The sequence below is a fragment of the Urocampus carinirostris genome, chromosome 16, assembly GCF_059441175.1.
Source record: "Urocampus carinirostris isolate Australia breed hairy pipefish chromosome 16, RoL_Ucar_1.0, whole genome shotgun sequence".
Taxonomy (NCBI): Eukaryota; Metazoa; Chordata; class Actinopteri; order Syngnathiformes; family Syngnathidae; genus Urocampus; species Urocampus carinirostris.
In genome coordinates, this window is record NC_142364.1 from 8,641,747 (window position 1) to 8,928,214 (window position 286,468).

At 40.0% G+C, this 286,468-nt stretch overlaps 13 protein-coding genes, 1 long non-coding RNA gene and 2 other non-coding genes across 23 annotated transcripts in view; 10 read left to right on the plus strand and 6 right to left on the minus strand.

Moving 5' to 3' along the window:
• Positions 1-1,217: 1,217 nt before the first annotated feature.
• srsf9 (serine and arginine rich splicing factor 9) lies at positions 1,218-8,192 on the minus strand. 2 transcript variants are annotated; one of them, XM_088355367.1, is made up of 5 exons: positions 8,034-8,192; positions 5,256-5,441; positions 4,924-5,102; positions 2,653-2,825; positions 1,218-1,795 (listed from the first exon to the last, which is right to left on the minus strand). In XM_088355367.1, the coding sequence occupies exons 2-5, from the start codon at positions 5,411-5,413 to the stop codon at positions 1,586-1,588; spliced, it is 720 nt and encodes a 239-aa protein (XP_088211493.1). In that variant the 5' UTR covers positions 5,414-5,441; positions 8,034-8,192; the 3' UTR covers positions 1,218-1,585. The 2 variants fall into 2 exon arrangements, with proteins under 2 accessions (XP_088211493.1, XP_088211494.1); XM_088355368.1 differs by having other exon boundaries at positions 5,256-5,438; positions 8,034-8,189.
• Positions 8,193-8,832: 640 nt separating this feature from the next.
• Positions 8,833-29,364, plus strand: LOC148350130 (proline dehydrogenase 1, mitochondrial-like). The gene is made up of 14 exons (XM_088355366.1): positions 8,833-9,535; positions 11,760-11,968; positions 12,591-12,625; positions 15,878-16,027; positions 16,095-16,159; positions 18,198-18,314; positions 19,161-19,240; positions 19,343-19,424; positions 19,491-19,583; positions 19,661-19,807; positions 22,901-23,076; positions 23,142-23,240; positions 23,307-23,395; positions 26,696-29,364. Exons 1-14 carry the CDS (start codon positions 9,188-9,190, stop codon positions 26,884-26,886), a joined length of 1,881 nt encoding a protein of 626 aa, XP_088211492.1. The 5' UTR covers positions 8,833-9,187; the 3' UTR covers positions 26,887-29,364.
• Positions 29,365-31,078: 1,714 nt separating this feature from the next.
• On the plus strand, positions 31,079-36,938 carry gal3st1b (galactose-3-O-sulfotransferase 1b). The gene is made up of 3 exons (XM_088356153.1): positions 31,079-31,121; positions 32,902-33,038; positions 34,760-36,938. Exons 2-3 carry the CDS (start codon positions 32,926-32,928, stop codon positions 35,919-35,921), a joined length of 1,275 nt encoding a protein of 424 aa, XP_088212279.1. The 5' UTR covers positions 31,079-31,121; positions 32,902-32,925; the 3' UTR covers positions 35,922-36,938.
• A 126-nt stretch (positions 36,939-37,064) lies between these two features.
• Positions 37,065-37,136, plus strand: trnad-guc (transfer RNA aspartic acid (anticodon GUC)). Its single transcript has one exon. It is a non-coding gene; the product is annotated as a tRNA-Asp (tRNA).
• A 443-nt stretch (positions 37,137-37,579) lies between these two features.
• trnad-guc (transfer RNA aspartic acid (anticodon GUC)) lies at positions 37,580-37,651 on the plus strand. The gene has a single exon. It is a non-coding gene; the product is annotated as a tRNA-Asp (tRNA).
• A 2,794-nt stretch (positions 37,652-40,445) lies between these two features.
• Positions 40,446-45,410, plus strand: cdca9 (cell division cycle associated 9). The gene is made up of 10 exons (XM_088356095.1): positions 40,446-40,673; positions 40,752-40,883; positions 41,303-41,340; positions 41,403-41,460; positions 42,498-42,565; positions 43,378-43,436; positions 43,499-43,549; positions 44,072-44,153; positions 45,048-45,134; positions 45,205-45,410. The coding sequence occupies exons 1-10, from the start codon at positions 40,562-40,564 to the stop codon at positions 45,247-45,249; spliced, it is 732 nt and encodes a 243-aa protein (XP_088212221.1). The 5' UTR covers positions 40,446-40,561; the 3' UTR covers positions 45,250-45,410.
• A 2,999-nt stretch (positions 45,411-48,409) lies between these two features.
• On the minus strand, positions 48,410-53,133 carry LOC148350135 (uncharacterized). Its single transcript, XM_088355992.1, has 3 exons — positions 52,864-53,133; positions 50,538-50,603; positions 48,410-48,829 (listed from the first exon to the last, which is right to left on the minus strand). The coding sequence occupies exons 1-3, from the start codon at positions 53,042-53,044 to the stop codon at positions 48,681-48,683; spliced, it is 396 nt and encodes a 131-aa protein (XP_088212118.1). The 5' UTR covers positions 53,045-53,133; the 3' UTR covers positions 48,410-48,680.
• Positions 53,134-53,239: 106 nt separating this feature from the next.
• On the minus strand, positions 53,240-56,243 carry rpl28 (ribosomal protein L28). The gene is made up of 5 exons (XM_088355991.1): positions 56,196-56,243; positions 55,667-55,754; positions 54,115-54,238; positions 53,907-54,025; positions 53,240-53,375 (listed from the first exon to the last, which is right to left on the minus strand). Exons 2-5 carry the CDS (start codon positions 55,745-55,747, stop codon positions 53,286-53,288), a joined length of 414 nt encoding a protein of 137 aa, XP_088212117.1. The 5' UTR covers positions 55,748-55,754; positions 56,196-56,243; the 3' UTR covers positions 53,240-53,285.
• Positions 56,244-56,471: 228 nt separating this feature from the next.
• Positions 56,472-66,680, plus strand: LOC148350137 (uncharacterized). 2 transcript variants are annotated; one of them, XM_088355396.1, is made up of 8 exons: positions 56,472-56,636; positions 57,955-57,996; positions 58,161-58,291; positions 59,793-59,913; positions 60,034-60,143; positions 60,232-60,331; positions 61,755-61,876; positions 64,161-66,680. In XM_088355396.1, the coding sequence occupies exons 3-8, from the start codon at positions 58,201-58,203 to the stop codon at positions 64,265-64,267; spliced, it is 651 nt and encodes a 216-aa protein (XP_088211522.1). In that variant the 5' UTR covers positions 56,472-56,636; positions 57,955-57,996; positions 58,161-58,200; the 3' UTR covers positions 64,268-66,680. The 2 variants fall into 2 exon arrangements, with proteins under 2 accessions (XP_088211522.1, XP_088211521.1); XM_088355395.1 differs by lacking the exon at positions 57,955-57,996.
• On the minus strand, positions 66,013-88,346 carry sec16a (SEC16 homolog A, endoplasmic reticulum export factor). Of its 5 annotated transcripts, XM_088355394.1 has the most exons (32): positions 88,283-88,346; positions 84,946-87,160; positions 83,794-84,399; positions 83,566-83,717; positions 83,388-83,476; positions 83,170-83,293; positions 82,901-83,099; positions 82,636-82,819; positions 82,431-82,573; positions 82,290-82,351; positions 82,082-82,220; positions 81,343-81,585; positions 81,165-81,262; positions 80,866-80,947; positions 80,006-80,123; positions 79,829-79,940; positions 79,642-79,747; positions 79,201-79,341; positions 78,771-78,884; positions 78,488-78,689; positions 77,136-77,533; positions 75,012-75,059; positions 74,751-74,915; positions 73,326-73,412; positions 73,197-73,253; positions 73,007-73,127; positions 72,115-72,255; positions 71,953-72,032; positions 70,353-70,424; positions 70,083-70,145; positions 68,563-68,624; positions 66,013-66,770 (listed from the first exon to the last, which is right to left on the minus strand). In XM_088355394.1, the coding sequence occupies exons 2-31, from the start codon at positions 87,112-87,114 to the stop codon at positions 68,574-68,576; spliced, it is 6,366 nt and encodes a 2,121-aa protein (XP_088211520.1). In that variant the 5' UTR covers positions 87,115-87,160; positions 88,283-88,346; the 3' UTR covers positions 66,013-66,770; positions 68,563-68,573. The 5 variants fall into 5 exon arrangements, with proteins under 5 accessions (XP_088211520.1, XP_088211515.1, XP_088211516.1 ...); XM_088355389.1 differs by having other exon boundaries at positions 83,794-87,160; XM_088355390.1 differs by having other exon boundaries at positions 68,559-68,624; positions 83,794-87,160.
• A 2,192-nt stretch (positions 88,347-90,538) lies between these two features.
• plpp1a (phospholipid phosphatase 1a) lies at positions 90,539-116,969 on the plus strand. 2 transcript variants are annotated; one of them, XM_088319769.1, is made up of 6 exons: positions 90,539-91,013; positions 101,752-101,903; positions 107,846-108,126; positions 113,357-113,414; positions 114,903-115,079; positions 115,160-116,969. In XM_088319769.1, exons 1-6 carry the CDS (start codon positions 90,956-90,958, stop codon positions 115,277-115,279), a joined length of 846 nt encoding a protein of 281 aa, XP_088175895.1. In that variant the 5' UTR covers positions 90,539-90,955; the 3' UTR covers positions 115,280-116,969. The 2 variants fall into 2 exon arrangements, with proteins under 2 accessions (XP_088175895.1, XP_088175894.1); XM_088319768.1 differs by lacking the exon at positions 101,752-101,903 and adding an exon at positions 95,427-95,581 and having other exon boundaries at positions 90,542-91,013.
• mtrex (Mtr4 exosome RNA helicase) lies at positions 116,865-138,244 on the minus strand. The gene is made up of 27 exons (XM_088319767.1): positions 137,953-138,244; positions 137,636-137,767; positions 136,581-136,647; positions 135,193-135,255; positions 134,989-135,101; positions 134,743-134,917; positions 134,585-134,675; positions 134,385-134,509; positions 134,198-134,296; positions 133,447-133,567; positions 133,243-133,374; positions 131,528-131,607; positions 131,351-131,461; positions 130,933-131,034; positions 128,560-128,685; positions 128,056-128,206; positions 127,816-127,988; positions 126,811-126,879; positions 126,630-126,755; positions 125,704-125,814; positions 124,190-124,378; positions 122,491-122,654; positions 121,466-121,571; positions 119,293-119,349; positions 119,058-119,220; positions 118,886-118,990; positions 116,865-117,042 (listed from the first exon to the last, which is right to left on the minus strand). The coding sequence occupies exons 1-27, from the start codon at positions 138,048-138,050 to the stop codon at positions 116,990-116,992; spliced, it is 3,102 nt and encodes a 1,033-aa protein (XP_088175893.1). The 5' UTR covers positions 138,051-138,244; the 3' UTR covers positions 116,865-116,989.
• A 66-nt stretch (positions 138,245-138,310) lies between these two features.
• Positions 138,311-174,271, plus strand: dhx29 (DEAH (Asp-Glu-Ala-His) box polypeptide 29). The gene is made up of 27 exons (XM_088319766.1): positions 138,311-138,598; positions 141,467-141,540; positions 141,613-141,726; positions 143,762-143,891; positions 145,055-145,194; positions 145,259-145,396; positions 146,073-146,199; positions 146,269-146,433; positions 148,361-148,538; positions 148,620-148,740; positions 151,473-151,853; positions 153,039-153,314; positions 154,697-154,840; positions 154,906-155,082; positions 156,622-156,907; positions 157,947-158,067; positions 158,133-158,217; positions 158,284-158,372; positions 161,542-161,670; positions 161,736-161,811; positions 163,982-164,206; positions 166,872-167,008; positions 167,083-167,173; positions 168,646-168,927; positions 168,998-169,129; positions 173,958-174,054; positions 174,117-174,271. The coding sequence occupies exons 1-27, from the start codon at positions 138,436-138,438 to the stop codon at positions 174,170-174,172; spliced, it is 4,134 nt and encodes a 1,377-aa protein (XP_088175892.1). The 5' UTR covers positions 138,311-138,435; the 3' UTR covers positions 174,173-174,271.
• Positions 174,272-175,875: 1,604 nt separating this feature from the next.
• On the plus strand, positions 175,876-179,732 carry LOC148350142 (uncharacterized). Its single transcript, XR_015847114.1, has 2 exons — positions 175,876-175,989; positions 177,912-179,732. It is a non-coding gene; the product is annotated as an uncharacterized LOC148350142 (long non-coding RNA).
• A 5,773-nt stretch (positions 179,733-185,505) lies between these two features.
• On the minus strand, positions 185,506-193,935 carry LOC148350143 (Golgi phosphoprotein 3-like). The gene is made up of 5 exons (XM_088319930.1): positions 193,511-193,935; positions 189,924-190,055; positions 188,806-188,920; positions 187,515-187,675; positions 185,506-186,311 (listed from the first exon to the last, which is right to left on the minus strand). Exons 1-5 carry the CDS (start codon positions 193,715-193,717, stop codon positions 186,048-186,050), a joined length of 879 nt encoding a protein of 292 aa, XP_088176056.1. The 5' UTR covers positions 193,718-193,935; the 3' UTR covers positions 185,506-186,047.
• Positions 193,936-219,490: 25,555 nt separating this feature from the next.
• Positions 219,491-286,468, plus strand: part of itga1 (integrin, alpha 1) — a 112,499-nt gene continuing 45,521 nt past the window's right edge. Inside the window, exons 1-10 of the mRNA XM_088355735.1 lie at positions 219,491-219,642; positions 258,552-258,672; positions 264,842-264,951; positions 267,538-267,626; positions 273,427-273,541; positions 273,602-273,729; positions 275,676-275,824; positions 279,799-279,949; positions 283,197-283,371; positions 283,436-283,509. Of these exons, the coding sequence (XP_088211861.1) occupies positions 219,597-219,642; positions 258,552-258,672; positions 264,842-264,951; positions 267,538-267,626; positions 273,427-273,541; positions 273,602-273,729; positions 275,676-275,824; positions 279,799-279,949; positions 283,197-283,371; positions 283,436-283,509 (1,158 nt within the window). The 5' untranslated portion in view covers positions 219,491-219,596. The remainder of the gene's footprint in view (positions 219,643-258,551; positions 258,673-264,841; positions 264,952-267,537; positions 267,627-273,426; positions 273,542-273,601; positions 273,730-275,675; positions 275,825-279,798; positions 279,950-283,196; positions 283,372-283,435; positions 283,510-286,468) is intronic.

The window sequence follows — 286,468 nt, forward strand, 5'->3', positions numbered from 1 at the left end:
AAGCAAAACCAATTAAAAACAATAATGGACAGTAAAAATATAGTGATATCTATAGATTATATTTCTTTTTATACATTTGTCTTTAAATAGACTAGTTTCACTAAATAGTTTTTGAAACAGGCAGAATTAGGTCCACTATAAGCACTATATCTGATCTGCCGCTATGTCCCGGTCCGAAGCCTGCGATCTGAGAGTGCCGGTCTTCTGGTGATCCCGAGAGCAAAGAAGTCTTCCGCTGGTTCGAGAGCGTTCTCCATCCGGGCACCGGTGCTGTGGAATGCTCTTCCCCCTGAGATCCGATCTGCAACCTCAGTGGAAATGTTTAAATCTAAACTTAAAACTCACCTCTACTCTATTGCATACGAATAACCTACTCCTCTTGTCGGTTGACAATAGTCTGTGTAATATAGTGTAACAATCTGTGAAGCCCTTTGAGACTCTTCGTGATTTAGGGCTATACAAAAATAAATGACTTGACTTGACTTGACTATATTTGATATATTGTTTTAAATTTGTAGTATATTCGTAGTATTTCTATAATATGACTATTTTTCGAGAATTTCTGTAGCTAAAGACAAACGGTAAAGAGAAAACAAAGAGAAAGAGAAATTGAGCTAGCAAAAGAGTAAAGACAAAGAGAGAGATAGAGAAAAGGGACAAATAGAAGAGCTAAATTAGAAATTTAGCCGTGTGATTTTAACATGTGCCTTTGTATTTAAAAGGTGGGCTGCGGCATTTCAAATATAAAGTTGCAATCATGACTTCAAGCCAGGAGAGGGCGGCAGAGTAACACATTATTTGCATGCAAGGACATGGCATTTCCTGGACGCACTCGAATAAACTTTTTACATCTTTTGGGGGGTTTAAAAGGGTCCTTTTGGGTGCAAAGTAGGAGGCAGCAACGCTTCCCATGAGAACTCAATAAGAACTGTTGTCTTTTTATGCATATTTTTATATTTTCATTGAAAGGCGTGGTGTATACAGTCAGACTGCCATGAAACATGGTAATGGCAACAATTTCAAGAATTTTCAAGCGCCTCACCCAAAATTCCACCATTTCCCTGAGCTTGAAAACACATTAGAATTCAAGCGTTTAAGGATTTCAAGCACCTGTACGAACCCTGTTAATTTCAGATAAACTCTTCCCTACATATAAAATAGCCAACTCAACTTTGATTCTGCAAAATACACAAAATTAAGAAACTAAACCAATGAAACTGAGTTTACATTTTATTGGCAAAGAAAAAGATGCACACTAAACACTTGTTTTCACTTCAGTCAGATGCTTACCATAAAAATACAGAATGGACAGTCAACGTAAAACGTTTCATTAGGATGATCAAAATTGGACAAGCGTCAGATAAAAAAAACATTTTGCAAGATTGGGTTGCTATTTTAACATTGGCATCTTTAAGACAACATATTCCCCGAGTATAGCAAACGGGTTCGGACACAACACACGAAGGTATTAAAACTACAGGAAAAACAAAAAGAAAGTTGCCGCGGAATGTGTGCAGTGTTTTATGGCGGTGAAGGTGTTAAAAAAACAAAAACAAACCTTAGTTTCCTCCTTGAAAGCTGAGATTTAGCGATAATGACGAGGTGGTGGGCTGTGGTTGGATGACCTCCTAGGCGGAGGACTATGGCGTGACATGCGAGGGGGGGACTGATATCGGGGTGGCGGAGATCCTCGGTAGGGGGGTGAAAACCGACCCCGGGATCTAGAACGGGACCTCGAGCGAGCCCAGTTAGGGTTGTCTCTATCCTCATAGACACGGATGTATGCTGTTTCTCCCTGCAACGGAGGACAAAGGTGAAAGTGGGCTCCGGTTGCCGGAGAGGAGATGCAGGTTTACAGTGCCTTGCAAAAGTAAGGCCTCCTGAACAGCTTTTTAACATATTGCCAAAATTCAGGCTTCAATCTTATGGATAGAAAACTCAATATTTCTTAAAAATCAACATGTGAGACACAATCGTGAAAAGAAATAACATTTATCTAAAAGTTTGTATTCTGCCAAAAGATGAAATTTAGTTTAAAAGTCGATGTTGCAAATGTACTGGCCACTTTTGAGTTCAAACAATCTTCTTTTGGTATGTTTTATGAATCTTGAAATAGAAATATTTGCCCATTCTTCTTCACAAAACGGCTCAAGTTCCTTGATAGTAACGGTTTGTGGACAGCATCGTTCAGCTATTTCCATAACGCCTCCATAGGATTGAGATCTGGACTTTGGCTTGGCTATTTATAGTACAAGTTATAAACCATTCCATTGTAGAGTAAGTACAATTGTAGGGTAGTTATCCTGATGGAAGGTGAACCGGCGCCTCATTCTTAGGTCTCTTACAGACTCAGATTTTCTTCCAGAATCGCCCTATATTTGGCTCCATTCATTTTCCCACTCCCTCCTGAAGAAAAGCAACCCCAAAGCATGATGCTGCCACCACCATGTTTGACAGTGGGGATGCTATTGTCAGGGTGATGTGCAGTGTTACTCAACGCTTCGCATTTACCCCCAAAAAGTTCAATTTGTGTCTCATTTGACCAGAGCACCTTGTTCCACATGATTGTGTCTCCCATGTGCTTCTTGCAAACACCTATTGCTGTAAATACTTTTGCTAGGCACTGGTTACCACGAGTGGTCATAGACTCACCTGGTGAGAACGAAACTCTGTCCGATCCAGTCGTCGCAAGGCGTAATCCATGTCCTCTCTGCGGAGGAATTCTACAACGCCCTCCCCGTCTCGCTGCACGTCAGCAAAGCAGACGTCGCCGGCCTCGCGCATGTGATCCTTTAGATCCTGCCAACTGCCACTTGGTGGTAATCCTGAGATGCATAACACCAGTTATAAAATCTAAAAAAAGTTCAATATAAAATCCCCGACCTTACCCAATCACATTGTCAGTACAATGGTACCTCTTTATAAGAGCACATCTAAACACCTGAATTTTGATATACAAGTATTTGGTAGGAAAAATGTTTACCATGCATACCATCTAGAATCCAGGACAAAAGCATCCCCAATGTTTACCACTAGAGACAACTCATTGTTATGCAGTGTACACAATTTAAAATGCTCCAAAAACCTTAAACCTACAGCAGAACGTTTTAAATCGACAGATAAGCCGTCGCACCCCATTGCACCCACGCCACTTTTTCCACCCAACCTGCAAATCTTCATGGTGAGTGCTCATATACAACATGCCTTTTATTTCGTAATATCTTTTATCATTACTGTATTTTTTGCATGTATTCTTAGTGCCAACGATGACATTTAAAAGCTATTTGGGGTTCAGTGGATGTTTTAAGGTAGACAGGAACAGATTTGTAATTATTTCATTCCGGGAAAATTTGCTTGTTTCATTTGCGCAACTGGCACAATCCTGGAACGAATTAAGCTCAAATGAGTCGGGACCACTGAATATCTCTATACATGTTAACCGATTTAATAATCCCAACCAACGTTAAGTCTAACAATTTTGTTCTAAATATCAACAGAACTGGATTTTTATTACTGGGGACAATGCTCAACACCCAGACCTTAACAGCCTGCTTGATTAAAGGGGTTTATAAAATTTGACAAGGACAAAGTTAAGACCTACCAGTTACTTGGTTGATGATTATGAAGATTTCAGTAACTGTCCTCAACGTGAAATCCACTTTAAGCCAACGTGACCTGCCGTCCACAATTGATAGGAATGTAACCATCTAAGGGCGCACTTTTTTTGCCTTTTGGTCCGCCACACTTCTTTCAGTCCGCCTTTAGATAGACATGCCTTCGATTTGGGATATTGATCGACTAATCCTTTTTTTCGTTTCGTCCATTAGTGTAGGAGACATCTAAGGTTTATCCAGTACGTGCTGTAATACTGCAGTCCACCATAGAACATTAATGACAATTATTCTGCCTTCCTACTTGTCCTTACACTGCCATCCGCCATGAGAAGACTTTTCCTATGAACTTTCGTCTCCCACTGGGGAAGTCTTTCAGTCCACACTCTGCATGATATCCTAAAGACTCAAGATGAACAGTTTTACGCTCATGAAGTCCAGTCCACCCTAAAATATAGTGAAATACCCGCTCATTGTGTAGAACTTCCGCCTATTGAACAGTGAATCCCAAAAATCAAAGAGAAACGTCGATTTTGTGGTCCCGTTGTAGTAGTCTCCTAAATCCGCTACTAGTGTCTTTTTCCTCGATGACAGAACAGTCTTTGACTCAGGAAATTATGCCCTCATAATCTTAGGAAAGAGACCAAAATAGGCCAGTGCCTCTTAACTTGGGTCTACAGGAGCGAAAGAGAAGAGCTGCCAAGACCTCGGCGTGAACTTCAGTCAATCTCAAATGGTTAAAGAAATTTCTGCTCTGGTCTGTCGTACAAGTACAAGGACTTTTGCTCCCCCATTAAGATTGTGTCTGATTTTCTAAATGTCCATTTACGATGAAGTCCACCATTGAAGCGAGAAAAAGCTGTCCATTTTGCTAGCTGTCCATTTGTCCTGAGGTCCACTACAAGGAAAAAAAAATTGACAGTGACTAGACCCTCTATGCAGCAGTCCGCCTTGGATGGAAGAAAAAACATCCGCCAGTGAACATTGACACCCTCCCCCTTTAACCTCCAAACCAGACTCACCTAAAGCTCTATGTCCATTAGTTTGTCCTCCAGTTCCCCATTAGAGACTGTGGCACATACCAGACAACCTTTCCTCCCTAGCATCTTACTAATCCTTTTGTCATCCGATCCGCCATGACATACAGACGATTCCTGACTTCTGAGTCCCTTAACACTTTTGTCCGCCATGGAAGGGCAAGAGACACCAAACACTCCAGTCCACTTCATAACTTTCCATGTCCACTTCTTAGTGGTCCACTTGACATCCAAGAGTTATTGTTAATGGGAAATCACTCTAGGTTTCCACCTACCGGTCACTACTACACGGAACTCAGACCTCCGAGTCGGGGGTCCAAATCTTCCTCTGGGTCCTCCACCTCGATCCCCTCCCATTGGATTATATTTACTAGAGGATCGAGGATACTCCACGCGAAGTTTAGAGTCTCCAAAACCATATCCATTCCTTCCATAGACGGCATCATCCGCATCCCTAGGAGAAGAGAGCAGAGAACTCCTTACCAGTTTCAGTTGGTTGCTGACATGATGTGGATCCAATTCTTGTTGGCAGTCATTTTTAGGTGCTAGAACAAAAAACCTTGATACCGGACAGGGCAAAAAATGTGGCCCCATTCCGAAAACTCACCGTGGATCTTCAAATCGGATAAAGGCAAACGGAATAGTGCCTCGGTTGTTTTTCAATTCAATCTCCCGGATTTTGCCATATTTGTAGAAGAGATCCTCGAGATCCCTCTCCTGGATATCCATAGGAAGATTCCCAACATAGATCCGGCCCTCGGACATGGTCAAGGAATAAGGTGCACTGCCGCTGCTGACACAGAGAGGGAATTGGGGGCACCTATGACTTAGCTCTGTGTACTGTGTTTTTGTAGCAGTCGATGGTATCCTAACGCTAGTCCAAAGCCAGGTGTTCCTTATTTTAGCCAATTAGAAAAAAACAAAATAAACCAGGGCTTGTATTGATCAGATGATGAGCTCAAGGAACACTGACTGCGAATCCAGATCTACAAGGTTTGAGAAGAACAAAAAACAGTTAATGTAAAAACCTTCTTGCAGTTTGGCGCATGCTGCCTGGGAGTGCAAGCACAATTTTAAATTAATACAAATACCACGAAAACGGTCATTACTTTTAGCGGGACATGCACTCATGGTTAGAACATTGATTCGTAGAACTATGAAGAGGGTTTAAAGACACAATGTATACTTAATAGATAATAATGGTGGTACTAAATAACCTCAAACATTTTGTGAGGTATGTACAAGAATAATAGTATCTGTTGTTGGACCAAAGCTCTAAAAGGAGCTTTTCCTACCCATCAGACCTCTCAAAAACTTTATTTTTGGTTAAAGAACTCTCGGTGAGTTCTACAGACAACCTTTTAGAAAACTTAATGTCTACTCCACACATTTTCCTCAAGCGCATATTGGTGTTGTTTGTCGATAAGTGAACATTTGTCATTGTTAACTCTAAAAATTTATAAACTCTAAGTAACAATAAAGAGTATATTTAAGAATACGCTACAGAAACTTAAAATGCCAAGAGTTACATGTTAGATGTTCCCATGACTAGACTAGAATTTTCCGAGACCCTGCTGGGTAAACATAATGGGGATTCCCCCATAGACAATTTTGTACAGTTGAAATTGAAATGCATCAATCTGAATTTTAGGAGCACAATACAGAAGCTAGACCTATGCTTAATGTGTTCCCTTGTAAAGTATTTAATTTAAAATACACATGTTATAAGAGCAACGACAGACCAAAAAAAGTCACACCCACAAAGCAAAGTAAATGAAAAAAGAGTTTAATGAGACAAAAAACTGCCCATCATCTTACGAGACTAAGAATAACTGGTGTTCAGATGCCGATGATGTACTATTTTGAGGCATCGTCTCAGCATCTAAACATACCAAATCACAGATATGAGTTTTAATGCAATAAAATGCAATACTCATATCGGGAATTTTGTAAATTACATTGTTGAATATCAGTAGCGCTGCTTTTATGATTGCTGCTATTACAGGATGCTGGTTCTTTTTCAATTGTTTATGGGAGTTTAATTTAAAAGTTATTTTACTTTAATAACCATTTAAATTATTTTATTTTTTAAAGTTTATGAGACCGTGTTGGGACGAATTAAACCCCAGCAAGCCGGCAGTATCTACCTATGTATAGGAAACACTGAAAGCCATAATTATCTTTTAAGAGTGGGTAGTAGTACTATTTTAAAAGAGAAAGGGGGACAGATGTAGGCATTTAAGAGAGTTTGCCAACTCATGTTTGTATGTTGCACTGTACATATGATTGGGTGCAAATATTTTGTCTGTTATTTAAGAGTGCACCAAAAAAAGACAACCATTTGTCTAACAGTAGCTTATACCCACCCAGAGTTTACTAGTCAAAACTTAAAGGTCAATCACATTTATAAGATGGAACAATGCAACCTTAAACACGGCGGGGACTACAACGGTGCCCGAATGTGCAACACTTTAGGAACGATCTATTGGTGATGTAGTCCCCCGGCAGAGTATTTTAGATGAATGGTTCATAAACTGCGAGTCGAACTTGCCATCACACATTTATGCACCCTGCTTCATCTGACCCATCTGAGTGTTTACAAAAGGAGGTGAACTCCTCGACAAAAAAGGAAACTGCTCTTTAGTGCACCTCCTTATTACACTTTTTCACTTGTGCGTTAGCACAAAGTATCAAAAGAATTTTAAATACACTAGTACTCCGTTACTCTATTAATACTTATGACATATATTTTTTAAAATTTGAATTCAGGGCATAATTTAAACCCCTCGGTTTTATTGCACGCACTAAGCACGTTTTTTCAGTCCACATGACACCGTAGTCGAGGAAATGAATCATTTGCCTGCAGGGCTTCATTCGTCGCTTTGTGGAGCTTCATTTTGCCATCGCTACTCTCAATGAAAATTGTACATTAGGAATTTTGAAAGCATTAATTACGGAAATAATATAGTCAAAAGAGCCAAGGATGGCGAGGTTTCTTTTATCGTGAACTACAAGAAACGTTAACAAAGTTTAACGGTACTTGCAATAGGACAACGTTGAATTTGTGCGCCAAGCAAAATGGCTACCGACGTGTTAACAAAGGGAGACGTCGGCCTATCCAGGTTCGGGGTGTTTGTAACAAAGTAATTTAGTTGTGTTTTATTCAAAATACTTTCAACGTGAGAGTTTAATCAGCTACCTAACTCATAAGTGCCAAAAATCTAACGACGACAAATGCCTGGTATTTTCCCCTTTTCCCCTGCAGTTTGAGACTTCGAGCTACAGTCTCGGCGCTTAAGCGCAATTCACCGAGTCACAACACATTGGCATAACTAGTATAACTAACAAAACTAACTTGATTACATAACACATGTCGGTTAGTTACCGTTTGAGATGAATTCAACCACTTTCTTTGCGCTAACGAAACCAGCTCGCTTTTCGCCCTCCTTTCCGCGAGTTGCTAGTTAGCAGCGATGGCTAGCAAAAGAAGGTTCATCACAGGCGTAAAATAACAGGCTTCTCTTCTTCTACGGGTGAATTCAGGAGATCAACGCGGCACGCTGCCGCAGTACTGCTACCCTAGGAAGTGAGTAGAATGGCATTTGTTGAAACCAAATAAAGTCTATTCTAGTGCAAACCAGAGGTGTCAAACTCATGTGAGCTCCGGGGCCACATGGTAGAACACTCTCAAACTAGTAGAGGAAAGAAAGAATAAAAAAGAGAGAATGAAAGAGAAAATGAGAGAGAGACATAGAACGGGAAAAATAAATAGAGAGAGAATGAGATAAAGGCATACAGAGAAGGAGAGAATAGAAAAAGAGAGACAAAAGGGAAAGAGAGAGTTAAAGGGGAAATCAAGAGAGGAAAAAGAGATACAGAAAGCAAGAGAAAAGGAGAGAGAACGGTTTAGAGAAAGGGAGCGAGGGAAAGAGAAAAGGAGCAAAAAAACAGAGAAAGAGCGAGAAAGAGTCGGAGAGACAAGAAGAGAGGAAGAGAAAGAGAGAGAGAGTAGAAAAAGAGAAAGAGTGAGAGAGAAAGAAAGAGTAAAAATGAGAGAATGAAAAAGTGGCAAAACAAGCAACCAACCAAGCTACCAACCAAGCAACCAACCAAGCATCCAACCAACCAACCAAGCAACAAACCAACCAACCAACCATTCAAATCAATGTTTTTTTTTTTACTGAATGAAATGTTTTGGTAGCACTTGTAGGCACAAAATATTACACACTGTCCCTTTAAAGTTCTATTTTACCTTACTTAACATAGCTTGGTGACGTCATTCAAAAAAGAACACACTTTTTGGGGGCGTGCCAAAATCTTTATTGCAATGTAACCAGTAACAATAGACGTTACCTTCTGACGTCATTGAAAGCAGGGATCATCAGAGAAACCAGGGGAGGGGGGCGTATTTCTTTCTTTCTTTTTTATTACATAACATGTCGCCAAGGGAAGACCCACCCCCAACTTGAGAAGAACATGATACAACTTGCCAAGTGAAAGAGCCAAACGCACATTTCCATCCACGCACAGACCAAAGCAATGACGAGCGCCAACAAGATGATCTCGGCTCTCGTCCACGCTAACAAAGCCGCCAAGCTTCGCTTCCTCCCGGCCGTGAGATGCCGATCCACGGCGGCGGCGTCCACCCACGAGAAGCGGCAGCAGCAGCGGATGGAGGAGGGCCGATGCTCCGTGGTGGAGGCTGAGCCCGTGGAACTCATCACCCCGGGTAGGAGCGCCCAAGCCGGGCTTCCACGTGCCAACATCAGCGTGGACTTTAACAACACGGAGGAAGCGTACAAGAGTAAAGACAACGTGGAGCTTCTCAGGAGTCTGCTGGTCTTCAAGCTGTGCACGGTGGACTTCTTGGTGGACAAGAACAAGGAGGTGAGGTCCCCGGTGGACATTTGGATTGCGTTACATGATTAATAAAAAAAAAGTTTGCATATTTATCCTGATAGTCTCATTACCCCAGGGGTATCCAACCTTTTTCATGCTGAGAGCTGCTTTTTTTTAGTTTGATATGAGTTTTCTAAAATAACAACACATTTTATTGGGAGTAGCGTAATATAGACCAAGTCAACTGCTAAACAAAATTGTTTTACAAGAGACTCACAATGACCAAGAACTGGTGAGCTACTACGTTTTCAGAACAGGTCCGCGGCCACCTCCGCTGTCCTCAGAGGGCTCCCTGATGCCCGTGGGCACCACTTTGGAGACCCTTGCACTACACTGTGTAACTTATCGTTTTCCATGTTTGACACTGGAATGCTATATCTAATCTCATTGCATACAATGTTTCACAATGTTGATATCAATGACAATAAAGACAATTCTAATTCTTATACAAAAATCGTAATTTACCGTTTTGAAGTAAAAATAAGGTGACCTATGTGAATTGTATAGATCCGGGGAGAAGATGTTTTAAAGTGGGGAGGGGGCTATTGTGAGATTATCCAGAGTGAATAGGGAATTTGAAATTAAATCAGTAATGCGGGCAGGAGTAATGTATTTTCGTGTGTTCAATTTTAGAATAGAATAGAATTTTCTTGAAATTTTTGTGAAACAGTGTATGCAAAAAGATAAGACATGGCACTCCAGGGTAAATCATGTAATAAAGACTTTGAAGAGAAAAAGAAAAGATGAAAGACTATCAGGATGAATAACAATTTTTTTTACAAATTACAAAAAAATAAATTGCTATTTGTAGCACCCCTGCTCCAGTTCCTGCCTCCCCCACATGGGTCCATATTCTCCACAAACCATAATTTTACTATGACGTCGTGGTCTGTTATCAGTGACGATCATGATTAGAGCAAAAATGGGCAATTTTTTTCTGTACAAAAATAGTTATACAATGTACACTAAAGTCATTTTAAAAAATCCATTTTTTTTGTTAGACCGATCTCGCCTTGCCCATTTTAGCTCCAATCCCGATCGTCTCGGTCCCTGATCGCAGACTTCACTTGACATGATCAAAGAAACATAAAATACGGGGAAAACGTACACGTGTCATGAACCAGAGCAGGATTAGGACCCAAACGCGTGACGTTCTCACACAAGCCTTCTATTTTACGGGAAATAGGGAGTCATGCACGTTAGGCAATGGTCTGGCGTGGAAAGACAGGAAGCCAGAGACCGACGAGATCGATTCCAATTGCCCGAGTTGATATCGGACAGATGGGGTCGATACCAGACAGGACGGGACAGACAGGATAGATAATGAATCAGGATATCGAAGATAAACAGGACAAACGAGACGGGAACGAAAACTGGAGAAAATAATAAACAGGACAAAACTAGACGGAAATAAAACTGGTAACCGAAATCAAGGAAGCGTGACAGCGCCGAGCTTAAAATTGACAGAAAGCCAATCTGTTGACGAGCCGCAGCTGGCACCGCACGGGCAGGGGCCAATTGGGCGCCATGGCAACTGTTACAACACGTTGACAGTGAAGGATTTTATACATTTGACTATAAAGGATTTTATACGATTGAATACAAGTTACATTTATTGAGTTCAATGAAGATTTTCACCGAGTAGGCTATAGTTCAATGACAGTTCACGCCGTTCCAAATGCAGAATATTTTGATTAGGGAATTTTGATAACAGGACTCTGACGGAGGACGGCAGGCGATGTTTTGAGAACAAGGCCCTGATGACGTAGAAACGCTCGGTGTTGTTTAGAGTTTTCCAGACATCGCGACGCCCAGGGGGGGCTTCCCTGGCATGCCCATGGGAGGAGCCGGGACACCATCTTGCGGGAAGACGTGGGCCGAGAGAAAAAGGCTGGAGGACTTGAAGAGAGGGCTTCCCAGAGGGCCCAGACGACACTAATTCGACTAATTCGGCCTTTATTCGATGGAGTTCACCTTTAGTTAAATTGTTTATGAAATTAAATCTGCCCCCGTGTGAAAATGTCAGCTATTCTTGTTCATCTTTTCCATCAAGAAACGAGCGCGCATTGTTGAGTAAATGTAGGTTGTGTTTGGTTATTGGAGTCAGATAACTAATTCGAAAAATTTGGTAAACAATACATTTTAGTATTAAATTCCTAACAACAGGTATGTTATAAGATGGGGACCAATGCATTACGGTACATGTTTACAGTTAATGGAACTGAGCAAGAAGGTCTTCGGGAAGTGGCTGTTCGAGAAGATAATGAAGATGACCTTCTACGGGCAGTTTGTGGCCGGCGAGGACCACAACGCCATCAAGCCCCTGATCCGCAAGAACCAGGCCTTTGGAGTGGGTGCAGTCCTGGACTACAGCGTGGAGGAAGACCTGACGCAGGAGGAGGCCGAGAAGAAGGAGATGGAGTGAGTTTTGTTGTTGTGCTGCTAGACCACAGTGGAATGCGTTCCCTTATTAAATCCCGTCACGTTTCGAAACAGAGTGTGCTCTGAGTTCGGCCACGTGGGTTGAAGTTACGCTGTTATGTAATAGAAATTGGAGAGGCTGAAAGGGGGGGGGTAGTACAAGTAATTGAAAACATACCAAGCGTCAAGTCTTTATAACAAAAAAGTTCCTTGTGTTGTGTTATTTTCACTTGCTGTTTCATGTCTGATAACTAAATACTCATCTTGTTCCTATTATATCTAATTAATCATCTAATGTTCCCTCTATTTCTTCCTATCAGTCATAATCACAAGCTTCATGACCAGCTTTCTTATTCACTATCAACATAAACACAAAAAAGTTTGTTCCGTACACATACAAATCAGTTGCTCAGATTAGCTCGTCCCATTGGCTGGGAAGGACAGACCCCTCTCTTGTGATTGGCTAGTCAGACCCCTGCAGCATTATGTAAGGGAAAGAACGATATTACCTAAACACAAATAAAGCAAAATTATGTCGTCGCCTGCAAAACAAAGACACAAATAAATAAATGAATGAATAATCAATTTCTTCCTCCTCATTATCCTTTTTTTTTGTTTTCAGTTCATGTGTGGCCGAGGCTGAGAAAGAAACTCCAGGTGAGTTGTGCAGAATACAGTCATTTCCAGACTATGAGCAACACCTGACTACAAGCCGCACCCTACACATATTTTAAAAGGACAGTGTGTAATATTTAGTGTCTCCTTGTCAGGACCAGAACAGAAACAGGACCCAATCGTGTAACGTTTCTTACAAGTTTATTGAGATAGAGAGAGGAAGGGCAGCGCCCACGATCCGGTGCTTGCTAGACGCGGGAAGAAAGTCGCTCTCGCAATTGGATTGTGATCCGAATACGGAAGTGGATCTTCCGTAGCGGGTGATGGAGGTGTCAGGGACGGAAAAACAGGTTGATAGCCGGGACAGGAGGGCAAAAACGTGGTCGGGGTTAGAAACGGGCTGTTAGCCAGGATGGGAGTGCAGACGTGGTCGGGAACAAAAACGGGTCGTAAGTCGGGACGGGAGAGCAGGTATGGTCGGGATCAAAACAGGTCATAGCCAGAGACAAACGGGAGCAAAAACGGGACAGGCGGGAGTCTGGGGTAAAAAAAAGGCTTGCCTTGAAAAACAGAGGTTCGCACACGGACTGACAACAGGAGACTGACAGGACAGGGTTCAAATACTGACAGGAAGCCAATCAGAACCCGCGGCAGTTGGCGCCAAATGAGCGGCGCAGCTGAGTCACATCAGTAATCATGACACTCCTCGTGGGACAAAAAAACTTTCATAATGTAAAAAAAAAAAAAAGCATTGATTTGAATACTACATTCACTATCATATCAATGTAAATTATTAGAAGAATAATCATAGGTCGAGAAATTTGTAGTTATTTTACATAGTGGAATCTATACTAGAGGTTGCCGTCATTTTTGTCAGGTATCTTGCTGCTATGCTATACTCTGTGTCACTGGTTTTCGTTCGCATTAGACAACAGTGCCATCTAATGGTCATATATTACACACTCTGGCGTTAAGGAAGAACATTTTTGTTTAAACATAACCCGCACCTGACGCATTTTCCATGGTGAGGGTCAGTTTATGCAAATTTTATTCATGTTTGTACATGAATAAAAGTGCGCTAGCATACGTTAAATCTTCTATGGCTTCTTCTTCTGTGGTGTTTATTGGCGGTTGTATTCCTTGAAACAACCTCTCTGTCACGTCCAGAACAAAGGGTAGACCCAATCGCGTAACTTTTCTCACAAGTTTATTGAGATAGAGAGAGGAAGGGCAGCGCCCGCGATCCGGTGCTCGCTAGACACGGGAAGCAAGTCGCTCTCCTACTTGGAATCCGATCCAAACACGGAAGTGGATCTTCCGTAGCGGGCGATGGCGGTGTCAGGGACGGAAAAACAGGTTCATAGCCGGGACAGGAGGGCAAAAACGTGGTCGGGGTAGGAAACCGGCTGTAAGCCAGGATGGGAGTGCAGACGTGGTCGGGAACAAAAACGGGTCGTAAGTCGGGACGGGAGAGCAGGCATGGTCGGGATCAAAACAGGTCGTAGGTGGAGACAAACGGGAGCAAAAACGGGGTCAGAAACGGGCTGTAAGCCAGGATGGGAGTGCAGACGTGGTCGGGAACAAAAACGGGTCATAAGTCGGGACGGGAGAGCAGGCATGGTCGGGATCAAAAAAGGTCGTAGCCTGTAGACAAACGGGAGCAAAAACAGGACAGGCGGGACACAGGGGTCGAAAAAAGGCTTGCCCTGAAAAACAGAGGTTCGCAGACAAACTAACAAAAGGAGACTGACGGGACAGGGTTCAAATACTGACAGGGAGCCAATCAGAACTCGTGGCAGTTGGTGCCAAATGAGCGGGCACAGTTGAGTCACATCAGTAATCATGACAATAAGACGCATTTTCCATGGTGAGGTTCAGTTTATGCCAACTTTATTCATGCTTGTACATGAATAAAAGTGCGTATGTTGAATCTTCTATGTCTACTTCTTCTATGGTGTTTATTGGCGGTTGTATTCCTTGACAAAACCTTTCCTTACTCGTACTTTTCCTGCTAGATTGCCCCCGGCAGCCGTTAGAAAACATACATACATAAGCCGCATCTTTGCATAAGCCGCACGGTTGAAATTGTGTGACAAAAGTTGCGTCTTATCGTCCTGAAAATACGATATTTGTTTTTGTTCCTGGAAAGTTGGCACTGGCAATGGTACAGTATGTTGTTCTGTGAGAACATATGATGCAAAGGTTATATTTGGAATGGGCGGTATATGAGAAGGAGCGGTCCGTTCTTGATTCTGGGAAATGTTGAGTTCAAGTTACACGGAGAAAGTGGTATCGTATATTAGGCTGACCAAAATAGTAGACATGCAATACAGTCTAAATAACTGTTGAAACTGGTAGTAGCTCTGTTTTTTGTTAATATTCATTTTTTAAAATATTTGATATTATATGATCTCATCTTCAGTAATAAAAGCAAAACAACTAAGCTAAGGAGTCACCAATGTGGTGCTCATGGGCACCAGGTAGTCCCCTAGGAACACCTGAGTAGCCCGCGCACTGATTTCGAAGCTATCTCACCAGTTCATTGCGATTTTCTTGGAAAATTGATTTCTAAATGGCATGAGAAATCATTGACTTGATCAGTGTCTTTGATTAAGATTAAAATTAACTTACTATCTGTGTCTTTAAATCCTTCTGTACCTTAGATATTTTAGTGGTCGACTGGAACCTATTTTAACCCCACTTCTAAAAATTACCACCTGGCAATAACATAACAGAAACATTGTGTCAGGACCAGAATGGAAACAGGACCCAATTACGTGACGTTTGCCAGAAGTTTTATTGAAAGAATGAGGAAGGGCTTTGCCCACGATCCGCTGTTCGCTGGACGCGGGAAGCAAGTCGCTTTCCGATTCGGACTGTGATCCGAACACGGAAGTGGATCTTCCGTAGGGAGCGATGGCTGTGTCAGGGACGGAAGAACTGGTCGGTAGCCGGGACTGGGAGAGCAAAGCGTGGTCGGGGTCAGAAACTGGTCGTAAGCCAGAACGGGAGAGCAGACGTGGTCAGGATCAAAAAACTGGTCGAAGTCGGGGCACAGATGGGAGCAAAAACGGGAGAGGTGGGAGTCGTGGTCGAAAAAGGCTTGCCTAGTATACACTGAGGTTTGCAGATGGACTGACAAAAGGGGACAGATAGGAGTGGGTTTAAATAGGGACAGGGAGCCAATCAGAGTCCAAGGCAGTTGGCGCCAAAGGAGCTTCGCATCAATAATCATGTTTCCCAGATATAGCAATAAATCTATTTTGGCTAAAAGTGGCTTTAATTCTCCTCTAGTCGCCGATCACCGGGAGAAAAAATACAGGCCTCATCGACAGTTCAGCGACAGGCGCGGAGGCGTCATCAGCGCTCGCACGTACTTCTACGCCGACGAAGTAAAATGCGACAACCAGCTCGAAACTTTCATCAACTGCATCAAAGCCTCAGGTAAAATTCAAATTGGCGTTGTTACCAGGAATGCATTGAGAAGCTCTATGCGATATGACGTCCTCAGGTGGAGCTTCTGCTGACGGCTTCTCGGCTATCAAAATGACCGCTCTGGGACGTCCTCAGTTCCTGGTGAGTGCAACTCGATGTCCTCGATATCAGTCTGGGTTCTTACAGGTGCTTCAAATCCTTGAAAATGCTTTAAATTTGAATGATGTGTTGTCAAGGTCGGGAAAATGCTTGGATTTTGGGTGAAGTGCTTGAAATTGTTGCCTCTGGCATGTTTCTAAGCAGTTTGTGAAAATGACGCCAACATGCCTGCTCTGGTGGTTTGTCATTATGGCATTGTCATGTGACGTGTCACTGGCCCCTACTGGTCGCTCCCAAGAGGACAGCTCCATTTAGAAAATTGGCCTTTTAGTCCTCGATATCAGTCAGGGTTCTCACAGGTGCTTCAAACCCTTGAAAATGCTTTGAATTTGAATGTTGTGTTGTCAAGGTCGGGAAAATGCTTGAATTTTGGGTGAAGTGCTTGAAATGGTTACCTTTTCTATGTTTATTGTAAATCTGACTTCATAGACCACCCAATAAATGAAGAAAGTTTTTTTAAAAAGTGTGTGAAAATGACGCCAACATGCCTGCTCTGGTGGTCGGCATGTGAAACATCACCGTGCTTTACTGGCCGCACCCAAAAGGACAGCTCCATGTTGAAAATTGGCTCTTTTGGCTCGGCTCGTTCGTTTCCTTAACGGCTCCTCAGGTTTTTCGTTTTTTTTAATGATATATTATCAATAATAATAAAACATTATGCACCAAATTATTTAGTAATTAGTAGTTTTACATGTTTTGCAGGGGATTCTTCCCGCGTCTAGTAAGCACCGGATTGCCCTTCCTCTCTCTATCTCAAAAAACTTGTGAGAAACGTTACACGATTGGGAAATATAAATGAAAATATTCACAACTCGACCCAAAAAATTGTAAAACACAAAACGTTTTTAGCTTTTTACACGCTTAACAGATTTAAAGTAGAACGACACTAAATCCCCAAAAAAGTGAACTGCACCTGTGCGGCTGCGATCCAGTATCCTCGATTGCATATTGCAGCGAGTAGGGCGCCGACAGAGCGCACTTTTGCCGAACATGGCGTCTTTCTTTTGCCATTACTGTATTTCCGCCTAAAATGAATTACACTCTTGCGGCCACAATCCATTATCCCCACTACCATATTGCTGCGAGCCAGGACCGGCTCAAGGCACTTTAGTCAAGAAGTGTACCGATATGGCCTGCCCAAAAATTAAATGCACGGTTTTGGTCGTGATCCATTATCCACAATCGACTTTAAGTGAAAGCAGGGGCTGAAAGGGCAATTTTTGTGATTTGTAGAGTATTTTTTTTCTGCTCTCTCTGACTAAAATGAACAGCGATTCATTATCTCCAGTCGACTATTGCTGAGAATTGGGGCCGAAAGAGCAAATTTGTGTCATGCGGGGCGGCTCTTTTTTACGTTCTTTCAGCCTCAAATGAACAGCTCCCGTGCGGCCGCGATCCAGTATCTCCAGTCAACATTTTAAAAATTTGAGTGCTGGTGTTACTTGGTAGATTTTTGTATATCGCTGGTTCTGGTCCCCATTAACTGCGATAGTATCACACACTGCTAGTCTTTTTCTGTGGTGTGAAATGGCGGGTCTCAACTCATTTGCAGGGCAGTGTCGCCACCTACTGTTGAAGTTTAACTGACCCTCGGTTACTTTTGTTTTCTTGGCAAAGGCCCGCGGCCCACTGAAAACAGATCTGCAACCCACCTTTGGGTCCCGACCAACCGGTTGAGAAACACTGCTCTATATTAAGTGAAATGTTCTTTCATTTTGCTAATGGATTATGTTTTTGTTGATAGCATTTCATTTCGTTATTGTAGCTTATCTCCACATCTCACAAAAGTAGTCAATCATTGGACATTTATCAGGGAATTTTCTTTCAGTATTGTTGGAGTGGGTGCCAACATTTTTTTTTTACGATCGTACTTTATAATCATTAGCGTTTTATTACCATTGACTAACAACGCAAAGTACTTGTATAATGATGCCAAAAAGCTAAGATAGCTGCTACCAGACGTGATATGAGTTCTGTAACTCTGAATAAATCATTGATATCTGGGATCTTTGGTTCACAGCTCCAGTTTTCTGAAGTTTTGCTCAAATGGAAACAGTTTTTCAAGTTCCTGGCGGCTCAACAGGGGAAATCAGAAATGACAGCTCTGGAACAGAAATTAGAACCGGCGCAACTGAAGGTGAGTGTTTGATAGGACTTCCCTTTAAAAATCGAACTTTGGGTGCACGTTATACATAGTTGTACGGTATGATATTAGTATATTCGTAAAATGATTGATCAGTTGAATAAAATAGCTCTGTGTTTTTGCACATTTTTCGAGCCGAGGCACATTTCTCTCATTGATAAAATCTCGCGGGAGATTACCACCTGAAAATGTGAAAATAAATGCTTACATTGACAATATACTGTAAGTGTTTTTCAACAACTTATTATGTCTTGAATAGGAATCAAATAAACACAAAGGATGAAGTAATTTATAATCTTTTGTATTTATACTTACTCAGTGTGAAGCCTGGGCCTGTTTGGATCAACACAGAGTTGGTATCCTGGCAGGAATCTATTAAAATCACACACAAATCTCTCCCTCCACAGCTCTCAGACATTTTCCTCACTAATTCACTCGTCTCCAAGAGTATTACATAATGACTCTGCCGGGCGCTAGACCGCACAGGCACAAAATTGGGTCATTTCCTAGGGCATATCTGACAATATCACCAGTGTGCCATGGCACAGTGGGTGAAAAACACTGACATAGCCGACCAAAATCGTAAGACATTGCATCCAACAGGAGTCGAACCTATGTCACGGCAGTGAGAACACCGAATCATAACCACTAGACCACCATTGATATAGAATACATACAAAAATTACAATGAAATACTATTAGTAGTGGTAACCATTTATAAAAGACAGTTTTCATTGCAACCCTTGCTCTTTTATGTAAGACAACTTTTTTAAGGTACGAACAATACAGTGATTTTGTGAGTGTGTGTTTCATTTGTTCTATGAAAATATACATTTCTAGGAGACTTTGACCAAGCTGGGTGTTGCTGCTAAAGACGACATCGAAAACTGGTTTACTGGAGAGAAGCTTGGACTATCAGGGTACGACGTTTCGACTTCTATTCTGCTAGTTTGTGGCCAGAAACTACAATTAATTTGAATATTCTTTAAAAATTTGACTAATTAATTCATCCTTATTTGCAGAACGATAGATATGCTTGATTGGAACAGTTTGATAGACGACACAACCAAAATTTCTAATCTTCTCATGGTGCCAGACCTTCAGGTATGTTCAGAGGGGAATCCTGGGAACTAATCAAGTGACTGTAGGTCTGCTTTCTTCCCTCGAAAGACGGGCCAGCTAGAACCTCTCCTGAGCACATTCACGGCTGAAGAAGAGCGCCAGATGAAGCGAATGCTGCAGAGAGTAGACGTCCTGGCCAACGTGAGGGCCCAGAAACCCCCTTCCACTGTATCTTTTCATGAATATTTCAGATTTACAATGCTCTTTTCTCTATCCAGTGTGCCTTGGAGCACGGCGTCCGGCTCATGGTAGATGCTGAGCAGACGTATTTCCAGCCAGCGATTAGTCGGCTGGCTCTGGAGATGCAGAGGAAGTTCAACACTGAGAAGCCGATCATCTTCAATACTTATCAGTGCTACCTGAAGGTCAGACCTCTTATTGGACAATATATTTATGGAAACATCTGCGGTTAATATTACTGGGTAAAAGAAATGCACAATTCATTAGTAAGTAAGTAAGTGTTTGCTAGGAACAATAGCATACAGGTCGACTAGCATACTTGTCCACCTCAGCCTGTTGATCCCCTTATTAATGATTGTATTTCCCCTTATTAAGCGACAATAAACCTGACGAACACAACACAGCACCTATTTATTCACAGAAAGACAGCCCATGTAGAATACTGCGATACTATTATCAACTAAAAGGACATTGTCGTCTGCTACCAGTGACTGAGACGATCTCTGTAGAAATATTTAACTCTTCAGGTTAACCAGGCTCTCTATGGGTGCTTGAAATCCTTGAAAATGCTTGAATTAAATTTAGTGTTTAGAAGGTCAGGAAAATGCTTGAAATTTGGGGGAAGTGCTTCAAAATGCTTGAAATTGTTGCGATTGCCATGTTTCTTGGCAGTCCGGCTCAATAAATCACGTAATAAATGAAGAATTTCTTTTAAAGAGATATGTGAAAATGACAGCGTCACACCTGCTCTGGTGGCTGGTCATTAAGGTGTTTTCATGTAGTCGCACCCAAGAGGACAGCTCTATTTAGAAAACCGGCTATTTGGCTTTTCTCCCAAACGACTTTTCAGATTTTTTTGTTTTTTAAATTATATATTACCCACAATGATAAAACATTATGCACCAAATTAATTGGTAATTAGTAATATCATATGTTTAGCAAAGGAATCCAAATTTTGCTCAATTTCCTGCTTTTTATACATACAGTGCTTTATTTCTTTTTTTTTGTCTTCCGTATTGAACTCCATTATTACCCATCACCTATAGAGCCATTCTGTGTTTGTAAAAAAGTGTGATGTAGCCAAGCTTCCCTTGCATTGTTGAAGCAGAACGGCAGAATTCTTGTCAGTTTATAGCAGCCCATTGACACAAAAAGATCATAGATAGGAACAGCTCAAAATAGCACAAAATATGTGCTAGCAGCAAGATAGCGACTTCAGTGAATCAAGAAAAAAAACAAATAACGTTGTTTTGATTGGCACTGGATTTATTCCTTTGAAGGTACTGGAAAACTTGAAAAAAGGGCCTTGAGAGTGCTTGGTGTACAAACCCTGGATTCATGAATCAATTATTCATTTCATTGACCCAAATTTTCGCTACATCACGATGGTTAGAAATTTAGATGAAATGATGTTTGCTGGTTGGGACCAGACAAAAACGATAGGGTAGAGAGTAGGAAAGTATCACGACCGTAACAAGCAGTGGACTCAGATGCGTAACGTTTCACACAATACTTTATTAAGGGATCGGGGAAATCAGGACGAGAGGAAAACAGCGATCTGGTGCTCGTTGGGCAGGAGGGGCAGGAAGCCCTCGCGAACAAAGCGTGATCGTGGATCGGAACAAGTCGGGCAGCCAGGACGGGAGAACGGAGCGCGGTCGGAGATCGTAACAGGAAACGGGGCGGAATCAGGCAGAATACAGGAACAGGTCCAGAATAGCAGCCAGAGTCAAAAAGTGCTTGCCTTGCATGTGCTTAGGTTTGCTGACAGACTGACAAGGAGTGAACGGGAATGACGTGCTTAAATAGGGAGAGGGCTAATTGGGGAACGAGTGGAAGCTGGGACTGAAAGAGTGAGCGCAGGTGAGGGCAATTAGCGGGCAAGTGACAAAATCGTGACAGGAAAGTGAGGTAACAGATGGCCTCGCAGGTAGGTTGGTAGCAATCTCTTTAGATTGTCGGGTATATCAGTAGTAAAACAGTGTACCTTAGAGGGGTCGTAAGATTAGATAGATCTGAGCACTGGCTCACCCCAAGGTTGTGCACTGAGCCCCCTGCTTTTACCCTCTACACCTCCGACTGCTCACCGACCCACCTCACAAACACAATCATTATGTTCGGCGACGATACCACCTTGACCGGCCTCATCTCTGAAGGGGAAGAGGCGGCGTACAGGGATGAGGTGGAGTCACTGTCAACGTGGTGTTCGAAAAACCACCTCGTGCTGAACACCACAAAAACACAAGAACTGATACTGGACTTCAGAAGGAATGGCAGGAATCCAGCACCACTCATCATAAAAGGAGACTGTGTAGAGAGAGTCCACTCTTTCAAATTTCTGGGTGTGCACATCTCCGACGACCTCTCCTGGTCTGCAAACACCAGAGCGGTGGTAGGGAAGGCCCAGCAGCGACTACAATTCCTGAGAGTGCTCAGGAAAAATCATCTAAAACAGCAGCTGCAGGTGTCCTTTTACAAAGCCACAGTGGAGAGCATTCTAGATAGATAGATAGATAGATAGATAGATACTTTATTCATCCCATTCACTCATTCTAACATACTGCATTACGGTGTGGTATGCTGGGTGCACAGCAGCAGATAGGAAAACGCTCCAGAGGGTCATCAAAACAGCCCAGAAAATCGTCGGTTGCTCTCTGCCCAGTCTGGAGGACATTGCCTGCTCTCGCTATCTCAGCAGAGGAGAAAACATCACCAAGGACTTTTCTCACCCCGGCCACCACCTCGTTGACCTGCTGCCTTCCGGCAAGCACTACAGGTCACACAAAACAAAAACAAACAGACTCAGAGACAGTTTCTTCTCCAGAGCTATTACCACCCTAAACACACACCGCACAAAAAACTCTTGCAAACACACTACCTCATACGAACGTAAAATGGTACTCATGTCTATGTTTCTTGCACAATGTTGACTGCACTATGTTTACTGCTCGACTATTTTTTTTGCACTATGTTGACTATTTTTGCACCAAATGCATATTGCACAAACCCTTACGATACCAACTGTATGTAACATCCTACATGCCGTCCTTTCTTTGTGTAAATATTGTGTAAATTATAACTATAACCTTATCCTCCTTGTTTTATAACCTTATCTTCTCTGTTCCTTATCTTCTTGGTTTCTTCCTCACTGTGAATGTGTGACACTGGAGTGTCATGCCCAATTTCGTTCTCACAATATGTTAACCCATTTTGTAACAATGACAATAAAGGTATATTCTATTCTATTCTATCTCAATTATCTGTGCTGTCAATTCCAGGAGGCCTACGACAACGTGACGGTGGATGTCGAGCTCTCTCGGCGGGAAGGTTGGTACTTCGGAGCTAAGTTGGTACGCGGGGCGTACATGTATCAAGAGAGAGCCCGGGCAGAGGAGATCGGCTACGAGGACCCCATCAATCCCGACTATGAGGCCACCAACAGGATGTACCACAAGTAAGTAGGAATCATCTGGTACGACTTTTTCGGTTTTATGAGCTGGTTTCGTGGTTTTGTCACAGATGTCTGGAGTACCTGCTAGAAGACATCGAGCATGGCCGCAAGTCCAACATCATGGTGGCTACGCACAATGAGGACACGGTGAAGTACACCCTCCAGAAGTAAGTTTCAGATAGATGGCGCTCGGTCGGTCCGCCATTGCGTAACGGACGAGTGTCGTTTCGCAGGATGAACGAGATGGGCCTTTCACCCACTGAGAATAAAGTCTACTTTGGACAGCTGCTCGGCATGTGTGACCAAATCAGCTTCCCTCTAGGTATGTCCCAACCGCCGGGCCCCCTTGCTGATACTGTTCTGATACTAACAATAAACAAGACGTATGGAGGTCTGTGACACGCAAGTTACGTGAGCGGCAGTGACAAAGTCACTTGGTGGTCTTTGAAGTGCTTGAACCTTCTGACATCTTGTACAGGGGTTGGTTCCTTGGTATCTTGGGAACTGTACAGTACAGTACAGGAGGTTATCAAGTTACAGTGATGGTCTTTCGAGTATAGCGTGTGGGAGGTCAATCCTTTATCAGGGGTGTCAAGTGTCTCCTCCACAGCCTGCAGAAAAACTCAAAGGAAAACGAAATGTTCTTAGTAATTCCATCGCGTGATACTGGAAATTTTGGTATCGTTCCAATCTAAGTCAATCCATGGCTCGGAAATGTCATGATCATTCGATAATTGAACCCTTGCCCCTTGAGGTACCGTAAATTCCGGACTATAGAGCGCACCTGATTATAAGCCGCACCCACCACATTTTAAGAGGAAAACCAATTTTGTACATACACAAGCCACACCTGTATATAAGCCGCATGCGCCCACATTAAAAAAATGTAACACAAACACAAAATCAATCCAAACCCGACTTCAAGTCCCACGATTGAAAACTAAATGTCCTTCATTGAAGTACACAGTCCAAAAATCACAGCTGGCAAAATGAATGGAAAATTATATCGGTACTTAAGGTTTGATGCAGACTTGCAGAGTCCGGGTACCAGTTGAAAGTAATCCAAGGAAAAAAAGTGTATATTTCCGAAGGTAATGGTGGGAAAAATATATATCCACTATTGTCCGCCGCGACAACAAACAGGTCTCACCTTTACCCCACTTCCTGTCACCCCCCCCGTTTGTTCCGCCCCTCTTTTTTAATTCGCCCGTGCAAAACATATCAGAATAAGTGTCTCAAATAAATACAAATAAATAAATTACAAAAATATACAGTTGCAAATACATATTATACATGGGTTACACACATTTACAAAGAATGACGGTAGACCGAGAGAGTTTTCAAAGCTTTAATAATAATAATAATATAACTTTCATCCCAAACGGCGCCCGTGACAGGGGAGTTAATGGTAGCAACACACTAGCAACACGCTCGCAACACAGTGAACGGGTCTGTTAAAAAAACATACTGTACTTGTAAAAATCACGGTAAACCGTCCTCATCTTCCTCCTTAGAACTGAAGCCATCAAAGTCGTCTTACTCAGTGTCGGAAAGAAACTTTGTCATATAGACGTCGTCCCACGCTCCCACAGCCTCACTCGCGCTGTCGCGCTGTTTCCTTTTTTATCGGACTGCTCGATTGCTTTTAGCTTGAAAGCTGCGTCATGTGCCTTTCTTTTTGCATTTTGCATGATGAGGGTATGTTTACGCTAATTTAATTTATGCACAAGCCAAGAAGTTGCAGTCTTCCTCGGCGCATATATTCCATTGGTCTAAATCTTACTTTTTGTACTCGAGCGCCGCTGGCGGCCGATAGAGAAATTACACAAATTGGCCGCATCACTGAATAAGCCGCAGGGTTGAAAGTTTGGGGGAAAAGTAGCAGCTTATAGTCCGGAATTTACCGTAGTTTATAATGACAAGAAACACAGCACAAACATTTTAGGCATTAAACATGTTTCAGTTTTTATTCAATATCTACTTTGAAAACATTGACAGTAAAAATAGAAATATTTCTATATCAATGGGGGAAGGATTTCTTCTTCCAAGGGGGGTCGTGATAGAAAATATTTGAGAAGCACTGTGTTAATGGGGCACGGCAGCTGACCATATTACAGCATTCTGCGGCACAGTTCTGAGGTCATGGGTTCAAATCTGGCGACCAGCCTTCCTGTGCGGAATTTGCATGTTCTCCCCGTGCTTTTGTGGGTTTCTTTCATGCATTCTGGTTTCCTCCCACATCCTAAAAACATGCATGTCGGTCCAAATTGTCCCTAGGTGTGACCAAGCAAGAGACTTGTCTGTCTCTGTGTGCCCTGCGACTGGCCGGCAACCAGTTCAGGGTGTCCCCTGCCCACTGCCTGAAGACACCTGGGATGGGCCCCCATGACCCTACTGTGGATAAGCTGTGCAGATAATGGATGGATGGATGTATAAATGGGATTCACCATTTTTAAAGTATTCCTTTATTGACCTCATAGCTCTACAGCAAACAAGCCAGCTGAGTCAACTTTGAGAATTAATTTTTTGTGTTCCCTGGTGCGTTGACTATTTTAGCAGTATATTTGGTTAAATGTGGGGAGCACTACACTGCTAGACATTTTGTACATAATTGGAAAAAAAAAACAGAAATACTTTTACATCGGGGGCGGCTGTAGCTCAGGAGGTAGAGCGCTTGTCTTGGGATCAAGGGATCCCAGTTCGAATCCCGGCTCGTCCGTGTTACATGTCGAAGTGTCCTTGGGTAAGACACTGAACCCCTAATACCCCCAATAAGCAGGTTAGCGCCTTACATGGCTGCAAGGCCGCTATTGGGAAATGTGGAGCAGATAGTAAAGCGCTTTGCAAAGTCATTGACTTGAAAAGCGCTATAGAAATGCAGATCATTTCATATGTTTTCATTTTTAAGGGTGTGCACAACCAAAGCATTGATTAACCTTCTATCCCAGGGGTGTCAAACTAATTTTAACTCGGGGGCCACACGATAGAACAAACATTCTGTCGGGGGCCGGACTAGTAGATTAAAGAGAAAGAAAAAGAGAGATCAAGAAATAAGAGAAAGAGGGAGGGAAAAACGAGAGAGGGCGGGACAAAGGAAAAAAAGAGAGAGAGGGAGAGAGAGTGAGAAATAAAAGATAAAAAGTCGTGAGAGAGGGGTAAAAGAAAGGGAGAGGAAGAAAGAAATCCAAAGAGAAATAGAAAGACAGAAGGAGAGAAAAGAGAAAAGAAAGCCCGAAGGGTATGAAGAGAGAAAGAGAAAAGAGAAAATGAAAAAAGGATGTTAGAGCAAAAGAGGTTAAAAGACACAGAGAGAGAAAGAGACAAAGAGCAACAAAGGAAGAGAAAAAGAGAGACACAGAGAGTGAAAGAGACAGAGACAGAGTGGGAGAAAAGGGGTGGAAAAGAAAGAGAGAGAGAGAGAGAGAGGGAGAGAGAAATTAATACGAGTACAGTGTCTTTGTCCGAGGCACCTGGCTTTGGCAACATCAAGTTGACATATTTCAACCTGCAGCTTGTTTTTCTCTTGCGCTTCTTTGAGTGTTGTCTCGCGGGCCGGATTCAATCCCATAGCCTGATCTGGCCCTCAGGCCGCCTGTTTGACACCTGTGTTCTATCCCCTCAGGTCAGGCAGGCTTCCCTGTGTACAAATATGTCCCGTACGGGCCGGTGGACGAAGTCATTCCGTACCTGTCCCGCCGCGCTCAGGAGAACCGCGGATTCATGAAGGGTTCGCAGCGAGAGCGCAGCCTCCTGTGGAAAGAGCTCCGACGGCGTCTGCTCGGAGGCCAAATCTTTTACAAACCTGTCTACTGAGTTTTCGGAACACGCGAAATCTCCAGGCAACGCACCATTTCCAACCCTGATCCATACACAGTACCCTCCGGAATATGACATTAATCCGTTCGGAGTTGGGAAATTGCAGTGAAGTGGGGGATGGAAACCCCCAGCATGAAAATGAAAATGAAATAGTATATTTTAAGTACTATGTCTACGTAATATACGTGCATTTAAATTTGTAACATCCATGTGAAGGAAAAACGAATAAGTTGACCATTTGATTTAATGTGACTTGAGCTGGTCAAACGGAGTAGCGGGTGGATGAAGAGATGGGGAAGAAACAATAAGATGAAACTGATTTTAAAACTTAAGCATGCGACGATTGTTGTATCCTTAAAGACCTATTTTCTTTAATCGGCTCTTTATTTTTGGTAATAGTACTAATCGTCTATTTGGTACAACCATCCAGGGTAGCAATTCGTATGCCTTCTTCCTATTTCTTGATAATCGCAAGCTGCGTTTCCATCATTATCATGTATTTGCTTCTTCCTTTAGCATCACCGCAAGCTTTGAGAACCATAGTAAACATATACAATACAAAAAAACTCAGTCTTTACGAAGAGATGAGATTCTGAACTGAATGAAGAGAAAGGCATTGTGGGAAGTAGTTTGGTAAATAAAGTATAATCATTCTCATGATGCAGTAACACAAGCCAATTGCATACCAGCATTTCATACGACATCGACAAATAACATCCATGTGAAGGGAAAACGAATAAGTTGACCATTTGATTTAATGTGACTTGAGCTGGTCAAACGGAGTAGCGGGTGGTTGAAGAGATGGGGATGAAACAATAAGATGAAACTGATTTTAAAACTTAAGCATGCGACGATTGTCGTATCCTTAAATACCTATTTTCTTTAATCGGCTCTTTATTTTTGATAATAGTTATGATTGTCTATTGGGTACGACCATCCAGCTGAGCGAGGGGTAGCAATTCGTATGCCTTCTTCCTATTTCTTGATAATCGCAAGCTGCGTTTCCATCATTATCATGTATTTGCTTCTTCCTTTAGCATGACCGCAAGCTTTGAGAACCATAGTAAATATATACAATACAAAAAACGAGATTCTGAACTGAATGAAGAGAAAGGCATTGTGGGAAGTAGTTTGGTAAATAAAGTATAATCATTCTCATGATGCAGTAACACAAGCCAATTGCATACCAGCATTTCATACCACATCGACGAATAGCAAAGAGGCATACGCACGAACACCGCCAAGTTTGAATATGAAATCCTTTTGGGCACGCTAAATAATTTGTTGTTGATGTTGTATGCTGGTCTTTTCAAGGGTATTGTTGACTGATTATACTTGTTAAGTGTTACCAGAGGCAACAAGATGGCCATTTGACCCATTTGTTATCCCTTTCTAAACAGTTTGACAAATTTAAACAACCAGAATGTGGCTGCACACTATTTGCCAAGTTATCTATTTTATTAATATTTTACTGTTCCTATTTCACTGCGACAGTATTTTAAATAAAGCACACAACTACTCACTATTTAGCAACATTTGTAAAAAAGTAGTCACCATTAGGCAGCACGGCGGCACAGTGGTTACCGCATGTGCAGCACAGTTCATGTCTTGGGAACCTCCTGCGTGGGTTCAAATCCAGCTCCAGACTTCCTGTGCGGAGTTTGTATGTTCTCCCCGTGCTTGCGTGGGTTTTTCTCTGGGCACTCCGGTTTCCTCCCACATTCCAAAAACATGCATTTCATGTGAATTGGCCGGTCCAAATTGTCCCTAGGTGTGAATAGGCGAGTGAGTTGTCTGTCCCGGTGTGCCCTGCGATTGGCTGGCAACCAGTTCAGGGTGTCCCCTGCCCACTGCCCGGTGATTGCTGGGATGGGCTCCAGCACCCCCGCGACCCTACTGAGGATAAGCGGTGCAGCTGATGAGATGATGAGATAGTCACCATTATATTGGGTGAAAAATAATGGTCGGTGCACAATTTGACAAGAACCATATCAATTCCAAACAGGGTAATGGAAACAATTTTTTTGTGGTACTCTTGGAAATGAATGATTTCCTTATAGGTGTTATTTTGTTGCGCAATCACTCCTTTATGCCTTAATACAGTACGCACAATGTTGATGATGCAGGGTTTTGTACATGCAATGTATTTTATACTGACAGGTGTGTCGGGTTCAGATTTAAAAGTATTTGTATGTCATTGATTTTATTTGATGTCTATTAGCCAAAGAGTGTGAAATGTTACATTTCACTTGGAGTGCAAGTAAAATAGAATAGTCTTGTTGTTGAATACAAAGTAGTGTACAGAGCAGAGAGCAGCCGATGATTTGCTGGGTTGTGATGATGACTGAATGTCAGTTTTTCACACACATATCTATTGTTTTTGTTCTCTTTTGTTGTACTTTGTTTTATTGATCAGAATTTTGTACAAATGTAAAGTCTTTTATTTACAATAATAAAAATGAACACAAGGGTGAATATTAATGAAATGTGAATCACACGATAAAACAAACACTCTGTCGGGGGCCGGACTAGTAGATTAAAAAGAAAGAAAAAGAGATAAAGAAATAAGAGAAAGAGGGAGGGAAAAGGAGAGAGGGCGGGACAAAGAAAGAAAAAGAGAGAGAGGGAGAGTGTGTGAGAGATAAAAAGTCTTGAGACAGGGGGAAAAGAAAGGGAGAGAAAGAAAGAAATCCAAAGAGAAATAGAAAGACGGAGGGAGAGAAGAGCGAAAAGAAAGCACGAAGGGTAGGAAGAGAGAAAGAGAAAAGAGAGAAAAGGAAAAAAGGAAGTTAGAGTAAAAGAAGTTAAAAAGACACAGAGAGAGAAAGAAACAAAGAGCAACAAAGGAAGAGAAAAAGAGAGACAGAGACAGAGTGGGACAGAGGGGGTGGAAAAGAGAGAGGGAGAGAAATAAATACAAGTATAGTGTCTTTGTTCGAGGCACCTGGCTTTGGCAACATCAAGTTGACATATTTCAACCTGCAGTTTGTTTTTCTCTTGCAACTCTCTGAGTGTTGTCTCGCAGGCCGGATTCAATCCCTTAGCGGGCCTGATCTGGCCCGCGGGTCGCCTGTTTGACACATGTGCTTTTAAAGGACATTTCTATCTGCACACGTGTTTGGGTCATTTTCATTTTCCACATTTTCATTTTCCTCCTCATTTGTGAGGTTTGTTTTTTGTTTCTGACAGTTTTGTTGTTGTTCATGACCGTTTGTTGTTACTTTGTCAATTATTTTGTTATTAAATTCCATCTGTCTTCGAGGACATTGCCTTTTCCTGTTTCCTGTGTTTGGGTCCACCACTGTTATGATTTGATAATAATGATGGACCCATGTGGAGGGGGCAGGAACCGCAGGCATTGGTGCTCAAAACAAGGACTGTATTGACAAAATCAGGACCAAAGTACCAAAAAAAGTGGGCACAAAACTAACATAATTCCCAGACTAAAACAAAAACACCTAAACTTGAAACAGGAAAATGCAAGTAGCAAAGTAACAAAGAAACCAGAAATAAACAAACCTGGCGCTGTGGTATGAATGGCACAAGGAGCATGACAGCAGAACTCAAAATAACCCAACCGAGATTGTTGAACAAAAATGTCCCTTAAAAGGATCCAGGATGATTGGGCACAGCTTTGTGAAGTAAGTGGGAAACCATTATAATATTGTTAGATAAAAATGGATTTATGAGGAAACAAAATGCCCTTTGTGTTCTATGTACGGTATTTATTTGAAGATAAATTTCAGTTTCTTCATGCTGACGTTTTGAATTTTTCCTTGCCCTTTTGTGGGTTTTAGATCAGGGGATAGTGTAATAATAGTCTGTAATAGTCTGTGGTCTGTGCAGCCCTTTGAGACTTTCTGTGATTAAGGGATTTACAAACAAAATTACTTGACTTGACTGTGGGGCAGCACGGCGGCGCAGTGGTTAGCGCGTGTGTGGGTTCAAATCCAGCTACTGGACTTCCTGTGCGGAGTGTGTATGTTCTCCCCGTGCTTGCGTGGGTTTCCTCCATGCTATTTTCTGAACCACCGAGCTACTCAGGTGTTTTTAGGGGGCTACCTGGTGTCAATATTTTGGTTAATGATTCAAACCTCACCATGCTTGACACAATACGGGAGGGCGGAGCATGTGGTCCTCTCTATCCAATCAATGAACATTACCAGGACAATGCAAGATTATTTGAAGTGTTGTCTCATGACCAACTGGAAGGATTCAGGACTCATCTTCAGGTAAATATAGCACAGTCAATTTATTTTTTTTACCCGGGTTATATAACAAAAGGTAACCATTGTTTTCAAATAACAGTATTTTTCTTTTTTTGTTTTTAAAATCTAATTTTTAGAAGATAATGTTTACTTGAGGTGGGCCTAGAATTATCACCAGGGGAGAGAACTTGTGACAAAATGAGTTTGAGGTTAGGTCAACTTCTAAATCAGTTTTAAATATTTTATTTGATTTTAACTGAGGTAATTGCAGTGTGGTAAGACGGAATGTGTCTTTTTCCATTCTTAACTATAAATATGTTTATAGTGTAAACATGGGGGTTGAGTTTCATTGAAAACATTGGTACCGGTACTTCCCTTTCTCTACTCCTGAATCTGCTGGCGCAACGCTTCCCTTGAAGCCCCGATGTGTAATATTCAGTGTTGGGCAGTAATTAGTTATAGTTACCCACTACTTCTTCCAAAAAGTAACTGAGTTAGTAACTGAATTACTCTATAGTAAGAAAAAATGGTTACCAGGGAAATTACCTATTTCCGTTAAATATTTGAGTGCATTGAATAGAAAAGAGCAAACAGGTTGTTGTGTTATAGGACTTTGCAATACTGTGTTTATTCCACCTCACCAGCAACAGGTTCATCCTACACTTGAATTCAAACAAAAATAAACAGTAAACAAAATATTAAAATAGCAACCAGCAGTAAACAATATAAAGATAATCTAAAGATTTAAATCTAACTCTCACAACCTGAGACCACGGGTCAAGTAGACATAACCTACTGTATTTCAAGTTTTTTGCTCACAACAAAATTCAATTGTAAAACAATATAAAATGACGTTCACTCTATAGAACAATCACAATCTCCAGTCAGACAGCTGTTCAAGTAGACATATGCTACTGTACTTCAAGTTTTTTTACAGAACAAAAGTAAACAGCTCAACAATATAAGATTAGAAGAAGTTTAGAAGAAATAGATCAAACTCCTACAACCTGAGACAACTGATCAAGTAGAAATAGCCAACTGCACTTAAAACATTTTGTTCACAACAAAAGTCAACGGTAAAACAATACCAAGTGACCATCCAATCTCTACCTTCCCCTCGCCCTCTGTGTCCATCCTTTCCCTCTCTCTATCTATGATAGCTGACAAAACTTTTCTCAGTGAGGAGAGAGCAGCAGTTTTGGAACATTCAGTGTTTGGGCGCAGGGACAACTGGGAAATAATCCTACACTAGATTCCCAAATGAGATGTTAAGTATTGTAAATTGTATAGCGCTCTTACTCGTGACATTACGGTAGGACGTCTCTATTGTGTGACGTCATCAGGCATGCATCACATTGTTTGTAGTTTTTGTAGCGTAACGATAACGGCATTGTAATGGAGGAAAGAATAATAAGTTAGATTACCCTGTCACTGAAAAAATAATGTTACGTAATGGCGTTATTTGGCATAATTCCCAACACTGGTAATATTTGACCACTAGGTGGCACTGTGTTGTTTGGTACAGGCAACGATCAGTAATGCACAGTACAGCGTGGCAGCAGGATGCCGACCAAATACAGCGCCGACTTAAGTGGGGATTCCACAGTGTAAGAGAAATACAAATTTCTCGACCTAATTTTTTTTATAGAAATTTACATTGGAATGAGGGATCATGTATTTTTGCCAGGTATTCAAATATTTTTTTTTTTGCTGAATTATTTTTTTTCACCACTTGGGGGAACTAAATTTTACAGACTGTCCCATTAATATTGCATATAAAGTGTTTTTTTTTAATGTCTTTCAGGTTCAGGACTTCGAAAGTCTATGCATGGCAGCAAGCAAGCACTCGGCTGTGATGCGATGTCTCATTGTTTGGTTTCTGTTGACCAACGTTATGGTTCTTCTATATTGCTTGATGTCGCCAACCCAGGGTGACCACAGGTAAGACAAAAAGCAGTGTCGTGTTTAAATGGATTCCTGTTTCAATCAAGGGTCAAATTTGTTCTTGAGCTTAGCAGCCATTTAACTTTCCCACTTTTTCTAGAAAGAATGAATACAAAAATAAAATGCTCATTAAGTAAAAACCTAGTCATAGAATGGTATGGTATGGTATGGTATGGTGTGGTATGGTATGGTATGGTATGGTATAGTATGGTATGTTATGGTATGGTGTGGTGTGGTGTGGTATAGCATGGTATGGTATCGTATGGTATCGTATGGTGTGGTGTGGTATCGTATGGTATGGTACGGTACGGTATGGTGTGGTACGGTATGGTGTGGTATGGTATCGTATGGTGTGGTGTGGTGTGGTATCGTATGGTATGGTGTGGTACGGTATGGTATGGTATGGTATGGTATGGTATGGTGTGGTATGGTATGGTATGGTATGGTGTGGTGTGGTGTGGTATAGCATGGTATGGTATCGTATGGTATCGTATGGTGTGGTGTGGTATCGTATGGTATGGTACGGTACGGTATGGTGTGGTACGGTATGGTGTGGTATGGTATCGTATGGTGTGGTGTGGTGTGGTATCGTATGGTATGGTGTGGTACGGTATGGTATGGTATGGTATGGTGTGGTATGGTATGGTATGGTATGATATGGTATGGTGTGGTATGGTATGGTATGGTGTGGTATGGAACGGTATGGTATGATATCGTATGGTGTGGTGTGGTATGGTATGGTATAATTTGATGTAGTCTGGCATTGTATGGTGTGAAGTGGTGTGGTACAGAACCGTGTGATATGGAATGGTATGGTTTAGTCAGGGATGTAGGGTACGGTGTGCTACGGTATGCCATGGTGCGGTGTGGTCATTAAGTAAAATCCTAGTCATAGAATGGTGTGGTGTGGTATGGTATGGTATGGTGTGGTGTGGTGTTGTATGGTGTTGTATGGTGTAGTTTGGCGTGGTATCGTATAGTATTGTACGGTATGGTATGGTATGGTATGGTGTGGTGTGGTGTGGTGTGGTGTGGTGCGGTGTGGTATGGTATGGTATAGTATAATTTGATGTGGTCTGGTATTGTATTGTATGGTGTGAAGTGGTGTGGTACAGAACAGTGTGATATGGAATGGTATGGTTTAGTCAGGGATGTAGGGTATGGTGTGCTACGGTATGCCATGGTGCGGTGTGGTACAGAACAGTGTGCTTTGGAGTGGAATTGTGAGATATGGTGTGGTATGGTGTGGTATGATTTGAGGAGGTCTGGTATTGTATGGTGTGGAGTTATATTGTGTGTTGTGATATGGAACAGTGCGCTAAGAATGGTATGATGTGGTATTGTATAGTAAGGTATGGTATGGTATGGTATGGTGTGGTATAGAGTTATATTGTGTGTTGTGATATGGAACAGTGTACTAAGAATGGTATGATGTGGTATTGTATGGTAAGGTATCGAACTGTGTGGTATATTGTATAGTGTGGTACAGAATCATAAGGTACGGTAGGGTATGGTATGCTGTAGTGATGTATGGTATAGTATATTATGGTATGGTACGGTATAGTATGGCGTGAGATGGAATTATATAGTACGATATTGTATAGGTTAACCCTTATTTTCTGCATAGATTTTCTGATCAGGTCAATCGAATAATAGCATAACTGGAGATGAATATAGCAATTTATCAGAACCTCTGATTGATCTGTTTTTCCCGCTAGAGGTTCCGAAAAAGACACCTGCACTCTCAACATTGCCAAACCGCTCAACAAGAACCTTCCTAGGTCGACTCAAAGGATCCAGACTGGCACGTGCTCTCCTTTGGTGAACATCATGTTCATGAAGACACACAAAACTGCCAGCAGCACAATCCTCAACATCCTCTTCCGTTTTGGTGAAAAACACAAATTGAAGTTTGCTTTCCCTGACGGCTGTAACGACTTCTTCTACCCGGCACCCTTCAGTCGCTGGCAGGTGAAGAACTACCGACCTGGGGAGTGCTTCAATGTAGTGTGCAACCACATGAGGTTTCACCCAAAGGAAGTGGCAGCGCTGTTGCCACCGGACGCAGTTTATTTCACTATCCTACGCCACCCTGCCCAGGTTTTAGAGTCAGCATTCCATTACTACCGTAGAGCTGTGCCTCTCACCTGGAGCATTGGTGGCAAAGACAAATTCAGGGAGTTCCTCCAGAGTCCTTGGACCTACTACAGAGCTCATGCATACAATTCCTTTTATTTGAAGAATTTGCTTTTATTTGACTTGGGCTCTGATAACAACTTGGATGCAAACCATCCCGATGTGACTGAGGTAATCCGTAGTTCGTCCGTTAAGTTCCACCTCGTGCTCATCGCAGAATATTTTGACGAGTCGCTGATTTTACTGAAGGAAATGCTGTGCTGGAGCTTGGAAGATATTTTATACTTCAAGCTCAACGCTCGTGCAAGCTCGTCCATCTCTCGCTTAACACCGGAGTCCAGTACCCAGGCTTTGGAGTGGAATGCTGCAGACTGGAGGCTGTACCAACACTTTAATGTCACCTTCTGGAAAAAGGTGGAGACGTACGGTTGGGACAAAATGAAGCTGGATGTAGCTGAGCTACGAAGAAGGAACTCAGAGATGAGAATGTCATGCTTGGAAGGCGGAGAGGCGGTGGAGGCTCAGGGCATCCGAGATCGCCGCTTTCTGCCCTGGCAACCCATGGGAGGGAAGTCAATCCTGGGATATAATTTAAGGGAAGACATCTTCCCCGAGTTGAGGAACATGTGTGAGAGGATGCTTACGCCAGAAATACAATACTTGGCAGACTTTGGGGTCAGTCTCTGGCTTACGAGACTTTGGGGGTGGTTGAATGATGCAATCTATTCTATCACCAACATTTAAAATAAACAACAACATCAACAAATATCACAAAACAATAATCTACATGCCCTCAACAAAGCATTCTGTTGAATAACATTTTTGTAGAATATAGAATCAGCAACAATCTCAGATGGCGGCCATTTTGACTGTAGTTGTTGACTGACAATTACCTCACAAACACAAAAAACTTGTAACAATCATGTCAAGAACCAAAACATGATCAGGACTTAAACACGTGACGTTCTCACCCAGGCCTTTTATTCCACGGGAAATGGGGAGTCAGTTACATAATCCATTAATTAGTTAATATTACATTTAGTTTTGGCAAGTGTATTTGGTGCTTAGGTGCGGGACAAAACAGAGTTTTTCGTCATTGGTCAGCGAGATAAGCTATTACCAAAACTACAAGATTTTAGACCTTGTGTAATATTTGACCACGAGATAGCACAGTATTGTCTGATGCGAACAAAAACAAGTGAGCAGGGCGTAGCAGCAAGATGCTAGACAAACATGATAGAGACTACTAGATACAGATTCCGCTTTGTAAAAGAAATAAAAATGTCACGACCTATCAATACTTTTACAAATTAACAATGGTATGATAATTCATGTCTTATCCTAAAATCAGTGGGGGTTTTTTCTGAAGGAGTTTTTTTGGAAGACTAGGAGGCCCTAATATTATACACTGTCCCTTTAAAGAAGTACTGTATATCCATTTCATTTATACCTTCTTCCTGTGGCGCCATTCTCCTGTCAGTGTTTCTTCTGGATCGATAGGGTGAGGATGTCTTCATTTCTTGTAAATATGTAAAATGTTATTTCAAAATGCAGTGTATGAAATTTATATTAATCATTTTTTGGGTGTCAAGATATGTTCACACGTTTTGGTGTGTACGTTGATTTTAGAACGTGACGTGTTTTGATATTGTTGATTATTATTTGTCAAAAATGTAAGCTGTGTTTCTTATGAATTGATCATGAATTAAAGGTGAACGTCTCAGCCGCATCTCGACCTCTGTGCTGGTTTCCTTCACAACAACAACAACAACAACAACAACAACCAATAACACAATAATTTTTATAAAACTTAAAAAGGTTGATCACAGTGGATTGGATCTGTTGTACTATTTATATTAACAGAAAAATTCTCGTTCGTAGTCATACTCCTCGTTAGTATAGTGGTCAGTATCCCCGCCTGTCACGCGGGAGACCGGGGTTCAATTCCCCGACGGGGAGTTCTTTTTTGTTACCATAATTTTATCAGTTATTCCCGCATGTCAGGGTAGGGTTACTTTAACTTGATTACTTTCAATTACTTTTGGATAACTCCAATACCAAATATGCTAATTAAAGACAGAAGAAACTAAATATGGATAAAATGATGACTCACAACACGTCATTTCTTTTAGCGAGCTAAAAATCTTTAGCAAGCTATTTAGCTAGCTTTTTGCATTTTTTTTCATGCTATCTTGCTAACATTTCAGCTTTTTTGCTAGTTATCAAGCAAACTTTTTTGTCTCTATGTTAGTTAGCTATCTAGTTTTTTTTTAGCTTTTGATCTTGGTATTACAATGGCTTTTTATTCTTTTAGCTCGCCATCTAGTCCCTTTCCAGTACTGTAGTGTATAATCCCGTGGCTGACGTTTAGATCCATTTTGCAGACTCCACTTTCCGTCAGCTCCTCGTTAGTATAGTGGTCAGTATCCCCGCCTGTCACGCGGGAGACCGGGGTTCAATTCCCCGACGGGGAGGATGCCTTTTGTTATCTTGTAGATTCAATTGTTATTGAGGTCAATATTGGCCCTCGAAAAACACCAGCCTGCACTATCTGTTGCCCTCTTGATTTTATTTCGGAATATTACACTTTATTTCCGGTTTCAAGAACGGTGCATGATTTTCTTTTGAAATTTAGGGATGTGTCACGTGATTTCACATATGGGGTGCCGGAGTGCGCGTGAACGGCCTGGATGTTTGCATGCAACGAGATTAGACATGGCACTCCAGGGTAAAACATGTAACAAAGACTTTGAAGAGAAAAAGGATAAACCACTATCAGGATAAATGATAGGTATCAAGACTTTTTTGTTGGTATTTTTTTCTTTCTTGATATTTTTAAGGGCTGATTTTATTCTCAGTTATTGCTGTATCGTTATTAAGACCTTTTTGTTGTTAAATATTTTTTTTTCTCAGTAGAAAATATCCTAAAAAATCGTCTTTTCAAATTTGAACACCTTGCAATAGGAAATTGCTTTTAACAAGATATGAGTACATTAAAAATGTTCAACTCAATTTGACCATTACTAAAACTTGGGTAAAAGAAGCAAAGTTGTTTAATTTCTTATGTTTAACCCTCCCTAAAAAATTCACACTTCGAAGTGCCGTATACTACAGTATAAATACAGAGAGGAAAATAAAGTAAATGAATAAATAAATTATCAATTAAAAAGAAAAATAATAATTACGACAAGTTCAATTCAATACAAGGGGGAGATTCTTGAGTATATAATATATCATTTATAGTTTTGGAATTTTTATTAAATTAAAAGAATTGAAATACAACAAACAAAAAAACAAAAAACTGCTTTGCATAATTTAGTTTATTTTTGTGGATAAAAAATGCTGTACATAGAACAAGATTTATTGCATTTCTGTTGTACTTGTTCCGTACGATAAGTCAAACGGTATTTGGAATAATGCACTTTTCAATGAAAAAAATAGCATAAAATAAAAATAAAAAAGCATAAAAAGAAGTTCCACTGTCACCTGGTGACTTTGCAAAAGTCTTTGGAGCAATCTGGCATGGTATCAGCCTGTTATTCAAATAACAGATTGGTGAGGGATGCCAGCAAATTTATAGTCCATCTGTAGTTAGCACTATGATTTGGAAAATCAACTTAGCTGGCCATCATTATCAAATCAAAGGTCTTATCGTATCACTGATTAAAAGGGAAAAAGAGACTGGTGCATATGTGATGTCTTTCTAGAAGAAACATGTTCATCTAATTCACTGGAAAAGACTCTGGTTGTTGTGTTTAGTAAGGAATATTGATTGGCGTGATTAAAACAAAAATGTGATCAAATTCTATATAATAAGGAGACCCGGTGTAGCTAAACACTATAATATTCCTGATCACGACTAGTTGTACACAACTAGGCTTTAGTTGGTGTATTATAGTAGCCTTGCTGTAAATTAATGCATGCTTATTGTACTTAGTTGTTCGCTGTAACCAGAGGACTATTGTGAATGAGACGTCTGCTAAAATCTCACTCCGCCGCTAACTCCAGAGTGAAAAGTTTTGGGGGAAAATGAGTCTCTCCCCCTTACTTCTGAGGGATAAGTCTGAAACACTTTGAAATTTCTGTGGTGATGTTTAATACAATAAGGCTACTATGGTTGGTTTATTAGATACACTAATTAAAGCCTTATTGTGTACAACTAGGAGTGATTGTATATAGCGTTAGCTACAGAGGGTCGCCTCCAGTTTTGGTGATGTTTGCATATGTCTTAAAAAAACTATAAATTGGTGTGTGAGTGTGTGTGTGAATGGGTAAGTGTGAAGCACATTGTAAAGCGCTTTGGGAGGTCTTCATTGACTTGAAAATTGCTATAGAAATGCAGACCATTTACCATTTAAATAGACTACGATCATTTTTTTTTTGTTTTAATCACGCCAATCAATATTCCTTAAAACACTACGATAGCGACACACGTTCTGTCGGAAGCTGAAAGGCATAGTTCAAGAGATGGGGAGTCAGATTATGCATTGGAGTCGGATTTATGCTCAACTCTGACCAGGGTTGGGTAGGGTTACTTTAACTTGATTACTTTCAATTACTTTTGGATTACTCCAATACCAAATATGCTAATAAAGGAAAAAAGAAATTAAATATGAATAAAATGATGACTCACAACACGTGGTAAGCTTTCTCTCCTGGCTTTGATCTCTTTGATCTCCGGCAAAACTAACATAAAATGCGACAGAAACAAAATGAAAATAAATCCAAACAGCTTGCCAACATCATTTTTGTCGTTCCATGTGTTCTGTTACTCCCCAAGCCTGCACAAAATTTAGTCATTTTATTCATATTTAGTTTATTTTGTCTTTTATTAGCATATTTGGTATTGGAGTAATCCAAAAGTAATTGAAAGTAATCAAGTTAAAGTAACCCTACCCAACCCTGACTCTGACATTCTCTTTTTAACTTTGAAAATGTCTCGCTTCATCCACAACTGGAAGATATTGTTAGCTTGACCCGACTAGCTTAGGCACGCATTAAGCACGCCGTTCAAAGGGGCGTGTCATATCTAGTATTTTGTACATATACGCACTTCCCCTTATAAATGGTCTAAATTGTCTGCATTTCTAAATAGCGCAATTCAAGTCACTGAAGACCTCCCAAAGCGCTTTACAATGTGCTTCACACTTACCCATTCACACACCGACAGCAGCGTCAGCCATGCAAGGCAACTACCTGCCTATCGGGCGCATTAGGGATTCAGTGTTCAGTATAGCCAATAGCTAACATCCTTACTGAATCGACTTTGATTACAACCAATAGCAACCCTTTTTACTTACTGGTCCGCTTACACCTGACACTTAAAACGACGAGCGGGCATTTTAATCGATAACCTTATTTTCTGAGTTGTTGGAGGAATAGAAATGCCCCCCAAACGGCCACGAAGCTCGGATAAAGTCCAACGCCAAGACGACTTGAACAGAATATTACGAAAGCGCAAATGTCATCTTCTTGTCCAGCAAGTCGAGAAAGAAGGTAAATTCGTCGTCGAGTTGCTCGGGATTTTCTCGTCGGCGTCTGACGTCATTTCGTCTTCTCCATTTTTTTTGACAGTTCAAGAGCGACTGAGCGATTTAGAGAAAGGAATTGATAATTTATTGGAAAATGTCGACCGAGTCTTCCAAGTGGAGTTAATAAAGTTGCCGCCGAAGATTCGAAAAGTGCTCGTTGTTGAGGTAACTGATGGTGAGTCGGAATTTTTACATTCGAGATTGGGTTTAAAAAATGTGGCCGGGGGGCCTATTCTGGAGGCCTTTCCACAATTTTCATTTATGAATAAAAATACATGCAGACATACAAAAGTTCCATTTCACCCCTCTTTATTTGTCTTTAATTTACTATTGTTTTTTTTTTTTTTTTTTTTTTTTTTTTTTTTTTTGCTTGAAACGCCGTTTCTATGAGAGAGGTAAAATTAATGATTTCTTCGCTCATCATTTACTTTCTTTTTTCTTTTACAGTACTTAATTTTATGGCACACACAATATGATGAGATTAACAATAAATCAGTAGAGACAATAAAGCACTAACTTCATATGTATGAACATGCAAAGTTGTCACGATCTTCCGTGCGGTTCCTTTATTTAGTTTTATTATTTTTTTTGCAGAAGAAACTTCAGCCAGTGACATTTCGTTAGCTGTGCAGGTAAGCTGCTTTGTGAGCAAATGTGGTCGCTGTGAAATGTTGATCATTTGCTGTGATTGCAGCAGCAAGAGTCCCCTGATATGATGCAACGGACCCTCAGAAGGTTGCCTAGCAGAACAGGTTAGGATTTTTGTGTGTTTGGGTTGGGTGTACTGTCACTTTAAATGCTTTAAAAGTACAATTTCTTATATTGTAACGATGCCAGTTGTGTAAAAATACTTAATACTTACTACTTAATTTAAATAAAACATTGTTGATTCCAATAAAAAGAAGAAACACATGTACTATCTTGCAAACAGGATTTTAGGTTTGATTTTTATCTTATGACACAAATGTAGACGTTCTTTAAAGAAGCTGGTACGTTTGGCCGCCACTACAGAAGCCTGAATGACCATTTTGGGAAAGTAGGTTGTCCCGTTGGTGCTTGAAATCCTTAAATGCTTGAATTTTCATGTGTTCCCGGGGTTTGTCAAGTGCTTGAATTTTGGGTGAAGTGCTTATAAACGCTTGAATTTTCTGCCATGTTTCTCGGCAGTCTGACTCGATAGACCACGTATTAAATGAAGACAAATAAAACAATTCTGCTTAACAGTGACGCTGCCACATAAGATAATGAATATTGTTTATAAATCATTAGGAATCATTTATAATCATGAGATAAACACCAAAAAATATGAAAAATAATTAAGTGGTTAGCACATGTGCGGCACAGTTCATGTCTTGGGAACCTCCTGCGTGGGTTCAAATCCAGCTCCAGACTTCCTTTTCGGAGTTTGTATGTTCTCCCCGTGCTCGCGTGGGTTTCCTCCGGGCACTCCGATTTCCTCCCACATTCCAAAAACGTGCATTCCAGGTGGATTGGCTGGTCCAAATTGTCCCTAGGTGTGAATGAGCGAGTGAGTTGTCTGTCCCAGTGTGCCTTGCGATTGGCTGGCAACCAGTTCAGGGTGTCCACTGCCCGATGATTGCTGGGATGGGCTCCAGCACCCCCGCGACCCTACTGAGGATAAGCGGTGTAGCTAATGAGATGAGATGAGAATACAAATTACACAATTAAAAATTATACTTATAAAAAAAATAAGGACATTGTTTTGAGTTTTGAAAAACAAATTTCTACTGTATTTAGTTTTATTATTTTTGTTTTGCCTTTTGTGAAGGAACTTCAGCTGATCTAGGATCCGCTAAACCCAGTTTGACTCTGAAAAAGTCCGGCAAACAATCCAAGGTAAATGATTTGTTCTCGGTGGCGCATTTTTGGGAGATCGTCATATACGGAGGGTTCGTATAGGTCCCTTAAATTCTTGACTTTTAAATTTGTGTTTACAAGGTTTGAAACGTCTTTCAAGTTTGGGTGAAGTGCTTGTAAATGCTTGAAGTTGTTGCCATGCTTCCCGGAAGTCTGACTCAATGGAGCATGCATCAAATGAGAAAATAAAAATGACACAGACACTGCTCTCTGGGGGCTTTGCTTTGCCATTGCATTTCTTCTTCGTCATTAACGGCAGCTGGCAATTGTTTGTATGGCATTGTCCTATGAAGGTGCAAGTTACACGTAAACGGGGCACTGTAAGATGTATATAAGTGCAAGAATTGGGTATGAATTATGAACAATGATTATGGGCCATGCAAAAAAGGAAAGTTACGTTTCCCAGTGGTAAATTGTAATTGCAAGAACTTCCTTTACTTAAAAATGTAAGCTCCTTATTCCTGTAATTTTTACTTGAAACGTGCATGGGGAGAGATTTGTCTCAAGAACAAATATATATATTTTCGATTTACTCAAGATCTAAAAATCATGTCTTGAGAAATTAATACGCAAGATTAAAAATTGCTTATGTAAATTGCAGATTTATTAACTCTGCGAAATACAGGGTTCACACCTGACTACTTCATTTAACGGGACTGGAGAGATTGGAAAATTGGCTTTGGAAGTCTTCAAAAAGTGCTTGAATTTAGCCATTAAAATGTGTACAGTCTTATTAGTGCTTTGCCGGAGATGGTCAAACTCTTTCTTTGAATTTGTTGTCCTTCGAGCAGGCCAAAAGTATGAAGGGAAGTAAGGCTGCAATGAGCAGTATCAGCACGGGGAATCTCAGGTAGGTCTCATTACTTGCGTTTACCGTGCCGGCTTCCGTTTTCAAGATTCTCTTTCCTGCAGGGCTTCTACGGCAGTCGAAAGGGGCGACGTGCCGGCCAAGCCTAAACTCAGGTATTTAGGTTTGGACAGAATATGGATTTTATCAGTTCATCTCTTTTCACACTGCGATTATTGCAGGGGTGTCGAACTCATTTTAACTCTGGGACCACATGGTCGAAAAAACATTCTCACAAGGGCCGGACCAGTAACTTAATGGCAGGAGAAAATGTGCATTAGCTGTAGGCCTAGGGATTTTTAGGGGGCTCAAAATGGAATTATAATTCATGGGAGCAAGATTCGTAAATAAAACTTTCATTTTTATTTTCCTTCACTACAATTTAGTCTCTTAGTATTAAGTTTTGCTTCCCAGATTTCAATTAAAATAAAACCAGGATGGGTGTTTCCCCCAAACATTCTATTTAAAACGGCATGTCATTGTTTGATGTGATGTGGCTTATTTTTCTCTTTTGCTTCTCTGCTTTGTCTCACATGCTCAATTAAATTTGTTGGGGGATCTAATCTGGTTTATTGTGAAAGTGTCATGTGTTTTTTCAGACGTTTCTGCGACTTGTATTATGTATTGTCCTCGTTTAGGTGTGTGGTCTCCACAGGGGATTTGGAATGCTCAGGGGCCGGCTCTTCGGCTCACATCACCGTGACTACGGGGCGTGGAGAGGTACGGACTAGGAAAACGGGGCTAGCAGTAGCGAAATAGATTTTATTGTCTTAGAGGTGGGGTGCGTCGTTTGTCCTTAACAAAATATTGTACTTTCAACTTTTTTGTTGTTATTGCCATGTTTCTTTTCAGTCTGACTCTAGACCACGCTATAAATGAAGACTTTTTTTTTTTAAACTGCATGAAAATAACGGCAATACGCCGGCTCTGGGGGTTTGTCATTTATGGCTTTGTCATGTTAAGCGTCACTGCCCCCTACTTCTCGCAGCAGCTAAGAGGACAGTTCTATTTAGAAAAGGTTTTTTTTTTCGGGCCCCCAAACAGCTCCTTAGATTTTTTGTTTTTCTAACGACATATTATCTATAATAATAAAGCATTATGCACCATATCTTTGAAATACAATTTAAAATGAAAAGCAAAAGTTCAGCAGTCTCTAAGAGTGAAAGATTGAATGATCTGCTTCAGAGCAATCAATATAATTAAAATAAGTCCAAATTTGACTCATTTTTCTTATGCATACAGTACTTTCTTTCTTCTGTCCTCCATATTGAACTCTGTTATTACCCAACGCCTATAGAGCCCGTGTTTTTAAACGAATGTAACGTATTGAAGCTGTGCGTGCATTGTTGAAGCAGAAAGGCAGAATTCGTGTCAGTTTATAGCAGCCCATTGACACAAAAAGGTCGCCTATTGTGCATAGGAAAAGCTCAAAATACCACAAAGTATGTGCTAGCAGCAATATAGTAACTTTATTTTAGTCATAAAAGTCAACCCCCCAAAAAAGCGTTCCTTTTGATCGGCGCTGGATTACTTCCTTTACAGGTACTGGAAAAATCGGCCTTGAATTCGAAAAAAGGTGAATAAACATTGTATTTTTTTTTCATTTCATTCCAGACCATGTGCCTTTCCGAAGCCAACAAAGACCAAATCGACTTCAACTTGTTGGACGATGTGGCGTTGGGGCGAGTGCAAGGACTTGCAGTTGAGTTCTTCATCTTGATTCGATTCCATTTTTTTTTTAAAGAGGTAAACATTTCGTCTGGTTTCACAGAAACTCATCAAGTACATATCTGGAAGAGGTCGTAGCAACAAATGATTCTAAGATTCTTTTTTTAAAGATGACCACCTTTGTCCTTTATTTGTGAAAAATATTTATTTTCAATCCATAAATATTTTTGTTCAATTTGTCAGTTTTAAGAAGTATTAAATTAAAGGAAGTTGTTCTATGGTAAATAAAATGGAATTGTTTGATGCAAAGCTTATTTCTGGAGATTTACTATAAAATAAGAATCCGGTTCGTACGGGTGCTTGAAATCCTCGATAATGCTTGAATTTTAATGTTTTCGAGGTTTGAAAAGTGCTTGAATTTTAGATGAAGTGCTTGTAAATCCTTGATATTGTTGCCTAACCTATTTTATGGTTCCAAAAAAGGATAGAAACTTAGGCTCTTTATTAGGGCATTTAACTGAATTTGGGGTCTGAAGCAGTGTTATGGCTAGTGTTCCAGCTAGTTAGGTGTAGGTTATGGTTGGGAACTAGAGATGAAGCTCCATATTAGTGTTCTTAACTGATTGCAGGGTTCCAAATTATATTTAAAGCTAATGTTACAGTTTGAAACCAGGTTAGGGCTAGGATTACAGCTCGGGTCAGGTGTAGGGTTAGGGACTAGGTTTCTTAACTGAATGTAGTGTTCCAAATCGGGTTTAAAGCTAGGGTTATAGTTTGAAACGCGATAAGGGCTAGATGTAGGGCTTGGGTTAGGAACTAGAGTTTGAGCTTCACATTAGGGTTCTAAACTGAATGCAGGGTTCCAAAATAGGATCGGGGCTAAGGTTGTGGTTTGAAACAGGGTAACAGCCAGGGTTAGGTGCAGGGATAAGTTTAGGAAAAAAAATGATTTTAGGGTTCCGAAATAAGGTCGGGAATAGAGTTAAGGTTTAAAACAAAGGTTTGGGCTCACTTTCTTTTGATCGCCACTGGATTCCTCCTTTGAATGGAATTGGGAAAATTGGCTTTGAAAGTCCTTAAAGTGCTTGAATTTTCCCAAAAAAGGTCTACAAACCCTGATTAATGTAGCACATTTGAGGACAGTGTTACTCAACCTTCTTGGAGCCAGGCACGCTTTTTTTTTTCATTTAAAAATCTTGTTAAAAAAGTTTAAAATATAATTAGTTTCATGTTTTGTTTCTTAAACTTAATAGATCATATTGCCTAAATTGTCAGTATACAAGTTCTTATCATTTGCGTTATGCATATAATTGAAATATATAATATAATGCGCTGTGATTTGGGATTCTACTTAATTTTATCCTGATTTTCTCATTTTAGTCAATTTTTTAACTTCTTTTTTTCTGGAAAAATAATACATAAAATGAGCAAAAATGATCCCGTCAGTGCAATAGAAAATGTTTTTACTATGTTCCAACTTAATTTTTGTTCATAATTATGGGAACTTTTATAGTTTCAACTTGTTTATGTTTTCTCGTTTTTCCTAAAATAATAAAATCAATCGTTAAATAAGAAAACTATCAGTGGAACCAATTTTTTAATAGGTTCCAACATTTTTTGATCAAATAAAAAATATATAATCTGGTTTAAATGAGCAACAATTATCTGCCAGTGGAATAATTTCATAAAAATAATTCTGTTACTACGCCTAACTTTTTTCCAAGTCGGTCTTTTTTTTTTTTTTTTTTTTTAGAAGTAAATTATAGAGGCGGCACAGCAGCTGGGTTGTTGGCGCGCAGCCCCACGATGTGGAGGTCCAGGGTTCAATTCCAGCTATAAGGCCTTCCTGTGTGGAGTTTGCATGTTCTTGCTGTTCTTGGAAGGGTTTCCTCCGGGTGTTCCATTAAATAATATATACAGGGATGTGATTTTTCCGCTAATTCGCGGAATTCCGCTTTTTTTATCTCCAAAAATAAAATTTTAAAATTTCCGGTGTTTTAATTGGTAAAAAAAAACGATTTCGTCTCGACAGCATGCCATTTGAGTGTTTCCGTAACTGAAATGAAACGTACTTGCGATTGGTTGAAGTCTCGTGTTGACCAATAAACGCGCTTGTTATAGGAGTGTGCCATTGTTCATTTCTCACACGTTTTTGCCGGGTGTTTAAAGAAAGATGTCCGTGATCGAACGCAAAGATGCTCCGCGAGCTAAAGAAATTGATAAGATTGTAAAAAACAAGTTTCGATGGGACTGGTTGGAGAAGGAATTATCTACGAATGTTGGAAAGAAGACTGTGACGAATTTGTTCAATGACTTTATTCGGAAGATCGATCGTGCCGGGAAAGCACTTTGCATTTGGTGTCATGATACCATCGACTATGGTGGGAGAGGTTTCAAAGCTCTTGAAAGTCACGCAAAGAGCAAAAAACACGTGAAAGAACTCCAGTCAAGAACGACAAATTATTCCATCGCTGGAAGTTTCGGTGCCCAAACGAAAACTCCAAAACTTTACGGCCTCCATCCCTTATTGACATCACAATCGGAAGCAGTAATAAAGAGACGTGATCCACCCCAACAACCTGTACCAGTTGCTGATAGAGTCGTGAATTTTGAGGTAGGTGGTAAACTTTTCAAATTTATTTGACAGTTTTCCCATTTTTTTCGAAAATATTATAACGTAATAAAAATGGCCATAAATATTTAACAATTACAATAATAGATTTTCATGTGTACATTACACCAACACTTTACTGTAGGGCCTATACTTATTGTACTTTTTACTGCCCTGGTCCTACCTGCCCCCCCCCCCCCCCCCCCCAGCTAGCAATCACCCCCCCCCCCCCCCCCCCCCCGCTAATTTTCAGATAATTTCACTTTGGTCAAATCACATCCCTGTATATATATGTATATATTCCACACACTTGAGCAGCTTGGGGGTAGGGCGCCTGCCCAGAGATTAGGAGGTCACTGGTTCGAGCCCCTCGGCTGAGTCATACCTATAAAAGACTTCCATCATCGGCATTTGGGGTTGGAATTGGGGAGCTAAGACACCTAATGACCAGAAAGAGGCAAGAATGCGAATGTCTTCTTGAATCTAGCCACCTCTAGTATATTCATACATACTCAAAATGCGCAAAATGATCTACTAGTGGAACAAAAATGTACTTTTACTTTGTTTAGCTTTTTTCTTTCAGTTTTTAAAGTTTTAGATTTATCTAGGAAAAAAAAAAACATAATACTTCAATTGTGAAAAATTTGTCCACTGGTAGAATATTTTGTTTTCTTGTATAATAGGATTATCAGCAAAATGGTCTGCAAGGTGTTTACTTAATGCCATTTCTTATTAGCAGTGCAATCTTAACTTTCTCACCGAACAAAATAATCTAATATACAGCCCTACCGCATGAGCAGAGAATTGGTAAATCAAAGTAAAATCAACCTGCTGCCACCTACTGATATGAACGTTAGTTACTCAGCTGATTACGGGAAGAAAGCACATTTTTCGCAAAGATGAAATTGGCAAATTTCCTGCTGCAAACAAGTGTGCCCCTGCTCTGAAAAACACTGCTCTAGAAAAGTTCATAGCATCCAAGAGCTAACACACGCTAAAGCCACCATTAGCATGATCAGGAGCAGGCCGGGTCCGTTTCCAAGAGGTCCGGTCGAGCCGTGCAGGTCCCGTCCGCAGAAGGTATGCTCCAGGAGCAGGTGAGTCTCTGCGCTCAATCCTGTTGCACAAAAAAGGGAACCATGTCTTTGATGTTTTGCACTTTGATGTGGCGTCAGCGAACAAAAGGGCTCCATGGAAGTCAACACTACTATGAAAATAATAATTATAATAACAGATATACTACAATGGAAATAGTAGAAAAATACTGCAAAAATGCAACTACTGCAATATCACATACAAAAGAAATGCTTCAATAATCTTACAGTTGACCTACTACAAACATACAACTACAGTACAGTAATACTGTACTACAAAATTTCTAGATATACTAGAAGAACGCCAATGGAAATACTACAAAAACGCCAATACGGGAAAAATACTCAATTTGCTACTACAGTAATATCACAAGCATATGATAGAAATACTACAATAATATTACTGCAAACACACAACTACATCATTATTACAGAAATACTACAAAAATGCTATGATAGAAATATACAACAGGAATGCTACAATCATTTTATTGCAGATATACTACAGTAATACTACAAAATTATTACCGATATGCATACTATAGAAATATTACAAATATCAAAGTTAGTGCTTAAAACATGGACCAAATCTATTGCTTTAATTGGGATTGTTTCAAAACCAATTTGAAACTAATCGATTTCAAAGGAAATCTAACTTGTAGATGTCTGCATAAACTAACACATTTGGATAAGTCTCCTGGATTGGCCCCTCGGCCACCATTTTTAGCCCAATGTGGCCCCCCGACTCCAAATAGTTGCCCACCCCTGGATTACATGTTATTGACTAAATGTTTTGCGGATGATGTGTGTACTTCTGTAAATATTTAAATTCAGGTCTCGTGGTTCATGGTTAGCCTTTTTAACCGTTTAAATTCAAAGACTATTTTTGAATTTCAGAGTTTGTTTATGACACTGAAACGTCCATATTTTGATCTCCATTTTGTTTTTCAGAGATTCGGAGGCGCTTGACCTAAATCTTGCCAAGCGTAAAACAAGTTTAAATGAGCTAAAGGTGGACTGGTGAGTGAAGAAATGACATGCTGTTATAATTTAGGATACATTTCTTTATTCATTTTGTGCAATGTGTTACATTATTATTGGTAATATACAAATTCCACGGACCCTTAAAAACCTGTATTTCTTTTTTGTGACTTTTTTTTTCTTGCTTTTGTTTTCCCTGTTCTTCTTATTTTTCTAAGCTTTTTACTTTTCTAGCTTTTTCTTGTTTTGTTCTATCCTTTTTTCTTTTTTTTTTTGTTATTTTCCCCCTAGCTGTTTACTTATTTTTCTCGACTTTTTACCCTTTTCTCCCTCTATTTCTTGCTTTTTTTCCACTCGTTTCTTAACTATTTACTTTTTTTTCCCTGTTTTTTACCTAACTATTTCTTTTATTTTATTAATTCTTCTGTTGCGTTTTTTTTTTCTTTCCCCCAAGCATTTTATTTGCTTTCATTTTTGCTTGTTCTGCTTTATTTTAGCCTTTATAATCATTTTGTGCATAATAGATAGATAGATAGATAGATACTTTATTCATCCCCGTAGGGAAATTCACACTTACAGCAGTCTATGTTACATTATGATTTGTAAAATATGGATTAAAGCAACAAAAACAATCCAAAGAGCCACTAGGAAGCCAAAAGTACAATCTTAGTGAGCGCAGAAGGTCAGTTCCGTAAAAAGAGCCAGAATTCCCCCGACTGTTTTACACTTTGCTGATGAAGTGATACACACCCTGCTGCGACCATTCTTCCCAAAGATGCTGGACGTCATCGTTTTGGTGCTCGTGATGTGATGGATCTACAAGAACACAAGAGCACCATGTATGCTGACAATGTGGACACATTAGGAACAGGGTTGGGTAGGGTTATTTTAACTTGATTACTTTCAATTACTTTTGGATTACTGCAATACCAAATATGCTAATAAAAGACAAAAGAATCTAAATATGAATACATCTACAAAATTTTGTGCAGGCTTGGGGAGTAATGGAACGGCAAAAATGATGTTGGCAAGCTGTTTGGATTTATTTTCGTTTTGTTTCGCATTATGTTCGTTTTGCCGGAGATCAAAGCCAGGAGAGAAAGCTTACCACGTGTTGAGTCATCATTTTATTCATATTTAGTTTTTGTCTTTTATTAGCATATTTGGTATTGGCATAATTTAAAGTAATCAAGTTAAAGTAACCCTACCCAACCCTGATCAGGAATTTAAAAATTGAATTAGACATGAGGTGAAATGGTTAAAATTATAATATTCAGCTTTTCACCACTAGAGGTAGCTCAAGTATGTACCTCATCTTAGCTGCACCACTTATCCTCAGTAGGGTCGCGGGGGTGCTGGAGCCCATCCCAGCAATCATTGGGCAGGGGACACCCTGAACTGGTTGCCAGCCAATCTCAGGGCACGCAGGGACAGACAACTTGCTCGCTCAGTCACACCTAGGGACAATTTGGACCGGCCAATCCACCTAAAATGCATGTCTTTGGAATGTGGGAGGAAACCGGAGTGCCCGGGGGAAGAAATACACTTCGGAAGCTCGAAAGATACTGTCAAAATTCTGTAGAGTTCTTTCATTTTACAAGATTTTCAGCGAGAGCTGGGACATGATGATGCTAATTCCTTTGATAACGAGCCAAATGGGTCATTTTTCCTATTTGATGCCATTTCAAGATAACGTTCACTCAAAAAATGTAAAATCAATCTTTTCAACATCTGAGAGACTTTCAAACTAAAAGAGAAATATATTAGTCCAGCTCCCCCTAAAAATTCTGTATGATATATTACTCTTCACACATGATATTGGCCAAATGTGTTCCCGTTATAGTGCATACCAGTAACGGGGGGGACATTTTATGCTCAAGTTAGCCATTACTACCAATGTGATGAGAACGAAGCAAATATATGAGGATTATTATAAAATATTTTGATCTTAACCATATAATCGCTAACATATTGAGTTCCATTAGAAATAGGAGTAACAAGGTGGATGTGTTATGCTTTTCCTCGTCAGTAATCTACAATAAACCTTTGAAAAACGGTTGATTAAAGAGTGATGGTACTTCTTGTTTCTCCTCTAAATATATAGCTACATCAGTGTTATAGCCAGCAGAAGTTTTCTATAGAACTCTTGTCATAGTAACAGGTGGTGATATTTCAAACTGAGACATATTTAGGATTTTAAACATGAAAAATGCATTTATAACGAATTGATTATAGTTGAATATTATTAAGGTAATACAGAACTGATGAAAAATCATTAGTTTTGTTACAAAAGTCAAACATAACTGGGGAATATACGAATACATTACTACATTCAAAAGAAAAGATCGCCTGAAAAATGAAACTTGATGGTCGTCACATGCAAGGCTTAGCTGTGGAAGGAAAGTAATAAAGCAAGAGAAGCTAATGCCAGCAGTGAGCCAGTCTCGATTTATCTGGCTAAAAGGTGGCTAGAGAAGAAAACAGAGAAGGTCAAAGATGCCTGAATGATGAAACTGAGCCCATCACATGCAGTGCTCAACTGTGGAAGGTGAATGTCAAGTGGGAGAAGCCCACAATGCCAGTCTTCAGCCAAATTGTTAGTGGCTAAAGGAGGAAACAGTGGATGCTTGAAAGGCAAGAGTCAGTGACTTGTTCAATGCTCAGATGTGGAGGCTTAGGGATGAGTTTAGTTTTTGCAATACAGTCGTGGGGGCTTCTTTAATAATACAGCAACTACTTATGCTTTTTTTTTTTCTTTAAACCCTCGAAGTATTATTTATCCATTTTAGCACCCAAAAATGACACTACCTTGTAATCAATGATGTTATTCAATGAGAATGACATATTTTGAATTGAGAGGATAAATTAAAAATCCAAACATTAAGAGTGTGATATTTCTCAGTTAATTCTGAGGATTATCAGATCATAGCGATAAAGGCAGTATGCCGAGGAGGATTAAAGATTGAATTAACATGGATCGGAAATGAAAAGTTGCTGGTGAGGTTTTTCCATTCCTGTTGTGAACATTTAGAAAATATTCAAGTAAAGATGGTCCATCTAATAAGCAGGGTTCTACCGTTGGCGTGATGCCACAGCATGCGACGGAGCTTCCTGAGAGCTTGCGTGAGGTTTTCCAGCTGGTCGTGGAGGCTGATGTTCTCCTCCATGAGCTGGTGGACGGTGTCCTGCAGCTCAAAAGCCTCCGCCCCGGACCAAAGAAGATACAAGGCGACCATCAGCGACCAAGCGGACCTCATGTCGGCCGAGGCGCGGGTACGCGAGTCGGGAGATTTGCGAGCGGATTGATTTGTTTAGAGTGGGGAGAGGGAGGGGCTGGACTTTGTAGGGCTGTGGATGGAAAGCTGCCTGCGGGGGTGGCTGGGAAAAATCCATCCTGGCAACACTGGCAACAGGGCATTTTGAGCAGGACAGAAAACAGGATGGGGACCAAGTTTTTTTCCAAATACAATTTTATTTTGCGCGACAAAGCTCTTCCATTTATGCGGTCTTGGTGGCTCTGGTGCGTTTCTTCTTGACCACCACGGGCTTCTGACTCTTCAGGATGGCGCTGGCGCGACGCAGGGCGGCCTAAAACCATACATTAAAATAAGATCACCGCAGCAACAATTTAGGGATTCTTTGTGTAGGGGTGTCAAACTCATTTGAGGGCAGGGGCCACATAGTCAAAAAAGTATCATAGGGGCTGGACTACTAGAGAGAAAGAAAAAAAAGCTAGTGAAAGGGGGAGAGAAAAAAAACGATAAATATGGAGAAAAAGAATTACATAAAAAGACATAAAGCAAAAGAATGGATGAGATAGAGAAAATGGGAAAGAACCAAAGAAAACAAAGTGAGAGAAAGGGGAGGGATAGAGATAGTGAAGATTTGAGAGAACAGAATAGGCAAAGAAAGGCAATCGGTGAGACGGATCGAAAAAAGTGAAAGAAAAACAACAAATGAAAAGTTATTAAAAAAGGGAAAGAGAAATAACTAAACAAAGTTGTTTTGGGAGTGTCGCCAAGCTCCTGCCACTAAGTGGAAGTATTAAATTACAAGTCATCGTTCTCATTAGTTGGGCCAATGCAATTTGACACCCCCCGTTTTTGGCGCAAAACCCACCATGCGCAGGTCCTTCCTGTAGTTGTTCTTGCGGATGATGTGGCGGATACTGTTGAGAGTGGCGCGAGAGTTCTTGTTGATGGTGGTCTTGCTGTAATTACCGGCGGGCTTGTGCTGACCTGGGAGAAGAGAGCTTTGCTTAGCCAAACCCTCACCCGTTACCTCACCCTAGGAGGGTTGTTTATTTCTCTCCCCCAGGATTCCTCACCCTTGCGCTTCTTGATGACGACCACAACCCCTTTGCCGTCGGGCGCCGGCTGCACGCCCACCGTCTTCTTGTGCACCAGCCCGTTGAAGCGGAACGAGTTCCTGGACTTCAGGTTGTTGGGCTCCTGCAATGAGCAAACCGCAAGTGAGAACTTTTCCTACCTGTTGCTCAGCCAAACAATGACTACCTACAAGCGCTTAAGGCAAGTTTAATTGACGACCTCTTAAGACTTTTAAACTCAAATTCAATATCGAGTCCCCCCCAAAAGCACAATTGAAGCCAACGAAACATTTCTCGCACACAATACGTCACGCCTCGTACTATGGCCCAAAAGTGAACATCCCCGCCCAAAGTTGCTATGTGCATTGTGGCTAAACCAAAGACCTGCAAGTGACTGAAACCACATCACTGTTTTGATACTTCCGTTATTGTGGTCACAACCGTGTTGCCACCAAGATAAATTGGTGAATTAAAAACAACCAATAAATATTACAAAAACTTTTAAGTTCAATCAAACATAACATATTCACATTTTTAAGACTTTTGCAAATTTAAAGAAATTTTAATGACGATGAAAGCTTTGTTTGAATAAATTCAATGCCTTATAAGACTAAGGATCCAAAAGAACCTGGTTTCCATTTACATCTTAACTCGGGTGAGGGCAACTTAGAACCACAGGCCCCTCCAGCCTTTTTGATGGCGCTTGCTAAACCATCGTAAAACAAGCAATGGTCACATCTCAAAATTTGTCTTTGTATAAGCCTCACGCAATGTTAAACCCCAGGCTCAGCCTTAGAAATGCTCACATTCCTTTCTTACACTATAAGCCTGGCACACAACTGGAGCCAACAACACCATGCCTTCACAGCTCCCAACCCTGTTTTCAGCAGGTGTTTTTCAGTTCCGATCTAGGTCTTTAGCGCCACGTGTTTTAGGATCATGTAACCATTCAAGACGAATGAAACTTATGTTGAACGTGACATAATGAAACCATAAATCGAAAAGGAAAAACACTTAACAATGTTATCGTACATGTTTGAGAGTAGGAAGAAGCATATGCTTATTTAATCCTACCCTTTCAAATTTATTCATAATTGTGTCTCCCAGTTAGTAATTTTGAGTATTTACGTGTAAAAGAAGTAACTCATAAATATACGTATTCACATTGGGTCTGTGGCTACACAGTCTCTTCATTATCAACATCACTATTCACGAAATGAAGGCTGCGTCACGTTAAATAGGATCCTTTTTTCTAGACCACAGCACCAGGCTAACCACAATGTGGAGAGTAGCGCCAGATTGCAACACAGATGTGTCTGAGTTGATATTTATGATTGCTACGTTGACAAACCTAAATGCATTCATTTATTATTATTCAAAAATTGAAGAGCAACTGATTTATCTTCAGGGGTCTTTTAATGATATTCTAAACAGCAAACACTGGAGCAACAAGTAAATGAAGAGTCTACTTTATCAGTCATTTATCTCGAAGTTACGTTTTGGGATTATACTTTGAAAACAATTAAAGCTCATGATCACATGGAATACTTACAGTACTGTAGGTCTGTTTGTTCCTTTTGATCAGGAAGCTGGAGCAGTTCCTGATCACCATCCATTGCAAATGGGACGACATGATGACCCTGGAAAGCAATTGGCAGATTAATTAATTAACGTTTCCTATCTCATTATTGTATTGCGTTTCTATTATATAAATCACTGTTTAGTCTTCGTGGATTACACTTAAATAATTCTATGTTAGTTGAAGGGCGCTATATACCAATATAGAAAAGGCCACAGCAAAAACTTTATCAATTGCATTCAAACTAATAAGAATTAAGGTTATGTTGTTATCATAACCTGTAGCGTGGGTAAAGGCTGTTAGCTAATGCTAAAAGCTTTTAGCTACGGCGAGGCCTTAACACGATGTAAATGTCACCTTTTTCACAAACTGTACCCACTTCATATGACATTTATTGGAAGACACTGACCATAATGCTTATATTTCACACAAAAGCGTCGAACAATTACACATTTTGAGTATTTTAATGAACGGTTTGCGACAGCAAGTACGACCACGTTACCTTCTAGCGTAGGAAAAGGACCGGAGGAGGCGGAAACCGCTTTACCTCTTCTGGATAAAACGATCAATCCGCGATTGTCGTCTAAAGTTTTAAAGTAACCGGCGTTGGGACAATGAAAATTAAAAAACATAATTTTAAAAACATTAAAAAGAATTTTAAAAATAAATTTGTAACTCTAAACGCGCTGAAACATGAATTTATTTGAGATCTATTTAATTGCGAAAATAGCGGATCAACACACGCTTCACTCCCAGGGTGAAAGGTCTACTACGTCATCATTCTGCGCCCGTTGTTTATGCAGCGGAGTAGCAAGCATTGTATAGAAATTCAAACATTATTTCGCGTAGTTTATTATTTGTTTTGACTAGATGAATTATTTAACATCTCGACGATGATTTAAAGTCGTGAGAATACGATACGATGTTTTACAACGTCAAAACAGTAAGTACAGTATTGCATTAAAAATGTTTATTTAACCCTCGTGTTGCCCTAACATGGAAACGTGAAATAAAAACAATGTTTTATCCTGACCAATCTAGAAAAAGTCATAGCATTTAAAGTTAACGCCACACTTTAATATTTGACCACTAGATGGCACTGTATTGTTTAATGCGAAGACCCCAGTGCTAAGAGTACAGCGTAGCAGAAAGATGCCAGACAAACATAACAGCGACCTTAGGGAACGATTGCACTATGTAAAAGAAATAAAACCTTTTAGACCTATGATTATTTTTTTTTAAATAAAACATTGGTATGATAGTTCACGTATTTTTTCCTAGTATTCAATGTTTTAAAAAAATATATATTTTTGTACCTCTAGGAGGTACTAAATGTAACCAATTCCCTTCAAAGTAAAATATAATTTAGGTGATTTTTCCCTGTATTTTTAAAAACAGTGGCGGGTCACCAGCTCAGTAGCCTAGATGGTAAGGCGCCCGCTTTGAGACTGGGAGGTTCGGGTTCGCGCCCCGGCCGAGTCATTCCTAAGACTTAAAAAGTGGTCGGCGGCGCCCTCTCTTGGCTGCGGCTGCATCGGGTCAGATGCAATCGACATTTCGTTCTGTGTACATTGTTACACAGAATGACAATACAAGGAAATTATTATTATTATTATTATTATTATTATCTTGACCTGAGGACATCGAGAGGGTTAAATTTGAATTTACCTCTCACTTTGTTGTAATTTACAAATCACATAAAAAAACACAAAATTGCATGACTTAAAGGGACAGTGTGTAATGTATGACCCCTTAGATATCGCTGTATTGGGTTGTGAAACCGAAAATGAGAGTTAAAAAGAATGGGGGGAAAATACAAACTGAGGAGACTAATGGTGACCAAAATTCACCGTTTTCCTTATTATTTTTTGCCCAGCCTTCTGCGAATGAAAGAGAGAATGTGAAAAGATAAATAATAATAATGGAGGCAAACTATTTAAAATAAGAGGGAAAACAGAAAATAATAAAGAGAAAATGTGAAAGAAGCAGAAAAAAATAGAAGGGAAAAATCAAAAGGAGGAAAAGAACAAAATAGAAAAAGAAAATAGAAAAGACAGATTAAAAACAGTAATAAAAAATAGAAAAGCAAAGAAAAAAGGTAAAAAAATGAAAGATGAGAAATGTAAAAAGTCCCAATAGAAGGAAAAAGAGAAAATGAAAGAAAACATTCAAAACGGTAGAAAAGAAAAGACAGGGCTTTGTTTTAGGAATAGTCTACCATTAAAAGTGAGATGACTGACAAATATGTCCGTTTCCTATAGGTGATCCTCGTGTCAAATAAATACTCGTTTCTCCACCTACAAGTATTTATCCAATAGTTATATTAATTGTACATTTTCTCATTATTCAAACCACTATATTGTTCATTTGAAATTAATGTTTGTTTTTTTACCACTAGGGGGTACTAAATAATACACTGTCCCTTGAAAAACAATAAACCATTTTTTTTTTTTTAAATCATTTTCAGACGTCCAAATGAAATGCGACCCATAATGTGACTCCAGAGCATGGACAATGAGGACGATGAAGAGACACTGGGCGAGCAGCTGTACACCAGAATTGTCCCAAAACACAGCGAGCATGCCGGCAAACTAACAGGTGATGGACCCAATTTCCTTAACTTGACTCCGAAATGTTCTACTCGCGGCCGCCATCTCCTGGCTGAAATCGGCATTGCAACCTCTGTCGAGCTGTTTGTATGGTGCGTGCACGGTCCTCTCTCTGATGCACTCGAATATATTCTTCTTTTTTCATCTTTTTAGGGTTTGAGTTGACATGAACACTGAATTTGAAACAGTAGTCTTTTTCTTACTCTCACCTTTTTCATGCTAGGAAAAAAACGTGTGGAAATACTTGCCAGAACATTGAATCGAAGCATGAACTTTGCAAGGACTTTGGAGCCCCCGATGTTTCCAATGACGTGATTACGCGATTTTGGTAGTCATAGAAGTGCACGAAACGTCATCCCTCTCTGCCCCGACAATTACAAAAGGCACTCCGTCATCTTTTTTTTTTAGATAGAATTAAGCTTCTAAGGGTTAACAGTCCGTACTTATATCTTCGCTTTTATCACCACACTGGGGATCTCCAACCTTTTTCACTGAGAGCTAATTGTTGTTACTTATTAGCGAAAAGGGCACCCTGTTTGATATGAATTTCTAAAACAGCAACTTAGCTAGTTGGCTTGCTAAATACTAGCTTGATAGTTAGCTAAAAAGTTAACAGATAAAAAAACTAAAAGGAAGCTAGATAACTAGTTAAAAGAGTAAACAGCCATCCAAATATTTTGATAGAAAGCTAATATAGCTAGCTAGAGCCGAGGCTTGATAACTAGCAAAATGATATATTGTATAAAGCTAGCTAGATAGCTTGCAGAAAATCTAAAAATGTGGTCAGCTACAAAGCTAAAAAGTTAGCCAGATAGCTAGCTACAAAAATTGCGGATTTTTGCTCATTTGATTTACAAAACCCATATATTGGAATTTATTTTGTTTTATTTTGTGAAATACAAATCAATAAAAAGATGAGTACATTTGTTTAATACATGAATAGATTCTCATATTCTCTTAATAATGATCAATACTGGAATATATTTTCTTTGTGTCCATGAAGCCCATAAACTGGAATTTATTTGTAGTTCTAAAATAATCTAACATGTTATTACTGTTATTACCAGGTCAATTATTAAAAGCAGGGTTTAATAGAATTAGTCAACCACTAAAATGATCATTTTACTAGAAAATCACAATGACCGAGCACAGGTCGGCGGACACATCAACTGTCCTTAGGAGGCACCCTGGTGCCTGTGGGCTTCACTTTGAAGACCCTAGGCCTTCGCACTGCCGTACAGGGAAATACGGTAGATACAGTAAGCAAAACAAGGCACTGTGTTGAAAAAGATCCCATCAAAGCCACTCCTGCCATCATACTGATCATTCCCAGAGGCTTAATACTTCCGGCAGAGCTGCGCCAAAGCCTTTAGATTAGTTTATTTCATTTCGGCACTGAAAGACTTGATAAGGAAAATATTTATTCTTAACTTTTAAGGACAGCTCAAATCTCGCACCCCATTTTTGTGCATCGTGACTTCTCCTTCCAGGTATGCTCCTTGAGTTACCCGCACCCGTCCTGAAAAGGATGCTCCAGGATGACGTCATGCTCTCAACTGCTGTGGAGAAAGCCCTGAAAGCTCTGCAGGTGGATTTACACCAGGAGCCCAGGTACAGAAACAATATATATATATATATATATATATATATATAAAAACTTTATATGGAAAAATGAAAGATGAATCGGTGGAAGTCAGAGGAGTGGTTATCCTGACCCCCCCTCCCCTGTAGGAATATGAGTGATAATGGCGACAACAGCTCAGTTTCCTCCGACTCCTTGGGCGATCAGCTTTTTGACCTGGTGGAGATTTACAACACCGGATACTCCCAGAAGATCACAGGTTAGCCCGGGGAACGATTTGGAAAAAAGGAAAAGAAATATTTCTCGATTTTAATCACACCAAAATGTGTTTTCGTATACTGCACAAGGCATGTTACTAGAGCAGCCCAAGGAGGTGCTTTTGAAACTTCTCTCGGATCCCAAACAGCTGGAAGAGCAGCTGAATGCTGCACTCAAGACCTTAAAAGAGTAGGTATCCTTTAGTGAAGGCACGGGTGTTAAATATGCGGCCCGGTGGGCCTGATCAGGCCCGCCAAGATGAGAAAACGCAGAGAGACGCACAAGAGGAAAATGAGCTGCAGTTTTAAATACATGACGCCACTCCTGAAGCAAGTGGAGCTGTTTTTTTCCCCTTTTTATTTCCATAATCTTTTTTTCCCTCTTTTTTTCTGTATTTTTCTTTTACTCTTTTCACTTTTTCTCTTGGTCTTTCTCTTTTCGCTTTCTTTATCTCTATTCCTCACAGTCTTTCTTTTACCTTTTGTCTTTCTTTCTCTTTGTCTCTGTCTTTTTAATTTTTTTTCCTTTCCTCTCTGTCTACCTACCGGTCTGTCCTCCTTCCTTTCTCTTTGACTTGTCAGGCCCCCGTGAATATTTTTTTCTAATATGTGGCCCCAGAGATAAAATGAGTTGGACACCCCTGATCTAGAAATAGGTTACAGAGAGATAAAGAGCCAGAGAGAAGAGGAAATAAAGACAAGGAGGACCGTAGTGTGACAGAAAGAAATACAGGAAGATACATAGGAGAAAAAGAGTGAGAAATGAAGAAAAATAGGGATGAATACAGCTTAAAAGAGAGGTAGAAATAGAGAAAGAAAACTAGAAGAGAGTGCGAAGAAAAGACAGAGAATGAGAGAGTGCAAGAGAAGGACCCACAGAGAGAAAGCAATTCATTGTTTTTCTTTTCTTTCTTTGTGCTCCTTTTCCTGATTTTGTTTTATTTTTTTTTTACAAAATGCTGAGCAAAAAATTATATAGTGTGGTTGTCACTTTGTCTCCATAATTTGTAATCTTTTTCGTTTTTACTTGCACTACACAATACAGTGACACCTAGTGGTCAGATATGACACTATTTCTTTAATCGAACTCATAATAATAATAATAATAATAATAATTTCCTTGTATTGTCATTCTGTGTAACAATGTACACAGAACGAAATGTCGATTACACCTGACCCGTTGTAGCGAGCCGATGCAGCCGCAGCCAACAGAGGGCGCCGCCGACCACTTTTTAAGTCTTAGGAATGACTCGGCCGGGGCGCGAACCACCGACCTCCCAGTCTCAAAGCGGGCGCCTTACCATCTAGGCTATGTACTCTGTAAAGCGACAAATTACGCACTCAGTCATTTAAGTGCAAATGATTGACATAGATATAATGATGAAAGTATTTTTTCTGCTTTTGATGACTTCATTTATCAAATGATCTCTGCTTGATCATTTGGAGTCAGCCAGTGTAGCTACAGTTGCTTTGGCGACATCAAGTGGACATTTTTTATATTGCCGCTCATTTTTCTTGGACTGCGAGCACTAGTTTGACCCGCCCTGCTTTTATCTCTTAGGACTAATCGTACTAATGGAACCCGTTAAAAATGTCATGAACAAAAACTGCAGGCTGCGTGTGGACGAGACGGACGGAAGCGACATGTCGGATGGCGAGGACGACGACAAGCTGGGGGACAAGCTCTTCTCGCAAGTGGAGGAACTAGACAGGGTGCATGCGCATGAAATTACTGGTGAGTAAGGGAGAAAAATCTCACTTTCTCATAAAATGTGCATAATGTAGAAACACCAAAGTACAGGAGACTTACAGAGTGCCTACCTTAAAGCCCCAGTGTGTAATAGTTGACCACCTTAACCCTAAAACCTATTTGGAACCTTACATTTAGTTGTGGACCCTGGCCCTTAAGCCCTGTTTTAAATAGGAACCCTACCATCAGTTTGGAGCTCTAACATGGATATCAAATCCTAGTCCCTAGTCCTAACCCTGTTTCAAATTGTAACCCTGGCACTAAACATATTCAAGAACTGTACTTTCAGTTGAGAACCCTAACATGGACGTCAAACCCTAGTTCCTGGCCCTTACCCTGTTAAAAATTTGTAGGGTTCTTAAATACAATTCCATCAGTTTGGAACCCTACCACGGATCTCAAATCATAGTTCTTAGTCCCTAGTCCTAACCCTGTTTCAAATTGTAATTCTAGCACTAAACCTATTTGAGACCTCTTTCAGTTTAGAACCCTAACACAGATCTCAAATCCTAGTTTCTAGTCCTAACCCTGTTTCAAATTGTAACCCCAGCACTAATCCTATTTGAGAACTCTTTCGGTTTAGAACCCTAACTCAGATCTCAAATCCTAGTTTCTAGTCCCAACCCTGTTTCTAATTGTAACCCTAACACAGACCTCAAATCCTAGTTCCTAGTCCCTAGCCCTAACCCTGTTTCAAATTGTAACTCTCGCACTAAACGTATTCAAGAACTGTACTTTCAGTTGAGAACCCTAACATGGACGTCAACCCCTAGTTCCTGGCCCTTACCCTGTTTAAAATTGGTAGGGTTCTAAAATACAATTCCATCAGTTTGGAACTCTAACACACATCTCAAATCATAGTTCTTAGTCCCTAGTCCTAACCCCGTTTCAAATTGTAACCCTAGCACTAAACCTATATGAGAACTCTTTCAGTTTAGAACCCCAACACAGATCTCAAATCCTAGTTTCTAGTCTTAACCCTGTTTCAAATTGTAACCCTAACACTAAACCTATTTGAGAACTCTTTCGGTTTGGAACTTACACGGACCTCAAATCCTAGTTCCTAGTCCTACCCCGGTTTCCAATTGTAACACTAGCATTAAACCCATTTGAGAACTCTCAGTTTAGAACCCTAACACGGATCTCAAATCCTAGTTTCTAGTCCTAACCCCATTTCAAATTGTAACCCTATTTGAGGACTCTTTCGGTTTGGAACTAACACGGATCTCAAATCCTAGTCCCTAGTCCTAACCCCATTTCAATTTGTAACCCTCGCACGAAACCTATTCGAGAACTGTACTTTCAGTTGGGAACCCTAACACAGATCTCAAATCCTAGTGTCTAGTCCTAACCCAGTTTTAATTGGTTACCCTAGCCCTGAACCTATCTTGGAACCCTGCAGTTTAGAACCCTAATATGGAGCTCAAATCCTAGCTCCTAAACCTATAAAACTGTAACCCTAGCCACAACCCTGTTCCAGGCCCTTAAACTCAGTTTAACACCCTAACAAGGAGCCTGAACTTTAGTTTTGAACCCATAAAATAAGTTTCAAACCCTTAAAGACCAAACACACTTAACCTAAGAAACATGGCAAAATGGTCTGCATTTATGTAGCACTTTTCAATTCAATGAAGACCTCCCAAAGCGCTTTACAATATGCTTCACACTTACCCATTCACACACACACTCAGGCACCAATAAGGTAAGGCGCCTACCTGCTTACACTTCGACATCTAACACGAGGGGCCGGGAGTCAAACCTGCGACCTCTTGATGCCAAGACGAGCGCTCTACCTCCTGAGCTAATGCCGCAACAATTTCAAGCATTCACAAAGCACTTAACCGAAAATCCAAGCACTTTTCATATTTTGAATAGACACGCATTTGAGGATTTCAAGCACCCATACAAACCCAGTAGAGTAAAATGAACCCACTCACTCTACTTCCACTTCAAATCATGCCACACCAAAAGTAAATATTTCTTTTTTCCTTCACGTGTAGATCTATCTCATCAAATAAGTACTACTTACTGTATACTATTTAGTTACTAAAATTGAAAGTGTATATAAACGTTTTTACCTGGAGTACTTGAACACCAGAGATAGTTATACAACGCTATATGTCAATTTCACCTTGCGATCCCCTCCTCAGAAACGGATTCAAGTCTTATCCCCACACCCAAATCTGAGAAATCAGATTTGGGTGTGGGGTACAAACGGAATCCCCCCCTCTCCCATCTCTATGATGCAGACTTTTGATGTTTTTTGTAGGTATGCTGCTGGAGATGGACAAGGATGTTCTCCGGCAGCTTCTTGGAGAACGCAGCATGCTGGAGGCCGCTGTTCGGAAAGCACAAACGGCCCTCGGAAATATTTGAGGGAAAAGTTGAAGGTATCAGAGTATATGTGGATTTCACGTCGATTTTTAAAGGGACACTGTAATAATTGAGCCCTAGATGTCCTTGTGTAGTGCGACTGAAAACGAGTGCTACAAAGCTCAAGGAAGAAGTGCTAAAAGTGAAAGAGCTACGATCATTTTCTAAAATTATTTTGAGGTTTTTGGGTGCCATGTTTGAACTTTCCCTCTAGATGAGCATCATGTTATGTATAATACAAAGTTCTTGATCTGGGTCCGGCTACTGTTTTTTTTTTTTAATTTTTAAATGCACGTTTATGATGGAATATGATTGGTCTTCTCATTATTTAAATGACGTCTTTGTTTTCAATGAGGGAGTTTTCTTCTCTTTCTCCTTGCTTGCTCTTTATTTCTCTCTCCCTTTATTACGGTCTTTTTTCTTTTCTCCTTCTCCCTCTCTAATTCACTCGTCCGGCCCAATCCGTTTTTTATTTTCTACCATGTGCCCCCCCCCCCCCCCCCCCAGCTACAAGTAGTTTGACATACCTGCTTTAGAGTGAAAAAAATAAAGGCTATTATAGTTGTATTTTTAAATCATTCATTCTTTTTGTGCATAGTGTAACATAATAATTACATATTTAAAGAAACAAAACCATTTAGAAGCCAAGAAAGTCAGCTTTTTTTAGTGAGCCTGTTTCCTAAAGAGCTGCAATTCCAATTAAACCAAATCAAGATTTTTTTTTTAATAGAAGTTGGTTTTTAACCACTAGGAGGCGCTGAATAACACAGTCTCCCATTCCAGCACCATTAAAAGAAGAAATCCAGCGCTGATCAAAAGGAGAATCCAAACCATACTTTAAAACCCTAACCCAAACCTTATTTTGGAACCCTAAGATCGATTTAAAAGCCTACCTTTTAGTTCATACCCTAAGCTCCTAACCCTAGCTCAACATGTAACTGTAACCCTGTTTCAAATCGTAACCCGAGTAACCAATTTTGGAACCAGATATTAATTTTAGAACCCTAACATGGATTTCAAACCCTAGTTCCTAGCCCTATCCTTGTTTTAAACCAGTTTTGGAACCCTATATTCAGGTTAGAACCCTAACATGGAGCTTAAACCCTAGTTCCTGACCCTAGCGCTGCATCTAGCTCTAGCCCTGTTTCAAACCGTAACCCTAGCGCTAAACACATTTTGGAACCCTACATTCAGGTTAGAACCCTAACATGGAGCTTAAACCCTAGTTCCTGACCCTAGCGCTACATCTAGCCCTAGCTGTACCCCTAGCCCTGTTTCAAACCGTAACCCTAGCGCTAAACACATTTTGGAACCCTACATTCAGGTTAGAACCCTAACATGGAGCTTAAACCCTAGTTCCTGACCCTAGCGCTACATCTAGCCCTAGCTGTACCCCTAACCCCGTTTCAAACCGTAACCCTAGCCCTAGACACTTTTTGGAACCCTACATTCAGGTTAGAACCCAAACATGGAGCTTAAACCCTAGTTCCTAACTCCAATCTTATTTCTTAACCATATAATAAGTTTAAAACCCTTATTTAGAGCCCAAACTCCTTTCCCTAGCCCAACACCTAACCTAAAAAACATAACTTCACCTAAAACTCAAGCACTTTTCAAACCATAAAAACACATTAAAATTAAGGCACCTGTACAAACCCTGTATTTACCACCAAAAGGTGCTAAATAATATACATCCTCCCTTTAAATGATGAGGCGTCACAAGAACTTTAACACATGTAAAAACGCTCAAACGCAAAAAAATACCTTTTATTAAGTATTCGCCTCTTTCTTTGCATTTTACATCAGCTTGCCGAAACAAAACAGGACCATTTCAAATCAAATCTACAAAAACAAAGGAATTAAATACAAGGTGAGCTGTCGGAGATGGGGGAGCCGAGTAGTAATTTCATTAAAAATCAAGTGGGTAAATGACAGAGTACTTACAAGTACAACTCGTTTTCACAATCCGTAGCAGAGGACCCGGTGACGTTTCCGGTCGCCCGGATTCAATCTGTACACTCAAAAAAGCTCATAAATACAATCTGATATACAAACATTTGGATAAATTTTTGTTGTTGTGGTCCGGCTAATTAGATATTTGGATTTAAACGTTTGATTTGGCTTCCGGGAGGGATTCCAAATAAATATGTGGAAACATGCATTGTACTCTCTTTCGGTCTGGTTCTTTCTAATGAGGGGGGGGATGTGCACCACAGCAGACAAAAAACGACATTACAAGTAGTCTTAATGTCGGATTAACGACTTTAAGAGACCACGATATGAATTTAAAAAAAATAATCTAGATTTAGCCACACTTTAAGACAAAAGACGATACGACAGGCTGTTTGTGCTGACGGTTAATCTGAGAAGAGTTTGTATTTGTACACGAAAGGAGGCCCTTGAAATAGTCCTGCCTCAGGGAAAGAAAAAAAAAAGACTTTAAAGAGTGGTTGGGACATCCGCGGCGATTCTCAGCCTCCGGGGGGCGCTGTCACACGTTCGCGATCTGTGAAACATGCAAATGACAGTTAAGTCTTTTTTTTGTATAGTCCTAAATCACAAAAAGTTTCAAAGGGCTTCACAGACTACTATGACACCATCCCCTGATCTAAAACCTACACGAGGGAAAGGAAAAACTCAAAAACCTTAAAGCACTACATTTACTTTTATGCATTGAAAAACTCCAAATGCAGCAGGACTAGTTCAGAAGTGGATTTTTGCCTGACATTTGATAAATATTTTGAAGTACAGAAAAACATTGCCAGCTATTTGAATCTTAAGCGCAGTACATATAAAACCTTTATGAAAACCCTATTTCTTATTTGGGTTACACAGAAAGGGACACAGGGAACAAAACTAATTTTTACTAGCTTTTTATATCATTCATATATATATATATATATATATATATGTATTACAATGAAACATTTTCATTGGGCAGGCCGGATTAAAAAGCCTGATGGACATCCGTTGCCCGCAGACTGCAGCTTGCCCACCCATGGTCCACCTAACTTAATAAATCCACCCTCCAGCTTGGTTTGTCTTCAAACTCGTGTATGGTCCCTATGTTGCGCGCCATGCATTGTCACATGACCAAAGTCCAGGAAGTAATGTAACAGAATATAGCGAAGCAAGGCTTCTCGACTCGCAAATTTTTCCATGTCATGAAACATGAGTGACGTCAAAGTCGTTAATAGTCTTGTTCCGAATTAAAATATGAGTGACTTGATCGATTTTCTTTACAACAACTGTATTATCAGCTTGTTAAAATCCACCGATGGGGACAAAGCTAGTGTGTCATCATAGTTAGCTTTCGTTTAAAACGGATTTGGAGTCATGTGCACCGAGGCTGCTAATTACCGTCATGATCGTTCTGTCACCTATCCAATCCAGTCTATTTTTGGGTCCGCTTATTTTGAACGAAGGGTTCAAATGCCAACTTGAAGCAGATCGAAAACATAACTAAAACGAGGAACTTTGAGGTTACCGTACGTTCCAAGCCTCACTCGAGTTACCGTCATCAATCTTGCAGCTGGGAACAGATTGTACTTCCAACGTTTATGTGGTTTCAGTGCGCCATCGTTTGGGGAAATGTGGGCTTTATAGATGGCTAGACACTTTATTCATCCCCGTAGGGAAATTCACACTTCCAGCAGTATACTTGTGTTTAAAAATAAATTAATAAAATAAAGATATAGAATACAAAATACCCAATAGAACGTTTTGGTGTATGCAAATGTGGGGGTGGGGTTTAATGTGGGCTTTTACTCCCTTGGGTGGAGTTAAAGGGCCTCATGGCATGAGGAAGAAGGAGTAAATATTAGTATTTTTACAATTATCGTTAGGCGGGACGGATTCAAAAGCCCATGAAAATAAAGTTGTAAACACAATCCGGTTGGATTAAGAAAGTCATTAGGTATGATCTTACGACCCACTAAGAAGACTAACGATACCGAGACGATAGTATCGATATTGGGATCGATATGCCTACCATTACTGGACAAAGGACTCAGGTGAAGTTTGTGCCTGAGGAATTTTCCACTAAATTCTATGTTCTGCCCCTGATTGGTCAACCATTTTGAAAAGCACAAATGTGAACCATTACAGTCTTGTTGTGTACTCAAAGCACCAAATATTCAGTTTTTATTTTCCTGCAATAAAAATCTCAAACTACTCATTCCAGCTCGTTTTTACTCGTCTTGTTTCAAGACGCAGATGTTGATTAGAACTGAGGAAGAAAAAGTCTGTCCTCTAAACTTCTACAGACTACATTGAAGAAGACATTTGAACGTACCTACCCGTTTCCAGGTTACAAAAAGGCGGCACCCCCGACGGGAGCGTTTCGCAGGCCTGGATGATTCTGTAATGACAAGCGACAGTTACTATGCGGCTGACGTTGGGCCATCCGTGGTGGTGATATACAAGAAAGACGCTCGGTTTTGTTGGTGAATTAGATGTCGTCGTGCACGGTGGAGGGCGTTTAATGTTTAGTCAACATGCAAACAGGGAGAAGGTTCATGGAAGGACATACCGTGACATGACTCCAACATGCTTCACTTTTACAACAATTAAACATAAAAAAAAACTGCTTGATTGTTGGATAAAGAAATTGACATTATGATAGAACAATATACTTCCAACAATCTTCAATCGCCACAAATTCTCTAAAACCTGCAAAGCTTATATTTTCAAAATAAAAGCCCTAAATTATTTTCGCTGGAATGCTCTATAACAGTTAATCAATTTAAACAGTACAGCCTTAAATCTGATCAAACCATCACATTTTCAAAATAAAAGCCCCCAAAATGATATATTCATCTGGAATCTCTTGACTAATTTAAGCTGAGTTCACTTTATTCCAATCAGGTTGTTCTCTTTTCTAAATAAAAGCCTAATTTAAATATTTTCTCCTCAAATAAAATAATTTATTAATTTAAGTCATTGCAACTTAAATTTGATCGTACGGTCTCACTCTAAAAAAATCCTCGAAATTTCTGAAATCAAGCGTTTCAAACGTCAGTATTTAAATTTGACTGAATGAAACCGTTTCAATCCAACACAGCTTAGCTAATTTTTTGTAGAAATCTATACAAAAATGTGCAATTAGTTCTTCAAATTCATATCGCAAAGTACACAAAAAAGGAAAATAAGGTCTATTCAGCAATTTTTAGACTAATTCAAAGAGTAACTTACTTCATACTTTCACACTTTCTATTTTCAAAACAAAAGCCACACATCTAGATCCCTTTACTAAGATAGACATCCAATAACCTCAGTATCCTTTTCCCTGATTACTTCAAATGCTTACTTGTTGATATGTTTATCCTGTTTTTAAAATTAGACACCTGCAAACTATCTATTTACCTTGGTCATATCCCTCAATAGGATACCAGTCCATTATTGCACACGGTCGTTTGATATTTTGACTATCATCGGCCATTCGTGTTGCTGTTCTTTGATTTCCACACACTTTAGGTTACATCTTCTTTGGTGACCTAGAAAGCGGTCAGGGAGGGCCTTCAGAATAGGTTAGATTTCCTTATCTGGAAGTTTCTCCATGTTCTCGCAAGTTCAAAATCATTTGATGTCTTCTCTCCTTATTTCGAGTGTGTACTAAATTTTAAAATGTGATCCTGTTAAAAACGACTCCACAGCATGCAACGGTCACCGAGAGATTTGTCGCCCCCAAATTAATCAAGCAATAAGCAGCAAGTAAGCGGGCATGCATTCCAACTACTGATGAGACAAACAATGTGAAGGCGGTCAAGGGAGGAACGGGTGTGACTTGTCGCCGACCTCCAAGAAATAAACAGGATACCTGGTTGTTCAAATGCTGACTCACTTCGCGTGATAACGAACTCATTGAGCTAGAACGTGACAGCTGAGGACAGCAAAGACAGACAGGAACACAAACCACAAAGCTTGATTAGTCGTCGCCCATGCAGCGGACCCCGCTGGCGAGAAAGAGTGACCGGCGCGAAGAGGATTTTGGATTAAAGGCACACCGAGCGAGATTTAGGCTTTCAAAGAACATGCTATTATTTTGATCGTAATGCAACTAGCTCCTTGAAAGACAGCGTTCTCTCACCTCTCCTGAATGCGAGCTGTCCAGCGCGGGAGGACCTTGAGGGACGGGCGGTAATAGAGTTGGATTGAACATCTGAAAGGTCGTAAAGACAGTTAAAGGGATACCCAAATTCTAAAACATACAAAATGTGAGTATATATATATATATATATATATATATATATATATATATGACCACATTTCAATTATTATCCAATATAATGCATTTTGAAGACAGCCCGTCTCGTCGTTGACTTCCTGTGAAGAACACATGCACCCGAGCAAGCCAGTCACCCTAATTAACTAGTCGAAAAGGTTTGGAGTGTTTTAAGCAAAGTTTTGGTAGTTTTTGTGGAGAACACCTAGGGGTTGTGTCACAGGTGGGTGCAGCAATGGTACAACAAATAGCAAATAATCCCAGAGTTAACCAGGGCTAAACCAGCCGAGCCTGGCAGGCTAGCCGACTGCTAAAAAGAGCAAACAGGGACCGATCGCCAGAACGCTGGACGACCAAAAACATGCAGTAAGCCGCCTGGCTACTCAGGAACACACAACGAAAAACAGCCAAGGCAACAAACACGAACCCAGCCGGGGAGAAAAAAACAACCAAACGCCAACGCGGCTAACCTAGACCAAACAAAACTGGAAGCCTTAGCCCAGACGCTAACGGGGACCTATCTGGACAATATACCAATTGCAAGACAAGCGGTCACAATCACCTACCTAAAAAGAGAAGAAGGCAAAAAAGGAACGCACACTGTAATGGCGGCAAGAAAACTCACCCAACCGCAGCTTTTGATGATCAAAGCACGCAACTTGGACAAAACAGTCAGAAATCCCCCATCGACACATAAAGCAAAGCTCCAATTTCTCCAAACAGATATGAGCGCTATGGAATTGCTGTATTACAATCCTGTTTTTCAACAGGACCCGCCATTGTTATGAGTCTTTGTTGTCATCCGGTGACATCACAGCTCTACCGGATATGACCCAAATTGGTCAACTTTGAAACTAAAGTTCTCGAATCGTCCTGCATTGGAAATATCTTGCAACATATCAGCATAATTGTTGGAAGGAACGCTACACGATCTGTACCCTATAGAAAAATAAAGGTAGTTTGTAATCCCTTTAGCATTTTTCATTTAAAAAAAAAAGAATCATACTGGATTTCTAAAGGACCGACCAAAGGAAATTTAAAGTGACAGTGTGTAATAATTCTCCACTAGAGGTTGTTGAGCATTGTAGGAAGACACGCGTCGCTACACTGTGTAATATACCAGCTCAGTAGCCTAGATGGTAGGGCGCCCGCTTTGAGACTGGGAGGTCGCTGGTTCGCGCCTCGGCCGAGTCATACCTAAGACTTATAACATTGGTAAAATGGCGGCGCCCTCTGTTGGCTGCGGCTGCATCGGCTCGCTACAACGGGTCAGGTGTATCGACATTTCGTTCTGTGTACATTGTTACAAAGAATGACAATACAAAGGAAATTATTATTATTAATTATAATATGCTCTAGGCCTTTTACACAACAGTAAACTGATTAAAGACAAAAAAAGCTAGCTCTGTCATCCTTCTCTTAAATTTTAGAAAAGTATAAAAAAAATAAGAAAAAAAGCATCTACCTGTGGAACAGAGCTGTTCGGTGTCATCTGCTCCTGATTTCCTCCTTCACTGCCTTCAAGAGGTTGTGGATCATCAGGACCTGCAGCAGAACGGTGGTCAACTACAGTTGACTGTTTTGCCGGTCATAATAAGGTAAAAGAGATTCTGTTTTCCTAGCACACCTGAAGTAGGCACAAATAGGTTGGTCGGCATTGCCATGGGCGCCAGAGGTGCAAAGAGCTCCATGGGGGGAGCAGGAGCCATCCCGGCTGGTTTGGGGGCTCCACCGGGGTTTAGCACGTCCACGTATCTGCTCTTTAAGCCTGATGGAGGAAGGGACGTCATTAACATTACACTTGTCATTTGAGAGGCTACTTCATTAAAAAAAACAAAAAACAATTCTTTCAACTACATTCACAGCCAGCTAACCTAATTATGTTGTATAGGATAAAAACTGTTTTTAATAATTAACATATATATTATGGGTAGTTTCCTAAAAACGCTCCAGTAGTTTGTGGACCAGTTCTGTAAACGTTGACAAAAATCAATAATACAGTATGTCACAAAGGTGATGGGTCAATGTGATTTTCTTTAAAATGAAAATTTTAACGAGCATGAGAACCATTTACACGAATAGTGTCTTAAAATACAAGATCAATTCTTCCCAAATTTGTTTTAAGTCAAGGCAAGTCAAGTCAAGTCATTTTTATTTGTATAGCCCTTAATCACACAGAGTCTCAAAGGGCTGCACAAGTTATTGCACAGACTATTATTACACAATCCCCTGATCTAAAACCAACATGAGGGCAAGGAAAAACTCAAAAACCTCAACATGAGGAAAATGAAGAAACTTTGAGAAGGGACCGCACATTAAAATTAGATTATTTAGAAATGCAAATCATTCAGAACCCTAATAAAAAGACATTTTAGTGATTAAGTAGTCGGTTATAATTCAACTTCACATAAGTACAACCTGATAATGACAGTAATAACACAATAATAGCCCTCAGAGCTTCAAGTAATAAAACAGTAGCTCTCAGCTTCAAAACGGTTGGCGACAACCATGTATCTTACCAGCTCTTCTTGAGAACATGTTGACAGGCGGTCCGCTACTTTGGGTTGGAGTGGGACCCGGAGGGACAGACATGGACGGCATCTTGGGGAACCCAATAGGAGGTGGGGCAACGGGTTTACTCTAAAAAAAAGATTATGAAAATAAGCTGCTTTGAGTACTTAAACCCTAAGATATACAGACATTACCAACCTCTTCCTCAGGTGCGTTCAAGTCCACCCATTTCTGCTTATTTTCGTCCCACACGATCTGGTTAAGAGAAAAATCAAAACTCATTGCCGATCTACAGTGAAGACCTTTTCCAGAAAAGAAACGACTTACGGATTTGTTTTTGTCGTCCGGTAAGTGGGCCTCATTCTTGCCCTTCCTGTAGAGCCATGTCGTCAGCCAGCCCACTCCGCCGCTGCTCTGCATGTAAATAAAACATTTTGTTGTTTAGAGCAGGGTTTTCCCCACTAGTGTGCAGGGAGACCTAGTCTAATGTGCCGTAGCAAATTGCCCAATTTTATCGATATAAAAAAGCATGCCAATTTTCAGTATCTTTGCTTTTCTCCACTGATCAGCTGAGAAAACATAACATTCATCTATATCAGAAGGTGTACCATTTATTTTTTCTTTTATATATTAATGATCTGCTCATTAAGGACGGTATACTTAATAATGCATTTTGTTTAAGGAAAGCATACATTTAACAAGCGTACTAACAAGTCAATCATAGCTGTGCCACCTTTTTCAAGCATTCAGCAGTACAACCATCCAACCCAGGTGCCTTCCCCTTTCATTTCTTTCACTGCCTCTTGCACCTCCCACCTCCCTCTAGTGGAAGCTAGAGCTCTTGTTGGTAATAGGAATGAGTGGAGAGGGGTTGTAAAAGGATAGTGGGATATTTTGACACATTCTAAGGGATGGGCAGGGCACCCGTATGATGAAGCAGGGGTAAACCAGTGAAAGCTGCCGGGCCCTGTTGTTGAACAGAAGAGTGTGTTATGTCACCCTGACCCGAGTGACATGGCCGCTTTCTTGTGTCCCGTTTCATCTGGAGGGACGAAAGCATGACCAACTTAGGTGCCAAGGTTTGGGGATTTGGGTTGGCCATGGTCCAAAATTTTTTGTGTGTTTTTTGCTTTTTTCCCCCCTTTTAATTTTCTTTGTTATTGTATGTGTTTGTCTTGCTGTCGGTCACCCCTATTGAGGGATATGACCAAGGTAGATAGATAGTTTAACAAAGCTGTTGAACATTACACATCAAAAATAATCAAATCAGTAAAAATCTTACACATCATTTTGCTCAATTATAATTGACTTATTTTACTTTTTAAAAAAATCCTTAAAAATGTGTTCTGGTGGACACAATTTTTTGTTCATTTCAAGTTGTATTTGTCAAATTTTTCTAGGAAAAAAAACAAGTTAAAAAAGTTAAACTTAAACCGGTTAAATATATAATAAAATCCAAAATAACAGGAGAATTATGAACCAAAATCGAACAACCTATGTTAACTCCTGAGGCAGGTGACCACAAATGATAAGAAAAACTTTATAACGTCAATCAAGGCGATATGCTAATTTAAGATTGGAATTCACATTTTTGATGGTGTACCTCAAGATTTTTTAAAGAGAAAATGTGTGCCATAGCTAAAAAAAAGGGTAATAAAGATAAATCTAAAGAGCAGTTAAAACAACATAAACCAAAATCCAGTTTTCTTGAGTAACTGCAGTGCACAGATACATTTGAATTTCAGAAGAAACCTTTTTAGGAGAGTCCTTCTTTGCTTTTTTGGTCTCCTCTTTGCGGGGTTGCTCAGGAATGGAGGGAGGCGGCGGAGAAGCCTGCTTGACTGCAGAGTTGCTTCTTTCCCGCCCGCCTGAGTGAGTTGAAGACTCCGAGGTGGTGCGGGAGCGCCGTCCCGAGGCCTGAAAATCAGAGGACGGATCAGATAAGGCTCTCGTTTGAACGCCATTTTAAAAAGATTGTCTTAGACAAGGTCATTTGTTTTGTTCACAACTTACCCGGTGCACGGAGGACTGTGACGTGGTCCTCGATCTCCTGCCAGGGCCCTGCAGACGAAAATGGAGGCTTAAGTACAGTGGTACCTCTACATATGAACCTAATTCGTTCCAGGATCGTGCTAGTATCCCGAATTGCTCGTGTAATGGGCGATTTCCAGAGATGAAATAATGAAAAACTATAATGCACCATTTCCACTACTATAGCAAATCTGTGAATTATTAAAAAAGATAATTGATAAATGTTACTTAATCTTTTAAGTTCAAACAAAAATACATCTGATTAATGTGTCAACATTTTTAAGCCTTCAAAAATTGGATTTAAGACATTTTAATGCCAATTAAGGCCTTATTTTTAGAATAACTAATTCAATGGCTTTTAAGACTTTAAGGATCCGCAGAACCCTGAAACAAATACATGTTAAAATTAGATTACAGCACAATATACATAAAATGAGAGGCACACCATTTAACAAATAAAGACTAAAGGAAATAATATAAATGTTAATTTACCCTTTAGCCTCACATTTATTGGAAAACTGATCCATGTATTCTTTTGGCTTTATTATTGTATTGTATAGTATTGTATTGTTCTCAGCTCGGGGATGCTGCTGGAAATGTGAATTTCCCTTAGGGGATGAATAAAGTATCTATCTATCTATCTATCTATCAATGACGTCTGCCTTTGGTGGCTATCGACAATCTATCAGAAATGCTCGAGGCAGACGTAGCGATATTGTGACTCGTTAACACTTTTTACGGGTGATTCCTTTCCACAAACTCTGAGACCTCATGGAATTTTGCTAAAAGGTCTTAAATTTGGGCTCATTGAATGATGGCAGTGACGTCCTCCCCACTATTTTGCCGGAACTACTTCTCGACTCAGAACTCTTAACTGTGACACAAACGACATGCTGGGAGCCTGCATGCGCACTGGGTTGCCAGGCAGATTTGAAGTGATAGCCAGTTTGTTTACGTTCGGGAAACTCTGGGAGCAAACAACAGCAGTGTGTACTGTACTGTATTTTTGACTTTTGTAACTAAAGGCAATTTTTCCCATTCGTGTACTTTGTAACCTGCGACTTTCATATGTGGAGACATTCGTTGGTAGAAGTACAACTAGAGCTATAAAACACCTTTTGCTGATCACTAAAAACACAATCAATTAGTAAAATAATGCTGCAGAGGTACTGAAGTTGGAGGGTGCAGAGAAGTAGGGGGTTGGTTTTAGAGACTGTGCTCAACTTTGATAATACATTAGCACTTACTGTACACTTAAAATTAAAGTTACTGTAACTTTAAATAAATGTGAACACTCAAAAACTTTAACACCACAATTAACGTTTTTTTTGCTTATTTGTTTTCATTTTTCACCATTTTAGCGGGACGCTATCACTTTCAGAAGGTCTTTTGAACAAAAGCTTATCCAAGGAGATTCGACTCCGTCCCCCCTTCAAAATGTTACGTAAAGTTGTAAGGCAATTGTCATTAAGGGGAGCTGTCCTAAGACCAGTTGCCACTTTTTCTGGGTGTTTTTTTTTTTCAACAAAAGCAGCAACTTCTTCCCACCAGCTTGCACCTCTTTATTCTCCTAAGCAGATGCCTGATTCTCCGGTTCATCTTCCTCTTTGCTGTTTTTTTGCAACAAGAATATAACCTCCCTCTGAAATTATTCCAGCGAAGCGCTACTTTGATTCCTCCGCAGATTTGTGATCAGTACTTGCTGCTTTTCGATCGTACTTCTTGGCTTGGTCAATCCCATGAATCCCACGATCATGTTTTTCTATTTCTTGCTTTGTTTCAATAGTATTAATACTCAAACACCTCAGAAAAAGTAACAATAAGAATATGCCATAAAACGTGATTCAAATAAACTCGAAGCTCAATACAAAAGTTATAACCAGGGGCCTGATGACGGGGAAGCACATGCGCAAACTAAACTGAGCAGTCATTAGCGTTGAGCCGTCTCAAGCAATAATCTCACGGACTTCTCGTGAACTGGATATCCCTTCGTAAAAAAAGGTTTTAGATTTTTGTCAAATAAAATTCTCATGTGTAGTGCTCTTATAAAGAGGTACCACCGTACCGCCCATCAACATGCTGTTTCAAAAGATATACGGAACTCACCAGCTGTGCCATATGGTCATAGAAGTCCATCTGTGGTGTAACGGAGCTTCTGTGCGGGGACACTGGTTGATTGATTTGCATCTCCGGTGGTGAGCCCATGTGCCCGGGCGAAGGTGGCATCTGAGGGTGTGTGTGTACCCCTTGCACAGGGGAGTGGGGCATTTGCGCCGGAGGCATGAAAGGTGACGCCTGCCCCATGTGAGGGGTCGAGGATCCAGGCTGCTGGTAATACATATCTGACTGAAGAGGTGGAGGCTGGAAGTGGGGAGGCGCATAGTTGGGATCGTGCGACGGGTAGCCAGACGAAGGAACATGGCATGGTGGCACCGGGTAGAACTGTGGTGTATCACTGTGGGGTGGAGGCAGTGCTGTTCCATCTTGGAGGATGGAGGTGGGAGCTAGCAAAAAGTCCAAAGTGTTTTATTTAGATCAGGCGAAATCATTCAACAGTAGGAATGCACAGAACTTTCAGTACCCATTCCTGCTGAAAATGACCAAAAGTGCATTTTAGTTTTGTTCGGAAGTAAAAGCAAAATAAGGCTACTCAAAGAACGATGTTGTGATGACATTATGTCCAAGATGAGGCAAGCCATGCAAAGCTGCCTTTTGCTAGGGGCCAAGTCAGTGCATGACATGGCTTTTTATTTTATTTTATTTCACACACCGCAAGGAAGGAGATAAGAAGAAACTGTGAAAACAGAATATTACCGAAAATGAGTGTTTCCCCCTGCTTCCAAATTTGTTAACTGCTAACAGGACTTTGACTGTGATTGGCTAGCGCTAGGCTATGTAGGGCTAAAGTTGAATTTATATCATTTTTCACCTTGGTGAATATGAGACTACCGTAGAATCATCATCCATTCCATCTTACTCCAGTTTTCTTGTCACTTTCCACTCTCATGTCTATTAAAAGCTGTAACACCCTAAAAACAAGTGGGTGAAAAAAGGAGAGCCAAATGATGCAGTGTAGTAGCTACAAATTATTTTAACATTCACTGGCCACTTTACTCCAAGTAGAATGAACTTTCTTGTGTTATTTGCATTTTTCTCAAGTTTTAATTATTTTTATCATTCTGTTGTCTGGATGGATTTTTTGGGCACTTGCATGCCTTTTGTGTTGTTTTTATGAGATAAATAATATGCCTGTAAGTTATTTATCATATTATATTTATATATTAAATATTATATTTAATATAAATAAATATTTATATTTGTTTAGAAAGTGTATGCGTATTTATTTTTCATTTCGGTGTTCCATTTTCAGTTTTCAACAAAGTGTTTTACATATTCGATCGTTTCAGCCCAAACATTAAATCGGTGCATCCCTTTATAACACACTTATGACATCAAACCTGGAGGCATGAGTTGGATTCCCTCCGGAGTGTGCCCAGGCAGCAATGAGCTCATCAAAGGATTGTCAGGGCCAGGACCGTCCATCTCCGTTTGCATGTTGTAAGGTTCACCTAGACTGGTCTGGTCCAGATCAGAGCTGGGGCTGCTGCTGGTGAACTGTGTGGGGCTTGTTCTGTCTGCAGTGTAGGTAATTGCTCCTGTCTAAAGGAGAATGCGTATGTCGTGAGTTTTTGGGGTCTGAATCACATTTGTTGGAGTATCGAATGATTTTATTCGACTTACTCTTATTTGCCCATCCAGCTGTCTTAGCTTTATTAACCAATCGGGCTCGTTAAAGGACTCCTGCTCGGGCCTTTCTTTCATTTGGGGATCGAAGAATCGGAGCTTTTCAGACATCTGCGAAATGACACAATCGGTATTGGACGGTTGACTAGATTGGTTTACAAATGGTATGAACTACTCATGATTTGCAAAAAATATGCCTGCATAGGCAATATGTAAGATCTTGTTTAAAGATATTCAAAAACGGTATTCTCCATCCTTTATTCCAAACTATTTTGAAAGGACTTAATTTTCAAGAGATGAAGCTACAATAAATCAACGCTCTTTTGTTTATTACTGTGATTTAAAGTCCAATGGTCCAAAGTGACTCGACTAATATGTTTAACCCTAATTTGGTAAGTTTTAGAACCCATTTTTTTCGTTGTCCTACCTGAATGACTTGGCTAATGAATACAGGAGAGTAGGAAGATGGCTGCAATAGGACAGCCCGTGAGATGACTTCGCAGTAGTGGAATGCCTGCGCACTCAAGCCTGCTTCGGCCAAACGACATGCGTAGATCAACTTGAAGACCTAAACAGGAAACATTAAAAGTTTGACAACAGGACGATACTTGGTTTAATTAACATGTGATTTTTCCTCTATAATCATTTGATTCTATTTCATTCTCATCTGCAGAGATATCCAAATGACACTATCTCTAGCCACTTCAATCTCATCCGGCAGCATCCCGAAAAGGTGTTCCCAGGCGAGTCTAGAGACATTGTCTTCTCCAACCATGCCTGAGTCACCTCAGCTGGCTCCTCTCATGGTGGATAGGCAGTGTCTCTACACTGAAAGTCATGATTTGGAAAATAATTTTGAAGAAAATACCTGGAAATTGGGAAGGGAGCAAGGCTGGGAACCCAAAGACTGTGCATACTCATAAGCTTCCGTTCTCTGGATGGCTTCATTGGTGGCAAAGTGGTGGAATGGTAAACTAAAGTAGATTTACAATAATATATATCTTAGAATGCATCGATATTTCCCCAAAAAACACACACATATGCAAATTCCTCACCTGTGATTGGAACCAACCAGAACCATCTTGGTGCTCTTCTTAGTGTATACACCCAGATCCGTTTGAGCCATTAAGTAACAGAAATGTGCTGCATCAATAAGCCCCTTGGAAGCTAACATCAAACACGTGTTATTTCTATTTTTGTGTCTATAAATACTCTCAATTTTAGCGGCCTACCAAGAGTGTCTCCCATGGTGGTGATAGTGCGAGTGTCCAAGTCCAACGTGTGCGTGAGGTTAGACAGCACCATGGCCAGATGGGGGCGCCAGTCACCCCACTTCTCTTCTCCGCAGCACTGCAACAACATTTTTGAAAAATCATTACTCACTAAACAAGGGATGGGAAAACTATGGCCTGCAGGCCACGTGCGGCCCATAGGGCTTTTAAATCTGGCATATTAAATGAAAATGGTAAAAATAATAAAATGCTAATATATATCATGCAAAATCAAGTATTGATAATAAATTAAAAAAAGACGTTTAGATTTTGATGCCACTCTTGTCACTTGTGTCCCTTTGGGGGTCTCCCCCCATCAAAAAACATTTTTCTATAAAGCATTGGGCCAACATTTAAAGAGCTGGCAACATTTTTCTGTGGTTTGTTAAAAATCAAAACATTTATCCAGTTTCATGCAACAACAAAAACATTATAACCTGGCTCTATTGCATTTATAGTTTTTCAAGGCATATTATTAAATTTAGCGCTTAAAAATAGGGACCTTATATATATATATATGACAAAATGTATGCATGAACAAATCTAAAATGAAATATCTCATGCACGCCTTTATATTTAGTCATAAATCCAAATGAGAAATATTGTTTAAGTTTAAATTATTTTTCCCTCTTGTGTATTGCTGAGGTATCTAAATCAAGACAGATATAAAAAAAATCCAAATAATCAATCATCTTTTCCTCCTGGCCCAGCCTTCTGCCAAATTTAACCTAATGCGGCCCGCCACTCAAGAAATTGCCGACCCTGCACTGAACTGACACCCAATGTGGTTTTATTTACATACAAATCACTAAACTACTTACAGTAGCTGAAGCAGGCATCCTACCCGACATGAGTTGGTACACTGTTTGGAGAGGGTCGTTGATTGGTAAGCTGTTGGCAAACCTGTCAAGCAAAAGAGAAAGAATATATACCCATTCAAAAAGAGGATAATTTGAGAGATTTCTAGTCGGAAAAAACTAATTGCTTAAGTTTCATTTGCAGTCTTGATGTAAAAGAATGCACAATTTTTGCTTTATAGCGCAAGCCGTGTTTTTATTTACTGTATAAAGACGAATGGAAGGACGGCCTGCTTCAAAAAAGGCAATAGGTTTCTTCATACCTTGTCATTACACGTGCATGTGTCCTGTTGTCCATCTTGCTAGCCAAAAGGAGTGCGTGTCCCCACAAACCACCTTTCATCGCTGCTTCAAGCGCATCCTATCGTAGAGCAGAAAAACACATTTCTGTTTCAGATTCAGGACAAAGCAAATGCAAAACATCAAGTAGTCAATATTTACCTTCTTGCGACCGAAGAGCAGAAGCTCCCTGAAGCGTTCTGTTTCTTTTCCAACATTTTCCGGGACCGTCATGAAGGTGTCTGACAGCAGGGAAAGCGGTCCTGCACCCGGTTCCTCCTCCGCCCTGGCCAGCGGCTCGTTGTTGAAATCGATTAGGTTTGCCTCATGTGGACTTTTGCCCGGCAGCCATACGGAGCGATGCTCCTTGAGCAGAAGGTCGGCGATGTCTGTGCCCACCACGGTCTTGAAGAAATATATGTTATGTTGTAACATGTAAATTGTATCAGCTTTTCAAATCTGCAAAGTCAATCCGCCAAATTGCAATACTGTTCAAACAAGTCTTCTGCAGAATATAGATCCATTTTTTGCAGTCGCACTAGGAGTGAAATTCTTGAAAATAAGCTATCGATAAATCATTTATTTTATAGGTAATGCTTTAAAATGAGATTATAATAAAGAATAGTATTTTGGATCAAAGTTTTGGGTTTACTTTAATCATGCTTTGTAAAAAAACGCTGGTTCTGTTATCTGAACTATTGACTGAGCCATTTGCAGGAATGAGCTTTTTGTTTGCTTGCTCATAGACAAAGCAATCAGTTCATCAAAAAATCTTAATATAGTTTTATATATTCTCCTTTGAGACTCTTTGTGATTAAGGGCTATACAAATAAAAATGACTTGACTAATATCACTAATAAGTTTTCGGTTTACATCGTACCATATCTTATAGAAAACTTACCCCATTCTGTCTACATAGCAGCATAATAAAGTCCCAAAGAAGGCAGGCAGAGTCTTTGTCCAAGAGGTTGTTGTCATGGGAACACGCCACTGCTTTGTTCTGGGAGAACTTTATCACATCCACCTTGTGAGTCTCTTCTCTGAGTTAGATTACATGAAAATAAAAAGATTGAAATACTTATCAAAAAAGAAACAAACACAAGACTTACTTAACAAGTGGTCCAGGGAAGGATCGTAGTTCTTCTTGATCTGAAGTGTGCTGCAGCACTGTCTGAAAGATCACATTTTAAAATTTCTATAAAAAACATTAATTACAACAAAGTGATGATTAAAACTGACTGAAAAAATACCTCCAAGTTATGAATATCTACAAGAGCAGGCTGTCCAGCTGAAGGAAGATTGGGCAGAACTTGGACAAGATGACCACCGGGTCCAAAGCGTGCACAACGGTGAGGCATGGTAAACTTCTCCGGGGTGGCCGGACGAGGGGGCGCTACCGCGAAAATTTTGCTCTGTGAGAATGTGCAGTCCTTTTAAGCTACAAGAAATACTTACGCTGTTCCGGACTGATCCATGTGCTGTCTGCCGTGTACTCTGAAGGATAGATATACTGGCTGTAATTTTGGGACGCATCAGTCTGGTCAGGGTACTGTCCGTAAGAGTAGTCCACAGGCAGTGTGGATGATGTGGCATCGTAGACCGCCGACACCAAATCTGGCTGGCTTCTGTAAACCTGGCTCTGCAAATGTGAGGGAAGGACAATGGGTATTTTTGAAGTCATTTGTTCATGACTTTTAATGTGAGTAAAAAACACACGAACCTGTTGCGACCTTGAACTGTAACTGCTGCGTCTGCTGTGGTGGCTTTGAGAGCTGTGTACGCTGTGAGCAGATTGCTCACTGTGCACGCTGCGTCGATCAAAGTCATCGTACGCGTCGCCACCGCGTCGGCGGTAGTCGTCGTCAAAGCTGTTGTCGTAACCAGGGTAGTAGCGCCATTGGTCATCATAACCTTCTTTCCTGTGACAAGGTTCTTTTAAGCGAGACACTACAATCATAGTAAAGTTTAATCAAGTTTTGCAAAACTTACCTGGCAGGATACAATTGTTGATTATAGTAGTTGTCTCTGCTTCTGTACGTGTCATCATAAGTTGACCAATAGGACTGATCATAGTATCCTCGATAGCGGGGGTCGTATTGCCCATAGTTGTATCCTTGTGTAGAAAAAAAGATCAATTTGTCTTTTGTGTATGCTACAAATTTTGCAAGGAATTAATAAAAATTGGGATGACCATAAAAGCGTCATACCTGCATAATCATAGTGCTTGGCGTAATTTGCATAATACTCATCATAGGCACTTCGGTTTGCTCTGTGGTAGTCTTCAGGATAGCCTTGCCTAAATAGGAAGTCAATAAAAAAAAACAAATTAAGTGAAAAACCGAGAAATAATTCATCACGGATCCCACGTGAAACACTTGCTCTGACCTGGATGAAGGCCGGTCAGAGTACTGACTAGCCCTAGAGCTCGGTCGTTCCGGCTGAGGCTCTCTGTACTGATAGTTTGGGTCACGGTAAGCTGGATTTGGCCCCTCATACCTGCCATACCAAGGATCGCCTCTGCTTCTATAGGGTCCCTCCTGAGAATGGCAAAAATATGGGAGACTTTTAGTTGTTTTTTTGATAAATAGTAAAATTAGTTATTCTTACTCATACCTGATAAAACTGCTGAGCTCTAGGATCCCCGGGAGGGTATGGACCAGGAGGATATGGTGCTCTACCATCAGGGTATTCTCCATAGTTTCCATAATAGCCGCCATACATCTGCCCTGTACCTGGAGGAGGGGGTCCGTATCCCTGCTGGCTACCTGCAGAAGAGGGCGGCCGGGGAGGCTCTGCACCAACTTGCTGGGCAGATCCAGGAGGTTGCGGCCCCGGAGGACCGCTTGCAGTAGTAGAACCTTGCACCTGGGATGGATACTGGCCAGGGAAAGTATGTACTCCCCTAGTGGGTAAGGAGACATCCCCTTGCCCCTGTACTGTGGAATTTGTCTCTGATATCCTTGAAGGTTCGGGTTGGGGCTGCCGGGAATTTGCGTCAGTTATGGGAGAAGGCAGTGGGACCCCGGTGTTTGACGAGGAGACTGGTGGAACAGATGACGGAGCCGCTAGGGCCACCGGATCGGACGAAGAAGAAGCTGGCTGGACCGATGGTGCGGATGGTAAAGAAGCTACCGTGGCGTGCGGGATCGCTGAAGAGCTTGATGTCTGAACAAGTGCATTCCTGTCCACTCCAAGCCCTCGCTGCGCATCTTTGGTGACCTGCATGTAAAATCCATTACTAGACTGCGAAGACTCGTGCAAAGCAGAAGGATGGGCAGACGCCTGATTTTGGCTCTGTGATTGGTGCATAGAAAAATCAAGGAGTTCATAATTTGAGGGCTGATTATGATTGGTGACAGAAGCAGCTGCGAGAGAAGAGAGAGGATTCGTTGGGGGAGAATGCTGAGGCTCTCCACTCAACGACTGGCCGCGAGAGAAAGACGGCCGGACTGGATGCGACTGCGCCAAAGCAGTTCCGGAGGTTGTGGCTTCCGCACTTTCTCGCGTCAGGTTGAGAGGTGCTGTATTGGACATAACAGCAGGAGGGGAAAGTGGATTCTGATTCAGGGGTGCATGGGATAGATTTGCACTGTGTGTTCTTAAAGGGGGTGCAATTAGGCCAGTGGTTTGAGCAAAGGTACTGGAAGGAATCACGTGGTTGGACGCCGGTGGTGCGATCAGAACAGGCTGCTGGAGCGATTCAGACACAAGGAGGGACGCATAGCCCAGGTTGCCCTGCGAATCCGAAGCGTCCGACTCACTCACCTTTGGCGGGTTCTCTAAATTTTCTGAATGTTGTTGAGAGTTTCTCTCAGGAGGATGAAGGTCCAGTGGACCGTCCTCTGGAGGTTGTATGACATCAGCACTAGGCTCCCTTAGAGGAGCAAAAACAGTAGGGGCAGCTGGGGCCAAGAGAATGCTAGCGCCCAAGCTGGAAGGTTCACCCTGGGCCCATAACGTGGTGGCAGGGCTCTCACAGGGACGACTGGTGCCTAAAGCACGCGATGATGGCCGTGAATGAGACGGAGCCCCTGGATTAGGCAAGTGAGGCATGCTAATAGGCAGAGGATGCACATAAATATTTTCCATATTATCCGGTGGCTGCTCCAGATTGCCTGGCGTGGGATCCGTGCCCCCTTCTGCTACCATTTTCGCTCTATCCACCTCGGCAGGGCGCACCCCGACACCGTGTGAGCGGACGGGCTCAAACGAACTGTTAGCGCTGGCCTGGAAGGTACCCGTTGGTTTTGGGGGGCTGGGCGTAGCGGGCCAAGTTCTCCCCGAAGAGCTTGGTTGTGGATCTTCGTCTCCAGCCGGATAAGAGTCGATCTGTTCAAAGTAGCCTCCGGCTGCAGCAACAGCGGAGGAAGGTAAGACAGTATCCTCAGTCGGGCGCGGGCTTTCCTGCTGAATGAAGGTGCCGACGACCCCTTGGGGCCGACGGCCGGCAGTGCCACTTCCATGACTCATGCTACTGTAGTTTGATGATGCACTGGCAGATCTCATTGGTCGGGGGATACAATCCGGAGTCTCCAAGTTGGGGCCTGTTTCATAGGTGTCCCCTCCAGAAACAGGGGGACTAGCATTAACTTCACTGGGCAAGACTTCCTGGTTCGGGACGCACTCCAGATTCTCAACATGGTCATAGTGGGAATCAGGGGGATTGGGACTTCTTCCTTGCGACGCAGCGTTTCCATCATTCATATATGGTATGTGTGAATGGTCCTGAAAACGAGATCCTTGGTTATCGAAAGGAACTTCTGCAGCACCGCTTTGGGCTTGTGGCACACCTTGTGATTTACTCAAAGGCTGCAAGGATTCAGGAACACCGTTCAGGATCTTTTTTCGCTCTCCGGCTAAGGTTTCCTCGTTTTCAACATCATCGTTGAAAAACATGGAGAGTGTACCATTATCTTGAGCATACGAAACAGACGCCGAGGCAGTGTCAGGCTGATGACTCGGGTTTGGAAAATGCTGAGATCCAGGGTCCGACTGAGCTTGCAGATGTGCCGGGGCAGTCCCCATTTGGTGGTAAGCCGGGTCCTGTGGCGCTTGACCTAACCACGCGTCTTGTGGAGAAGAAGTTTGTGAGAAATAGCTCTGGGGTTGGAAATGCGAGTTATGGTGTTGGGTTGAATTTGGTCCAGCCCAATGAGAGCTTTGTATATTTCCAGGGCTTTGGTGTGGAAGAGAATGTTGCATTTGGGGATGGGCAAACTGTGTTGGAGGAGTTGGGGCATTCGAAGGGTGCATCGAAACTTGTGGCTGTGTATGAAAAGACTGCTGTGGAGGGTCGTTTGTAGGTTGAAAATAATTCTGAACGGATGGGGGGCGACTTCCATGATCGGTGGCCATTTGTGAGGAGGGAGCAGCAGGAGGCACTGGCTGGAAGGGGACAGGTTGAGGAAGAGACTGCAGGTGGAATTCCGGATTAAACGTCTGATTCGGTACAGGGGCTGACGGCAGGGATAGAGGTTCAGCAGCCGACGAATGCTCCCCCGAGTTCAAGTAACCTTGTTCAGATGGTGCGTATGCTGTACGAACATCACCTGTGGCGGAACTGTGAGGGCTGAACATGGGCACTGGTGGTAGAGAGGATGGCGACGGGCAAGCTGGAGCAAATGGCACAACATCACCTGTTGGCTGATGTGAAGCCAGACTTGGGCCCGCCAGTGCGTAGGAAGAATTGGGCAGGGGTTGTGTTAACATTGGGTTGCCATCAGTGTGTGGTACCCCAGCAACCCCTGCACCCATAGGAGGCGTGGGTCGGACAAACGCAAATGGGTCTGTCATGGGTTGGGCGGAGAGTGACGTTGAAGAACTCGCCGAAGTTGCTGCTGCATGCTTAAGAGGCCTGGTCCTGCGGAACATATTCGGCCCGGAAGGAGGAGGCCCCGAGGCTCCGGGGGGTCCAGTCCGAGGAGGGGGCTGCATGGCAGCAGGAGGATCAAGTCGATGTCACCAAATGCACTGAAATCAGCTGAAGGGAGGAAGAACGGTGGTCAAATAAGCAAGGTGGATGTTACCACACCTATGTTTGAGCAGTAAGTAGAGTAAAACTGTACAACGTGGCACATCAAGAACCGGTTGCTGACCAAATGGCATGTAGTAAGGTGGGCGACCCATCTTTGGTTTGCCACGGTGTACAGTTCCTATTATTGTCCACACAAATGTATCATCAGCATCAAACTAGACCCTTACCTTGATGCGTGAATTACTTTTAAGTCAAGTCATGTTTATTTGTATAACCCTTAATCACAAGGAGTATCAAAGGGCTGCACAGACCACAGATTATTGCAAACTAAGATATCTCCAGGACTGTTGATAAAAGGGATATGATAAGACATTATACAGTGTCAACTACTGTGCAAAACAAGCAACAAAAATCTGCTTCTTACAGTTCAGAGTTTAAGCAGTTGTCTTTTTGTCTAAAGTTTGCATTGGTGTTGCTTTCTTGACGACTGTCAAGGAAATTTAACAATGTTTAAAGGCCCGATTATCGCATAAGGTGAGTTAGCTGGGTAAACACACATTTTGGACTAACTCCCGAGAAAAACGTAATCCATCACTTGTTGAAAATACCACCACTGGAAAGTCTCTCCATGCATGCATTATTTTCTGACAAATATCAAATTTCCGTTTGGAGATTTCTGATTTATAAACCGCTAACACAGTAACTCCACAGCATGACTCCCCCTAACATGTCCTTATTAGCAAAACACGGCGGTCCAAAGTCGCCGGAAGATGCCAGAATTTTACACTTACGAGACGCCCTTTTAGAAAACTTCTCTCCTTGAGAGTACACACTCGTCGATGGCTTTCCGGTAACAAAATCGGGATCACTTGCCACCCGGAGACGAGTTAAAAACACACACACTCACAAGTCCACTACCCCGGGTGCGCTAACCTTAGCATCAGGGCTCCTGTTAGCATCGCCGCTAGCTAGCCTATGCTAACGAGAGGGAGGGGTAGTGGGGGTTCTTAAGCTTTTCGCGTCAAAACGGGGGATTAAACTCAAGACATGAACGGCGTTATTGTTGTCTATGCGTGTTGTTGCGCTCACTGGAAAGAATAAAACAGAAAAAGCCGTAAAAAGTCTTACAAATGCGCAGTACAGCGAGTTTGACACACCGACACCATCTTCAATGGCCACATCCTACTAGGCTACGTGTACAAACCGCGTCATCGCCCGAACGACGGGCACTTCCTTAAAACAATCCATATTTTTTCTTATAAAAATAACGAAATTGCTTAATTAATGTTAAAAAATGTCAGAAAAAATCGTTAAAACATCATATTGTCAGATATAACGAAATTGTGAATATGCTTGATTGCTGTTGTTCGAACCTCACAATGTTTGCTGCTATTAGTGTCAATAAATTTGTTCAAACCACATTTATTCTTATAAAATTGAAATAATAATAATACTTTTTAAAATACTATAAATACCCGTGGATATGTTAAAATAATTTTCACACTGCATTCAGTGAGACAGATATACAGTAATCCCTCGGTTATCGCAGTTAACGGGGACCAAAACCACCCGCGAAAAGTGAAAATCCGCGAAGTAGCGACGCCCCTTCAAAAATGCTTAATTTTTTTTTCTTTTAATATTATTATTATTATTATTATTATTATTATTATTATTATTATTATTATTATTATTATTTGGACCTGCGAAGCTCTGAACCCGTGAAGGTGGAACCACGAAGTAGCGACGCCCCTTCAAAATGCTTAAAAAAATAAAAAATAAAATAAAATTATTATTATTGTTATTATTATTTTTTTAAACCATTTTATTTTATAAATCAGGGGTGTCAAACTCATTTTAACTCGGGGGGCCACACGATAGAACAAACATTCTGTCGGGGGCCGGACTAGTAGATTACAGAGAAAGAAAAAGAGAGAAAAAGAACTAAGAGAAAGAGGGAGGGAAAAGGAGAGAGGGCAGGACAAAGAAAGAAAAAGAAAGAGAGGGAGAGAGCGTGAGAAACAAAAGATAAAAAGTCGTGAGAGAGGGGTAAAAGAAAGGGAAAGGAAGAAAGAAATCCAAAGAGAAATTGAAAGACAGAAGGAGAGAAAAGAAAAAAAAAGTGTGAAAGGTAGGAAGAGAGAAAGAGAAAAGAGAGAAAAGGAAAAAAAGAAGTTAGAGCAAAATAAGTTAAAAAGACACAGAGAGACAAAGAGACAAAGAGCAACAAAGGAAGAGAAAAAGAGAGACATAGAGAGTGAAAGAGACAGAGACAGAAAGTGGGAGGAAAAAGGTGGAAAAGAGAAAGAGAGAGAGTGAGAGAGAGAAAGAAATACAAGTACAGTGTCCTTGTGAGAGGCACCTGGCTTGGGCAACATCAAGATGACATATTTCACCCTGCAGCTCGTTTTTCTCTTGCGCTTCTCTGAGTGTTGTCTCGCGGGCCGGATTCAATCCCTTAGCGGGCCTGATCTGGCCCGCGGGCCGCCTGTTTGACACCTGTGCTGTAAATCATGTTTTATCCTTCATCGCCATTTTGTCTTGAGATGATTAAAGTACTCGATGAAGTCAGAGAAAATATTTTTCACCAATTTTTGTGACCAGGACCTACGACCACTGTCATTTTAATGATATTTACGTGGTCAGGGGTTGGAGAACTCCCACTTCCTTCTTTTCTGGAACACAAAACACTCTGCCGATGAGAATGCCACTGCGCCGTAGTGTAGTGGAGGCGCAATTTCACTTTAGTATGGGAAAGTAAAAAAAAAGGTTCCCCGAATTCAAACGCGTCCGCGCCTGCATTGACAGAGCCTGGCGCACGCCCCACTCTTTGAGAACCCCTGCGTTATACAGTGGGACCTCGCTACTTCGCGGATTTTCACTTTTTGCGGGTGGTTTTGGTACCCATTAACCGGGTCTAAAAAAAAAAAATAATACATTAAAAAATATATATATTTAAGCATTTTTGAAGGGGTGTCGCTACTTCGCGGATTTTCACTTTTCGCGGGTGCTTTTGGTCCCCATTAACCGCGATAACCAAGGGACTACTATAATACAAATATGCGTCACAGATGTAATACAACTGCCTCAACACTGGATGTCAGTAATGACTCAAACAATGTGGGAAACTGACCAGTGTGATTCATGACTAAGAAAACGTCAGAAACTACAGCATCCCACCAGTTTTCTTTCAATTTTAATTCATATTCAGACGTCAACTTGAAAAAAATACATAAAAAAGTGTAACTATGAATTAAAATTCAAATTAAAAGCGTTTGTTAACATTTAAATCAAATTCCACGAGTTATGAATCGTATTCCCCCCTAATGTCCGATGTCTTCTGAACGTTGCTTAAGACCCCGCCCACCGGCCTCCGCAGTTCAGGCTTGGGACTGTTGATTATCCTCCGCCCACCAGTCAACCCCCAAAAGCAGGCTGAGTACCCGGGCAGGTGTCCGCCTCACTCCCCGGCGTTCGGTTCGGAAGTTCGGTTTTTCTGGGTTCGAAGGAGTCTGCGCCTTACTGTACAGTCCGGCCACGATGAAAGAAAAGCGGGCTTGTGAAGTAGAACCCCGTCGGCGTTGTAGTATTTTACCTAAGCTAGTTGTTACTCTTTGGCTGTGTTAGCTAGCTTTTCGTCTGTATTTCTATTTTATTTTAATGTTTTTATTCTTAATATAAACCGTCCTTAATTAATTTAACCCTATTTAGACATTTTTATTATATTACCCATCGTGGAAGAGCATTATACAATACACAAACAAAAACATTCGGATTCGTTAAAGAACCCGGGCAGGAGTCAACATGTTCGAGACAAGAGGAATCCCTTTCATTCTTCTCGACGTCGTCTGCCTTGTTTTAGGTACGTGAATGACGCATCCCGGGGTTAGCTTAAACCCCGAGATGCGATTACTGATTTTTTTTTTGTCATTGTAATCGAAGGTGACACGTTTGGACAAATGTGACGAGGTTACTTTGTATTGGATGCAAATGAGTGGCGATGCAAAGCGTGTTGACAGAGTTGAATTGCTTTTAAAAACTTGTGATAGTTTTGTGGGGGAACCATCACAATTTTACATTGATTCTTGGCAATAGGGACAAGTCGAAGGGGATACAAATGGGAATTGCCTCAGTCCTTGTGTTAAAAGTGTTTAATATTTAATGCCTCCTAGTGGTGGGAAAAACTTGCATTCAGTAAAAAAAACATTGATTGGAATACTAGGCAAAAATACGTGAATTAAGGTTAAGAAACTTGTATTTCTTTTACATAGCAGAATCCCTTTTGTAGAGGACGCCGCCATGTTTGTCTGGGATCTTGCTACTACGCTGTGCTTTGTGGCAATTTTTTTTTAATCGCACAGTACCGTCAAATATTTCACACTGAGCCTAAAGGGACAATTTTCTAAACTTCTTTTTATACAACTTACATGGAATTGTGAATAAAAAACATTTTCTTTTTTCTCCTGTGGGGCAATCCCTGAAAAATTAATAGCATATAATGCTAAATAAAATATAATTTAAAGCATTTTTTCTGGGTTTTTAACAACACAGTGACGGGTCATTTTGACCCAAATACAAATGGAGGGTTAATCTCACGTTAAAATGTGTTACAATTATTTTTTTTGTATTCGAAGAGTCCCATACCTGTCAACTTATATGGTGTTCCTGTCTTTAATACATTAAAAAAAATAATTACGTTTGATTTGAAAGATTATATTTTTTTGTTGGACTGATTTCGTTGGATAGATGCGCAATGAAAAATAGTGCAATCACATTAAGCAGCAAGAAATAAGAATAAGGAATAAGATATGAATGTTATCATACACAGGCAAGAACTGTATTTAGTTTTGTGTTATCGCGTGATCGTGCAATACTTTTGTGAAAGCTTCAATTGTACACCCTTGAGGTCATAATATGTTACCATGCTAGAAAAAATGCAACGTTCCGCAATTTGTGCCCAATAAAAATAATATATAAAACAGGTTGATTCCATGCAATTTTACACTGTAAATTGAATGTTTTTTTCTATCATTCCATCTGGTGTTAATTTGTATGACCAAAACTTCACAGATGTGATATTTCTCAGATAAAATACTCTAGCATGATAAAAGTGCCTGTAAACATACAAGACTGTCTCAGAAAATGAGAATATTGTGATCATTTTTAAAATTTCTGTATCGCAAAAACAAAAACCAGAATGTCGTACATTGTGGATTTATTACAAGTCGACAGAAATATTGAAGGTCTTTCATAGTGTTAATGTTACTGATTATGGCGAAACTCAAATATCCCATCTCAAGATATTGTAATATCATGAAGAAGCATACCAGTAGGCTGTAATACATAATCAACAATACAGTTTCGCCCCAAAACGTTTGGAAAGACCCCCAATATTTACAATGGACTTGAAATAAAATATCTTGACCAGAATTTAAGTACAGACTGTAATGTTGAATTGAAGTGGTTGTACAATAACATCTGACTGGATATGAAGGAATTGCATGCTTTTTTTCCAAACATGCCATATTTTAGAGGCTCAACAGTAATCAGACAATTTAGCGGAATCCAAACAAAAAGGTTTGTTGTCAGTATTTAGTCGCAAATCCTTTTGAGGCAGTCACTGGTAGAATTCTGGAAGCCATGGAAAACACCAAACTCTGGGTTTCCTCCTCCTTGACGCTTTGCCAGGCCTTTACAACAGCTTGTTTGTGGGTCTTTCCACCCTAAACCTCGTCTTGAGCAAGTGAAATGCATGCTCGATTGGGTTGCGATCTGGAGATTGACTTGGTTATTGCAGAATATTCTACTTCTGGGTTAACCCTGCAGTATTTGGTTAAATCTGAGCATAAAGTTTATGCCTGTATTCTTCAGAATTCATACGGCTACTTTTATCCGTCCGTCTATTATCGGCACCGCTTATCCTCAGTAGGGGAGCAGGGGTGCCGGAGCCCATCCCAGCCATCTTCGGGCAGGGGACACCCTGAATTGTGCCAGCCTGTCGCAGGGTGTCACACTTGCTCATTCACACCTAGGGACAATTTGGACGATTAACTTGACATGCATGTTTTTGGCAATGTGGGAGGAAACTGCAGTGCCCGCAGGCACGGGGAGAACATGCAAACTCCCCGCAGGGGAGGCTGCGGCAGCTGGACTTGAACCCTGAACCTCTGCAACGTGGAGCTGCGCGCTAATCACCCAGCCGCCGTGCTACTTTTATCCATATTCTAATTTCCTGAGACAGTCGTAGTGGATATTCCTATGCTAAATTAATCGCATTTTTTTCCTTTTTAACTGCTGCATCTGCGATCTGGAGGCGCGCCAGGATCGATTGATGATTTTCCAACCGTGACTCATGCTTTTATTTGCGCGTCAATATAGATTGCATCAAAGCTTTTCATTGCGGCTGACTCATGCCGCAAACTCTACATCTGCTCCACGCAGAAATGGAGACACGGGCCTCTTCTATTTCCCTCTTAACATCCCTGGCATCTCAGCTGCCACGTCCTATCAAACCGCGGCAGCTGAAACCTCTTCCAGCGGGTCACGCGCTTTCGTTTTTCGGTCGTTTAAATTAGGAAAACCCGGTTTTCCGGGGCCAAAGGCGACCAGAAATCACTGCAATCTTTCCATGAGGACTTTGGACCTGCTTGCATAAGAAGCTTTCTCCACGCTCATTTATCAGAGTTGATAAACTAATGGCCCTTTTGTTATTACATCACACACATTGTAAAGGTTGATTTGTCCTATAAATAGATTTAATCCGTTCCCCGTGTGAAGGAAACACAAAAGTCTTACCTTGTGCAAATACGTTCACAATCTGGTGAGGTCTTCAATTGTAATATTAATTGGTTCCATGTTGCAGCCTCTCCTAGAACATTTTTTTGGAGTGTGTTAATAAGAAAAATGTTTTGTTTGAAGTTATTTTGTTGTAGAAAATAGCTTGAGTCTTTATTTTTTCAAGACTTAAGTTTTATGATTAGTTTTGAGTGTCAGAATGTAAAAGTACGATTGCAGCATTGTCAGATAATTTTGCGTGTTGTATTTTTATAATTTTAATAGATTTTTATAGTCTTTTTTTGTTGTTGTTGTTGAAAGGCCCGAAACTATTTTCCCATCAGCCAATTTTGTTTATTTGTTTTCCTTATTGGTATTTATTTATTTAAAAAAAAAAAGAAAACAATAAAAAAAATAGTCACAAAAAACTAAATGAACAAATTTAATACAAAAAAAGTAAAACAAATGACAAAGAACAGTTATTTAAAAAAAGTTTTTAAAAATTCTGTATCAAAAACAAGTACAAATAATAAATACATATTATATTTTCTCCCAAAACAAGTTTCAAAAAAATATAGTAAAATATAAGTAAAAAACCCTAACATATTTACTTTCTCAAAAAAACTAGGTTAAATAATAAATAAGAAAACACATTTTCTCCCCCCAAAAGTTTAAAAAATATAGCAAAATATACATAAAAAAAAAAATCGTGACCAATTATTAAATAATTTTGCTTAATGTGAGTATTACTTTCAATTTACAATATTTTAATGTATTAGTGAATATTAGAATAATTATTTAAAAATTTGTTGAATTTCTGCTATAGTCATGTTTATTTGTTTATCCCTTAATCACAATGAGTCTCAAAAAGCTGCACAGGCCACAGATTAGTGCAAGCTACACACTATTATTACACCATCCCCTGATCTAAAACCTACATGAGGGCAGGGAAAAACTTAAAAACCTCAACATGAGGAAAATGAAGAAACTTTACATATGAGGTCATCCCAATTCCAGGATGACCAGGCTGCAATGGGTGTTGCATGAACAAACGATAAAACTAAAAAAATAAAATATAAAATAAGATAGCTTAACTGTAGTTTTTCAGTGTTATGCTTTATTATTCAGCCTACATTTACCGGACACTTTGTTCATTTCAATCACGTGATACAACAAATCGATGATCTGATTAATTGCCAATGCGTTCAATAATCAATTTGATCTAGCCCTAATACAAACACTCAAATTAGGATTTAGAAAGTGCTTTAGATTAGATACGATAAATTGGCCTAAAACATTTCCTAGGGAATCGCTATCCACGTTATGCGCACTTGTCATTGGTAGGACATCTCAATGGGTAGGAAGAAATTTCAGAACTCCGGCCTACTTGAGAACACAGTCTGGATCTCGCCTCCGAGCCAAACCGAGTTGGACTTGCCTGGTCTAACAATCTTGTTCGAATTTTCCAATTGCTGTCCATTTGACCATGTTTCCTTCACAGGAGGCCTGCCTTTGGCGGCCTTCAACCTGGGTAAGATCCGTCCTTACCAAAGGGGCTTTTTCTGTAGCGACGACAGCATCAAGTACCCTTTCCACCACGGCACCGTCAGCTCTACCGTGCTCTACACGGTTGGATTCTCGCTTCCTATTAGTTGCGTAAGTAAAGCGGGTCAGGATAAAACTCAGCAGACCGACCCAATGCATGCGGCTTTTCCATTGATTATTTATATTAATAGATATATGTACACTGGAGATCAAAATTAGAAAACAACTTATAAGAAACTTAAAATTCTGAAAAAATGCCATCTTCACTGCTCAACAGTTTAAGGACATTTTGTTGTGTCTATACTATGCTACTACAACACTTTTCACAAAACGGTTAAAGCGATTCAGCAAAAAAAAACTATGCACTGATCAAAGTTAGAGAACACTTTCAGGTGCCTCCCACTTAATGGTGCTTATCTAGCACACAGTGCTAATTTCCTCGATTATCTGTCAACCCCAATTTAGCTGGCTTTCCAACTGCCAGTTTCACTGACTTTGCAAAATGGTGCACCGTTCTAAAGTGACGGAAAGCCTCCGGGCAGCAGGTTGTCCAGATGAAAACAGAAGGGATGACCTTATCAGCCATAGCAAGACAAGTTGATTCTGTGATTTCAAGAATATTGAAGCTTTATAAATCGACAAAATCATTCAAGTTGCCCAAGAAGGCCTGGTCGTCCACGGAAGACAAATGCAAGAGAGGACAGGTGACTGTGGAGTATGTCAACTGGTAATCGTTTGCACACGGCATCTGGAATTGCTCACCAGTTCAGGGCTGAACATGGTAAGGATCTGTTTCTCCATTTAGGAGCATTTGGACTGAAGGCCCACATTGCAGTACGCTTACACCAAGTCAGCCCCGCTTTTTGCACCCGTTTTTCCACCCGTCCGTTCCTGATCTAACCGTTTGTCTCCGGCCACGACCTGTTTCTTGACCCCAAGCATGTTTGCTCTCCCGTCCCGGCTTACGACCCGTTTTTGATCCCGACCACGTTTTTGCTCTCCTGTCCCGGCTAACAACCTGTTTTTTCCATCCTCGACCCCTCCAAATCTCTCATTGACGGAAAAAAAATTCTAGACTGAGCTTTGCTGAGGAGCATGTTTTGTGGACAGAGGAGAACTGCTAAAGACTTCACTTGAGTGATGAAAGCAAATTTAATTTATTTGGGTCTGATAAGAAGCATTACGTTCATATCGGAGAAAGACTAAACACACAGTGCGTAAAAAAAGTACTATTCTGGAGGAGGATGTGTCATGGTTTGGGGCATGTTTTCTGCAGCAGAAGTTGGGTCTCTTTTACAGCTACATGCCCAAGTGAATGCAAATGTCTATCGAAACCTTCTTCAACAGAAAATGGTTCCTTACTTGCGTTCATCGCCCAATCAGCCTGCAGTCTTCTTACAAGACAATGCTCAATGTCACACAGTAAAACGGGTACAGAATTGACTTGAAGGTGAAAACATTGAATTAATGGCATAGCCTGCCCAGAGTCTTTATCTAGACCCAGTGGAGAACCCAAGGAAAGTCCTTGGTGATAAAGTTATGGTCACGAAACCCACTATAACCACTGAACTGTGGAGGAGGCTGGAAGAAGAATGGACCAAAAACACACCAAAGCAGTGTGAGAGACTAGTGCTATCCTGTGGCCCCAGATGTGCTGAAGTCATTCATAGCATTGTTGTGTTCTAACTTTTATCAGTGCTTTTTCTGAAAAATATCTTTTGTGTAAATGCCTTTGGTCTTCTCGTGAAAAAAAAGTATCGTAGTGCCATAATATAGACACAATAAACTGTTATAGGACTATGGAACAGTGAAGAAGGCATTGTTTTAAATGATTCCTAGTTGTTCTCTCATTTTGATCTCCAGTGTATATGATGAGGATGTCCACTTAGTCATGTTTGTTTGTATAGCCTTGAAGCACAAAAAGTCCAAAGCGCTGTACAGACAATTCACAGAAATCATCAATATGAAATATAGGTAACAACGGAAAGTCTGGTTGACAGCTTCCTGTTCTAAAAATCTTGATGGATACAGCAGGTTCTAGACGATGCCATACATCAGGTCCAAGTGTGAACACACACGATTCAGCGCCATTGTAAGCTTGTGAATTCTTACTCCCTTTCACTTTAATTCGTAAGCTAATTATTATCTAATCAACCCGTATAGCAGTGGTCAGGAACCTTTTTGACCCAAAGAGCCATAAAAGCAAAAACCATTTTCTTGAGACCATATATTTTAAGACAAAATTCAATAAAACCACCCTAAAAGAGCTAACTCCCTATTTTATTTCACTGATTGATGTTTATTCATCTCATCTCATCAGCTGCACTGCTTATCCTCAGTAGGGTCGCGGGGGTGCTGGAGCCCATCCCAGCAATCATCGGGCAGTGGGCAGGGGACACCCTGAACTGGTTGCCAGCCAATCGCAGGGCACACGGGGACGGACAACTCACTCGCTCATTCACACCTAGGGACAATTTGGACCGGGCAATTCACCTGAAATGCATGTTTTTGGAATGTGGGAGGAAACCGGAGTGCCCGGAGAAAACCCACGCAAGCACGGGGAGAACATACAAACTCCGCACAGTAAGGCCGGGAGCTGGATTTGAACCCACGTAGGAGGTTCCCACGACCTCAGAACTGTGCCGCACACGCACTAACCACTGCGCCGCCGTTGATTTGATAAAATCTATGAAATAGTAATGATGCCAGAGCCTGTGTCCAATATCAACAAATATACCACTTAAAATTTTCTCCCTCCGCTCTTCCTTAAGAAATTGTATGGCTCATTTTGACTGTAATTTTCCCCCCTTAAATAATGGTTTTAGACAAGGTGCAAGCAAAGTTCATTTGTAAAAATGTCACAAAATACTGCAAAGGAAGATACTAAAGTATTTACCTTCAGTGTAGACGGCGTTGGGCGAGAAGGAATGGCGCATCCTGTCCTCTGTATAGCTCCGCCCATTCCTACCGCTAAGCCAATCAAATTGCTCTAGGTGCTTTGAGCTTCTCGGTAAAAAAGTTTGTTTTGGGTTCAAGTTCGTTCTGTGAGTTTTCATCTCAACAGTGAAACTAGATTGTTGAATAAGCTTCCATATAAAGGAATTTTTAGCAATTTACAGACACTGCGGGGTCTGTTGGTGTGACACTGTGAGTGTAAACTGCAGAGAAAATTACGTCCTATATACACTGGACCGAACCACATTTAGATCAGTTACGTCTCGGCATGTGCTTAAACTGGCGTTATAAGTATTATTGTATTAAGTAATAGTACCTGTTCCATTTTATATCCGAACCATATGTACCGTAAATTCCGGACTATAGAATGCACCTGATTATAAGCCGCACCCACCACATTTTAGGGGGATAACCGCCTTTGTACTTACACAAGCCGCACCTGTATATAAGCCGCATGCGCCCATATTAAAACATGTAACACAATCACAAAGTTAACCTGAATTTGAGCCCCGCAATTGTGACTGAATATGAAGTAAACAGTCCAAAAACAACAGCCGGCAAATTGAACGTAAAATGATACCAGTAGTTAAGATATGACGCAGAGTCCGGGTTCGTTGAAAATAATCCAAGGAATTTTTTTTTATATTTCCAAAGGTAAGGGTAGGAAAAATATATATCCACTATTGTCCGCTGCGTCCACAAACACGTCTCACCTTTACTCCACTTCCCATCAGCCCCCGTTGTATTCGCCCCTTCTTTTTGATTCGCCCGTGGAAAACATATCAGAATAAGTCTCTAAAATAAATACATTACAAAAATATACAGTTGCAAATACATATTATACATGGTTACACATATTTACAAAGAAAGACGGTACACCGAGAGAGTTTTCAAAGCTTTAATAATAATATTATAACTTTCATCCCAAACCCTGTCTGTGAAGGGTAGCAAAACGCTACTAGGAACACGCTCGCAACACAAGGAAACGGGTCTGTTAATAAAAAATACAGTGCTTGTAAAAATCATGGTATACCGTGCTCATCTTCCTCCTTTTAACTGACGTCATTAAAGTCGTCTTCCCCAGTATGGGAAAGAGACTTTGTCATATAGACGTCGTCCTACGCTGGCGGCTGTTAGAAAAAATACATAAATTGGCCGCATCACTGAATAAGCCGCAGGGTTGAACATTTGGGAAAAAAGTAGCGGCTTATAGTCCGGAATTGACGGTACTCTTAAAGAGCCGTATATGGCTCACGAGCTATAGGTTCCCGACCCCTGCCTCATAGCATCCTTTTTGAACTAAGATGGCCACCTGGAATACGCCATAAAATGGCCAGCGTGTTTGTTTTCTGGCTATAACTCGTGACGGATGGTCAGGAATCTTCCTTTCGCATGACTCACTGCTCAATGGCACCGTGGAATATCCGGAATGTTCTTTTGGGAAGCCCAGATGATCATCTGAGCCGTCACCCTTCCTCAAAAGAAGAAGAAAAACTAGTTACAGGAAGTGTGCCCGCCTTCTAACAACTTCCTTTCCTTAACAACAAGGGTGGGCAAACCGCAGCCCGCGGGACAAGTGTGGCCTCTTAGTGGTTTTGATCTGTTTCGCACAACGAAAATGCGAAAACTGACAATGTCAATAATATTTTAAAAAAAAAACGTTTTTTTCCTGGTGCCAGCTTTGTCCCCATTGTTCCTGTGTGTATACTACTAAAATACTCCCTAAGAATACCCAATATCATATTAAGAGCTTAAAACCAGGGGACCTAAGAATATGACAATGTTACTGCAATGCAAAACAAAAACCATAATACTACTATATAAATACTACAGAAATACTACAAAATACAACCAAAATATACAACAGAAATACTACAAAATACAACCAAAATATACGACAGAAATACTACAAAATACAACCAAGATATACGACAGAAATACTACAAAATACAACCAAAATATACGACAGAAATACTACAAAATACAACCAAAATATACGACAGAAATACTACAAAATACAACCAAAATATACGACTGAAATACTGCAAAATACAACCCGAAAATACGACAGAAATACTGCAAAGTACAACTATTAAAATACTACAGAAATACTATAAAATACAACCAAAAAAATACTACAGAAATACTATAAAATACAACCAAAAAAATACTACAGAAATACTATAAAATACAACCAAAAAAATACTGCAGAAATACTATAAAATACAACCAAAAAAATACTACAGAAATACTATAAAATACAACCAAAAAATACTACAGAAATACTATATAATACAACCATAAAAATACTACAGAAATACTACAAAATACAACCAAAAAAATACTACAGAAATACTATAAAATACAACCCCAAAAAATACTACAGAAATACTATAAAATACAACCCCAAAAAATACTACAGAAATACTATAAAATACAACCCCAAAAAATACTACAGAAACATTATAAAATACAACCATAAACATACTGCAGAAATACTATAAAATACAACCATAAACATACTACAGAAACACTACTAAAAATATAACAAAAATACTAGTATGGAATTACAACTAAAATAATTCTGAAAAAAAATCTACAAAATACAACAATACTACAGGATACTATAGAAATAGTACCACAGAAATACTGCAAAAATACTGTAGAAATAGTACAACATAAATACTACACAAATACTGTAGAAATATTACTGCAGAAATACTACACAAACACTGTAGAAATAGTACTACAGAAATACAACCACAAAATTCCAGAAACAAATACTTCAAAAATACAACTAAATCATTATTAGAGAAACACAAAAACGTTGACATAAATACAGAAAAAAATACTATAAAAATACACTAAAATTCTACTACAGAAATACCACAAAAGTACTTTTCCAGTAATACGAAGGAACCGCAATAAAACTAAGAGTCAAATTGATTAAAACTGAGACCTTGCGTATTATTTCGCTTGTAAGCATTTCAGAACAAATTTGACGAAACAAATCTATGTCAAAAGAAATAGAATTCATGTATGTCTGCGTGTCTATTTTTTCCGAAATGCAAACCTGGGCCCGTGGGCCAATTTTGGAACCCAAAAGCTTGCCCCGACCCCCTTCCTTTCCTTAACACACTAACGACTAACGTCAGCTACTTCCTAAGGCTTTGCTGCAACAGAACCCACCGTCGCCACGGAGACGGAGCCTCATCCCTGCATCACCGGTCCACCTAATCTAATAACCTGCCTTTTTTTTTTGTTTTTCTCTCTCTCCCTCTTTCTCTCCCTCTCTCTCTTCTTTATGGTTGCTTTCCTTTAACTAGTTGGACTCCCGTTCGCCACACTCACCGCGCAACACAATCCGTTCCGCCGAGGCTTTTTCTGTAGCGATGAGTCGATCAAGTACCCGCTTAAAGAGGACACCATTTCCTATCAGTTGTTAGGAGGTGTCATGATTCCTCTCACAATACTCACTGTAAGTGCATCCCCCCCTCGATGATTCCGTTCGACTGTCGTGCCATCTTTACCTGTGCCGTTCGATTTGTGATGCCGGGGAGCCACCGTGCACACCGGGCAGTCTAACGTGCACACAAAATTGAAGAAATTCTAAAGAAAAATCGATGGATTTAGCAACGAGTGTGTTTTTTGTGCTAGGTACTGTTTTATTTAGTTTCGGACATAGGAGTCAAACAGGCGGCCCGCGGGCCAGATCAGGCCCGCTAAGGGATTGAATCCGGCCCGCGAGACAACACTCAGAGAAGCGCAAGAGAAAAACAAGCTGCAGGGTGAAATATGTCAACTTGATGTTGCCAAAGCCAGGTTCCTCTCACAGACACTGTACTTGTATTTATTTCTCTCTCTCTCTCTCACTCTCCCACTCTCTCACTCTCCCACTCTCTCTCCTTTTCTCCCACTCTCTGTCCCTGTCTCTTTCTCTCTCTCTCTGTTTTAACTTCTTTGGCTCTAACTTCCTTTTTCCTTCTCTCTTTTCTCTTTCTCCCTACCCTTCGCGCTTTCCTTTCTCTTTTCTCTCCCTCTGTCTTTTTATTTCTCTTTGGATTTCTTTCATCCTTTCCCTTTGTTTCCCCCCTCTCTCACGACTTTTTATCTCTTTTGTTTCTCACGCTCCCTCCCTCTCTCTTTTTCTTTCTTTGTCCCGCCCCCTCTCCTTTTCCCTCCCTCTTTCTCTTTTTATTCATCTCTCTTTTTCTTTCTCTTTAATCTACTCGTCCGGCCCCCGAGTTAAAATGAGTTTGACACCCCTGGTTTAGGAGATGGATTACAAGTTTAAAAATGGGAAAAATATCTTAATTTCATTAATTATAATTTATAAAAAGCACATATTCTTTATTATCTCTTTAAAAAAAAGTTTAAAAACAACTCCTAAAATGAAAAAAATATATATTTAAAGGGACGGTGTGTATTATTTGACCACCAGATGTCACTGTATTTTAGTAGTGCAACCGAAAACAAGTGTTAAAAAAACACAAGGAAGAAGACTACAGAGACCATAACGCAGCATTTTATCTTTTGGGGTATTTTTTGAGGCCCAAACTTTTGAGGGTTTGAGTACCCGTAGCAGCAAGATGGCGGACAACGTTATCAGCTCCCTCTGGTGAGGTTGATAGTGTGAAATAAAGGCTAATTTCTCAACCTATGAGTAACATGTATATGATAGTTCATGTATTTTGCTGGTCAATTTAATAAATATTATTTTTTTTATATATGAATATCAGTTGTACCACTAAGAGGCACTGTATACTACACACTGTCCCTTTAAAAAAAAAAAAAAAATCATAGCAAAATACATTTTTCCCCATCATCACATAATTTTGCTTATTATAATTATTATATTTTAAACTTGTTTTTGGATCAAAGAAAATCAAAATAAGGATAAAAATGACAGCAAAAAATCTTGAAAAATCAATGAAAAAAAAAGAAAAAAATTAGTTTTTCCTCAAACTAATTAAAAAAATACAGTGAATAAATCGACAATCCATTTTGCCCAATCATCATATTATTTTACTTATTATAAGTTTTAATTTTACAACTTTACTCTATTTTTAACTTGAAAATTGCTTCTTTTTTAAATCTTATTTTTCCTTATTTAAAAAAAAAAAGTAATTAAAAATGCAGTAAAAAAAATGCAAAAAATTATTCACTTTCTCAATAAAATTAGCTTTTTAAATCCTTTTATTCTCAATATATACATGAATAATTTATATAAATTACTATATTTAGAAATAAATACTATAAAAAAACAAGTTAAGAAGTGATAATAGAAAAACGCTTGCATCACAATGACGTCCAAGAACAAATGGTCTTATCGCCATTCGGATTTTCGAATTCAACGCGTTTGAGGAACCCGCGACTGTCTGTAAAAACGAGTTTTCATTTCCGCTTGCGGCATGTTTACTAACGTCTTATCTTCTCAAATTCAACATTCAGATGACGCGGGGACCGAACCTCGTCGGCAAATATTTTCATCATCTCACGTGGCGTTTTCAGCTTTGTTTAGCAAATTTTTAATGGTAGAAATGATGAAATTCTAGCGGGAGATTGCCGTTAGCTTAGCACTGCTTCTATATATGACGACACCATGACGGACGGCAGTAAACCCTAGTAAACTGGGTCCTCACCCAGTACACCAGTGTTTTTCAACCCTTTTTGAACCAAGGTACATTTTTTTAATAAAAAGGTTCAGAGGCACACCGTCCGTCGAAAATGGTTGAAAATGAAGTTATGTCAAATATTTCTCTGTTTTACCTCTTCAGCATATAATTAGTACATAACAAGAAGAAAATAATACTTAAAATAAAAAAAGAATGATGTTCTTTATTCATGGTTTTGTTTTTTACGGTGCAATTTTAAACCGCTTAGTTAAAGAAATTAGGTTATTAAATGTACTGTCCTACCTCATGAGCAGATAATTAGTATATAAAAAGTATATAAAAATCTACTGCCACCTACTGATATGGATGACTATTACAGTTCCCTGTCTGAAAATAGCAAAAATACTGAATAATGGCCTGATTTTTTTGGAAAGCGGCACACTCGACAAGGTCTCACAGCACATTAGTGTGCCCCGGCACACTGGTTGAGAAACACTGCGGTAGACAACCACAGCCAACTAGTTAACCAGAGAAACTGAGCATTAGCAGGGCTAACTACCAACCGATAATCTTCCTCTTGACATATTCACACATCTAAAGAAATCGTCCAGTCTGTCTGACATTAGTACACAGCATCTCTACCACTATATGGTAAATGGAGTATCCCCATACATCTGTGCTACTCTAAAAGCGTATATAATTCTGGATTCTTGCCAGTTAGCTTACAATAGCTACAGTGAGTGTACTTTCCTGTGTGTTTTTTTGTTTTTGTTTTAATCAAAATTCCTTAATAAACACATTATACAGACTACGATCACTCCTTTTCGAGAAGCATAGGAAAAACAGCGTGCGTTCACGTTAAGGGGTGTGAGATTCTTCTGCAGGGGAGTCGAGGTTAGCCACAACACTCGGACCTAATAAGCATAATAAGATCGAAAATACTTACAATGTACCTTCTGAAAAAAGCTCGCTGCAAATCCTGGATTAGTTTGAGAGCTGCGATTTCCTCCGTTTTATTTGCAGATAAACATCTCCGTCAAAACGGATACGATAACATTCAAAATCGGGCTTAGAACCTTGCCGGTTGGCACAGCAAGAAATCACCGTGGTGAAAAATGGTGGTCTTCGGTCTTCATTACCGATATATGTTTCAACTCAAGCGCTGTCCACTAGGATGCTTCCCGCCGTCCGTCATGGTTCTCATTCAGCCGGGGAAGGCAACGAGGTCATTATTTTAAGTGGACATCCTCTCAAGTCAGTCGACCCTCTGACCTCATTGATTTTTCTGACTCTTTCATGCAAATTTCTAAAGTTTTTTTTCCTCCTTTCTTGTTTTCAGGTTAGATACATTTCGATGCATTTATGCTCCTTTGAAAAAACATCAATTGAATTCAGGAATCAATTCCTGATTTATTTCCCCTTGTATTTTCTCTCAATCAAGAAAACGTATAAGACTTTAAACATCATGCCACTATATCGTATATACCAGGGGTCTTCAACGTGGTGTTCGCCGGCACCAGATAGCCCCCCCCAAGTGCACCTGCGTAACTCATCAGGGATGGATCATAGTGATTTTCTAGGAAATCTGGCATGAGAAATTATCGACATAAGCGTCTTTAAAAACAATGTGTTCATGGTTGACTGGGCTTATTTTAACCCTACTTCAAATACAGACGCTGCCCCTACTTATGAACGAGATCGTTTGTAAGTTGAATTTGTTCGTAAGTTGCTCCAGTGCTATATTTTGGATGTTTATGGTTTAGATAAGTAACCTGTATTGTTTTGTACTGAAAATAAACATTTCATAAAATAATATGCTCTATAAAGATAAATAAAGTTAAGTTTGACTTACTTTTGGGAGATGGGTTTCAAGGGTTGGTCGACTTCCTCCTCTGTGGTGGAAAGTGGCCGAAAAAAAAGCGATCCAACCATTTTCTCAACCGCATCAAGCTTTCTTATTCCACGCCTCTCCTCTTTATACACTTTACACAAACCAAATTGAATGCGCGAGGTATTAAACAATAAAAATGTCAAAGTCCTTAGCGTCCTAGAGATACAGTGCAGTGTGTATACACACAAACCAAGAAGTAGAAGCGGGATTTCTTCTTCGGGGTGGATGCGAGGTGACCTCTTACAGCGCCACACGCCGGTAGTGGCGGAAAGAAGCACTACAATACTGTCTTGTACTCGGAAAAAGATGCACAGAATACAAAATATAACTTGCAAAAATGTCCGAATATTTTTCGCCATCCCGAAAAAAAACTTCGTATCTACCGTTTTTCGTAAGTCAAATGTTCGTAAGTAGGGGAGCGTCTGTAATTACAACCTGATGATAATAATAACAACATAGTAATAACTTAAGTTGATATTTCAGAACTGCATTTAAAAATGGGTAGCCCCTCTGTGCTTATCATTTGCATATCATAGATATACATTTGCTAGGTGAGTAAATATTTAGTATTTTGACTAAAAAATAAAGGGTTAGTCAATGATTACGATACAGATTTCGGTAAATGACGACAGATATATTTTTTTTAAACAAAAATGGTTTATGATACGAGTACAGAGGTCTCCTAGTTTTTTATTTGAAGAGGGACACAATGGAATTATAATTTTTTAATATGTTTTTTAGGATTACTATGCTCATTAGTCTTTATGTATTAATATTATTGTGTTTTTTCTGTGTTAGATTTACATTCTTTTTTAGTTTTTGTATCTCTTATTATTTTTTATGTAACTAATTCTATTTTTTTATTTTACTATTTTGTGCATTATTATTTTTTGTATAATTTCAGTATGACTATTTTGAATTAATATTATATTATTTTTTAATACTATTTTTAATTTTTTTGTATTATTGTTTTTTTAATTCATTTTGTGTAAAAAGCTTTAATATATGGTGGATAAATTCACTTTTTTTGGTATACATTGTAGGCCTCTGAAAATCATTCGAAGGGCCACAATTGGTAGTTTTTAATATTTTATTTTTGTTTTCTTAAAAGTATCAACTTCCTGTATCGGCAGATGAATTTCTGCAATTTTTATTAATTTATTTTAATATCATTTTTATTATTTACTTTTATTTTCACAAATTTATAGATGCACTACGATTATTATATTTTCTTATTGTTAATACCACTATTGCAATATTATTACTGTATTATTATTATTATTATTATTTTCATCCTATTTAAAAAACAACAAAAAATGTATATATTTCCAAGGGATACTTTTTCGCTCGGTTGCTATAGAATATTGTATTTATTTAATTCTAAAAAAAAAAAATACTTTAAGGATAACTATCTTTGGTTTTCGGCCTCTAAAATTCGTAGCACTCATGTTCTATTTTTAGTATTTTATTTATATTCTTAAAAGTAACAACTTCCTGTGCTGACAGATGATTTTTGGCAATTTTTATTATTTTGTTATATTGTTTTATTAATTTGTGTATCTTAATTATTTACTATTATTTTCACATTTTTTTCATTATGAAAACTACTATTTTTTTGTATTGTTAGTATTGTAATATTTTTATAATATTTCTCAAAATAATTTACATGAAGAGCTTTAATAAAATGTTCTCGGACGGTGTTTCTCAACTGGTGGGGCCACTCAATTCCACTCCATAACAGTAGATGGCGATGATGCCCAGCTCGAGATCTTCCACCTGTTCAGTCAATCAGCGCGTTTGAGAGGGACCACATTTCATTTTATTGTGATTTTGTTGGTTTCGTTTCCTGTGTGTCTTGTATAGTTAGTATTTCATTCATATTGTTTTTAAATGAACGCTTTCCTGTGCCGACAGATGATTTTCGGCGAGTGCATGTGCGTGTACCTAAGACGTCTGCAGTCCAAGTCTCCGTACGGCGCGTACGTAGCTCGCGTCTACAAGGCGGTAGGCACGTTCCTGTTCGGCGCCGCCATGAGCCAATCGCTGACCGACATCGCTAAGTATTCTATTGGCCGCCTGCGACCGCACTTCCTGGATGTCTGCAAACCCGATCGGGAATCCTTCAATTGTTCCATCGGCGTCTACGTGGAAGAATTCGTCTGCACCGGGGATCCTAGAATGGTCAATGAGGGCAGGTGAGTGCTTGGCATTGATGCCATGCTAGTGTTAGCATTAGCATCTTCAAGTGGACGCGTCGTCTTAAGTCAAGTCGTGTTTATTTGTGACGGGCTTGATCACAAGGAGTCTCAAAGGGCTGCACAGACCACAGAATATTGCAAACCACAGACTATTATGACACCATCCCCTGATCTAAAACCTACATGAGGGCAAGGAAAAACTCCAAAACCTCAAGTCATGTTTATATGTATAGCCCTTAATCACAAGGAGTATCAAAGGGCTGCACAGACCACACATTATTGCGAACCACAGACTATTATGACACCATCCCCTGATCTAAAACCTACACGAGGGCAAGGAAAAACTCAAAAACCTTAGTCAAGTCCAGTCAAGTCATGTTTATATGTATAGCCCTTAATCACAAGGAGTCTCAAAGGGCTGCACAGACCACAGATTATTGCAAACCACAGACTATTATGACACCATCCCCTGATCTAAAACCTACATGAGGGCAAGGAAAAACTCAAAAACCTTAGTCAAGTCCAGTCAAGTCATGTTTATATGTATAGCCCTTAATCACAAGGAGTATCAAAGGGCTGCACAGACCACAGATTATTGCAAACCACGACTATAATGACACCATCCCCTGATCTAAAACCTACACGAGGGCAAGGAAAAACTCAAAAACCTTAGTCAAATCATGTTTATATGTATTGCCCTTAATCACAAGGAGTCTCAAAGGGCTGCACAGACCACACATTATTGCGAACCACAGACTATTATGACACCATCCCCTGATCTAAAACCTACATGAGGGCAAGGAAAAACTCAAAAACCTTAGTCAAGTCCAGTCAAGTCATGTTTATATGTATAGCCCTTAATCACAAGGAGTATCAAAGGGCTGCACAGACCACAGATTATTGCAAACCACATACTATTATGAGACCATCCCCTGATCTAAAACCTACACGAGGGCAAGGAAAAACTCAAAAACTTCAGCATGAGGAAAATGAAGGGACCTTGACAAGGGACTGCACATGAGGTAATCCTCCTTCCCATAGAGTTTTGTGAGACCATGGTGGGTAGACAGTCTAGGGGCCAGGGGCCTGTGCCCTTCCAGTAGTAGTTTAGGTGGTAGAGCAGTCGTTTTGAGACTGAGAGGTTGCCGGTTCAAATCCCGGCTCCTCCGCGTTAAAAGTTGAAGTGCCATTATGACACACCCTAAAATGAACTGCACTGTTTTGGCCCGGATCCATTCTCAAGACACTGAACCTCTAACGCAGGGGTCGGGAACCTTTTTGACTCAAAGAGCCATAAAAGCAAAAAATATTAATTTTATTTTGGGAAAGAGCCACACCATATATTATGAGACAAATTTACTAAATTGCTAAACCCGCGCCCCAGACAAAAGCTTAGTCTTCAGCACATTTATTTTTGATGATTTGATAAAAATTATGAAAAGAGAATAATGCCAGAGCCCGTGTCCCAAAATCAACAAACATACCACTTTAAACTTGTCTCTTTCTTGCAATTACTCAAGATCGGTTAAACTCATTTTGACCCTTTTTTTCATACATATTGGTTTCAAAACCAGATGCAAGCAGTTATTGTGTAAAAACGTCACAACATTCTGCAAATAGGGAGCCTGATGAGCTCACTTTTGGCGCAGACGGCGTCGGGCGAGAGATGGGTAAGAGTGCTTGCACTTTTTGCATAGCTCCTCCCATCCCTCCCACTCACCCAATCAAATGACTAAGTTCTCTTCCGGTGTTTTGGCGTATTTACAGGTCTGTGGATTCATCATAAGGTATCTGAACACTGAACACAGATTATATGGTGAACTTTTATATAAGGGATTATTTAGCGTTGTACAGCCAAAACGAGTTTTTTTCCCCCTTTTTTTGTGTGACACCTTGACTGTAAATTGTGGTGAAAAACGTGCCCTATATATACTGCAAAGTAATACGATGAAATTCAGCTTTGGTTTGGCTTTGCGTGTACCTGAATAGGATGGACAACTCAAGTTTTGAACAGGATGGAGAAATTTTGCATGCAATCAAATTTGTCTCTGAGCCACAGATACTCATAGAAAGAGCCATATATGGCTCGCGAGCCATAGGTTCCCGACCCCTGCTCTAACGCATAGGCAGATAGGTGCCTTGCATGGCACATTCTATCGGTGTGTGAGTGTAGGTGTGAATGGGTAGAGTGAAATGTATTGGAAAGGGCTTTGGGGGTCCTCAGTGAATGATAAAGCACCATATAAATGCAATCAATTTGTAAACTACTGAAAGATAAATACACTAGTGCAGGGGTGTCAAATCGGCGGCCCGCGGGCCGGATTAGGCCCGCTAAAGGATTGAATCCGGCCCCTGAGACAACGCTCAGAGAAGCGCAAGAGAAAAATGAGCTGCAGGTTGAAATATGTCAACTTGATGTTGCTAAAGCCAGGTGCCTCTCACAAACGCTGTAGTTGTATTTCTCCCTCCCTCTCTCTTCTTCCCGTATTCTCTCACTCTCCATCTCTCTCTTTCACTCTGTCTTTTTCTCTTTCTGTGTTCCTCTGTCTCTTTTTCTGTGTCTTTTTACCTTCTTTTGCTCTCCCCTCCTTTTTTCCTTTTCTCTCTCTTGCTTTGCCCATCTCTCTTTCAATCCTTCTCTATTCTCTCCTTCTCTTTATTTCTCTTATTTGCCCCTCTCTCACTGTTTCTCTATTTTTCTCTTTTGTTTCTCACATTCTCCCTCTTTTCTCTCTCTTCCTCCCTTATTCTCTCACTCTCTATCTCTCTTTCACTCTGTCTGTCCTTTCTCTTTCTTTGTTCCTCTGTGTCTTTTTATCTTTTGCTCTCCCTACCTGTTTTCCTTTTCTCTCTCTTATCTCTCTTTCTCTCTCTTGCTTTGCCCTTCTCTCTTTCTCTCCTCTTTTTCTCTTTGGATTTCTTTATTTCTCTCTTTCTTTACCCCTTTCTCACTATTTCTCAGTTTACTCTTTTGTTTCTCATATTCATTCTCTCTCATTTCTCTCTGTCTTTCGCTCTCTATCATTTTTTTATTTCTTTCTCTCTTTCTTTAATCTACTCGTCCGGCCCCAGAGTGAATGTTTGTGCTATCGTGTGGCCCCCCGAGTTCAAATGAGTTTGACACCCCTGCACTAGTGGGACAAAAAAATTGTAATTTATGTACATCTAAGGACTTCATTTAAGAGATTTTCAAAATAAACTTTTCTCCCCGGAATCCATTTTTGTGACGTCTTATGTAAAAATGCGGGAAAGCAAACGAATAATGGAGAAAGAAAGCGAGCAAGGAGAACTGAGGCCCACAATTGTCCTCTGTTTAAACGCCACTAATGCAACTAGCTATAGCATTAGCGAACTAGCGTGTGTATGTGCGTGAGTGTTATCGGCGCGTAGCAGCAGGAAGTGCTCCCCATTGAGAGGATGTGTTACTTCCCCTCTTTCTCATATGGACTGCTGCATTATTGAAGGGGGAGGAATGAAAAAGTGGTCATGCGGCAACTCAAAGCAGCCCCCTTGGCCATTATCCGCTTTTCCAGGGCGTGGGGGCCCGACTGTTTATGTTCGCTGGAGCCATTCTTCCTCCTTCACCTGAAATGACGGTTTAGCACGTCAAAACATCAGCTGACTCAGAGACGGAGAGATCGGCTTACTGTAACACGACTCTTCCCGCTGTTCTCACAAAGGGGGAGGAACGAGGAACGAACATCCTAACCAGCAGTTTTGTTTGTTGTCATTTTCCAATGGAATGCTCTAATCTTTTGCTTCATACTTTGCGATCCGTTATCTCTGATTGCATGTTCCTGCGGGCGGTAGCTGGTTGAGCCTGTATTTGGCAGGCTTGGGAGCTTTGTCCACCAAAAAGTGGACTGCACTCATGTGGCCAAGATCCATTATCCCCGGTCGACTCTTGCTAGGTGCTGGGACAGGCAGAGTACTCTTTTGTCGGTTCAGGCTGCTGAAACACGCCAAGATTCATTATCCCCGTCAACTCTTGCTGGGTGCAGGGACAGGCAGAATACTTTTTTGTCGGTTCAGGCTGCTGAAACACGCCAAGATCCATTATCCCCGGTCGACTCTTGCTAGGTGCTGGGACAGTCAGAGTACTTTTTTGTCGGTTCAGGCTGCTGAAGCACGCCATTGTGGCTTGCCTATAATGAACAGTACGTTTTTGGCTGCAATCCATTATCCCTAATTGATGAAAGTGGAGGCAAAGGTGCGATTGGTGTCATGCATTGCCCCTTTTCATTCCATTCTTTTTGCCTAAAATGAACGGCACTTGTGCAACTGTCATCCATTATCTCTAATCCCATATTGCTGCAAACAGGGACTTACAAGAGGCACTTTTGTCAGGAGGTGTGTCGTGCTGTTCACCCTAAAATGAAATTATTAAATGTTTGGTCGCGGTCGTGATCTATTACTCCTGGTCGACTATTGGTGAAAGCAGGGGCTGGCAGGGTTTTTGTTTTGTTTTAGTTTAGGCCACTGAAGCATACCATTGTAGCCTGCCTAAGATTACCCCCACTTTTAGGGCTGCGATCCATTATCCCCGCTGCCATGTTACTGCAAGCAGGGACTGGCGAGGCAACACTTTTGTTGGCAGGCGTGCCCTGCTGAAATGAATGGTGGTGGCCACAACCCATTATTCCTGATAGACTATTGCTGAGTGTGAAGCACATTGTAAAGCGCTATGTAAATGCAGACCATTTAACAAAAACTGGCTGAGCACTTTTTTTTCAGTTCAAGTTGCTGAAGCGTGCCATTATGACCCACCCTAAAATGAACTGTACTGTTTTGGCCCTGATCCATTCTCCCCAGTCGACTATGCTTAGTCCAGGGCTGAAAGAGTACATTTGTAGTATGTATGGCGTTTTTCTTTCCCGTTCTTTCCACTCAAAATGAACAGCACCTGTACAGTCATCTATTGCTATAAGGGGGCAACAAAAGCACATTTGTCTCGTGTGGTGGCCCTTTTTTTTCTTCCCATACTGAACAGCACCTGTATGGTTGCGATCCATTATCCTCAGTTGACTATTGCTGCAAATGAGAGCAGGCAGAGCCCTTTCTGAAAGGAATTACAGTAAATAATTAGCCCGCCTGTTTTTTTAATGCAAAAACTCTTATTTAAAAATAAATTTCAATATCCCGTTTTATGATTTTTATCACAATTTGTAATCACTATTTAAAAAACGGCAAGGTTTTCTAACGTGATTATTTGTCTTTCCCCTCGCAGGTTGTCTTTCTATTCCGGCCACTCGTCCTTCTCAATGTACTGCATGTTGTTCCTCGCTGTAAGTACTTCCTTAGTTGACTTCACTTTGTGGAAAAAAGTACTTCCTGGAACAAATATGTCGTTTCGTGACGAGCAGTCCTGGAACTTGTGAAAAAGATATTATACAGAAGTTCAGGTTGTCATAGGGGTTGTTTACTTAAAACAGGAACGACTTGATGATCTTATGCGGTTAAACTAGTATTGGCAGAACTACAGCCCATGGGCCACTTATGGCCCATTACAAAACTCTTAAAAAGAAAAAAAAAAGTTATTTTGGTTCCTCTCTGGTCCCCAGTGTCCTTTCATGTTGACAAACGCGGACATCCCTAATAAAGTCCTCGGTCCAGTCAGTTTTTTTAACGTTTGCAGCCACAGGCTCCTACGATGTTTTTAAAAGAAGACGGTTTGCTTTGGAATTGAGAAAAAGGATGATATTTTTTCATGCGTAACCAAAGTATCGGATAAAAACTTTCTATCATAAGGAAATTAATCGTATTTCTTTTCCTCCTAGCGGCACTTCCTGCCAAAACTCAATGCCCCCAGGACATAGTCCAAATGTCCTGCCTTTATTTTGTATTATGATCAATGTTCCCTGTAATTTTCCACGGGTCTGAGCGTTCACACAACGTCGGTGAGCAACGCTTGAAACAACAGTGAGCAACAGCAATCCCAAGTGTGGCAACTAAATCATTATCAAACATGTCCAAAACTTGACATCAAGTTACATTTTGCTGAGTTTCCAGCAATGCAAAATGATTTTTCTCTTTTGAATGAATTGACTCATGTACTCTTGCAAACGTCGTTTGTTCTTACAATTCTTTCACAAGATATCTATTTCTTTTTATTTCCTGATATATTTTGTCGCATAATATTAACATTTTTGGGGGCTTATTTAGTCGCTTGTAAGATACTGAACTGTACTTAATCACATTTTTGAGTGGAAGTACAATGTTGGCAACAAGATTGACTTGATATCATTGGGAATTATTTGAACGCAACACAAACTTTTTCTTATTTTTTTCCGTGTTTTTTTCTACTTTTTTTAAAATTCCTTTAAAAAAAATCTGTTTTTTTCCGAGCTGTTACTTTTTTCTTTTTGTTCTCTATTTACTTTTTTCCTACATTTCTTTTTCTTTTTTCTAAATTTTTCCTTTTTTTCTCTTCCTTTTGTTTTTTTTTTCTCAGCTTTTCCCTACTTTTTCATTTTTTTCTTTTTTGTTCTATTCCCCCATTCCTTTAAGTCATGTGGTGCATAATTTTACATATTTGGTCATGTTGGGATTAAAGAAGCAAAAACAACCTGAAGAGCCGTTTACGATCCGAAAGAGCCGGTTCCTTTTAGTGAGCCGAGCCGAAGAAGCCAGTTCTCGACCCTGAATACACACTGTCCCTTTAACTCTCATATGAAGGCGAGGGGCCATCCTGGGGGCCGGGAGTTTGAGCCTCCTGCCCTAAAGGTACCACATGAACTCAATCAGATATTGAAACTGATGCGTTTTTTGGGCAGCTGTACCTGCAAGCCCGTCTCCGCGTGGAGTGGGCCCGGCTCCTGAGGCCCACCCTCCAGTTTTTCCTGATCGCCGCCTCGGTCTACACGGGACTGTCCCGCGTCTCCGACTATAAGCACCACTGGAGCGACGTGCTCGCCGGTCTCCTGCAGGGGGCGCTCATGGCCATCCTGGTGGTGAGCATCGTCGTTTACCCCTCCTGTCGCTAACCGAAACAGCAGCGCCTTAACTTGCCCCCGCTTTGTCGTCCCTGCAGGTGTTCTTTGTGTCCGACTTTTTCAAGCAGCCCCCGGAGGTGGGCAAGGAGGCAGAGATGGCCCACACCAGCCTCCAGGAGACCCCTACCAACGGAAGCCGCTTCGAGAGTCCCAACTAAACCCTCCTGCGTGCTATGTCACCTAGGGTTTCCTGTTTTTAGTTTGGGATATAACTGTTGAGAAGAGGCCATATTTTATCTACTGAGCCGACTGGGTGGGACGATTGTACTGCATGACCCCCTCCCCCACCCAGATCAGCGGGTGAAAACCACTACTGTGTATAACCTGTGGATGTAAGCTTGCTTTGCGCAATTTACTGGGAGTTTATCTACTAAGCGCTCCCGTTGAGGTTATAGACGACAGTAGACCTCCAGGATAAGACATGCATACGTTAAGTAAAATTGCCTTATAGCAGGGGATAAAAAACCCAGTACCCCGGATCAAACAAAACAAATTAGTGCATAGTAAATGTTATTTATCTATAATACACGTCTATAAGATTACATAATTTGTAAAGAATTTTTTTAAACATAGTGTGACATGACTTGAGCTGGTCCAGTGGTGTAGCGGGTAGATGCAAAATGGGAAGAAGACCGCAGATTCTAATTAAAAACTCCGTATTAAGATTTATTTATAATCTACATACAGAGGATTAAATTACATTGTACATGTAAAGGAAACATTTTATTTACCTCTGGTGTGGTGTGACTTGAGGCGGTCCATTGGAGTAGCAGGTGGATGGTGAAGGGGGAGGAGGCGTCAGATTAAAAAATATAACTTCCAAGTTAAATACTGTTTATCTGTAATGAATGTGTATGGGATAAAATAATATATACCTTAGATGTGACGTGACTTGTGGCGTAGTGTGTGGATGCAAAATGGTAAGGAGACGGCTGATTCAAATTAACTTTCAAATAGACTGTTTATTTGTAATATAATTGTATAGTTATAATTTAAATGTCGAGGAAAACAAATTTGATCCTTTTGATGTGACATGACTTGAGCTGGTCCAGGGAAGTAGCAGGTGGATGCATGAGATCTAAGTTAAAACCTCAAATTAAGTACTATCTGTAATATAAATGATAGATTAAAAACTTGAATATACATCTAAAGGAAACTTATTATTGTATTGCCTTTAGTGCGACGTGACCTGAGCTGGTCCAATGGAGTAAAGGGTGGATTAAATTTAGATGGAGCCAGCAGATTCAAATTAAAACTTTAACTTTTGGGTATTTTCATGCCCGTAAAAGACTGTTGCTTTAGTTGCCACCTTATTTTTAATAGGTTATAATTGGTTATGGACATGCGATTAAGCGAGGGTAACTATTCATGTGCCTTTTTTTGTATTGCTTGATAATCGCTTCGAATCCATCGTGGTTTTGCTTCTCCCTTTAGAATCACAGCAAGTCTTGGACCCTCAGCTAGTAAAGGCAGCACAAAGTGGATTATGATCTAAAAAGTTAGAAAGGCATCGTGGGAGGGAGTTCAGCCACTAACATATCATTTTTTACGATGCCAACCAATAGCAAACAGGGATCTCGCAGATATAAGAACACCGCAAACTTGGAATTTGTTGTATAGCGGGGTAAATCTGTATCCCGGGGGTCTACTGTACACATTTCCCCAAGCAGTGCCTTCACTTGACTGCTAAACGAATGCTGCTACGGCATTGATTGAGAAACTATAGGAAATGCAACAAACTCATCAGTTTGATCTGTATGTCAACCACACAGACTTTAATTGTAAAAGAAATGTACAATGTGTAAGCTAAAAGCAGGACGAATAAAGCCATACGATGTATCGAAAATATGAGAATGTGAATGTCGGTATTACAAGTAGAGACTGGCAGCAAACACGATATCCCTCTTGATCTTGGTGATACCTGCGGGCGAGCAAACAAAACCGAAAAGGGGGTTTGTGTTCAGTAACTGCCAAGAAGGCCCGATACACATTTACGCAATAACCGCTTTCGGTTAACATATTTAACCATTCTATGGCACTGAAGAAAGAAAATTGGGATGATATATTTTGATTTATAATCGAGTACATGTCCTTTGGCAATACAATTTAGAACCCCCTTCCACTACATTTCAATGAAATCACATACAATTTTATAAATGCAGTATCTAAACTAAAAAGGAATGTATACATTTTAAAAATAGGAATTTTTTATTCAAATAAGTTAATGAAAATTAAATACCATTTTTTTTAATCAAATCTAACTACAATTTGGAAAACTGCAAATGATTGCATCTCAATTCAAACTATAAAGGAAAACATTAATAAAATAGGAAGTTAACTAAAAATGTTAAAATGTCAATGACTACATTAAAAAACTGAAATCGAATGAATGAAAAGTTAATTTCAAACATTAAAAATAAAAACCGTACCAAAACAATGTCTTTTGTGTCTAAATATAACACAATCTCACGGATTTACTTATTACATAGGTCAGATATCAATAATTATAATAACAATAGTCACATATTTTATATACTAATCGTAGTACCCATCTATGAACGTTATGCTACTGGTCACTAAATATCATTGTGACACCAATGATAATAACAATAGCAATAATAACAGTTATGATATAATAATAGTAACAATAATAACAAGGTTAACCATAGTTGTAAACACAGTATTTACAATCTCTAGTATCACTCATACCCCATTTTCTTCATCTCTGTATTCCGCCAGTAATGTTTTTTTTGTATTTAAATTTGAACACGTGAATAGTTGGACATTGTTTGATCTCGTCTTGTAAATTATTCCAAAGTTTGACTCCGCACACAGACACACACATACTTTTCCTGGTGGTTCTCACCTTTGGGATTTTGAATATACTACAGCTCCTTAAGTCATAATTTCCCTCTTTCCGAGTGAATCATTTTTGGATGTTTTCTGGCACCATGTTTTTGTTGACCTTAAATGGTAGTTGTGCAGTGAAAAATTTGACTAAATCATCCAATTTTAATCATATGGACTGCAGGAATAACATATTAGTATGATCCTGATATCCTACCCTGTGTATGGTTCTAATTGCACGTTTTTGGAGGATAAAAAGGTGATTTTTTTTTGTATTTATTGCCCCAGACTTCTGCAAAATATGTTAAGTATGGCAGAACTAGAGAACAATACAGTGGGACCTTGCTACTTCGCGGTTCCATGTTCGCGGGCCCCCAAAAAAAAAACTTTTGAAGGGGGCGTCGCTACTTCGCAGATTTTCACTTTTCGCGGGTGGTTTTGGTCCCCATTAACCGGGTATAAAAAAATAAAATAAAATATATATATATATATTTTTTTGAAGCGACGTCGCTACTTCGCGGATTTTCACTTCGCGGGTGGTTTTGGTCCCCATTAACCGCGATAACCGAGGGATTACTGTATAATACAATGCATTCAAATTCAAAAGATAAATAATGTAAAAAAAAAAATTTAAAATAAGTTATTTTAAAATTTTAAAAATGGCAATAAAATTAATTATAAGTCAAAAGAAAATTGCATTTATTTCGAAATGGTATTTAATAAAAAGGAATTTAAGAAATTATTTTAAAATAAATTGAAAGGAAATCATTTAAATGAGATGTTTGAACCCAATTTCGAAGAGAAACTCCACTTAATATAAATCTATGCTAAAAATCATTCGGGTAAACGTCGATGGCACAGAGTATCAAAAGGCAGAAACCATCAAATCAAATCCGACCGATATGCCAAAGAGTCACCTTCCGCGAACTTGTTCTCCAGCTCGGTGTTTCCGATGGCTTTGGCGGCCGAGCACATTTGCCTCAGGACTTCCTCCAGGCGCCGCATGCAGCGGATGATGCTGCCTAAAAAAAGACGCCGACGGATTTAGAACCGGGTGTGGTGGAAAAAGGAAGCGGGTCAAAATGTTGCCTTCAAAGACGTCGGTCATCTTGCAGATGTGGGCGAAGGTGGCGCCGTTGGCCCAGGCGTAGACCACGTCCATCAGGTGAGGCTTGAACTGGCCCAAATAGTCGTCCTCGTCCAGGTCCAGTTTGGCGTCCGCCGAGACTTTGGCGATGCGCTTGGCGCACTCCTGCCGGGCAGCGCCGCCGTTAGCCGAAAAGCGCTAGCTAGCGAGAGGTGCTGGAAAATCACGGGGTCGTACCTGCATTTGGCGGAGGGGGGCCGCCAGTTGCTCCGTCAGTTTGGGCATCTCGCTGGCCTGGATCAAAACAAAACATTTGAAATTTTGTCGCGTCTTACTTTCATGTTCTGTTCAGTTACAGCAAGTTAGTGTTCCTATGTGTCACACGGTCTCCAGTTTTATTATGTTAGAGCTCCTGATTCAACAGGATACATTTTGTAAGCTTACAACATATTGTCCCCTTTCATGTTTTGTTTAGTGGGAGCGAATTCCCCAGCATTGTACTTTTACCTATTAATGTTCCGACATATCCAAAATGGTCCGTTTTTATGTCTTGCTCAGTTATAGCTAGTTTCCCAACATATCATGCATTGTCTTTCATTTGTGAACAGATTTTGTCAATGTTCCAACCTGCCCAACATTGTCTCCTTTCATGTTTTGTTCAGCTAGAGCACAGCTGTCAGACAGGCGGCCCGCGGGCCAGATCAGGCCCGCTAAGGGATTGAATCCGGCCCGCGAGACAACACTCGGAGAAGCGCAAGAGATAAACAAGCAGCAGGTTGAAATATGTCAACTTGATGTTGCCAAAGCCAGGTGCCTCAAACAAAGACACTGTACTTGTATTTCTTTTTCTCTCGCTCTTTTCCACCCTTTGATCTGCATTTCTATAGCGCTTTTCAAGTCAATGACTTCCCAAAGCGCTTTACAATGTGCTTCACATTTCCCAATAGCGGCCTTGCAGCCATGTGAGGCGCTAACCTGCTTATTGTGGGTATTAGGGGTTCAGTGTCTTACCCAAGGACACTTCGACATGTAACACGGACGAGCCGGGATTCGAACTGGGATCCCAAGACGAGCGCTCTTCCTCCTGAGCTACTGCCACCCCTTTTCTCCCACTCTTGTCTTTTTCTCTTCCTTTGTTACTCTTTGTTTCTTTCTCTGTTTTTTTTAAACTTCTTTTGCTCTAAATTTCTTTTCTCTCTTTTCTCTTTCTCTCTTCCTACCCTTTACGCTTTCTTTTCTCTTGTCTCCTTCCGTCTTTCTATTTCTCTTTGGATTTCTTTCTTCCTCTCCCTTTCTTTTTCCCCTCTCTCATGACTTTTTATCTCTTTTGTTTCTCACCCTCTCTCCCTTTGGCTTTCTTTTTTTTCTGCCCTCTTTCCTTTTCCCTCCCTCTTTCTCTTATGTCTTTATCTCTCTTTTTCTATCTCTTTAATCTACTAGTCCGGCCCCCGGCCGAATGTTTTTTCTATTGTGAGCCCCCCCTGAGTTAAAATGAGTTTGACACCCCTGAGGCTAGAGCTAGTTTCCAAACATATCCTGCTTTGGTAGAGTTGTTAGAGTTCCAACATATTTTTGCCTTGACCTCTTTTATGTTTTGTTCAATTGGAGCTAGTTGACGTCAAACACATCCTATATGCCCATTTCATGTTTTGTACTGTCAGAGATAGTTTCCTAATATTTCATTATTCTCAATGTTTCAACATTTCCTGTTTTGCATTTGCCTCTTGTGTTGTTCTTTTCCATGTTTGGTTCAGTTAGAAGTAGTGAGTGAGTCTGCATTATATTTTAAGGTCTTGCATCGTAATTATTTTGTTTTGTTCTGTTAGAGCTGGTTGGTGTTGGAACGTTATGTAGCCATTCTATCCACGCGTGCATACGTTCACTGTGTCCTCTCTGTCGGGTTTTGTTCAGTTACAACCAGTCAACATTCCACCATGACTTCAAAATCTTATGTTTGTTGACGCCATCTTCAGGCTGACATCATCACCGCAGCTCCTTTTGTTGCGCGTGCAAGTACCGAAAATTTTGAGATGCGCTCGGGGAAACTCTTCCTCTTTTTGGGAGGTTTGGGTTGGCATTTGGACTGTATTTCAAACAGTCCTTTTCTTACTTTCACCATTTTCATCCTACAAGAAAACCACAACCATATCACTCTGTCCCCGCCAACCCTCAGCCTTTTCACCTTTAGTGTGGCTGGAACACATATAAGGACTCTTTAAACTCAGTTTGGCATCGTTAACACATCCTCAAGTAGAGTTTTTAAGAACGCCTCGAACGACGTATCCCACCTTTAAGTGCTTTGTTTACATCTAGTTAGTGTTTTAACGTGATCAAACAAATATATAGCGAGAGCACTCGGCTCCGGACGGCAAGCGGAAGGTCGAAACCCAGATCATATTTTGGGACGTACATTTTCCTGGAAGACGAAGCAGGAGAGAAGCGCCGTGGCCTGTTCCGCAGACAGGTCGTTGAAAAGGCCGTTGAAGACCATCTCAGTCAGCAGCAGCTCGTCGGCACTTGACGCAAAAAAATGCACAAAAAAAAGAATAAATTACGAAAGACAGTGGCAAGTCACCCATTTCGATTAAAAATAAATACGTTCAAATATTTTTTAAATGTTTTACTAAAAATAAGAAAAAATATACATTTCAAATACACAAATTTAACATTGAAATGAATACATCTCAATTGAAATCACATTGAGAATACTGAAAAAAATACAATTACAATATGAATACATTGAAATTAAAATAATTTAAAATAATGTGTTTTAAATAATAGATCAGTAATTGGAAATTATACAATTCAAAATAAATTAATTTAAAATAAACATGATTTAAAACTAAGAAAATGTAATTGAAGAAAAATCTTAAATTGTAGAATTTTACAAAAATGATGAAAAATAATCAATTTCAAAATATATTTTAGATTAAAAGTAGTAGGTGAATGAAAAATGCATGCATTCAAAATCTTTGTTTTAACTAAAAATAAATTGAAATTAATAAAAACAAATATAAATAATTAACATATGAAAAGGAAATGCTATCAATTCATAACAAATCTTTAAGTTAAAAAAATATTAAATTAAAATCAAGACATTTTCATTAAATACATTTTTTTTAAAAATGATATAAAAAAATATAACATACACATTTAAAATAAACTATAATTCCAAAATACATTCATTTTAAACAATTTATATTATGAATAAATGCGGGAAGTAATCAATTTGAATGGAAAAAAAAAATACTAATTCAAAATAAACACATTTTTCTCAACAATTAATAATTTGTAAATGTAATGAAATACATAAAAGATATAAATACACAAATTTAGAATGTAATAAATACATCTAATGTAAAATAAAACAATATATAACTATTATTTTCCCCAATTCAGAAGTATTTAACAGTCAGATTGAAAGTAAAAGCCAACCTGCTTATTTCGCAGGCCACGCGTCCTTTGACCTCGATGACGTCGGAGGGGCTGGCGAAACCCAGGCGGCGCAGCACTCGCTTCCGACACTTTAGCTTGTCCATCTGCAGCACCGTGCGGGCCTTCTTCAGCTCGCGCTTGGCTGAGCGCACGTCGGCAGCGATCTGAAAGCGCAGCAAACGTTGACTTTGTTCGTTTTTCACTCGGTGGCTCTCAAGTTCTCAAAACAATCTTTTAAATCTTTGTCCGACTCAGGGACATTTCTTGGAAAAGGTGGTAGCCTTCCCCTTCCTGCATTTGTGTGAAGGATGGACGGGTGCGGAAGAGGATGGAAGGGCCAACCGTTTATGGAGAGGGCTTGGCTATTTTTGGGATTATTTATCACTTGGGCAAAGAAAAAGAAAAAAATTGTCGCCAGAAGTTTTGAACATAAGATCAAGCGCATAACTGGAAAAAAAAAAAAAAAAAAAAAATTGTAAGCGGGTTTTGAGTTTTTCCACGCTCTCATGTATGGTTTAGATCAGGGGATGGTGTCATAATAGTCTGTAGTTTACAGCCCTTTGAGACTTCTTGTGATTAAAAGCCGAACAAAAAAACATGACTTGAGGATAAGAAGTAGAACATCAAAGAGGGAAAGAAAGAAAAGTCAAATGAGTAGAAGTTAAATGAGGAGAAAAGAGCGATGGAGTAGAAGGACAAGAACAACAAATTTAAAAAAGTAGATCAACGGATTCAGATCGATGAGGAGGAAAAGTTGGAGGAGGATAAGATCAGTGAGGAGGAAGGGGGATTCACTAAGATGTGAAAGAAGTAAAGAGGAACAAGAGAATTATCAATGAGAAGAAAATATAAGGTTGACGAGGATAAGATCAACGAGAGAAAAAAGAAAAGTCAGTTAAATGAGGATAAAAGGACGATGGAGTAGAAGGAGAACAACAATGAGAAGTTGAAGATCAACGGATTCAGATCAATGCGGAGAAAAAGTTGAAGGAGGCTAAGATGAGTGAGGAGGTAGAGGAATCACTAAGAAGATGTGAAAGAAGTAAAGAAGAACAAGAGAATATCAAGGTTGAGGAGGATAAGAAATAGAAGATCAACGAAAGGAAGAAAAGTCAAGAAGTTAAATGAGGAGAAAAGGGTGATGGAGTAGAAGGACAAAACCAACAATGAGAAGAAGTAGAAGATCAACAGATTCAGAACAATGAGGAGAAAAAGTTGGAGGATAAGATCAATGAGGAGGAAGATATAAGAAAATGAAAAAAGTAAAGAAAAACAAGAGAATGTCTAGGTCAATGAAGATAAAAAGTAGAAGATCAACGAGAGAAGGAAAAAAAGTCAAAGAAGTTAAGTAAGGAGAAAAAAGGCAATGGAGTAGAAGGAGTAGAACAACAATGAGAATAAGAAGTAGAAGATCAACGGCTTCAGATCAATGAGAAAAAGTTGAAGGAGGATAAGATCAGTGAGGAGGAAGAGTATATCAATAAGAAGATGTATAAGAAAAACTGGGGAATTAGAAAGGGAAAAATACATTTAAACCTAAAGAAAGAATACATTTGAAATCAAATAAATTCATTAAGTTAGTTTTTTGCCTTTGTGTAAGGTTCGGAAAAATATTTTAGTTTTATTCTGTTCCAAAAAATGGCAAGGAAAATAAGAACATTTGGCATTCCCGAACCCCCAAATGATTGATATTCCTTACCACAGCTTTCTTTTCACAAAGCGAGTAGACCCTCTCCAGGTTGGGGTCGCTGTGCATCGGGTGAGAATACATGCGATGCTCAAAAGCCTCCACCTTCTGGACCACCTTCTTCAAACCCGAGTCCTTGATACCCATATCATCCACAGGGTCCAGGAGGGGGATTCCGTCCGGGAAACGCTTCTGCACTTCCTGCAATCATTAAGAGATGCTGAAGCAATTTCCACGGATGTGGTACAATGCAAAAGGATTGGCCACCCCAAAAACCTTTTGACATATTGCCACGTTTCATACTTTCAACTCAAAATATTTGGTAATTATCAAGAGCATGCAAGACAGGATGGTGAAAACAAACCAAATTTATTCAACATTGTACATTTGTGCAAAGCATTTTTCAGATCTTTCAAAAAACGCTTTCTAAGATTAAGGTCTGAACCTTGGCCGGGCCATTCTAACACCATCATAGTGTTAGCTTTAAACCATTTCATTTTAGATAATGAGGGTCAGTGTCTACTTGGCGCCCCAATTTTAGTTCTCTTGCAGACTCCCAACATATTTTCTGCCAGAATCGCCCCGCATTTGGCTCCATCCATCTTCCCATTAACTCTAGCGATCTTTCCTACTCCGTGCTGAAGAAAAGCAGCCCCAGAATATGAGCCTGTCTCCATGTTTGACAGTGGGGATGGTGTTTTCAGAGTGATGTGCAGTGTTACTCTTGTGCTCAATGTAACGCTTTGCATCCAGCCAAAAAAGCTCAATTTTGGTCTCATATGACCAGAGCACTTTGTTCCACATTTTCTTGCGTCTATCATGTGGCTACTTGCAAACACCAAACGGCTTTATCATAGTTTTCCTTCAAAAAGGGCTTTCTTCTCGCCACTCTTCAATAAAAGGCAGATTGATAAAAAGTAGACTAATAGTTGTTCTATGCAAAAGATTGTTCCACCTCAGTTGTGAAAGCCTGCTAATCATCGAATGTGACCCAGGGGCTCTTCGCTGCTACTCTGATTTGTTTTCTCCTTCTTTGGGCCGAAAATTTAGAGGTATTGGTAGACTTGCAGTGGTTCCATACTCTCTCCATTTTGATATTATTGCTCAGTGTAAATTTGGCAAAATCTTCTTGTATCCCATTGCTGCTTTGAATTCCTCACAACTTTATCCTGGACCTGCCTGGTGTGTTATATAGTCTTCATAATCCTGTCTGTTCTCCAGTGTCGCCTTTCACAGAATGTCTGAGCTCAAGACAGAACAGGTGCAATCCAGGAATTTCTAGAGTCAGTTGGCTGACGGGAGAGAACAGGAGGGGCAATATTTTTGCAACAACTACTTTTCAATGTTTTCACCGAAAATATAACATTTTGAAACAATTTGGTTCAGCTTCAAAATTCCGTTTCATGTTGTTGATTGGTAGAAAATATTTTCAGGTTTTTAGCTTTAAGTTTGAAGCCGCAAAGCTGGCAATATTACAAAAGTTCTGTCGCGAGGCATTGTATTTCTCATTTTGCACGTGGCCGTACCTTGATGGACTTGAGCATGAGTTGGCGGTTGTCAAGAGGTCTCAAGTCTTTGGGGATGTAAAGACGCACGGAGCTGAGGGCGGTCAACAGGTGAAGCATCACAGGGACCACCTGAAATGGGTTCCAACAGAAATTAGGCATGCGCTATACCAAAAAATAAATAATAATCCTGCTTCGGAAGACTGGTGTGTGTGTGTGTGCGCATTGGGTGGGCGTGACCGTGTGCTCGACTATGATAGGCTGGCGTATGCTATCAGTCAAATAGCGGGGCGGGCGCACTAGCCGATGTGTCCACCCACCAAAACAAACTGAGAAGCGCGGCGACAGCAAGTATTTTAGCGGCTCGTTACATTGAAAATGAATTCATCAATTTAATCGGACTCTGAGGAAAGTCAGAAGAGCGCCACCAGGTCTTCCACGCTTATCAGGTCCGGGAAGAGACTGAGTTGGCGTGGGGAGTGAAACCAATAGGGGTGCTGCAGGTCCAGCCCACTGCTTTTGGTGTGCTACGTAAAAACTGACAAGCCACCTGTGCAGAGCCTGTATCTTACCAACAATAGATCCATTACCCGAGTAACTGATGCCCTGGAGCTAGAACTTGTGGGAAAACAATACATTTGTGATGTATGTTTTTAAATCATAACGAAGACCTGGCTCATTTCGAGGATCCCCAATGCTGACGTGCAGCTAGCCGGCCGCTCTCTACATCGCTTTCTCACACTGAGAGGAGAAATGTTTTTGTACTATAATGTAATGAATATAAAGACCATTTATTCAACTGAAACGCTTTGTTCTGATTTGTAGAGACATGGTACAGATACAATAGATTTTGACTGCAACTGGACTTTTTTGGAATGCAAATCCCCAGAAAATAAAAGACTCCTGTATATAAGAATATATATTAAAGTAAAAACTTCATATCTTACCTGCATTTCCCCAGTTTCCCCCGGTGCAGCCGGTTTGGCCGCTTCCGTGGCCGCCTCCTTGACGCTGTCCTTGCTGCAGTGCAGCAGAACTTCCACCACAAATAGCGGCTCCGTGTCCGTGATGACCTGCAGCAAAACATCGGTAAGGGACAATAAACAAACAAACAAAGAGACGACTCACCTTTACATTGGTCTTCCTGGAGAAGTTTATGACCACACCCCAGCCAAAGTCAGCGTCTTCACTTTTCACCTGCGAGGCAAGGCTCCGTTAGTGGGAATACAGTGAACCCTCGCTATAATCACTTTTCACGGTCTCGCTGCTTCATTGAGTTGCATCGTGTTCTGCATTCTGATTGGGTAAACTGTCTCTCTGCTTCTTCTCTACCCGTGTGCCATTATTGTTGCAAGGTAAAGATTGGTATACTTCAGCTTTTTCTTGATAATTGGAAGCTTCGTTTCCTTGGTTGTCAATTTGTTTTTAGTTCTCCCTCTAACATCCCTGCAAGTCTTGGGAATCATGGTGAATAAATAAAGGACTAAAATTTTACTATTTTACGTGAAATGGGAAATAAGATTTTATAATAGTCCTGATCGTTTACTACTCGATGCACGTGCCTTTTTTGTATTTCTTGATTATCAGCAACTTTGTTTCCCAGGTTATTGTTTTTTAGCTTTTCCCTTTAGCATCCCTGGAAGTCATGGGACCCAGAATTGCATCACCAACTCGCAAAGTTTAAAAAACACAGGAAATTCTGAACCAAATTAGGATAAAAGCATTGTGGGAGGTAATTCATCCAATAAAATATCAAGGTTTTCGTGACGCAAAACAATTGCAGATTAGCATTCTATAGCATGTAGACCAAAATCAGACGGGCATTTTAGAAATATAACTCGTCATACGCATGAACACTGCAAAGTTTGAATTTTAATTTGAAGTTTCGGGCACGCAGATTAAATGGATTGTATTGTATAGTATAGTGGGAGAAATGCCATAAAGAGGGGCCAAAAACATCTTTCACAGCGTTGAGTGGAAACATCGCAAATTAGGGTTCACATTTCCCAGGGATAGCCTGTATTTAATTATATAGCAATTGTAAATATCTCACATATTTCACCGATCAAGGGTTCTTTTTGTACCACGATAATACGGTTTTGTATAGTGAGACCTGAGAGTTAACATGCAAACCTTGACAAGGCGCCCGGGTTGGAGGAATGGTAAGCAATATTTGGGCTTGTTGATAAACTCCTGGATTTCTTTTCCCAGCTTGGCTAGCTGCTGGCGGATTTTGAAGTAGGTGACCACGCTCTCCTCGTTGGGGATCTTAATGGCGTTGTACTCTCGTTCCAGCTTCTTGATTCCTGCGTGGGGACACAAGTTTGAGGAAACGTGGCGCCTGATGAGAGTTTTGAAAGGCGGCAAACGCACTTTCCACAACACCCGGCAGTGCTCGATAGTGCTGGAACTGGTAGAAGGATTTTTCCAGCATGTACTCGGGGTTGATCTCCTCAACGCGTAGAAGGTTAAGCACCATGTTGTATGTCAGGTGGAAGGCGCTGTTTAGCGGGTCAGCCGAGCCCTGAAAGTTTATAAAAAATGGCGAATTAAAGAACTCCAAAAATCAATCGATTGCCAATTATGATACACATTTTTTGTTAGTATGCCTAATGTAATCGCACAAAACGGTGAAAATATGCACTTTGCAACTTATTTGGGGGATTTTTATTGCTGCTAAATGGTATTTCACTTCTTTCATTGCCCTATTATTACAATTTCGGCCTGTCTCTAAGCACTATGATGTAAATATATTTACAAATGTACTTAAGTAAAAAAATAAATAGAAATAAAATAAAAGCATAAAACATACCATCAAAATAATTACAAAAAAACACAAAAGAACCGTTTTTATTTCGTTCAAGTCACCGTACTTACCTTGAGGAGCTGTTTTCCCACAGACGGGCTTATCTTCTCGTCAACCATAAAAATGACAATGCCTCGATCGTCCATCCCTCTCCTACCGGCTCTCCCTGACATCTGGATGTATTCACCTGAAGTAATCTACACGGATAAAGCCAAGTAAAACACACAATAATAAAATATTTCATTTCAACCAAACTTTTTCCCCAAAACAGACATAAACAAATTCTCATTTGATTGTAATTTTTTCAGAAACGCATGAAGGTCAAGGATTGTTTTTGTGCTGCTGTTCCTGCCGGCCATGTGACGGACCCGGTGTGTTTGTTAAGAACGATTATATTCGTGTTTTAGCCTGCGTGGAGTTTTGGCAAGTGGCAGGCAGCACCAGATGTTCGAGATGTGCTTCTCGGAAGGCCCATCTCGTTGTGCAAGTTGTGATAAACATGAGCTGCAGTATATGTCCATGGCCTTATAAAGGCTCTTTTTTTGAAGAGACTGCTGTGTTTATGGGTGAGATAAGAAGATCGCGTCTCAAGTTCACATCGCTAGCTTATCATATCTGGAAAAAGGGATGTGTCATGTCAAATTGTAGCTGGGGGCCATTTTCAGGTTTCAAGAGGCCATTAAATTTATATAGAATGGAAATAATTATTTAGGAGAGGTAAATATCCATTAGTATCAATGGTTCGCAAACTTTTGCAGACTGCCCCCCCCCTTTGGCTCCCCAGTGCATTCATTACGAGTCCACCTGTAGATGCACCTTCTTCGTCTTTTATTTGTAATCCTTTTTACATGCCGTAATCATTTTTAAGGTGCATTTTTAAGGTTTCCTCTGGACCAAACGACTACACGAAAGTAAATTCTGCAACGGGCATATGCTTCTGTTCCACGTCCGCTTCGTCAGAACCAAAATAGGTCCAAACAAGTGATATACCGCCCTTCTTCGGCGCAAGCTTTGTTTCCTTCTCGTTTGTTGACACTGGGACTATGTTTACGGAGTTCACCATGACGTTCAATGAGCTCACACCGTGGGTGTGGCATAGTGTGGTGCTTGCAAACTTTAAATTGCATTTACTGGCTTGTGCTTTCATTAAAACTTGCCTCTGATTGGTCGGTGCTTTTAAAACTCGAACATTAACAATTGTGGCTGGCCAAAACTCCATCACTCACTACAAAATCTCGGGAAAAAACAAAACAAAAACAAAACAGTGCTTTGCGGTTTCACAACCGCACTACGTTCAAACTTCTGACTTCGGACTACCGCCTTCTTCTTCATTTAATTTTTACCAAGAACAGGATAAAAACAATGTAAATGCATTCGGACTACCGCCTTCTTCTTCATTTAATTTTTACCAAGAACAGGATAAAAACAATGTAAATGCATTATATTCTGTTTTTTTTCCTATTAGGGTGATTACGCTCTAGGTTTAAAAGTTCAAAATAAAGTTTAAATTACATCAAAAATAAAAATAAAATATATATAGCTCTCTCTCTCTCATTTGCCAATGACTTAATATATTGTAAATGCATATTATTTATGTTTTATTCTTTTATCGTCATTCTTTAGATTTACATTATTTGTCTTTTTTTATTATTTAGATTTCCAAGTTGGAAATAAAATCAAAATTTAGTCGGGAATAAAATACTTCATTTTTACCAAGATAGAAAAAATGTCGCTACATATAATTCATCAATAACAGACTTAAAAAAAATTGACAAAGGTTTTATAACATGTTCCCTAAGTAATATTTATTTCTAATATTACAAATGAAATAACATTTTAAATATGTTTTTACTGACTACCCTTTGAATGAAAATGAATAAAGAACCAAGATTATATTCTTTCTTCATATTTCTTAATACTTGCAAGCTTTGTTTCCATGGTTAATTTTTTGCTCCCCCTTTAGCATCACCGCAAGTCTTGAGACCCCTAACCAAACAAATTACACGAGATTCTGAACTGAGCCAAAATTATTCTATCTCCATAGATGAAAAAATAAACGGAAATAATACGTACAGGATAAATTAAAAAATACATGAAAATATGAATACAATTGGGGTGTCTAACCCTAATGGGTGAGATACCACACACTATACTTTTACCACCCAGTTATCAGTTCTACTTCCGGCGCCGTCACGAATGGCAGCCACTCCAGCAGCTCCCGTGTATTTTCGCTACTTTTGTGATTTATTTATTTGTTTAGTTATTTTTGCTTACTTTATCAGTGCCTTGCAACACTTGGATTACTTTCTATCCTATGGATATGGGTTTCAACTCGCAAAAATACATTCGTTTTTTTTGTGAATTTCCCTTAGGGGATGAATAAAGTATCTATCTATCTATCTATCTATCTATCATGGACCAGCATGTTTTGTGTGTGTTCTTACAAATCGGTGATTCTTCCCATCGAACTTGCGGGCGCTGGTGAAGAGCACGGTGCGCGCCGGCATGTTTATGCCCATGGCGAAGGTCTCAGTGGCGAACAGGGCCTGAAACAGCGAGACGGACGATCCGTGAAAACGAAAGTTAGAAATGTAACTACGGTTTTATGAGTCCCATACAACCGCCAAAGCATCTCGTCACTGAATCCTTGTGGCCAAGCGAGAAGGAAATGAACCTGTGGTGAGACTGGTATTTACACACATTCCTGGGCCACAGGTGTTACGAATGAGTATCTTGGTATGCATTTCTCGAATTGCGCATGCGTGGATGGGAACATTCAGTGCTGAAAACACCGCCTCTGGCGGTTGGTACCAACGAAATAGAACAAAGTATCGCCTTTCATGAATCCGCTGATGTCATTACCTTAATCAGGCCTTCCGAGAAGAGGATCTCAATGGTCTCCTTGAGGATAGGCAGGAGACCGCCGTGATGGATGCCGATGCCTCTCTTTAATAACGGCAGCACATGCTCCACCTTAAGGGTGTTTAGTTTTCATTAATGCGTGACATGACGCTATGTTTTTAATTCAGACATTCTCACCTGAGGAAGTTTCTTGTCCTCGTCTGACAGGCAATCAATTGCGTTGTTGAACACTTCTTCAACAAGTCGCTTCTCCTCTTCTGCAAAAAAAGAAGAAAATATCACAGTGTTAACTTTAAGACAGAATATGTCAGTCAATCAAAGAAAATGACCCAGAAATTAAGTACCGTATTTTCCTCACTAGACGGCGCACCCCCAAAAGTCTGAGATATTTCTTTTATAGATAAGGCACGCCAGGGAAATTAGTAGTGCCATTAGTTTAGAAAGATGTCCTAAACATTCCATGTGGTGATCCCGCATCATGTTTTCATTTACAAGCAAAGCTTTCAGTTCTAAAAACATTCTAAAACAATAGCATCCTTTGCTTATTGTAATGAGTCTTTGGCCAATGCAGTTAACGAGGGTCCAGGGACTCGGCCGAGAATTTTTTCCCACGTGTGGACTTTTACGACTGCTTGTTTTCCACCCCCGAGAATTGTTGAAACACACTGCGATTTCATCACTGAGTACAGTAGACCCCTGGGCTACGCCTTGCTTACAATGTCTTCTATTTACGATGTAAAATGCAATGTTTTTCGGCCCCCGTTACAACATTTTTCCCACCATACGACACCAGCAAACTCTTTTGCTTGCCCAAAATTAAACTTCAAACTTTTTATATGTTTGTGCGTATAACTGTAAGTCATGCGCCTTATAAGTCTCCAAGATGCCGGTCTGCCATTTGTCGATGTAAGATGCTAATCTGCTATTGGTTTGCATGGGTGCATCGAGAAGATGCCAATGTGCTATTGGTTGAACACAATGCTCCCCTTTCTCTCTCTCTTGGCTCCGTTCAGAATCATGTGGAACAAACATTAATTTGTTTGGCTATGGGTCCCAAGACTTGCAATGATGCTAAGAGGAGGAGCAAGAAATGAACCATGGAAACAAAGCTTGCGATCATCCAAAAAGCATACAAGAAGGCATACAAATCCCTTCGTTGCATGGCTGAAACCAGTGGGTGATTGGTACTACTTTAAAAACCTTATTTCACTTTTTTGGCAAGCTGCTTTACATATGTGTACATAGTAAATTGCATTAACATTATTAAAACACAGGGAGAGAAGCAAAAGACTTAAGCCAACCAGAAGGCAGAACACGACGTACGAAAACATGCTAACCATGGAAGCTTAACCAGTGATTGTCAAGAACTACGAAGAAGGCATATGCATCTTTCCCTTGCTAAGAAATAAGCTGGTAACCAAACGACCATCAGGACAATAATTGAAAATAATGAGGCCATTAAAGAAGCAGTTTTCTAAGAGCATGACAATCCGCGCAAGTGGAAGTTTTAAACGCTGCTTCAAATTTTGACCTGAAGTCTTCTTCGCCCTCTGCATCCACCCACTAACTCCACTGTACCAGCTGAAGCCATATCACACTGAAAGTAAATGAAAAACGTCGTATACATTTTTAATCATAGTAAAATGTATACCTGTATATTACATATAAGACGTATTGTATGTCATTTCTTTAGTTATTTTTAATATCTATATACTATTTTAATGTTTTTACCTGAGGTACTGGATGTTTGGAATGCATTGGCTAATTCTAGGTTTCCATGACCCGCCATTTGACAATTCACCTTGCAATACCCACCTCAGAACAAATTAATGTCATATCCCTGGGGTCTACCTCATAATCATTTACATAAATACTGTTATAACGTGACCCACCTTTGTTAAAATCGAGCTTGGCAACCTGCAGAGCATACGCCTCGCATTCCTTTTTGCTGAAACTGAAGATGATAACAGGCTGGAAGTTCCTCTCCATGATCATCTTTACGATTTTGAACACGGTGGACGGCCCTGAAGAGCCAAATACATTTTTAACGTCCTGTTGGATTTACAAGATGTGTCATTGATGATTGCTCCACTCACCTTTCGTCCCCCCTTTGCGTCCTTTTGGGTCCCATTTACCGCCCGCGTTACTGCCGCCAGAATCCCCTGCGTCTCTCAACACCTGCATAGCTGTGTTGAAGTTGTCTTCCCGGAAGTCTCCCTGAGGCAAAATAAAAGGGATCGAATGAGAGAAAAAAATAGAAATAAACAAACAAGTAAATAAACCCTTAAGAGAATGTTAGAACGTAGCTATTATGGACCATAAAAATGTATACAAGGTATTTTTGTTTTTTCTACACATGTAAAATCCACCCAGGTATGTTAAAATTTTACACAAAATATTTGTAACATGTGTGAAGGATGTATTATCTTTGGTTTTATGTTCTCTATTACTTTTGACTAGGATTGGTAATTTGCACCCCAAAAATCTTTTTAAATCCTATTTTTCTAAAATCAGAAATGAAATGATTTATTTCTCTATGTTTGACTAGTTTTTTTACTTTAATGTATTGTGTTATTTTTTTAATTGTTAAGTCCCCTTTTAGGACAAAATCAATCAAATTAGGTATGACCAAAACAATTATATATTACCGCAGTAAAATTACATCTCAGATAAACTGTAAATACTGGCCTACATTAAAAAATACAAAAGTGTAATAAAAATGAAATATTGAGTAGCAAAATCAAAAAATTGACTACTGTATGGTAAAAAATAATAAATGTGGTAAAAATATATAGAATATAGATTATATATATATATATAAACCAAAATACAGTACTGCAATCTTACGTTCTCATCCACCACCAGGTGGATTCCATCACCCCCTGCTGGAAAAACATAATGTTGCAGCGGTGTAGGACGGTAATCTGTGTAGACCACGTGGCATGGCTGCAAGACAGTTATTAGAATACAAAATGTAATGGAGCCTGGCGAGTTCAAATCACGGAAGAAAATTGTGTAGGAATCCAAAAAGTACCTGTTTATGGAGATGACAAATCCACTCTGCAAACTGCCTGGCATTGGGAATGGTGGCCGATAGGAAGACGTAATGCACATTGTCCGGAAGAAGGATGATGGTTTCCTCCCAAACCACACCACGTTCTAAAAAATTATAAAAAGGAGGAGAATGAGCTTGAAAACCCTGAACCCCTGAAAAAGTACTTAATTCACACATACCAGCATCTCTCATGTAGTGGATCTCGTCAAAGACCACCCATCCCACTTCCCTCATGATTTCAGAGCCGCGGTAGAGCATGCTCCTCAAGATCTGAGAATGATGAAAAGATGACCAAAGAATATAGTTGAACTGAAAACTTAAGAGAGTCCATCCATACTTCAGTTGTCATGACGAGGCACGAAGCGGTGGGATTGATGGTAACGTCGCCCGTCATCAGGCCCACGTCTTGAAATTCCTCGTACATCTCCCGGTATTTCTGATTGGACAGGGCCTTGATGGGGCTCGTGAAGATGACACGCTGCTTCTCGCGTAGGGCCAATGCAATAGCGTATCTTTAAAGAGGAAAAATTATTTACAAATACAAATCAATAAAATGAATACATTGAGGAAGAAGAGGTCTCACTCTGCGCAGACTGTCTTGCCAGCAGAGGTGTGCGCAGAAACGAGAACTGACTGGTTGTTATCGATGCACAAAATGGCTTCCTGCTGAAAAGGGTCCAGGATGAAAGGGTACTCCTGCAGAGGGAAAAATGACACATCCGCGGTGAAAATTTAACAAAACAATGACATTCGAATATTTTTCTATAAGTCTCAAATTTAAATTCACCTTTGCCGCATTTCCAACTCGAGGTTTAAGAGGTTTGTATTCATCACCTGCAGGCAGGGCAACCTGATAGGATATGAAAATATTAAAAAGTAGAAGACATTATGGAAGCCCAAGGATACCACTTCGCAAAACATGGGAGACTACTTCTATATTTTTTTGTGTGAGCAAATGTACACCTGTAGCGACTGAAAAGAGTAAATACCTTTAGTTTATCACAACTGGCAGCTAACTTTAGCGGCTAGCAGGAAAAGCTACTATATGGGAGATTATAGTTTGAATGTGCCTTTGTATGATGTTATCCTAAAAACTACCTTAACGAAGCCAAGGATAATATACAGGTGCTGCTTGTATTCTTGCAACAATTGTTGCCCTCTTGAGGTCCCCTAACTAATAATCAAGATGGCCTTCACTTTAGTGCCAAGAAGCCCACTCAGGAGCTTGCCTCCCTACATTCCTTTCTTCTTACAGACGCATTGTGTTAAAAGGTTTCAGTATCCTTATTGCTCATTTATTATACTCGCACGCCATCCAGCAACCAACATTATACACTGCATTTAAACATGTGATTCCTTTCTAAACCGATAGGATTTGTTTCCTGTGTTCATGTAATCTTGTTTAAACCAATTAGATGTGTTGTTTCATTCTTGTGTTTTCCAATAAATGAGCCTCTAGCCATAGGCGGAGCGTGATTACTTCCTGAGACGATTCTGGAAGCACAGGCCTCCGTAGGAAGGGCTATCAAAAACCTAAATCTCAGACTCAGAGTGTTTTATTTTCATTATCCTATTACAATCTAAACTTTTAACCTCGACACTCCTAAAAAAGATTGAATTTGTCAAACATCGGGATGCTGAGTAATATAAATCATTTGTGAAAGGCGCGTGACACTAAAAAACAAAGCCGGCTTTATTCGAACAGAGCATCTAGTAACAATAATGGCGCGCCATAGTCTGCAGCCAAGTGGCCAACGTGAGTGGCTAGAGAAAGAAACTGGGGGGGAAAAGGGAAGATGCCTGAAAGACAGCACTATGCTACCATCACATGCAGAGGTCAGCTGTGGAGGGCAAGTGCTAAAAAGCACCACCGGGAGATGCTAGCTTGGCAAAACTGTCATTCAAGCTTCTGCTGTAAAGAATTGACAGCCACACTGTCAGCTTTAACAGGGGAGTCTCAAATTGTGTCATATAATTACAAATTTCTAAACTCAAAATACTGTTAATAAGATTTTTTACTTACAGTTTGAATTAATGGTGTGTTGTTTTGTGGTTTTTTTTACAACAAATGAGGCATTTTTACACCACTTAGAGTCATTATACAATAGACACTGGGGCTTTCAACCTATAAAAAAACCTCAATGAAAGCAATAAATCTAATTTTTAACTCCTTGCCTCATGGGAGCAGCCTTCCGTTGTTTCCACTGGCTCCACCTTTACTTGGGGCATGAATTCTGCAAGGCTGAAACAAAACAGAATTTGATTAATTGCCCAGACCTAGAGAAGAGTAAATAGTCTTATACAGGATCAGGCAAAATAAGCCGACACGTTTTTAGTTTTAATAATAGTGTAGATGATAAGAGACCCCATTTGCCTTGTTTAATGTTCAAGACAAAATTAAATGGTTGCATTCAATGTCCCATAGGGAAAAAAAAACACTTTTGTGTTTCTTCATTCTTTATGAACGTACAAAAGGTATCAATAATAAAAGCAGAATTTCAAATTTTACAGGTCACCTCCATTCAAAACGGAAAAATATGTTGCCCTTGTACAGAAGACATTTAATTGCTGATAAATTGTATCTTATTCATATTTTTGCACAATGTTCCGGCTAAATGTCATTTGGCAATTTTAAGATGCACTTGCAACTTAAGCCAGAGATCCGATGTGCAACCTCAGTGGAAATGTTTAAAATACCTCTGTACTATTTGTAATCCACTGCAGCCTGGTCATCCTGAAAGGGGGATTACCACATGTGCGGTCCCTTCTCAAGGTTTCTTCATTTTCCTCATGTTGAGGTGTTTGAGTTTTCCCTTGCCCTCATGTTGGTTTCAGATCAGGGGATGGTGTAATAATAGTATGTGCAATAACCTGTGCAGCCCTTTCAGACTCTTTGAGATTAAGGGCTATACAAATAAAAATGACTTGTTTATGCCCTAACCTCATAAATATTGCTATCCTACTATTCAATTTTTATTTTCCTCCAAGTGTTTTATCACATGTATATCCTGGAGCGCTTAGTCTAATGTCGTTGTAAACAAAGTTGACTAAATTGTCTATCTACCTTAATTGTTATCAACATAAACTCATTTGAGATTCCCGTCAGCAGTCCGATTATGTCTAAAGACTTCCTGAGCAATCTGGATCGTGTAATAGCAACATTTGATAATATAATTCTAATTGATTAATTCATCAAATGACACAATAAAGAACTGTTTTGTATATCTTACTTGAGGTCACTTGTTGACACTGGATCGAGGCGAGGTTTCTTCCCCAAGTTAAGCTCCTCTCCTCCGTCATTGTCCGGCGCATCCCTTTTCGTCTTTGCAGGTGGCGCAACATTGTTTGCGTTATTTGTATTCCTGCACAATAAAAACAAAACAAAAGAACTTCAACAATTTGAAGAGATGTTTGATGTTACATTATGACGTCACGTTTTTGCTATAAGGACTTTTAGAGCACACGTGAAGCTAGCTTCGCGAATTACCGCTCCTTCTCGCTTTGGAAAATAATCAATACCAGAGTACAACCATGTCAATTGTATTACCCCGATTCTTGAACGATTGTAGTCGGAATCTTTTTGCTTGTAGTGGGCTGTTGTTCATCGTCGAAAACGCTAAACAAATCTCCAAATGGGTCCGCCATGATTGTTGTAGGCACCCTTCCCACGATGCAACGCGGTGGTTAAACGTCAGTAGCCGGAAGCTCGTTAAAAAAAGACCCAGAAAACAAGACGGGTTGCAAAAATATCAATTATTTGTTTCCATTGTTGTTATCAGGGTCATAATAAAGTCATTTATGATATCCAAGCTATACAAATATAGCTAAATAAATATCCGTCATGAATGCTGTAGGCACTTTACCCACAATGCAACGCGTTCTACGAACGTCACCTACGGAAGCCGAAAAGCTGCAAAAAAAAAGCAGAAAACGATACCCAACACAAACAAGACCTGACGCAAGTATTGCGTGGCTTGTTCATTTTTGACTGTTTTTTCAAGGTCACAACAAGGTTGTTTTCTGTCCTTTAATGGGCGGTAAGAAGAAAAAATCGACACCCCCTGCGGTCGCTGTAACACCGGGGGCAGCGGCGGTGCCAGGCCGGGCTAGTGCACCCACAGTTGGGAATGGCGCTGCGGACGAGTCGAAAAAGGCACCGGGCAGCAAAACAGCGAAAGATAACAAATCCAAAGGTGATATAAAATATTTCTTAGTTGGTTTTAAAACTAAATATCGTTATGTATATGCTATTTTGTTTTTCCAATGTGGAAGCGTATGACTCTGTCTGTCTGTGGAGCGGACACTACCTGCATACTCTCCCAAACTCCAAATATCGCTTTTTTATTTTGTCTTTTTTTAACTTTACAATTCAAGTCATGTTTATTTCTATATCTTTCAATCACAATACATTTTAAAGGGCTGTACAGATTATTATAAAGCCTAAAATTCAAGCACTTTTCAAACCTTGAAAACACATCATTATTATTCAAGCGTTCTCAAGGATTTCAAGCACTGGTACGAACCCTCATTCAAATAAAAACACAATTTTGATGTCTTCCATCCTAGGAAATCCCAAATGTTCCAGGGCAATTTTTTTCTAGAAAAGAACAACACAAAACCCAATGGTTGGACCAATTCTTAGACCAGAAAAGAGGTTAATATTTGTCCTTATTTTAAAGGGACACTGTATCATTTAGTTCCTCCCAGCTATAAACAAAACCTTATTCATAAAAAATATACATAAATAAATCTGAATTTATTTAAAAAGTCCTAAAAATATATTATGACATGAACAAACGTCCAGTGTAATGCTGTGTGATACTGCTCAATTTCAATCTCAATTTCCACCTATCTTACAATGTCCAAATTCAGCACCAGTAATGATCAATGCACATGCATCATCTCGCAAGATTTATGAAAAGGTATTGACAAAAGAGAATGACGTTTAATGAAAAAAAACAATCACGTAAGGTAGGGAAGAAATTGTACGTTATAAAGAAATTCTATTCATTTCTGAAGTTTAAATAAGATAAAAATGGCATGTCAACTTCAGCGTATGGCTCCCCCTATAAATGATTGCAATTCCCCTTATTAAGCGATAATAAACCTTACAAACGCAACGTGCCACCTATATACTCATAGCAAAACAGTAGAATAAAAATGTAGATAGTATGTGAAAACAAGTTTATTTTATTTACCAAATAAATAACACAAACAAATATTGTGGCATCTTTCTTTCAAATGCTTTCCCCACTTGCAGTAGATTTTGTGTTGTTTAGTATACATAGCAATATATAATAAATATTTAAAATAATAAAAATAACTTGTAAAATACGAGGAATATGTATAAGTTGACAGGTATGAAATCGTAAAGGTGGACAGGTATGAGTAAACTAGATCAATTTTAACACAATGTTAACACTCTTAGCTTGTGCAGACAAACAATAGCGACTGATAGCTTTTGACTAATATGCAACAATTAACTAGTTTAACTTTTTTTGATAATTAAAACCAGTTTTGATTTATTCAACTTTACCCCATTCAAACTCAAGCCTTAATTTCACAATAAAATAAATACTAAAACGTTTTGTTTTTAAAATCACAATTATTCATATTGAAATATTCTTCGTTTGTCTTATTTATTCTACTATTTATTTGTTACATATTTATCCAGGGTACCCGGAAATCCTTAACAAGTCTTAAAAGGCATTAAATTCACTACTCTTAAAAAAAAGGCCTTAATTGACATTAAAATGGCTTAAATCCAATTTTTGAAAGTCTTAAAAATTGAACACATTAATCAGATTTATATTTGTTTGAACTGAAAAGATTAAAGGTGGCAGGGCAGCCTCGCCGTGTGAAGTTTGCATGTTCTACCCGGGCAATCTGGTTTCCTCCCACATTCCACAAACATGCATGCCAGGTTAATTGGCCGGTCCAAATTGTCCCTAGGTGTGAATGAGCGTAGGTGTGGCCTGTGACTGGCTGGCAACCAGTTCAGGGTGTCCCCTGCCCACTGCCCGAAGATAGCTGGGATGGGCTCCAGCACCCCCCGTGACCCTACTGAGGATAAGCAGTGCAAATAATGGATGGATGGATGAAAAGATATAGTGAAAATAAAATGTCATTTTTCATGCATCATGATAAAAAAAATCTTCACGAATGTAGCAAAAGAGTTTCATGGAATTAGTAGTGATCTACCGGTTTTAACTGAGGATCCATTGTAAGCTGTAAACATCCTTTTTATTAATTATTTTCAATGTCTTTGGAGAGTGCTATGGTTTTCAGATAGAACGTTTTCAAATGGACCAAAATGTGATATAAGTAAAAAAAGTAAATTAACATTTGTTTCAAATTGCCTCTAATTCATACAGTGTTTATTATTTTGTTTCATTTTTTTTTTGTAGACTTGGTATTAGATTTGATTTCACCTGCCTTAAGCTGTAAACAATGTACATTACATTGTAAGCAATGACTATAAAGACAATTTTATTTTATTCTAAATTTATCTAATGAATTCGATATATTTCAGAGGGCCTAATCTAACGTGCAATTTGGTCTTTTTTTTCTTGTGTAAACCCCATTTTTGCATCATCTTTGTGTCATATTGGCAAATAATTACCACAGCCAGGGTTGGGTAGGGTTACTTTAACTGTATTACTTTCAATTCATTTTGGATGACTCCAATACCAAATATGCTAATAAAAGACAAAAGAAATTAAATATGAATAAAATGATGACTGACAACATGCGGTAAACTTTCTCTCCTGGCTTTGATCTCTTTGATCTCTGGCAAAACTAACATAAAATGCCACAGAAACAAAATGAAAATAAATCCAAACAGCTCGCCAACATCATTTTTGCCGTTCCATGTATTCTGTTACTCCCCAAGCCTGCACAAAATTTAGTAATTTTATTTATATTTAGTTTCTTTTGTCTTTTATTAGCATATTTGGTATTGGAGTCATCCAAAAGTATTTGAAAGTAATCCAGTTAAAGTAACCCTACCCAACCCTGACCACAGCAAAGTAACTTTAAAAATAATGAAATATGCTTTGCAGCTCCAAAGACTTACAGTCTGGCCAACACTGCCCAGGTGGACACAGGGGGTGCGTCGGACAAATCCATCCTTAAAGTAAGCCAGATTTCTTTTTTTTTTTAATAAATGTTTTATTTTGAAAATCCACAAAAATGTCCTCTGCTGTAGGTTTCCATTCAAGCCGACCTAGAGAAAAAAATTATCAAGCTGATCAATGACTTCCGGCAAGAGAATGGCGACAAAGGACCTGTTTCGGGAAGACTCACCACCAAAAAACTTTTGGTGAGGTTGAACATATTTACAGTAGATCCCGGGGATAGTGCGTCCCCCCTTCACGAAGTTTTCACTTTACGGTTTTGATGTTTTTTAGGGCCCCACTTTAAAGCATCAACCCCATTATATGCCATCAACCACAAACTATGACTTATAAAATTCAAGCTTCTGTGTGATTTTGTGTATGTATTTTATCTTTAAGATGCCTGTCGGATATTGGTTGACATCATATAAAATATTGTTCTGCTATCGGTTTGCGGCACATCATCTTGAAAAATCTGATACGGTATTGGCTTAACTCCTTCCCACAATGCCTTTCTCTCATCTCATTTAGTTCAGGATCTCATGTGCTTTGTACAATCACAATTGTACAATATTACAATACTGTATTTTTTTTTCCTACTGTACTTATTCGTTATGGTCCCTAACGCTTGTAGTGATGCTAAAGGGAGAAGAAAAAAGATGATAACCATGGAAACTAACCTTGCAAAATACAACAGTTTTTACAGTGGTTAAGGAATATGGCAGTAACTAATCGATGATCTGGAAAATTTATTTTTTCTTTTTTGTGTATGTCATTTTTAATGATTGATGGGCATTTTTTTCCCTACTATTCATCAGAAACAAGGTTACAATAAATTGAAAATAGACCGTTTTGATAAACAATTGACAAAACAGAAGGAGGGGGGATTCGGAGCTTATCTTGCTTCCCTTTAACCATCCAAACACTTTTCACATTAGTCAGATCATGTACCGGTAATGGGCAGCACGGCGGCGCAGTGGTTAGCACGTGTGCGGCACAGTTCTAAGGTCTTGGGAACCTCCTGTGTGGGTTCAAATCCAGCTACCGGAATTCCTGTGCGGAGTTTGTATGTTCTCCCCGTGCTTGCGTGGGTTTCCTCCGGGCACTCCGGTTTCCTCCCACATTCCAAAGACATGCATTTCAGGTTAATTGGCCAGTCCAAATTGTGTGAATGGGCAAGCGAATTGTCTGTCCCTGTGTGCCCTGCGATTGGCTGTCCCCTGCCCACTGCCCGAAGATTGCTGGGATGGGCTCAGGCACCCCCGCGACCCTACTGAGGATAAGCGGTGCAGCTAATTAGATGAGATAATGAGATGTACTCAAATTATTATAAAAAGGTATGATCATCACACAAGAACACTCAGTACTATAACAAAGACTGCGGTATCATGGCCTTAGTCAGGTCTGAACAATAAGGGCTTGTGACTTTTATTCTAGTATGATTCATTAAGGGCAGCACGGCGGCGCAGTGGTCAGCGCGTGTGCGACACAGTTCTGAGGTCATGAGATCGAACCTCCTGTGTGGAGTTTGCATGTTCTCCCCGTGCTTGCGTGGATTTCCTCCCACATTCCAAAAAACATGCATGTCAGGTTTATTAGCTGGTCCAAATTGTCCCTAGGTGTGACTGAGCGAGCAAGTTGTCTGTCTCTGTGTGCCCTGCGATTGGCTGGCAACCAGTTCAGGGTTTCCCCTGCCCACTGCCTGAAGATAGCTGGGATGGGCTCCAGCACCCCCGCGACCCTACTGAGGATAAGCTGTGCAGACAATGGATGGATGAATGATTTATTAAAGGTAGTGTCAGTTACTTCAAAATATTGTACTTGCTGACTCCCTCTTCTGGCTGAAATCATTATTGCAGCCTCTGTTTTGTATGGCTCGTGCACGTATGTGTCTCTCTCAGACACGTTCAATTTTTAAAAAATCTTTCTTGGGGTTGGGTTGGCATTTGGACTGTATTTGAAACAGTTTTTTTTTCTTACGTTCACTGTTTCCATCCTAGAATGAAAGAAAACCGCGACCACGCGTGTGCAATCTATCAAGCAACCCCCCCAAAACATTTCCATAGGTTTGTATACCCTGCTGTATGGCAATTTTACTTCCCAATTCCCCGCTTCAAAACGAATTTATGTCATATCCCGGGGCTCTACTGTATAGGAATGACCTTTAACAGCCACACAGTGTTTAGCTGTCATTTAGTTTGAGCTTTTTGGATTGTGTTTTTTACTGTTGGGCACATGCAGGATCTGTACACGGCACTCCAGAAGTTCGATTTCAAGCGGGAACATATCGAGGAAGCCATGAAGAGCAGCGTGCTTTACGGCGGGGATCTCCACTCCGCCCTCGACTGGCTCTGCCTGAACCTCCGAGACGGTAGATGCACAACTTTCTATGGTTGTTCTCCTTCAATAGCCCGCAGGATGATAGTTTAAAGCCCCCGCTCTAATATGAATGTTTTGAATGGACAGTGTGATTTATAAAGCATCTCCTGGTGGTTTTCAGAAATCTTCCTTCAAAGAAAAAACGGCATCACTGTCAACTTGTACGTTTTCCCCGTATTTTCTAAGTTTTTCGATCATTTCAAATTGAGTATGCTGTTTAACAGCTTTTGTACAGAAGGGTAAAAAACGTTTGTTAATTCATTTTCCTCATGTTGATCTTTTTGAGTTTTCCCTTGCCCTCATGTTGGTTTTAGATCAGGGGATGGTGATTAAGGGCTATACAAATAGACTTGACTTGACATAGGACCAATTTCGTTTTGCCCATTTCGTCTCTTATTCGGATGGCACTGGTAACAGACTATAAGGTTAACACAAACGATTTAATATAACAATTAGGGAAAAAACTCTGAAAGATGCTGCTGGAATCTTTTTTGGGTGGGCGGGTGAATAAAATACACTTGTTTACACAAATAATCTTATGTAAATAGGTGCTGCATCGTGTTTGTAAGGTTTATTATCACTTTGCAATCATTATTAATGGTACAACTGGCTAAGGTTGACAGATATGCAATATCGAGTTTAAAAATAAACAATCACACATGAACTATAATATAAAGGTGCATGTTTGAAAATACTTTGCCTTTATTTTACATAACATTAGCTTAATCTTAAGATAACGGACATAATCTTCAGTCGTCTTGCTGCTACCCAATATAAAAAGACAAAAGGCTGACCAAAAAACTAGAAGAAAAATGGTGCTCTGTGGTTACTTTGAGTTTCTGTAATTTGTATTCTTCCTTTTGCTTATAGCACTCGTTTTTGGTTGCACCACACAAAACAGCAATATCTAGTTGTCAAAAAACGCTCACTGTCCCTTTAATGTAAGTGTATTACCCGCAAATTATATATTGATTTATGACTGACTGATTTATTCTCATCAGTTTTTTTTTACATTTTTAGATCTTATGTAGTAATTAAAAAAATAATGATGATATTTGAGTGCAGTGGAATGTTTTTTCTTGTGGAAAACCCGATTCGGACCCTAAATAAATAGAGTTTGAGACCCCCGTTTTAAAATATGTCATGTATTTTCAGAGGAGCTGCCGGATGGTTTCAGCCAGCAGATGCAGGAGGAGAGCCAGAAGAGCAGACCGAAGTACCAGCCTCCTCCAGTTCGACCCAGAACACCGAGCCCAGATCTACCTAAAATACCCCCTTCTCGAGACGCCGCCAAGGTGTACAGTTGTTAAAACTGTAGGTAATCTTGTCTTGCCGTATATTTAAAATTTTATAATCCAGTCCGTAGAAGACGAGGACGCACGCATGAAGGATTGGATCTTAAGGTATGCTGAGCAGAGCAGTGATGAGGAAGATGGTGAGGAAGAGGGACCAAAGGTCTTGCAACGCAACCCCGAATTGGATGAGAAGTTTGATCCGGTATGTGAATTTAAATCATTTAATTGATTCAACATTAGAACTAGCATCTATTGTGGATCTAGGATCTTTTATGTTTTTTTTTTAATTTATGAAGAATTTTTACACCGGTAGGGGCACTGAATAATACATACTAGGGGGTTTTAATTCGCATTGTATCATTTTTTTTTTAAGGTAGCATTTTTTGTTTTTTGAATGAAAAAAAGCTATTTCCATTCATATATGATTTAAAAATGGTGTATAACTTCACATATTACTAGTGGCCGAAATGAATTTCCTCCGTAGGGTGTCTGGGTTTTCCCTTAGAGATAAGGTGAGAAGCTCAGTCATCCGGGAGGGACTCAATAAAGCCACTGCTCCTCCGCATTGAGAGGAGCCAGTTGAGGGGGCTCGGGCATCTGATAAGGATGCCTCCCTCGGGAGGTGTTCCGGGCATGTATCACCGGCAGGAGGCCCCGGGGGCGACCCAGGACACACTGGAGGGATTTTGTCTCTAGGCTGGCCTGGGAATGCCTAGGGATCCCGTCGGATGAGCTGGAGGAGGTGGCTGGGGATAGGGACGTCTGGGCTTCCCTTTTAAGGCTGCTGCCCCCGCGACCCGACCTCGGATAAGCGGAAGACGATGGATGGATGGAACTTCACATATTCAAAAATTGAACGAATGACATCCATGTTGCAGAACGATCGTTACTTGATCCTGACTGCTCAGCTTTATGACGCAAAAGAAACCGCAATGGCGGCCAAAACCAAAGGAGACAAGGCGGCTCAGCGGATGGCGCAAGACAGAATACGCGTCATACAGCAAGGTTATTCACGTGACTTCGTATAATTCAACTATCGTGATGTAAATAAACCTGACCATATTTTTGTGTTAGAAATGAAGCCTCTAGAGTCGCACCCTGTTTTCAATCCAGCCATTAAAGTGGTGGAGGTGCCCCAAATGGAGAAGAAGAAGAAGAATCCATCGGTCAATGACGAGAAAGATGAAATTGGTTTCCGATTATTTGAAAAGGCAGAAAAAGAAGCCCCGGCAGAAAAAGGTAGAGTTTACAAGGAGTATCTTTGATTACCGTATTTATTCATGTATAACGCACACCGAAAAGTTCTGATTGAAAATCGGTTTGAAATTTTGTTTTGCTTTTTCTCAGCTCAAACTAAACATGTAATTTCCAAACATGTTGAATACCAGCAGCCATGATAGAATTCATTTCTTGATCATTGGGTTGTAGGGGCACCATTTCTTTATCAAACAAAACCATCAAAAACCTCATCCTCCGTTTCTGAACAGCTTCTCTAAATCTCAATTAAAAGGTTCACTTTATTCACTTTTTAGAGTCACTTTTCAGTAGTTAGAACAACAGTCCCAGCAGACATGTTACCCCAAACGTGGCCAATCCATTCTTTTCATTATAATCCGTTGGAACTTTCAACGCCGCTGTAGTTCTGGTCCAGGTGGAAAAATGACACAGTTTCATGAAACAAATGCAGCAAGAGGATAACAATAACTTTCAAGTTGCTAGATACGCTACGGCGTTAGCATCCATGACTACTTCCGCATACAATGGGTTGCTTTTGATGTCGTGTGTCCTCTTCTGCTTGTTGGAAACTTGTGGCTAACACGGGAGAAGGCATAAAAGTCACAGCAGAACGCCCACATATAGCATTTTGTTGTGAACGATCGCGTAAAAAACATCAGATTTGTAAGTCTTGACACGGCCAAGGTTCAAACCTGAGATCTCACAGTTTCGGGGGCAGGCGCCCAAACCTAAGGCTACTGAGGTCTATATCTGCCGCTCTACAAGAAGCACTGCAGGATACGGCGCACCGGACAGTTTGAAGAAAATCCGAGACTTTTATGAGTGCCTTATGGTCACGAAAATATCTTTTTGTTCTTTTCATTTTCTAACATTGGTCTCTGTCGTATTGAGATTTTTTTGCAACCTCCCTGTGTGGAGTATGCATGTTCTCCTCGTGCCTGTGTAGGTTTCCTCTGGGCACTCTGGTTTCCTCCCACTTTTCAAAAATATGCATTTCAGGTTAATTGGCTGGTCCAAGTTGTCCCTTGGTGTGAATGAGCGAGGGAGTTGTCTGTCTCTGTGTGCCCTGCCACTGGCTGGCAAACAAGTTCAGGGTGTCCCCTGCCCACTACATGAAGATGAGTGGAATGGGCTGAATGATTTTTGTGAAATTCAGCATGATAGGCAACTTTGTCCTCCTCTTCTCAGCTCAACTCACATTTCAGTGTGGGCAAGGTGGGGAAAATAAATGTTACGTACCAGGAACGGAGATGGGACCCAATTGCATTTATTTTACTCAGCTTTATTTAGAAGAAGGAAAGGCTTTAACCCACGATCCAGGGATCGTCAGTCACGGATAGCAGATCGCTGGGAACGCGGAAGTGGCACTTCCGTGTTTAGCGAAGGCAATGTTGAAAACGAGAAAAAAACAGGTCGATGGCTGGGGCGGAGGAGCAAAAACGTAAACGGGTTCAGAAAAAGGTCGGCAACGGGAATCAGGTGGAGAACAGGGCAGGATAGAGTCAGGAGTCACAAAAGTTTGCCTAGCGTGTAGCGTAGGTTCACAGACGATCCGACAAATGTTGACAGGAAAGCGGGGGTTTAAAAAAGAGGAAGCAGCCAATTTGCGTCGGCGGCTGTTGGCGCCAACAGAGCAGACTCGGGTGCCCCGCATCAGTAATCATGACAATAAATGAATGAAGATGCGCCTTACCTCTGCGCAAGAACCATCGAGAATTACTGTATCATTGTAAAACGCCCGCTCAAGTGATTTGGATATTGTTTCTAAAAATAGACCGTCGGTGTCTTGTGGGTCGAGAAAGGTTGCATTCAATGTTTTGATATTGTGCTCAATTATTGCACACTTACCGTAATATACTACTGTAAAACCCAAATTTTGAGTTGTTTTTTAGGTTTGTTTTATTTAACATACTGATGACCACCTTTTTAGTTACGCAGCAAAAGAAGAAGAACGAGCCTAAAGACATCCGGGATTTTGACTACACGGCACGCAGTTGGACGGGCAAGTCCCCCAAACAGTTCCTCATTGACTGGGTGCGCAAAAACCTTCCCAAGAGTCCAGCACCGGCCTTCCATAAAGTGGCTGCGGGAAGATACTGGCGGTGCAAGTATGTGATGTTTCTTGTTTATTTATTTGCTCCCCTGACTGTTTACCATTGTGTTAAATTTTGGTTTCGGTTGACATTGAGGGTCCGCGTCCAGAGGACGGAAGACGTCTTGGAAGTGTGTCCAACCATCCTGACTGAGGACTCCATGCAGGCTCAGCATCTGGGCGCCACTTTGGCACTCTACAACCTGGTGAAAGGGCAGGTAGTGAATGAAGTTGACAACTAGGGGGCACTGTGAAAGTCCCTGCAGCTATGATCGTTTAAATCAGGGGTCTCCAACCTTTTTGAAGCTCAGAGATACTTTTTGTTCGTAATTAGCGCAAAGGGCACCCAGTTTTATATGCATTTCTAAAATAACAACGATTCATGTTTATTTTTATGTTGTTACAATGTTATTACCAGGTTTTTTTATTGGATATAGGGTTAAATGAACTCAGTCAAGCACTGAAAAAAAAATCGGTTTTACTAAAAAAATTACAATGACCAAGCAAGTCAAGTCATGTTTATTTGTGACGCCCTTAATCACAAAGAGTCTCAAAGGGCTGCACAGACCACAGATTATTGCAAACCACGGTCTATTATTACACCATCCCCTGATCTAAAACCTACATGAGGGCAAGGAAAAACTCAAAAACCTTAACATGAGGAAAGTGAAGAAAGTGCATTATTTAAATCAATACTCTGTTTTATTGAAATAATTATTTCAAAAGTAATACTTTTTTGAATATTTACATATTAAATGTATAGTAAATTTTATGTTTAATATATATATATATATTTTGGACTACTATTAACTATTAGTGTTTTTCTGTTCTGAAACAAACGAATTTTGGAAATAAGTGTTTTTCACATGACATTGACAAATTGCAATGCAATGAAACATATTTAATATTCAAAATTGACGATGATTGTTATACATAAGGCGAAAAAAATGTCGGCAATTTTAGGAAAACGTGGAAGATATTTATTTTTTATTTTTTTCCTGAATGTTTGGTTTGGAAAAAACTAAATTAATTTAAAAAAATGTTTTATGCAAAAACAATAAATTCCAAAGACAAATTTGTCAGTTAAATAAACATAAAAATTGAAAAAATGTCCTTTGGGAAGTACTGGATGGATACACATGAAAAAATATTCTCCGTTTCATATTTGGCTGTTTGAATATTAATAAAATGAAGTACTGTCTTTAAATACTTATTAAAAATAATAAACAAATATAAACACAAAATGATCAATGTCATTTTTCTTTTCTTTTTTAAATCAAGATTTCCTTAAATGAACTAAAATTTGATATGCCTTCTAATCTGAGCAAACTGAGATATAAAACGATGAAAATAAGACCATTAAGTTCAAAAAACATGTTTGGATGGAAAAATTCTTAAAAATAAATTAAACTTGTTGCTGTTAGGATGAATGCTATTATTTAAAGAGTACTGTATTTTCCCGAATATATAGCGCCCCTAAAAACCCCAAATTGGCGCAAAATTTGAAAGTTTGCCTTATAACAACAGAATATTGGTGGATAAGATGGGAAATCCGCACAGTCTCAATAGGTGTGCATTACTACACGAGGTTTTACGGTATGTTACCATATTAGTGCAATGATTGATCAATCTATACTATATACATCGCTGACCATATTGTATGTAGTGGCATTCGAACCCGAGTCATGGCAGTGAGAGTGCCGAACTTTTACCACTGTGGTACAGGTGCCATTCGAAAAGGTATTAGAGATCTCATCATCACACATTTTTTACTCTGAGTGCCAGAAACACTGATCTCTCCACTTCTTCACCTACCAGAGTGATGAACATAATTTACTTTGAAAATCAGTGTTTCTGGCACCATAAGTAAAGATTGTGTGCTAATGAACTAAACTCTAATCTAATACCTTTTCGAATGTCATCTGCACCACTGGTTGTCAAGGGCAGTGATTTTCAACCACTGTGCCGCGACACACTAGTGTGCCGTGAGAGATCGTCGGGTGTGCCATGAGAAATTATCCAATGTCACTTTTTAAAATTTAAAATTGTATAAAACATTTATGAATCATTTTCTGCAAATATTATGTCATTGTCAAGTGTCTGTGCTGTAAAAACTGGGGGTATTATAAATTATATTGTAATCAAACATACTGTGGGCAGCACGGCGGCGCGGTGGTTAGCGCGTGTGCGGCACAGTTCTGAGGTCATGGGTTCAAATCCAGCTACCAACCTTACTGTGCGGAGTTTGCATGTTCTCCCCGTGCTTGCGTGGGTTTCCTCCGGGCACTCCGGTTTCCTCCCACATTCCAAAAACATGCATGTCAGGTTGATTGGCCGGTCCAAATTGTCCCTAGGTGTGAATGAGCGAGCGAATTGTCTGTCCCTGTGTGCCCTGCAACTGGCTGGCAAGCAGTTCAGGGTGTCCCCTGCCCACTGCCCAAAGATAGCTGGGATGGGCTCCAGCACCCCCGCGACCCTACTGAGGATAAGCGGTGCAGACAATGCATGGATGGGTGGATAAACATACTGTTCGGTGTCATTTTATAAAATTTTTGGTTAGTGGTATGCCGCAAAAATTTTCCAATGTAAAAAATTAGCCGTGGCTTAAAAAAGGTTGAAAAACACTGGTCTGGGGTAAAGTGTCAGTGGTCTCACTACCGTGGCCTGGGTTTGATTCCCGTTGCTTACAATGTTTCGCGATAGTGGTCAGTGACACAAATCGACCGATTAAGCATTGCAGTAATATATACCGTAGCAGTTTTATGAATAAACATGGTCGATATCATGCGCCTTATAGTCCGGTGCGCCATATGTATGAATATTTTTTTGGGGGGGGGGGACAAAAGACTATTTTTGGGGGGGTGCGACTAATAGAGCGCAACATAGAGTACATTGCTAACGTAAAAAGTGAACTCCATTGCTCTATATTTCTTTTTGAATGTTTCCCCAGTCGGTGCACCAGCTCCTCCCCCCCACCTATCGAGACGTGTGGCTGGAGTGGCGAGATGGCGAGCTGCAGCAACGAGAAGAGACGCGCAGTGCCGCCAACAAGCCCCGAGACCAGTTCATCGCCCGACTCCTGACTCGCCTAAAACAGCAGCAGCACCATCACCAAGAGTCCCAATCGGACGGCCCGATCCAGCTTGCCAACCCTGCCGAGGATGAGGCGGAGGACTCTTGGGAGAACCTGGCAACCCTGGATATTGTGGAGAAGGGAGGAGGTGAGAGCAAGATTGAGGGAAGATGTGAGAAGGAGCAAAACAATGCTTTGAGGACGTCAAGAGAACTTCTCCTCCATCTCAGGAGTTCATCGCTTGCTCAGAGTCTTTTGGTAAGACATACTCTGACATGTTTACTCACAATTGGGCAAACCCTTTTGACTTGAGGACAAAAAGGATATTGATTTAAGTATGATCCACTTTTTCATTGAATTGTTTTTAAAACAGTAAGAATTAAAGCAAAATAATACAATACAGTGACATCTCGGTTCTCGACTGTAATCCCTTCGCGATCAGTGTTCGAACACCAAATCTTCCAAGTACCAAAACATTATTTTTCTGACACAAACTTCTGTAATCCCTTGTTTATCGCAGTTTTTTGGTGACCGGAACGCTCGCGTTATATAAAAGTCCGCAAAGCAGCTGCCCTTGGTGGCAGCAATATTTCACCAGGGATAATGGATCGCAGTGGCACGAGTGCTGTAATTTAAGGAGGAAAGGATTTTTTAAAAAAGAGCTGCCACGCATGGCACAAATTTTCTCTCTCTGCCCCTGCTCTCCGCAATAATTGACTGGGGTTAATCGATCACAGGCAGTGCAGTTCATTTTAGGCAGGCCACAATGGTCTGTACCGAAAAAGTGCACTGCCAGTCCCTCGCTCTTAGCAATAGTCGACCGGAGATAATGGATCGCAGCCACAACTGTGCATTTAAGTTTTGGAATGCCAGAACGGCACAAAAGTGTCTTCTGACGGTCCCCGCTTGCAGCAGTATAGGACTGGGGGTAATGGATCTCAGATGCAGGAGGGCAATTCATTATAGTTGGCTATAAAGTCAGAAATGGGCTGCTAGGCCCAATAAAAGTGCACACTGTCAATCCTAGCTTTCAACAATATGCGATCAAGGATATTGGATCGCAGACGTACAAGTGCAGTTCACTTTTTGGTGGAATAACGGCAAAATGGAGTTGGAGCCAGATGTAAAGGTGCCCTGTCGGGCCCTGATCACAGCAATATGTGAAATGGGTTAATGGATTGCCGAACATTTTAAACCCGTGATGCACTGAGGCAGCAAAGTATGAAAAACGAAGGATCACAGTACTCCTGAGTCCCAACTGGGTAGTTTCAGTGCGGTATTGATATTGCCGTAAAAGGAAAGGAACTAGTTCGTACTGTACTAATTATTTCAACATGTTTACATTCAGAGGGCCGGATTGCAATTTGCCATTACCTTGCTGTAGGTTACAAAAATTAATTGAAAAGTATGCATTTGAATATTATTTCTGGATTTGTTTTTAAGACTGAGCGAGAGAAACTTCCCGTCTTCCAACACCGCCAACGCATTTTGGAGGCCCTGCGGCGCCACCGTGTGGTGGTGGTGGCCGGTGAGACGGGAAGCGGCAAAAGCACGCAGATCCCGCAGTTCCTTCTGGATGATTTGCTGCTCGGAGGGGAGGGGGCCTCGGGGGCCACGGCCTGCAACATTGTGGTCACGCAACCTAGAAGGATCTCAGCTATGAGTTTGGCCAGCAGGGTCAGCCAGGAGCTGGGCTGCCGGGATGGACCTGGTTCCAAGGTGAATTCTCCCAGTTGAGGTTTATATTTTCCTTTTTTTAATGCATCTGCATTTTAGATTACATTATGGTCTTTTCGAAACCACATTTATTGTTACTGATTAGCACGAGGGGCTACCGGTTTGATATGCGTTTCTAAGATAAGTTATCATGTTACTACTATGCTATTACGAAGTTGTAGATTTTAGAAGTAGAATTACTATAAACTAAAATGGGTTGAGAATATTATTTCCTAAAAAAATCCACATTGTGAGCTATTTTCAGAACCAGGATGCATGTTGGTGACCCCTGGACTGTGTAGGTGTGGTCATTTTTGGGGTACTTCTCATCTCATCTCATTAGCTGCACCGCTTATCCAATCATCAGGCAGTGGGCAGGGGGACACCCTGAACTGGTTGCCAGCCAATCGCATGGCACACAGGGACAGACAACTCGCTCGCTCATAGGGACAATTTGGACCGGCCAATCCACCTGAAATGCATGTCTTTGGAATGTGGGAGGAAACCGGAGTGCCCGGAGGAAACCCACGCAAGCATGGGGAGAACATACAAACTCCGCACAGGAAGTACGGTAGCTGGATTTGAACCCACACAGGAAGTGCTGCCCTTTTGGGGTACTTTACAATTACAATTCAGGGATACTGTTTTTTTCTTTCATATTTTTGCACCTCATTAAGATTCAAATTGTACATTTTTAAAATTAAAAAAAGGAAATTGATTTAGTTCATTGCCCATCGCTACTTAATAGACATTTTGCTCTTTTTACCATAGTTTTTTAAAACTTGTTTACGATTCATGAATCCAATCAGGGGAAGTAAAATAATTATATACCATCTGCCTTGTCAGATATATACATATTTTATTATTTTAGGACTTATTTTGGAGTGTTTTTAACATGATTTCCCTTAATCACTATGGTCGTAGGGGCACCATTTCTTGTGGTGTGTCTTGGGCGGTCATGGTGGCGCCCATCCCTCCCCAGGCCAACAAATGTTTCTATCCGGTAACATGAGAGTGCCAATTAAAACAAAATAGTGTAACAAACATCAACATTTAACATAAGATTTAAAGAAAATAAATTTAGGATTTAGAATATTAATTATAGCATCGTCTACTTTTTTTACTGTTTCCTTCTCTAGCCACTCTTTTGGCTGCAGGCTATGGCTCTTTGCTATTGTTATTGTAAGCTTTCCTGTGTAAATAAAGTTAGCTTTGTCCTTCAGTAGCATTTGCCCTCCACAACAGAATGTCTGTGTGTTCCATAATTCAGGGATCGATGCTTGACCAATCTTAGCCCAATTTTAACCCAAATTCCAAAACTTTTAAGTACACATGCTACCGGTGACTAATCTAAACGTACAATTCATTCTTTTGCCCATTCACAGTCGTCCCTATGCGGCTACCAGATCAGGATGGAGAACCAATCGGGCGAATGGACCCGCTTGTTGTACTGCACCACCGGAGTTCTGCTACGGAAGCTCCAGCACGACCGACACCTCAGTTCCCTGACGCACGTCATCGTGGACGAGGTACCACAAACGCACCCCGGTAAACCTTTAATAAGAAAATTCGACACGTGATCGATGCTCCACAGGTGCACGAGCGAAGCGTTCAGTCCGACTTCCTGCTGACCATTCTGAAAGACCTGGTCGCCAGGCGGGCCGACCTGCGACTCATCCTCATGAGCGCCACCGCCGATTGCCAGAAGTTCTCCAATTATTTCAACCGCTGCCCCGTACTCAACATCCCGGGACGGACCTTCCCAGTTGAGGTAAGCTGATAACTTAAAGTAACCATATGTGATATAATTGAAATAATTGATTGAAGAAACAATCTGCAGTGTTCATTTTACCTGGGAAAAGTGATGAGTCCCGGGGACTCGCATGCTCAAAAATCTATGGGTCCCAACAGAAATCTATGGGTCCCCCAAATTTAGTGTTATCGAGGTTGAAATTGTAAATCAGGGACAAATATGTAATAAAAATCTATATAAATATATATATATATATATATATATATATATATATAAATATATATATATATATATATATCATTACTAATTAAGAAGCGACTTCAAAGTTACAGTGCATAGTGGTAAAAATACACGGGTTCCCCTGACGTTGTGTCCTAATGTGTCGAGAACAAAGTTAAGTAGAGTTAGTAGAGAACCGGCTTCTTCGGCTCGGCTCACTAAAAGGAACCGGCTCATTCGGGTCCTAAAAGGCTCTTCAGGTTGTTTTTGCTTCTTTAATCCAAACATGACCAAATATGATGTAAAACTATGCACAATATGACTTAAAAGAAGGGGGAATAGAACAAAAAAGAAAAAAATACCAAAATGAAAAAGTAGTGAAAAGCTGGGAAAAAAAAGAAAGAAAAGGAAGAGAAAAAAAGAAGGAAACATTTTTTAAAAAGACAGAAAAAAAGCAAAGAAAGAAACGTAGGAAAAAAGTAAATGGAGAACCAAAAGAAATAACTAACAGCTCGGAAAAAATAAACACAATGAGACTTTTTTTAAAGGGATTTAAAAAAAAGTAGAAAAAACACACGGAAAAAAAGAAGAAAAAGTTTGTGTTGCATTCAAATAATTTCCAATTGTATCAAGTGAATCTTGTTGCCAACATGGTACTTCCACTAAAAAATGTGACTAAGTACATTTCTGTATCTTGCAACCGACTCAATAAGCCCCCGAAAAATGTTAATATTATGCGACAAAATATATCAGGAAAAAATAAAGAAATGGATATCTTGTGAAAGAATTGTAAGAACAAACGACGTTTGTAGGCCGTACAACCTTTGTAATAGTACATGAGTCAATTCATTCAAAAGAGAAAAATCATTTTGCATTGCCGGAAACTGAGCAAAATGTAACTTGATGACATGTTTGACAATTAATTATCTTGCCACACTTGGGATTATGGTTGCTCACTGTTGTTTCAAGTGTTTCTCACCGACTTTGTGTGAACGCTCAGACCCGTGGAAAATTAGAGGGAACATTGGCAGCGAGCCATAACCTGCAGCCAAGTGGTTAACAGGAGTGACAAAAGAAGGAAACAGTGGTAAACAAAATTGAAGATGATATTTTCACATTTGTAAAACTGTAATTCTCTAAAAATATATTTTTTATAGAAATAGTACATGTGTTTTTGCAAATCAATCAATAGTCTTTTTTTGGATAAAGTATTTTTACACAACAAGGAGTTACTATATAAGACACACTGAGGTTAAAAAATTGATTTTCATCCTCTTGAGGTTGACAATCTACAAATACAAATTGCCTAAACGAAACAGAGTTTACTTTTGTTCCCAGGTGTTTCATTTAGAGGACATTGTCGAGGAGACCGGCTATATCCTGGAGAAGGACTCGGACTACTGCCAGAAGGTCCTGGAAGAGGAAGAAGAAGTTTCTGTTGCCGTCACACAAAAAGGCGGAAGGACTTTACAGCACCAGGAAGTCATCGTGAGGGACTCGTCATCCGGTTGGGATTTAGGTCCGGACCTGGACCACTTTAGCTCAAGAACTCGCCAGGTGCTGCAGTATATGAACCCCAACAAGATCAACATGGATCTACTGGTGGAGCTCATCGCCTACCTCGGTAGGCCCAAAAGCCATAAAAGCAAAAATATTTTGATTTTGATTTCTCTCTTAAGAGCCACACCATATCATTTAAGACAAAATTCAATAAAACCGCTAAACTCGCTAAATTTTCAGGCCATTTTATTTCACTGCGTGATGTTTTAGGATTTGATCAAATCCATGAAATATACCACTTAAAATTCGACTCCCTCCCACAATTACTTACATTCCTACCCCTCACCCTATCAAATTGCCCTAGGTGCTTTCCTTAGAGCAGGGGTGTCAAACTCATTTTAACTCGGGGGGGCTACAGGATAGAACAAACATTCTGTCGGGGGCCGGGCTAGTAGATTAAAGAGAAAGAAAAAGAGATAAATAAGAGGAAGGGAAAAGGAGAGAGGACGGGACAAAGAAAGAAAAAGAGAGAGAGGGAGAGAGCATGAGAAACAAAAGATAAAAAGTCATGAGAGAGGGGGAAAAGAAAGGGAGAGGAAGAAAGAAATAGAAAGACAGAAGGAGAGAAAAGAGAAAAGAAAGTGCAAAGGGTAGGAAGAGAGAAAGAGAAAAGGAAAAAAGGAAGTTAGAGCAAAAGAGGTTAAAAGACACAGAGAGAAAGAGACAAAGAGCAACAAAGGAAAAGAAAAAGATAGACACAGAGAGAGAGAGAAAAATAAATACAAGTACCTGTACAGTGTCTTTGTGAGAGGCACCTGGCTTTGGCAACATCAAGTTGCCATATTTCAACCTGCAGCTTGTTTTTCTCTTGCATTTTGCAATCATTTCCTTCGTCGACTTGTTTGTTATTGTCACGGTTTTCACTTTTCTTTCCACTTATCACTAACTTTCTTGGGACACATTATTATGGACAAAAAAGTAAATAAAACCAACAAAATCACAATAAAATGAGATCTGGTCCCTCTCAAATACAATTGGGATGTAACCTATGGACTGAACAGGAAGAAGGGATTGAGCACCCACTTTTGGGTCCCCACCCTCTTGTTAAGAACAACTGATATAGAGATTTTCATTGAAATATGCTTTTTTTTTCTTGGTTCTAGATAAAGCTCCACAATTCTTAACATTAGATGGCGCCGTGCTCGTTTTCCTGCCCGGTTTGTCTCACATCCAGCAGCTGTTTGACCTCCTTTCCTCAGACAAACGCTTTAAGGATAAAAACAGGTGAAACTCACAGGTCAAATGGAAACCATGTTTGATTTAACGCTTAAAATGTTTTGAAATTTAAGGTTTAAGATCGTCCCTCTGCACTCTACGCTGTCGTCAAAGGAGCAGGCTGCTGCCTTTACAGTCCCCCCTCCTGGCGTTAGGAAGGTACTACAACTTAAAAAAATTAAAGAAAACATTTAATTTATGCTGTTTTTTAAAACTGTTTTTTAGATTGTGTTGTCCACCAACATCGCAGAGACGGGTGTGACCATTCCTGATGTTGTTTTTGTCATCGACACGGGAAAAACAAAGGAGAACAAGTGAGAGAAATTTTCCTTTTTCGTTTATGAACGACATTCATATTTCGTAGTCACCTAAAATTTGCACCCTGTGTTCCAAAAAAGTAGGAAATACCGTAAATTCCGGACTATAGAGCGCACCTGATTATAAGCCGCACCCACCACATTTCGGGAGGAAAACCGATTTTGTACATACACAAGCCGCACCTGTATATAAGCCGCATGCGCCCACATTAGAAAACGCAATTCAAACACGAAATTAACCAATACCCGATGAAGTTCAAAAATCACAGCCGGCAAATTGAACGGAAAATGATACCGGTACTTAAAATTTAATGCAGACCTGCAGAGTCCAGGTGCCCGTTGAAAGTAAAAATATATATCCACTATTGTCGGCCGCGTTCACAAACACGCCTCACCTTTACTCCACTTCCCGCCAGCCCGCGTTTGCCCCGCCCCTTCTTTCTCATTTGCTCGTACAAAACATATCAGAATAAGTTTCTAAAATAAATACATTACAAAAATATACAGTTGCAAATACATATTATACATGGTTACACATATTTACAAAGAAAGACGGTACACCGAGAGAGTTTTCAAAGCTTTAATAATAATATTATAACTTTCATCCCAAACCGTGCCTGTGAAAGGGTAGCAACACGCTACTAGCAACACGCTCGTGACACTGTAAATGGGTCTGCTAAAAAATCATACCGTACATGTAGAAACCACAGTAAACCGTCCTCATCTTCCTCCTTATAACTGACGTCATCAAAGTCGTCTTCCTTCAATATGGGAAAGAGACTTTGCCATATAGACGTCGTCCCACGCTCCCTTATTCAAAAACACGCTAGCAACACGCTTGCAAAGTAAAGTTTACGTGCAGTAGCAGTTTCCTTCTTTATCGGACTGCTCGATTGCGTTTAGCTTGAAAGTTGCGTCATGTGCCTTTCTTTTTGCAATTTGCATGATAATAATAATAATAATAATTTCCTTGTATTGTCATTCTGTGTAACAATGTACACAGAACGAAATGTCGATTGCACCTGACCCGTTGTAGCGAGCCGATGCAGCCGCAGCCAACAGAGGGCGCCGCCGACCACTTTTTAAGTCTTAGGAATGACTCGGCCGGGGCGCGAACCCGAACCTCCCAGTCTCAAAGCGGGCGCCTTACCATCTAGGCTACTGAGCTGGTATGATGAGGATATGTCTACGCTAATTTAATTTGTGCACAAGCTAAGAAGTTGCAGTCTTCTTCGGCGCATATATTCCACCGGTCTAAATCTTACCTTTTGTACACGAGCGCCGCTGGCGGCCATTAGAAAAATTACATAAGTTGGCTGCATCACTGAATAAGCCGCAGGGTTGAAAGTAGCGGCTTATAGTCCGGAATTTACGGTACATACAGGTGTGTTTTCTTATTTTTGTAATTATTAATTCGTCTATATTTATCACCGACCACAATTGCATAACAACACGGATAGCGATGTAAAAGCGCCGAATCCTACCCACCAACCCTCTAGGGCAGGGGTGTCAAACTTGTTTTAGCTGGGGGCCACAAATGCTATAAAAACATCTCATGGGGGCCGGACTAGTAAGTTTAAGAGAAAGAGAGAGGGAGAAAAAGACAGAGAAAGAGAGAGCAATAAACAGATAGGGAGAACAAGGAAGACAGAGTAACAGTGAAAGAGAGAGCAAAATAGAGATGTGAATGGAGAAGAAGGGGGAAATGAATATAGAGAGAAAAAGAAAGTGATAAAAGAGAAAGATAAAAAGAATAAGAAGTGAAACAACAGAAAGAAAAAGAGTCAGCGGGAGAAATAGAGACAAAGTGAGGTGTGAGAGAGAGAGAGGTCAAAAAATGGAAAGAAAGAGGGTGAGATAGAGAAAAATAGAAAGAAAGAGAATTAAAATGTAAATTAGAGAGAGAAAATAGAAAGAGAACAAGACAGAGAAAAAGAAAGAGTTGGTGAGAGAGAAATAGAGAAAAGAGAGAGAAAAAGAGAGTGAACAGGAGAAAGAAAAAGAGGGAGAAATAAATAAAGAAGTCAAATGGAGAAATACTACCACAATTGTTTTGCAAGTGTTAACTGGCTTTGGTGACATTTTCCTCTTGCGCTTCTCTCACTGTTGTCTTGCGGGCCGTATTTAAACCATTGGTGGGCCTGATCTGGCCCGCGGGCCGCCTGTTTGACACCTGTGCTCTAGGGATATAAATGAAGTAGGAAAAGCCAATAGGTCTTATCGCATTATCTACTATTTTAAGTCACAGTACCAAATAAGACAAACTAAGCATTGTTAGTGACAAACGTTGTTGAATATGTGCGACCATGAATTTATTTGTATCTCTCAGGATGACAGAGTTACTTCCCACGATGCCTTTCGTTTTATTTCAGAATAATGTGTGCTTCGTAAAGACTTTGTTGCATCCAATTTCTGCAATTGTGATCAGTGGTATATTCCAACTGATTCATGCACAAATATGGAACTTATTTAGGAAATTGTAGAAAGCTAGGTATCTAGCTTGCTAGATAGCTAAAATTGTCGGATGATAGCAGCTAGTAACGAGCCATAACCTGCAGCCATCGGCTACCATGGGTGGCTAGAGATGGAAACTGAGGTGAAAATAATTCTACGATACCTGAGTCACAGAACTGAGCGAGATCAGCTTGCATGACCAGCTTTATCAAAACTGATTAGCCTAAATGTGGCTAATTCCATTGTGCCTTCATATGAAATATGTATCAAGACTTATTTTTGGAGGTGTGTCTTATAATCCGGTGTGCCTTACTGTGCGAAGAATACGGTATGTATCACAAAATGTTTTTATATGTATGTATGAAATATATTCACGAGGTTAGATGCCACATGTGCGGTCCCTTCTCAAGGTTTCTTCATTTTCCTCATGTTGAGGTTTTTGAGTTTTTCCTTGCCCTCATGTTGGTTCCAGATCAGGGGATGGGGTAATAATAGTCTGTAGATTGCAATAGTCTGTGGTTTGTGCAGACCTTTGAGACTCTTTGTGATTAAGGGCTATACAAATAAAAATTGACTTGACTTAACTTAAAACCAAAGGGTATCGGTATCGGTCTCCTGAAGCAGGATTTTATCGGTAGGAAAAACTAGTTATGTTGCATCTTTAATATCAAGTCATTAGTACATATTATGTAATGTCCATTATATCTTTCAGGTACCACGAAAGCAGCCAAATGAGCTCCTTGGTGGAGACATTTGTGTCCAAAGCTAGCGCCCTCCAGAGGCAGGGCAGAGCAGGGCGGGTCCGCAACGGCTTCTGCTTCAGACTTTACCCAAAGTACAGGTAAGGTAAACAATAGATAACGGTTGATATCATCTTTTAATGATTTTTTTTTTCACTCTCTTCAGATTTGATTCGTTTTTGGAATACTCCATTCCAGAGATACTTCGTGTGCCGTTGGAAGAGCTCTGTCTTCATATTATGGTAAAATACAATGCTTATAAGGAAGTACATTAAAATTCGGAGTATAAGGTGCACCTGTTTATAAGCCGCAGCCAGTACATTTTTTAAGAAAAAGACAAACATTTTGTACTTGCATAAGCCGCACCTGACTACAAGCCGCATGTGCCCACATTGAAACATGAGATATTTACAAAGAAAGACCATACACAGAAAGACTTTTAATAATATACGGTACCTTAACCCGTTAATGAAAGCTTGGGGAAAAAGTTAAAAAAATCCAAATTCAGGCAACCTTTGTCATGTTGTTTTTGTCGTTTTCATTTTTTTTCATCAGTGGAATATTTAAATGCAAAACATAAAAGATATTTCTTCATTTACTGCGTTTAAGTATCGTGTAATAATGTATTTATTGCAACACTAATTTGATTATTGCAAAATATTTTTTGATTATATAAAATATTTACATTATAAGCAACTCATAAAAAAATAGTAAGTATTATTTTTTATTTATGACGTATTTCCAATTTAAAGTCCATAAATACAAAAGATACAAAATTCCCCACAATGACAGGACTGTATCAATATAAAATAAAGCACTTCAAAATTAAATAAACTAAAATGATACATTTTTAAATAATCTAATTGTACATCAAACAATAAATATAAAACTACTGTGACTGGATTTGTAATAGATCCATGCTAATTCAATTTTATTACTAAACTAACTGAAATTTATTATTAAATATTTTTCTGATATATTTTTACAATAGCCCGAAGAATATCCATGCCTTTTTTTTTTTTTTTTTAATTTTCAATGTCATAAAATTGAAATATCAGCAATTTAAACATAACTGGTATGTATATTCTGTTTTGAGATTGGACAAATGTAAAAGAGATTTTGTAGGATACAAAGTTTTTCAATTTTTACTATTGCGCACTATTGTTTATTGTTTTGACAAATTATGTTGCTGTTCTTTGGATTGCCACTCCCTTTAAGGCTGATTTGTGTTTTTTTGTAACCTTGAAGATTTATAGTACCGTATTTTCCGCACTATAGGGCGCACCAGGTTATAGGGCGCACCCCCAAAAAAATAATTTTTGGTCCTATATCTTCCATACATAAGGCGCACCGGATTATAAGGAGCTACAATGGGAACGTGGACAAAACAGTCAGATAGTTCAGTCCAACTTATTACCCCCTAACATTCCCAAAGCTTGCAAAGAGGCAAATACGTGTCTCAGACATATACGGAAACAGTGTCTGTACGATGTCACTCAAATGCATCGTTCCAAATATCATTCGGAAGGTTAAAGTCTTGGGATTCAAGAAATGCCAACCATTCCTTAGTTTCTATTTTCTTTTTCGCTACTGTGCATATGACAATAAACACTTGGAATTGAGTTTAATTTAAAAAAAGACCCATCACAGAAACATCAAAATCACTCTGAAACAAGATACTGGGAAAATATATAGCCGGAGTAGCTCACCGAAGTCGTTGCGTTCAATAATAATGTGCAACCATGGTCCTCTTATATCCGTGAGTGTAGTAAATCCAGGAGAATAAAATATTTACAAATACAGAATAGTAAAAAATGCTTTCTGTATGCCGTCAACCACTTGCTATACACATTCATCTTTTTCGGCCAATTGCAGGCTTTGTTTTGCCCCTTTAGCCTATGCGAGCCTGTAAATGATAAAAAGGATCCGCCCCCTTTACCTCCGAATAACTTTAGCCAATAGTGATCGATTCAGATGATGATTGACACATTGGTTAGCCAATGAAACGCCGGTAAATAAATCCCAGCATCCACCGCGTACTACTTGGCATTCAGGGGAAAATCTAGTCGGCGGCTGCTGAATTAGTTGCAAGACTTTGCGACTTAATATTGATCCATATATAAGGCGCACTGTATTATAAGGCGCATGGTCAGTTTTTGAAAAAAATAAAGGCTTTTAGGTGCGCCTTATAGTGCGGAAAATACGGTACTAAAATTGGGGGTTTAAGGGATGGCTTCAGTGCGGGGGAAGGAATTCCTTAACTGAAGGCTTCTCTCCCTGTTCTCCATGCAGGTTCAAAATCCATTGATGTCTTCTCGTCTTATTTTGAGTCTCTACTAAAGTTTAAACTTAACAGTAACCTACACAGAAATGATAATGCTTATGTCGATTTTTTTCCCCCGTCTTTGTCAGAAATGCGAATACGGCCCTCCCGAAGAGTTCCTGAGCGGAGCCCTGGACGCGCCTCAGCCTCAGTCGGTGATGAACGCCGTAAACCTCCTGCGAAAAATCGGCGCTTGCCAACCGGGGCGACACCTTCTCACCCCGCTCGGCCAACATCTTGCCAATCTGCCTGTTAACGTGAAAATCGGCAAGATGCTCATCTACGGCGCCATCTTGGGCTGCCTTGAACCGATTGTAATACCTGTTTTTCTCTCTTAACCCTTGTGCCATGCGTTTTTTTTTTTTTTCTGACACAGTGCATGTCAGTGTACATTATTTGGACGTGAACTTAAATTAGGATATTTATTTACTTCCAACCTATTCCATACACATATAGTTTTTCATTTAGGACAGTACAAATCCTAAAAGGGACAACTAATAGGGTAACTAACTGACCTGAATATACCGTAAATTCCGGACTATAGAGCGCACCTGATTATAAGCCGCACCCACCACATTTTAAGAGGAAACCGGATTTTGTACATACACAAGCCGCATCTGTATATAAGCCGCATGCGCCCACATTTAAAAATGTAACACAAACACAAAATTAACCCAAACCCGACTTCAAGTCCTTTGAAGTCCCGCGATTGAAACGAAATGTCCTTAATTAAAGTCCACAGTTCAAAAATCACAGCCGGCAAAATGAACGGAAAATGATACCGGTACTTAAGGTTTGATGCAGACCTGCAGAGTCCGGGTCCCGTTGAAAGTAATCCAAGGAAAAAAAGTGTATATTTCCAAAGGTAAGGGTGGGAAAAATATATCAGATGAACACATTTACTCACGCAACTCCTTTTTCTTTAACCAACTTTTTACCCCCTCTTCTTTCCTTGTCTGTCCCTCACCTTTAGCGGTCCCCACTTAAACTCGGCACCCCGCGTTTGTTCCGCCCCTCATTTTTCGTTCACACGTGCAAAACATATCAGAATAAGTGTCTAAAATAAATATAAATAAATACATTACAAAAATATACAGTTGCAAATACATATTATACATGGGTTACACATATTTACAAAGAAAGACGGTACACCGAGAGAGTTTTCAAAGCTTTAATAATAATAATATAGCTTTGACAGGGTAGTTAATGGTAGCAACACTCGAGCGCCGCTAGCGGCCGTTAGAAAAATGACATAAATTGGCCGCATCACTGAATAAGCCGCAGGGTTGACAGTTAGGGAAAAAAGTAGCGGCTTATAGTCCGGAATTTACGGTACATATACTGTACATAAAATCTCTAGGTGAACATGTCATATATAATAATAATACATTGCATTTCGAAGCGCCTTTCAGGACACCAGAGGTCGCTGTACATATAAGTGGGACACCACAATAAAGGAAGAGAAAAACAAGCAAATTATAAATAGCCAAAAAACACATTCTAGTTAAAGGGGCGGTAAGTGAGGCAGATGCTTAAGAGGTCAAGAAAAGGCTAGTCTGAAGAGGTGAGTTTTGAGTCCGGATTTGAAGGTGGACAGGGTGGCAGAATTTCGGAGGTCAGGTGGCAATGAGTTCCAGAGCTTGGGGGCAGAGCGGCTGAAAGCTCTGATTCCCATGGAGCTGAGGCGGGCAGTGGGTACAGTGAGATGGAGGGAGGAAGATGATCTGAGGGTGCGGGATGTCGTGGCAGTGTGAAGGAGGTTGGAGAGGTAGGGAGGGGCAAAGTTGTGAATGGCCATATAGGTGTAGAGCAGGATTTTGTAGTTGATTCTATGGTAGATTGGGAGCCAGTGGAGTTGCTGAAGGACAGGAGTGATGTGATGGCGAGAGGTTTTGGTGATGATGCGTGCAGCAAAGTTATAGACCAGCTGAAGTTTATGGAGGGACTTCTGAGGTGAACCGTAGAGGAGGGAATTGCAGTAATCAAGGCGTGAGGTGACAAGGCTATCGACGAGGATGGTTGTTGTGTGTTGGGTGAGGGAGGGTGGAAGTGGACTGACCGGATGATGTTATTTATATGAGAGTTAAAGGACAGTGTGCTGTCACCCAAACTCTTGACTAGAGGGCAGGAAAAAACGGAAATGTTGTCAATGGAAAGAGAGAAGGAGTCAACTTCAGAGGGTGTAGATTTGGTGCTGATGAGAAGTAGTTCCGTTTTATTGCTGTTCAGTTAGTTTTGGAGAGGACGTCGTTGGGCATCGCCCCAAAATATACGCAGAGAGGAGATATGGCAAAGAGGGAAAACTCTTTATTGCATTCAATGTTCATTCAATGGTTAGGAGTTAGGGTTAGAGGGGTCAGGGTTAGGGACAAGGTTAGTTAGTAAAGGTTTGGGTGATATTTAAGGTAAGTTAGTAGAGGTTATGGTTAAGGTTAGGTATAATGAAAGCTTTGAATTAGTCAAAAAGCAGTGACAATTCTTCTTTTTTATACCAATTTTTTGACAATTGTAGGTCCCATAAGACCTCATTAGTCAAGCCAAATTATTATCTGGGCTTTTGCGCCATCAGCTAGTGTAGTAGTGTGAACACTCAACACAAAATTTGACTTAGCACTGAAGAGAAAAATACCAATTCCGAGAAGTACTTTGAAATACACAAGGTTTATGCTTTGTCACAGATTATGAATCATAATGGATGTTTATACGTCCCAAATATTACATAGGATGTTTGGTGTATAGTGTGTGGTTGACTCCCAAACGCAATAACATATATATAAATCACAGCACATTTTGAACCTCTTCTTTGTTTTTACTATCTGGGGGGGGGAAATCAGTTCTCCCAAGTCTTTAATATTCAATGCTCCCTCTTTGATTGAAAGTACAAAAAAAACATAAAAAAAAATACATATCATGTACCTGCATGGCACAAGGGTTATCCTGAGTAACGTGTGCGGAGTTTACAGATTTCATCTTTTCCAGGCGGCGATCGCGGCGGCCATTACGGAGAAGTCTCCCTTTTCCACGCCAATGAACAGGAAGGAAGAAGCCAACCTGGCCAAAGCGGGTTTAGCATTGGCAGATTCAGACCACATGACCATCTACAATGCGTACCTCGGGTATGGAAGGAGCGTGTTTTTTTTACATTTTGGGAATATAGAGGTTTGAAAGAGAAACGTTTTGTGGTTTTTAGCTGGAAAAATTCCCAAAACGAAGGCTACAAAGCGGAAATGTCCTATTGCCGGAAACACTTCCTAAACCGTGCCGCGCTCGCCACTATTGAGGTAAGACCTGAAAATATTTTAAAGAGTTTTGTGTGAAGCAGTAAGGGTTAAGGTATGGGTAGGGGTTTTGGTTAGGGTTAAAGGGTAGGGGTTAAGGTTAGTGGGTAAGGATTAGGGGTAGAGGCAAGTGTTAACGTTAAGGTTAGTTGGTAAAGGTTTGGGTTAAGGTTAGGGGGTTATTAAGCATTTAGGTTTGAGAGTTGGGGGTAAGGGTTAGAGTTAGAGGGGTTTGGGGTAGGGTTTGAGTGGTAAGGGTTAGGATAAAGGTTAATTGGTAAAGGTTCGGGTTACAGGGTTATAGTTAAGGTTAGTTGGTTAGGGGTCGGGGTTAAGGGGTATGGTAAGGACGTAAGGGTTCGGGTTTGAGGGGTAAGGGTTAGGGTAAAGGTTAGTTGGTAAAGGTTCAGGTTACAGGGTTATAGTTAAGGTTGGTTGATGAATGTTAGGATTAAGGGTAAAGTTAGCGTTAGGAGGGGTAGGGTTATGAGGTAATGGTTAGGGGTTGGGGTTAAGGGGTATGGTTAGGAGGTAAGGGTTAGGGTTTGAGGGGTAAGGGTTAGGATAAAGGTTAGTTGGTAAAGGTTCAGGTAACAGGGTTATAGTTAAGGTTAGTTGGTTAGGGGTCGGGGTTAAGGGGTATGGTAAGGACGTAAGGGTTCGGGTTTGAGGGGTAAGGGTTAGGGTAAAGGTTAGTTGGTAAAGGTTCAGGTTACAGGGTTAAGGTTGGTTGATGAATGTTAGGATTAAGGGTAAAGTTAGCGTTAGGAGGGGTAGGGTTATGAGGTAATGGTTAGGGGTTGGGGTTAAGGGGTATGGTTAGGAGGTAAGGGTTAGGGTTTGAGGGGTAAGGGTTAGGGTAAAGGTTAGTTGGTAAAGGTTCAGGTAACAGGGTTATAGTTAAGGTTAGTTGGGAAAAGTTATTATTAAAGGTGCACTTCGCATTAAAAGGGCTGGGGTTAGGAGATAATGGTTAGGGGTCGGGGTTAAAGGGTATGGTTAAGAGGTATGGGTTAGGGTTTGAGGGGTAAGGGTTAGTTGGTAAACAGTCAGGTTACCGGGTTATAGTTAATGTTTGTTGGTAAAGGTTCGGATTAATGGTAAGGTTAGCTTTAGAAGGGTTAGGAGGTTAAGGTTGGAGGGGTAAGGGTCAAGGTTATTTGTTAAAGGTAAGGGTTATAGTTAAGGTTAAGGGGTTAGGAGTAAGGGTTGGGGGGTTTAGGTATAATGGTAAGGGTAAGAGTTAGGGTAATTATTCAGGTATGATTCATCATCGGGTCAACCAAAGCCTTATAGAATAGAATAGAATAGAATTAACTTTTATTGTCATTCTTTGTAATCATGCACACAGAACGAAACGTCGAAACACCTGACCCGTACAGTTAAACTGTAGCAAGCTGATGCAGCCATAGTGCAGAAAATCTAGTTGAGATAAACGTGTTGAAAAATGGGAAATGGACGTCTCCATAACGCAGGATGTGAAGCAAGATCTGATGAAGATGATGGAGCAGGCGGGCTTCTTCTCGCCACGTGGCGCGCGGGCCCCGGGGCCACCCAAGCCGCCCGTCGCCCTGCTGAGGGCGGCGCTAACGGCGGGATTGTACGATAGCGTGGCTCGACTCCGCTGCATCGCCTCGGTGGACGCACTGGAGCGAGCGCCCTGCTCGGCCGAGACGCCGCAGGGACGAGCTCAAGTTCATCCGTCCTCCGTCAACCGCAACCTGCAGACGCACGGTTGGCTGCTCTACCAGGAGAAGGTCTGAAACGCACCTCTCCAGGTCGACTTTTGTATCGGAGATTTGATCATGGTACTCATTTCGTGGCCAGGTGAAGTACACCAAGATCTACTTGCGAGACACCACGCTCGTATCGCCCTTCCCCATGCTGCTCTTCGGAGGGGACATAGACATTCAGCACAGGGAACGGCTCATCACGCTGGACGGATGGATGCACTTCCAGGTCTAAAAACCTTTTTGTACTATATAGCAACCTCTAGTAGTAGTCAAGTCATGTTTATTTGTATAGCCCTTAATCACAAAGAGTCTCAAAGAGCTGCACAGACCACAGACTATTATGACACCATCCCCCGATCTAAAACCTACATGAGGGTTAGGAAAAACTCAAAAACCTCAAGTCATGCTTATTTTTATAGCCCTTAACTACAAGAAGATTTAAGCGACTGCACAGACCGATGACCAGTAGACTACAGACTATTATAACACCATCCCCTGATCTAAAACCCACGTGAGAGCAAGGAAAAACTCAAAAACCTCAACATGAGCAGTGTTCATTTTACCTGTGAAAAGTGATGGGGCCCCGGGGACTCGCATGCTCAAAAATCGATGCGTCCCAACAGAGATCTATGGGTCCCCAAAATTGAGTGTGCTCCATGCCCTTAAAAACTGTCGTATTTTCCCTTACAAAATACAAAAAAATATATATATTTTTTTTCAAACATGTTTATTATGTAGTTTAACATGTTATATTGTACATGTGTTTCCTTATATCATTTATGTTGTTAATGAACATTTTGTTGTGAGACACTGAGTTGCTCGACATGAATGAGGTTTATTATAAAAAAAGTTCAAAAATGAAGTCGCTTGGACGTTCACTGTAGAAGGAAAAATTACATGCAAATATAATTAAGTAGAACAATACATTTTCTTATTCAAATTATTAATTTATTTTCTGCATTAAATTATTGTTGGTAATATACTGATTTAAAGGGATCCCCACAAACCTGTCTTTTTTCATTTTCTCTTTTTATACTTCCTTTTTTTCTTAACTTATTTATACAACATCATCATTCGTCATATAATGCATCAAAGCAAGTGAGCCGTTGGAGAGCCGGCTCTTTTTAATGAGTTGAGCCGAAAAAGCCGGTTCTCTAAAAAGAAACGGACTTTCACTACACAACTCGAACTGGAGATCGGCGTGCAGACGAAAACTCGAACCGCGAGACCAAAACAACAATGGCGGATCTGCCTCACGAAAAGTTTGGAGTGCGGTAAATCTTTGTTAAAAAATGATAATGACAATTTTGTGTCAAAAAAGTTGCTTGACACGATGTGTCCCCAGCAAAAATAATGCGTCTAGGACGCAGGGACGCGGGCAAACAAGAACACTGGTCAAGTCATGTTTATTTGTATAGCCCTTAATCACAAAGAGTCTCAAAGGGCTGCACGGACTATTGCAAACTACAGACTCTATTACGACACTATCCCCTGATCTAAAACCTACACGATGGCAAGGAAAAACTCAAAAACCTCAAGCCAAGTTATGTTTATGTGTAACGCCCTTAATCACAAAGAGTCTCAAAGGGCTGCACAGACCACAGATTATTGCAAAACCACAGACTATTATGACACCATCCCCTGATCTAAAACCCACGTGAGGGCAAGGAAAAACTCAAATACCTCAACATGAGGAAAATGAAGAAACCAGGCTGCAATGGATGTTGCAATAACAAATAATACACAGATATTGTCAACATATAATATAGGTTATTCATATGCTATTGAATAGAAGTGTGTTTTAAGCTTAGATTAGTGGTATTGTTGGCGTAGATATTTCCTTTCACCTCCCAGAACCAGACAGAGTATTTGGACAAAAAAAAAAAGAGCTGAAGAGAGCAGTTTAGGAGAGGATTGCAAAGATACAAAATAAAATGAAACAGTATACTCCAGTGATTAGGATACAGTCATCCGCTAAAAGGCAATTGAAAAATGTCTCGCCCCTCTCCTATAGAAAAAAATCATGGATTTGACAAAACAGAAAATGAAACTTATTAGGATGGGATTTTCCTGTCAAAGTTTGGAGGTGACATCTTCACAAACCGACTGTTAAGACTGAACTTAACTGGATGTTCAAGGTTGTTTGATAAGATAAGGACTGAATCATCGAAAGACCATTGCTGGGAAAGCACTGATATGAGAGGATACATTTAAACATCATATGAATACATCAAGTGAATACTTCATTCAAATATGTGGATGAACAAAAGTGCATTTGAAGCAACTACCGTAAATTCCGGACTGTAGAGCGCACCTGATTATAAGCCGCACCCACCACATTTTAAGAGGATAACCGCTATTGTGCTTACACAAGCCGCACCTGTTTACAAGCCGCATGAGTCCACATCAAAACATGTAACCCAATCATAAAATTAACCCAAACCCGACTTTGATTCCCGCGATTGTAACTGAATATTTAGTACACAGTCCAGAAACCACAGCTGGCGTAATGGAACAAAAATGATATCGGTACTTAAAGTTTGATGCAGACCTGCAGAGTCCAGGTCCCGTTGAAAATAATCCAAGGAAAAAAAAAAGTATATTTCCAAAGGTAAGGGTGGGAAAAATATAAATCCTTTATTGTCCGCTGCGTCCACAAACACGTCTCACCTTTACTCCACTTCCCGTCAGCCTATGTTTGCTCCGCCCCTTCTTTTTGATTCGCCCGTAGAAATCATATCCGAATAAGTCTCTAAAATAAATACATTACAAAAATATACAGTTGCAAATACATATTATACATGGTTACACATATTTACAAAGAAAGACGGTACACCGAGAGAGTTTTCAAAGCTTTAATAATAATATTATAGCTTTCATCCCAAACCGTGCCTGTGATGGGTAGCAAAACGCTACTAGCAACACGCTCGCAAGGCAGTAAATGGCTCTGTTAAAAAAAAAATTCCGTACTTGTAATAATTTCGGTAAACCGTCCTCATCTTCCTCCTTATAACTGACGTTTTTAAAGACGTCTTCCTTCCGTATGGGAAAGAGACGCTCCCTTCTTCTAAAACGCGCTAGCAACATGCTCGCAAAGTAGTTTACGTGCAGTAGCTCTGTTTCCTTCTTTATCGGACTGCTCGATTGCGTTTAGCTCGAAAGCTGCGTCATGTGCCTTTCTTATTGCAATTTGCATGATGAGGATATGTCTACGCTAATTTAATTAGTGCACAAGCTAAGACGTTGCAGTCTTCCTCGGCGCATATATTCCACCGGTCTAAATCTTACCTTTTGTACTCGAGCGCCGCTGGCGGCTGTTAGAAAAATTACATAAATTGGCCGCATCACTGAATAAGCCGCAGGCTTCAACGTTTGGGAAAAAAGTAGCGGCTTATAGTCCGGATTTTACGGTAATCATGTTAGCCTCTTGGCTGTGGTTCCCCGCAGCTATTATTGTTATTGTTAACTTCTCAGTGTAAATAGAGCTTGCTCTGTTCTTCAGTGTCACACATGCAACCAAACTTCTGTGAGAGTTTTTTCCACACTGTTTCCTTCTTTAGCCATGCAAGTTAGCCACTCGGCTGTAGTCTTTGGCTAGCTCCTGTTGTTATTGTTAGCCTATAACAGCTGGTGGTGGTATCGAAATTTGCTGAGTTGCTGAGAATCTTCTCCTAGCCTTTTAAGTGCCATCTCCCACTAGCCTCTAAAAGTTAGCTGCTAACACTAGCTCTGACCAACTCAGGCTATTTGCTCTATTCAGCTGCTCCGGTTACATCCAGCCCGCTTGATCTTTTGTTGTCGCTTAAAAGGAATAAATAGGTATTTTGTCCTGCCGTTGGCTAAAATTCAAGAAAATATAGATGTGTGCCTCCATTTTTTCCCTAAAAAGTGGTATCTCTCGGGCTTCCGTAGTGTCTTCTTTGAATGCACATGCTTCAGGTTCATGAAATGACAAGTTCAATATTGGTAACCCACCCCCAACATTTGCTATACAGTGGAACCTGGGTTCTCGACCATAATCCGTTCCAGAACCCTGTTCGAAAAGCGATTTGTTCGAACACAGAAATCATTATTCCCATTACAAATAATGTAAATCGGTTTAATCCGTTCCAACATCCTGAATGTTTACCTTTGTTTACCTACACAAATAACATAAATGTAACCCAGGCTAATCGTACGTTAGCGTAATCTTCCGTACGAAAGATTACGCTAACATGAACGTGTAAAAATAAAAAAAAAAGGATAAAGAAAAGAACTATGAATAGGATTTTTTTTACCTTTGTGGTGGTCAGCAGAAGGCGCAGATGGACGGTGAGAGGGATGGAGGAGGAAGGAAAATGGTTGTTTGGAAGGAGAGTCCCCTTCCATAAAAACTTTGGGGAGATCTTCTGTCTGAGGGGTGCTCACACGTTCAAATCTCTTTGCTACGGATGTTCTTTTCTCTTAAAATATCTATCCAATGACACTTGCTTCTGCGTTCTTTTTAGCACTTTTCAGAAGTGGTTCATAATAATAATAATAATAATAATTTCCTTGTATTGTCATTCTGTGTAACAATGTACACAGAACGAAATGTCGATTGCACCTGACCCGTTGTAGCGAGCCGATGCAGCCGCAGCCAACAGAGGGCGCCGCCGACCACTTTTTAAGTCTTAGGAATGACTCGGCCGGGGCGCGAACCACCGACCTCCCAGTCTCAAAGCGGGCGCCTTACCATCTAGGCTACTGAGCTGGTACATGACAGTGTCATTAAAGTCCTGATGACTCTGGTGGCTGCAGCTTCATCGGTGTGGTGAAATTCTGTAACTCGGCCCATTTGCTACACATTTATTTAATCTCGGACGCCCCCTAGTGTATCGGAGGTGCAATTGCGCCTGAGAAAATCAAAAGGAGTAAAAAAAAAAGTGTGGTGAAACATCCGAATTTTTGACCGAACAGCGAAGCAAGAATTTCTGGAAATTTTTGGTCGGACTCCGATTTGTTGGAACTGAGAGGCGTTCGAAAACCGAGGTTCCACTGTTATTACTTTTGTCGCAATCTTTTCTGTTCGGTAGGCTCCGGTGCGCATCGGCGTCATTTTCAAACACTTGAGGAAGCTGCTGGACTCGTTGTTAGAGAGGAAACTGGAGAACCCGCGCATGAATTTAGAAGGTACGTGCCTTCTACTTTCCATTTTGTATGGAGTCTCATACAACCTCTTTGCTTTTGTCAAGGTGAGAGGACCATCCACATCATCTTGGAGCTCATCAAGACGGAGAATACTGCCTAATATGGGCAAAGGACAACATTCTTGCACTGACATTTCAGTCTGATCCTCATAAAAGTTGAAGCGAGAAGAATTGTCATTACAAAACGCTGTCGCAATAAAGTATTTTTTATTTTAGTGCTTTCTCGCGGCCGTACAGTCAAACGGTGGGAGAGACTGAGATGGGAAAGAGACAAAGGAGAGATTGACATGGGGAAGAAACAGAGAGAGAGACAGGGGAAAGAGGGACAAGGACAGGGATGAGAAGCAGGGAGAGGACAGAGGAATGAGAAGTAGAGAGTTAGAGAGAGAGGACAGAGGGATGAGAGGGAGAAAAAAACAGGGATGAGAAGGACAGAGATAGAGAAAAACAGAGGGATGAGAAGGACAGAGGCCTGAGATCGAGAGAGATAGGACAGAGGGATGAGGAGAGAGGGATGAGGAGACAAAGACAGGGATGAAAAGGAGAGAGAAATAGAGAACAGTGGGATGAGAAGGAGAAAGAAGGGCTGAGGTTGAGAGAGCAGACAGAGGGATGAGACGGAGAGAGTTAGAGAGAGGACAAAGGGATGAGAGGGAGAAAAAAGACAGAGGGATGAGAAAGACAGATATAGAAAAGAACAGGGATGAGAAGGACAGAGCAATGAGGAGAGAGGGATGAAAAGGAGAAAGACAGGGATGAAAAGGAGAGAGAAGGAGAAAGAAGGGCTGAAATTGAGAGAGGACAGAGGGCTGAGATTGAGAGAGAAGACAGAGGGCTGAGAAGGATTAAGGGATGATGAGAGAACGACAGATGAGAGAAAAAGAGAAGGACAGAGGGATGAGGAGAAAGGGATGAGGAGGAGAGAGATAGACAGGGATGAGAAAGAGAGAACAGTGGGATGAGAATGAGAAAGAAGGGCTGAGATCAGGAGAGGACAGATGGAGAAGGAGAAAGAAAGAGAACAGAGGGATGAAAACAAGAAAAGGGGGCTGAGATTGAGAGAGAAAACAGAATGATGAGAAGGAGAGAGAAAGACAGAGGGCTTAGACGATAGAGAAGGAGAAAGACAGACAGCTGAGAATGAGACAGAGGGTTGAGAACTAGAGAGCGAGAAAGAGGCTCTTACAATATTTTGGGTTGTAACCCCTGGGTTGGGGTTATGGGTATTATATGAGGTTAAGCGGTTATTTTTAAATGGTACTTTTTAATATTGAATGATACATCTTGATTTTTACGTATTCACTATAATTGTGACAGTATCTAAAATATCACTACTAGAATAAAACCAGCGATTTCACGCTCACGTTTGAAATCACGTGATTTTACAGAAAACAAATCACGGGGCAAGTCAACGCGGAATATGTGACGTCACACTATTGTAAACCCATAAACCGGTTGACCTCGATATAGACATAGAACTCGTCACAGACATTCGTATTGCTGACAGCCGCCATGTTGAATGTGTCATTTGTTCATGTAAACGTTACATGAACCAATGATAACTTTACATTGAAAAGGAATGTAAGATAATAGATGGCACAATTACTCATAATTTAGGGACACTGTAACTTGTAAGAATGTACTCACTTACATTCATAAGACAAACTTTGTTCGCTGTATACTGCCATCCTCGGCGAACTATAACAGGGTAGACTCTTCCAACATGGCACACGCCGATTCTCAAAACAGTTGAATAATTATCTATTTATTTATGTTTATGGTAACCCGCATTTCCGTGTTGTGACGTCATCATTGCTATAAAATTCTCGCCGGCTATGAATAGTTTGTTGTTTCACTCTGGAACCAAACAAGTTGATCGTCTTCGTTGGAGATTTTTCGATAAAAATGTCGAAACAAGGTGAGTTTTCTTTCATTTTAGAGATAATCTTATAAAATATACATTATAATAAATCGATCACCATTTATAAAGGATCTGATTAGAGACACATAGCACACGCAAATGTGACTTAAAATACTCATTAATAAATAATAATAATAATAATATGGCATTAATTATTAAATTATACGATTATTAATGCTGATAAAAATAATATGAATAAAACAATAATCTTATCTTTTTGACCTTTCCTCCATATAAAACGTCTGTGTTTGAACGTTAATTAATATATTTAAAAAATATATTTAATTTGAACAACTCGTTTTTATAAATTAACATTTTGAATTAGCATTATCAAAGAAATACTTTGCCGTAAATAAGGAAGTATCGTCTGTTTATTCCCTAAAACAGTTATTATATATTTTATATGTATTCTTTATATTTCGGGGAAATCATCATCATAAAAAATTGTAAACTAAATTATTTGTTTTAAAAGAAACTAAGCTAAACTCATCTATATTATTTCTAATAGCGTAACTATAAGCAAATAACTATTTTTTTTACTATTATATTTATCTATCCACTATCTATCTATACATCCATCTACCTTGGTCATATCCCTCAAGAGGGGTGACCGACAGCAAGACAAACACGTATATAAGAACAAAGAAAAGAAAAAAGCAAAAAAAATAAACCAGAAGACTAAACTAAACCAGGAGACTCAACCAGGAGACTAAACCAGAGGACTGAACCAGAAGACTAAACCAAAACACTAAACTAAACCAGGAGACTAAACCAAAAGACTGAACCAGAAGACTGAACCAGAAGACTAAACCAGAAGACTGAACCAAAACACTAAACTTAACCAGAAGACTAAACCAAAACACTAAACTAAACCAGGAGACTAAACCAAAACACTAAACTGAACCAGAAGACTAAACCAAAACACTAAACTTAACCAGAAGACTAAACTTAACCAGAAGACTAAACCAAAAGACTAAACTAAACCAGGAGACTCAACCAAAAGACTCAACCAGAGGACTGAACCAGAAGACTAAACCAGAAGACTTAACCAAAACACTAAACTTAACCAGAAGACTAAACCAAAACACTAAACTAGACCAAAAGACTGAACCAGAAGACTGAACCAGAAGACTAAACCAAAACACTAAACTTAACCAGAAGACTAAACTTAACCAGAAGACTAAACCAAAAGACTAAACTAAACCAGGAGACTCAACCAAAAGACTAAACCAGAGGACTGAACCAGAAGACTAAATCAGAAGACTAAACCAGAAGACTTAACCAAAACACTAAACTTAACCAGAAGACTAAACCAAAAGACTAAACTAAAAGACTAAACTAAAAGTCCAAACTAAAACTTAACTAAAAGACAATTAAAAAAAGAAAAAATGTTAAATAGTTTTAAAAAGAAAGTGTGTTCAGTTACTTATTCCTCCCCCTGCTGTCATTTGCAGGATTTCCTCCTGTAAAAACAACAACCTAGAAAATATTGGATGGTTTTAGTTCAGGCACTCTTACATCCGTGTCATTTTAAAAATGCGGAGGTTCAAGTTAGTTATTCCTCCCCCTCTTTAAATTCTTCTCCCAAAGACACCAAAGCATTGTGAGCTAAATTCAGGCACTTAAAGAATCCTTTAATTTTTTTGTGTGGTAATACAAAAAGCATACAGATAGAAGGAAACTAAGATCCCTTTTGTGTATTTAAAGCTGCAAATAATGCTAAGTTTTGTCTTATTTCATGTACCAGTGATGGCTCATTGTGATTTTCTAGGAAATTCATTTTAAATTTAGCCTATAAATAATATGTAAATTCATCAAAGTCCTATTTATTACATACTTATTATTACATGGTAATAACAGTAATAGTATACATTTTTAATATATGATATCTATCGTAATTAACTCCTAATATCTCCCAGCACCGACCGAACCCCCGGCCCAAGTGAACCTGCCCCCGTCCCAGGCCATCAACGTGGGACTCGAACTGCGCCACATGGGGGACCGGCTCCATCAGATCTGCTGCCTCCTGAGGGCCCTCACCAAGGACCCCAAAATCCAAACCAAGACCAGCGGCACATGATGACTCCACAGGGGGGCAATGGTGTACATAAGAAACGGGGGATCTCCGTCACAAAGGACCTCATTGGATGAGCTACCTCGGAGATCGTGGTTGCCGGACGCCGTGATTGGAGGATCGGCGGTGGACTGTGATTGGCCGAAGCATCTAAGAAGCGGGGAAATCCAAGGATGGGAATTTGATCTGGAGAACTTTGAAATAATTTTTTGAAATGACTCCATGTTTCACCAAAGTGGGTGGGGCAACTCTAAGCCGCTCAGTGATTGGACACACGCCTGCCTTAAATTGCTAGGTGAAAAATAGCTAGGCAGAAGGTTGAAGTTAGTTATTCCTCCCCCTAATCTCATTGTTTGAATGCTATCAACACAATGTGGAAACCTAGAAAATTTTGGATGGTTTTAGTAAAAGGCAGACTTGTTTTTTCATCTGTGTGATTTCTAATAGGCAGAGTTCATTTACTTATTCCTCCTGCACCCGTCATTGTTTGTATACCATCATTGAAATGTGGGACCAATAAATGTTTGGGCGGTTTTAGTGTAAGCAGTTTTTTCCCATCTGTGAGATTTTGGATCATCCAGTTACTTATTCCTCCCCCTCCTCTCATTGATGGCAGGTTAATAAAATACAGAAACCTAGAAAAGTTTGTGTGGTTTTAGTTTAAGCAGACATTTGTTTTATTCATCCCCCTCCTCTCATTGTTTGCATATTATCCACGCTAAGATATGGAGCGCTATAAATATTTTGGTTTTAAATCAGTGTTTATTCATCTGTTATCTTAAATAGGCATATGGTTTGGTTACTTATTCTTCCCCCTTCTGCCATTGTTTACCGGCTAGTCTAGTTAAAATATGTAAACTTAAAAAAAATAAGGTTTGGGTGGTTTTAGTTCAAGCACCATTTATTTCATCCTTGATTTTGCACCGTTCCGTTACTTATTCATCCCCCTTCTGTCATTGTTTGCATATTACCCTCGCTAAGATATGGAACGATATAAATATTTGGGTTTTAATTCAAGCAGTGTTTTTCATCGGTGGGATTTTAAATAGTCATATGGTTCTGTTACTTGTTCTTCCCCCATCTGCCATTGCTAACAGGCTAGCCTAGTTAAAATATGGAAAAAAAAGTTTGGGTGGTTTTAGTTCAAGCACCAATGACTTAATGCTTGATTTTGGACCGTTCCGTTACTTATTCATCCCCCTTCTGTCAGTGTTTGCATATTATCCTCGCTAAGATATGGAACGCTATAAATATTTTGGTTTTAAATCAGTGTCTATTCATCTGTTATTTTAAATAGGCATATGGTTCAGTTACTTATTCTTCCCCCTTCTGCCATTGTTTACCGGCTAAGTCTGGTTAAAATATGTAAACTTAAAAAAAAAAAGTATGGATGGTTTTAGTTCAAGCACCATTGACTTCATCCTTGATTTTGCACCGTTCCGTTACTTATTCATGCGCCTTCTGTCATTGTTTGCATATTATCCTCGCTTAAATATGGAACGCTATAAATATTTTGTTTCAATTCGAGCAGTGTTTTTTTAATTTCTGTGATTTTAAATAGGCATATGGTTCGGTTACTTGTTCTTCCCCCTTCTGTCATTGTTTACAGGCGAGCCAAGTTGAAATATGTAAACTTTTAATAAAAGTTTGGGTGGTTTTAGTTCAATCACCATTTATGTCATCCTTGATTTTGCACCGTTCCGTGACTTATTCATCCCCCTTCTGTCATTGTTTGCATGTTATCCTCGTTAAGATATGGAACGTTCTACATTTTTTGGTTTTAATTCAAACTGGGTTTTTTACCGGTGATTTTAAATAGGCATATGGTTCAATTACTTGTTCTTCCCCCTTGAACCTTTACAAAAAAAAGGTTTGGACGGTTTTAAGAAGACATTTTTTTCATTAACGTTATTATAAAAGGCAGAGGGTTCAGGATTATTCCCTCTCTTCTTTCACAGTTTGCAAGCTAGCCTTAATATATTTTTTCAGTAATTGAACATGTTACATTAGTATGAAACGGTAATTGTTTACATTTGCTCAGTCTACTAAGACAAAGGGTTCATTTACTTATTCCTCTCCCTTCTGTCGTCTGCATGCTATCGTCATATATTGATGTCAACCTACAAAGGTTCGGATAGTTTGAATTAAATCGGATACTTTTCATCCGTAATTGAAAAAAAGCCTGTTTTTATTTTTACTTATTCTCCCTCTTTCTGTCATTTCATAATTATGTGTTCGGCAATTGAATGAAACAATAATTACAGGGATATAAAAAAGGTAAATTTTTTGAATTAATCTTGAGAGTCTACTGAAGCAAAAAATTTACTTATTCCTCTTCCCTCGTGTTATTGTTTGCAGGTCCCCCTCAATGAAAATACAATAACAGAGAAAGTTAGGGTAATGGTTGTTACTTATTCCTCCCTTTTCTGCCATTGTGTGACTGCAATCATATTCATTCAATAGTAGAAATAAAAGGTGTTACAATGGAAAAGTGGAAGGAGTGAAAATGAATTGGTTTTAATTGCTCTCTGAGCATTAAATTGAGTTAAGTTACTTATTCCTCCCCCTCCTTGTAATTGTTTGCAGGGTATCCTCATTAAAATACAGAAACTGATAGAACAATGGGCAGTTAAGTTTTTTCCTCTGTGAGATTTTAAAAAGAAAGGTTCAGTTACTTATTCCTCCCCCTGATGTCATTTGCATGCTTTCCTCCTGTAAAAACGACAACGTAAAAAATATTGGATGGTTTTAGTCCAGGCATTCTTTCATCCGTGTCAATATAAAAATGCGGCGGGTCAGGTTAGTTATTCCTCCCCCTCTTTGAATTCTTCTCCCAAAAAGACACCAAAGCATCGTGAGCTAAATTCAGGCACTTAAAGAATCCTTTACTTTATTTTTTTTGTGTGGTAATACAAAAAGCATACAGATAGAAGGAAACGGAGATCCCTTTTTTTTTGTACAATTTCGTTAGCCCGTAACACGTAAAGACGACGAATAATCATTAGAAATATTACACGAGACGACAAACGCCGTCTTCTTCTTCTGGAGCTACATTTGCCTCTTGCATGCAAACGGCGCCCCCTCTGCCTTCTTGTAGGGAATGCAAAAAAAAAAAAAAAAAAAAAAAAAAGGTCCCTGATGATCTTCAATTTTTCACTTTCTTAAAACATTAGCCGTTCATCCGACAATTAGCATTAGCATTTGGGAGCGCGCAGAAAGAGATTGACAGTGTTTTGTTTTAGATTTGACAAACTGTTTATTTTAGGGAGAATTTTTTTTTCACTCATTAGCATCGATTAGCATTAGCATTGATTAGCGCTCTTTATTTTTTTATATTTTCGTGTTTTTTAAGGGGAAAACAGTTACTCATTCATAAATAGCCCAGTTACGATTTTTTTTTACATACGTCAAGACGTCCATTTCTTTTTTGCCATGTATAAAGACACAGTTTCTCAATACATTAGCCGTTCTTTCGACGATTAGCATCGATTAGCGCACAGAAAAGAATGATAGTGTTGTTATTACACTTTTTTTGCTGTAACTATTTTAAGGGGCCCCCGAAAACGTTCACAGCTAATACAGTTGTAGTTTCTTGACATAGCTTAAGACACGGGCTGTTTCTCAATACATTAGCCATTCATTCGACAATTAGCATTAGCATCAACTAGCGCTTGGAAACCAGCGATAGCTTGTTTTACTTTTGATATTACGGTGTTTTATCGTTATTTTTAGGGGCCAAAAGAACTCATTCACAGCTAGCCCAGTTACAATTTTTCTCAGTACTTATTTCTTCGACAATTAGCATTAGCGCTCAGAGAGAATGGGTAACAAACTGTCTTTTCAAGACTTTGATATTAATCATCACGGCTAGCCCGTTTACCAATTTTGTCTGACGTGTATAAAGACAGGGGCTGTTACTCAGTAGATTTGACGGTTAGCATTAGCATCGATTAGCGCTCGTAATTGAGCAATTGATTAAGTTTCCTCATTGATTTTTACGAATTGATGGCATTCATCTCGTCTTTATCAGGGCAATTATTACGATTGTTTATTGGGAGCAGGACGTGTACAAGACAAGTTCTTACTCTATACATTCGACGGTTAGCATTAGCATCGATTAGCGTCAGGAAAAAAGTTGAGTGATAAACAGTATTTTTATTGTGTCTTTTTTTTAATAGAAATGGATGGTCTTTTTGTTGGGAAAATAAAAATTGAGATTTTTAAAATGACAATTCTAAAGAAGCTGTTTCTCAATTCATTACCAATTCTTTTGAAGATTAGCTTTAGCATCGATTAGTGCTCAAAAATTAGGTTACGGTGGTCTTCTACGGCCCAAAATCATTTACAGCTAGCCCATTTACGATTCTTCACGTTCATAAAAACACAGGCTGTTACTCCTTTCGACAATTAGCATTAGCATCGATTAGCGCTTGGAAAAAAGTGAGTGATTAACTAGTTTGTTTCTTTATTGATTTGTACAAATTGATGGCGTTATCTAACAAAAACATTACCAATGTTTCATCAAAGCGCCGGGACGGACAAATTCCGACTAAAAATAACTCAAATTTTTTTGTATTCATTGTATTCAAACAAAAAAAACGTACGTTTCCTCTCCTGCTAGTAAACCCTTCGCACTTTTTGGGGACTAGCTACGAAGCTGTGCAAAAACGATTTGGATAAATGGCAAACTACGAAGAGCGGAGGCTGAATAACGGAAAAAGCGGAATCGAAATGAAAAAAAAAAAGACTGATACCAAACTCAGGAAGTGACGTCATGGGTAAGAAGGCCGTGGGATGAAAAGCCGTTTGATCGTTACTCTGTATTTCGAGGTCCATGTACTAGTAGTATACTCTGTTTACTCGTGGAGAGAAGACTTACTAGTCCTACCTCTAAATATTCTGGATTATAAAATGAAATCCAGGGTTGCAGTAAAGCCCCATCACAGAATAATAATAAAAAGACATATCCAATAGGAAATCTGATATCACGATTAAACTTGTTTTGTCAAGAGCTACCGTTCGTAAAAGCATTTCATTGTAGTTATGCATTTAAGATTTTGTTCACTGGGTTATAAGGTGTACCATCTCATTTCTGATATATTTTTCCTTTTTTAGGTACACCTTTTATTCCAGAGAATACTTTTATTTATGCTACAATTGCCGTTTTGTTTCACCTATCTAATGCATAAGTCAATTCCAGTTTAGTGGCAACACTAAACATGACTTGACTAGCATAACTGATGTCCAAGTGAGCTTTCCAATGCACTGTAACCGAATCGCGTTCTTTTAATGCGCTTAAAGACACGAGCTGTTTCTCAATACATAAACCATTTGTTTGGTAATTAGCATTAGCAGCGATTAGCGCTCGGAAAAAAAAGAGTGATATTGTGCTTCGTTTTTGATCTTGCACACGGGAAGGAGTAAAGGCGCACATGTACGAGCAAGTGCGCACATGCAAGGGACACAAATCTGTACGCGCAATAGCGCACAAGTGTGCGGTCAAGCGCGCACAAGTGTGCGGTCAAGCGCGCACACCTGTACGTGAAAACGGGCACACCTGTACGTGAAAACGCGCACACCTGTACGTGAAAACGCGCACACCTGTACGTGAAAACGCGCACACTTGTACGGTTTAACGCACACACCTATCCAATTAAGTGCGCACACCTGTACGTGAAAACGCGCACACCTGTACGTGAAAACGCGCACACCTGTACGTGAAAACGCGCACACCTGTACGTGAAAACGCGCACACTTGTACAGTTTAACGCGCACAACTGTCGAATTAAGCGCGCACACCTGTACGTGAAAACGCGCACACCTGTACGTGAAAACGCACACACCTGTACATGAAAACGCGCACACCTGTACGTGAAAACGGGCACACCTGTACGTGAAAACGCGCACACCTGTACGTGAAAACGCACACACCTGTACATGAAAACGCGCACACCTGTACGTGAAAACGGGCACACCTGTACGTGAAAACGCGCACACCTGTACGTGAAAACGCGCACACTTGTACAGTTTAACGCGCACAACTGTCGAATTAAGCGCGCACACCTGTACGTGAAAACGCGCACACCTGTCCGGTTAAGCGCGCACACCTGTACGTGAAAACGCGCACACTTGTACGGTTTAACGCACACACCTGTCCAATTAAGCGCGCACACCTGTATGTGAAAACGCGTACACCTGTACGTGAAAACGCGCACACCTGTACGTGAAAACGCACACACCTGTCCGATTAAGCACACACACCTTTTCGTGAAAACGCACACACTCGTACGGTTTAACGCGCACACCCGTACGGTTTAACGCGCACACCCGTACGGTTTAACGCGCACACCCGTACGTGAAAACGCGCACACCTGTACGTGAAAACGCGCACACCTGTACGTGAAAACGCGCACACCTGTACGTGAAAACGCGCACACCTGTACGTGAAAACGCGCACACCTGTACGTGAAAACGCGCACACCTTTACGCAAAAACGCGCACACCTTTACGCAAAAACGCGCACACCTTTACGCAAAAACGCGCACACCTGTATGCGAAAACGCGCACACCTGTATGCGAAAACGCGCACACCTGTCCGGTAAAGCGCGCACAGCGGTACGCGAAAACGCGCACACTTGTACTGTTTAACGCACACACATGTCCAATTAAGCGCACACACCTGTCCAATTAAGCGTGCACACCTTTACGTGAAAACGCGCACACCTTTGCGTGAAAACGCTCACACCTTTACGTGAAAACGCGCACACCTTTACGTGAAAACGCGCACACCTGTCCGGTTAAGCGCGCACACCTGTACGTGAAAACGCGCACACTTGTACGGTTTAACGCGCACACATGTGCAGTTAAGCGCACACACCTGTCCAATTAAGCGTGCACACCTTTACGTGAAAACGCGCACACCTTTACGTGAAAACGCTCACACCTTTACGTGAAAACGCTCACACCTTTACGTGAAAACGCGCACACCTGTCCGGTTAAGCGCGCACACCTGTACGTGAAAACGCGCACACTTGTACGGTTTAACGCGCACCCATGTGCAGTTAAGCGCGCACACATGTGCAGTTAAGCGCGCACACATGTCCAATTAAGCGCGCACACCTGTACAGTTTAACGCGCACACCTGTACGTGGAAAAGCACATGAGGAAAAGTGTACGTGTTAACCCATACGTATAATTGCACACGCGTACATGCAAAAGCACCAAAGCACTACTTAGGCCCAAGTGAGATTGCCAATGCAATTTAATGTTAATAAACTTGACAATTAACATTAGCGTCGATTAGCGCTCGAAAAAGAGCGCACTTCTCTTTGATATTACACACGGATACAGGTAAATGCACACGCGTACGTATAAGTGTATACGCCTACCAGTACGAGTAATACGGGTAAATGCACCAAATGACTACTTAGGTTCGAGTGTTCATTCCAAAGCACTTTAATGTAAATAAATTTCATTTTGACGAGCATTCGTTCGACAATTAGCGCAGGCGTCGATTAGCGCTCGGAAAATAGTTTGGTTTTTGATATTACTGCATTTTCGTTTCAGGAGCCGAATTCCCCCTCCCTTCACACCTACTAGTACATAGACCTTGCTCTTGAAAAGACTTCCTGTAGTCTTCCGCCTCACGATTGGCCGAACGGACGACGACGACGGTTCCTTCGCAGTTGGTGCAGCAACCGCGGCCGTTTCCTTAGCTTCGGCGTTCCTTCCTGACCCCGTTGGGTGAAGTTCACCACCGATTTGGGATTGCACTGGGATTACTAACAACAACGTGGACCGCACGGAAAAAAAAATTGGATCCCCCACCAAAACCTGGATTGGATTGTCTCTGTAAAGTCTCCATAGAAGTCCTTCAGGAATAAATCTGGGTCCGACGGCACCGCTCGATTTCAAGAAAAAAAAAAAGAGAAAAGAAAATGAAAGCGGGAAAAAAAAGTGTATTTTTTTTTCTTCTGGTTCCTCATTTGGTGAAAGCGGCCACCACGGCCCACATGAGTTCGTTGGCGCCGGGCTTAGCGCTCTCCTTCTCGGGTTCGAGCTCCAACAGGGTGTGGACTCGTTTCATTCCCAGGTCGTACTGCTCGTCCTGCAGGGGCGCGAAGGCGTTTTCCAAGACGTCCGAGGAATGAGCCAGAAGGATGAGGGACAGGAGACGCTTGTCCATGCGCTGGGAGTCGTTCACCCATTTCTCCAGGACCGAGTCTTGGACTTTCTTCACCAGGCGCTGACCGAGGGGGGAGAGAATGGATCTTTAGGAAATTAGCGGGAGCAATAACAAAAATAAATGGTTGTTGGGCTTTTCTGTTCCAGTTTCTGTTTTGCGCACCAATATTATCATAACCAAAAATACATTTTGGGGACGGACGGAAGGAAGTAAATATGTGTATTATTAAAGCTTTGAAAGCTCTCTCGGTGTACCGTCTTTCTTTGTAAATATGTGTAACCCATGTATAATATGTATTTGCAACTGTATATTTTTGTCATGTATTTATTTCTATTTATTATAGACACTTATTGTGATATGTTTTGCACGGGTGAATTAAAAAGGAGGGGCGGAACAAACGCGGGGTGCCGAGTTTAAGTGGGGACCGCTAAAGGTGAGGGACAGACAAGGAAAGAAGAGGGGGTAAAAAGTTGTTTAAAGAAAAAGGAGTAAATGTGTCCATCTGATATATTTTTCCCACCCTTACCTTTGGAAATGCAGTAATCCCTCGGTTATCGCGGTTAATGGGGACCAAAACCACCCGCGAAAAGTGAAAATCCGCGAAGTAGTGACGCCCCTTCAAAAATGCTAAAAAATATATATATATATATTTTTTTTTTTTTAAATTTAAATTTTATTATTATTTTTTTTAGACCTGCGAAGCTTCTGAACCCGCGAACGTGCAACCACGAAGTAGCAACGCCCCTTCAAAAATGCAAAAAATAAATAAATAAATAAATATATATATTATTTTATTTAATTATTATTTTTTAGACCCACAAAGCTCTGAACCCGCGAACGTGGAACCGAAAAGTAGCGAGGTCCCACTGTATACACTTTTTTTCTTTGGATTACTTTTCTCTTGGATTAGTCTGCAGGTCTGCATCAAACCTTAAGTACCGGTGTCATTTTCCGTTCATTTTGCCGGCTGTGATTTTTGGACTGTGAACTTTAATGAAGGACATTTAGTTTCAATCGCGGGACTTGAAGTCGGGTTTGGGTTAATTTTGTGTTTGTGTTACATTTTTAAATGTGGGCCCATGCGGCTTAAATACAGGTGCGGCTTGTGTATGTACAAAATCGGTGTTCCTCTTAAAATGTGGTGGGTGCGGCTTATAATCAGGTGCGCTCTAGTGTCTGGAATTAACGGTAAACACTCAAAACGTATTACTACACATACTAAGTACTGAGTCCGTTCCAAAACACGACAATGTTCTCCAGTACCTGCTTGATGGTGCTGTTGGTGAGCGGATGCGTGGTCATGTCGAAGAGCAGAAAGTTTTGCTTCTCGGTGGTCAGGACGCCTTTCTCCACCAGGTTTTTGGCCAGTCGTTCCCGGACGTTCCTCAGCTGGTAGTGCAGCTTGAAAGGACTCCAGGTCTCTCCTTAAAGGGACAGTGTGCAAGAATTCACCACTGGAGGCTAAGCAGCTAACGTTAGCATCTAGCGGGAGAAGCTACTGAAATGGCCGGGGAAAAGAATGCAAGGGCGGGGTGGAATTTTTGAAGTGTCGCGATCATGAATCGCAGAGCTCAGCGACGTGAGTGGCTGAAGAAGGAAACAGTGGGGGAAAAACACCTGATACCTGAAGAAGAGGACTAACTGACCATCTCTTACATGACAAGCAGTGGGAGACGAGTGACATCGAAGGATGATTTATCTACATCAGGGGTCTCAAACTCGCCGCTCAAGGGCCATTTACGGCCCCAGGGCTGATAATGTGAGACCCCGCCTCAATATGAAATTTTAAGGGACAGTGTGTATCATTTTCCCACTAGCTGTCGCTGTATTCTGCCGCGTTACGGAAAACGGGTGCTAAAGAGGACAACAACAAAAATACGGCGACTCAAAAGTGATGAAAACTCAATCTATTACTTTTGGAGAGAAATAAGAAAATAGAAAAAATAAAAATAAAAGAAAAGAAATGAACAAAAAAATTAGGTAAAACTCAAGAAAAACCAGAAAAGAAAAAGGAAAAATTATAAAAGGACAAATAAAAAGAAATAAGAAAAAAACTAAAACAAGAAAAAAGGAAAATAAAAAGGAAAAAAATAGAGAAAAATAAAAAGGAAAAAAGAGAAATTTGCATTTTTTTTCCCATTTTCTGTAATTTTTTCATTAATTCCTTTTGATTCATTAATTTTCCTTTTATTTTTATTCCCATTTTTTTGCCTCTTCTAATTTTTGCATTCCTATTTGTTATTCCATTTTGTCTTTCAGTCTCCGTACTTTGTAGACTTCCTCAGACTCATTTTTGGTTGCGCCACACATGACAGCGACATCTAGTGGACAAATATAAAACACTGTCCCTTTAAGAACAGCCGAATGTTTTTATCAGCGCTGTTTTCTAGAAAAAAACCCTTTGGGCCCAACCTCACCCAGATCCTAGCTTCAGCGGCCCCAGACTTAATTGAGTTTGACACCTATGATCTACATCGAGCAATGTTGGCTACTTGGTAACGTGAGTGGCTAGAGAAGGAAACAGGGGAGGGAAAAACACCCCAACTCATCTCACCGCTCAGCAGTTCTATCCAGCTCTGCACCGTCTCGGGAGGTTGCGTTTCCTTGATGTGCTTCAAGGCCTCGTCCAATAGGACGTCTCCGGTCGGCGCGTCCGACTTGCAGATCACCTGAGCAAACAAAAGAAAATGTGTTTTTGTAACACAAATATTTGAACGTGTTGACTCACATCCTGGCTGAGCAGGAATAACTCAGCCACACAGAATATCTCAGGCGTGGTATCGAAGATGCCATCTTTGCATTCTTTGTGAACCCTTTTTTTTTAAAGGGGCAGCGCGCAATGTTTGACCACTAGATGTTGCTGTACTGTGCAGTGAAAACAAAGCACGAGTGCGAAAAACAAGGAAAATTGCACACTACTAAGACTCTGAGTGACGAAATATAGCGTTTTTCCTTCCAATTTTTTTTGCCCAACCTTTTCTGAATGAAAAGAAAAATAAAGTAAAAGGGGGAACATTTGAAAATGAAAGAAACAGGAAAAAACAAAAAAGTAAAAGGAGGAAAGAGGAAAAAAAGGAAAGGGGAGGAAAATCCAAAACAAAGAAAAGAAAGAAGAGAAAATAAAAAAGACAAAATAAAAAACTGAGCGCAAAAAGAATAAGAGAGTTGAGAAATTTAAGTCAGGAAAAAGTACAAATAAAGACAAAAAACTGAAGAAAATTGATAAGAAAAAAAGGACAAAAAAAGAAAGAAAAGAAAGATGAAAAACAAAAACAGAAAAAAATAAAAAAGAGATTAAATAAAAAACTGAGTGCAAAAAGAACAAGAGAGAGTTGAATCGACAATGAATGGTGAGACGTACCTCAACATGCTGGAAAACTGGTTCATGGATACATTGATTGAGAAAGTCTAGTGATTTTACTTTTCAACAGAATGGAATTTGAGAGTTAGACAGTTTCTGAACACAACTCTGCCAGACTGATTCATTGAACAATGTGTGCAGAATGACTGCGATCTCGTGTCCTGGCCACCCAAATCTCCAGGTTAGGTCTATGTGTCTAACCCTGGAGAACCCAGGGGTCACAATTTCCCACAGAAGGAAAGGGCTCTCGGGTTCCTCAGGGTTAAGCCCCGAATTGCAACGTCCAACAGAGGTCTTGCCGTCGGTCTCACCTTCCTGGAGAGCAGACTTTTTCTCCTCATGCCGCAGGCCTCCAGCTGCAGCCTCCCCCGGAGAGCCAACTCCACTAGCATGCACCCACGGAGCCCGGACGAAATGCAGTCGTTCCAGAAGGACGTGTAGCCCTGGGGGAAGGAAGGGGGGGAGCAGGAAAAAGAAAAACAGCACCAAAAAGGTGCGCTTGTTTGTCAGCTCGCTGACGTGTTGGCAAGGAAATTGTGATGGGCAATTCCGGCTCTTTTTAGAGAACCGGCTTTTCTGGCTCGGCTCACTAAAAAGAGGTAGCTCTCTAAGCTCCCAGATGGCTCCTTAGATTTTTCTTTCTAATGATATAGTCCCAAAAATTGAGGATTAGTTTTGATGATCTATTGGACTACTTTATAATAGCTGGTTTCAATAAAAAGTGAACTTAACTAGGGTCGCAACAAGTAATCGATGAAAAGCATTTGGCAATTAGTTAGCAACAGGTGATTTATGAGCCATTAAGTGCGTTAAATCAACGCAAATAAGAGTGCACACAATTCTGCTGTGACTTGTAGTACCATTCTCGTCCAGCAGAGGGGCCCCGAAAGTTTTTTTCATTGGACATTGTATCATCACAAATAAAATTGACACAAAAGGTTTTTTACTTCCTAGTGTCTGACTGTTTCACCATGAAAGGAAGTTAATCATTTTCAAGAGAACAGAAAGTGCTGCAGAAGGGAAAATGAAAAGAAGTAAATGAAGTAAAAAAAAATAATAATCATGATGTGTTGAACTCTACACAAGGGGAATATTGTTAAGCATATTGTATATTATTTTCATATTGGGAATGTTTATCATAGTCAAAGATTTAGCCCCAAAAAACAGATTTGTGAATAAAAAAATTGAAAAGTGGGTTTACATTTCTGATATATTTTGCAACAAATACAATGACATTCCTTTTAGTTTAGTATCATAAGTCTAAATGGAATATATTCGGATAAGGTGGTAGGAGTATTTTATATATTTAAGTTAAATTAAGTAAAACGAAAAACACTTTGAGAAAAATCTGTTGTTTTGTGCACTATTTTTTTTTATCCGTCCAAAACTTCAAAATTTGAACGAGAACATTAAAAACGTCTTTAAGAAATCAGATTTACAAAAAAAAACAAAAAACGATTAGATTATGAAGATAATTGTGAACTGCAGCCCTACAATAAACTCTTTTAATCTTATAAACTGTTTGCACTAAGCAAACAACACGAATATGGCGCCACTTATATTGACCAGTCACAGTGCCTGAGAGAGTGAGAGAGAGCAAGAGAGAAAGAAAGAAAGAGAGAGAGAAAAAAACAAAAAGAATGAGAGAGAAAGCAGAGCGTGTGTGTGTGTGTGTGTGTGAAGGGGGAAGAGTTTGAAAGTAAGAAAGAAGGAGAGAGAAAGAGAGTGAGGAGATAGAAAAAGGGAGAGACAGAGCAAGAAAGAGGAGCAAAAGAGAAAGAGAATAAAAGAACTAGCAAAAGAGGGAAGAAAAAAAATGAAAGAGAAAGAAAAAGGCAGAAATGGAAAGCGAAAGAGAGAGAGAGAGGTCAAAAGAGAGAGTAAGAGAGAGAGAGATAGCAAGAGAGAGGTAGAGTAAGAGAGAGAGCGAGAGAAAGTAAGAGAGCGAGTGAAAGAAAGAATAAGAGACAGAAAGAGAGAGAGAGACAGAGAGAGAAAAAGAAAAGTGTGTGTGTGTGTGTGAAGGGGGAAGAGTTTGAAAGTAAGAAAGAAGGAAAGAGTAAGAGTGAGAAGATAGAAAAAAGGAGAGACAGATTAAGAAATAGGAGCAAGAGAGAAAGAGAATAAAAGAAATGGCAGGAGAGGGAATGAGAAAATAAAAAAAGAGTGAAAGAGAAAGGAGAAAAAAGGAAAGAGCAAGAATGAGAGAGAAAGAAAATGAGAGACAGATTATGAAATAGAAGCAAGAGAGAAAGAGAATAAAAGAGAAATGGCAGGAGAGGGAATGAGAAAATAAAAAGAGTGAAAGAGAAAGGAGAAAAAAGGAAAGAGCAAGAATGAGAGAGAAAGAAAATGAGACACAGATTATGAAATAGAAGCAAGAGAGAAAGAGAATAAAAGAGAAATGGCAGGAGAGGGAATGAGAAAATAAAAGAGTGAAAGAGAAAGGAGAAAAGGGAAAGAGCAAGAATGAGAGAGAAAGAAAAGGACAAAGAGTGGAAGAGAGGAAAATAGAAAAAAATCAGAACAAGATATTGAGACAGCAAAAGAGAGTGGTAGAGAATTAGCAAGAGAGCGAAAGAGAGGTGACAAGAGAGTAAGGGAGGTAGGTAGAGAGAGATGTAGAGGGTGGGATAGAGAAATAGAGGAAGACAAAGAGAGATAGGAAGAAAGTGGGATAGTGAAAGTTATAGCGGTAGAGGGAAAAACTCAGAGAATGGGAAAAAGGTAGAAAGAGAGGTATAGAGAGATATGGAGAGGTGGGATAGAGGTAGATAAGAGTTAAGTGAGAGAGGCAGAGAGATAAAGGGTGGTATAGAGAAATAGAGGAAGACAAAGAGAGGTAGGAAGAAAGTGAGATAGTGAGAGATATACTGGTAGACAAAAAAATCAGAGCGAGAGAGAGAGAATGGGAGAAAGGTAGAAAGAGAGGTGGAGAGAGATATGGAGGGGTGGGATAGAGGTAGAAAAAGAGAGGTAAGTGAGAGATGTAGATAGAGAGAGAGAGTGGGATAGAGAGAGATAGTGGTGGAGAAGGAGATCTAGTGAGAGGTAGAGGTTGGGACAGAGAGGAAGAAATAGTGGTAGAAAAAGAAAGTGAGTGGGATAATGGGAGATATAGTGGTAGAGAAAGAGGTAGAGAAAGAGAAAGAATGGGAGAGAGGTAAAGAAGTGTGGAGGGTGGGATAGAGAGGTAGAAACGAGAGGTGAGAGAGGGAGGTAGATATAGAGCATGGGCTAGAGAGATAGAAGGAGAGGTAAGTGAGAGAGGGAGGTAGAGAGAGAGTGTGGGATGGAGAGATAAAGGTAAAGAAAAAACGGTAACAAACGAGAGAGGAGAGAGAAAATTAATGAGAAAAAAGTGAGAGAAGTAGAGAGAGAGGTAGAGGGTGGGATACAGAGGGTGATAATAGAAAAGGAGAGGTAGCAAGAGCTAGATGGTGGGATAGAGCGAGAGATAATGGTATATAAAGAGAAGTAGAAAGGGAAAAAGAGAGAGTATAAGAGAGAGAGAGAGAAAGAGAGAGATGGAGAAAGAGAGGGAGGTAGAGAGAGGTGTTGACAGAGAGAGAGAGAGCATTTCGAAAGGAGTCGGCTCATTTTTGAGGTGGAGTCGGCTCATAGAGTCGTTTGATCCGCGAACTACCCATCAAAACAACATAAACGGTGGCAAGTTGTCAAGAAAAGTTGGAACTCAAACCACAATAGTTTATAAAAACCAAGACAATTAAAAGCGTAAAACTTAATCCACACGATTGTTTTGGAAGGAATTAGTGGTGGGGCAAACAAGTTTAATGCTAAAGTTAGCTTTGTTGACATTCGCTAACGTCCCGTTAACATGGCGGCTAAGTGACAAGCTAGCCGACGGGATTAGACGAAGAAGAAGAGACGCTCTCACCTCTCGGTCCTTGAGGCCCAAAAGCAAAACCTCCTCCATTAAAGTAAGTCGCGTCTCTTTGGAGTCGCCCTTATCGTCGTCGTCGTCTTCTCCGCCTCGACGTACTTCTTCTTCCTCGGCGTCGGGCTCCTTCTCCTTGTCGGCGCTACGGGTGGCCTCCGTCCGCCGCTGGACGAGGCCCGAGGTTCTCTGCGTCAGGGAAGCCATTTCTGGCGCTTTCCGAGGGTCCCAAACGAATTCGAGAGGCTGCCTGGAGCGAGCGGGAAGCCGCCCAGCATGTACGGGGAGCGGGTTGGGAGAGGAACGGAGACCCGTTGGCTTGCTCAAGGACCGGATTGGAGCTTGTTCGACTCGGCGAGCCCACTTCCTGATCCAGCCAACATGGTGGAGGGGGGGAGGGAGATGACGTTGCTGAACGCTGGCGTGGACGGAACCTGAACGCAACGCTGGTGCTTTCAAGGGAGTCAGGAAGGACGATACGCGAACGAGTCAATGTAAATTATATTTTATTTTACTTTTTTAAAGGGGCAGTGTGTGTTTTTTGAAATGTCTTTATTGCCATTGATGTAACCGTTGTGAAACATTTTATGCAACGGATCAGACATTTAGCGCCACATCGTCGTTCAAAACTTTGTTTGTTAAAAAGAAAAAAAAAACGTATGTTGAGACATTCGTATTTATTTTACATTATGCGAGGTTCTTCTAGACTCTAGAATCAAGAGGGACCTGGTATGATTGTCTGACATCTTGCTGCTACAAACAAAGAAAGGGTTGTCTTTTTCCCTTTTTTGTTTTTTTTATAACTTTTTTTTACATTTTCTTTCTTTCTTTCTCCCTTTCTTTCTACGTTTGATTTCTTTCTTTCTACGTTTAATTTCTTTCTTTCTCTGTATGTTTAATTTCTTTCTTTCTCTTTATGTTTAGTTTCTTTCTTTATTTATTTCTTTATAAATTTAGTTTCTTTCTTTCTTTATATATTTAGCTTCTTTTCATTCTTTATATGTTTAGCTTCTTTTCATTCTTTATATGTTTAGTTTCTTTCTTTGTTTCTTTGTTTCTCTCTTTCTTTCTTTGTTTCTTTCTTTCTTTGTTTCTTTGTTTCTTTCTTTAGTTTCTTTCTTTGTTTGTTTAGTTTCTTTCTTTCTTTCTTTCTTTAGTTTCTTTCTTTCTTCCTTTAGTTTCTTTCTTTCTTTCTTTCTTTCTTTAGTTTCTTTCTTTCTTTCTTTAGTTTCTTTCTTTCTTTAGTTTCTTTCTTTCTTTCTTTGTTTAGTTTCTTTCTTACCTTCTTTCTTTATTTAGTTTCTTTCTTTCCTTCTTTCTTTGTTTAGTTTCTTTCTGCCCTTCTTTCTTTGTTTAGTTTCTTTCTTCCCTTCTTTCTTTGTTTAGTTTCTTTCTTTCCTTCTTTCTTTGTTTAGTTTCTTTCTTTCCTTCTTTCTTCGTTTAGTTTCTTTCTTTCTCTATTCACTTCAAATATGAAATTGCTGCTTAAATGCTTTTCAATCTGAAAAATGTGTTTTCGATTTTGCATAAAGCCTGTTCACTTTCACTTTTTAACCAGATAATGATATTTTTTTCAGTCTTTTCAACCAATTTTTTGACGGGTGGGCAAGAATCGCAGAAAAAAATTAAAATAAGTCGAAGCCAAATTTATTTGTCAACTCCTTAAATTTACTTGACATACAAGAGACCAAAATTCCATTTGCCAATCTTCCATGCGCAGCTGAAAATTGACAACAATAAAGTGCAGATGCACGGAACAGTCCTAACTTAAGATAAAACTAAATACAATTGCACGAGACTTTTCGGCTAATACTGCGTGTGAGTGTGTGTCTGTGAATGGGTAAGTGTGAAATTCATTGTTAAGTGCTTGAGTGATTTGAAAAGCGCTTTATGAATAAAGCCCCATTTACTGTAAAAACAACTAACTTATAAGAATGTTCGAAGCAGCAACAAATGGTGACAGTAATATCAATAACGGTAAAGAAGTACAAGATAAAATAGGTCAAAATATGTATACAATCAGCAGGTGTGCAAGTTGATGTGCAGTCAACGGCAATGTGCCCTGTAATTTTCCACAAAGTCGGTGAGCAACGCTCGAAACAACAGTGAGCAACAGCAATCCCAAGTGTGGCAATTAAGTCATTATCAAACATGTCCAAAACTTGACATCACGTTACATTTGGCTGAGTTTCCGGCAATGCAAAATTATTTTTCACTTTTGAATGAATTGACTCATGTACGATTGCAAAGGTTGCAGGGCCTATAAACCGCATTTTTTTTTTTCACAAGATTTCCATTTCTTTTATTCCTGGTATCTTTTGTCGCATAATACTAACATTTTTGGGGGCTTATTTAGTCGATTGCACGATACAGAACTGTATTTAATTACATTTTTTTAGTGTAAGTACGATGTTGGCAACAAGATTGACTTGGTATAATTGGAAATTATTTGAATGTAACTTTTTCTTCTTTTTCCCTGTTTTTTTCTATTTTTTTTTATTCCTTTAAACAAATCTCATTATGTTTATTTTTTCCAAGCTCTTTCTTTTTTATTGCTTTTTTGTTCTCTATTATCTTTTTCCCTTTATTTGCTTCTTTATTTTCGTCTGGCTTTTTTTCTGAAAATTTCCTGCTCTTTTTTTCTCTTTTTCTCTCCTTTTGTTTCGTTTTTTTTTTTTCTCAGCTTTTCACTACTTTTTCATTTTGGTATTTTTTTCTTTTTTTGCTCTATTTCCCCCTTCCTTTAAGTCATTTTGTGCACAATTTTACATAATATATGGTCGTGTAGGGATTAAAGAAGCAAAAACAACTTGAAGAGCCGTTTAGTGAGCCAAGCCGAAGCAGCCGGTTCTGGAAAAACTCTACTGACTTTACTCAACTTCGTTCTACTTCGACCTTGACTTCAAAACACTGCATTTAGAACACAGCGTCAGGGGAACCTGTGTATTTTTACCTTCATGCACTGTAACTTTGACCTAATTCGCTTCTTAATTAGCAATTTGGAGCCCTGATTTTTGTGAGCTGGCTAGATTTTCTTGTGCGCGGAAAAGCTCTGGATAGTGCGCAATTGTGCACACATGCAGCTTAGAGGGAACATTGGTCAACGGTGTTTGTTTCTTTTCTTACCGGGAGTGGAGAGACTTCAGTTGTCTCACTGCCTGGCAGACAAAGCTGTTTGTGAGTCTAGTAGTGCGGGTGCGTAGTCTTCTGTATTTTTTCCAGAGGCTGGAGGTTGCATCGTTGGCGATGGAGATGGCTTGGCAGGGGAAGTCGGCGGTGTCGATAACTTGCAGGGAAGGAAGTGATACTCCAATTATTCTTCTGGCTTTCCGGTTGTAGTCCGTGCGGCCGCCGCCTCACACAGCAATGCTGCTGGAAGGGATGCGTTCCCTTGAGTTTGCGCAGGAAGTAGAGGCGCTGTTGTGCCTTCTTGGTCAGTGATTTGGAGTTGGTGGCCCAGGAGGTCTTCAAGGAGGTGCACTTCCAGGAGCTTGATGCTTCTCACTCTCTCTACATCTTGCCCTCAATGGTCAGTAGGGGGGGCGGCCGGTTTGGCCTCACTGGAAATGGACCTTGGTCTTGCTGACATCTAGCAGGAGGTTATTGTTTTTGCACCCCATGATTAGGAGCAGTGTTCCCTCTAAGCTGCGCGCGTGCGCAATTGCGCACTGCTCGCACATTCTCTGCGCACAAGAAAATCTAGCCTGCGCACAAAAATGAGGGCTCAAAATTACTAATTAAGAAGCGACTTAAGTCAAAGTTACAGTGCATGAAGGTAAAAATACACGGGTTGTCCTGACGTTGTGTCCTAAATGCGCTATTTTGAAGTCGAGTCGAAATAGAACGAAGTTGAGTAAAGTTAGTAGAGTTTGTCGAGAACCGGCTTCTTCGGCTCGGCTCACTAAAAGGAACCGGCTCTTTCGGGTCCTAAACAGCTCTTCAGGTTGTTTTTGCTTCTTTCATCCCAATATGACCAAATACTATGTAAAATTATGCACAAAATGACTTAAAGGAAGGGGGAAATAGAACAAAAAAGAAAAAAATACCAAAATGAAAAAGTAGTGAAAAGGAAGAGAAAAAAAGAAGGAAAAATTTAGAAAAAAGCCATAAAAAAATAAAAAGAAATGTAGGAAAAAAGTAAACGGAGAACAAAAAGAAAAAAGTAAGAGCTCGGAAAAAATAAACACAATGAGATTTTTTTAAAGGAATTAAAAAAAAAGAACACATGAGTCAATTCATTCAAAAGAGAAAAATAATTTTGCATCGCCGGAAACTCGGCAAAATGTAACGTGATGTCAAGTTTTGGACATGTTTGATAATGAATTATCTTGCCACACTTGGGATTATGGTGGCTCACTGTTGTTTCAAGCGTTGCTCACCGACTTTGTGTGAACGCTCAGACCCGGGAAAAATTACAGGGAACATTGATTAGGAGCTTGACCTGTAGGAGAAAATGTAGGTTCGATAATCTTTTAAGTCTTCTTACGTGATTTAATAAAGTACACCAAAGCCTGCCATGAGGGGGAGCTCTTTATTTCGTCATCCCAAAGAAACTCAGAGAACTCCAGACATAACAACGCTTTTATAGCTTCAGTTTGAGTACAACCCAAAAGGCGGCCCTAGTCCTCAGTAACAACAAGGAAGATGCTGTCGTACCCTTATTAGGCCATGTTGTTCGCCTCAGTTTGCTCAGAGAGTCCTTGAAGGTCCCAAGGACCTTCCCGAAATGATGTCAACATTCTGTCACACTGTAAGCACGTCTTTCTACATTTCTTTCTAAATGTATGCAACTCTATTCTACAAATGCAAGTCTATTTTCCACAACAGACCTCCTTCCAAAGTGGGTCTCGTCGACCTTGGTGATGAACCCAACCAGGGTTTGGTATCATCTACAAACTTCTCAAGGTGGTTGGAGCTGGAGGTTGGTGTGCGGTCATGTGTCAGCAGGGTGAAGAGCAGATAAAAAATAAAACCGTTATGTAGGGGCTACACACTAAACTTTGTTTTCAATAAGTTGTGTCATTCAGAGTTTATTTATTAAAAAAAAAAACGGATTTTCTTCTCAATGGATACAATTATTTCTTTTCTTTTACGAGAAAAAGTTCCAGTTGTGTTTGTCAAAACATGAAATGCATCATAGTAAAATAAAGTTTTTACTATAAGCTATTTTTTCAATGTTTTTTGCTGATTTTATTGCATATTAAGACGTATTTGTGATTCAATAATTTTATCTCGCGAATTAAAATACAGGGCGCCTCTCTTGTAAAATGAATCGACCGTGTTTCACCACACGGTGGCAGTCTTTTTCTGTCAAATATTCTTTTTTCTGTCCTTGTCGCTTCATTTAGAATTATCATTCTTTTTTATTTTGTTTTCTTTGCTCTGCAAAGTTGTTATCATTCCGTTGTTTTTATTATGATGTAATATCTCATTTATTGGTTAATTCAACCATATTAACGTGGGCCCAGATTATTATTTAAACGTTGTCCATTATTAGATATTCGTATTAAAGATAAAAACACACCCTTTTTTGTAATCTCCACAGGAAGTGTATTTTGGAAAAAAAAAGAAAAATAAGACTGGACAATAATTGCGCTCAAGTTACAACCAATCACGGCACAGCTTCAGGAAATAAGGAAGCTTCGAAGCAGCCAACAGTCCAATGGGAATTTAGGATATTACCAGTCAGAGGGTCAGAAAATGGGCAACTCATTACTAAAAATGAGAAAACTGTCTCAAATTGATGTATTTAATCTCCTATAACTTATTTTCTAATTAGATTTTAAAGTTGGGAAAGTTTGTTTGCGTAACGGCTATTGGCAGAACTCCTTCCCACAATATCCCCCTTCTTTTTTTCTTCTTTTTTTGCGGCTCCCAAGACCGACATCGATGCTAAAGAGAGAAGCAAAAACATGATAATCATGGAAACGAAGGTTGCGATGATCAAGAAATGCGAAGAAGGCGCACCCATCGTTACCTTCGCTAAATCTCCCTCTTTCTCTTATTTCTTTATCTCTTTCTCTTTAATCTACTAGTCCGGCCCCCGACAGAATGCTTGTTCTATCGTGTGGCCCCCGAGTTAAAATTAGTTTGAAACCCCTGCACTAGGGGGATATAGCTTTGGTTTATAGATATATCGATAGATAACTAGTTTTTTTGTAAAAAATAAGAGAAGTTCATTTCGACTGCCATTCGGAATTAAAGAAAGCCTCCCTGTAAAACTCAGCCGATCCTCTACAGCAGGGGTGTCCAACTCATTTTAACTCGGGGGGGCCACACGATAGAACAAACATTCTGTCGGGGGCCGGACTAGTAGAATAAAAAGAAAGAAAAAGAGAGATAAAGAAATAAGAGAAAGGGGGAGGGAAAAGGAGAGAGGGTGGTACAAAGAAAGAGAGAGAGGGAGAGTGCGTGAGAGACAAAAGAGATAAAAAAAAAAGTCGTGAGAGAGGGGGAAAGAAAGGGAGAGGAAGACAGAAATCCAAAGAGAAATAGAAATACAGAAGGAGAGAAAAGAAAGCGCGAAGGGTAGGAAGAGAGAAAGAGAAAAGAGAGAAAAAGGAAAATAAGAAGTAAGAGCAAAATAAGTTAAAAAGACAGAGAAAGAGACAAAGAGCAACAAAGGAAGATAAAAAGAGAGACACATAGAGTAAAAGAGACAGAGAGTGGGAGAAAAGGGGTGGAAAAGAAAGAGAGAGAGAGAGAGAGAGAGAGAAATGAAATGATCTGCAGTTATATAGCGCTTTTCAAGTCAAGACTTTCCAAAGCACTTTACAGTGTGCTTCACATTTTCCCAATAGCGGCCGTGCAGCCATGTAAGGCGCTAACCTGCTTATTGGGGACATTAGGGGTTCAGTGTCTTACCCAAGGACACTTCGACATGTACTACGTAAGAAGTACAGTACAGTGTCTTTGTGAGAGGCACCTGGCTTGGGCAACATCAAGTTGACATATTTCAACCTGCAGCTTGTTTTTCTCTTGCGCTTCTCTGAATGTTGTCTCGCAGGCCTGAACTGGCCCGCGGGCTGCCTGTTTGACACCGGTGCTCTACGGTTTCAAACGAATCGCTCGTAACATCTGTATTTTTCACTTAGGGTCATCGGCGCTCCCTCCGATGGGCCATGGAGGTTTTGGTGTGGCCCCCAACCCCCCTGATGGCTCCCCGGAGCTTTCACACAGGCCGCCCATATTGGAGCCATTTCCTGTCTCGGGAGTGGGCAAAAGTCCTGACCCTCGGTGCCCCCTTTCTATGTAAGACACACACACATGTGAAGAACCCCTCCCCACCCCCTCACCCTAAGGAGGGAACAAGAGAGCTTTGCTTACAGTTTTCTCCGTTTAAGTGAATTAGAGATTCTCTAAATAGCTCCGAGAGAGAGCCAGGACATAATGATGCGTAATGGCGGACGATGTTTCGAAAAAGCGGCGTTGATGCAAAACAGAGTCCGGATCGTGTGTCAGATACCGACGACACCGTCGCTCGTTCTTATAACGAGACCGGACAAGAAATCGATGGGATGAAAGCTTCCATGGGCAGGGTTTTCCTCTGCGGAGGAGAGTAAAACAGAAGTTTTGTAGGATGAAACTCACGATGCATTCAAGGACCCAAGGGCATAAATTCTGAGAGTGTTTGAAACCGTGAACACAACTGTCAGGACCAGAACGGAAACGGGACCCAAACGCGTGAGGTTCTCTCACAAGTCGTTTATTTTACGGGAAATGGGGAGTCCTGCACGTTAACAGGGTTGGGTAGGGTTACTTTAACTGGATTACTTTCAATTACTTTTGGATTACCGTATTTTCCATACTATAAGGCGCACCTAAAAACCTTTATTTTTTTCAAAAGCTGACCATGCGCCTTATAATACAGTGCGCCTTATATGTGGATCGATATTAAGTCGCAAAGTCTTGCAACTAAGGCAAGCAGCCGCCGACTCGATTTTCCCCCGAAAGCGAAGTCGTCCGCGGTGTATGCTGGGATTTATATGCCGGCGTTTCATTTCCTAATCAATGTGTCAATCATCATTTGAATCAGTCACTATTGGCTAAAGTTATTCGGAGGTAAAGGGGGCGGATCCTTTTTATCATTTGCAGGCTCGCATAGGCTAAAGAGGCAAAACAAAGCCTGCAATTGGCCGAAAAAGATGAATGTGAATCACACGTTGGGTTGCACTTCGGCATAGAGAAAACATTTTTTACCATTCTGTATTCATAATATTTTACTCACCTGGATTTACTACACTCACGGTTGTAAGAAGACCATGGTTACGTATCAATATTGAACGTGAGGGCTGCAAGAGAACTTAGGTGAGCTATGCTGCTTTATATTTTCCCGGTATCTTGATGTTTGTGTGATGAGTCTATTTTTAAACTCAATTCAATTCAAAGTGTTTATTGTCATATGCACAGTAAAGAACCCCGTTTCCCTGCACAATAAAATTCTTACTTTGCTGTCCACACAGTTGCCAGCAAAAAAATAAAATGGAAACTAAGAAATGTTTGGCATTTCTTGAATCCCAAGACTTTAACCTTCCAAATGATATTTGGAACGATGCATTTGAGTGATTGGTGACATCGTAATCGTCTGAGACACGTATTTGCTTTTTTGCAAGCTTTGGGAATGTTAAGGGGGTAATAAGTTTGACTGAACTATCTGACTGTTTTGTCAACGTTCCCATTGTAGCGCCTTATAATCCGGTGCGCCTTATGTATGGAAAATATAGGACCAAAAACTATTTTTTGGGGGTGCGCCCTATAACCCGGTGCGCCTTATAGTGCGGAAAATACGGTACTCCAATACCAAAAGAAAGACAAAAGAAACTAAATATGAATACAATTATGACTCACAACACGTGGTAGGCTTTCTCTCCTGGCTTTGATCTCTTTGATCTCGGGCAAAACGAGCATAAAATGCGACAGAAACAAAATTAAAATCAATCCAAACAGCTTGCCAACATCATTTTTGCCGTTCCATGTATTCCGTTACTCCCCAGGCCTACACAAAATTTTGTCATTTTATTCATATTTAGTTTATTTTGTCTTTTATTAGCATATTTGGTATTGGAGTAATCCAAAAGTAATTGAAAGTAATCAAGTTAAAGTAACCCTACTCAACCCTGCATGTTAGGCAGCAGTCTGGCGTGAAATGATAGGAAGCCAGAGGCCGACCAGATCGATACCAACTGCCCGAGTAGATATCGGACAGGACGGACAGACAGGATATCGAAAATAAACAGGACAAACAAGACGGGAACGAAAACTGGAAAAAATAATAAACAGGACCAAAATAGATGGGAACGAAACTGGAAATCGATATTAAACAGGACAAAAATAAACGGGAACAATACCGGACAGGAAATACTATTATAGCGCACTGTTTTAATTTGAGTTTTGGTTTGACTGGTCATATTGTTTTTTTTAATTTAAAGTGATTATATACTAACTTTGCTTTAAACGGCATTATCCTTTAAGTGGATACGTTTGAGAAGCGGAAATATTTTCTTGTCATTAGGGTGGAACATTGGGTCCCGAAGTCGGACCAGTTGAGAACCACCATACTATTAGACATCCTTGATCGATGAATAGATTATTGATTTTTTTGTGACGGGGAACTTCTGTTTTTTTTTTGCGACACAGCAGACCAAACAATGTCTGGGCCGACACAATCAAGGTAAAGGCTTCGCCTTTGTGAAATCGAAGGCGACACGGACAATAAACGGCACAATGAGCCGACGCTAACACCGAAAAGAAGACTCCTCCCAGCTAAGACAATAAGAACATTGAAAGCTAGTTGGCAGAGGATTTCTTTCGACCCCCCCACTTGTATGAATGAGGTCATTGTGCCATTTGTTGCACGATATTCAGATATCATTTCTTCTCCGAATTGGAATCACTTGCGTGTTACAGCGCCGTTGTTACAGCACCAATGTTCCCTGTAATTTTGCAGGGGTCTGAGCGTTCACACAAAGTCGGTGAGCAACGCTTGAAACAACAGTGAGCAACAGCAATCCCAAGTGTGGCAACTAAGTTATTATCAAACAGGTCCAAAACTTGACATCAAGTTACATTTTGCTGAGTTTCCAGCAATGCAAATTTTTTTTTTCACTTTTGAACGAATTGACTCATGTATTATTGCAAAGGTTGTACGGCCTACAAACGTCATTTGTTTTTACAATTCTTTCACAAGATTTCCATTTCTTTTTTTTCCTGGTATCTTTTGTCGCATAATACTCAAAAATCAAGTGATTTCATCCCGATTTTGGTCCATATAAAGCCGAAGCAACTTCATGCAGAAGTTTGATAAGAAACCATTAAAATTGATAGATAAAAACACTGGCAAACGACTTTGGGTGAGCAGTACATGTGGGCGGATCCCTGCACACAGCGCAAAGCACTTCCTTCTCTCTCGCACTCAGTGCAGTCTACACCCAAAGTGAATATGACGCTATGCTTATCGTTTGCAGTCATTTGTGACATTTTTACAAAAGAACTTTGCATGCACATTGTTTTGAAACCGTTATTAAGGACAAATTTCATGGAAAGAAATTGCCTCAACACTCTTAACTGAAGGTGGAAGACAAATTGTAAATGGCATATTTACATTGATTTGGGACACAGGATTTGGCATTACAGTGGAACCTCGGTTTTCGAACGCCTCTCAGTTCGAACAAATCGGAGTCCGACCAAAAATTTCGAGAAATTCTTGCTTCGCTGTTCGGTCAAAAAATCGGAGTTCCAACGCCGGTAATGCGTGGGTGCGTACGCTAGGGTGTGATGCTGAGCGGCCTTCGGGTGTTTTAGCCCCTTATTATGCCTCCGAAGAAAGTCAGTGCAAGCACCAAAGTTGCTACAGGTGAAAAAAAAAAGTAGTGCGTACAACTATTACATTTAAGAAAGAAATAATAGCAAAATATGAAGGAGGTGTGCGAGCGCCTTCTGCTGACCACCACAAAGGTAAGAAATCCTATTCATAAGATTACGATAACGTGAACGTACGATTAGCCTGGGTTAGTTTTAAGTTTATGTTAAACATTCAGAGTGTTGGAACTGAGCCCAACATTGAGGGTGTTGGAACCGGGCCCCCTTTCCAATGAACCGCTCACCACTTGTTGTGGAGACCCGGGTGCTAAATGACTTGTAAACGACCTAATTTTTTTATTTTTACACGTTCATGTTAGCGTAATCTTTCGTACTAAAGATTACGATAACGCGAACGTACGATTAGCCTGGGTTAGCTTCATGTTTACGTTAAACATTCAAGGTAAACATTCAGGGTGTTGGAACGGATTAAAACGATTTGCATTATTTTGAATGGGAAAAATGATTTCCGTGATCGAACAAATCGGTTTTCGAACAGGGTTCTGGAACGGATTATGGTCGAGAACCGAGGTTCCACTGTATTATCATTTCATACATTTGATGAAATAATCAAATGACACACAGTGAAATAAAATGTGCTGAAGATCTAGCTTTTGTCTCCAGAGCGTGTTCGGCAGTTTTTTCAATGTGGCTCTCTCAATTTATTTTTAGAACATTTTTTTGCTTTTATGGATCTTTAGGTCAAAAAGGTTCCTGAACCTTGGTTGGTTTGCAGTTGTTTCATATTCTCTCCATTTTGACTTTATTACTTCCGCACTCCTCCAGGCGATGTGTTAATGTTGCAAAATCTTCTTGTATCCCATTCCTGCTTTGAGGTTTTCCACAGTTTATCCCTGCCTTGTGTGTCCTTTAGTCTTCCTAATACTTTTGCTAGGCACCGTACGTGAAGAAAAAATGTTTGTTGTGATCCTCCCTTTCCCGAAGGTTTTTCCTCTTGGGATTGGGCAGGAAGTGTGGAACAATGGGACCCCACCACATATATATCATGTGCACACGCGTGGGCTTGCAGGTGCATTAAGGAAAGTGAAGCCGGCACCTCGGCTGGTTGAATACCACGTGTACTTGTAAGCTAGTTTTGCAAATTTTATTGGCGGTTGTTTTGCAAAGGTTTTATGTAGTGTGGAGAGGGAACCATTTTGATTTAGGATTCTATTCTTGCTTATGGTATTATCTATCTCAACTGCTGTAAAGTGTAATGAGCACAACAGCTAATTATTCGAGGTGTGAATTGGGTTAAAGGCTTTTATTTATGTAAAAGGTTTTTTTGAAGAAAATTTAAGGATGTTTATATATATTAGATATTATATATATATGTAGATAACTCATTTGATTTTTTATTAGATAATGTTGTTGTATATTGTCTTACATATATTATTAAGTATAATATTAATATTAAATATGATTGTATGTTATTTAATTTAAATTACATTTTCTGGAATATTGTACTGTTCTATAAACATTAGCAAATTATTTAAATGAAATATATCACAATGTTTTGTTATATTTTGTCATATTATTTTATAAATATTAAAATATTAATTAAATCAAATATATATGTTATTTTTCATTTTATCTGGTATAAATTTTAATTTTGAAATATTATTCAAATCAAATACATGTATTTTATTTTTGACATATCTTTTATTGTGTTGTATTATTTAATACTATTGATTGAATGTTTTTTGTTTTATTATTTTACGGACATAATATATTATGATGGATTGGATTATTCTATGAATATTAAATTATTATTCAAATAAAATCTTATCTTGTATGATTAAGTAAATATAAAAATATGATTACAATTAAATATTTTATATGTTGTATAATTTTCTCAATTTTCAAATAACATATATATATATATATATATATATATATATATATTATGTTTTTTTAATTTTATAACTTCAATGAGCTATGAATGTATACTGTAATTTAAATATTTTCATTAAATATTATAACATATATTATTATATTTATTATTATGTTATTATAATAATATGATATGGTATGTTATGTTACATTATATTATTTAAATTAAATATTGTTATATAAATTACATATAAATAATTAGTCAAATAAAATAAATATTGAACCGATACACCGCATCATTTTTACACAGGAATGTTTACATATGCATTCACATGTGCACATACAGTATTTATTATAAATCACGAATACAATGTTTTTTAACATGTTTATCATTTGCACATTTTCTACCTTTTTTCACATTAAGCCATTCATTCATCCATCCATTCATTTTTGGCATAACGTTAAATATGATCAGGTCCAGTCAGTTGGGTTTAATCGAGGTCACGTCTCAGTTGGTGCTGCTATTTAGTCTAGTCAGATCATTCCAGTCTGCTAAACAATTCACAATCTCATCTGTGAACTTATTGCCCAGTTTTCTTGACCGCTTAAAAAAAAAAGTGGTTTGCCCTTTTCCCTTCATTCCGAGCAGATGAGTTTAGGGACCGCTCGAACGTGTGATCCGATAGGCCGACTCCATCAAGGGGAAGCGAGTAGACCTTTTTGATCTCCATCGCCATCTGCTTACTGAAGGGGAGCGCTCAGGGGCTCGAACATGCACACGCAAACACACAATTGTGCACACGCAAACACTAGCATGCAAACACATGCTAACAGACACAAACACACACACACAAACCGACACAAACACGCAAACACACAACACAACACACAAAAAATGCAAACACACGTATGCACACGCGAACACAATCAAATACACGACTGAACACACAAATACACGCAAACACACTTGCCAACATGCAAACAAACGCAAATACATATATGCACACGCAAACACACTCAAATACACACAAACACACGCAAACACACAAAAACACGCAAACACACGTTTGCACACGCGAACACAATCAATATTACATATGATCACACGAATACATGCAACTTCACACGCAAACACACATGCAAACACACGCAAACACACGCAAATACACAAAAGCACACGCAAACACATGCCAACAGACACAAACACACACACACACACAAACAGACACAAACACACGCAAACAGACACAAACACATGCAAACACATACAAACACACACAGAAAAATGCAAACACACATATGCACACGCGAACACGATCAAATACACTATTGAACACCTAAATACACGCAAACACACTTGCCAACACGCAAACACACTCAAATACACACAAATACATGCAAACACACGCAAACACACAAAAACACGCAAACACACACTTGCACACGCAAACACAATCAATATTACATGTGATCACACGAATACACGCAAACACACGCAAACACACTTGCAAACACACTTGCAAACACACATGCACATGCAAACACACTTGCCAACAGGCAAACACACGCAAATACACATATGGCACATGCAAACACACTCAAATACGTACAAACACACATGCAACCACACAAACACAAAAACACACGCAAACACACAAAAACACGCAAACACACACTTGCACACGCAAACACAATCAATATTACATGTGATCACACGAATACACGCAAACACACGCAAACACACTTGCAAACACACTTGCAAACACACATGCACATGCAAACACACTTGCCAATAGGCAAACACACGCAAATACACATATGGCACATGCAAACACACTCAAATACGTACAAACACACATGCAACCACACAAACACAAAAACACACGCAAACATACGCAAACTCACACGCAAACTCGCACGCAAACTCGCATGCAAACACACGCAAACACACGCAAACATACATGCAAACACACGCAAGCAAACACACGCAAACACACAAACAAACACACGCAAACACACACACACACAAACACACACGCAAACACACTTGCAAACACACACAACACACAAACACACAAACTATGCACAAACAAACACACACAAACACATGCAAACACACACAAACACACATGTAAACACACGCCTACACACATGCAAACACACACAAACAAACACAAAACACGCAAACATACGCATAAACACATGTGCAAACACACGCAACAACACTAAAACACACCCAAACACTGTCGTGCACACGCATGACCAATGTTCGAGGTCATGCGAACCCTTATCCCTCTCCCTCTAACGAGGCCTGTCAAAAAAGAGCCATGCTCAACCTGTTGGAAATTAGGTCAGGATGCCCCGTAGCAATTTATGGGCGTGGCCTAAACGGTCACAATGTATCCTGCACTCAGGTTTGGTTTCCTCTCTTTCTCTCTCCCTCTCTTTCCTCTACCCTCTCGCTTGCCCTTACCTTATTCCGTCACTCACTACCTAGCTCTGATTTTCACCCCACAGCTGATTGCCACACCTCTCCCTCTTCACTATTTAAATACACTGTATCCTTTGCTCAGTGCTAGTTTATTGGCTTCATTCCAGTAAACCAAACCCTTGCCCGCCCTTCCCAACTCTTGGACCGTTGCGCTTATTATTTTGACTCCCTGGAACACCAACCCCTCATATGCACCTACTGTTCTCGCCAGGGTACTTGACTTCCTGTCTACCGAACCCTGTGTTAGGGTCTAGTGCGCCTTCTGAACCGAGTAACACAAAACAAAGTCCGGAAAACACTCACGACTGACAAAGTCCAGGAAGATCAGAATTGAGTGAAAACAGTGATACTAAAGCGGGAGATCAGAAATAGTACAAACAATGTTCAAACAGCCTTTGCTGTCAGCACAGTTCCTAAATACAGTGTTCCTAAATAGTCAGGTGCTAGCATTGAGGAACTGGTGTGGGGTCCTTCAGTCTGTCAACCTGTGGAGGACAGTGGTGAGCTGGATCCTAACATAAATAAAATGATGAGCACCCTTAAGGCCCGGTCACACAGCCTTTCACGGGCGTAGCAAGGCTGAATCACGGCCAGAAAGACGCTGTTGGACGCTTTTGAGATCGCGATACAGACGAGATACAGCCGTGCTTTACACGCGGTAAGAAATTCACACGCGGTTGGCCGCGCAAAAAAGTTTTGCGCTGCTCAAAACTTTAGACCACGGGTAACCGCGGGCGGCACAGCGATGCAGCCGCGGTTACCAGCGATAACGACGCGGAACAGTCGCCGGAAGGACGCGGGACAGTCGCCGGCCAATTTTGAACATTTTCCACCGCGGGCAACCACGGACAAAAAAAAAAATCGCAAAATTTTACCCGCGATACAGACGCAAAAGGCTGTGTGACCGGGCCTTAACACTGACACTGCAGGAGGTGCTCTCCAGTGCCTCGCGCACAGTACGAAGAATTATAAAGGAGACATGACCAAGTTGTGCCACTACTTCTATAGAAAATCGATATCAAAATCTCATCTCATCTCATCTCATTAGCCGTACCGCTTATCCTCATTAGGGTCGCGGGGGGGCTGGAGCCCATCCCAGCCATCTTCGGGCAGTGGGCAGGGGACACCCTGAACTGGTTGCCAGCCAATCGCAGGGCACACGGGGACAGACAACTCATTCACTCATTCACACCTAGGGACAATTTGGACCGGCCAATTCACCTGAAATGCATGTTTTTGGAACGTGGGAGGAAACCGGAGTGCCCGGAGGAAACCCACACAAGCACGGGGAGAACATACAAACTCCGCACAGAAAGTCTGGAGCTGGATTTGAACCCACGACAGGTTCCCATGACATGAACTGTGCCGCACAAGCGCTAACCACTGCGCCGCCGTGCTGCCCATCGATATCAAAATGAGGAACTTTAATGATTGAATTCTCTGGCCATGTGACTTATTACCACATGAGCTCTCCGGTGCCTTGCGTACAGTATGAGGAGGTATACAGGAGACACAACCAAGTTTTGCTATCACTTCCACAGAAAATTGAAGTATATTCTTATAAGAAACATAAATGCTTAGGATCTTTCCAACAAGTAACGTCAGCTGATTTATACTTGTCAAGCTCCAGGGCTCCATGCCCTTACAAACTGTCGTATTTTCCCTTACAAAATACAAATCATCTTTGTTGTTACCTGTTTGCATGTTTGTTGTTATAGCACCAATGTTCCCTGTCATTTTCCAGGGGTCTGAGCGTTCACACAAAGTCGGTGAGCAACGCTTGAAACAACAGTGAGCAACGGCAATCCCAAGTGTGGCAACTAAGTCATTATCAAACATGTCCAAAACTTGACATCAAGTGACATTTTGCTGAGTTTCCGGCAATGCAAAAAATATTTTTCACTTTTGAATGAATTGACTAATGTACGATTGGAAAGGTTGCAGGGCCTACAAAGGTCGTTTGTTTTTACAATTCTTTCACAAGATTTCCATTTCTTTTTTTTTGGTACCTTTTGTCGCATAATACTAACATTTTTGGGGGCTTATTGAGTCGGTTGCACGATACACAACTGTATTTAATCACATTTTAAGTTGAAGTACAATGTTGGCAACAAGATTGACTTGCTATGCAACACAAACTTTTTCTTCTTTTTCCCAGTTTTTTTTCAATTTTTTTTTAAAAAAATTCCTTTAAAAAAACCTCATTGTGTTTATTTTTTCCTAGCTTTTACTTTTTTTCTTTGTGTTCCCTTTTTACTTTTTTTCCTTCGTTTCTTTCTTTTCTTTTTTTCTGTCTTTTTTTCTGAAATTTTGCTTCTTTTTTCTCTTCCTTTTGTTTCATTTTTTTCTCAGCTTTTCAGTACTTTTTCATTTTGGTATTTTTTCTTTTTTGTTCTATTCCCCCTTCCTTTAAGTCATTTTGTGCATCATTTTACATAATATTTGTGTCAGGAAGGACCAGAACAGAGCAGGAGACCCCAGAGCGTTCGTTACAAGTCTTTTATTTGGGGAAGCGTACAGGGTTAGCGGGAGACGCGATGACCGTCGAACGTCAGCAGCAACGCCGTGAAGACAACTTCGGGACACGTAGCCAATCGTAGCGTGGGACGGAAGCAGGTCGAGTTTACCGGGACTGGAGAGAAGATCGTAGCGTGGAACGGAAGCAGGTCGGATCGGAGGCAGGCAGAATCAGGTAAACAAGTCAAAAATAGACAGGAAAATCAAGCGAGTCAAACGGGGTAAAAAGTAATCCTCCGACAAAGAGTTCTCCGCGTAACGCGTTTAAAAAGGGAGCATTAACCAATCAGGAAGCACATTCCAGCGCGCCACATGATTACCCCAGGTGGCTCCACTTGGGTAATCATGACAATTTGGTCATATAGGGGTGAAAGAAGCAAAAAACAACCTGAAGAGCTGTATAGGACCCGAAAAAGCCGGTTTCTTTAAGTGAGCCGAGCCGAAGAAGCCGGTTCTCGAAAAACTCTACTGACTTTACTCAACTTTGTTCTACTTCGACCTTGACTTCCAAATACCGCATTTAGAACACAACGTCAGGGGAACCCGTGTATTTTTACCTTCATGCACTGTAACTTTGACTTAATTCGCTTCTTAGTTAGCAATTCCGAGCCCTGATTTTTGTGAGATGGCTAGATTTTCTTGTGCGCTCTCGGAAAAGCTCTGGGTAGTGCGCGATTGCGCACGCGCTCAGCTTAGAGGGAACATTGCGCTGGATAGATTTGCTTGTGCGCTGAGAATGTGCAGGCAGTGCGCGATTGCCCACGCGTGCAGCTTAGAGGGAACATTGCTTATAATGCATTAATAACGACGTACGGTGAGAGGCGGGTGGGCGTAAACACAGTGGTTTCAACGAGCCCTAAAACATTCTTGGCGTGTCAAACCGCCGCCGATTTGCAGCGAGGGATCGGGTTCCAAAACTTCTCGGGCCGTGACATCTGGCCAGCTTTTTACGACGAGAGAAAAAAAGCGTTCACACGGTGGTTCCCCTCAACGCCGACCTCCGAACCCTGAGAGCTTTTTTTATCGAGTGTCTTTATTAACAACGGCGTTTTTATAAGGAGAGGTCGTAGAGCATTTGCATTAAATACTGTGGACCCCCAGATTATGACATGAATCCATTCTGAGGTAGGGGATCCAAAAGTGAAGTTGCAGTTTAGACCCTTTGCAGACCATGTGACCTAACCTCGTGACGGCACCATGACGGATGGCGGGAATCCATTGTGAACAGTACTCCTAGTGGGTGAGGTCAGTAAACATTAGATAACAAAAAACTATAGTACAGTGGAACCTTGGGTTTCGAACGCCTCTCAGTTCGAACAAATCGGAGTCCGACCAAAAATTTCCAGAAATTCTTGCTTCGCTGTTCAGTCAAAAAATCGGAGTTCTAACGCCGGTAATGCGTGAGTGCGTACGCTAGGGTGCGATGCTGAGCGGCGTATGGGTGTAGAACGCTCTTTTCGTGCGGACGTGCTTCGTTTTGCTTTCGCTTTTAATATAGGTGTACGAAGTGTTTTAGCCCCTAATTATGGCTCCGAAAAAAGTCAGTGCAAGCAGCAAAGTTGCTACAGGTGAAAAAAGAAAAGTAGTGCGTACAACTATTGCATTTAAGAAAGAAATAATGGCAAAATATGAAGGAGGGACCGACAATCATCGGCTTCCTAAGCAAGCTCTGTCAGCTCAATCCAATAAAGATTCCTTTAAAACGAACGCAATTGGGTCCGAGATTCCATTCTGGTTCCTGACACTAGGTAACTGATTGGTAGCTACATTGAGTGTCTTTGACGTGACTCGTACCTACTTAACATAAAAGTGCTCGAAAATACATCAAACGTACCTTGTAAAAAATGATCGCTGGAAATCTTTTGGGATTTACCATCAAAATGCGCCGTTTACCTAATTGTTCCAATTAGATATCTGACTCCATTAACCTAACACGACCTACATTCATCCAACAATTATGCGCACTTGTTTCTTGAGAGAAAAATGACCAGGAAGGCCGGCATTTTCACACAAGGGCGGACGTTTATTATTCCTAACAGCAAATCTAAGTGTAAACAGGAGACGGCCCCCATCTTAGTTGTTCGGGATCATTTATACATTTCAACAAACAAAGCAAAGACATCCCACTATTCCCCGATTGGCTATCTTCTCCCTGCATGATGGTTTGCCGGCTCCTCCCATGGGCGTGCCAAGCAGTTGTTTGCGCGCCTTGATGTCTGGTCTCCAGGCCTCCTGTTATCCGAAATGTCCTACACAAAACATCTTCCGCACTGCCTGCCCAGACCTTGTACATTGAACTAAAGCACAATCAGTGAAGATTTTTATTGCATTAAACTGAATACAGGTAACTTGTAGTCAATCCTATAAAATCCTTTAAATCATAGAGTCCTTTGAGGGCTGCTAGTCCCGCCGATTGATTACAGACATTTATTGCAGTCTTTTGTCTTTATCCAAAGGAATAATATTGATGCCTAATTGGGCTTAGAACCTTGCCTGCGCGCACAGCAAAAAATTGCTATTGTAAATAGTCGTTATATTCTTCTGTCATGGTTATTGATATTTGTTTTAACTTGACTGCTTAGTCAGTCAGTTTCCAGGATGTAACTGGAGTCCTGTCAGTGTTGACAAAGACAAAGTGGTCAAGACCCAACATAGCCTTCCCCCATTTTACGAATCATTGATTTTCTTCCATACAATCCTGCTATTAATAGTCTGTACATATCTTACATGTTATTAGCAATGTACAAGACCTGAGGGTAGGGTTACTTTAACTTGATTACTTTCAATTACTTTTGGATGACTCCAATATCAAATATGCTAATAAAAGACAAAAGAAACTAAATATGAATAAAATGATGACTCACAACACGTGGTAAGCTTTCTCTCCTGTCTTTGATCTCTTTGATCTCAAAACGAACATAAAATGCTACAGAAACAAAATGAAAATAAATCCAAACAGCTTGCCAACATCATTTTTGCCGTTCCATGTATTCCGTTACTTTCCAAGCCTGCACAAAATTGAGTCATTTTATTCATATTTAGTTTCTTTTGTCTTTTATTAGCATATTTGGCATTGGAGTCATCCAAAAGTCATTGAAAGTAATCCAGTTAAAGTAACCCTACCCAACCCTTAGACCTCAATAAACAACTGTAATGCGTAAGATGGATTACTAAATATTAAGACTATGTTACATTAGGTTAATATAAAGGCATCAACGGAGAGTCTGTACATATTGAACATATCGTTATGTAAAATGATGTTAAATGAAGTTAAAACCATCAACAGAGAGCGATCTGCTTTCCATCTCTAGCCGCCTGGATGTGAATTTAGCCCGCTAGCCCCCAGCGGCATCTTTAAGTCAGACCGTATGAGAAAGCGGTATCCGATTACTATGTTGGTGGTCCGTAAAAGAGGTGATGAGTTCTTGTCGGACCCGAGTCAGCGCTCTCTTATGTCCCTTTCGGCTGTTAAATGGTTCATGACAAATTTTTCATCAGGAGAAAAGTGCAAATATATATATATATATATATATATATATATATATATATATATATATATATACAGTGCTGTGAAAAAGTATTTGCCCCTTTCCTGATTTCTGTGTTTTATATATTCATATTGTCTGGACCAGAACAGGAAACAGGACCCACTCGCGTAATGTTACTCACAGTTTTATTGGAGAGAAGGGAAAGGATAATACAGTGGAAGTGGTATTTCCATGGCGAGCGATGTCAGTGTCGAGAGCGGTTGTGAGCCCTCTAGACGTGGCGGCGTCTTCCGGCGAGGAGGAGGTGGCGACTGGGTAGAAGCCACCTGAGGAGTTGGCCAGGGGAGGAGTTCCTGGCCCGCCCCAGGGGAGGAGTCAGCCCGCCCAAGGGGGAGGGGCCGATGCCCCGACATGTCAAAAGAACGGAACACGGAAGAGACAGCAGAGACAAACGGGCGCAAGGCTCGACGAAAACGAATTAGACTAATTCGACAATAATTCTGCAAAATTCGATGGAATTCACCGATTTTAATATCACACAAAGACAATGTCAGGACCAGAACAGGAAACAGGACCCACTCGCGTAACGTTACTCACAGTTTTATTTGGGAGAAGTCAAGTCAAGTCAAGTCAAATTTATTTATATAGCCCTTAATCACAAAAATGTCTCAAAGGACTGCACAGGATTACAGTTACAAAATTACACAATTACCTGATCTTAAACCAGCAGCAGGGAGAAGGCAAAGGATCGTACACACGATTCGGAGATTGCTGGTCGTTGGGAGCTGGTTGCTCAGACGCGGAAGTTGTATTTCCGTGGCGAGCGATGGCAGTGTCGAGAGCAGAAAAAAACAGGTCAGTAGCCAGGACGGGGGAGCAAAAATCATGGTCGAGATCAGAAAATGGGTCGATATTCGGGACGGGAGTACAGACATGGTTGAGATCAAAACAGGTCGTAGCGGAAGAAAAACAGGAGCAAAAACACAGGACAGGTGAAAAAGGACTTGCCGTGTAAAAACAAAGATTCGCAGACGAACCGACAAAAGGGTACTGACAGGAAAGAGTTAAATACTGACAGGGAGCCAATCTGTCAACAAGCTGCAGCCGGCGCCACATGGGTGGGGCCAATTGGGCGCCATGGCAACCGTGACAGACAACCCAAGGTAATATAAACCTTCCCAGGAGTGGTCAACCAAATGGGATGATTCCAAAAGTATGACGACAGTTCATCCAAGAGGTTACAGAAGAACTTAGAAAAACATCCATGGAACTAAAGGTTAGTGTTCATGCCTCCACTATAAGAAGGACACAGGCCAAAAATGGCATCCATGGGAGGGTCTCAAGGCAAAAACCACCGCTGTCACAAAAGCACACAAAAAGCAGTCTCACATTTGCCAAAAAGCATCTTAATTATCCTCGAAACTTTGGAAGAAACAATCTGTGGACTGATGAGACAAAAATAAATGGCGTGCAGCCCGTGAAACTGTCGAGAAAACGGCAGAGCATTTGACAAAAAGAACATGACGCCAACAGTAGAACATGATGGTGGCCAGGGCTGGGTAGGGTTACTTTAACTGGATTACTTTCAATTACTTTTGGATGACTCCAATACCAAATATGCTAATAAAAGGCAAAAGAAACTAAATATGAATAAAATGACAAAATTTTGTGTAGGCCTGGGGAGTAACGGAATACATGGAACGGCAAAAATGATGTTGGCAAGCTGTTTGGATTTTTTTTAATTTTGTTTCTGTCGCATTTTATCTTAGTTTTGCCGGAAATCAAAGGGATCAAAGCCAGGAGAGAAAGCTTACTACATGTTGTGAGTCATCATTTTATTCATATTTAGTTTCTTTTGTCTTTTATTAGCATAATTGGTATTGGAGTCATCCAAAAGTAATTGAAAGTAATCAAGTTAAAGTAACCCTACCCAACCCTGATGGTGGCAGTGTGATAGTCTGGGGTTGCTTTGCTACCTCAGGACCTGGACCATCTTGCTTTAGCAGAAAATCCTGAAGGAGAACGTCTGGCCCTCAAACTTAAGCGCTCTTAAATCATGCAGCAGGAAAATGATCTGAGACACACCAGCAAGTCCACCTCTGAATGGCTAAAAAAACCCAAAATGAGGTTTCTGGAGGGGCCAAATCAAAGTCCGGATTTAAATCCAATCAAACGGGCACTTCCTATACGGCAGGTTGAAACAGTTTTGCAAAGAAGAGTGGGCCAAAACTCTTCCAGAGCATTGTGAACGACTCATTACCAATTACCCTAAATGTTTCATTTCTGTTATCCCTGCCAACTCGCTATCAGGTTCAGGGACAATTCCTTTTCACGTAGGGTCGGATAAGTTTTGATTTTTTTTTGTGCCTTGATAATTGGAATCGGAATATCAAAACAGCAATTGTGAGTTATAAACAGGGTTGGGTAGGGTTACTATAACTGGATTACTTGTTTTTTGAGTTATTCCTTGCCCTCATGTTGGTTCCAGATCAGGGGATGGTGTCATAATAATCTGAAAAAAATAGTCTGTGTAATAACCTGTGAAGCCCTTTGAGACTCTTTGTGATTAAGGGCTTTACAAATAAAAATGACTTGACTCGACTTGACTTTTGGATGACTCCAATACCAAATATGCCAATAAAAGACAAAAGAAACTAAATATGAATAAAATGATGACTCACAGCATGTGGTAAGCTTCCTCTCCTGGCTTTGATCTCTTTGATCTCCGGCAAAACGAACATAAAATGCCACAGAAACAAAATGAAAATAAATCCAAACAGCTTGCCAACATTATTTTTGCCAGTCCATGTATTCCGTTACTCCCCAAGCCTGCACAAAATGTAGTCATTTTATTCATATTTAGTTTCTTTTGTCTTTTATTAGCATATTTGGTATTGGAGTAATCCAAAAATAATTGAAAGTAATCAAATTAAAGTAACCCTACCGAACCCTGGTTATAAATATGCAAAAACACAGAAACCAGGAAGGGGGCAAATACTTTTTGACGGCACTGTAACTTTTTCGACATTTTTTGCACGATCCACGAGCGATACCATCTTTAGCTAGCGTCTCGCTCCTTATATAGCGAGCTAGCGCTTTGCGTCAACCCGTCGTCTTCGTCTTTTTGTGTACGTTACAAATTCCTGGCGTCTTCCCCGGCGATAGATGACTAGAAAATGGCGATATATCTACTGTATTTACGTGTTAAATACCTATTTGTTTCAGCGCAGTTTTGGTTGGATTACAGCTGAATCAGGGGCCTGATCTCAACCCTATCCAGCACAGGTGTCAAACAGGCGGCCCGCGGGCCAGATCAGGCCCGCCAAGGGATTGAATCCGGCCCGCGAGACAACACTCAGAGAAGCGCAAGAGAAAAACAAGCGGCAGGTTGAAATACGTCAACTTCATGTTGCCAAAGCCAGGTGCCTCGAACAAAGACACTATACTTGTATTTATTTCTCTCTCTCTCTTTATCTCTCTCTTTCTTTTCCACCCCTTTTCCCCCACTCTGTCTCTGTCTCTTTCACTCTCTGTGTCTCTCTTTTACTCTTCCTTTGTTGCTCTTTGTCTCTTTCACTCTCTGTGTCTTTTAACCTCTTTTGCTCTAATTTCCTTTTTTCCTTTTCTCTCTTTTCTCTTTCTCTCTTCATACCCTTCGCGCTTTCTTTTCTCTCCTTCTGTCTTTCTATTTCTCTTTGGATTTCTTTATTCCTCTCCCTTTCTTTTCCCCCTCTCTCACGACTTTTTATTTTTTGTTTATCCTCTCTCCCTCTCTCTCTTTTTTTTTTCTTTGTCCCGCCCTCTCTCTTCTTTTCCCTCCCTCTTTCTCTTATTTCTTTGTCTCTTTTTCTTTCTCTTTAATCTACTAGTCCGGCCCCCGACAGAATGTTTGTTCTATCGTATGGCCCCTGAGTTAAAATGAGTTTGACACCCCTGCTATAGAGCATGTATTTTATTTCATATTTTGTAGGACTAACTGCACCCCAATGCATCTCTTAATTCTCACTTTGTCATGGTTGCCATGGCACCCAATTGGCCCCGCCCATGTGGCGCCAGCTGCGGCTCGTTGAAAGATTGTCTTCCCTTCTATTTAAGCTCAGTGCTCTCACCCTCCCTTTGAAAGTCCGTCAACGAACCTCTGCCGCGCAAGACGAGGATTTTGACTCTATCCGGCTTCCTGCCTGCATTTCCGGTCCTGTATCATTCCTGTTTATTTTGTCTTGTTTATTATTATCCTCAGTTATCGTGTCCATCTATTTTTGTCCCGTATTTTTTTCTTTTTTGTTCTATTTCCCCCCCTATCTTTAAGTCATGTTGAGCACCATTTTACATAATATTTGTTCGTGTAGGGATTAAAGAAGCAAAAATATCCTGATGAGCCGTTTGGGACCCGAAAGAGCTGGTTCTTTTCAACGAGCCGAGCCGAAGAAGCCGGTTCTCGAAAAACTCTACTGACTTTACTCAACTTCGTGACTTCCAAATACTTAATTAGCAATTTCGAGCCCTGATTTTTGTGAGCTGGCTAGATTTTCTTGTGCGCGGAAAAGCTCTGGGTAGTGCGCAATTGCGCACACACGCAGTTTAGAAGGAACATTGCGCTGGATAGATTTTCTTGTGCGCTGAGAATGCGCGGGCAGTCCGCGATTGCGCACGCGCGCAGCTTAGAGGGAACATTGCTCAGAACCACGGAAGATTCGAGGGAACCTCCCACCTACTCCACTCCCCCTTCTTCCTCCTCATGCTGCTGCACCGTTATCCCTTCAGTGCACAGGCGGACGCGCCATGGAATAGATCTCCAGCGCTTTTTCTCTCTCTTTCGGAAAACGAGACGGGGATAATCACAAACGGTGCCTGGTTTTTGGTTTTGGGTTTTTGGGGTGTTAGGGGGGGCACAAGAGAAATGCCGGCCGCTTGGAGTTACCCTCTCGCGACAGCTGCGCTCACTGGTGAGTCCGTTTTTTACGGCACTTTATTCAATTCATCGGAAACAGGCGTCATTTTCCTGACAGCGCTGAGGTCATTTTATTGCGTCTCCATATTGTCATTCCAGATTTTATGGATGCTCATTTAAACACAGTGAAGAAAATAAATATTTGAACGCCCTGCTATTTCTCCCACTTAGAAATCATGGAAGGGTCTGACATTTTCACCGTAGGTGCATGTTCACTGTGAGGGAGCTAAACTAAAAAGAAAAATCCAGAAATCACAATGCATGATTTTTTAACAATTTATTTGTGTGACACAGCTACCAATAAGTCTTTGAACACCCTGCTATTTTGCCATTTCTCCCACTTAGAAATCATGGAAGGGTCTGAAATTGTCATCGTAGAGATAAACTAAAAAGAAAAATCCAGAAATCACAATGCATGATTTTTTAACAATTTATTTGTGTGATACAGCTACCAATAAGTCTTTGAACACCCTGCTATTTTGCCATTTCTCCCACTTAGAAATCACAGAAGGGTCTGAAATTTTCATCGTAGAGATAAACTAAAAAGAAAAATCCAAAAACCACAATGCATGATTTTTTTAACAATGTGATACAGCTACCAATACGTCTTTCAACACCCTGCTATTTTGGCATTTCTGCCACTTAGAAATCATGGAAGGGTCTGAAATTCTCATCATAGAGATAAACTAAAAAGAAAAATCCAGAAATCACAATGCATGATTTTTTAACAATTTATTTGTGTGATACAGCTACCAATAAGTCTTTGAACACCCTGCTATTTTGCCATTTCTCCCACTTAGAAATCACAGAAGGGTCTGAAATTTTCATCGTAGAGATAAACTAAAAAGAAAAATCCAGAAATCACAATGCATGATTTTTTTAACAATTTATTTGTGCTACACAGCTGCCAATGAGTCTTTGAACACCCTGCTATTTTGCTATTTCTCCCACTTAGAAATAATGGAGGGGTCTGAAATTTTCATCGTAGAGATAAACTAAAAAGAAAAATCCAGAAATCACAATGCATGATTTTTTAACAATTTATTTGTGTGATATTTTCTTCACTGTATAAGAAAAACGTCCACTGCCATTGTCGGCTACAGACGTCCTTTTTAACCCACTAATAATCCTTAAAGGTGCTGTATGGAATTTGGGGCTTTCTTACTCGCCGGCGCCATCTACCGGCTTGTATTATTAATGCAGCCCTCATGTTGCACGTGCGTGTACATGCATTTTATAGACGCGCTCCAATAAACTCTTCTTTTTTTATTGGTTTAGCATCAGGACTGTACTTGAAATTGGCCTTCAGATACTTTCACAGTTTTCAAGCTACACTAAAAAAAACATATAAATACTCGGGTCACTCTACAAATCTCCCCCTCACTGCACCCCATTACTTCTACTTAATGCGTTCCGCCCCGAACAGCTTTGCTAAAAGATAAAAGCAGATAGGCATGGTGGAAACAAAGCCTTTGTTTTTTTTAAGTCACTTGGAATGTGCTTAAAGCCACAGTGTGTAATATTTGACCACTTGATGGCACTATGCTGTCAGGTGTGAGTAAGAACTGGTGTCACATAGCACAGCGTAGCAGCAGGATGCCGGACAAACATGGTTGTGACCTAAGTGGGGATTCCACTGTCAAAAGAAATAAAAAAAATTCCACTTACGTTTTTTTAATAAGAGTAAACATTGGTATAGTAGTTTACATATTTTTGCCCATAACTCAAATCAATGGTTTTTTTTCCTAAAATAATTGTTTTTTTGTACCACTAGGGGGCACTAAATTGTACACATTGTCCCTTTATGACAAACTTAATAGAGAAAATATTCTACTTTCTATTTTTTTAAGAACATTTCAATTGACGCACCCCTCCTTAAAGGTGGCTGTATGGAATTTGGATCTTTCTTACTCACTGAAGCCATCTTCTGGCTTGTATCATCATTGCAGCCTTTGTCTGGCTCCTTATGTTGCGCGTGCAAGTACGTGCATTTCTTAGACACTAGCAGAGTGATAATTTGTCATACAGTGCAGTGGTAACTTATCCGATTTGTGTGCCTGTGCTGTCTAGCAATAGCTATCTTTCATGTGGATTTTCTTTGTCTGGAGATGCAATGGCACCCACTGGTGGTGACTTGCGGGATTTTTTTCAATAAAAGAAATATGGCTTGGCTAGAAGGTTGAAAACCACTAAAACTGGGTTGTTTTAGTTACAGCCATATTCCTGACTGAGGGTAACGATGCGTGTGCCTTCTTTCTCTTTCACGATAATCACAAGCTTCGTTTCCATGGTTATCATGTTTTTGCTTATCCCTTTAGCATCACTGCAAGGTTTTGGACCCATAGTAAATGAATATAGTATTCGAATATAGTATTCGTTGTTGATGTCATGAACCGGAAGGGCTTGAATAAAGTATTTTTTTTTACATCTTTCTTACAGTTTGGTTTGGCGTTTTGACTGTACTTGAAACAGGCCTTTTGTCACTTTAACCATTTTCAAGCTACACTAACAAAAAACTGTGGTGACGAGCTCAAAGTCATTCTCCAACCCACACATCCCCTCCACCCTTCCTCCTGCCGAATGGATTCCACGACCCGAACAGCTTTGCTAGAAGTAACATAAAACCAGATAGGCACGGTGGAAACAAAATGATAAGGGCTCTTTGAACTCAGTTGGGCGGTGTCAACACATACATGCAACTTTTGAAGGATATTGCAAACTACGTACCCCAGCTTTAAAACCTTCGGATGTTTCCTATCTTTGTAAAAAAAAATCACAAAATAATATCTGAAAATTACAAGTTTAAAAATGATTGATTATCATAACTAACCAATGAATACTAAATTAATCCATAATTTGTGTGGACTGCACTAAAACCTTCATATTAAGGCAGGGACCTCTAATTGGTAATCGGTTGGCCAATTGGGGCCCACGTGTCACGGTCGCCGTGGCGACCAGTCTGCCGCGCCCCCGAACTCAACTAAACAGGACAAGGCATAACAGAACGGGGAATGTGTAATGAGCCAGCCCCCGCCAAACCCACAACCCAGCCTCAAGTAGCAGACCAGCAATCAGCTGATCTGCTACAGCTTGAGTTCGGGGGCGCGGCAGACTGGTCGCCACGGCGACCGTGACACCACGGGCCACAGCTTTGAGACCCTTGCTTAAAATGAATAATTTGGGTTGTCAGGGGTAATTTTTTTGATTAGATTTTTCTTCATTTACCTCTTCTTCTCATCCCTTTACAAGTCTCTCATTTTCTTTAATCTCCTCTCTTTGACCTTATTTTTATTTTTCCCCTGCTTTTTTTACTTTGTTTACTTATTGATCTACTCCTTGTTCTCCTCATTGATCTTATCCCTTTTCATTGATCTTCTACTTCTTCTCATTGTTGTTCTAGTCCTTCTACTTCATCGCCCTTTTATCCTCATTTAACTTCTACTTCTTTGACTTTTCTTTGTTTCTCTCGTAGATCTTCTACTTCTTATCACCCACTTTGATATTCTCCTTATTCTCATTGATAATTCTCTTGTTTTCCTTTTACTTTTACATCTTCTTATTGATGTTCTATTCCTCCTCACTGATCTTATTCTCCTTCAACTTTTTCTCCTCATTGATCTGAGTCCATTGATCCTTTACTTTTTCTTCTCATTGTTGTTCTACTCCTTCTACTTCATCGCCCTTTTCTCCTCATTTAACTTCTACTTCTTTGACTTTTCTTTCTTTCTCTTGTTGATTTTCTACTTTTATCCTCATTGACTGTGATATTCTCCTTGTTCTCATGTTTTCCTTTTACTTTTACATCTTCTTATTGATGTACTATTCCTCCTCACTAATATGATCCTCCTTCAACTTTTTCTCCTCATTGATCTGAGTCCATTGATCCTTTACTTCTTCTTCTCATTGTTGTTTTAGTCCTTTTACTCCATCGCTCTTTTCCCCTCATTTAACTTCTTTGACTTTTCTTTCTTTCCCTCGTTGATCTTCTACTTCTTATCCTCATGACCTTGATATTCTCCTTGTTCTCATTGATAATTCTCTTGTTTTTTTCACTTTTACATCTTCTTATCAATGTACTCTTACTCATCGCAGATCTTATCCTCCTCCAATTTTTTCTCCTCATTGATATTATCTTTTTCCTTTGATCTAATACTTCTTCTCATTGTTGTTCTAGTCCTTCTACTCCATTGCCTTTTCCTCCTTACATTACTTCTACTTCTTTGACTTTTCCTTTTTTCTCTCTTTGATCTTCTACTTCTTATCCTCATTGACTTTGATATTCACCGTGTTCTCATTAAAATTTTTCTTGTTCCTCTTTACTTCTTTCAAATATTCTTAGTGATCCCTCTTCCTCCTCACTGATCGTATCCTTCTCGAACTTTTTCTCCTCATTGATCTCAATCCGTTGATCTTCTCCTTCTTCTTCTCATTGACCTTCTCCTTCTTCTTCTCATTGACCTTGATATTCTCCTTGTTCTCATTGATAATTCTCTTGTTCTTCTTTTACATCTTCTTATTGATATACACTTCCTCCTCACTGATCTTATCCTCCTCAAACTTTTTCTCCTCATTGATCTCAATCCGTTGATCTTCTCCTTCTTCTTCTCATTGACCTTCTCCTTCTTCTTCTCATTGACCTTGATATTCTCCTTGTTCTCATTGATAATTCTCTTGTTCTTCTTTTACTTCTTCTTATTTATATACACTTCCTCCTCACTGATCTTATCCTCCTCAAACCTTTTCTCCTCATTGATCTCAATCCGTTGATCTTCTACTTCTTTTTCTCATTGTTGTTCTCGTCCTTCTACTCCTTTTCCCCTCATTTAACTTTTACTTCTTTGACTTTTCTTTCTTTCTGTCACTGATCTTCTACTTCTTATCCTCGTCAACCTTGATATTCTCTTGTTCTCATTGATAATTATCTTGTTCTTCTTTCACATCTTCTTATTGATATCCTCTTCCTCCTCACTGATCTTATCCTCCTCCAACCTTTTCACCTTATTGATCTTCTGCTTCTCCTTATTGACTTTTTTCTCCTACTTCTTCTTCTTGTCCTCCTTTTATTTCCTCATGGTGTCCTCTTCTTTTCTTCCTTCACCTTTTTCTTACTCTCCCAATTTTCTTCTCTTTGACTTTCCCCTTATTCCTTTGACTTTTTCTTTGATCTTCTGCTTCTTCACATTCTCATTATTTATTTACTTCTCTTCACTGAGCTTCCCCTACTTCTCCGTCCTCTTGTTCTCCTCGATACCCTCAATCCTCCTCTCTCTCGTCGATCTGGTGCCCTCTCTCGCCATTGATCTTCTTTTCGGCCTATACATTTTCATCTTCCTCTTCTTCCTAAATAAAACCAAAGTAATATTCTTTGGTAATCGTAAGGCAAATCGAGAATTAGAAGTAAAAATTAATGGTGTTGCAATGGACATTGTATCAGAAATTACGTTTTTAGGGGTCATAATAGACAATAAACTAGACAATTCCCGCGGCAATTGTAAGAGTTGTGATTGATCTGGCAGATGTTGGTAGAGAACCGGTAGCGTTGAGTTGTTAGCATTATGAGTTAGCATAAAGTTTTTAACTCAGAAAGATGTATCTGTAATTTTTAACTTGATTCTGTGGGGGGACTCCGCCCCCCCAAACCCCCCCGGTACTGGAAAGTTCATTTGAGATGGACCCACAACTGTTAGCAACAAGGATATGCCTTGTGGAGGTCTAAAAAACACATTCATGGTAGAAACGTAGTAATAACACTGTTATTATACGTTAGCATCACTTTCTAGCATGTACCCATTAGCATAACTCATCAACATGAGGCCATTAACATAATTTTTAAATATGAAGTCATTAAAATATTGCCATTACCAAAATTTTTAGCGTGAAGAAGTTAGCATTTAGCTGTTAGCATCACTTTTTAGCATGTATCCGTTAGCATAACTCATCAACATGAGTCAATTAGCATTATTTGAAAATATGAAGTTGTTTAGATATAGCCATTACTAAACATTTTTTGCATGAAGAAGTTAGCATTTAGCCGTTAGCATCACTTTTTAGCATGTATATGTTAGCATAACTCATCAACAAGAGTCCATTAACATAATTCGTAAATATGAATTCGTTAAAATATAGCCATTACAATTTTTTTTTAGCATGAAGCAGTTAGCATTTAGCTGTTAGCATCACTTTTTAGCATGTATCTGTTAGTATAACTCATTAACACGAGGCCATTAGCAGAATTTGTAAATATGAAGTCGTTAAAATATAGCCATTACCAAAATTTTTTACTATGAAGAAGTTAGCATTGCCGACAGTGTTTACAGCTAGCTTGCGCTAATACTTGGGCTGGCTGCGCAAGCCCAACTAATCACCAGCAGTGTTTACAGCTAGCTTGCGCTAATATTTGGGCTGTCTACGCCGGCCCAACACTTTGCTAGCGGCGCACACGGCTGTTAGCATCCTCTCGCTAGCATACACTCTTTGGAATTCACCATTTACCTATGGTTAAAGGTAATGTGGGAATCGTTGGGCTACTCCAAAATGGGATATGAGGGAGATCGGAAGTACTGCGTTTAAAACTATGGTGAACTTGTTGTTTTTGTTGCTATTATTATATCAGAACTGTTATTATAGATATTATGTTTATTTTTATTGTTGTTATTATCATTGGTGCCGCAGTGATATTTGGTAACTAGGCGAATTATGACGTTGAGGGATGGGTATTACGAAGATTAGTGTATAAAATATGTGATTATTGTACCGTATTTTCTGCACTATAAGGCGCACCTAAAAGCCTTTATTTTTTTCAAAAGCTGACTATGCGCCTTATAGTACAGTGCGCCTTATATATGGATCAATTAAGTTGCAAGGTCTCGCAACAAAGGCAAGCAGCCGCCGACTAGATTTTTCCTCGTAGGCGGTGTGGTCCGCGGTGTATGCTGGGATACATATGGCGGCGTTTCATTTCCCAGCCAATGTGTCAATCATCATTTGAATCGATCACTATTGGCTAAACTTATTCGGAGGTAAAGAGGGCGGATCCTTTTTATCATTTACAGGCTCGCATAGGCTAAAGGGGCGAAACAAAGCCTGCAATTGGCCGAAAAAGATGAATGTGAATAGCAAGTTTGCTTGAACTACGGCATAGAGAAAACATGTTTTATTATTCTGTATTTGTAAATGTTTTACTCTCCTGGATTTACTACACTCACGAATATAAGAGGACCATGGTTGCACATTATTATTGAACGCAACGACTTCGGTGAGCTACTCCGGCTATATATTTTCCCAGTATCTTGTTTCAGACTGATCTCGATGTTTCTGTGATGAGTCTATTTTTAAATTTAACTCAATTCCAAGTGTTTATTGTGATATGCACAGTAAAGTTGCGAGCGAAAAAGAAAATAGTAACTAAGGAATGGTTGGCATTTCTTGAATCCCAAGACTTTAACCATCCAAATGATATTTGGAACGATGCATTTAAGTGACATCATACAAACACTGTTTCCGTACATGTCTGAGACACGTATTTGCTTCTTTGCAAGCTTTGGGAATGTTAAGGGGGTAATAATTGGACTGAACCATCTGACTGTTTTGTCGACGTTCCCATTGTAGCGCCTTATAATCCGGTGCGCCTTATGTATGGAAAATATAGGACCCAAAACTATTTTTTGGGGGTGCGCCCTATAACCCGGTGCGCCTTATAGTGCGGAAAATACGGTATTTATAATAATTATTGATATCTGACCTATGTAATAAGTATATCCGCGAGATTTTGTTATATTAGACATAAGAGGAAAGGAGGATTTGTAAAATGTATTTAATTGGGAAGATAAAGGGGTAGGGAAAATAAGCATCTGCCTCTGACTACCCCTTTTCGAATATGTTACGTAATATTATTTTGTTGTTGACTCATTGTTTTTGTCCTGTTTTTATTTTAATGTTCATTCATTCATTCAGGGTGGCACGGCGGCACAGTGGTTAGCGCGTGTGCGGCACGGTTCTAAGGTCTTGGGAACCTCCTGCGTGGGTTCAAATCCAGCTACCGGACTTCCTGTGCGGAGTTTGCATGTTCTCCCCGTGCTTGCGTGGGTTTCCTCCGGGCACTCCGGTTTCCTCCCACTTTCCAAAGACATGCATTTCAGGTGGATTGGCCGGTCCAAATTGTCCCTAGGTGTGAATGTCTGAATTGTCTGTCCCTTTGTGCCCTGCGATTGGCTGGCAACTAGTTCAGGGTGTCCCCTGCCCACTGCCCGATGATTGCTGGGATGAGCTCCAGCACCCCCGTGACCCTTTCTTCATATCCTCTGTGTTTTCTTCCTCTCTTCCTTTCTTCCCATTGCTCTTTTCTTTATGCCGTGGAAACAAACGTGTGATGGCGATTTACAGTCCCAGACCATGACGGGACCGTTTGTTAGCAACGCGGTTGGATCCAGCAGTTACACTCGAGTTATGTTTGTGTTTAAACTCTGGTGGGAAAAAAAAGTTTTTGCCATTGCCTTGCGAGCTCTCCGCGGCGTCACAACGTCTGAGTCACTCGGGTGTCTCTGCGCACATCACTCGGGAGTTTTTTTTTCCAAGAGGAAATCTTCCGCGGATTGGTGTTTGAATCTCAGCTTTGGCGTTTGTTCCCGGAGTTTCCATGTTCTTGCCTTGGGTTGTTTTAGTTACAGCCATATTCCTGACTGAGGGTAACGATGGCTGTGCCTTCCTCGTCTTTCACGATAATCACAAGCTTTGTTTCCATGGTTATCATGTTTTTGCTCATCCCTTTAGCATCACTGCAAGGTTTTGGACCCATAGTAAATAAATATAGTATTTGTTGTGGGGAAAATGCCGTGAAAAGGGTCTGAAAAAAATATCTTTTAGGCGAGGATGTCATAAACCAGAGCAGGATCAGGACCCAAACGCGTGACGTTACTCACATGTTACTTTACGGGAAATGGGGAGTCATGCACGTTAGGTAGCAGTCTGGCGTGAAATGATAGGAAGCCGGAGGCCGACTAGATCGATACCCATTGACCGAGTTGATATCGGACGAATGGGGTCGAATGGGAAGAGAATAATAAACAGGACAAAAATAGAGGGAACTAAACTGGAAACTGATATTTAAGAGGACAATATAAACGGGAACAATACCGGACAGGAAATACCAACAGGAAAACAGGACTGAGTCAAAACCCACGTTTTGCAGGGCAGAGGTTTGGTTGATACCGGACAGGACGGGACAGACAGGATAAATAATGAAACAGGATATCGAAAATAAACAGGACCAACTAGATGGGAACGAAAATTGGAGAAAATAATAAACAGGACAAAAATAGACGGAAACAAAACTGGAAACCGAAATCAAACAGGACAAAAATAAACGGGAACAGTACCGGACAGTAAATACCCACAGGAACAGGTCCGAGTCGAAGCCCACGTCTTGCGGGGCAGAAATTCGTAGACAGAAAAATGAGAGCACTGAGCTTAAATAGACAGAAAGCCAATCTGTCAATGAGCCGCAGCTGGTGCCACACGGGCGGGGCCAATTGGGCGCCATGGCAACCGTGACAGAGGATTTACTGTTAATATAATTTATTGATATTCTCAATCCTACCTTGTACTTCTCAGACAAACAAAATGGTTGACTACTTTCCTCAAAAGTTAGCCGCATACAGCAAAAAAAAAATACAGTACAAAAAAATGCAGTAATGTATTCCAATGACTTGCAAAGTCTTTACAATGCACATGCAATTCTGAAATGAATTAAGATAGAGGGAAAGGCATTGTGGGAGGTAGTTCAGGCAATAGCATATTTACATTTTCATGATGCTGTGACGTAAAACAATAGCAGACCAGCATTTTAAATGACATCAACAGGCATCTTAGTTTTTGGTCACAAAATGCACATGAAATTCTGAAATGAATTAAGATAGAAAGGCATTGTGGGAGGTAGTTCAGACAATAGCATATTTGCATTTTCATGATGCTGTGACGCAAAAAAATAGCAGACCAGTATTTTAAATGACATTGATAGGCATCTTACTTTTTGGTCACACAATGCACATGAAATTCTGAAATGAATTAAGATAGAAAGGCATTGTGGGAGGTAGTTCAGACAATAGCATATTTGCATTTTCATGATGCTGTGACGCAAAACAATAGCAGACCAGCATTTTAAATGACATCGACAGACATCTTAGCTTTTGGTCACAAAAAGCAGAGGTAAGATCTGGTCTAGAAAAATCCAGCCCATCCCGACCCTGTAAGGACCAGAACGGAGACAGGACCCACTTGCGATACAACTCCATCTCAGTTTTATTGGAAGAAAGGAAAGGGTTGCACCCACAATCCGGTGATCGCTGGGCGCGGGAAGCAGTTCGCTCTGAACGCGGAAGCGGCACTTCCGTGGCGAGCGATGGCGGTGTCGGGAACGGAAAAACGGGTCAGTAGCTGGGGACAGGAGATCAAAAAGGTGGTCGGGGTCGGAAAACAGTCATAAGCCAGGAGAGGAGAGTAGACGTGGTCAGGATCAAAAACGGCTCGAAGCCGGGGAACAGACGGGAGCAAAAACAGGTGGGAGTCAGGGTCAAAAAAAGGCTTGCCTAGTGTAAACTGAGGTTCGGAGACGGACTGACAACAGGTAACAGAAAGGAGTGGGTTTAAATAGGGACAGGGAGCCAATCAGAGCCCGACCAATTAACTTGATTTGCAGGACGCAGCCCAAAGCAAACACGAAATTTTCCATTTTTTTTGTTAGGATTCGGGAGAAGTGTTCTCAATGAAATATTAAAGCCTGTCTGTGTAACGAAAAAAGTTAAACAAGACTGTCTAAACATTTACATCTTTTATACTTCTGTGTCTGCTGAGGTTACATAAACTACATTTTTTCCATCATTGACGGAAAAGTTTTAAGGCCGTCCGCCATTTTGACAGGTTGAAAATTGCACCATAAACCAGACCGACGGTACGTCATTAAGAGAGGTAGAGAAGTAAAGATGAACAATGATGGGTGGATAATTTAAAAAAAACTAAAATGGTCGTGCGCCATTAGAGCCCCAACCACATTGAGACGCAAAGCCATTTTTGGGTGGCATTCTATCTTTTTTTCTTTTTTGGGAAAGATTCAAAGTCAGAAAAAACAAAGGTTTTCACATCTGGGGTAACCTACCCAACTGCCTGATATTCAATGTCGTTCTGGCCTGGGATAGTGGAGATAATTGATAAGTCGGAAAACAAAAGTGCTGAGTCAACTTGTTGGGGCATTTTTCACATCTAGGGTGACCTGCATGACTGCCAGTGAACGATGGTGGTCGTATCTAAACTCCTTACTGCTATTCTTGGGCGGACAGTCACACAAACAGATGGATAGGTAGATGGATAGATAGATAGATACCATAGATAGATAGATAAATACCATAGATATATAGATAGATACCACAGATACCATAGATAAATATCATAGATACCATAAATAGATACCATAGATAGATAGAAAAGGTAATATGCAAATGTGGGGGTGGGGTTCAATGTGGGCTTTTACTCCCCCGGGTAGGATTAAAGAGCCTCATGAGCCTCTGAGGTCATGAGATTGAACCTCCTGTATGGAGTTTGCATGTTCTCCCCGTGCTTGCGTGGGTTTCCTCTGGGCACTCCGGTTTCCTCCCACATTCCAAAAACATGCATGTCAGGTAAATTGTCCCCAGGTGTTGTCTGTCTCTGTGAACTGGCAACCGGTTCAGGGTGTCCCCTGCCCACTGCCTGAAGGTGGCTGGGATGGGCTCCATCACTCCCGCGACCCTACTGAGGATAAGCGGTGCAGATAATAGATGGATGGATGGATGGATGGAAGAAGAATGAATTAAGGATCCAAATTAAAAACGGTGGATTTCCACCAGCTGTTTCCAAGTAGATCAGGTTTTCGCGGTTATAATAATTGATGTGGTGTATCAACACTTCCCCCTTTGAATAAGGATGATGACATCACTCAGTAAACCAACTACGCCGTTGTTTTTCTCTCCGAATTGCTTCGACTAGATGTTCTACTTGTGATTATAATCGGAAAAGCCAGGTTAAAATAAGAAAAACAATGACACCCCCCCATCCCCATTCGGGATCCGTGACCTCGTACCTTGGCGTTGATTGTTCACGGGCGAATCTGGTTATACTTAAATCCGTCGGCGTATGCTAACGACCGCTCCTAAAAACGACAATCTATCCCGTGCTGCAAACAGGGAGTCGCCCCCGGATCTCCGCCCTAGAGGTTATTGTAGTGGCAACCATTTAATCCCCGTAAATTCCTAACGGAGATAGGGGGGAGGTTGCAGGTGGTTTGTGTTTGACCGGGTATAAAAGGGGTAGGCGGCCATCTGGCTTCAATCAGGTTGTGGTGGAGGGAAGACTTGTAACACGCTTGTGAGCCAACACTAAGTCGACCGTGCTTTTTATTAGAGATGAACGATTATTCGAATTCTAGTCACTCAGTGTTCATTTGACCTGTGAAAAGTGATGGGTCCCGGGGACTCGCATGCTCAAAAATCTATGGGTCCCAACAGAGATCTATGGGTCCCCAAAATGTAGTGTTAACGAGGTTCAAATCGTAAACCGGCGACAAATATATAATATAAATCTATATATTCATTCAGTTTTAATCTTTCCAGTTAATTGGTAATACAAATCAGTTATCACTTCAGATTTTTCGGTTTACAATATTGTACATAATACAAAATACTGAAAATACTGCCATCCGCTTAAATATTTTTAGCAGTGAAAGCATGGCCAAGTCTTCGTTTTGATGTCGTACCCGTTCATACTTGCCTATCTCTTCCTGCAGCAAAGGAATTTCCATAGCTAATTTGTGGTTTTCATTGTCGTGCCAATCCAATGTGCTTTTCTGAAAATTCGTATTGTGAAATGATTTAGGCAATCCAGTTTTTTTGTCACGCTGGGTGCACGCATCACAGAACATGTAGTCTCCATAATCGTCCTCCTCGTAGCGTCACCAGGAATATAATTTAGCCCATTTTGGCAGAAAAGTCCTTTTCTTGCTAGGAGTATTCTTTTTTGTATTTTCTTTCGTCGAGCCATTCGCTTCAACACGCGTGTTTTCCTTGCCTTTGCGGTCTTCCGAAGAATTTCTCCGCCGTTTTTTCGTGCCAGAATTATTGCCGTTGCTATCACTTTCTGAATTATGTTTCGACTTATTACTGACACTGAAGAAATGACCAATTTTGTGTTGATTTTCACATTCCCTCGACGACAAGCGCCACAACAATGACGTCATCTCGAAGCAACGAGATCTCGTTTGCCGAGATCGGCCTGCGGACGAAAAATCGAACCGTGAGACCAAAACAACAATGGCGGATCTGCCTGACGAAAAGTTTGGAGTGCGGTAAATCTTTGTTAAAAAAAATAATAATCGGATAATAATGACAATTTTGTGTCAAAAAAGTTGCGTCCCGGGGACGCACGTTGATTTGAGACTATGCGTCCCCAGCAAAAATCATGCGTTTAGGACGCAGGGACGCCGGCAAACCAGAACACTGGTCACTGCGTAGCTCTAAACCGACATCCTTAAATCTGTTGCTGCCAGTGAACCAGTCCTTCCTATATTCAAATTTTGAATCGCCAAAGTTTGTAAAACTAATGCTAATCTCAACCTAAACATTTGTATTTATTCGTATTTATTGTGGGTTCGCTTTATTTTAGGATTATTCCTTTACAAGCCAAATAATGCACAAAATGTAACGATTGAGTTCTTTTGTATATAATGATTTAAATTTGGAATTTCAGGGTTGTTAAGGTTAAAACTTATATAAACTCTATGTTGGCAGAATTACTCGAATAAAAACAAGCATTAAGGTAAATAAAATTCCCAAGCGGGAGAGCACTGTCGGGTAGCCCATCCGGGCCAGGACCTCGGCAGCACTGACTCCTCCCGTGTGAGAAGCTAACTTTATTCACACAGGAAACAGAAAAATACACCGGAAATGCGACTTCAAAATAAAAGAGTACAAGACTGATAAACGTACAAGAGATGCAATTAGACTGATTATTGAAACGTTACTTCATGTGTGTGTGTGTGTGTGTGTGAAAGATTGTTTTTATATTTAGGAATTAAAAAAAAAGTTATTTTCACACAGTGAATTCTGAGAAATATTACAACCAAAACGGCCAACCTATCAAGGGTAAATTGAATCTATAACTTTCTTTTTAAAATAAAAAGATATTTGAGGTGGTGGGATTCATACACAGATACATTTTTTAAAGAAAACAACTCATATTTCCGTTTAAACTGCGGTCTACAAATTCTCCGAGTGCAGGAACTGAAACTCGAAGGTCGCGGTTTCGATTCAGTCGTTGCAATTGCAAACGTTTTGCGAAGGTGAAAAGACGACTGAGCAAAGGTTCCTTTGAGCGGCATGCATGAGTTCACACTCCACAATACTTTTACTTTATTTCCAGTGTCTAGCGAAAGTATCGGCCCCCAAAACGTTTTGTCGTATTGCCACATTTCAGACCTGTGGGTATTTACTGTCCGGTACTGTTCCCGTTTATTTTTGTCCTGTTTAATTTTAGTTTTTTGTTTGGCCCTTAATCACAAGGAGTCTCAAAGGGCTGCACAGACCACAGGCTATTGCAAAACACAGACTATTATGACACCGTCCCCCGATCTAAAACCTACATGAGGGCAAGGAAAAACTCAAAAACCTCAACATGAGGGAACTGAAGAAACCTTGAGAAGGGACCACACAAAAACTCAAATATTTTCTAAGAATCAACAATATTTGAAACACAATCGTGACGTGGAACCGAATGAATTCAACATTTCATATTGGATTTACAACGAAAAAGCTGAAGAGTAGGTGATGCAAAAATATTGGCCCCCTGTTCCCTCAGCTTAGCCAACTGACTCCAAAAGTTCCCTAATCACTTCTGATCCAATGTTGACCAAAATGACTAACAATGTAAGTGTGTGTCATTAAGTTTAAATGCAACTGCTTTGCGATGGGCTTAGAGATTTGTGGACAGCATTGTGAAGACCAAAGAACACAGGCAGGTCCAGGATAAAGTTGTGGAAAAGTTCAAACCAGGAATGGGATAGAAAAATGTTCCCAGAGCACTTTGGGAGCAATGACATCAAAACAGAGGGAGCACAAAACCACTGCAAACCCAACAAGACCTGGCTATCCTTCTAAACCTCTGAACCAAACAAGGAGAAAACTAATCATAGGAGCAACCAAGAGACCCATGATAACATTGACCTGCAGGCATACACAGCTGTGGTGTGCACACTGCGTAAGACAACTATAAGTCGTGATCTGCATAAATTTGCCCTTTATGGAAGTGTAGCAAGAAGAAGAAAGACAAAAGCCCTTCTGCAAGAATACCATAAAAAAGCTTTTTGGACTTTGCAAGAAGCCTAATGGGACACCCAAATAACATGTGGAATAAGGTGCTCCGGTCAGATAAGACCAAAATTGAACTTTTTGGGCTGAATGCAAAGCGTTACATTTGACTGCACATCACTCTGAAAACACCATCCCCGCTGTCAAACTTGGTGGTGGCAGCATCATGCTCAGGGGTTGCTTTTCTTAAGCAGTGACCTTGGAAGATTGTTCCAGTCGAGGGGAAAATGGATGGAGCCAAATACAGGGTGATTCTGGAAAAAAATCTTCTGGAGTCTGCAAGAAACCTGGGAATGGGGCACAGTTTCAACTTCCAACAGGAAAACGACCTTAAACATGAAGCTAAATCTACAATGGAATGGTTGAAAACTAACACTATAAAATAAAAGGTGTTAGAATAGCCAAGCCAAAGTCCAGATCTCAATCCTATAGAGCAGGGGTGTCAAACTCGGGGGCCACACTATAGAACAAACATTCTCTCAGGGGCCGGACTAGTAGATTTGAGAGAAAGAAAAAAGAAACAAATAAGAGAAAGAGAGGGAGAGAAAATTAGAGAGGGTGGGAGAGAGAGAGAGAGAGAGAGAGAGAGAGAGAGAGAGAAACAAAAGAGATAAAAAGAGAAATAGTGAGAGGGGGAAAGAAACAAAAGAGATAAAAAGAGAAATAGTGAGAGGGGGAAAGAAAGAGTAAAATCCAAAGAAAAATAGAAAGAGAGAAGATAAAAGAGGAGAGAATGACAGAAACAGTGAAGGGGAAAACAAGAGAGAGAGAGAAAAGAGAGAGAAAATGAAAAAAGGATGAGAGAGCAAAAGAAGGTAATATGTCACAGAGAGAAAGAGACAAAAAGGAACAAAAAAAGAGAGACAGAGTGAAAGAGAGAGAGATATAAAGTGAGTGAAAAAGGGAGGAAGAAAGAGAGAGATAGAAAGTGAGAGAATAAGGGAGGAAGAGAGAGAGTGAGGGAGAGAGAAAGAAATACAAGTACAGCATTTGTGAGAGGCACCTGGCTTTGGCAACATTAAGTGGATACCGTATTTTCCGCACTATAAGGCGCACCTAAAAGTCTTAATCTTTTTCAAAAGCTGACCATGCGCCTTATAATACAGTGCGCCTTATATATGGCTCAATATTAAATCGCAAGGTCTCGCAACTTACGCAACAGCCGCTGACTCGATTTTCCCCCGAACGTGGAGTAGTCCGCCGTGTATGCTGGGATTTATATACCGGCGTTTCATTGGCTAACCAATGTGTCAATCATCATTTGAATCGATCGCTATTGGCTAAAGTTATTCGGAGCCTCGGATAGGCTAGAGGGCCGAAACAAACCCTGCAATTGGCCGAAAAAGATGACTGAATAGCAAGCTTGCTAAACTACGCCATAAAGAAACATGTTTCATTAGTGTGTATTTGTAAATATTTGACTCTCCTGGATTTACTACACTCACGGTTGTAAGAAGACCATGATTGCGTATCACTATTGAACGTGAGAACTTAGGCGAGCTATGCGGCTTTATATTTTCCCGGTATCTTGTTTTAGAACGATCTTGATGGTGCTGTGACGAGTTGAGTGAATTCAACTCAATTCCAAGTGTTTATTGTCATATGCACAGTAAAGTTGCGAGCGAAAAAGAAAATAGAAACTAAGGAATGGTTGGCATTTCTTGAATCCCAAGACTTTAACCTCCCGAATGATATTTGAAACGATGCATTTGAGTGACATCGTCTACGACACGTGTTTACTTCTTTGCAAGCTTTGGGAATGTTAAGGGGGTAATAAGTTGGACTGAATCATCTGAGTGTTTTGTCCACGTTCCCATTGTAGCGCCTTATAATCCGGTGCGCCTTATCTATGGAAGATATAGGACCAAAAACAATTTTTTTGGGGGTGCGCCCTATAACCCGGTGCGGCCTATAGAGCGGAAAATACGGTATATTTCAACCTCATCTCATCTCATCTCATCTCATCTCATTAGCTACACTGCTTATCCTCAGTAGGGTCGCGGGGGTGCTGGAGCCCATCCCAGCAATCATCGGGCAGTGGGCAGGGGACACCCTGAACTGGTTGCCAGCCAATCGCAGGGCACACGGGGACAGACAACTCACTCGCTCATTCACACCTAGGGACAATTCAGACCGGCCAATTCACCTGAAATGCATGTTTTTGGAATGTGGGAGGAAACCGGAGTGCCCGGAGGAAACCCACGCAAGCACGGGGAGAACATACAAACTCCGCACAGGAAGTCTGGAGCTGGATTTGAACCCACGCAGGAGGTTCCCAAGACATGAACTGTGCCGCACATGCGCTAACCACTGCGCCGCCGTGCTGCCCATATTTCAACCTGCACCTCTTTTTTCTCTTGTGCTTCTCTGAGCGTTCTCTAATTGGGCCCGCGGGCTGCCTGTTTGACACCCCTGCTATAAAGCATTTATGGAAATGCTTTTACAGGGCAGGGAGTTCTTTTAATGCTTCGAAAGTTTGGCCTTTTTGTCAAAGCTTGACAGGGACCTTGTTAGAAAACTGATGGCGACGTCATTTTTTTTCAAGGCAGAGAAAAACAAACTAGCATGAGCTGTCGTGTTAAACGTCGGAGTGTTTATGACTTGTGTCTGTGATGGATTATTTAGGTCAGGAGTTTGAAGCCGCAGAGGGAAGTTGCACCAATGCTATATTCTCGGAATTGCTAGAAGAACTGTCAGGCCTCATTAGATAAGGACTTGATTTCAGACTCTGGTGCTTGGTTTTGAAACATCATACATTTAGAGATGTTATGTGCACTGGCAGGGATATTCAGTTTGTTATATATTGCCTTAATTATATTCTAACTATCTTTATACAAATGGCAAACAAAATTGAGGATTACGCCAGCCCTTCATTCATCAATGATACTCTATGTTAGCACATCTGGTTAGCTGCTCCTCTTGCACTCTTTGCACTACTGTAAAATACTATACGTAGCCATAATTATTTAGTACAAGGGGTGTCAAACTCATTTTAACCCGGGGGCCACACGATAGAACATACATTCTGTCGGGGGCCGGACTAGCAGATTGAAGAGAAAGAAAAAGAGAAATAAAGAAATAAGAGAAAGAGGGAGGGAAAATGAGAGAGGGCGGGACAAAGAAAGAAAAAGAGAGAGAGGGAGAGAGAGTGAGAAACAAAAGATAAAAAGTCATGAGGGAGGGGGAAAAGGGAGAGGAAGAAAGAAATAGAAAGACGGAAGGAGAGAAAAGAGAAAATAAAGCGCAAAGGTTATGAAGAGAGAAAGAGAAAAGAGAGAAAAGGAAAACAGAAAGTTAGAGCAAAAGAGGTTAAAAGACATAGAGAGAGAAAGGGACAAAGAGCAACAAAGGAAGAGAAAAAGAGAGACACAGAGGGTGAAAGAGACAGAGACAGAGTGGGAGAAAAGGGGTGGAAAAATGAGAGAGAGAGAGAGAAATAAATACAAGTACAGTGTCTCTGTGAGAGGCACCTGGCTTTGGCAACATCAAGTTGACATTTCAACCTGCAGCTTGTTTTTCTCTTGCGCTTCTCTGAGTGTTGTCTCGCGGGCCGGATTCAATCCCTTAGCAGGCCTGATCTGGCCCGCGGGCCGCCTGTTTGACACCTGTGATTTAGTATATTATTAGTACTCAATACTCCAACTCAATACAACATTTGATTTATATCTGTACATTCAAGGAAACTGTACTAGAATAACAATAAAGTAGATCTGAATCGGAATGTGTTATCATGATGCAGATGGTGTGCTCAACAGGTACTACCGGGAAATAAATCTGGTAAAATTAATTAACGTTATACTCATTTTAAATTGCATTTTCTTACTTCTCGAGAAAAAATATTAAAACAATATTAAGATTTTTTTTTAAATTTTACAAAAAAACAATAAATGTTTTTCAATTCATTGATTTTTATTCATCTAATATTTTCAGCTTGGGCTATCTTTCCTGTCTTGACAATTTCAAACAAATTGAAAAATGATTATATTCTAAAAATTAAAATGAAAAAATAATTTAGGTATAACTTAGTGTAATTGTATACATAATGTTCGTACAGCCAAATAACTTTTAATGTATTTTATTGTTATTTTTTCTTATTTTACAAGAGGAAAATGGCCACAGTATAGAAGATATGTGTTTCTTTATTTATTCAAGTATCATTTTACCTATTTTACTAAAAAAAAATGTAAAAATAAAGTATTTTAATTATTTTACGTATGTATGTAATGATTAAGTTTTTGAAATTAGGATTTTTTTGGTGGTTTTACTAAAAAATGTGGAAAATATTGTTGTTTATTACAGTATTCATTATGTAAGTATTTAGTTAGTGACAACTTTCTTGTTTTACTAAAACAAAATGGTAAAAATGAGTTATCGAAATATTTTTTATTCATTTATTTTGGGGAGAAAATGTATAATCTTCTAAAAAATACTGCAAAAGTTATCATTTTATAATCAATTTTTCATTTTAGATTTTCAGTTCGGGCTACTTGTCCTTTTTAACAATTTAAATAATAAATAGACATAAATATATTGATTTAAATCAAACCATCTTATTTTTAACCGTGATAGTTGGATTAGTATAATTTTATGTGATTAAATAATCAAAATATTATTGTCATACAAACATATTTTGGGTTAATACATTTTCAAGTGTGTGATTAGTTTTAATATAATTGAAATTATATAAATACAGACGCTCCCCTACTTACGGACATTCGAGTTACGAAAAACGGTAGATACGAACATTTTTTTTCGGGATGTCGAAAAACATCCGGGCATTACTGTAAATTAGATTTTGTAATGTGTGCACCTTTTTTCAGAGTACAGGACAGTACTGTAATGCTTCTTTCCACCACTACTGGTGTGTGGCGCTGTGAGGGGTCACCCAACATCCACCCCGAAGAAGAAATCCGGCTTCTACTTCCTAGTTTGCAGGGTTGGGTTTACTTTAACTGGATTACTTTCAATGACTTTTGGATGACTCCAATACGAAATATGCTAATAAAAGAAAAAAGAAACTAAATATGAATACATTGATGACTCACAACACGTGGTAAGCTTTCTCTCCTGGCTTTGATCTCTTTGATCTCCGGCAAAACTAACATAAAATGCGACAAACAAAATGAAAATTAATCCAAACAGCTTGCCAACATCATTTTTGCCGTTCCATGTATTCTGTTCCTCCCCAAGCCTGTACAAAATTTAGTAATTTTATTCATATTTAGTTTCTTTTGTCTTTTATTAGCATATTTGGGATTGGAGTCATCCAAAAGTAATTGAAAGTAATCAAGTTAAAGTAACCCTTCCCAACCCTGCTAGTTTGTGTGTATACACACTGCACTGTATCTCTAGCATGCTAAAAACGTTGACATTTTTATTGTTTACTATCTGGTGCATCCATTGAATATGATTGGTGCAAAGTGTAAAGAGGAGGCGAGCCGTTTCTTTTGAAATGACAGTGTAATAAGAAAGCTTGATGCGGTTGAGAAAGTGGGTGGATCACTTTTTTTCCGGCCACTTTTTAACACTTGAAGCCCATCTTCCAAAAGTAAGTTAAACTTAACTTTATTTATATTTATAGAGCATATTATTTTATGAAATGTTTATTTTTTAGTATAAAACCATACAGGTTACTGATATAAACCTTGAACATACAAAATATAGCAACTTACGAACAAATTCAACTTACGAACGATCGCCTTGATCCTAAGTAGGGCAGCGTCTGTAACTTTGATTACTTTTTCTATTTTTTAAATGTATCTTATCAATAAAAAAAGCATGCCTCAAAATAGGTGGAGAAGAACGTCAAGCGACCACTGACTGACAGTTTACGGCCATTGATCCCGGTTCTTATCCTCGTTGAGCGTTTTCTTAAGAACCTAATCTTCGTCTAAGTGGCCCGAGAGCCCAAAAGCAAACACCAAACCGCGCTTTCGCGTTTAAGTTTTGCAAAACGATCCCCGTCCGAGCCGGCTTCAGACCAGCAAAAACACCCGGGAGTGTTCAGCATCACGACCTTGAGGTTACAAGGTCGTGCCACACACAGCCAGAAAGGTCCCATGTGACTTTTACGTCGGACCTCCCGACCTCCGATGATAAATGTCCTCGGTGATGGATTTTACAAGAAACGTGTTAACCGTTTGTGGTTAAATGCATTACTGTCGTTAAATTCTTGCAGGGCCGCACCTTTCCCCCACCTTTTAATTTATTTTGTAATTAAAGTGAAGGAGTGTCAAATTTGAGAGATGCTGGGTGGGACAGGAACACACAAGTGGCATTTGGACATAAAAATGGACGCTGTGGGGGACGCCTTAAAACGTCAGAGTCTTGATTTAATGGTTTTCACCATATTCTTTCTGAGAGAGAAAAAGAGACAAAAAATTGAGACAAAGAAATTGGGACCGAGTACATACTTTAAATTACTTGATGTTTGTTTTTGGGGTTTTTTTGCACCTTGATTAAAAGCTGACTGAGACTGAGCGTGCGAGAGAGACCGAAGGAGCATGACACAAATTCAGTGAGATGCAGAAGAACGCAGAGCAGGTGTCCAGTTGCAGTACAGCAAGTCGGCGACCTATAACCTAATAACATAATAACATAAATAAATGATTTGGTCCGGTATATTCTGTTGTGCAGTGGTTGGCACATTCGCCTATTATGCAAAATTTCCCCGTTTCGAGACCGAGTGGAAACATATGTTGGTCTGGAGAGGGATGGGCGCCACCAGGCTGTACTTGCACAAGACACACCAAAAGAAATGGTGATTAAGAGATCTGACCGACCAAGCATAAAGAGCATACTCCCCACAGCAGTTTACAGTCAATGTGTCACACCAACAGTTTTGTCTGTACGCCGTGATATGGATAAGAAAACCCATAGAAAAACTGTAAACAGCCAGCCATGCAAAGAGATTGGGCAAGCGATATGGGTGGGTGTAGCTGTGCACACAGCGCACTCCGCCCAGCGCCATCTCCACTGAAGGTAAATACGTCAGTGTCCTCGTTTGCAGTATTTTGTGACATTTTTACAAAAGAACTCTGTTTGCACCTTGTTTTGAAACCATTATCTAGGAAAAAATGAAGGGCAAAATGAACCTCGATGACCTTGAGAAATTACGTCAGAGAGACAAGTTTAAAGTAGTATGTCTGTTGATGAGAACTCACGTCGAGGGGTGCAAGAAATCGGCGTGAATCTTGCCCGAAACGTTCCTCGGCGGTGCAGGAATTATGGTAATTATTTTAAATCAATTAATTAAGATAATAGAATAAGAAAATATTCATGTATCTAACAAATTGTTCGATTCATCTTTTTGTTTAATGATTTTACAGGAAATACAACAAACTAATGTATGAGTTTTATAGAGCAAATGTGCAGATTTTTAGCTAGCTATCTCGCTACCTTTTTTATTTTTTGCATGCTATCTAGCTAACATTTTACGATTTTTGCTAGTTATCAAGCTAAATGTTTGACTCCTTAAAGCTTTCTATCTGGCTATTTAGTTGGCTTTTACTCTTATAGCTAGCTATCTCGCTACCTTTTTAGCTTTGTAGCTTGCTATCTTCCTATATTTTCAGCTATTTAGCAAGCTGTCTAGCTAGGTTATTTTTTTCATGCTATCCAGCCCACATTTGATCTTTTTTTGCTAGTTATCAAGCTACATGTTGGACTTCTTTCTAGCTAGCTATCTAACATTCTTTCAGCTTTCTATCCGGCTATTTAGTGGGCTTTTTACTTTTATAGCTAGCTATCTTCCTAGCTTTTTAGCTTCGTAGCTTGCTATCTTCCTACATTGTTAGCTATTTAGCAAGCTATCTAGCTAGGTTTTTACATTTTTTGCATGCTATGCAGCCAACTTTAATCTTTTTTTGCTAGTTATCATGCTACCTGTTAGACTCCTTTCTAACTAGCTATCTAACTTTCTTTCAGCTTTCTATCTGGCTATTTAGTTGGCTTTTACTCTTATAGCTAGCTATCTCGCTACCTTTTTAGCTTTGTAGCTTGCTATCTTCCTATATTTTCAGCTATTTAGCAAGCTGTCTAGCTAGGTTATTTTTTTCATGCTATCCAGCCCACATTTGATCTTTTTTTGCTAGTTATCAAGCTACATGTTGGACTTCTTTCTAGCTAGCTATCTAACATTCTTTCAGCTTTCTATCCGGCTATTTAGTGGGCTTTTTACTTTTATAGCTAGCTATCTTCCTAGCTTTTTAGCTTCGTAGCTTGCTATCTTCCTACATTGTTAGCTATTTAGCAAGCTATCTAGCTAGGTTTTTACATTTTTTGCATGCTATGCAGCCAACTTTAATCTTTTTTTGCTAGTTATCATGCTACCTGTTAGACTCCTTTCTAACTAGCTATCTAACTTTCTTTCAGCTTTCTATCTGGCTATTTAGTTGGCTTTTACTCTTATAGCTAGCTATCTCGCTACCTTTTTAGCTTTGTAGCTTGCTATCTTCCTATATTTTCAGCTATTTAGCAAGCTGTCTAGCTAGGTTATTTTTTTCATGCTATCCAGCCCACATTTGATCTTTTTTTGCTAGTTATCAAGCTACATGTTGGACTTCTTTCTAGCTAGCTATCTAACATTCTTTCAGCTTTCTATCCGGCTATTTAGTGGGCTTTTTACTTTTATAGCTAGCTATCTTCCTAGCTTTTTAGCTTCGTAGCTTGCTATCTTCCTACATTGTTAGCTATTTAGCAAGCTATCTAGCTAGGTTTTTACATTTTTTGCATGCTATGCAGCCAACTTTAATCTTTTTTTGCTAGTTATCATGCTACCTGTTAGACTCCTTTCTAACTAGCTATCTAACTTTCTTTCAGCTTTCTATCTGGCTATTTAGTTGGCTTTTACTCTTATAGCTAGCTATCTCGCTACCTTTTTAGCTTTGTAGCTTGCTATCTTCCTATATTTTCAGCTATTTAGCAAGCTGTCTAGCTAGGTTATTTTTTTCATGCTATCCAGCCCACATTTGATCTTTTTTTGCTAGTTATCAAGCTACATGTTGGACTTCTTTCTAGCTAGCTATCTAACATTCTTTCAGCTTTCTATCCGGCTATTTAGTGGGCTTTTTACTTTTATAGCTAGCTATCTTCCTAGCTTTTTAGCTTCGTAGCTTGCTATCTTCCTACATTGTTAGCTATTTAGCAAGCTATCTAGCTAGGTTTTTACATTTTTTGCATGCTATGCAGCCAACTTTAATCTTTTTTTGCTAGTTATCATGCTACCTGTTAGACTCCTTTCTAACTAGCTATCTAACTTTCTTTCAGCTTTCTATCTGGCTATTTAGTTGGCTTTTACTCTTATAGCTAGCTATCTCGCTACCTTTTTAGCTTTGTAGCTTGCTATCTTCCTATATTTTCAGCTATTTAGCAAGCTGTCTAGCTAGGTTATTTTTTTCATGCTATCCAGCCCACATTTGATCTTTTTTTGCTAGTTATCAAGCTACATGTTGGACTTCTTTCTAGCTAGCTATCTAACATTCTTTCAGCTTTCTATCCGGCTATTTAGTGGGCTTTTTACTTTTATAGCTAGCTATCTTCCTAGCTTTTTAGCTTCGTAGCTTGCTATCTTCCTACATTGTTAGCTATTTAGCAAGCTATCTAGCTAGGTTTTTACATTTTTTGCATGCTATGCAGCCAACTTTAATCTTTTTTTGCTAGTTATCATGCTACCTGTTAGACTCCTTTCTAACTAGCTATCTAACTTTCTTTCAGCTTTCTATCTGGCTATTTAGTTGGCTTTTACTCTTATAGCTAGCTATCTCGCTACCTTTTTAGCTTTGTAGCTTGCTATCTTCCTATATTTTCAGCTATTTAGCAAGCTGTCTAGCTAGGTTATTTTTTTCATGCTATCCAGCCCACATTTGATCTTTTTTTGCTAGTTATCAAGCTACATGTTGGACTTCTTTCTAGCTAGCTATCTAACATTCTTTCAGCTTTCTATCCGGCTATTTAGTGGGCTTTTTACTTTTATAGCTAGCTATCTTCCTAGCTTTTTAGCTTCGTAGCTTGCTATCTTCCTACATTGTTAGCTATTTAGCAAGCTATCTAGCTAGGTTTTTACATTTTTTGCATGCTATGCAGCCAACTTTAATCTTTTTTTGCTAGTTATCATGCTACCTGTTAGACTCCTTTCTAACTAGCTATCTAACTTTCTTTCAGCTTTCTATCTGGCTATTTAGTTGGCTTTTTACTCTTATAGCTAGCTATCTCGCTACCTTTTTAGCTTTGTGGCTTACTATTTTCCTGTACTTTCAACTATTTTGCAAGCTATCTAGCTAGGTTTTCACATTTTTTTGCATGCTATGCAGCCAACTTTTATCTTTTTTTGCTAGTTATCAAGCTTCATGTTGGACTTTAATTTCTAGCTAGCTGTCTAACTTTCCTTCAGCTTTCTATCTTGCTGTTTAGTTGGCTTTTTACTCTTATTGCTAACTATCTTGCTACACTTTTAGCTTTGTAGCTTGCTATCTTCCAATAATTTTACCTATTTAGTAGGCTATTTAGCTAGGTTATTAATTTTTTTTTGCATGCTATCTAACCAACATTTGATCTTTTTTTGCTAGTTACCAAGCTACATGTTGGACTCCTTTGTAGCTATCTATCTAACTTTCTTTCAGCTTTCTATCTGGCTATTTAGTTGTTTTTTTACTCTTACAGCTAGCTATCTTGCTAGCTTTTTAGCTTCGTAGCTTGCTATCTTCCTACATTGTTAGCTATTTAGCAAGCTATCTAGCTAGGTTTTTACATTTTTTTGCATGCTATGCAGCCAACTTTTATCTTTTTTTTGCTAGTTATCATGCAACCTGTTGGACTCCTTTCTAACTAGCTATCTAACTTTCTTTCAGCTTTCTATCTGGCTATTTAGTTGTTTTTTTACTCTTACAGCTAGCTATCTTGCTAGCTTTTTAGCTTCGTAGCTTGCTATCTTCCTACATTGTTAGCTATTTAGCAAGCTATCTAGCTAGGTTTTTACATTTTTTTGCATGCTATGCAGCCAACTTTTATCTTTTTTTTGCTAGTTATCATGCAACCTGTTGGACTCCTTTCTAACTAGCTATCTAACTTTCTTTCAGCTTTCTATCTGGCTATTTAGTTGTTTTTTTACTCTTATAGCTAGCTATCTCGCTACCTTTTTAGCTTTGTGGCTTACTATTTTCCTGTACTTTCAACTATTTTGCAAGCTATCTAGCTAGGTTTTCACATTTTTTTGCATGCTATGCAGCCAACTTTTATCTTTTTTTGCTAGTTATCAACCACATTTTTGACTTTTTAGCTTTCTATCTAGCTATTTAGTAGACTTTTACTCTTATAGCTAGCTATCTCGCTACGGATTTAGCTTTGTAGCTTGCTATCTTCCTATATTGTTAGCTATTTAGCAAGCTATCTAGCTAGGTTTTTACATGTTTTTGCATGCTATCTAGCTAACATTTTATCTTTTTTGCTAGTTATCAAGCTAAATTTTTGACTTTTCAGCTTTCTATCTGGCTATTTAGTTGTCTTTTCCTCTTTTAGCTGGCTTTCTTGCTACCTTTTAGTTTTTTTTACCTGTTTACCTTTACTGCTAACTCTCAAGCTACCTTTGGCTGCTTAGCGAGCCATGTAGTTTAGTTGTTATTTTCATAAATTTAGATCAAACTGGGTCTCCCTTGTGCTAATTTGTAAAAAATAGCTCGAGTCCTGGTTGGAGACCCCTGGTATAGAGCTACCAGGGATACAAGTGTCATCTTGATGATCCATCTTTGACCGTATTGTAGGAAAAAGCTCAGCTGTGTCTGGTTCTTGCATGCACCAGGTCTGTCCAACCCCCCCGTTAGCAAAAAAAGCTTCCCAGGCCAACGGCAGGCCAAAGCCATCCATCAAATTGCTATCCTGTTGGGGGCTGCGTCTGCCTTGGGGGCAACGTGTTCCCATTAACCTTCCTGGCAGGCGGAGAGAAACAAAAATGCCATACATTCGATCCGGTTACAAAACAGGAAAAGGAATCCTCTTTGAAAGTTTGTTTTGTTTTAATAGCAGATTAATAGCACAGTACATTATTTGTAACTGTTCGACTCACACCCGCCATCTCCTGGTTAGTGTCATCATTGCAGCCATAGTCTGCTCATTTAGGATGCCCGTGCAAATTGCTAATTAAGAAGCAAGCTAGGTTTTTACATTTTTTTGCATGCTATGCAGCCAACTTTTATCTTTTTTTTGCTAGTTATCATGCTACATGTTGGACTCCTTTCTAGCTAGCTATCTAAATTTCTTTCAGCCTTCTATATGTCTATTTAGTTGCCTTTTTACTCTTATAGCTAGCTATCACGCTACCTTTTTAGCTTTGTAGTTTGCTATCTTCCTATACTTTCAGCTATTTTGCAAGCTATCTAGCTAGGTTTTCACATTTTTTGCATGCTATGCAGCCAACTTTTATCTTTTTTTGCTAGTTATCAAGCTACATGTTGGACTCCTTTCTAGCTAGCTATCTAACTTTCTTTCAGCCTTCTATCTGTCTATTTAGTTGACTTTTTACTCTTATAGCTAGCTATCTTGCTAGCTTTTTAGCTTCGTAGCTTGCTATCTTCCTACATTGTTAGCTATTTAGCAAGCTATCTAGCTAGGTTTTCACATTTTTTGCATGCTATGCAGCCAACTTTTATCTTTTTTTGCTAGTTATCAAGCTACATGTTGGACTCCTTTCTAGCTAGCTATCTAACTTTCTTTCAGCCTTCTATTTGTCTATTTAGTTGACTTTTTACTCTTATAGCTAGCTATCTTGCTAGCTTTTTAGCTTCGTAGCTTGCTATCTTCCTACATTGTTAGCTATTTAGCAAGCTATCTAGCTAGGTTTTTACATTTTTTGCATGCTATGCAGCCAAATTTTATCTTTTTTTTGCTAGTTATCATGCTACCTGTTAGACTCCTTTCTAACTAACTATCTAACTTTCTTTCAGCTTTCTATCTCTCTATTTAGTTGACTAGCATCTCCTGGTTAGTGTCATCATTGCAGCTTTAGTCAGCTCATTTAGGATGGCCGTGCAAGTACGAGAGTTTCTTGGATGTGCTCGGATAAAATCTTCTTTTTTCATCTTTCTTGGGGTTTGGACTTGAGTTGAAACAGGCCCTGTTAGGGTCCGACACACCTCCGACTGCTGAAGAGCCCCAACCGTGGCTCGAACTGGGCACATGCAATGTTCCCTCTAAGCTGCGCGCGTGCACAATCGTGCACTGCCCGCACATTCTCAGCGCACAAGAAAATCTATCCAGCGCAATGTTCCCTCTAAGCTGCATGTGTGCGAAATTGCGCACTACCCAGAGCTTTTCCGCGCACAAGAAAATCTAGCCAGATCACAAAAATCATGGCTCGAAATTGCTAATTAAGAAGCGAATTAAGTCAAAGTTACAGTGCATGAAGGTAAAAATACAAGGGTTCCCCTGACACTGTTCTAAATGCGGTATTTGGAAGTCAAGGTCAAAGTAGAACAAAGTTGAGTAAAGTCAGTAGAGTTTTTCGACAACCGGCTTCTTCGCCTCGGCTCACTACAAGGAACCGGCTCTTTCGGGTCCTAAACGGCTCTTCGGGTTGTTTTTGCTTCTTTCATCCCAACATGACCAAATATGATGTAAAATGATGCACAAAATGACTTAAAGGAAGGGGGAATAGAAAAAAAAAGAAAAAAATACCAAAATGAAAAAGTAGTGAAAAGCTGAGAAACAAAGAAACAAAAGGAAGAGAAAAAAGTTTCAGAAAAAAAGCCAGAAAAAAAGAAAAGAAAGAAACAAAGGAAAAAAAATGGAAATAGAGAACAAAAAGAAAAAAGTAACAGCTCGGAAAAAATAAACACAATGAGATTTTTTTTAAAAGGAATTAAAAATAAATGGGGAAAAAAACGGGATAATCTTTTAGGGAGTGTCGTCTCTGCACTAGCTGTGAGTCTTTATGCATGTTGCTTATTGTTTCTGGCAGAAAGGTCATTGTGTAACCCCGAGTTTTTACGTGTGTAAGTGGGTGCTTGTATTTTTAGTCCGAACCCTCCCACAGACACAATCGCCCCCTCACAATAATGATGTCATGCGTGGGTTTTTGCCGGACCCTTGTTTCGTCCTTCCAGCGGAGGGAATACATCTGGAAGTTGCACAGAGTGGAATGTGACACCGAGACTTGATGAAAAAAAAATGCTGGACAGAGATAAATTGGAGGGATGACAGGGAGATCGATGATCGTCCGCAGAGAGAATAAAAAAAAGCAGATAGTTTCATGCAGCGAGTTAGCAAATGCACGAATACCAGTTCAAATGAAGCGTATCGGTCATCCGGTCCTGTAGATGGCGATAGTGTGGCAGAGGTCTGATGATTTCTGAGTAAACGCACGGAATAGTACTGTAGTACCTAGTTTACAGAGGTTAATTGGGACCAGAAAATTTGCGATGTAGCTCACTACCACTTTTAAAATGCATTTTTCTGGCCCACTCGCAGCTATAACGGACTGGGGATAATGGAATGCGGCCGCACGTGTGTTGTTCATTCTAGGCGGAAAGATGGAAAAAAAGAGCGGTCACTCATGACACAATTTTTTTCTTTCAGCCCTTATTTTCGGCAATAGTCAACTGGGGATAATGGATTGTGGCCGAAAATAGTGCAGTTCATTTCAGGCAAGACATGATGGCATGCTTCAGCAGCCCAAAGAACAAAAAATGTGTTCCGCTGGCCTCTGCTCTCAACAAAAGTCGACCAGGAATAACGGGTAATGGTCACAACTGTAGGGCAGTGGTTAGAGCGTGTGCGGCACAGTTCTGAGGTCGTGAGATGAAAGCTTCCTGTGTGGAGCTTGCATGTTCTCCCCGAGTTTCTTTCGGGCACTCCGGTTTCCTCCCAACATTCCAAAAACATGCATGTCAGGTTGATTGGCCGGTTCAGATTGTCCCTAGCTATGTATGAGCAAGTGTATCTGTGTGCCCTGCCCGAAGACAGCTGGGATGTGCTCCAGTACCCCCGCGACCCTACTGAGGATAAGGTGTGCTGATAATGGATGGATGAGGGTCACAACCGTGCATTTCATTGAAAGCAGGCCAGAATGGCACACTTTCCCAAAAAGTGCCTTCTGCTCTGTCCTGCTCACACCAATATTGACACCAATATAGTATTGGATAAAATGGATCGCAGCCGCATGAGTGCAGTTAAATTTGGGTCGATATAAAGGCGGCAATTTTTTGACCGTGGATAATGGATTGCAGCCACAACCGTGTATTTCATTTCAGGCGCCTCCTGACTAAAGTTCCCTCTGCTCCTCCTCACTCACACCAATATTGGATTAGATAAAATGGATCGCAGCCGCATGAGTGCAGTTCATTTTAGGCGCAAATAACCGCAAAAAAATCCTGCCAGGGCCCAATAAAAGTACACTTTACCGATCCGGCTTGCAGCTATAATCTAGTTATATCTTAAACACCTGTTTTTCTTTTTCTTTTTATTGATTTATTTTACAGGAAATACAAAAAATTTAATTCCAATTGAATCTGAAGCGAACAAGCAAATAATGTGCAATTCTTTTTGCTAGCTATCTGGCTAGCTTTTTAGCTTTGTAGCAAGCTATTTTGCCACCTTTTTAGCTATTTAGAAAGCTAAATTTTGGCCTCCTGTCCGGCTAGCTATTGAGCTTTTTTTTTGTTCTATCAATTTACTTTTTTAGCAAGATATCAAGCTCCCTTTTAAATTTTTACTTTTTCCTCTAAACGCTAACTATTATGCTTCCTTTTTAGGTATTTAGCTTTTAAGCTAGGTTTCTATTTTAGAAATTCATATCAAACTTGGTTCTCTTTGCGCTAATTAGTCACAAAAGTAGCTTTTAGCTTGAAAAAGGTTGGAGACCCCTGCAGGATCTTGTCTCATTTAATACTATCGATGCATTTTCCGGCACAGATTATAAAGCACACTTTCAAATTTGTGGCCGATTTGGGATTTTTAGGTGCACCTTGTAGTCCAGAAAATACGGTAGTTGTGTCATGGTTGCCATGGCGCCCAATTGGCGCCAGCTGCGGCTGGTTGACTGATTGGCTTCCCTTCTATTTAAGCTCAGTACTCTCACTCACCCTTTGGGATTTTTAGGTGCACCTTGTAGTCCAGAAAATACGGTAGTTGTGTCATGGTTGCCATGGCGCCCAATCGGCGCCAGCTGCGGCTGGTTGACTGATTGGCTTCCCTTCTATTTAAGCTCAATACTCTCACTCACCCTTTGGGATTTTTAGGTGCACCTTGTAGTCCAGAAAATACGGTAGTTGTGTCATGGTTGCCATGGCGCCCAATCGGCGCCAGCTGCGGCTTGTTGACTGATTGGCTTCCCTTCTATTTAAACTCAGCACTCTCACTCACCCTTTGGGATTTTTAGGTGCACCTTATAGTCCAGAAAATACGGTAGTTGTGTCATGGTTGCCATGGCGCCCAATTGGCGCCAGCTGCGGCTGGTTGACTGTTTGGCTTCCCTTCTATTTAAACTCGGAACTCTCACTCACCCTTTGGGATTTTTAGGTGCACCTTGTAGTCCAGAAAATACGGTAGTTGTGTCATGGTTGCCATGGCGCCCAATTGGCGCCAGCTGCGGCTGGTTGACTGATTGGCTTCCCTTCTATTTAAACTCAGCACTCTCACTCACCCTTTGGGATTTTTAGGTGCACCTTGTTGTCCAGAAAATACGGTAGTTGTGTCATGTTTGTCATGGCGCCCAATTGGCGCCAGCTGCGGCTGGTTGACTGATTGGCTTCCCTTCTATTTAAGCTCAGTACTCTCACTCACCCTTTGGGATTTTTAGGTGCACCTTGTAGTCCAGAAAATACGGTAGTTGTGTCATGGTTGCCATGGCGCCCAATCGGCGCCAGCTGCGGCTGGTTGACTGATTGGCTTCCCTCCTATTTAAGCTCAGTACTCTCACTCACCCTTTGGGATTTTTAGGTGCACCTTGTAGTCCAGAAAACACGGTAGTTGTGTCATGGTTGCCATGGCGCCCAATTGGCGCCAGCTGCGGCTGGTTGACTGATTGGCTTCCCTTCTATTTAAGCTCAGTACTCTCACTCACCCTTTGTCAGTTTGTCAACGAACCTTTGCACCCGCAAGACGTGGGTTTTGACTCTTTCTGGTATCACGTTTGTGTATCCTGTCCGGTATCGATCCCGTCTGTTTCGTGCTGTTTTGATTTCGGTCTCCGGTCTCCAGTGTCTGGTATCGTGCCCGTCATTCTCGTCCTGTCTGATATCTGTCGCCAGTCTCCTATATCTGTTAGCAATCCTTTCAATCCTGTTCTGTCCGGTATCGACATCATCTGGCCGGTATCGGCTCGTGTAACTGGTATCGATCTCGTTGGTCTTTTGCTTTCTGTTGTTCCATGCTAGACTTCTGTCTTTCTTCTTTCGCCCAGCGATGTTAACGTGCATGACTGCCCCATTTCCCGTAAAATAAAAGCTTGTTTTAGAAACGTCACGCATTTGGGTTCTCCACCAGTTCCGGTTCCTGACAAGTTGTCTGTATTCTGAGGAACCACGATGGTAAAACGAAAGGCTTTTTGTAGCTTCTGCGGGTTTCTCCAAGCGCCCAGAAAACTGCCAACTCGTGAACTTATTCCGATGCCGACGAGTTTTCTCAGCCGAACTATGGGAGAAAAATGTGATACACTACAAAAAAGGACAAAGGAGAAGAGAAAATATCAAGGATGGGCAGTGCAGTCCATCTCGGGATTAAATAAGAGAAGGATAAAAAAAGGAAATCTGGAAATAGTTGTTGGGAAAAAAGCAAAGTCTCCAACATGTCTTACAAGGTTTGATGCGAGCATGTGTTGTGGCAGATGCACAACAGATGCTTCGAAAAATGGAGAAAAAAATTCAATTCAAACGCCTTTCTTTTTCAAGTTTTTATTTCATAACAATTGTTTTAGGGCTTTGGGACCATGTTTTTCTGTAGTTATTTTGTTATTTCCCTTTTCTCAGTTGGTAGTTGATGTGGTTTTTGTGCTGATCCCAAATTTAAAGCCACAAACATGATTTATCAAGACGGGAAATGGAATTAATTTATAGTCAATTTATTTGTGACGCCCTTAACCACAAAATGTTACTGGACAGGCTACAATGACAACATCCCCTGATCTGAAACCAACATGCGGGCAAGGGAAAACTCGAAACCTAAGCACGAGGAAAAGAGGAAACCTTGAGAAGGGGCCTCACAAGCAATGTTCCCTGTCATTTTCCAGGGGTCTGAGCGTTCACACCAAGTCGGTGAGCAACGCTTGAAACAACAGTGAGCAACCATAATCCTAAATGTGGCAACTAAGTCATTATTAAACATGTCCAAAACCTGACATCACATTTCATTTTGCTGAGTTTCCGGCAATGCAAAAATAAATTTCACTTTTGAATGAATTGACTCATGTGCGATTGCAAAGGCTGTACGGCCTACAAACGTCGTTTGTGCTTACAATTCTTTCACAAGATATCCATTTATTTTTATTTCCTGATATATTTTGTCGCATGATATTAACATTTTTGTAGGCTTATTGAGTCGGTTGCACGATACGGAACTGTACTTAATCACATTTTTCAGTGGAAGTACAATGTTGGCAACAAGATTGACTTGGTATAATTGGAAATTATTTGAATGCAACACAAAATTTTTCTTCTTTTTCCCTAGTTTTTTTTTCCATTTTTTTTATATTCATTTAAAAAAATCTCATTGTGTTTATTTTTCCTAGCTGTGACTTTTTTCTTTTTCTTCTCTATTTACTTTTTTCCTTTGTTTCTTTAGTTTTCTTTTTTTCTGGCCTTTTTCTGAATTTTTCCTTCTTTTTTCTGTTCCTTTTGTTTCTTTTTTTCTCAGCTTTTGACTACTTTTTCATTTTGGTACTTTTTTTCTTTTTTGTTCTATACCCCCTTCCTTTAAGTCATTTTTTGCATCATTTTACATCATATTTGGTCATGTAGGGTTGAAAGAAGCAAAAACAACCCGAAGAGCCGTTTAGGACCCGAAAGAGCTGGTTCCTTTTAGTGAGAAGAGCCGAAGAAGCCGGTTCTCGAAAAACTCTACTGACTTAACTTAACTTAACTTTGTTCTGCTTCGACCTTGACTTCCAAATACCGCATTTAGAACACAATGTCAGGGGAACCTTTGTATTTTTACCTTCATGCACTGTATCTTTGTCTTAATTAGCTATTTTGAGCCCTGATTTTTGTGAGCTGGCTAGATGGAAGCGTGACAGGACTGGGTTTAAATAGCAGGGAAGCCAATCCGACAAAGAGCCGCAGCTGGCGCCACAGGGGCGGGGCCAATTGGGCACCATGGCAACCGTGACAAAAAATTCAATTACATTTCAAATTAATTAAGCATCCAAATTTGTATTTATTTTCATTTTTTTGTCAAAGATCCTTAATATAAAACTATTCAAGAAGTGTTTTGGATTAAAAAAAAAAGAAAAGGATATACCTCCTCAGGGGGATAAGTGTCATGATTATTGCATGCTCTGATTGGCTCCCTGTCCCTATTTGAATCCAGTTCTGTCAATCCCCTGTTGTCAGTCCGTCTGCGTACCTCTGTTTATACAAGGCAAGCCTTTTTTTGACCCTGACTCCTGCCTGTCCCATTTTTGCTCCCGTTTCTCTCTGGCTACTACCTGTTTTCATCCCGACCACGTCTGCTCTCCCGTCCTAGCTTACGACCCATTTTTGATTCCGACTACGTCTATTCTCCTGTCCTGGCTTACGACTCGTTTCTGACCCCGACCACGTTTTTGCTCTCCCTGTCCCGGCTATTGACCTGTTGTCCGTCCCTGACACCGCCAATGCTCGCTACGGAAGATCCACTTCCATATTCGGATCACAAGCCGAGTGCGAGAGCGACTTGCTTCCCGCGTCCAGCGAACACCGGATCGTGGGTGCAGCCCTTCCTCTTTCCTTTAATAAAACTTTACGCAATTGGTTCCTGATTCCGTTCCGGTCCTGACAATAAGTTTACGAGTTTCTCTGTGCTGTAAAATCATGTCAATTCTGCTGTGACGAGCAGAAAAATATTATAATTTGATAGAAACGTGTTTCTCCTGTTGTCATTTGAAAGTTATCTGTTTGGGAAAAAAAATAAAAATGGATGACTTCAATAGCAAAAGCCCCAGAGGGCAATTCCGCCAGGCAATTTCCATCTTTAAAAAGGCCTCCACGCTTATTACTTTCCCAGCGAGGACATTAGCTAGACTTCTGGAATAGAGACGCCGAGGACACAGCGAATGTATAAAAAGTCACTTGTCGTTTGCTGCATTGTTTGATAAAAAGAAAAGAAGCAGCTGGCCCGCGGCCATGTTGAATCTGCAAAGTGCACCTGTCAACTTAGAGGAATGTATATAATTAAGCTGGAGAGGAAATGGAGATTCAATGGAGCAGAGGAGGCGGAGAAGGGAACCTTGTGGACAGGGTTGGGTAGGGTTACTTTAACTGGATTACTTTCAATTACTTTTGGATGACTCCAATACCAAATATGCTAATAAAAGACAAAAGAAACTAAATAGGAATAAAATGATGACTCACAACACGTGGTAAGCTTTCTCTCCTGGCTTTGATCTCCGGCAAAACGAACATAAAATGCGACAGAAACAAAATGAAAATAAATCCAAACAGCTTGCCGACATCATTTTTGCCGTTCCATGTATTCCGTTACTCCCCAAGCCTGCACAAAATGTAGTCATTTTATTCATATTTAGTTAGAAACAGGAAAAAACGGAGATTCTCAGGGCTTGACGAGTTTCGCAGGGGTTTCGCAGACGCTTCGACAAACGGCGATTCACAGGGCAGCGTTTAAGTAGTCGCATGGAGCAATCTGTCAACGGGTTTCAGCTGGTGTCCATGGGCGGGGCCAGTTGGGCGCCCTGGCAACCGTGACAGCTATCCACCAAAAATTAAATTGATTGGCTGACTTCCCATCCTTATCAATAGACGACCAATAAACCAGGCAACCAACTAAGGGTACATTCGACCAATCCATTGACCAATTATTGACTATAACCCTCCCCCCAAACAACTCCAAATCGGGTTCAACTCAGGATTTTCAAGGAGACCCACCGAACCAGATGAATACAGTTCTTTGCAGAGCTCACGTACAGTAAATGGCTTCTTTGTAGCGTGCTAGCCATAATTCATACGACTCCTCTGCAGAGAGAAGAAGTCTTTGTCCCGGGTGCCGGACACATTCGGGGCACAAATGCTTGACGGCCATGCTTGACATTCCTTATGCGTCCTCATAAACGGCCCGGCCGAATTCAGCGCCTTTTCGTATGTGAGCAGGGTTCACTCGGTTCGCCCCTGACGCAGATTGCTACAACTGGCGCAACTGTATTTATTGTCCGTCCTTTGTCATCAGTATATTTTTCTTTGAGTTCATTACATTGTAACAATATTTTGCTGTCTCTCATTTCAGGATTTGTTTATGTTTATTCAGGAAGGTTATTCAATCTGTACTATGTTCCTAGCCAGTTGCTCCTCATCATACTTTGGAAATACTGCAAAAATACTCCTGCAGAAATACAACAAGAATACTGCAAAAATACTTCTGCAGAAATACTAAAAGAATACTGCAAAAATACTCCTGCAGAAATACGACAAGAATACTGAAAAAATACTCCTGCAGATATACTACAAGAATACAGCAAAAATACTCCTGCAGAAATACGACAAGAATACTGCAAAAATACTTCTGCAGAAATACTAAAAGAATACTGCAAAAATTCTCCTGCAGAAATACTACAAGAATACAGCAAAAATACTCCTGCAGAAATACGACAAGAATACTGCAAAAATACTCCTGCAGAAATACGACAAGAATACTGCAAAAATACTCCTGCAGAAATACTAAAAGAATACTGCAAAAATACTCCCGCAGAAATACTACAAGAATACTGCAAAAATACTCCTGCAGAAATACGACAAGAATACTGCAAAAATACTCCTGCAGAAATACGACAAGAATACTGCAAAAATACTCCCGCAGAAATACTACAAGAATACTGCAAAAATACTCCTGCAGAAATCCGACAAGAATACTGCAAAAATACTCCTGCAGAAATACTACAATACCCCAGCCAAGTAAATAGTACCCAAATACTCCTACAGAAAAAGAACAAGGATACTACAGAAATAGTACCAAAAATAATTTTAAAAAATCCTACTACAGAAATACTACAAAAATAAAACTACTGCTATACTACAAAAATTCAATAGAAATACAACCTGAATACGACTGCAGAAATACATCAAAAATACTACTGTAAGCATGATAAAAGTATACTACAGAAATACTACAACAATCCTACTACGGAAAAAGTACAAAAATACAATAAAAATACTACTACCGTAATACTACAAAAATACTACTGCAGAAAAACAACAAGGATACTACAGATATAGTACCAAAATTACTTTAAATTCCTACTACAAAAATAGAACTACTGTAATACAACAAAAACACAACAGAAATACAACTATAAAATACTACTGCTGAAATACTCAAAAAATAATAGAACACTTTAAATAATACATACTTTAAAAATCCCACAACAGGAATACTACAAAAATACTACAGAAATACAACTATAAAATACTACTGAAGAAATACTACAAAAATACTACTGTACGAATAATACAAGTATACTAAAGAAATACAACAATAATCACACGACGGAAAAAGTACAAAAATACAACTTGTGAAATAGTACAAAAATATAACCATGTAATACTACAAAAATGCTACTGCAGAAAAACAACAAGGATACTACAAATATAGTACCAAAATTACTTTAAAAATCCTACTACAGAAATACTACAAAAATAGAACTACTGTAATACAACAGAAATACAACTATAAAATACTACTGCTGAAATACTCAAAAAATAATACAACACTTTAAATAATACATACTTTAAAAATCCCACTACAGGAATACTACAAAAATACTACAGAAATACAACTATAAAATACTACTGCAGAAATACATCAAAAATACTACTGTAAGCATAATAAAAGTATATTACAGAAACACTACAATAACCCCACTACGGAAAAAGTACAAAAATACAACTTATGAAATAGTACAAAAATACAACTACCGTAATACTACAAAAATACTACTGCAGAAAGACAACAAGGATACTACAGATATAGTACCAAAATTACAACCTGAAGAGCCGTTTGGGACCCGAAAGAGCCAGTTCCTTTTAGTGAGCCGAGCCGAAGAAGCCGGTTCTCGAAAAACTCTACTGACTTTACTCAACTTTGTTCTACTTCGACCTTGACTTCCAAATACCGCATTTAGAACACAGCGTCAGGGGAACCTTTGTATTTTGACCTTCATGCACTGTAACTTTGACTTAATTGGCGTCTTAATTAGCAATTTCGAGCCCTGATTTTTGTGAGCTGGCTAGATTTTCTTGTGCGCGGAAAAGCTCTGGGTAGTGCGCGATTGCGCACACACGCAGCTTAGAGGGAACATTGTTTGTAATGTATTTTTGAATTTGTCCCACAGCGCTGCTGGTGTGCGTGCTGTCCTTCAACGTGGACCAAAAAAACGGCTTGTCCTTCGATGGCCCCCTGGAAGACATGTTTGGCTACACCGTTCAGCAGTTTGAAAATAATGAAGGCAAATGGTGAGCTTCATTTTTTGTTTTGTTTGTTTGTTTTTGTTTTGTTGAGCTTTATTTCTTTGTTTTGTTGGTTTTTGTTTAGGTTTTTTTGTTTTGTTTTGTAGGTTTTTTTGGTTAGCTTTCTTTGTTTAGCTATTTTTGGTTTACCTTGTTTTTGTAGTTTGTTTCCTTAGTCCTTTTTGTTTTGTATAGATTTTAAGCTATGTTTAGCCAATTTTGTGTCGTTTTAATTTAGCTGGTTTGTTTAGCATTTTGGTTTAGCTTATTTTTCTTGTTTTGTTTATTTGGTTTTGTTTTGTTTAGCTTTATTTTTTTGTTTTGTTGATTTTTGTTTAGGTTTTTTGTTATGTTTTGTAGCTTTTTTTGTTTGGCTTGTGTTGTTTAACTTGTTTTGTTTAGCTTTTTGGTTTACCTTGTTTTTTAGCGATACTTTGTTTGGTTTGTTGTCCTTTTTGTTTAGTATAGATTTGAAGCCCTGTTTAGCTAATTTTGTGTCGTTTTTATTCAGCTGGTTTGTTTAGCGATTTGGTTTAGCTTCATTTTTGTTTTGTTATTTTGATTTTGTTTTGTTTAGCTTTGTTTTTTTGTATTGTTGATTTTTGTTTAGGTTTTTTTTTGTTTTGTTTTGTAGCTATTTTGGTTTACTTTTTTTTTTTGCGCTATTTTGTTTGGTTTGTTTCTCTAGTCCTTTTTGTTTTGTAAGGATTTAAAGCTCTGTTTAGCTGATTTTGTGTCACTTTATTTAGCTGGTTTGTTTAGCAATTGGGTTTAGCTTCTTTTTCTTGTTTTGTTTATTTGGTTTTGTTTATTTGGTTTTGTTAAGCTTTATTTATTTATTTTTTGTTGATTTTTGTTTAGGGTTTATTTTGTTTTGTTTTGTAGGTTTTTCTGGTTAGCTTGCTTTGTTTAGCTTTTTTGGTTTAGCTTGTTTTTTTAGCGATATTTTGTTTGGTTTGTTTCTTCAGTATTTTTTGTTTTGTATGGATTTCAAGCTCTGTTTAGCTAATTTTGTGTCGTTTTGATTTAGCTGGTTTGTTTAGCGATTTGGTTTAGCTTCTTTTTCTTGTTTTGTTTATTTGGTTTTGTTTTGTTTAGCTTTATTTTTTTGTTTTGTTGATATTTGTTTAGGTTTTTTTGTTGTTGTTTTGTAGCTTTTTTTGTTTAGCTTGTTTTTAGCGATACTTTGTTTGGGTTTGTTTCTCCAGTATTTTTTGTTTTGTATAGATTTTAAGCTCTGTTTAGCTAATTTTGTGTAGTTTTTATTTTGCTTGTTTGTTTAGCATTTCTGTTTAGCTTCTTTTTCTAGTTTTGTTTATTTGGTTTTGTTTTATTTATTTGTTTTTGTTTTGTTTAGCTTTATTTTCCTGTTTTGTTGATTTTTGTTTACGTTTTTTTTTTGTAGGTACTTTTGGTTAGCTTGCTTTGTTTAGCTTCTTTTTTAGCGATATTTTGTTTGGTTTGTTTCTTCAGTATTTTTTGTTTTGTGTAGATTTCAAGCTCTGTTTAGCTAATTTTGTGTAGTCTTTATTTAGCTGGTTAATTTAGCGATTTGGTTTAGCTTTTTTTCTTGTTTTGTTTATTTTGTTTTGTTTAACTTAATTTTTTTTTGTTTTGTTGATTTTTGTTAAGGTTTTTTTGTTTTGTTTTGTAGCTTTTTTTGTTTAGCTTCTGTTGTTTAGCTTTGTTTGGTTTGTTTCCCTAGTCCTTTTTGTTTTGTATAGATTTTAAGCTCTGTTTAGCTAATCTTGTGTAGTTTTTATTTAGCTGGTTTGTTTAGCGTTTTAGTTTAGCTTCTTTGTCTTGTTTTGATTTGTTTGTCTTTTTTATGTAGCTTTATATTACGCTTGATTTCTTTGGCTTTTACTCTTTAGCTTTGTGTTGTTTAGCTTTTTTTTTTGTTTTAGCTTATTTTGTTCAGAGTTTTTGGCTTTGTTTAGCTTTTTTTAATTAGCTTTTTCAAAATAGCTTTGTTTAGTCGAGCTTGTTTGGTTTCATCAAGCTTTTGCTTGTTTACCTTTTGTTTGCCAGGCTTTTTTGTTTAGATTTTTGTTAAGCTTGTATTGTTTAGCTTATGTTGTTTAACTTTTTTATAGACTTTTATGCTTTGTTTGGCCTATTTTAATTAGCTTGATTTGTTGAGTTGAATTTGTTTTGTTTAGCTTGTTTGCTTTTGTTTATCTGTTGTCATTTAGCGTTTTTGTTTTGTTCAGTTTTTATTCTTTCTGTCCAGTATCTTTTTGTTTAGCTTGTTTTCTTTGGCTTCTTTTTATTTTTTTTTGTCTTTTCTCATCTCATCTCATTAGCCATACCGCTTATCCTCATTAGGGTCGCGGGGCGGCTGGAGCCCATCCCAGCCAACTCCGGGCAGTGGGCAGGGGACACCCTGAACTGGTTGCCAGCCAATCGCAGGGCACACAGGGACAGACAACTCGCTCGCTCATGCACACCTAGGGACGATTTGGACCGGCCAATTCACCTGAAATGCATGTTTTTGGAACGTGGGAGGAAACCGGAGTGCCCGGAGGAAACCCACGCAAGCACGGGGAGAACATGCAAACTCCGCACAGGAAGTCTGGAGCTGGATTTGAACCCACGCAGGAGGTTCCCATGACATGAACTGTGCCGCACAAGCGCTAACCACTGCGCTGCCGTGCTGCTTTTTTGTCTTTTATGTTTGTTTAATTTGTTTTGTTTAGCTTCTTTTTTGTTTTTGTTTTATTTTTTAAAATATTTGTTTAGCTTGTTTTGTTTGGCTTTGGTTTGATTTATCTTTTTTGTTTGGTTTATCTGTTTTTGTTTTAAAAAAATTAGGGGGGGGCGCTATTTCTCTAATTTTTGTTTGGTTTAGTTTTTCTTATTTAGCTTGATTTGTTCATCTTTTTAATTATTTTTTTTATTAAGCTTAGAAAGCAAAATTAGTAAGATAATAATCCAAGTATTGTTTTCCACTGGTGCTGTTTCTAATTATGTTTCCTCTGTTATTAAAATATTCTTTTGGGATTTCTTTATTTTTTGGCTTTTTGGTTTAAATAGCTGTTTTTGGTCAAGTTTAGTTTTATTTAACTCATTTTTTTTTTTTCGTTCTTCTTCTTTTTTTTTTTTTTCATTAGCCTTTTTTGATTTGTTCACCTTTTTTTTGTTTAGTTTTTTCTTATTTAGCTTGATTTGTTTATCTGTTGAAATATTTTGTGTTTAGCTTAGAAACAAAAGTAAGTAAGAAAATGATTTAAGTATTTTTATTTCCACTGGTAGATAATATTGATGATGTCAATGATGTTCCCAGTGTTATTAAAATAATTTTTAAGAAAACATGTTCAGTTACAAAAGCATCTTTGCCTTTTGAATTTGTGTTTTTTGGGCTTTTTTTGTTTTAATTAGCTGTTTTTGTCTAAATTTAGTTTTATTTAACCTCTGTATTTTCGTTCTTCTTTTGTTTTTATTAAGCTTTTTTGATTTGTTTACCTTTTTTGTTTTGTTTATTTTTTCTTATTTAGCTTAATTTGTTTATCTGTTGAAATATTTTGTGTTTAGCTTAGAAACAAAAGTAAGTAAGAAAATGATTTAAGCATTTTTATTTCCACTGGTAGATAATATTGATGATGTCAATGACGTTCCCAGTGTTATTAAAATAATTTTTAAGAAAACATGTTCAGTTACAAAAGCATCTTTGCCTTTTGAATTCGTGTTTTTTGGGCTTTTTTGGTTTTAATTAGCTGTTTTTGTTCAACTTTAGTTTGATTTAACCTTTGTATTTTCGTTCTTCTTTTGTTTTTGTTTTTATTAAGCTTTTTTGATTTGTTTACCTTTTTTGTTTTGTTTATTTTTTCTTATTGAGCTTAATTTGTTTATCTGTTGAAATATTTTGTGTTTAGCTTAGAAACAAAAGTAAGTAAGAAAATGATTTAAGCATTTTTATTTCCACTGGTAGATAATATTGATGATTTCAATGACGTTCCCAGTGTTATTAAAATAGATTGTAAGAAATTGTTCAGTTGCAAAAGCATCTTTGCCTTTTGAATCCGTGTTTTTTCCGAGCAGTGTTTCGGACTTTCGGGCCTCATTAGAAGGCAGGAATGTTAATAATGTTTAGACGAAGAGCGGCTCTTTTTAGCATCAGTTTATACAGAGGGGCGACACACGTGGTTTCGCTAGCATACGCACGGAGTCATGTGTCTGCTTTACAGTTACAGTACGATGATCGATTCCTGCACTTGTAGAAGAATCCCATTTGTACTCGAAACACAAAGGTTGGCTACAGAAGTGTCACTATTTTTTCTTTTACTCATGATTTTGAATGGGGGCAGCACGGCGGCGCAGTGGTTAGCGCTTGTGCGGCACAGTTCATGTCATGGGTTCAAATCCAGCTTCAGACTTCCTGTGCGGAGTTTGTATGTTCTCCCCGTGCTTGCGTGGGTTTCCTCCGGGCACTCCGGTTTCCTCCCACGTTCCAAAAACATGCATTTCAGGTGAATTGGCCGGTGCAAATTGTCCCTAGGTGTGAATGAGCGAATGAGTTGTCTGTCCCTGTGTGCCCTGCGATTGGCTGGCAACCAGTTCAGGGTGTCCCCTGCCCACTGCCTGGAGATGGCTGGGATGGGCTCCAGCCCCCCCACGACCCTAATGAGGATAAGCGGTACGGCTAATGAGATTAGATGTTTTTTTTAATTTAGGTGTATATTTTTCAGTAATATTTGAGTATTGTTTATGTTGTTTTTTCAAAATATTTAAGTATCAACAAAAAAAAATACTAAAAAAAAAACAAAATCTCGAAAAATTCTGTGAATCATGGGCGTAAACAGTCTGATTTTGCACCCGCCAAAAATTTAGGATTTTTAAACTTTATTTTCCTTAGTAAAGGACAAGATCCGCTTAAATATGATTTAAAAAAAAACGTTAAAAAAAAAGAAAACGAATATGTGAACAATGTAGAGTCTGAAATACTCTACTGCCTTGAAACAGTTCAGTCGACTTTTGTTTTGGTGATTTTTGTTTAGGTTTTTTTTGTTTTGTTTTGTAGGTTTTTTTGGTTAGCTTGCTTTGTTAGCTTTTTTTGGTTTAGCTTGTTTTTTTAGCGATATTTTGTTTGGTTTGTCTCTCCAGTATTTTTTGTTTTGTATAGATTTTAAGCTCTGTTTAGCTAATTTTGTGTAGTCTTTATTTAGCTGGTTTGTTTAGCTTGTTTAGCTTTTTATTTAACTGGTTTGTTTAGCATTTTAGTTTAGCTTCTTTGTCTTGTTTTGATTTGGTTGTCTTTTTTATGTAGCTTTATATTACGCTTGTTTTCTTTGGCTTTTACTATTTAGCTTTGTGTTGCAGTGAAAGTATGTCATTATGGTAGCCAAAGAGTGCCATAATTCGAATAAATAAAAGATGCATTCGATTCATTAAAAACAGCCTCGAAATGAACATTTAATTGATAAAAACGGCCTTTTAAAGTAAAAATCAATTCAAAATTAAAATGTTATCCTAATTGGATTTTACATGATATTGTCATGATTACTGATGTGACTCTGCTGTGCCCGCTCCTTTGGCGCCAACTGCCTCGGACTCTGATTGGCTCCCGATCAGTACTTGTACCCACTCCTGTCTGTCCCCTTTTGTCAGTCCGTCTGCGAACCTCAGTTAACACTAGGCAAGCCCTTTTTGACCCTGACTCCTATCTGTCCTGTTTTTTGCTCCCGTCTGTTCCTCCGGCTTGGACCCGTGTTTGATCTTGACCACGTCTACTCTCCCGTCCCGGCTTTTGACCTCTTTCCGTCCCCAACCACGTCTTCTCTCCCATTCTGGCTTACGACCCACTTCCGACCCCACCACGTTTTTGCTCTCTCTCCCGGCTCCTGACCTGTTTTCCGTTCCCGCCACCGCTCGCCACGGAAGATCCAATTCCGCGCTCAGAGCGACCTGCTTCCCGCGTCCAGCAATCCCCGGATCGTGGGCGCAACCCTTTCTTTTTCTTCCAATAAAACTTGTGAGAAACGCCACGCAAGTGGGTCCTGTCTCCGTTCTGGTCTTGACAGATATATCACTTTCAGTGATATGAAAAAATATGTTTTTAACCAGGCAGGCACTCAAGGTGCTCAACTCAAAACACATGAAAAAATATCCTAAAAAATACAAAATAAACATTCTAAATATAAACCTTTTATATTCTAATTCCTTTTTTTAATCGCAGGGTCTTGATTGGATCGCCGCTGTCGGGCCAGCCGGCGAAACGTACTGGCGACGTCTACAAATGTCCTGTGGGAACGGGGAACAGTACATGCAGCAAACTACAGTTGCCTGGTAAGAAATGCAATTCTGACGAATTTTCCGAGTAACGGGAAGCAAAACCCATCGGAGTAAACAAAGGCATAATGGGCGCTCCTGTGTAATTACACCCTCATTAAATGGATAAACATTAAATAGCTCTGGGCCAGCTCTCACAGGAAATCTTCACCAATCTTTTTTCATTTTTCTTTTCTTTTACCATCATAAAACAAAATTCTGCGTCTTTTAGCGAGCTACCGAATCTTATCCTTTTCCTGTTTTGAGTCACCTTCCTGTTTTAGGATTTCTTTTCGAAATAGAGAATGAGAAGAAATGACCATGTCAGCAACCGAGTCACTTCCTGCCAGACTTCTATTGTTTTCTTTTGTTTTGTTAATTTTTTTTTTTCATTTTCTTAAAGGGGAACACATGCCCCGGTTTCTAATACGAGGCAAATTAGAAACGGAAACAATGCACTTTTTGTAATAACATGGTCACTTTAGCCATGTGTTTTGATAGTTTAACTAAGTCTATGTGATACATGCGATGATCAGAAGCGGAAACATTGCAGTTTGTAATAACATAATCATATTTTTTATGTGCTTTTTAAAATGTATTTATTATTATTGTGGGTCTACTGCTAGGCAGAATTTATGTGGCTGTCAGGACCCGAACAGCGACAGGACCCACTCGCGTAACGCATCTCATAGTTTTATTGGGAAGAAGGGAAAGAAGCGCACACACGATCCGGAGATCGCTGGTCGTGGGGAGTAGGTTGCTCAGACGCGGAAGTGGGACTTCCGTGGCGAGCGATGGCGGTGTCGGGAACGGAAAAAACGGGTCAGTAGCCGGAATAGAAGAGCAAAACCGTGATCGGGATCGGAAACAAGTCAAGAGGAGAGTAGAAGTGGTCGATATAAAAAACGGAATGGGAGAAAAGACGTGGTGGAGATCCAAACAGGTCGTAATTCGGGACGGGAGAACAGAAGTGGTCTGGATCAAAACAGATTGCAACGGGAGACAAACAGGAGCAAAAAATTGGACAGGCGAAAAAGGGCATGCCGTGTAAAAACAGAGATTCGCAGACGGACCGACAAAAGGGGACTGACAGGGCCGAGTTTAAATACTGACAGGGAGCCAATCTGTAAACAAGCTGCAGATGGCGCCACATGGGCGGGGCCAATTGGACACCATGTTAACCGTGACACAAACTAAAACATCCAGTTTGGGGTTTTTTTGGACAATACTAATAGTATACTTAGAAACTTTGGAGAGTTAAAAAAAAAAGATTTTGGGAATTGATAATTCGGGGCGGGAGAACAGACGTGATCGAGATCAAAACAGGTCGTAATTCGGGACGGGAGAGCAGACGTGGTCTAGCTCAAAACAGATTGTAACGGAAGACTAACAGGAGCAAAAACAGGTGTAAAAAGGACTTGCCGTGTAAAACAGTTTCGCAGACGGACCGACAAAAGGGGACGGACAGGACAGAGTTTAAATACTGACAGGGAGTCAATGTGTCAACAAGCTACAGCTGGCGCCACACGGGCGGGGTGAATTGGGCGCCATGGCAACCATGACACATAGGCGGGGCCAATTGGGTGCCATGGCAACCGTGATAGTAGCATCATTTCCTTGTCCATTTGCATTTATTCAATCATTTGGTATAACTTTTAAGGTAATTTCTGCACATTACAAAATAAACAATTAAACACATCAATGATTAAATGATGATTTAAATAAAAATGTAAATGTATTCCCCCCTTAAAATGCATTTTAAAAATATTGAACCAATGTAATAACACAACAAAATGAATAAAGATAATGTTGCATTACATACAAATCATTTAAAAAAAAACATATACATATATATATATTTATATATATATATATATATATATATATATATATATATATATTTATATATATATATATATATATATATATATATATATATATATATATATATATATATATATATATATATATATATATATATATCCTTTGGCGCCAACTGCCACGGGTTCTGATTGGCTCCTGATCAGTATTTGTACCCAGTCATGTCTGTCCCCTTTTGTCAGTCCGTCTGCGAATCTCAGTTAACACTAGGCAAGCCTTTATCGACCCTTACTCCTACCTGTCCTCGTTTTTTGCTCCCGTTTGTCCCCCAGCATCGACCCGTTTTTGATCCTGACCACATCTACTCTCCCGTCCCAGCTTTCGACCTCTTTTTGTCCCCGACCATGTCTTCTCTCCTATTCTGGCTTACGACTCGCTTCCGACCCCGGCCACGATTTTGCTCTCCTGTCCCGGCTACCGACCCGTTTTTTTTCCGTCCCCCACTCCGCCATCGCTCGCCACGGAAGATCCACTTCCGCGTTCGGAGCGCAATCCGAGTATCAGAGCGACCTGCTTCCCGCGTCCAGCAATCACCGGATCGTGGGCGCAACCCTTTCTCTTTCTTCCAATAAAACTTGTGCAAATTGGTCCTGTCTCCGTTCTGGTCTTGACACTTATACAAATCTAATTTAAGCGTGTAATAAAATCTGCCATGTTCCTCAGGGGAAATTGAAAAAAAATGTGTCCGGCTGTGTACGCTCTCACGTTTTTCATTCCTCGCAGAACATACCAGCGTTCCCAACTTACACGAAGTCAAGGAAAATATGACCATGGGAACCACGCTCGTGACCAATCCCAACGGTGGATTCCTGGTACGTAACGTTGGCGATAACAGATCAAATTAAATACAAATATGAATGTATTTTTATCACACTTTTTAAAGAACAAAGTATTAAACATATTGGTTTCCATATTTGAATGAAGATAACATGCAAACAATGACAGGAGGGAGGAATAACTAACTAAACCCGATGCCTATTTAAAATCACAAGGATGAAAAACAATGTCTGCTTCAACCAAAACCACCTAAACATGTAGAGGTTTTCACACTATAATGTGGATGGCATGTCAACAATGACATCAGGGGGAGGAATAAGTAACTAAACTGCCCACAATTAAACAGATGGGAAAATTCAGTTTTGCTGTCACTAAAACCACCCACAAATTTACAGCCTTTCATATTTTAATTACGATAGCATGCAAACAATGAATGAAGGGGGAGAAATAAGAAACAGAACAATCCAAAATCATAGAGATAAAAAAAATCAGTGCTGTAACTAAAACCGCCTTAACAATTATTGAGTTTCATATTTTGATCAGGATTGCATGCACGCAATGATGGGTGGGGAGAGGAATGAGTAACACAATAATCCAAAATCACACAGACTAAAAAACACAGGTTTAATTTAAACCATCCAAAAATGTATATCATTCCATATTTGGATGAGGATATTATGCAAACAATGACAGAAGGGGGGAGGAATAACTAACTAAACCCGATGCCTATTTAAAATCACAAGGATGAAAAACAATGTCTGCTTCAACCAAAACCACCTAAACATGTAGAGGTTTTCACACTATAATGAGGATGGCATGTCAACAATGACATCAGGGGGAGGAATAAGTAACTAAACTGCCCACGATTACACGGATGGAAAAATACAGTTTTGCTGTCTCTAAAACCACCCACAAATTTAAAGCTTTTCATATTTTAATTGCGATAGCATGCAAACAATGAATGAAGGGGGAGAAAAAAGCAACAGAACAATCCAAAATCATAAAGATAAAAAATAAATCAGTGCTGTAACTAAAACCGCCTTAACAGTTATTGAGTTTCATATTTTGATCAGGATTGCATGCACGCAATGATGGAAGGGAGAGGAATGAGTAACACAATAATCCAAAATCACACAGACTAAAAAACACAGGTTTAATTCAAACCATTCAAAATTGTATATCTTTCCATATTTGGATGAGGATATTATGCAAACAATGACAGAAGGAGGGAGGAATAACTAAAAAAAACATATGCCTTTTCAAAATCACACAGATGAAAAAACAGTGCCTGCTTTAACAAAAACCACCCAAACATGTATAGGTTTCCACACTATAATGTGGATGGCATGTCAACAATGACATCTGGGGGAGGAATAAGTAACTAAACTGCCCACAATTGCACAGATGGAAAAAAACAGTTTTGTTTTCACTAAAACCACCCACAAATTTACAGGTTTTACAGTATATTCCAATTGCGATAGCATACAAACAATGAATGAAGGGGGAGAAATAAGTAACAGAACAATCCAAAATCATAGAGATAAAAATTTTTTTTTGTGATTCAACAGTTATTGAGTTTCTTATTTTGATCAGATTTGCATGCACGCAATGATGGGAGGGAGAGGAATGAGTAACACAATAATCCAAAATCATAGGGATGGAAAAAACAGTGTCTACTGAGACTAAAACTGCCTTAATATTTATTAAGTTTCATATTTTAATCAGGATTGCATGCACGCAATGATGGAAGAGAGAGGAATAAGTAACACAATAATCCAAAATCTCACAGAATTAAAAAAACAGCTTTAATTCAAACCATCCAAAAAAGTATATCTTTCCATATTTGGATGAGGATAACATGCACACTGTAGTTAGTAGAAGGGGAGGAATAACTAACTGAACTGTCCAAAAAATCACACAAATGAAAACACAGCTTTAATCAAAACCACCCACATATACAGCTTTAAATTTTTAAAGGGGGATACAATGCAAAATAATGACAGAAAGGGGAGGAATAAGTACATGAACCGTCCCAAATCACACAGATGAAAAAAAGTGTTTGCTTTCACTAAAACTGTTGTAGCTTTCCATATTTTCATGAGAAAACAATGAAAGGAGAGGAATAAGTAAATGACCCTAAATGCTTAAGAGAGAAAAAAATGATTACAAGGCACAGATTAACCATGCGAGGAAAGGGACCTGAAGAAGACTCCTCCAGAAGCAGGTCAGACAGAAAGGACGTCCCGAAGACCATTAAAACATGTAAAAACTACTAAAAGCACCTTAAAACTCTATCCTTATCAAGAGAACCGATGCATTATTTTGGGGGAGTCCAGAGAGTAAGGAATTACAATCATCTATGAGTGGAATCCTACCATATTCTTCATAATGGTATTCATGGGAATGTTGCAGTGAGTGGGAAGCGAAGGCTCTCCGTGCTGTGGGAATTTGACAGGATGCTGTGAATCGTAGAAGTCGAAATTCCTTGTTACCCAACCACAGCCCCAAAACATCAATCCTCTAGAGCAGGGGTGTCAAACTCATTTTACCTCGGGGGCCACACAATAGAACAAACATTCTCTCGGGGGCCGGACTAGTAGATTAGAGAGAAAGAAAAAGAGAGAAAGAAATAACACAAAGCAAAGGAAAGAAAAGAGAGAGGGTGGGACAATGAAAGAGAGGAAGGGAGAAAAAGAGAGAGAGAGAGAAGAGAGAGGGAGAGAGAATGTGAGAAACAAAAAAGATATAAAGACAAATAGTGAGAGAGGGGGAAAGAAATAGAGAGAAAGAATGATATCCAAAGAGAAATAGAAAGAGAGAAAGGGGGAAGGAGAGAAAAGAGAAGGAGAGAAGGAGAGAATGGGAGAAGGAGAGAAGGGGAAAGCAGGAGAGAGCGAAAGAGAGAAAAGGAAAAATGGAAGAGAGAGCAAAAGAAGGTAAAAAGACACAGAGAGAGAAAGAGAAAATTGGAAACAAAGAAAGAGAAAGAGACACAGAAAGTAAAAGAGAGAGAGACATAGAGAGTGAGAGAAAAAGGGAGGAATGGAATGGGAGAAGGAGGGAAGGGGAAGGCAGGAGAGAGCAAGAGAGAGAAAAGGAAAAATGGAAGAGAGAGCAAAAGAAGGTAAAAAGACAGAGGGAGAGAAAAAGACAAAGAGAAACAAAGAAAGAGAAAGAGAGACAAAAAGCAAAAAAGAGAGACACAGAGAGTGAAAAAGGTAGAGAGAGAGAGTGGGAGAAAAGGTGTGGAAGAGAGACAGAGCGAGAGAGAGAGAGAGAGAGAGAGAGAGAGAGAGAGAAAGAAAGAAATACAAGTACACCGTCTTTGTGAGAGGCACCTGTCTTTGGCAACATCAAGTGGACATATTTAGACCTGCAGCTCGTTTTGCTCTTGCGCTTCTCTGAGCGTTGTCTCGCGGGCCGGATTCAATCCCTTAGCGGGCCTGATCTGGCCCCCGGGCCGCACATTTGACACCCCTGCTCTAGAGCAAATCTGCATGAAGGAATGGGCCAAATTACCAGCAATAGTCTGTGAAAAGCTTGTGAAGAGTTATCGAAAACGTTTTGGCTTCTGTTATAGCCAGCAAAGGGTACAAAACAAAATATTGAGATGAACTTTTGGTGTTGACCAAAATTTCTAACATGATTTGTAAACAAATGCTTTAAAAAATCAAACGATGTGATTTTCTGTTTATGTCTCTCATGGTTAAGGTTCACCCATGTTGACAATTACAGGCCTCTCCCATATTTTCAAGTGGGAAAACTTGCACAATTAGTGGTTGTAAAATAGCACTAGCTAACCCTTTGGTAGCGACATTGAGTGTCTTTGACGTGACTTGTTCCTACTTAACAGAAAATTGCTCAGAAAGACATAAAACGAATGATGTAAAAAATGCTCGCTGCTAACAGGGTTGGGTAGGGTTACTTTAACTGGATTACTTTCAATTACTTTTGGATTACTCCAATACCAAATATGCTAATTATAGACAAAAGAAACGACGTCTATGTGACAATGTCTCTTTCCCATACTGGGTAAGACGACTTTAATGTCGTCAGTTATAAGGAGGAAGATGAGCACGGTATACCATGATTTTTACAAGTACCGTATAAATTTTTTAACAGACCCGTTTCCTTGTGTTGTGAGCGTGTTCCTAGTAGCGTTTTGCTACCCTTCACAGACACAGTTTGGGATGAAAGTTATAATATTGTTAATAAAGCTTTGAAAACTCTCAGTGTACCGTCTTTCTTTGTAAATATGTGTAACCCATGTATAATATGTATTTGCAACTGTATATTTTTGTAATGTATTTATTTTAGAGACTTATTCTGATATGTTTTCCACGGGCGAATCAAAAAGAATGGGTGAATACAACGGGGGCTGATGGGAAGTGGAGTAAAGGTGAGACGTGTTTGTGGATGCGGCAGACAATAGTGGATATATATTTTTCCCACCCTTACCTTCGGAAATATACATTTTTTTTCCTTGGATTATTTTCAACGGGACCCGGACTCTGCAGGTCTGTGTCATATCTTAAGTACCGGTATCATTTTGCATCCAATTTGCCGGCTGTTGTTTTTGGACTGAGTACTTCATGTTCAGTTACAATTGCGGGACTCAAAGTCGAGATTGTGTTACATGTTATAGCGTGGGCGCATGCGGCTTATATACAGGTGCGGCTTGTCTAAGTACAAAAGCGGTTATCCTCTTAAAATGTGGTGGGTGCGGCTTATAATCAGGTGCGCTCTAGTGTCCGGAATTTACGGTAAATTTTGTGCAGGCTCGGGGAGTAACGGAACACATGGAACGGCAAAAATGATGTTGGCAAGCTGTTTGGATTTCTTTTCATTTTGTTTCTGTCGCATTTTATGTTCGTTTTGCTGGAGATCAAAGAGATCAAAGCCAGGAGAGAAAGCTTACCACGTGTTGTGAGTCATCATTTTATTCATATTTAGTGTATTTTGTCTTTTATTAGCATACTTGGTATTGGAGTAATCCAAAAGTCATTGAAAGTAATCCAGTTAAAGTAACCCTACCCAACCCTGGCTGCAAATTCCTAGAGCACTTTGAGGTCTGCCGTTCCCTCCGATTAATTCCGGATATACATCGGCGTCTTCTGTTTTTAATCCAGAGGGATTAGATAAAATGCCAAATCGGGCTTAGAACCTTGCCGGTTTGCACAGCGCACCGCACACGAAAAGTCAATGTCCTATTCTCCTGTCGTGGTTATTGATATTCATTTCAACTCAACTGCTTATTCAACTACTATATTCAACTACCGTCCCCTCGGGTGCTTTTCCCGTCCCACGGAAAGCGTAAATATGGCAATTTCACTTTTTTACGACTTCGGAGATGTCGTATCCTGGGATAACCTTTACAGGCAAAACTGCCAAAATTGTTAAGGTTACTTAGCTTGTTTTTTTTTCCAAAGTATCCAAATAAAAGTATGTATAACCTTGTCCCGCAGCACAGTTCTAAGGTCTTGGGAACCTCCTGTGTGGGTTCAAATCCAGCTACCGGACTTCCTGTGCGGAGTTTGTATGTTCTCCCCGTGCTTGCGTGGGTTCCTCCGGGCACTCCGGTTTCCTCCCACATTTTAAAAACATGCATTTCAGGTATATTGGTCTAAATTGTCCCTAGGTGTGAATGAGCGAGCGAGTTGTCTGTCCCTGTGTGCCCTGCGATTGGCTGGCAACCGGTTCAGGGTGTCCCCTGCCCACTGCCCGATGATTGCTGGGATGGGCTCCAGCACCCCCGCGACCCTACTGAGGATAAGCGGTGCAGCTAATGAAATGAGATGATAACCTTGTCCGTATTTCTGTCCTCGTACCCGGCAGGCGTGCGGCCCCCAATACGGCTACATGTGCGGGCAGCAGCAATTTATCTCCGGCGTCTGCGCAAATGTCAGTTCGTCCTTCCGAGTCCTCAACTCAGTGGCACCGGGCGTTCAAGGTATGACTCATATGAGTTATTTTTAGCAGCTAGCATACCGACTGACTGTTTTTTTTTTAGATTGCGCAAAAGAATTGGACATCGTGATCGTCCTGGACGGCTCCAACAGCATCTACCCGTGGAGCAGCATCACAGATTTCCTGGTCCGCTTCATCGAGAACATCCAGATCGGGCCTAAATCCTCGCAAGTCAGTCTTACCTCATAATGTATCTTCTTTTAATCGAATGGAATTGAATCGGGGCGGCAGGGCGGTGCAGTGGTTAGCCCATGTGCGACACAGTTCGGAGGTCATGAGATCGAACATCCTGTGTGGAGTTTGCATGTTCTCCCCGTGCTTGGCCGGGCTAAATTGTCCTTAGGGGTGAATAAGTGAGCAAATTGTATGTCCCTGTGTGCCCTGCGACTGGCTGGCAACCAGTTCAGGGTGTCCCCTGCCCACTGCCCGAAGATGGCTGGGATGGGCTCCAGCACCCCCGCGACCCTACTGGGGATAAGCAGTTCCAAAGTTCCAAAAGGAATGTTTAAGTACCCATAGGAGTAATCAGGAAATGCAGGTCAGCCGGTGTCAAGGGGCGGGGCCAGCTGGGCGCCATGACAACCGTGCAGGACATGACAGTTGTTATGAAAGAATAGTGCCTTGTAACAATAGTGCAATGAATACAGTAATAATAATAATAACAATACAATTAAATAATTTTAAAAAATATAGAAATCATCTGTTTTTCTGAATGATTTTTGTCTGTTTTTCAGGAAAAAAATTCTGTTTTCTGAAATTATTATTTATTTTTATTTTATTACTATTATATAGTTTGTCTTTATTTCTTTTTTTCTACTTCTTTGTAACAATTTGTCTTTTTTTACTGTATAATTTCTAAATTGTGAAAAAAGACAATTTCTTAAAAACTTTTAGAATTATGTTCTAATTTTCAGAATAATTTTTGTCTCTGTTTTTTTTTTTCAGAATTTTTTTTCCGGACCTTTGTCTTCTAGTTTGGGGGACTCATTTTAAAAAATATATTTAATTTAATGGTTTAATGGTTTAATATTGAATTATTCTGAAAAACAGATTTAATGTTTTTAAAACTCAAATTTTTCTGTTTTTTTGGTATTTTATAACTAGTATAAATTATAATTATTTTTCTTAATATATTTTTTCTAGTTTTTCGGAATGTTTTTTCCTTGAATATTCTGTTGTTGTTTTTAAATTTGCAAAATATTGACAAATTATTAAAAAAAAAAAAAGAAAATACATTGTATCCTTCTATTTCTCAATATTTTTTCTGATTTTCAAAATGATAATCTATGCTGAAAATCTTTTTCTAATTATTCAGAATCATTTTAGTTTTTTTATTATTTCTTCTTATTTTTAAATCACAAAAAAGGAAAAAAATATCTACAAAACAGAAAACAAATTTAAATAATTTCTTAATGTTTTCTTTTTTAGAATATATATTTTTTTCTGTTTTTGCTGTTTCTCTGAATATTTTTTCTTCAAATTCATTGAATAACAGGCAAAATGGCCCAATGGTGCCGGAATGAAAGAAGCATATATTGGGATGCTTGGAGTAGTCTATGGGCGGGACCTGCAGTCCTCAATTTGTCCACTAGAGGGCGGTAGAGACCCAAAGTCAGTGGACCACAGAAAAGCAGATGTTTTTCAATTTTTGGGGTATTTATTGGGGGTGCCTTTACACAAAACCTAGCTAAAGACACTTGCAGAGGCCTAAAGTACACCTGTGTCAATTTTCACAAAAATTGGTGCAGCCGTTTTGGAGCCTATAAGTCACATACGAACACAGACCACACACAATCAAATCAGGATTTAAAGTACTTTCGATAGATTCCATAGTTTGGTTAGCTTTACATAGATTTCTCATTTAATGTAATTTTTTTCGAAAAGCAGAAAGAAATAATCCTGAAGGACAGAAGAAACTATAAGTATATTAAAAAACTGAGTTTTTGGTAGGGGAAAATCCCCCAAAACAAAAAAAAACAATAAAAAGCACGTCGTCCTCCGGCTCCCATCGTTCTTCAGAATGGAAACTCTGACAAGTCCTTAGGAAACTCACCGCCCAAATCCAAGACCACAGGAAAATAGAACAAGTTCAAATTGTTTTGTTTTGTTTTTCCCAGGTTGGCATCGTGTCCTACGGGGAAACGGTGACCCACCGCGTCAACCTGAGCCAATTCGACAACACCGCCGCCCTGCTGGAATTTGTACGCGAGCTCCCGCAGCAAACCGGCTTCAAAACAATGACTTTCTTGGGCATCGACACTGCCAGGTACCCTCCAAACCAAAATTTGGTTAGCACGGGGGTCCGCAACAAGTGGCTCTGGAGCCACATGCAAACCTTAGTGGACGGGTCAGGAACCCTTTTGACCCAGCCTTAAAACCAAAACAATTCATGATTTTTTTTGGGAAAGAGCCACTCCATATCTATATTTTAGATCAGAATTCAACAAGCCTGCCAAACCCGCTCTTTGGACTAAGCTAATTCTTCAGCAGATTCTGTTTCACTGTGTGACCTACCCTTGACCAAATGGATTCCACACGCATTTTCAAAAATGTTTGATAATGGAAAATGATATGGTTTATGGACGTTTTCCAATGAACATAAAAACATTTAACATTCAAAATAAGGAGAGAATACAAAAATGGAGTTTCACTTCCAAGGAGGACAGAGGTGTAAGCCATCAGATGAGGGGTTCGAACACCCCGTACATAGTAACACGTTGTAGTACAGTGTTTAGCACATTAGCCTAACTCACGAGGGTCCCTGGTTCGAGACCGGGAGGAAACATTTGATGATCTGGAGGGGGATGGGCGCCATCAGACTTACTTAACAGCAATGTTCCCTGTAATTTTCCAGGGGTCTGAGCGTTCACACAAAGTCGGTGAGCAACGCTTGAAACAACAGTGAGCAACAGCAATCCCAAGTGTGGCAACTAAGTCATTATCAAACATGTCCAAAACTTGACATCCAGTGACATTTTGCTGAGGTTCCGGCAATGCAAAATTGTTGCATTATTAATGTATTATAGATAGATAGATAGATAGATACTTTGTTCATCCCCGAAGGGAAATTCACATTTCCAGCAGCATCCCTGAGCTGAGAACAATCGAGAACAATCGAAAATAACACGGGAGCTGCTGGAGTGGCTGCCATTCGTGACGGCGCCGGAAGAAAAGATTCAATTTGAATCATGTACAAACAAACAAACAATTGAATCATGTACAAACAAATTGCAAAGGTTGTACGTCCTACAAACGTCATTTGTTTTTACAAAAATTCTTGCACAAGATTTCAATTTCTTTTTTTTTCCTGATATATTTTGTCGCATAATACTAACATTTTGGGGGGCTTATTGAGTCGGTTGCACGATACACAACTGTATTTAATCACATTTTTTAGTGGAAGTACAATGTTGGCAGGATTGACTTGGTATAATTGGAAAATATTTGAATGCAACACAAACTTTTTCTTCTTTTTTCCGTGTTTTTTTCCACTTTTTCTTAAATTCCTTTAAAAAAAATCTCATTGTGTTTATTTTTTCTGAGCTGTTACTTTTGTCTTTTTGTTCTCTATTTACTTTTTGCCTACATTTCTTCTTTTTCTTTTTTTCTGGCTTTTTTCAAAAATTTTCCTTCTTTTTTTCTCTTCCTTTTCTTTCTTTTTTTTCTCAGCTTTTCACTACTTTTTCATTTTGGTATTTTTTTCTTTTTTGTTCAATTCCCTCCTTCCTTTAAGTCATTTTGTGCATCATTTTACATAATATTTGGTCATGTTGGGATGAAAGAAGCAAAAACAACCTGAAGAGCCGTTGAGGACCCGAAAGAGCCGGTTCCTTTTAGTGAGCCGAGCCGAAGAAGCCGGTTCTCGAAAAACTCTACTAACTTTACTCAACTTTGTTCTACTTCGACTCGACTTCAAAATACCGCATTTAGGACACAACGTCAGGGGAACCCGTGTATTTTGACCTTCATGCACTGTAACTTGGACTTAAGTCGCTTCTTAATTAGTAATTTTGAGCCCTGGTTTTGTGCGCTGGCTCGATTTTCTTGTGCGCTTACAGTGCTTGACAGTATGTCAGGGTTGGATTGGGTTGTTTGGCTCATCCGGGGGTCGGCAACAAGCCACTTTGGAACCACATGCTGTTCTTTGGTGCGCCCTAGTGGCGTCCTGGCATTTTTTTTACAAAAAAAGTTTGATAATGGAAAATGATATAGTTTCTGCAGGAGGATTTACATATACACGTATCTATCATATTATATATATTAGTATGTGATGCCTTACTTTTAAGGCTTATATACATCTAATAATTTTTTGTGGCTCCAAACATGTTTTTGGGGGCGGTTCAATATGGTTCTTTCAACGTTTTGGGTTGCCAAGCCCATTAGCTCATAGCGGTCGCTAACCCTGTGAGTCACGAGACACAACGTCATCATTTCCTGGCCCTGGCAAAGAAATTGATTTCCATATGTTTTTTTTAATGAGAGAAGCACATCCAGATGTTTGAATGAAGATCTTCCATTGTTTTACTAGCCTAGCTTAAATTTACGTTTTTATTTGGATTTTAAAAAGTTCCAACGAGCTGCTATTGTGGTTAGTTAGCTTCTTTTGTGTTAGCTTAGCTTTTGTTACTCATAATTTGAAGAGGAAAGTGTCAATAAATATTTTAAAACATTAGCTTCCAACCGTTTTTAAGCATCCAGCTAAGCTTTGTTCCGAATTAGCGCAAAGGGCACCCAGTTTGATATGAATTTCGGAAATGGAAACTTAGCTAGATTCTTTGCTAAATAGCTAAAAAGGTAGCTTGATATTTACCTAGAAAGGTAAAAGTGTAAAAAAAACTGAAAAGGGAGCTATATATATAGCTAAAATAGTAAAAGTCATCTAAATAGCCCAGATAGAAAGTTAGCTAGCTAACTTAGCTTGATAACAAGCAATATCGGCCGAGTCATACCTAAGACTTATAACATTGGAAAAATGGCGGCGCTCTCTGTCGGCTGCGGCTGCATCGGCTCGCTACAACGGGTCAGGTGTATTGACATTTCGTTCTTACAAAGAATGACAATACAAAGGAAATTATTATTATTATTATTATTATTATTAAAGGTAAAATGTTAGCCAGCTAGCATGCAAAAAAATAATGTAAAAGCTACCTAGTTAGCTTGTTATATAGCTAGAAAGTTAGCTTGATAGTTAGCTAAAAATCTAAACAGGTCTAAAAAAATGTAAAACGGGAATAAGATAGCCAGCATAAGAGCAAAACACCACCTAAATAGCCAGATAGAAGCTAAAAACAAAGCTAGATGGCTAACTAGAAAGAAGCCCAAAATTAGGGTTGGTACTAGCAAAAAAGGTAAAATGTGAGCTAGAAAATATGGAAAAAATGTAACTGCTCACTTAATAGCTAAAAAGGTAGAAAGATAGCTAGCTACAAAGCTAAAAAGAAAGCCAGACAGATAGATTAAAAAAAACTGCATTTATTTTACTTTATAAAACATTTAAGAAAGAAAAAAAATCCTAATGACCCAAAAGGGGTGTAAAAATGTTTCTTTTGGTTTCTTAGCCTAGCCCAAAATGAGTGTTTTTATTTGGGTTTGGAAAGGGTCCAGCTAGCAGTTACTGTAATTAGCTAGCTTTATCTTTTGTAAGCCTAGCTTTTGTTAACCTCCATTTGAAGAGGAACGTGTCAATAAATAAAGCAAATAGATGATTTCTCAAAGTTTTTAACAGCTAGAAGTTGTATCTTGAACTATCTTAAAATTGTTTTTTACTTAGTTAGCATTCTATTAGCTAACATAGTTCGCCTATGAATATTATTTACAGACTTTGCTAACGACATCCAAATCCTTTATAAAGACTTTTATGACTCAGAAGTTGTCCTACTGACTCGAAAACTGTGTTAAAATTGTTGTTTGTTAGCCTAGCTTCTGATTTTCATTTTGAGTTTAAGAGTCCAGCTAGCAGCTAATGTAGACATTTCGCTTAACTTATGTTAGCCTAGCTTGTGTTCCTCTCGATTTGAAAGGGAAATTGTCAAAAAGTACAGCTAATGGATATGTTTTACACTATTTATGTAAGCTAGCAGCTGGAGTTTGTAGCTTCAACCATCTTAAAAGTGTTTTTGACCGGAATGTTTGACGGCTTTTCTCTATCTAAGTGATAAAATGCTTCGCTAACCTTACCGACAAAAAAGGCCAAGTCCATTTCTTTGTTAGCATTCTGTTAGCTAATGTTTGTTTTTCCAGGAGAGAGGCATTCATGGCGGAACGTGGCGCTCGACCCGGCGTGAAAAAAGTTATGGTCATCGTAACTGACGGAGAATCGCACGATTTTCACAACCTCCAAACCGTCATCGGAGCCTGCGAGGACGATGGCATCGAGAGGTTCGGAATCGCTGTAGGTGAACAAAAATCGGGTTTCGGGGGGATTCTTGTCACAGTTAGCTAGGTTTCAAAAATGTTTTCTTCTTACAGTGAAAAAAAGATAAAAAGTCCAAGTTGAAACTTAAGTTGAAGGCCTTATTTGAATGCCGGACGCTAACTGTTAGCTAGTTCAAGATACTAGCTAAGTACAGAAACATACTCTACGATAAAGTTTTGGTTTTACTACTCTAGAACAGACGTAGCAGCAATATTAAACTCACCTAAATCATATTAACAACTTGAGAGTGCTCAAAGAAATGCTATCTGCTTGTTAGCCGAAACAGTAATATTAAAAAAATACTATGAAAATACTTAAAAAATACTTCCACAGAAATACAACAAAAATACCACTGCAGTAAAATAATAATACAGAAACACTACTACGGAAATATTATGACAGAAATACTATGACAGTAATAGCACAAAAGAATCTACAGATATACTACAATATTTCAAATATGGAAATCCCACCGAAATACGAGAGAACTACTACAAAAATGCTACTGTAGAAATACTACAAAAATTACACGACAATGATACTACAGAAATTTGAGTGCAGAAATTCTAAAAAAATACCGAGAAAATACAACTACACTATGGTCATACTACAAAACTACATATCAAGCAAACTACTACAGTAATACCATAATACGAAAATACTACGACAGAAATACTATAAAAAAAATACATCTACAGTAACATTACAAAAACACTACGATGGAAATGCTACATAAATCCTACAAAAATACTACAAAGAAAATACTTGAGAAATACCTATATGGAAATACTACAAAAATACCACTTCAGTATACAATAACACAAAAATAATCCAGAAATATCACGACAGAAATACTACAAAATTACAATTACAGTAATGTCACAAAAATACTACCATGAAAATACTTTTAAATATTTTCACAGAAATACTACAAAAATACCACTGCAGTAATATAATAATACAAAAACACTATTACAGAAATATTATGACAGAAATACAAAAAAAACCCATCTACAGTAACAGTTTAAAAACACTCCTATGAAAGTACTACACAAATACTACACAAATACTACAAAAGAAACACTTTAAAAATACCTCTATGGAAATACTTGAAAAATACCACTTCAGTAATACAATAACACAAAAATACTACTTCAAAAATATTACGACAGAAATCCTGCAAAATTACAATTACCGGTACAGTAATATCACAAAAATACTACAATGAAAATACTTCAAAAATACTTCCACAGAAATACACAATACACAAAAATACAACTACAATAATAGTAAGAAAACACTGCTATGGAAATACTACACAAATACTAAAAAGGAAACACTTCAAAAATACCTCGATGAAAATACAACAAAAATACCACTGCAGTAATATAATAATACAAAAACACTACTACAGAAATATAATGACAGAAATACTACAAAACTACAACAACGGTAATAGTACAAAAATATTACGGCTATACTACAATTCATCCAATATGGAAATACTACTGAAATACTAGAGAAATACTACAAATGCACTACTATAAAAATATTACAAAAATAATACTACAGTTATACTCCAAAAATCTGACTGCAAAATCTTTACAAAAATACCTAGAAAATACAATTACACTACAGTAATACTACAAAACTAAATATCAAGCATAGTGCGTAAAACAGGGACCTTATCTATCATTTTGCATTAACCGAGTGTCATGAACCGGAACAGGATCAGGACCCAAATGCGTGACGTTTGTCACACTAGCCTTTTATTTTGCGGGAAATCGGGAGTCATGCGCGTTAGGCAGCAGTCTGGCGCGGAATGATAGGAAGCCAGAGGCCGACGAGATTGATACCAATTGCCCGAGCAGATATCGGACAGAATGGGTCGATACCGGACAGGACGGGACAGACAAGATTGATATCAAAACAGGATATCGAAAATAAACAGGACAAACTAGACGGGAACGTAACAGGAAACCGATATTAAACAGCAGGACAGATCGGATTGATATCAAAACAGGATATCGAAATGAAACAGGACAAACTACACAGGAACAAAAACTGGAAACCGATATTAAACAGGACAAAATAAATGGGAACAATACCGGACAGGAAATACCAACAGGAAACAGGACCGAGTCATAACCCACGTCTTGCGGGGCAGAGGTCGTTGACGGACCAGTGAGGAAGAGTGAGAACATTGAGCTTAAATAGACGGAAAGCCAATCTGTCAACGAGCCGCAGCTGGCGCCACACGGATGGGGCCAGTTGGGCGCCATGGCAACCGTGAGGAAGTTTGGCTTCTTCGATGTGCGGACAAAGATCCGATCAAAGCCACTCCCGTCATGTAATAGTGATTTTTCATGTTGAAATTATTCCCAGAGGCTTGATACTTAATGATTAGCAGTGCAAAACTCTTTGTAAACGTTTTTTTTAAATATAAAACAAGAAATAAATGTTTTTAAGTTTTTGCATTTAATTACAACGCTTCTTCAAACATTTTTATGTCAGGACCAGAACGGAAACAGGACCCAATTGCGTAACGTTTATTACAAGTTTTATTGAAAGAAAGAGGAAGGGCTGCGCCTACGCAAAAACGTGGTCGGGGTCGGAAACGGTTCATAAGCTGGGACGGGAGAACAGACATGGTCGGGATCAAAACAGGTCGTAGCCCGAGACAAACGGGAGCAAAAACGGGACAGGTGGGAGTCAGGGTCGAAAAAGGCTTGCCTTGTAAAAACAGAGGTTCGCAGACGGACTGACCACCAGTGATTGACATGACCGGGTTCAAATAGTGACAGGGGGCCACACGATAGAACAAACATTCAGGGACGGAAAAACAGGTCGATAGCCGAGACAGGAGAGCCAAAACGTGGTCGGGGTCGGAAACGGGTCGTAAGCTGGCAACCGTGAGCATTTCAAAACCAATTTGATTATACTAATCTGTTTCATTACAAATATAAAGCATAAAGCCATATACTGTAGCGCTTGTCTTGTGATCATGGGGTCGCAGGTTCGATTCCCGGCTCCTCCCTGTTATATGTCGAAGTGTCCTTGAGCGAGACACTGAATCCCTAATGCCCCCAATAAGCGCTTTGGAAGGTCTTCATTGACTTGAAAACCATTTACATTTAGTCTGCATGTATATTCATTTATAAACGGGGAAATTGTGATTTCCAAGCCTTATTTTGACAACAAATCCAATATTCAACCGTTTCAGGTTCTGGGCGACTATAACCGTCAGAACAAAAGTTCCGAGGAGGTTCAGAAGTTCATCAAGGAGATCGCATCCATCTCCAGTTTGCCCCTCCGAGACCATTTCTTCAACGTTTCGGACGAGGTGGCCCTGCTGACCATCGTGGACGCTCTGGGAAGCAAGATCTTCGCTCTGGAAGGTAAGCCGTCCGACATTGTGGTGGACGATATCGTTTTTCATATCTGTTTTTGTTTGCCCGGCAGCCACCAGTGGAAATTTCACCTCGTCCTTCGATATGGAAATGTCACAGGCCGGGTTTAGCGCTCACACCTCCAAAGTAAGTCCATCAAATGAATTTTGTGGCTTCGGTTTCTTTTCTATTAGCGTACTTATTCGCGTATAAAGCGCCTTCTTTTTCGATTAAATATCGGTATACGAGACAAACGTTTTGGAATACGTGCAGCCAAATGTTATATTTACAACGTAAACCACCCTGTTCGAAACACATTTCTAAAAAAAAAACTTAGCTACATGGCTTGCTAAATAGCTAAACAGCTAGCTAGATAGTTAGCTACACTGGTAAACTAGGGGCGGCAGTAGCTCAGGAGGTAGAGCGCTCGTCTTAGGATCAAGGGATCCCAGTTCGAATCCCGGCTCGTCCGTGTTACATGTCGAAGTGACCTTGGGTAAGACACTGAACCCCTGATACCCCCAATTAGCACGTTAGCGCCTTACATGGCTGCAAGGCCGCTATTGGGAAATGTGGAGCACATTGTAAAGCGCTTTGGGAAGTCATTGACTTGAAAAGCGCTATATAAATGCAGAATATTTCATTTCATTTAAACTGGTAAGAAACTACAAGGGAGCCAGATAGCCAGATACAAGTGTAAAAAGCCACCTCAAAAGTCAGATAGAAGCTAAAAACAAAGCTAGATAGTTAGCTGGAAAGGTAAACTGGTAAGAAACTCATAAAGAAAAAAAAGTAAAAAGCCAAATAAATATCCAGATGGGAAGCTGGGGAAAAAAAAGGTAACAAGGAGTCCAATATTTAGCTTGATAACTAGCGAAAAAAGATAAAATATTAGCTAGATAGCATGGGAAAAAAATGTAAAAAGCTAGCTGGATAGCTTGCAAATAAGCTACAAATGTAGGAAGATTGATAGCTAAGGATATAAGATAGCAAGATAGCTTGCTATAAGATTAAAAAGCCAACTAAATAGTCACTAACTGGATAGTTAGCTGGCAAAGAGTCCAACATTTAGCTTGATAACTGGCAAATAAAGATAAAATGTTGGCTGCATAGCATGCAAAAAATGTGAAAACCTAGCTAAATAGCTTGCTAAATACCTAAATGGTAGGAAAATAACAAGCCACAAAGCTAAAAATGTAACGAGATAGCTAGCAATGAGAGTAAAAAGCCAACTAAATAGCCAGATAAAAGGCTGAAAAAAAGCTATCTAGCTAGCTAGCTAGAAAGGAATCCAGGTCCTGTCTTGTTTGCTATCTTGCTTGTGCATCCTGTATCCGGTATTGATCCCGTCCTTTCCGGTATCCTGCTCGTGTATTCAGTATCCGGTATCGATCCCGTCTGTCCCTCCCTGTCCGGTATCTTGCTCTTGCATCCTGTAACAGGTATTGATCCCGTCTATCCCGTCCTGTCCGGTAACATGCTCGTGTATCCAGTATCCAGTATCGATCTCATCTGTCGTGTCCTGTCTGGAATCCTGCTCGTGTATTCAGTATCCGGTATCGATCCCGTCTGTCTTGTCCTGTTTGTTATCTTGCTTGTGCATCCTGTATTTGGTATTGATCCCGTCCTTTCCGGTATCCTGCTGCTCGTGTATTCAGTATTTGGTATCGATCCCATCTGTCCCTCCCTGTCCGGTATCTTGCTCTTGCATCCTGTAACAGGTATCGATCCCGTCTGTCCCGTCCTGTCCGGAATACCGCTCGTGTATTCAGTATCCGGTATCGATCCCATCTATCCCGTCCTGTCCGGTATCTTGCTCGTGCATCCTGTATTCGGTATTGATCCCGTCCTTCCGGTATCCTGCTCACGTATTCAGTATCGGGTATCGATCCTGTCTGTCTCTCCCTGTCCGGTATCTTGCTCTTGCATCCCGTAACTGGTATCGATCCCGTCTGTCCCGTCCTGTCCGGTATCTACTCGTGTATCCTGTAGCTGGTATCGATCCCGTCTGTCCTGTCCTGTTTCGATCTCGTGGCTTCTTGTTTTCCCGCGCCTGACTTCTCTGTCTCACTTCTTCTGTCCAGCGATCACCGAATCGCGGGCGTTTGTGTTACCACGCATGACTGCCCCGTTTCTGTAAAATAATGCTTGGTGTGAAAACCTTACGCATTTGGGTCCACCGCCTGTTCGGGTTCTGACAGTGTGAAACATACAAAACGCTAAAATCGACATAATACTTTAAAACGGATTCATGGGCGTCGAGTCTATATCAGATGACCGAAGCGATGAACCCAGACGCGTAGCGCTATCTCTGCTAGGTCGCCCCCCTCCATTTTCCCTTAGGGATTCGTCCTAGAGTAACAAAAGCTTCAGTGTCTTCCTGTGCAATCCACTCATGGCATTCGTGTGATCCCGCAAACACGAGAAATCAGGCGCTAGCTTCAAGGAGGTCCAACAACAACTTTGCGCCGTTCACATTCAAACCAGACGTTTCCGACCGTCTGCGTCTCTGAAAACAAGCCTCTGGTGTCTCCTGAATGCCTCGCGACCCTTCCATATGATCGTATCTACGATAGTGATTTTGTTTTCCCTTTGGTCGTTTTGCCTCCATTTCCTTTGCATGACTCAACTCAACGGCATCAATCGAAATAGGATGCACGATGATTATCTAATGAATAAAGGCTAGATGTAACGTCACAAGCATAACTTGGTTATGTCTCCTCTCTACCTCTTTATACTGTATGCGAGGCACTGGGGAGCTCATTCATAATCAAGGCTATAGTCTTCAAACAGTCAACATCACTTATTATTCTAAGCATTTATTATTTCTCAGTATAACACGTTTTAATTTTGTTTGAAAGTAGTGGCACAACTTGGTCGTGTCTCCTCTCTACCTCTTCGTAATGTGAGATAGGCACCAAAGAGCTCGGCCATATTCAGACCACACTCCATGTTAGAAAGATTTTTAGTATTCATATTCATTGTCTTTAGATGTAGTAGGAAGATTTGGTTATGTCTCCTCTCTACCTCTTTATACTGTATGTGAGGCACTGGGGAGCTCACTCATAATCAAGGCTATAGTGTTCAATCAGTCAACGTCACTTGC

What these genes read in the sequence shown, in the direction of transcription:
- srsf9 (XM_088355367.1), bottom strand. Translation starts at nt 5,413, where the DNA reads ATGTCCGAGGGCCGGATCTATGTTGGGAATCTTCCTATGGATATCCAG. An exon ending in ATCCGATTTGAAGATCCACG is followed by an intron (nt 5,103 to 5,255) that starts GTGAGTTTTCGG and finishes CTCTTCTCCTAG; the next exon opens with GGATGCGGATGATGCCGTCT. An exon ending in GTTCCGTGTAGTAGTGACCG is followed by an intron (nt 2,826 to 4,923) that starts GTAGGTGGAAAC and finishes TATGCATCTCAG; the next exon opens with GATTACCACCAAGTGGCAGT.
- LOC148350130 (XM_088355366.1), top strand. Translation starts at nt 9,188, where the DNA reads ATGACGAGCGCCAACAAGATGATCTCGGCTCTCGTCCACGCTAACAAA. An exon ending in TAGAACCGGCGCAACTGAAG is followed by an intron (nt 18,315 to 19,160) that starts GTGAGTGTTTGA and finishes ATACATTTCTAG; the next exon opens with GAGACTTTGACCAAGCTGGG. An exon ending in CTTATCAGTGCTACCTGAAG is followed by an intron (nt 19,808 to 22,900) that starts GTCAGACCTCTT and finishes TGTCAATTCCAG; the next exon opens with GAGGCCTACGACAACGTGAC.
- gal3st1b (XM_088356153.1), top strand. Translation starts at nt 32,926, where the DNA reads ATGGCAGCAAGCAAGCACTCGGCTGTGATGCGATGTCTCATTGTTTGG. An exon ending in CCAACCCAGGGTGACCACAG is followed by an intron (nt 33,039 to 34,759) that starts GTAAGACAAAAA and finishes TTTTCCCGCTAG; the next exon opens with AGGTTCCGAAAAAGACACCT.
- cdca9 (XM_088356095.1), top strand. Translation starts at nt 40,562, where the DNA reads ATGCCCCCCAAACGGCCACGAAGCTCGGATAAAGTCCAACGCCAAGAC. An exon ending in AAGGTTGCCTAGCAGAACAG is followed by an intron (nt 41,461 to 42,497) that starts GTTAGGATTTTT and finishes CCTTTTGTGAAG; the next exon opens with GAACTTCAGCTGATCTAGGA. An exon ending in TGACTACGGGGCGTGGAGAG is followed by an intron (nt 44,154 to 45,047) that starts GTACGGACTAGG and finishes ATTTCATTCCAG; the next exon opens with ACCATGTGCCTTTCCGAAGC.
- LOC148350135 (XM_088355992.1), bottom strand. Translation starts at nt 53,044, where the DNA reads ATGAGGTCCGCTTGGTCGCTGATGGTCGCCTTGTATCTTCTTTGGTCC. An exon ending in GCTGTGGCATCACGCCAACG is followed by an intron (nt 50,604 to 52,863) that starts GTAGAACCCTGC and finishes GTGTTCTTGTAG; the next exon opens with ATCCATCACATCACGAGCAC. An exon ending in GGAAGAATGGTCGCAGCAGG is followed by an intron (nt 48,830 to 50,537) that starts GTGTGTATCACT and finishes TTTGTGCAACAG; the next exon opens with GATTGAGCGCAGAGACTCAC.
- rpl28 (XM_088355991.1), bottom strand. Translation starts at nt 55,747, where the DNA reads ATGTCGTCCCATTTGCAATGGATGGTGATCAGGAACTGCTCCAGCTTC. An exon ending in ACAAACAGACCTACAGTACT is followed by an intron (nt 54,239 to 55,666) that starts GTAAGTATTCCA and finishes TGCTCATTGCAG; the next exon opens with GAGCCCAACAACCTGAAGTC. An exon ending in CGTCATCAAGAAGCGCAAGG is followed by an intron (nt 54,026 to 54,114) that starts GTGAGGAATCCT and finishes CTCTTCTCCCAG; the next exon opens with GTCAGCACAAGCCCGCCGGT.
- LOC148350137 (XM_088355396.1), top strand. Translation starts at nt 58,201, where the DNA reads ATGGACAATGAGGACGATGAAGAGACACTGGGCGAGCAGCTGTACACC. An exon ending in ATACTCCCAGAAGATCACAG is followed by an intron (nt 60,144 to 60,231) that starts GTTAGCCCGGGG and finishes ATACTGCACAAG; the next exon opens with GCATGTTACTAGAGCAGCCC. An exon ending in GCATGCGCATGAAATTACTG is followed by an intron (nt 61,877 to 64,160) that starts GTGAGTAAGGGA and finishes TGTTTTTTGTAG; the next exon opens with GTATGCTGCTGGAGATGGAC.
- sec16a (XM_088355389.1), bottom strand. Translation starts at nt 87,114, where the DNA reads ATGCAGCCCCCTCCTCGGACTGGACCCCCCGGAGCCTCGGGGCCTCCT. An exon ending in CAAGCACTATGATTATGCAG is followed by an intron (nt 83,294 to 83,387) that starts GTATGACGCTTT and finishes TTTCTACACAAG; the next exon opens with GATACAACTATGGGCAATAC. An exon ending in AATCCAACTCATGCCTCCAG is followed by an intron (nt 77,534 to 78,487) that starts GTTTGATGTCAT and finishes ACTTTTTGCTAG; the next exon opens with CTCCCACCTCCATCCTCCAA.
- plpp1a (XM_088319768.1), top strand. Translation starts at nt 90,956, where the DNA reads ATGTTCGAGACAAGAGGAATCCCTTTCATTCTTCTCGACGTCGTCTGC. An exon ending in CGTCGTCTGCCTTGTTTTAG is followed by an intron (nt 91,014 to 95,426) that starts GTACGTGAATGA and finishes TTTCCTTCACAG; the next exon opens with GAGGCCTGCCTTTGGCGGCC. An exon ending in TCTCGCTTCCTATTAGTTGC is followed by an intron (nt 95,582 to 107,845) that starts GTAAGTAAAGCG and finishes CTGTGCCGACAG; the next exon opens with ATGATTTTCGGCGAGTGCAT.
- mtrex (XM_088319767.1), bottom strand. Translation starts at nt 138,050, where the DNA reads ATGGCGGACCCATTTGGAGATTTGTTTAGCGTTTTCGACGATGAACAA. An exon ending in ACAATCGTTCAAGAATCGGG is followed by an intron (nt 137,768 to 137,952) that starts GTAATACAATTG and finishes TTTATTGTGCAG; the next exon opens with GAATACAAATAACGCAAACA. An exon ending in CAAGCTCGATTTTAACAAAG is followed by an intron (nt 131,608 to 133,242) that starts GTGGGTCACGTT and finishes CTTTTTTTGCAG; the next exon opens with AAGAGGAGAAGCGACTTGTT.
- dhx29 (XM_088319766.1), top strand. Translation starts at nt 138,436, where the DNA reads ATGGGCGGTAAGAAGAAAAAATCGACACCCCCTGCGGTCGCTGTAACA. An exon ending in GGGATGGACCTGGTTCCAAG is followed by an intron (nt 153,315 to 154,696) that starts GTGAATTCTCCC and finishes GCCCATTCACAG; the next exon opens with TCGTCCCTATGCGGCTACCA. An exon ending in ATCTACAATGCGTACCTCGG is followed by an intron (nt 167,009 to 167,082) that starts GTATGGAAGGAG and finishes TGTGGTTTTTAG; the next exon opens with CTGGAAAAATTCCCAAAACG.
- LOC148350143 (XM_088319930.1), bottom strand. Translation starts at nt 193,717, where the DNA reads ATGGCTTCCCTGACGCAGAGAACCTCGGGCCTCGTCCAGCGGCGGACG. An exon ending in TGGGCCTCAAGGACCGAGAG is followed by an intron (nt 190,056 to 193,510) that starts GTGAGAGCGTCT and finishes TCCTTCCCCCAG; the next exon opens with GGCTACACGTCCTTCTGGAA. An exon ending in AAAGTCTGCTCTCCAGGAAG is followed by an intron (nt 188,921 to 189,923) that starts GTGAGACCGACG and finishes TTGTTTGCTCAG; the next exon opens with GTGATCTGCAAGTCGGACGC.